Below are 288,358 nucleotides of genomic sequence, written 5' to 3' on the forward strand. Positions count from 1 at the left end.
TTCTCAGAGGGGGATTTCCCTTTGGAGCAGTTGTGGGACGAAACCCTCAAGCACGCCTTTGACCAAGTGAAAGTGAACGATGTTCAGCAACTCCAGCCGAATGTCGCACTTTCATATCCCTAATTTGCAGTTATAAATGAGCAGTTGTATAGAGTGAAGCAGGACGCTCAAACAAAAGAAGATACAACCCAGCTCTTGATACCGCGGAGCCGTCGGGAAATGGTGTTCCAGACGGCTCATTATAATCCTATGGTGGGTCATTTAGGAGAAAGAAAAACACTGAACCGCCTAATAGCCCGTTTTTATTGGCCGGGCATTGGCGGCGATGTCCGCAGGTGGTGTGCGGCATGCCGCGAATGTCAGCTGGTTAATCCACCGGCCACCCCAAAAGCGCCTTTGCGCCCCCTTCCGTTGATCAAGGTCCCCTTCGAGAGAATTGGAATGGACCTCGTCGGGCCATTAGAGCAGTCAGCATGCGGACAACGCTTTGTACTAGTCCTAGTGGACTATGCAATGCGATATCCGGAAGCAGTGCCGCTTCACAACATCTCAGCATGCAGTGTCTTCAAAATAGTCTCCCGGGTGGGGATTCCGAAAGAAATCCTCACCGATCAAGGCACCACGTTTATGTCATGGACACTACGTGAGCTGTACGAATTACTGGGCATTAAATCGATTCACACTAGCGTGTACCATCCACAAACGGATGGCCTGGTGAAACAATTTAATAAAACCCTTAAAAACATGATTCGGAAATTTGTGCACGAGGATGCTAGAAATTGGGATAAATGGCTTGACCCTCTGTATTCGCAGTACAGGAGGTCCCGCAAGCCTCCACTGGCTTTTCCCCATTCGAGCTGCTGTATGGGCGGTGCCTGCGCAGTGTGCTAGATGTCTTTCGCAAAGCCTGGGAGGAGGGACCTTAAAATAGTAAGAATGAAATTCAATACGTTCTTGATCTTAGAGCAAAACTCCACACTTTGGGGCAGCTGAGACAGAAGAATTTGCTCCAAGCTCAAGAACGACAGCGCCGACTGTATGACAGGGGAACTCAGCTAAGGGAATTTGCACCGGGAGATAAAGTGCTCGTATTGCTCCCCACATCGAACTCTAAATTACTCGCCAAGTGGCAAGGACCCTTTGAGGTCACACGACGAGTGGGGGATCTCGATTATAAGGTAAAACGAACCGATAGAGGGGGCGCACGTCAAATATACCACCTCAACCTCCTGAAATTATGGAGGGAGGTGGTCCCTGTGACGCTGGCTACAGTAGTTCCGGAGAAGGCGGAGCTAGGGCCAGAGGTGGATTCAAAACATAATCATTTCACTCCGGTCACTTGCAGAGACCACCTCTCGCCGAGTCAACTCGCAGAGGTTGACAGGTTGCAACAGGAGTTTGCGGATGTGTTTTCTCTTCTACCAGGTTGTACGAACCTTATTCAGCACCACATTGAGACCGAGCCGGGGGCCGTGGTACGTAGCCGCCCCTACCGATTACCCGAGCACAAAAAGGAAATTGTTTGCGAATAATTGGATGCAATGCTCAATATGGGGGTAATTGAGGAATCCCACAGCGATTGGTCCAGCCTGGTTGTTCTGGTTCCTAAGAGTGATGGGTCTGTATGGTTCTGTGTGGATTATCGAAAAGTCAATGCGGTGTCTAAATTTGACGCATACCCAATGACTCCTTGATGATTTGCTCGATCGGTTAGGCACTGCTCAATTTTATTCGACACTGGATTTGACGAAGGTTTATTGGCAGATCCCCTTGACACCAATTTCCCGTGAAAAAATGGCCTTCTCCACACCGTTCGGATTACACCAATTTGTGACACTTCCGTTCAGTTTGTTTGGGGCCCCGGCTATGTTTCAGCATCTCATGGACCGAATCCTCAGACCACACTCTGCCTACGCCGCTGCCTATTTGGATGACATCATCATTTACAGCAGCACATGCAGCATCTGAGGGCAGTTCTGAGGTCGCTGTGACGAGCGGGACTCACGGCAAACCCCAAGAATTGCGCAGTTGGAGGGGTGGAAGTACGGTATCTGGGGTTCCACTTGGGCCATGGGCAGATGCGTCCCCAAATTGACCTGCCCGAGGCCCAAGACCAAAAAGGGGGTGAGACAGTTCCTGGGGCTGGCTGGCTATTATAGGAGATTTGTACCTAATTATTCGGACGTCACCAGCCCGCTGACTTATCTCATTAAAATGGGAGCTCCAGACCCGGTCCAGTGGACGGAACAGTGCCAACAGGCATTCACGCTAGTTAAAGCGCACTTTGTGGGGGGCCGCTTTTACATTCACCCGATTTCTCTCTCCCTTTTGTTTTACAGACGGACACTTCAGACAGAGGGCTGGGCACCATACTCTCACAGGTGGTGGAGGGGGAGGACCGCCCGGTGCTGTACACTAGCCGCAAGCGCTCGCTGAGGGAAACCAAGTACAGCACCGTAGAAAAAGAATGTCTTGCCATCAAGTGGGTGGTCCTCAATCTCCGATACTACCTGTTGGGGCAGGCCTTCACCCTCTGTTCGGATCACTCCCCGCACCAATGGCTCCACCGCATGAAAGATACCAACGCGTGGATCATCCGTTGGTATCTGGCTCTTCAGCCGTTTTAGTTCAAGGTGGTCCACAGACCAGGAGCACAGATGGCTGCCGCCGACTTCCTTTCCAGAAATGGAGGGGAGTGGTAGGCAGGCTGGATGCCTCCCCGGCCAGAGTCGGGCGGTGGGGATATGTGGCAGCGGGGGCGTGGTCAAGTGTCCGTCCGGAGAGAGAGAAACTGGTAAGGGTGCTTGCACCTGAGCTAAATTATGTCTAACACCTGTCTCTAATTACAGTGAGCATGGGCAGAGCAGCATAAAAGAGCCACACCGTCATCAGACCAGAGAGAGAGTCTGGGTTTTGAAGCTCTTCGTGAAGCTACAGTATTGTTGGGAAGCTGAAGTCTATATTGTGAAGCTAAAGAGTATCATGAAAGTGTGAAGCTGACGTGTTGTGGCATCTCTGTAAAAACCCAAGGTATTCCATTAAAGAAACTCTTACCTGAGTGGAAGAAAACTGGTTTCCCTTGTACTCCCTGTGAAAGTCTTTTACAATCCCATTTTCTCCACAATTTGGCATGCCAAATTTCCACTGCTTACTAGGTCCTCGTGGTGGTGTGGTTACTCACCTCAATCCAGGTGGCGGAGGACAAGTCTCGGTTGCCTCCGCTTCTGAGACAGTCAATTCATGCAGCTTATCATGTGGATTGCTGTGCAAGACACGGTGGAGACTCACAGCATGTGGAGGCTCATGCTATTCATAGTCACTCAGCACACCCTGGATTCAAACTTGTGACTCCAGGGGTAGTAGTCAGCGTAAATACTTGCTGAGCTACCCAGGCCCCGCCTTATTTTCTCTTTAAAAGAATGTTGTTTTTAATGTCTTTCATTCATAATTACCATGAAAGTGAAACAATCTTTTAAATTTTGAGTTGTTAAAAGAAGGTTTAAAATGCACTCCTATATATTTTATGTATCTATGTATGCCATTTATCTGTTATAATAACACTGTACGTTTGAATGTCTTTACCGAAAATGAACGATAGTGTCATTTATACAGCGTGGTGCTGATTAATCACAGTTGTGCTTGAATGCGCGAGCTCGTTATCGTGTCGCAGGTGATAGAGTCATTAGTGTCCCAATGTTCAATGGATTATTATCCTTACCAGTGCCCGAATTCGTGTTCACGATATACTGATTTACAACATAGGAAGCTAGGTAGCTGATTGAGACACAGGGCATGTTCTTCTGGAGCGAATAAAGTCCTGAATCAACTTTATACTGATTTAATAATCAACATCGATGTAAAACAGAAGGGAGCACACACTCATTGTTCTTATCTCTTAAGCTGTAATAAGTCATATGAAATCAACTGAAATTTGGAACAGAAATATGTGACACAGCAGTTTCCTTCAAGATCAAAGCACATGCTTACCATGTTCTACTAAAAGGGGAAAATCCTCCTTTTGGGGGGCAACAGGAAGTGGTGTAATTCCAAAAATAATACTATAATAAACCATGTGGTCTTTGGTTTCATGAAGAAAAAAATGGAATGAAATTAATTGGTTATTAACCAGTTACCATCAATTAAAAATAATGTCTTCACTCCCAAATTGAAGGAGAATTTTCATTTATATTCTGCAAAAAATGTCTGCCAAACAATCTCCTGTTGTGTTCTACTGAAGAAAATAAAGTCATGCAGGTTTGGAACAATACAAGGATGAGTATATGGTGAGAGTGTGAACTGTCTCTTTGACGGAGGCTGTGAAAGGAGAGCACTGACTCAGCATCACAAATTAGGTCACTGCAGCTCATAAAGAGCTTAGAAACAGCCTCTCTATCTAGCTAATGTTCACCTTTGGCCTGTAACACATGTCAATAAGAAGGATTAAAGCTGCTCAGATGCCCACACACTAATGCCATAAAGAGGGGGCTTACCTTATGCATATCTTGAGATAGAATTAAATGCTGCACTGTAATAAATGTGTAACTTAACGAAGCTATTTCTACCTGATCTGATCCTTAAAAATAGAGGTCGACCAGTGGTGGATTTTGTAGATACCGATAACTAAGCTGGTGGAAAAGGCTGTTAACCGATTAATCAACCATTAGTTTTTAAAATGGATTTATTGAATGTTAAAGGGATAGATCACCCAAAAATGTTAATTCTCTCATCATTTACTCACCCACATGCTATCCCAGATGTGTATGACTTTCTTTCTTCAGCAGAACATAAATGAAGATTTTTAGAAGAATATTTCAGCTCTGTAGGTCCATACAATGCAAGTGAATGGTGACCAGAACATTGAAGACCCAAAAAGCACATTAAGGCAACATAAAAGTAATCCATATATCCTGTGGTTTAATCCATGGCTTCTGAATTGATATGATAGGTGTGGGTGAGAAACAGATAAATATTTAAGTCCTTTTTTCCAATAAATTCTCCTTCCTGCACGAAGAACAAAAACAAAAGTAGAGGAACTCTTAGGAAGAGCCAGAGCCAGTGTTGCCATGTCCTCTTATTATAAGCAAATGTGGGCCTGTTTTTTCAAGAAGTCGCTCATAAATATTGGCAGTCACCGGTTGCATTTTTTTTTTTTTTTTTTTTTTTGGGCTTATTTCCAGAAAACAGTTGCATTTTTGGGCTGGCTGATGCTGAGTCTCCATGGAACAATAAAGTATAAGCCAACCACTTGTCAGTTGTCAAATACCCCCACCTAATGTTCAAGCCTACATTTTTATTATTAACTCCACTGATGAGTTTGCATCCCGCTTTCCCACTGCACACACAGCTTTCGTATGTTTGACAATGTCACAAAATAAATGGTCTAAATATGGCAAGAAATACAACAAAGACCGGGAAAAAGAGAGTGGACTAGAAGATTGGATTCAGCCTCATGAATTAAAACTAGACACAGACATTGCCTGCCACTCCTCCATTAATGCGGTTGATCATCTTGGTGAGTTAATGGGGTCCACGTATGATAAAGACTTAAAACGGCACAGAACAAAATTCTCTGCCCTCATATATCATGCAACTGCCCCATGTATGTTCAGAGAGCTTCGCAGAGATATTGGAGATTCCCAATATTTACTGGTTATTGATGAAAGCACAGACACTGCATCTGTGAAGCAGCTCTGTGTGGTAGTCTGATAATTCAGTGTGTTATTGAAAAAAATTGTGTCCACCTTTTTAGGATTGGTCAGTTTGAATGGTAAAACAGCAGAGGCTATTGCATCAGCTCTCATGAGGTTTCTCCAGAGCATTGACCTTGACTTCAAAAAGTGTATTGGGATAGGCACAGATGGCTGCAATGTGATGGTGGGAAAAAAATGTATTCTGTTTTCACTCACCTGCTCCAAAAATAAATAAATAAATAAATAAATAAATACTCAACTGCTCAGATGTGTGTGCCATTCCATACAGCGGTGTGTAAGCAAAGCAGCTGAAACCTTGCCACTTAACCTTACTTGGTTTCCCATTCTCACAGTTGGTTCTCGCACAGAGCAGTGTGCCGATGTGAGAATGGAAAGATCTACAGCATCATCAATCCTGGTTAAACGCCTTTGATGCTTGTACAGCTGTCAGGTACAAGATGGCTTTCCATCCATGACTGCATGTGCATATTAAGTCAGTGGGATGAACTGAAACTGCATTTTCAACTCACCAAGGACCAGCAGAGATGTTATGATGCAGAGATATTATATCAGATGTACAGTGATCATGTAAACAAACTCTATCTGCAGTTGTTAATGCCATATCTTCAGGAGTTCAATAAGATCAACAAGCTATTCCAGCAGGACAATAGAAATCCATTTAAAATACTGGAATGTCTGCTCCGTTTCTTTCGCTGTCTAATTTCCAGAGTGCTGAGACCTGAGAAAATCCCCATATCAGATGAGCAGCTGCTGGAAATCAACTTACCTGATCAAAATCTTTTGTTGCCTGTGAATGCCTTTAACTATGGTGTCTCTTATATGTTGGCAATGGAAGAAGCAAAACTGGACAGCACAGTAGAAAAAAACATGAGACCAGGTGCTGTGACTTCTTGGTGGAAGCCTGCAGACAAGTGCAACACTGACTTCCTACCAACATACACATATGGAAGTCTTTGACAGCATTCAGTCCCAGTGTCATTTTGTTCCAAGCAAATCCACTGTTCTTATCAATCTCTGTGCTGAAGCTGTACAGTGGTGACCTTACAGCACTTGAAAATCAGTATCAAGCTGTTACATACCACCCATGGACAAACAAGGAGAACAGCAAAGCAGAAGACCTTTGGGTTGAAGTGCTCAATTATCAAGACAACAGCGGTGACCAGGCCTTTAAAGAACTTGCCCTCTTTGCGCTGTCATTGCTAGCAATGCCTTTGAGCAATGCTGATGTTGAACGAATGTTCTCACAAATGAGTCTTGTACAATCTGAGGAACAGAATGGGACAGGAAACACTCAGCAGCATGCTCCATATTAAGGATGGACTGAGAAGACAAGGCTTATTCTGCAAGAACTTATAGTCCCAAGTCAGGAGAGGCTCCAACATTTAAACAGCCACATATACCCTGGGAGTGGAGCATCAGAGATATGGATGGCAATGAGGACGATGGTTTTCAAGGTATTTTTGTTCACTGTATTTTATTGATTTTGAAATATAGGTTGGGATGCTGTTGAAGGTAGTAACAATGAGGGGTGTGTTTGTGTGTCGCTGTGTGTGCTGTGTTACAGAGGTCCAGACCAGTACAGAATAGAGACAAAGAAGAAAGTGCGGCTAGCACTGGAGGTGATTTGGGGACCCCAATGGGATCGCCTCCACCGGGTATCTCCCCACAGACCTCCCATTCCCCAGCACGCTCATCTGCCCCGATCGGGCTTCCGGATGAGTCCGCCGGCTCGTCTCACGGCGAGTTCGACCTCTTGTTCGGAGCCCGTGAAGCTGATGAGCTCTCGAGCACAGCATCGGACAGCGGGCTTGTCCAGTCGGACGCAGGAGCCTCAGCTGGGCTCCCCCCTTTGGGGTCAATTGCCCAGTCACGGGCTGATGCAGAGATGATGGACATGCTTTCCTGGGCGGCTAGAGTGGAACCCTCTGCTCTCCCCTGAACCCTCATGGCTCGATGATTTGTTCCTGGGCTCGCGGCGCCGCTCAAAGCAGCTACGCCCCGCTCCCGTGCCTTTCTTCCCGGAAGTGCACGAGGAGCTGACAAAATCGTGGGAGGCACCTTTTACTGCCCGGTCCCGATTTCTCAGTTCCTTCGCCCTCACTACCCTCGATGGCGGGGCTGCCAGGGGCTATACGGCGATTCCCCTGGTGGACAAGGCACTCACAGTGCACCTATGCCCGCAGAGCTCCACCACCTGGCGCAGATGCCCAAAGCTCCCGTCCAAGCCCTGTAGGTTCACATCGTCCCTGACGGCCAAAGCCTACAGCACTGCTGGAAAAGCCGCATCTGACCTGCACGCCATGGCTCTCCTGCAGGTCCACCAAGCCAAGGCGCTAAAAGAATTGCACAGATCTGATTTAGGAACTGCGCTCGGTGACCGGCCTCTCTCTCCAAGCGACAAAGGTCTCTCAGGCGGACGATGTCCACATTAGTGGTCCAGGAGTGCCACCTTTGGCTCAACCTGGTCGAGATGGGTGAGGCTGACAAGACATGGTTCCTTGCTGCCCCCATCTCCCAGGCTGGCCTATTCGGCGACACCGTCGAGGACTTTTCCCAGCAGTTCTCGACGGTGAAGCAGCAGACGGAGGCTATCCGGCATATCTTGCTGCCCCATCGTGGCTCAAGATCCCGCACCCCGTCTGCTCGTCGCCAAGGGTGTCCCCCTGCGGTGACTGCACCAGCTTCGGCCCGGCCCTGGCGTGGAGCCCACCGCAGGAAGCAGACGCCACCCGTCTCATGGCCGGCCGCCAAGAACCCATGAAGGTCGTCAAAGCGCCCCTGAGATGGGCAACCCAGGGTCAACAAAACCTACTGCATTGGAGCTGGTAGTAAGACCACTCCATCCCCCGGTGGAGGGCCAGGTGGAGAATCTTTTGTTGCCTTTTTATTTGATTTCGCCGCATGCCAAAGTGGCTGCGGTACCCAACAGTTCAGCAAAAGAGCGGTTTCCTCCTTCCCTGGGTCACATACCCAGTGTGCACGGTCGTCATCATGACCACCGTCCACCTTTTTTCCCTTGCAGGATTGGCGCTCCAGCGGCAGTCTCCCCGAGAGATGCGCAGTCGGATCGGTGCTTTCCTTCCTGCAGGAGAGGTTGGAAGGGCGGTTGTCCCCTTCCACCTTGAAGGTGTATGTTGCTGCTATAGCAGCACACCACGACACAGTGGACGGTAAGTCCTTAGGGAAGCACGACCTGATCATCAGGTCCTGAGAGGCGCCAGGAGGCTGAACCCCTCCAGACCGTGCCTCGTTCCCTCATGGGACCTCTCTGTAGTTCTTCAGGGTCTACAGAGAGCCCCTTTTGAGCCTTTGCAGTCAGCTGAGCTTAAGGCACTCTCCTTGAAGACTGCCCTCCTGACTGCGCTCACTTCCATCAAGAGGGTAGGAGACCTCCAAGCGTTCTCTGTCAGCGAAACGTGTCTGGAGTTCAGCACGGGCTACTCTCATGTGATCTTGACACCCTGACCGGGCTATGTGCCCAAGGTTCCCACGACCCCTTTTAGGGACCAGGTGGTGAACCTGCGAGCGCTGCCCCAGGAGGAGGCAGACCCAGCCCTGTCGTTGCTGTGTCCGGTGCATGCTTTACGCATCTATTTGGTTCGCACACAGAGCTTTAGGATCTCTGAGCAGCTCTTTGTCTGCTTTGGTGCACAGCAGAAAGGAAGCGCTGTCTCCAAGCAGAGGATCGCCCACTGGCTCATTGACACCATAGCTATGGCATATCACGCCCAGGACATGCCGCCCCCGGTAGGGCTACGAGCCCATTCTACCAGGGATGTAGTGGCCTCCTTGGTCCTGGCCAAGGGTGCCTTTTGTAACAGACATTTGCAGAGCAGCAGGCTGGGCAACACCCAACACCTTTGCAAGGTTCTACAACCTCCGGGTGGAACCGGTTTCATCCCAGGTAGTGGCACGCAATACAAGTAGATAAGCCCGGGATAGCCGACCGGGTGTATCACTTGCACATAGTGCCTTTCACCTCCTCTGAGCTGAAGACGTGCACCATTAATTCCCAGTAGTGTTCACAAACTATGTTCCCTGGTTGACTTCCTCCGAGCCCTGTGGCAGTCGAGTTTTCGGAGAGACTCACTGCCGGCCCAGTACACGTGCTATCTAAGAGCCCTGTTCTGAGGTAGGAGCTCCGCATGTGGCGGTTCCCTGTAAGGTAACCCCATGCGATGTATATCTTCTGCTAATTTGTTTCCCTGTTGGCAAACTGCATCTTCCTTGGGCAGAGCCCCCTCTGCCACAGTCTCCATGTTTGTAGCAACTCCTCCCCTGTTGGGTAGGATCTATCATGAGACTCTCCACATGGTTGGCAAGACCATGTGACGTATTTTCCACTTAAAAATCCCCCCTCCTCTTTGGGTGAGGTGTGGTCTTCGCGGTGTCCTCCCCTTGGGAGGGACACCCCCCGGCTAGACCTGGCGGCCCAGTCGGATAATCCCCGTTCTTTTTTAGGGAGTGGGAAAAAAAAGAAGTGGAAAAGAGGCCATCTGAGTTAGCCTGTCTCTATCTTTTGGGTAGTCGACTTGTCCCCAAAGGGCCGTTCGACACTCATAACTATGTAGGGGGAGGTTACGTGTTGGCCTGGTGCTCTGGTTACGAGGCACACAGTTGTCTGCCTGTCACACACCGCCAGTTCACGTAACACAGTTCAGCCAGTTGCGGCGTTTTGTATAGGGATCCCTAGTGTCACTACATCGACACAACGTCGAGTGAGTGACAGATAGGGAACGTCCTGGTTACTTGTGTAACCTCCGTTCCCTGATGGAGGGAACGAGACCTTGTGTCCCTCCTGCCACAATGCTGAACTACCTGCTGAAATGGCCGGACCTTGCCTCGGCTCCTCAGTATAAAACCAGAATGAGTGGTTGCATACCAGCTCCTTTTATACCCCTATGTCCGGGGGAGTGGCATGCAAATACCACTCGCCAATTTTCATTGGCCTTTTATCAAAGACCATAGGTATTCCGGGCTCCCAAGAGTGACCACTAGTTTCACTACATCAACACAACGTCTCGTTCCCTCCATCAGGGAACGGAGGTTACGCAAGTAACCAGGACATTTTTGAGGCAATGAAAAAATAATTATAAAACAGTGCATACACTTGATGAGTCTTTGACTTGACTTGGTTTAATAAATAGTGTTAATATCAACTTACAAATATAAGTATTTCATAATTATTTACAGTGTAAGTTAAAAGGTATTTCATATGCCTTCCTGAACAGAAATCTGATATATTTTCACCTCTATGTGTGTTTTTGTGTTTTCATGTCTTTTATTTTGAAATTAGTTTACTTCCTGTTCCTTTTCCTTGTCATGTGTCTTAGTCATGTGGTTTCCTGTTTCCCTGATGCTTCATGTGTCTTGCTCTCATTGGTTTATGTTTAATAGTCTGTTCATTGGTTATTTTGTTATCAGTTCATTCTTGTCATTGGTTGTTTTGATATCTTGTTTGCCCCAGTCTCTGTATTTAAGCCCTCTTGTTTGCCTTTATGTTTTGTCAAGTATTGTGATTGTTTAATCCAGTAATGTTGTTCTTGGTTTTCTTAATCTTAGTCATGGTTATATTGAGTTTATTTTGATATTTTCACATTTTGGATAATTTCACATCTTTGATTGCATGTCATGTAAAAAAACTGCACTTGGGTTCTCACATCTCAACTTCGTCTGCTCTTGTCTCCTGCTCTTTTTTGGGCATATATTTACATAGCCTTTACAAAGTTATGTTAATAAACTGATTTAAGGAAAATTACTGTATATGTTACATATAGAACAACAGCCACTTTTAGTATTTTGTCATGATGTTGTTGCATTTATAAGCAAATTATATATTTTTATGCAGGCCTACTTTTTTATATTGTGATAAATCATATTTCAGATATGTGTGGGTTTAACCTGAAAGCTATTTAAATGTCAACTGGAACCGAAATAGGAATTTATATTGGACTTTTTTATAAAAAAACAACAACAACAAAACAATGCTGAGACGGCACCGTGCCTCATTTCAGAAGTCCAGCACACTCCACTGACTTGTAATAAGGGGAGCCTACAAGCTTAAAATAGCACAATGCTGCACTCCCATAGACATTCTGTGGCGGTACTTTGGCAAGGAGACAAGAGGCTGTTCTTTCTGAATGGATGTCTATGGACGAGATGCTTCATTGTGCTCAATAAACTGCTTTTGTGTGGAAACAGATCATAATTTATGAATTGACCGCCTGTCCGCAAATCTTCAACATGTTTTACACTAAACAATCCTTTTGGAATGAACTATGTGTGGAGTTAACCATGATAAATTGCTGTTTTATAAGAGAAGACAGACAATTTTGCGATAGGTAGGTGTCACTTTACGGCTCTCCTCATTCATTTGTATGGTATCCGCAAACAGTGACTTCTGTCATAACACACTAGTTGACCATTACGCTCGCTCCTATGACAGAACTGCAGAGGTTAACTCCGTTTTTAAATTAATCTAAGCAGCCATATCACCCTGTAGCTCAAGACTGGTTGCCCATTGAAACTAAGCAGGGTTGAGCCTGGTCAGTAACTGGATGGGAGACCTCCTGGGGAAAACTAAGTTTGCTGCTGGAAAAGGTATTAGGGAGGCCAGCAGGGGGTGCTTACCCTGTGCTCTGTGTGGGTCCTAATTGCCCCAGTATAGTGATGGGAACACTATACTGTAAAAAGGCACTGTCCTTCAGATGAAATGTTAAACTGAGGTCCTGACACTCTGTGGTCATTAAATATCCCAGGACACTTCTTGAAAAGAGTAGGGGTGTAACCCTGGTGTCCTGGCCAAATTCCCCCCCCATAATCTTAATAATCCACATCCATTAATTGGCTCTATAACTCTAGTCTCTCCTCTCCACCAACAGCTGGTGTGTGGTGAGCATACCGGTGCACTATGGCTGCTGTCGCATCATCCAGTTGGATGCTGCACACTGGTGGTGGTTGAGGAAAGTCCCCTGTTCAATGTGTAAAGCGCTTTGAGTGTAGTGCCAGAAAAGCGCTATATAAATGTAACATTCATTCATTCATAAAATAATCTCTGAAAGAGCTCTCAGGAGGGCTACTTGAAAGTGAACATTTATAGACTTTAATATTGATCTGTTTCTCACCCACACCAATCATATCGCTTCAGAAGACAAGGAGTCGTATGGATTACTTTTATGTTTCCTTTGTGTGATTTTTGGAGTTTCAAAGTTCTGGTCACCAAACTTGCATTGTATGGACCTACAGAGCTGAAATATTCTTCTAAAAAATCTTCATTTGTATTCAATAGAAGAAAGAAAGTCATACACATCAGAAACAAAACATGCATATGAAACATTACATGATATACAATGTATTACAGTATAAACACTTTAAAGTGAACATTGTTGTATAGGCTAATAATTACTGTATGAGCTGTAATTCATCATCAGTAGATTATCAGTCAGCAATAAGAGGTCATCATCAGCAATCGCTCATCATAATTGTCCAGCATGATATAAAACATCCTTTTTTGTAGTGACACGTCAGTCAAAATTAACATGAACAATAACGCAAACTTTATGATTAATGGTGGTTCTGGCTTACTTGGTGCCCTAGGTGAGATCTGACATGGCATAACCCTTAACGCACCCCCCCACCCCATTATAGATTTGTCAAACTTTATTATTTGTTTATTATAAACTATAATTAAAATGCAAGAGAACTTTTAGGCTGACAATTAATTTTAAAAGGTAACATTTATTAACTGTACATAGTTACATAACTCGGGTCAGCTCTGGCGTGCTGTCCACTATAGCTTTGGGCCGATTCCGTCTTAACTCCGGCAGCGTCTGCGCATCACCGGCTGCCACATCTGAGCCAATTGATTTGGGCCGGAATCGGCGAGTGAGTTAACAGGCATCTGGACCAAGTACAGGAGACAGAAGCGAGCCAAAGGGATAGGCTCCTGCATGTGAGATTCTAACCGGAACTGTCAGGAGTGTATTTTACTACCTGGGAAGGAAGGAAACACGGCAACAACTCTGGAATATCTGGAAATAAAGTGAAGCAACATACAACCCCAATTACAAAAAAGCTGAGACAGTATGAAAAATGCGAATAAAAACAAGGAGTGATTTGTAAATTACATTCACCCTTTGCTATATTGAAAGCACTACAACTACACATTATATGATGTTTTACCTTGTGAATTTTATTGTTTTTTGTAAATGTACAGTAATTTCAAATCAGTTGATTGCAACACGCTCCAAAAAAGTTAAGACAGAGGCAATTTAAGACTAATAACAATTTGACGAGTTGAAACAACAAGGCGATGTGAAACAGGAGATGTTAAACAGATGAGGAAATTGTGTCATAGTACTGTATAAGGAGCCTCCAAAAACAGCCTAGTCCTTCAAGAGCAAGGATCATTTGAAACTTGTCAGTTTGCTAAGAGATGCTTCAGCAAATAATCCAGCACTTTGAGAACAATGTTCCCCAAAGACAAATTGTAAGGATTTTGGGCATTTCACCTTCTACAGTGCACAATATAGTTAAAAGATTCAAGGAATCTGGTCAAATCTCAGTGCTTAAAGGGCAAGACGAAAACAACTTCTGAATGCTCATGATCTCTGATACCTCAGACATCACTGTCTTAAAAAACAGCACTCATCTGTAATGGATATCATGAACATGGGCTTGGGATAACTTTAGTAAACCTTTGTTAGTCAGCACCACTCGCTGCTGCATCCACAGATGTAAGTTAAATTACTTTACTATGCAAAGCAGAAGCCATACATCAACACTGTCCAGAAGCACTGCTGACTTCTCTGGGCTCGGTCTCATCTTAGATAGAAAGTAGAACAGTGCAACTGTGTTTTTTGATACAAAGAGTCCACATTTCAAAATGTTTTTGGAAAACACAGCCGTCGTGTTATCTGGGCCAAAGAGGAAAAGGAACATCCAAGTTGTTATTAGCATGTAACGTGTGCTGGCTGCTGGCAATGATGATGAAGACGAAGATGATGAGAACCCAAGTACAGTTTTAATTACAGAACGTGAAATCCAAAAACCCTAACTAAATATAAACATGAACATGGCTTGACTAAAAACTTGACTTGACAAAAACTTGACAATAAACGTGGCCTGACAATAAACGTGGCTTGACAATAAACTTCTACACTCACATTCAATACTTGACAACTAGACAATGAAAACATGAGGGCTTAAATAAAAGACATGGGAGAACATAAACCAATGAACAAACAGAACTGATAACAAGATAATTAAACAATAAACCAATAAAGACATGACACATGAACATGGAGGGAAAACAAGACATCACATGACTAGGGAACAGGAACAAAACATTTCAAAATAAAAGACATGAATCAACAGAATACACATGACATAGCATCAGTTCCAGAAGCTAGTGTCTGTATGGGCTAGGGGTGTGTTAGTGCCCATAGCATGGGGAACTCACACATCTGTGAGAACACCATGAATGCAGACAGATATGTAAAAATTTTGGAGCAACATATACTGCCATCCAGCACCATCTTTTCCAGGGACGTCCCTGCATTTTTCAGCTGGACAATTTCAAACCACATACTGCCCGGATTACAAGTGCATGGCTGTGTGAGCAGACAGTATGGGTGCTAGATTGGCCTGCCTGCAGTCCTGACCTGTCACCAATTGAGAATGTGTGGCACATTATGAAGCACACCATATGGCAATGAAGACCCCATACAATTGTGCAGCTAAAGACCTACATAATGGATGAATGGGGGAAAGTTCCACTTTCTAAATTTAACAAACTTGTTTCGTCAGTGCCCAAATGCTTAATAAATGTTATTAGAACAAATAGTGATGTTTCACTGTGGAAAACACTCGACTGTCCCAACTTTTTTGGAGCTGATTTGAAATTACTGTACATTTAAACAAAAACCATAAAATTCACAAGGTAAAACATCATATAATGTGTAGTTGTAGTGCTTTCAATATAGCAAAGGGTGAATATAATTTACAAATCACTCATTTTTGTTTTTGTTAGCATTTTTCATATTGTCCCAACTTTTTTGGAATTGGGGTTGTAGAATAAAATAGCGAAGTCTTCCTTGGATGCCATGTTTGTTATTTACACAAGCATCACAATGAAATTATGTTGCTGTGGAGAAAGCTGCTTACTGACCGAGCCGCATGTATACTACCGTTGAGCTCAAAAGTTTGCATACCCTGGCAGAAATTGTGAAATTTTGGCATTGATTTTGAAAATATGACTGATCATGCAAAAAAAAAAAACAAACTGTCTTTTATATAAGGATAGTGATCATATGAAGCCATTTATTATCACATAGTTGTTTGGCTCCTTTTTAAATCGTAATGATAACAGAAATCACCCAAATGGCCCTGATCAAAAGTTTACATACCCTTGAATGTTTGGCCTTGTTACAGACATACAAGGTGACACACACAGGTTTAAATGGCAATTAAAGGTTAATTTCACACACCAGTGGCTTTTTAAATTGCAGTTAGTGTCTGTGTATAAATAGTCAATGAGTTTGTTAGCTCTCACGTGGATGCAATGAGCAGGCTAGATACTGAGCCATGGGGAGCAGAAAAGAACTGTCAAAAGACCTGCATAACAAGGTAATGGAACTTTATAAAGATGGAAAAGGATATAAAAAGATATCCAAAGCCTTGAAAATGCCAGTCAGTACTGTTCAATCACTTATTAAGAAGTGAAAAATTCGGGGATCTCTTGATACCAAGCCAAGGTCAGGTAGACTAAGAAAGATTTCAGCCACAACTGCCAGAAGAATTGTTCAGGATACAAAGAAAAACCCACAGGTAACCTCAGGAGAAATACAGGCTGCTCTGTAAAAAGACGGTGTGGTTGTTTCAAGGAGCACAAAGGACAATAAAAAAATTTGTTGTCGAATATTAATTTGATCTCATTTAACATAACATGAGATCACATTAAACTCTAATGATGATGCGTGAGAGCAGCACTGGAGTTTGCGCCTGACTGAGGAGAGGAAGAATTACACAGCTCACAGTCCAGATGCACTCTTAACTTTCACAGCTTAAGGTGATGTAGATTGCAAACTATGAGGGAATTATAATGCAAAAATACTAAATAAGTAAATACAGAAGCACTCTCGTTGTGGAATAAGTGGAGCTGGAGCTCTTTAAAGGAAACACCCTAACTTACATCTTAAATGCAGTTACATTTAATGCTGAAAAAAGTTCAAATAATATGGAAGCAGATCATGTAAATAACTACAAACTCCGAAACTGGCATTTTCTGTGCAGTCAGTGCCTCTTCTATGAGTTGCGCGAAGTGTCCCGATCTAAGGGGGAGAGATTGAAACTGCATCCAGTTGATGCACACTCTGTCACGGGGATGCTCATTCCTCGAGTGCACATGCTTAATGCAGCTAGATTATAACGTGATGGCTCGTGACTTATTGAATCATAATATATGTATCACTGTGCATTTCTTATCCTGAAGAAAATTGGCAATACGCAGCCTTATTAATAAGACAGAATTTATTTATTTATTTATTTATTTTTTTGTGAGTTAAAGATGGATTGAAGTGAACAGAAAGATTAACTGATTATCAAAATAATCGATAGTTGCAGCCCTAATTGCAATTCAGTAAATACCTTTTCCTGACATGATTTAAATCAACATGCATGCTGTTGGTTACCAAGTTCAATTCAAATCGCTAGTCATAAATCGAAAGGGATTATTGTGACGCATGTATGGTTACATTTTTGTTTAAAAAGCAGTGTTTATTTTGTATTAAAAGTAATTTATTTGCCCGAGCCATTTTTATGTTGTCAATGTAAATGCTGTGTTTTCAATGAGTCAGTACTGCTGCAGCCACAAGTGGTTGCTGCTTACGGATGTTTGTGGCATGCAAACTTTCAGCCCTCTGATGCTGACAAGCCACACCTGAGGAAAGCAAGTAATCTGTACAATAGTATACATGAACCCTCCACTCTCCCCCGAACCCTTGTGGCTCGATGATTGGTTCCTGGGCTCGCGGCGCTGCTCAAAGCAGCCATGCCCCGCTCCAGTACCTTTGTTCCCAGAAGTGCACGAGGAGCTGACAAAATCGTGGGAGGTACCTTTTACTGCCCAGTCCCAATTTTTCAGCTCCCCCGCCCTCACTACCCACGATGGCGGGGCGGCCAGAGCCTATTCGGTGATTCCCCCAGTGGACAAGTTGCTCGCAGTGCACCTATGCCCGCAGAGTGCCGCCACCTGGCGCGGACGCCCAAAGCTCCCTTCCAAGTCCTGTAGGTTCACGTCATCCCTGACAGCCAAAACCTACAGTGCTGCTGGACAAGCCGCCTCTGCCCTGCACGCCATGGCTCTCCTGTAGGTCCACCAAGCCAAGGCACTAAAAGAACTGTACGAGGGTAGTTCTGCCCCAGATTTGATGGTCACCGCACAGTCTCTCTGGCAGGCGATGTCCACCTTAGTGGTCCAGGAGCACTAACTTTGGCTCAACCTGGTCGAGATGTGTGAGGCCGACAAGGCGCGGTACCTTGCTGCCCCTATCTCCCAGGTTGGCCTATTTGGCGACACCGTCGAGGACTCTGCCCAGCAATTCTCTACAGTGAAGCAGCAGACGGAGGCTATCCGGCATATCCTGCCCCAGCGTGGCTCAAGATCCCGCACCCCGCCTGCTCATCGCCAAGGGCGTCCCCCTGCGGTGACTGCACCGGCTCCGCTGCAGCCCACCCCTTCGGCCCGGCCCCGGCGTGTAGCCCACCGCAGGAAGCAGATGCCACCCGTCTCACGGCCGGCCTCCAAGAACCCATGAAAGGCTTCAAAGCGCCCCCGAGACAGTGACCCAGGGACAACAAAACCCACTGCCTTGGAGCTGGTAAAAAGAGTGGTAAGAAGAGGGTAAGAAGCATGCCCAAGTGGCTGCAATCAAACAGTTCAGCAAAAGAGCAATTTCCTTGTTCCCTGGGTCACATACCCGGTGTGCACGGCCGTCATCATGACCACTGTCCACCATTCCATTTTTGCAGGTTTGGCGCTCCAGCGGTGGTCTCCCCGCCCCTGCGCGCCCAGCTATGGCTCAAATCCACCCCGATGTGACAGTCACCACAGGTCATGAGGACAGGCCTCTTCCTCCCCCGTCCCAGGCTGTTCCAGGGGTGGTCACAAGGAGCCAGGTAAGTGCTTCAATGTCCCTAGACTCAGCACGGCCACGATATGCTGTGGCACCTCGAGCTCGGCCCCGCCGCGAGGCCCCACCTGCCGGTACATCCGATGAGATTGTCCCGTTGGTCCCCCTCGCGTGGAGTTTGGATGCGTGGCTTGCGCTTTCCAATCCGTCGTGATGGCAGAAAACAGTGGTTCCACTGAAACTCTTTTAGAGGCTCCTGGGGCATATGGCATCCTCAGCGGTGGCCACTCCACTCGGGTTGATGCATATGAGACCGCTTCAGCACTGGCTTCAGACTCGAGTCCCAAGATGGGCATGGCGCCACGGGACACATCGCGTGGTCATCACGCCAGTCTGTCACCGCCTCTTCAGCCCTTGGACCGACCTTGCATTTCTATGGGCAGGCGTTCCCCTAGAGCAGGTCTCCAGGCACGTTGTGGTCATGACAGACACCTCCAAGACGGGCTGTGGCACCGTTTGCAACAGGCACACAGACACCGCATTATGGACGGGCCCGCGGCTGCGTTGGCACATCAACTGACTTGAGTTGCTGGCAATTCTGCTCGCCCTGCGGAGGTTCCGGCCGTTGATCCAGGGCAAGCACGTATTAGTTCGGACAGACAACATGGCAACGGTAGCATATGTCAACCGCCAAGGCGGTCTGTGCTCTTGTTGTATGTCACAACTCGCCTGCCGTCTCCTCCTCTGGAGTTAGCAGCACCTCAAGTCGCTGTGAGCCACTCATGTCCTGGGTGAACTCAACACTGCAGCGGACGCGCTGTCATGGCAGGTTACCCTCAAGGGAGAGTGGAGACTCCACCCGCAGGTGGTCCAGCTGATCTGGAGTCGATTCGGACAGGCACAGGTAGACCTGTTCGCCTCCCAAGAATCCTCCCACTCCCCACTCTGGTACGCCCTGACCGAGGCACCTGTCAGTATAGACACGCTGGCACACAGCTGGCCCCCTGGACTGCGCAAATATGCATTTCCCCCAGTGAGCCTACTTGCACAGACTCTGTTGAAGATCAGGGAGGACGAGGAGCAGGTCATCCTGGTAGCATCCTACTGGCCCACCCAGACGTGGTTCTTGGACCTCACGCTCCTCTTGACAGCCCCCCCCAGCGAATTCCCCTGAGGAAGGACCTTCTTTTTCAGGGACGGGGCACCATCTGGCACCCACGACCAGACCTCTGGAATCTCCATGCCTGGCCCCTGGACGGGACGTGAAAGACCTAAGTGGTCTACCACCCGTGGTGGTAGACACGATCACTCAGGCTAGGGCCCCCTCTACGAGGCGCCTGTATGCCTTTAAGTGGCGTCTGTTCCTGACGGGAAGACCCCCAGAGATGCGCAGTCGGATCGGTGCTCTCCTTCCTGCAGGAGAGGTTGGAAGGGCGGCTGTCCCTTTCCACCTTGAAGGTGTACGTAGCCGCTATAGCAGCACACCACGACACAGTGGACGGTAAGTCCTTAGGGGAGCACGACCTGATCATCAGGTTCCTGAGAGGCGCCAGGAGGCTGAGCTCCTCCAGACTGCACCTCGTTCCCTCTTGGGACCTCTCTGTAGTTCTTCAGGGTCTACAGTGAGCCCCCTTTGAGCCTTTGCAGTCAGCTGAGCTTAAGGCACTCTCCTTGAAGACTGCCCTCCTGACTGCGCTCACTTCCATCAAGAGGGTAGGAGACCTGCAAGAGTTCTCTGTCAGCAAAACGTGTCTGGAGTTCGGTCCGGGCTACTCTCACGTGATCTTGAGACCCTGACCGGGCTATGTGCCCAAGGTTCCCACGACCCCTTTTAGGGACCAGGTGGTGAACCTGCGAGCGCTGCCCCAGGAGGAGGCAGACCCAGCCCTGTCGTTGCTGTGTCCGGTGCATGCTTTACGCATCTATTTGGATCGCACGCAGAGCTTTAAGATCTCTGAGCAGCTCTTTGTCTGCTTTGGCGGACAGCGAAAAGGAAGCACTGTCTCCAAGCAGAGGATCACCCACTGGCTCATTGACGCCATAGCTATGGCATATCATGCCCAGGACGTGCCGCCCCGGTTAGGGCTACGAGCCCATTCTACCAGGGGTGTAGCGGCCTCCTGGGCCCTGGCCAGGGGTGCCTCTCTAACAGACATTTGCAGAGCAGTGGGCTGAGCAACACCCAACACATTTGCAAGGTTCTACAACCTCCGGGTGGAACTGGTTTCGTCCCGTGTAGTGGCATGCAATACAAGCAGATAAGTCCGGGATAGCCGGCCGGGTGTATCGCGTGAGTCGAGTTTTCGGAGAGACTCACTGCCGGCCCAGTACACGTGCTAACTAAAAGCCCTGTTCTGGGGTAGGTGCTCCGCATGTGGCGGTTCCCAGTAGGTAACCCCATACGATGAATATCTTCCACTAATTCGTTTCCATGTTGGCAAACTGCGTCTTCCTTGGGCAGAGGCCCCTCTGCCACAGTCTCCATGTTTGTAGTAACTCCTCCCCCGTTGGGTAGGACCTACCATGAGACTTCTCCACATGACATACTTCCAACATAGCTCGGCAAGACCATGTGATGTATTTCCACTTAAATATCCCCCCTCTCTCTGGGCGAGGTGTGGTCTACTGGTCGGCCCAGTCGGATAATCCCACTTTTTTTTAGGGAGTGGAAAAAGGGGAAATGAGGCCACAGCTGGGCTAGCCTGTCTCTATCTTTTGGGTAGTTGACTTGTCCCCAAAGGGCCGTTCGACACTCATAAATATGTTGGGGGAGGTTACACGTCGGCCTGGTGCGCTGGCTACGAGGCACACAGTTGTCTGCCTGTCACACACCGCCAGTTCACGTAACACAGTTCAGCCAGTTGTGCCGTTTTGTATAGGGACCCCTAGTGTCACTACATCGACACAACGTCGAGTGCCTGACAGATAGAAAACGTCATGCTTACTTGCATAACCTCCTTTCCCTGATGGAGGGAACGAGAAGTTGTGTCCCTCCTGCCACAATGCTGAACTACCCACTGAAATGGCCGGACCTTGTCTCGGCTCCTCAGCATAAAACCTGAATGAGTGGTTGCACGCCAGCTCCTTTTATACCTGTATGTCCGGGGGAGTGGCATGCAAATACCACTCGCCAATTTTCATTGGCCTTTTATCAAAGACCAGAGGTGTCTCGGGCTCCCAAGAGTGACCCCTAGTGTCACTGCATCGACACAACGTCTCGTTCCCTCCATCAGGGAACGGAGGTTACGCAAGTAACCATGACGTTTCTTGTTATTCATATTGAAGCTTGGATTTTTTTGACATGCTTTAATAAATCAAATATTTTTCTGGGGACATTTCCATACCCTTTGGATTGTGTTTTGTAAATAGGCATTGAAAGTCACTGAAATTTTTTTTATATATTTCTAAATATAAATGGGTTGTTCCCTTTTGTTTTATTTTATTTAGGCCTATGGTTTGTGAGTTTATGGTAGCCTCCTAATACTCTTGAGCGCTGTAAATACTTTGTTCCCGAAGTTCCCGAAATTGAGCAATGCGTGTGGTGAATTTTTTCCCTTGTAGAGACATATTACGATTTGGAGAGGTCAAACATTACCTCAGTTGCAACAATGCAAACCCTGTTACAGTGATTTTCATTGCCCTTTTTGCATCGCAAGTGTGTTTAAGCCAACAAGAATGGACAAATTAAAATTGCATCTCCAAAGCCACTCCAACAAGGTAGTTGTCAATGGACATATAAACACCTTGGGTTTTTTGTCAATATATGTAGCACAAATATTCATATTTACTTTACTCTTCACAGATGTGGCTTGGGCTATAGAGCATCTGTACTGAGCAAATACAGTTTTGAGGAGAGACAATTTTGTAAATCGTTCACATGTTTGTAAACATAAACATCATCCCACTTCAGCCAAAATGCCGTCAACCACCAGTGCAACAGTGCCCACGCCAGCGGTCAGAGACACACCATCAACCTCCAGTGCCCACACCAGTGATCAGAGACACACCATCAACCACCAGTGCAACAGTGCCCACCCCAGTGGTCAGAGACACACCATCAACCACCAGTGCCCATGCCAGCGGTTAGAGACACACCATCAACCACCAGTGCCCACGCCAGCGGTCAGAGACACACCATCAACCACCAGTGCAACAGTGCCCACGCCAGCGATCAGAGACACACAATCAACCACCAGTGCAACAGTGCCCACGCCAGTGGTCAGGGACACACAATTAACCACCAGTGCCCACGCCAGCGGTCAGAGACACACCATCAACCACCACTGCAACAGTGCCCATGCCAGCAGTCAGAGACACACCAACAACCACCAGTGCCCATGCCAGCGGTCAGAGACACACCATCATCCACCAGTGCAACAGTGCCCACAGCAGCAGTCAGAGACACACCATCAACCACCAGTGCCCACGCCAGCAGTCAGAGACACACATTCAACCACCAGTGAAACAGTGCCCACGCCAGCAGTTAGACTGTGGGGTTTTCATGTAGGGCTGCAACTAATGATTATTTTGATAATCGATTAATCTAACGATTATTCGAATAATTATTTGACTATTCTGCGATTATTGCAACGATTAATCATTAGCTCTTAACTGATTATTCAGCTTGTGCCCTGACTTAAAAGGTTGTATTAAACATGCTTACTACCAATAAAGAGAGACAAAATATATTTTTTTTAAATACCTCTAAATGACTTTCACTGAATTAAAGGGGAAAAAATACTTTTTATTAAGTTTAATTTGGCTCCACTTATTCCACAACGAGAGTGATTCTGTATTTACTTATTTTGTATTTTTGCATTATAATTCCCTCATATTTTGTGATTTACATCACCTGAAGCTGTGAAAGTTTAGAGTGCATCTGGACTGTGAGCTGTGTAATTCTTCCTCTCCTCAGTTGTGCGAACTGCAGTGCTGCTCTCACGCGTCATCATTAGAGTTTAATGTGATCTCATGTTACATTAAATGAGATCAAACGACTATTTGACAACAAAAAATGTTGTTGACAATTTTTTATTGTCGATGTTGTGATTAATGTCGGCTAATCGTTTCAGCCCTATTTTCATGTTAATGGTGAGGAATATAGAGAAATCATGTTTTTGACATAAATAAACCTACAATTGGTGTGCTTTATAAGTATTTGTTGGAAGAAAGAATAAGGACACAAGTATTTACATTTATTCAATTGGCAGATGCTTTTATTGAAAACAGCTTACAGTGCATTCAATCTATTGACTTATAAATTGATGCATTTCCTGGGAAACCAAAACATTGTCATTACTATCATCCTTTCTCTATCTCTACCGGTTGAAATGCAGGAGCTCTGTAGCTCAACTGGTAGAGCATGAATCATGCTTAACCTGGCATAAATGATACTGTAAACACATATTTGCATAGTAATTTTTATGCAGTTTGAACAGCTCTTGAAATGTTTTTTTTTTTATTGTTGTTTTTCAGTATGCTCAGCATATTTGGTGCACCCTTTCATTTTACCTCTGTCAGTAATTTATTACCACTTCAAGAAATTAAATTGGGCTTCATGCTGTTTTTACAGTTGATATTTAAAAATTGTCTTTTTTTCTGTCTTCATGTGTGACCATCCCATTATAAGGATATGGAGGACTCTAATTCTTTAGGAGAACTTTGGAATTATCTCTGAAAGGTCTCTCCCTATTTCCCTCCAGACCACACTAGCCACCCCCTGAATGACAATTCTAAATCAACTAAAATGTATTTTACAGGACAGAAGCCTTTGTTCAGGAGTCACTTCCAAGAGGAGAACAAGGCACTCCCAGCAGCAAGGAGGTACAGTATGTGTCAAATATAGAAATATACATATAGATATGTATGGATATCACCTTAAAACAGTTGTGAAACAGTTGGGGCACAGGTGAAGAGCCTTGTTTCCTACAGTTGGAAGAACAGAACAAGGAAAGGGCCATCCACAATCTTTTTGAAGAACCAGAACTTTCCAGAGAGACCTTCACATTTTATTTTCAGTGATGACATGGAGACGTCGAGTGAGTGACAGATAGGGAACAATGAGTAATGCATTTTCAGTATTTGTTAATCTTGGTAAATGTTGTTTTTAACATTTACTAATATATTTTTTTAAATTAAAAGTTGTATATGTTAACATTAGTTCATCCACTATGAACTAAAAAAGAACAATTGTGTGTTTATCCATTTACATTACCAAGATGAATAAATAATGGTTTAAAAAATTGTTCATTGTTCGTGCATGATTCCTACTGCATTAACTAATGTTAACAAATGGAACCTTATTGAAAAGTTGCCAATAAATGTTTAAGATAGTCATTAAATGGAAATCGATGTGAAAACAGCACATTTTAAATCTAATAAAGCAAACAAATTTAAGAAATTACACTTCAGAACAGTAGGTGACGCAAACATCGGTCTGGAAACTACTGTCGGTCCATTAGCTCCGCCCAAACCTCTGGCCTGAAACTGCTGTGATGTTTGGCTCTGAGGCTTTGCAGATAGATATATCTCAGTCTGTGTCTTGTCTTCTTTTCTCCTGATTTCTCGGGTATGTTCAATGTCAAAGTTGTAAAATACAACATTTCTCATGTCAAAACATGCTAATCTTCATCTTTTTTGGGTTTCATGTCAAAGAATTAGTTAGTTTAAAAGATATGTAGAGTTTTCTAAAGTTTGAGTTTCCCCCTTTGTAATGAGTGTAACAGAGCAATTGTAACGGTTGTTCAATGCAAGTGAATGTGCCAAAATGGCGACCGCCCCCCTTAGCCATTGTATTTTGAGATTATTTTTGGCTCAGTTTTTGTTTATAAGTAGTGAATTGGCTCCACATATGTCTTGTAATATGTTGTTTATTTAAATCACATGTTTGATTTAAGTTTTCAGTGGTTATTTCTGTACAAATGTTATGTTTAATTTCAGATTGCAATACTAATGGTGTAAATGTTGTACATTGACGTCAAACATTCCAAACATAAGCTATACATGTTTCTGTAGTCTATTTTCACCTCATCCACTCACAGCTTCCCATGAGGCTGTTTTCCTATTTATGTCTCTATAAATACTCAAAGAAATGTTATATAGCTCAGGAAATTCAGCAACATCAAGTATATTCGTCTCCTTGTTGTTTTTGACTAAACACAAGCTAAATGTCGTTTGATTGGTTGTGAATACATTCAGCTCTGATTGGTCAGTGACAAGTGGCAGTCGCAGAGAGATACAGTAAAATATTTTTTATCTTACGCTGTGTGCACCGCAAACAGTCGTACATGACAAAGCGGCAGGTTTATCGGGAACGAGCTTGGAAAGCGGTGCCAGGGGTGTTGGAGTGTTGTCCTTTATAAGCGTTAATTTTGAGCCCCATGTATCTGTCGAGCGCGCCTCTGGTTGTATGTCAGCATTGTTCACAGAAGAAACCCTAAAAACTTTTTGGGTCATTACCAGAGATAGAATATATAATAAAAAATGTATTATTATTTCATAGTTTATATATATATATATATATATATATATATATATATATATATATATATATATATATATATATATACACACCGATCAGCCACAACATTAAGACCACCTGCCTAATATTGTGTAGGTCCCCCTCGTGCTGCCAAAACAGCGCCAACCCTTATCTCAGAATAGCATTCTGAGATTGTACAGAGTGGTTATCTGAGTTACCGTACATTTTGTGCATGAAAATCCCAGGAGATCAGCAGTTACAGAAATACTCAAACCAGCCCGTCTGGCACCAACAATCATGCCACGGTCCAAATCACTGAGATCATATTTTTCCCCATTCTGATGGTTGATGTGAACATTAACTAAAGCTCCTGACCCATATCTGCCATACAATTGGCTGATTAGATAATCACATGGATGATTGTTGGTGCCAGACAGGCTGGTTTGAGTATTTCTGGTTTGAAGTTGTAAAGAAAAAGTGATAGGCTACTAATTCAGAGTGGATTGTAAAAAAAAAAAAAAAAGCTGATGTATGGTAATTGTGAAATATGCATTTATTATAAAGAAGACATATTTTTTACATTAAAAGAAAAAATATAAAAGAAAGAAATGAAATTCGTTTAATAAAGACGCTGACAACCCACGCCTGAGGAAACCCACACATTTGTGTCTTGTCTTCTTTTCTCCTGATTTTTCAGGCAAAAATTAATCTGTCACTCAGGTCCAATGACTGGGACCTGCAACATTATGAATTTTTGTCCGAGCTCTGTCACGCTGTGGAATAGTTTGGTGAGAGCAGCGGGTTAATTGTGCCATGGAGAGCTGCCCGTCGCTCGCTGTTTCCTCGCCGGATTAGTGAATCCCCTCCCCGCGTGAGTGCAGCAGAGAATCCCGCATCAGCAGCCCGAAGCGACAAATAAGCGGATTTGCCTTCATTTTCAAAAATCACATCCTCGTACGCGCGTTTTCTCGACGAGAAAGAAAGGCGTCGCGTTGTGTGTTTTCCTTCTTCTTTAATACAATATCCTGCATACAGTCGCCATATCGCCTGTGTATTAAGTTAATGATCTACGTTAGGGAAGGATGCATTGAAAGTCAGTTTATCCAGATAAATACGGTGCTGGTCGGGATGCGGGATATGATTCTTCTACAGAGTCCAGCGGCATCTTCAGCGCACGGACTGTAAGATGTCTTTCTGGTCGGAAGGTTAGTCTGTGGACACTATGTCGTTATGGATCGTGTTTAACGAGTGGAAATTAAACTTTCCGGAGAAATCCAAGGATAAACTTGACTACGAGATCGAAGGATGATCGTGATTCGACGTCCGACATCAAAGGTAAGAAAACGAGGTTTGTTTGTCCGATGGACAATTATATCTGGAGGCACAGCCACAGAACATTTTACAACTAAACTGGAGAACATGCAGTGGTTGAAGTCACTAATAACTTTGTTTAAGTGGTCTTGCATCTCTCTTGAGAATGTGAAATTGTATGTCGTTTTTAAGCTGAACCGGGCGAGGCTGCAGTCTGTGCAGTGGCGTCTCAATCTCAGATTTGATATATTATCTGATCGATTATTAGACCGTTAGATGATCGATATTTCATGCTGATCACAGTGGGGGTCCTGAAAATGAGCCACGATACAATTCTGACTACTGGAAATGATTAATCTGTTTGCAATCTCCTGTGGTAACCTGCTAGACCTACTTGTCGGGACATTATGTATATATGCACATAATGCTCCATTTGTTTACAGTGCTTGAAATACAAAGAATTTTGACTGCATAATAGCACATACAGAGGTCGAACAAATACATATTACACTCTAGCTACTGTATTTGTCAAGTTAAGATCCTCCAGCTGTTTAAACAATAACATTGGTGCCATACAGGTGTTTAAAACAATACTAAATGCAAATAAAAAAAAATGCAACTACTCATATATTCTTGCATAGCTAACCATTTAATCATGCTTAGGGAAGAGAAAACGCTTGCCATATCTTTTGTCTTTGATGTCAAAGCCTGTGTAACAAACAAACTCTATGGCAGGTTGAGGCAAATTCATCTGTCACTTCCTGGTAGCTTCACAAATTAGGCAGATGCCAATGTGGACAGGTTGTGTGACATGAGCTTATGCTCGAAAACCATGAACAAAACAAAAAGAAATACAACCTAGATTACATTAATGACAGATTCACTTGCAATAATCATGGTGTGTGCTGACCATAATATGTTATGTGCAGCGAATTATTGGTCACAGAGAGTACCATCAAAATTCAATTTGCATGATAAACAATTTTGGTAAAGTTTTGGGTAGCCAAAAAGCTCAACCAATGGATTGAGTTTGGGGTGGGACTATCTGTTTCCCGACTAATGGCAGACACGTTCGTGTTTGGGAAACCTCTTTGAAAATCATTTTTGAAAAACACACTTCAGCTTAAACAGGTTTAGTTCACCCAAAAATGAAAATGTCGTCATTTACTCATCCTCATGTTGTTGCTGTAAGACTTTTTTTTCTTCTTCTGTTAAATACAAAAAGAGGTGTTAGGCAGAATGCTAGCCTCCATTCACTTTCATAATGCGGCTCTCGTCAGCAATAACATCGCTTCATATTGGCAAGATGTAAGTTTAAGCACACTTCTCAGCAGCAGTGAGTGTCGCCATTCTTATATATAGCTTTTCCGTTGCTAAACAACTGTGTGCTGTCTTTGCTCCCATGGATGAGAGCGAATGAGAGGTTGAGGAGGAGCGTGAGGGTGCTTTTCAACAGAAATTGAAATAAATTTAGGATATTTTAGACATTGTTTGTCATTCTTATCCAATGTACTTTGTTTTAATTGGTTATTTTGCTGTGGTGGTCTGTACAGCTCGTCACATTTGACGAAGTGATATGGAACCATTATGTCAAGACCTGGAACTACTTCATAGCCATGCGTTTACAGGAAAATAATTGCACACTTTAGAACATCTGTCAACCAATCAGAATCAAGCATTCAACAGACCCGTGGTATAAATGAAACAATGTGTTGGCTGACAAAAACTGGGCGCACACGGTGAGAGTTCGGACAGTCAGTTTATCTGATAATCGTACAGACACAACTTTATGACCTGGTGAATTCTGATGCAATTGCATGATTTTTTTGCTCTATTCTAGTGATGACATCATCTACTGTATAAACAATTACCCATCAACCTAGCTAGGCTGTGTGTGTGTGTGTGTGTGTGTGTGTGTGAATGAATAAAAAGCCTGTAGGAATTACACACAACATATCTAGCTATAATGCACTGCAACTAACCTGATAGCTGTAACTTTTGAGCAATCCTGTGTAAAATATTGTCTCTGAAGACACTCATAGCAGACATTGCATGACACATCGTACAGGGCTCGCTGCTCTTGCAAAGTTCAACTAGTTTGTGATGTGATTTTTGCCACCTCCTGATTGGTCAACTTCAGGTAGATTGTCAAATTGGCTTGTTCATCCGCACACACCTCGCAAATTCAAGCCGATTGTGTATTAATTTCTTCAACATGTTTAAAAATGATCGGGAGGGTGTAAGCCACTCCTAATTCCTCGCAGATGATTTGAGCCAAAACCACATGAGGACCAACGATTCCCACACAATTTCTCCTGACAGGAAGGGAGCTCTCATGACAGGTGACGTTTCCTTTCTTCACTGTAAAATATTTTCGTAATTTTAATGGTAAAAGACTGTAAAAATTCTACAGTAAAAAAAATGTAATTGGTTAACGGGTAGTTACCTTAGAATATATGGTAACATTTTAAAATATATTTAAAAAGACAATACATGTAGTTTTACGGTACAATTTTGTAAAAAAAAAACAAAAAAGTTTTTTAATGTGAAAAGTATGATTTTCTGTATAATTAACAGTAAAATTTATATTGTTTAACAAGAGAGTACATGTACTTTTTACGGTAAATTATTGTTAAAATTACGTTAAAAAACAATAATTGGGCATTCCCAGAATTCCCTGCATGACCCATTACATTTCATTATGTTATATGGGAAAAGTTATGTTTCTTCTTATTTTTAATATCAGTTATGTACACTGGGGTGTTCTGTGTAATATTTGATGTAGTTTAGTTAATGTTTATTGCATTATTCTAATTTCACATGTTTAGTGTTTGTGTGAGTGACACTGAGCACTGTCTCTACATGTTTATTGGTCATTGCTCCAGGAAGGGCCACTATTGATGAACTTCATGTCATCATGTGCCCTTCTGTAATTACTACGGTGATTAACAATACATTATAAAGTGAAACGCAGATTTTTACAGTTTCAGAAGGTTAATATATCAAGTTTATTATTTAATAATATAAACAACGGTAATGCATCATAAAATATACAGGCAACAAAATTACATCCCGTAAAGCCTGAAATGTGGTTACTGTATTTTATATGGTGATTATCTGGCAACAACAGCTGCCAGTTTTTACTGTAAATTTAATAGGATTTTTTTTTTACAGTGTTGAAATAAAATGTTGGGTAAGAGGTAGGGGTGTAATAGTTTATCGTGGCATGATACATTGCAGTTTAAAAATTTGACGATGCGATAGATGGAGATGGGAATTTTTTTTTTTTTTTGTAGTATCTGTTCTATCCAATATGCGCGACGTCCTACGCCTATATAATGGAAATGGCTTCATTGCACATAAGGAGCTCTAAAATACGATTGCACACTTGCAGCCACAGGTGTTGTACGATGAGTTCGGCTGTAACTGCGGGAACTGAAACCAGCAGCGGGAGAGAGATGCGCCTTTTCAGCATGAGGGATCAAATGTCCGTTTGAAACGCAAGAGTGATTTGCTCTGACTGTGGGAGAGAAGATTAAAGTTTACAAATGTTTAATGATAGTGCCATATTAATGTACTATATATAATGCTGAATATCATGTCTAATGATGCCAATGATGTCAAACGTCATGTCTGATTTGATTTCATCAGTAAATTATTAGGTTTTAACTGGATTAGCATGCACTTCCATAAATGCATTTTTGTAAAAAAATTTTTTTGATGCAATATAGTTTTAATTTTTAATATTTTAAATATGTGTAATCAGTGACAGTGTGTAAGCAGCATATGTACCTAACGTAATTCTGCATTTTCAGCGAAGCAGAATTATTAGCTAATATTTCCATTTGGTGTCACCATTGCCCTGTTCTGGGCTGATGAAAGGAAATGAACTGTTTTGCATGTATTTAAAATAATAATAATAATAATAATAATAATAATAAATCTTTCAATCTTAACTTTTCTTGATTCAGGCTTAGTTTAAAAAATCATGGACCTAACCGAACCTTGAGTTCAGTATCGTAAACTGAACTGAATTGTGATATAAGTGAATCGTTACACTCTTAGTAAGAGGCTAACTAAAATGTGATGCCTGTATTGTATCGATTTGAAATTCTGTTTGTTAATTGGTTGGTCTCCATGGGAATAAATGATGTAAGAATTATTACGAATTGTCATGAGACTGTGTTGATTTGGACTGTGTAACACACTATAAAAATACATGGCACATGCCTGAGCAAATATTCCAACAGGAACGTGTTGCTCTGCTGTTGAGATGGGTAACCTTTTGCACAGAGAGATTAGTGTCCTGACTTTAATGAAGTTAAAGTTTTACACCACTGACCCATTATTGGTGCTCTGGGACCCCCGTATCTTCTGCTAAGAGTGATAGAGCCTTGATATACACTATATTGCCAAAAGTATTCGCTCATCTGCCTTTAGATGCATATGAACTTAAGTGACATCCCATTCTTAATCCATAGGGTTTAATATGACGTCGGCCCACCCTTTGCAGCTATAACAGCTTCAACTCTTCTGGGAAGGCTTTCCACAAGGTTTAGGAGTGTGTTTATGGGAATGTTTGACCATTCTTCCAGAAGCGCATTTGTGAGGTCAGACACTGATGTTGGACGAGAAGGCCTGGCTCGCAGTCTTCGCTCTAATTCATCCCAAAGGTGCTCTATCGGGTTGAGGTCAGGACTCGGTGCAGGCCAGTCAAGTTCTTCCACACCAAACTCGCTCATCCATGTCTTTATGGACCTTGCTTTGTGCACTGGTGTGCAGTCATGTTGGAACAGGAAGGGGCCATCCCCAAACTGTTCCCACAAAGTTGGGAGCATGGAATTGTCCAAAATCTCTTGGTATGCTGAAGCATTCAGAGTTCCTTTCACTGGAACTAAGGGGCCAAGCCCAGCTCCTGAAAAACAACCCCACACCATAATCCCCCCTCCACCAAACTTCACAGTTGGCACAATGCAGTCAGACAAGTACCGTTCTCCTGGCAACCGCCAAACCCAGACTCGTCCATCAGATTGCCAGATGGAGAAGCATGATTCGTCACTCCAGAGAACGCGTCTCCACTGCTCTAGAGTCCAGTGGCGGCATGCTTTACACCACTGCATCCGACGCTTTGCATTGCACTTGGTGATGTATGGCTTGGATGCAGCTGCTCGGCCATGGAAACCCATTCCATGAAGCTCTCTACGCACTGTTCTCAAGCTAATCTGAAGGCCACATGAACTTTGGAGGTCTGTAGCGATTGACTCTGCAGAAAGTTGGCGACCTCTGCGCACTATGCGCCTCAGCATCCGCTGACCCCGCTCTGTCATTTTACGTGGCCTACCACTTTGTGGCTGAGTTGCTGTCATTCCCAATCGCTTCCACTTTGTTATAATACCATTGACAGTTGACTGTGGAATATTTAGTAGCGAGGTGAGCTGAGAGCGGCCCATTCTTTCACAAATGTTTGTAGAAGCAGTCTGCATGCCAAGGTGCTTCATTTTATACACCTGTGGCCATGGAAGTGATTGGAACACCTGAATTCAATATTTTGGATGGGTGAGCGAATACTTTTGGCAATATAGTGTATGTCTAGACATACACGATACCGATAGGTTGGTGTAAGAAACGATTCGATAATTAAAACTTTATTAAAATTGCTTAATGCCAGCAGTCAACACATCAGTGACATAAGCCGGAAGCGCACGATTTGTATACAACAGAGGAATGAACGTCACACTAGAGTTAGTTCATTTTCAAACAGCAATACAGCGCTGGGTGGAAGCATTGATTTAAAGTTAAAAATGTTTTAATTATCGGTTTGTTTCTGATACCAACCTATCGGATTGCTTCAGATGACATTAACTGATCGACTGGAGTCATGTAGGTTACTTTTATGCTGCCTAAATATGCCTTTTGGACTGTCAAATAGCCAGCAGCCTAATGGCACCTGTTTACTTACATTATAAGGACCTACAGAGCTTCAACATTTTTGTAAAAATCTTCATTTGTATTCTGCTGAAGAAAGACAGTCATATACATCTGGGATGGCATGAGGGTAAGTGAATAATGAGAGAATTTAAATTTTGGGGTGAACTAATCCTTTAATGGCGACTGTTTTGAGAAATGGAAATACTCAGTTGAATTTGAATTTGTAATATTTACAGACAGGAATATAACAGTAAAGTGTAAGGTATTTACTGGGGAAAAACACCTCTTAACCGCATTAAAAAGATGTTAAATGCTCATGATCTGCTTTTAAGCATTTAATATGCATATTCTTCAGTTATTTATGAAATTGTTCTTTCAACTGATAATGAAATTCTCTGTCAATTATTTTCATTAGCGATTAGTTGCTGCAGGCCTTCGTTTTATCAGACAAAATGTTGTACAGTCACAAATGAATGCCTCATATTTCTGTTAGTTAATGCTCATGGCTTTGAGGGCAGCATTAGTTTAGGAGTAAACATTATTTGCTATCCAATAATTTATGTTCGTTCTAAACTCAGTGCAGAGTGACATTTAAACTCCTGTTTATAATGTACAAACACACACACCACCATATTTATCTACAAACTTGGGTGCTATGACTTCTGTGATGTGGAAAACATGGACAGAATGGCAGAACCCAGTCATAAAAACGGAATTCACTAGAAAATGCGGAATGTCACGGAATTTCACATATTTGGCACTGATTCTTGAGATAAGGGACAAAACAGTTTTTTTTATTTTTTAATACTAAATTAATTTGCAATGGATAGATTTGTAGACAAATGTGTCAGCTAATGAACCATGTAAGGGAACAGGTTTTTATTTAAAAAAAAAAAAAATCCCTGAAAACTGACATTTATTCACTTCATAACTTATATTTACTGTCATTTGTGTCAACTCCATCAGACACACTAAAAGCATGCTATTTAAATTTGATCCATCCAACAAGAGTGTAAATTGTGTGTTTAATTATCTAATAATAGTGTTCAGTAAAGGAGTTAAGTTATAAAATACATTCTCTCTCTCTCTCTCTCTCTCTCTCTCTCTCTCTCTCTCTCTCTCTCTCTATATATATATATATATATTATTTTTATTTTTTTCACGCTATTCTGAAAATTCTGACAGAGTTGGCAAAATGTAATATTTTTCCATTTTAATCATGTGTTGTACACTGGAGTCAATTTTCTCCTGAGTTAAAGCTGCCTCTATAACCTAAACTAAAATGCCAAAATTATTCCTCAATTCTAACAGAAATTATCACAATGGGATGATAGAGCTGACATGTTGAAGCTGTGACTGCAGAGACTTATAGATCCCTACCTTTCATTTTATATTTATATTAATGAATTTGTTGCATTTTTAAACACTTTGTTTGGCAATTTAACATTGTGACCTCTTGCTATGGACAGGTTAAGTTACATGTGCTTCCAAGTACAGAACATGCATTTAAAAAAATTCTAATGAAATTATTTAAAAATATACAGTAAGTAATGAAAGCCCTGAGTATACACATTTCCTTTAGATTTAAAATTTTCAGTATTTTTATTATTATGAATTTCTTGATTTTTAACATAAAGATGACTTTTTATGTAGGACTTGTCTTGTTCCTTATCTCAAGAATATGTGTTGGGATAAAATGAACATATTAATGAATTACTAAAATGGAATACAATAGGCTGAGATTTAATTAAATAAATATACAGTCGGCATGTGCTTCGTTCTTCAATGTTAATGTATGAAGGCGGCTGCTCATATACCGAACACACCGCATCATTAACATTACGCATGTTCAGTGTGTGTGTGTGTGTAGATGACAAGGAGCAGAGCACGTATTCACTGTGAAGTGTGCAGCGTGTGCACTATACTGTATATTTTGTATAACTAAATCGCAGCCTTTTGTGGTTTAATTAGCACATTCAGCCATATAGCGAATTGCTCATACGGAGGTTTGAAGCTGTCGTCAAAAATATTTATTAGATTTTCCGCCAAAATAAAAAGTCAGTTTAACTAGATGCGTAAAATTGAAGAAATTGCAACATAAATATATTACAACTGTACAGTAAAATGTAATATTCAATGTAGTAATAATAATGATAATCATAATAACAATAATGATGATAGTGTACCTAATGCACTATCAGGTCACTAATGCACTGAATGAACTATTGTACTTTTATTCTGTACTTTTGTACTGAATAAAAGTTTGCATCAGTGCTGTCATTAATACTGTGATGCTCTGTTGTGCAGCACTGTATATGACAACAACAAAAAATAACTCCCAACGTTGTGCTTTAGATTGTGCCAATAGGATCTGTTTAGAAGCTCTTCATTTGAAAAAAATAATACAATGGTTTGTTGAAAAGGAATTGTTCAATGAGTTAATTTTAGACAGTTTTTTAATGATAAAATTGAATGAAACTTAAAACACTGACTTCAGAAAAAATAAAAATAAAAATGGAAAACATGAAATTTGGGAGAAAAAAAAAACAGAGTTTTGAAAAAGCCCTACTACAACCCAGATGGATTAGGTTAATCGCTTCTTGTACTGCTGTTGACAGAGGGAGTTTGACGTTTGTTTATCAGGAAGAAAAATACTGGATGTCTTAAGTTGACAAAGGTCCAAACAGGTCTTGAGGTCTTCAAATAATACCTCTGTAAGTAGCCCTTGGGCCTCTCAGGGGATCTGCTGGCTATAAATAATAGCACATATGTCACCGTGCCTCGGGCTGACATGCACTAATCCCCCACTGAGCTCATAGAGGAATCTCTTTCATTGCTTTCTGACAGAACCCATAGTTGTCACCTAACAATTTCACATTATTATTCCATTCTTCTCTCTCCATTTACCTCACGCAATCCTTCTTTTTCATCCTCCTTCCACAAATCATCTTTCAGTCTGCACGCTGCTCTCTTCTGGCACGTAAGACTCCAGACAGTCAGACAGGATTTTGATCTTACTTTCAGGACAAGATGCGATCAGGATCGTGTTTGTATGACTCGGAATCCCTTGCCATATGCTAGACGTTTTGATGCTCGTAAATCACGGATGCCACCGTGACACAACATCAGAGGAGCGTTCCGCGCACCGACTAGCTTTGAATCTGAAAATGAAGCACACTGTTTGTGAAATAACATTAAAAAATGCAGAAATGAAGCTATCATTAGGAATATGATATTGTTTTAATTTAAAATAATTTTAGAGGAGGTGGTCTGACATTACGTCTACACGAGATGTGAGCAGCATGAGTCAAAAATAAATCGATGACACTGATCTGTATTTTGCAGACACTGAAAAAACACTGATGACAATAAACACCCTTATTATTATAACTTAATTGAATAAAAGGTAATAATCAGCAGTATCCATTCACATTTATTTATTAAAGAATAAATTAATTTATAATAATATAAAATGATATTTAACTTGTAATTTAAATTAATACTAAAGCTTTTTTATTCTTTCAAATCAAGATATTAAACATCTAAATTAATAAACCTGAATGTTCTTGTTGTGGACCTATATAAAGTTATGATATGGCTACATAAATTATATCTCAATATTTTTCAGCCTATTGACAATATTCAATATCTTGATAATTATGTATTTGCTCTGAAATGGCTAAAAAGTGACTTTTAAATCAGAGGAATCATCACTTCATCCAAATGGCCATTGTAGTCAAGTAGATTCAGTGTTTTAAAGGCACTGAATACAAATCTATTTATAAATAATGAATGCATATTTCCCCAGTTTTACACAAAATTAACACAAGGATTTATTATTTTGAGGATTAGATTTTTTTTTCATAAAAAGTAATATATTTCTGTCCTGTTTACTTCACCTTCACCTGGAGCTTTTATTTTGACAGTGAAAGTGCAGCGTGTAGTTTAAAATGTTCCTCACCTGGTGAAACACTGCCATCTTCTCCTTTTCTGTTATTCTCTGCTGCATTTCTAGATTTGTATAATAACTTGTAGTGGTTTCTTCTTCATCTGGCTACTCCCAATAGGACCATCTATGATCCACATATTTGACTTGGCACAGGTTTTTTGTGGAGCACAAAGTAAACCCACATGAACATGCAAACTCAACACAGAAAGGCCCAGTTGAGCTGGGACTCAAACCCAGGACCTTCTTGCTGTGAAGCAACCATGCTAACCACAGAGCCACCGTGCACATTGTGCAAATGGTACTTTTTTATAACAATGTATGTGAACTGCTCTAAAAGTTCTAAAAGCACGAGCCCCGCATGTGCACCGCACTTGCACAGAACAGCACATCACCTGATTTATTCTGAAGCGCAGACAGACCATGTTTATCTGTCTTTAATCATAGCTTTTTGCAGTTTAATAATCACATATTATAATATTGTCATTTTGATCTTATTTTGATTAATTGTGCAGACCGGAAGGATTGTGAAATCAGTCTAATGATGCTCTTTATAAAACTTAATGGTGAAAAAAAAAGCACATTAAAATCATCGCAATATTTATGATTATATTGTAAATATTTGATATATCGCAAAGCCCTACTTAACCCTCAGGGGTTGACGGACGCACCGGCGCGTCCTGCTGGATTTTTTCCTCACAACAGCAGAAACAACTTAAAATAAACAACTTAAAATTTTTGGGCATACAGATAAGTGAAAGACATCATTAGAAACTATAAAGGGTCTACTTTTATTTGTGTACACTCACAATAACAAAATCTTGTGTTTTGTAAAATAAAGGAAATAAACAGGGTTCGCTTTTAGCCGTCTCTGTCTCCGCGAGCATCTTTCTGAAACACGTCACAATAATGAACTGAAACTCCGTGAATACTTATCTCACAAACATAAAACATATGTCTAAAGAAAGCTTAAAATGTCTACTTTTAAAAAAACAATTCAAATTTATAACAAATATTCACCTGCAATGTAATCTGTATGAAACAAAGAGATGTACAGTTTCTCCTGGCTCAGCTAATTATCGCTAATATGATCACACCCACCAGCAGGGGGTGCTGTTCATACGGTAATGTGCTGAGGCGATCAATGCAAATGGTAAACGCCCCCAACAATGCCTTAAAAAACATCAAGTTCATTCACTTTCCTGTGCATTTGGAAGATGGCACGCTACACAGGTGAGGAAGCTCCTGGATAGTGACGAAGGGTTCACATTTTCCTCAAAAGAAGAGCGGGACTCCAATGAGGAACATTTGCATTTTGAAGAGCAACTTGATCCAGCCGAGGATACAATTTCAGATGAGTAAGTCTTTACTTACATTAGTTGACATGCTATTTTATATAAACATGTACATATTTTACTAGTTGGACTATTTCCAGACTTGCCAGCCAGTATTGAAATTTGAAGTATGTCCTAATAGGCAAGTTTTAGTTACATTTAAATGTTGTTTCAGCTAAAGCAGGTATTTAAATTGTATGCTGTATGATATAAATATGATATGTAATATGATATAAAAATAATATGAATGTTTAGATTATATTTTAACTAGTGTTTATGCTGCCTCATTATCATCAACGAAGCTTGTGCTTGCAAATATCTGTTCGGGTGTAAATGTGTAAAATGTGCTGTAAATATGCCCATATTAGAAAATCAGCATATTAGAATGATTTCTGAAGGATCACGTGACACTGAAGACTGCAGTAATGATGCTGAAAATTCAGCTTTGATCACAGGAACAAATTGCATTTTACAATATATTCAAATAGAAAACAGTTATTTTAAATTATAAAAATATTTCACAATATCACTGTTTTGTGGAACAAATAAATGCAGCCTTGGTGAGCAGAAGAGACTTCTTTTAAAAACATTAAAAAAATCTTACTGATCTAAAACTTTTAAATGGTAGTTTAAAAACGGAAGTTTTTAAGTAAAGTCTTTATGTAAAGAAAATGTATAGTCAGGTTACTTCTTTTAACTTAAACTTGATTTTGTGAATAAGCTACAAACAATACATTCAATCATTAAGTCTCCTCACATTCATTCTCTCTCAGGGGAGGGGTCTTTGTCTCCTCAGGTGTGAATCACATAAGTATTCATGATCATCCACGCCTCCTCGATCAGGATGGTTTTCACATCATTTTGTAGCAAAAACTCTAGGCTACAAGATCCAGTTCTCAAAAGTCTTGTGAACAAATGTTTAGTATGTGTTATATGGCCTTATTTCAGTGACTTAAAATTTTAGTTTTTTCAAAAACCACGCATAAATGTTATTTTCTCAAAAATACAAACATGTACATACATGTTGTTCACATATTATTGTAGCCCAGTTTGTGCTGAATACAGTGTTATCAGACTTTAGCCATTAATATGTTTTTAAGCAACTGAAAAAAGCACAAATGTCAAGGCATGTCAAAACTTCTCCAGGGCCCAAAACACCCTCAGACCCCAGAGGGTTAATATATACTAATAAACTAGAAAAACCCTATTTTATATAGGCAACTGAGTCTAAATATAGTAATAAACAGCAGTAATTCACTAAATATTTCAATCTAAAAAGAATGCAATGTCCCTTTAAGGCTGCAGGGGCTCAAGTGACTCAATGAATCATTTATGTGAACTAGTTCATTTACATGAACCACCCAAACGAACCGACTCACTACAATGGAATTTGCAAATCCCAATGCTAAATATAAGTGAATTGTTTATTGTAACTGGTTCATTTACAAGAACTGTCTGAAAGAGTTGATTCACTGAACTGATTGAGTTTTCCTGGTGCTACATGCTGCGTTCACAATATAATGTGACAAATGAAGTGTTATGTGACGCTACAGCGCTACTTGAAACAGTGATATGTGAACGCAGAGTGCGGCTCAGAGATATAGACGCAGTTATTTATTTTGTATTTTCAAGTATTGCAAACATAGTTCTGAACTTTGTCAATTATTTTCATTTAGTAATTTCACGGTTTGAATAACAGTTTAAGAAGCAGATTTTTGAAGCAGCATTGCAGACACCAAAAATGCAGATAAAAATAGATCTCAGTTGACCTTCTGCTATAGATGATAGGTGATCTGTGATATTGCACTCTTGAAAAGCACCAGCCGCCACTGCTGTATGGATGAGTGATTGCTTGAGATCTTTTCATTTGAAGCTTTTGGTGTTGCAGGGAGATGCTGTTAGTGCTGGTTAGTAGATTTAATTACATCTCTCAAACTGAACTGAACCTTCTTCATTCAGTCTGACACTGAAACACGACCCCCACATGGAGTGGCCTCTTCAATCAGCTGACAGCAGAGAAATTATGTGAAGATTGACTACATTTGCATTTTGTGAAGTAAATAGCAGTGCTTATAAGGCAGCAAAAGTATTGTGTTAAAGTTTTAGCTAGCAGTGAGGTTGTCTTGGACAACACTCGATGATCATGCTTTTACATCAGCATCTCCTGCAGAACGCGTTTACATACGCCCTCCCGAGAACATCGACAGGACAATTCCATGACTGGGGCCCCCCCTGGGAGTTCGGGGCACCTCTGCCCTGGTAAGCCCGTTCATTAATGCGGTCCTGTTAGCTAGGGGTGTGTAAAAAAAGTTTTTTTCCGATTAATCGTGATCTTCATTTGAATGATCTCAATATAGATTCTTAAATCCCAAGATCCATCTTTCACTCAACGTGCAACCCTCTACTACAATGAGAGGAAATCACTCGCATTTGCAACCAAATTTCACACTATGTGACTAAAGTGAATATATATGGCAACTGGCTGGTAAATGTTAAGATTTCACTCACCAGTAATTGTGTAGTTTAGTCGTGAATTGTTCAGCAGCGAGATCCTTTCACAGTGTGTTGAGAATAGAAGTTGTTCCGTGTAATGTGTGTCCAAGACGAGATCCACGCAACCCATTTGTCATTGAATACTGTCACTTTTAATACACTTTCTGTTCTTTACAGTCAGTTGTTGATCAAAAACAACTACAACCCCCCATTTAATTCAAATCGTGCATCGCACAGATGAGGTAAAGCCATTTGAGTCCTCTCTAGATAACATGCGCTCATTTTAAGGCGCTGTTTACAGAAATGCAGTTTTTTGTTAAAGAGACAAGATAATATCTTATTTATTGATTGAATACATTTATTTGTTCATTTTTTAAAAACCAAATGTGACCAAAATGATAAAAAAAGTAATAAAAAAAAAAAATAAAACACATGAATCAATACTGAATCGAATCGAGAGCTTGTGAATCGGAATCAAACTGAATCGGGAAAACTGTATCAGTACCCAACCCTAGTTTTAGCCAAGCTTATATTTTAGGCTTTGGTTTAGCTGCTGTTTAAGTAAAGACTCATCATGATTCATCATGCAAAGAGATGTAAGACAGAAAACCAATTGGAAGCCATATGCAAATGTCATCATGACATCACCACTGTTTGATTTTACATAATTTCTATGTAAGTATGACTTTAATCTTAAGTCTAAAAATTTTTTTTTTTTTTTTTTTTTTTTTTTATCCTGGGGGATACAAACATTTAAGAGGCTGGGGAGAGGAACAATGAGTGATTCTGTGAAATATTTGTGAAAAATATTGAAAAGGTATATAAAGTTGAATATAAAGTCTGGCATCTACTCATGATCTTTATCTAAAAGGAAAAAGGGTAGCATTTTTTGAAAAGGCAGCTGACCTCGAGGTAAACGCTCCTATCTTTTCAGTTATTTTCATGATTTCTACTAGCTTGAATATAAAAGCTACATTTAAAATAAAAAACATGGAAATGTATTATCTCATACATTAACAGTGATACATTAAGTGATCCAGGGTGAATTAATTGCAGAAAATTGTAGAGAAAAGGATTTTATAATAGGAAGAGGAATGTCAATATAATGTTCACCTTGCAAGCCCTAAAGCCCATCTTTACACTATGTTTGTCTGACTTTACACAGTGGCATGTAAACTAGGGATGTGCAAAAGAACAAAATTCTAAATTGTTTTGGGTTCATCTGACCCTGATCAGATGCGTTTCTTTGGGGGAGTTTACATAAGATGCATAATGGAGTTAAAAAACAGCAGAGGAAATGGAATAAAACAGACACAGGGGTCTCAAGACACGACTGTATCTAAAAAAACACCACACTCATCAGAAAACACAGTGAGATGTGACACAACGGCCAGAGACATGGATGACTTTTGGGCTGTCAGCACACTATTTAATGCATCACTCCTAAAAATACCAGAACTGAAAAATCTAGATAAAGAAGTCGACCTCACAAATTGACTAGTTGGTTGTTGGATGAACAGGCGACCATTGTAACCAATCCAGGGCTTGACATTAACTTTGGCTCAGCAGCCACTGTGGCTAGTGCTGTTTCAAAATCACTAGCCACTCAACATTTTCACTAGCCAAAAGCAGACACTCAGACACAGGCCTAATGATTTAAGTCATCTTGAACATCTGAAGGCAAACATGAACAGTCAGAACAGGAGGAAAACTGTCAATTTGTCCATAGTTCATGTGAGTCCAGTCTTTAAACCTCTTCATTCACCCTATGTAGGTGTGTCAGTAGTGAGAAGCATATTTAGTGTTTTAATGCTCTGAATGCAAGATTTAACATAATTACATTTGCATCGGCAGCAGCCCGACATTCACCGAATTTTCAATGCAGGAACCCCTAAAAATGTCACCCGGGTGGGCGGTTGTTAATGTAAAGCCCTGAACCCATCCCTAACGTAAACACAGAAAGGTCGTTGAGCTTCATGAAATATGTTTGTGCTGTTGTAGGAAAATGTCAGTAACTCTTCAGACTCGTGCTGGGTCGAGTCCAGATCTTATCAGAATCACCCTGTTTTTCGGTGAATGCTCAAATGGGCTGTTTTTGTCTCACATTTAACAGTCTAGCCAGTTTTTGAATCATTTTGTAAAGATTTGTTTTGTAGTTAAAGCTGTTGCCCAAAAGCTCAGTGTTCCTCTCTGTCATGCAGAAACAGATGTGATGTGACCAGTGTTGGGCGGAATCCAATTACAAAGTATATAGCTACTGTATTCTAATTACTTTTCATGTAAAAAAAAGTACTGTAAAACATTACATTTTAAATTGGAGTAATCAAATTATAGTTACTGAATTCTAATTAAATTACATTACACATTTCTGAAATATTATTATGTTCATCCATGCATATGCTTGTGTTTCATCGTAAGTGGGAGTTTTCATGGAGCAGATAATGGAACCAATGGACGCTTTTCCCTGACATTGTTTTTTACTGACTCTGATGTGTGTGTGACTTGATGATGAAGTAAAGCAGGACATTCAGCATGTGTTGAAGTCCAATGGAGATAAGTGAGAAACCACTGAGTGAAGGATTGCATCACAGTTTTGAATCACAATACACTATAATACTAATGCAGTATTATTGTATTGAGACCCAGACATTGATACAATGTTGTATTGCCAGGTCTGCTGATGCCCGCACCTAACCGCAATTTAACAGGAGGGATGATGCAACTGCCCAAGTAAAAAGTGCATTTCATTCCAAACAAGAGACACAGAAAGAGTCTGTCATTGGCAGGCGTAGCAGAGAATCAACATGTCTGTGTCAGCGTGCCATAAATGACCCGGTGCCACCTGCCGTGCCAAGTACTTCAGCCGATTAGTGAGTCCTGCCGCAGTTTATTTACTCAGCAGCACACCTCATGACATACACCGTTCACATTCATTTCCACTTTCACCCGCTGTTGCTTTTCTTTTAGAAAATAATGATTTTACTGTTATCATTTCAGTTCAAATATATTTAATGGGCCATCTAGTCTTATTGCTATCTAGTGGCTTTTTCATGTGTATGAATTTGTACAAGTTTCAAATTTGATAATATAAAATAATGTAGTAAAATCTAAATTATTTAATGGACATTTTTCATTTCTCAGCTTAAAAGTAATGAAAATACTTTAGATAAGCTGTTTCCCAATTATGTTAGTTTTACCGCTGTCAATGTAACGTGTTAATTAGTGTTATTAATTATATAAAAATAACGTAATAAGAAACATTAACGCAATTAATCATGCCTCCTGACCCGTACAGAACGCAAGATCATGTCCTGTGGGAACGTGTGTATATACTGTATATTAGGAATGTAATTTCCTGTGACGTTGATGAGTTTGCAGGTTAGTGTATGAAACTGGTGTAACTGCGCAAACTGAACGATTAGAAATGGCGACATTTATTATACAATTTCTCTGTGTCGTCTTGAAAAGGTTTCATTGAAGCTTTCAAACCACAAAAACACACACTTGTAAATGAAAATACATTGTGTAGGCTATATGAAAGATACAAATACACAATATATCATCTAGAGTAAATAATTATGTCCTTTGATAATAATTTGGACCGAATTTAATGGAAAACTATGTTGTGCTGCAGAATTTTGAGCAGCCTCCAGAGTCGGAGCGGCGGTGGTGTGTGTACCTTCATGGAAAATAATTGTTTCTAATTTTAGAACATGCCATGCCATGTCGTCTGGTAGTTGCGTCCGGGGTGCATCAATCATTTTTTTGTGTTTGTATTGCGTTTTGGCAATACAGTTAATGCTGCCTAAAGAAAATAAAATAGATCTCAATTTTAGGTTCAAGGTGAACTTGTCTTGCATTACTTTATGATTTAATTACTTTCATCTTTGTTTGTTTAATAGAAAGATACAGTATATATTACTTAACCTGCAGAGTTGCGTTCACAATACATGCTAACCGCGTAGAAATAAAGCTAACTAAACTCACAGCACCTCCTGAGATGATCGGAGATCATTTGCAACATTCTTATAGATGACATTATTCTTGCAAACAGTTTTCAGACGAATGAAACAGAGAAAAAAGACTGAGAACTCTTTACATGTGTGTGTTCCACATGACAGGCTCGTGCTGCACGCCTTTGAACAAACAGCGAATCAGACATGAGCATTGAAGGCTTTTCATTTGACTGTTCTTAAAAATATAATAAAGTGTGTTTCTTCAAGTGTGTGTCTTTGTGACTAACAGCATTTCTAATCATGTGTCACTCAGACATCTTACAGGTCGCCCGCCTGTTGCGGGTAGATGAGCAAAATTACCCCGTTCATGAAATACATTTGGACGAGGAGCTTGTAAACTGGATTCAGCCTCGTCGCATTTGGTGGCCGGCGGGTGCTAGTTTCACACCCTGGGCTACTGTTTAATATAATATATTTTGCGACTTCACAGATCCATGGTTTTGCCATTTCCCGATATTGTCGATCATCGTCTGTCATGAGTGTCGCAATTGGCATCGTGGAAATTTGTAAGATATTGTTGATATCTGATTAAATCGTCCTATTGCCCAGCCCTAATCGGCATGTCATTTTAGGGATTCACCGATACCATTTTTTACTGACCAAGTATGAGTATGGTGCTTATTTTCTGATGCTGTAATTGTCAAACAGCACATGATTTGAAGGCAGCAGTATTTTCATGAACTGTCCACTTTACTCTTTATTACAAACACAGGACACTATAGTTGGTTACCAAGTTATAATGTTTTGGTGGTGGTGTGTGAATTTTAGATAAACATAAAACATGTTTGTTGCTTGTGTGAATATTATGTGAATCATTTACATATGGAAAAGTTAATCAGCAGTTAGATCTCATATGTGAATATGGCCATTATTGCCTTGTGTTTTCTCTGATTTGATTGCATTGAAATGGAAAGCTGCTAATGCTTCTTTGGTAATTAAACATTTTCCACTGTTAATGGAATTACGTGACTCCATCCATACTGTGTCCGATAAGCTGAAGAACAGTGACACAACTTTTCATCTACATGCACTAAAATATTATAAAGTATTTTCTGGGTGGTGTCTTGACAGTATAAGATTCCTCCTTCAATTTCCTGACGACGTGAACAGTTTGTAAAGTTGATGTGTCCTTTGAGAGGAAACATAATTTCTGTTTGTGCTCACAAATAATTTTGTCGCCTCCCTCTGAGGATGTTTGTAATCTTCTGCCTCTTTTTCTTCCATTATTCACCTGGTTAAATCAGTCCTCCTCCATTAGTTGCGCACAGCTGTTTACTGTGTTCAGCTCCATTTTTGACATGCTGCCCATACATTTATAGACTAATATATATATATATATATATATATATATATATATATATATATATATATATATATACACTATCGGTCAAAAGTTTTGAAACACTTACTCATTCTTTATTATAATTTTTTTTCACATTTTAGAATAATAGTCAAGTCATCAAAACTATGGAATAAAATAAATGGAACTATGGGAATTATGTTGTGACTAAACAAAATCCAAAATAAATCAAAATTGTGTTATATTTTAGCATCTTCAAAGTAGTCACCCTTTGCCTAGAATTTGCAGACATGTACTCTTGACATTTTCTCAACCAACGTCTTGAGGTTTCACCCTGGGATGCTTTTTAAACAGTATTGAAGGCTGCTTTTCTTTATTATTTGGTCCAAGTCATCAATTTCAAAAACTTTTTTTTTTTTTATTACATTTTAGATTATAATGAAATAAATTAATATGGTGGCACAATTATATTTTTGTCTCCAAAACTAATTTCAAACATTTAAGCAGTTAGATCAAAACCTTCAGATCAAAAGGTTTTTAAGATCATGAGAAAAATTTCGGTCAAGTGTTTAAAAACTTTTGACCGGTAGTGTGTATATATTAAACACCTTCCTGTTTATGTTTTTCCAGCTCAGTGACTCAGATGAACCTTGTCCCACACATATTCATTGCACAGACACTGAACCACTGAAGTGTTAATCTACATTAGGCTTAAAAGGATTCCAGTTCAATTCTAATTAGGGGTGAACAAAATATTAAAGCACAGTTAGAGTCATTTTATCTCACATTAAAGGAATACATCACAATATAGTACATTTTTGGCAGGAAAAAGCAAACTAAATCAAACCTGAATGAATGACACTCTTTTTAGTGATTCAAAAACATAGTGTGATCAGTGTTGTTTGATTCCTGGACAAATTACTTTTATGAGCTTGTTCTTTTTTTAATTTTTTTTTTAACCCCTTTTCTCCCCAATTTTAGAATGCTCAATTCCCAATACTTATTAGGTCCTTGTGGTGGCGCGGTTACTCACCTCAATCCGGGTGGCGGAGGACATGTCTCAGTTGCCTCTGCTTCTGAGACAGTCAATCTGCACATCTTATCACGTGGCTCGTTGTGCATGACACCACGGAGACTCACAGCATGTGGAGGCTCATGCTACTCTCCGTGATCCACGCACAACTTACCATGCGCCCCATTGAGAGCGAGAACTACTTAATCGCGACCAAGAGGAGGTTACCCCATGTGACTCTACCCTCCCTAGCAACCGGGCCAATTTGGTTGCTTAGGAGACCTGGCTGGAGTCACTCAGCACACCCTGGATTCGAACTCTTGACTGCTGGGGTGGTAGTCAGCATCAATACTCGCTGAGTATTGGCCCCAGGCCCCTGAGCCTGTTCTTTTTTAATGAATCAATAACTGTAAAAAAGACTCAAGCTTACTGAACTAAGAGCTGTTACTGTGTTCGGCTGTAAATAAATAAGGCTCTTGAGACTTTTATCAGTATAGTCACTGACTGGTTGTTCTTATAACAATGTGTAATTACAATTTTACTTAATTATAATTGCTTAATTATGTCTCCTCTTTCTGAAAAAGTACTGCCAAAACCACCATGAACTAATACACAAAAATGAACAATAATTAATTTAAGAATATTAGTAAGAGTGCTGTTGTGCTGAATATCAACACGAATGTAATTCGGCCTCAGGTAACTACAGCTGTGTGATATTCACTAGAACAGCACAGCTGAAAGACCATGATAGTTTGAAGCTGTAATTGTGAGCTGATGCTTTAGGGAAACCTGCATCCTGTTTTCCAGAATATGGCTTGTTTCCGAGAGCCAGCAGCCTCACACTGTAATTGATCCCCTTTCTTTTACTGCATAATCACTGACGGGAGCATCGAAAAGAGGACGAGAGAGCCCCAGGGATCCACCGAGCAAAAAAATAGGGCTTTGAAGTCAAGCAAATGATGATGGAAGAGCCAGCACACTGCCTCACATTATAATGGAGCAGTTATTGAAGTATTAAATGGATATAATAATCAAATACGGATCGGTTGTCCAGACATCCCATTTTATGATCCATTTGTCCTGATAATTATAGCTTGAATTTGTTTTAAATTGACAACACGTCTATCAGCCAACACATTAGAGATGCTCATTTAAGCCAGTTGCATATTATCTTTCAAAATCCCCTCTGATGTTCATGTGTCTTTTTCTCACTGTAATGAGTAATGTAGTTAATGAGGAGCGCTGATCGGAGGAGACGCAATGCAGCACTAAAGTTGGAAAAGAATTTGATAAAAAACAATTAAGTTAACAAAAAACATTACGTTTTTGACCAAATTTCATAAGTGAAAAGCGGTGAAGCGTGTGAAGATTAATCGTTTTTTGAAGCAATGTGATGCGAGCGCTGTCTGTGGAGGTTTGTGCCAAACTGCAAAAAATATAAACAAGGATTTTAATTGGGAACGCGAAGTGCTCCTGTTTCACTATAATTTAACGATTGTGTAAAGGCAAATGTTCTTGGTCGTTGCAGGTTCGTACAGGCAGTGTTACTGACACACAGTGGCACAGAAGAGACGATGCCAGCTTACTCCATTTCTGTGGAGATGATAGAATGAAGAACCACACATTTCACACAAAATCTCAAAGGTCTTCCTGCATGAGAAATAAGGGCTCGTGTATTTAATCAGAGAGCCTGAAAATAACCTGTGAATGTGAAGAATTTTGGGCCAAAATATTTTACTATTGTTTATAATATAATATATTGGCGATACAAGTTGTATGGGTTCCAAAAACATGTCAATGTAAAATAAAACAATGGTGCATTCAAGTCATGTCGGAATTACCTTAATTATGAGATTCCGACTAGTAAAAAGCGTTCACGTCATAGAACTCATAATTACAAGTTGTAAACTGAATTCTATAAAAGTTCTGACTTGACGATTGTGACGTCATGTAAAAAGAAACATTGACCCTGTTTACATCTGGTATTAAGATGCATTTTGGGTAATCCGATCACATGTTGTCAGTGCTACATACAGGTCTAAACGGGGTCTGAAACGTTTTGTGATCGGTTTACAAAAAACACATACGAATGTGGTCAATGTGTCCAGGACAGCAGTAAAGTGCCACCAATCACCTGTCAAACAATCGCTGCGCTACAAGAGTTAAAACTTTGTTGCTTACAAGCAGCTTTAAAAGGAAATAACCATTGGATCAGAAAATGTGAAAAAGCAGATAGAGTCTTTTTTTTTTTTTTTTTTAGCTAATTGGTCAGACGGGTTAGCAAAAAAGGTCTGAATTGATTTGCTATTCAGTCCAATTCGTTCAGACTGCTGTCTCACTGAATAATTTGCAGGAGTATCTCACTCAGTAAAACAGCATTGGGATATTTAAGAAAGAAAACAGAGAACAAACCAATCATTGGGTGAAGTGGACATTTACCTACAATCATTTATAGGGATGTCAGTATCGGTATCGGGACATCCCTATAAATAATTGTCGGTAAATGTGTATCGTGTCCGATACCGCGCTCATGTACTGGTACTGATACTCGTAAAAATGATCCGATACCAAAAACTGATACCATCTGATGTACGAATGCCATTACGTAAACATCCAGCCCACAAATTAAGATCATGTTATGTCCTAGTGAGATTATTTAACCACAAAAGCTGCGATCCAAAGAGATAAATATAGTTTGCCTGTAATTCAAATGTGAGCACTTGTGAAAGTGTGGAGTGTTGTGCTGACGCCGGCTGCTCATACCTGTTAAAGCTCCTCCAAGGCTCATACAGGGCAAACACCATCATGAGCATTGCGCGCTCTGTTTGTAACAGATGACAGTAAACAAAGTGCAAATTCAAGTTGTAGCACATACAGAGCACATACTTATTTAATTAAATAGCAGAATTTTGCGGTTTAATAATCACTTTGAGTCATGTAGCGACCAGCTTTTCCAGAGTGGGAATCTGCCGTTATAACGTCAGAGCTCTTGGTCAAAACAACACAGAAATACTTCAAAATAAAAGCTCTGTCAAAATGAAAGGTAAATTTATAGGAAAAAAGTATGACAGAAATATATCAGTAAAGTTATGTAACATTCACTGGAATACGATTACTACTACTACTACTACTAAATCAGTAGTAATAGTAAGCAGTACCTAACATCTGTGATGCTCTGTTATGCAGCACTTCATTTGACAAAATATAACTCCAATGGTGTATTTTGGATTGAATTGTGCTGTGAGGTTCTCTATATAAGCACTTCATTTAATAACAAATAATACAATATTATGCTGAAAATTAATTGTTATATTTTCATTTGATTAAAGTTTTAATGAATTCATTTATTTAAACACCATTTTGATGATAAAATTCAAATAAACTGTTGATATGGAGTTCAGTAAAAACTCTCGCCGAGTACCAAAAATGATCATCTCGTTATAAAAAAATTAAAATTGGTATCGGGACATCCCTAATCATTGAAAACAAAAGACTACTTTTTTGAGAGGTAACTTTGAGAAACTTCCATTGGTGCTGTGTCACGATAATAAGGGGCCGTTCACACCGATCACATTGTTGCATCCATCCATGCTGTTTTTCAGTTGCTTTTCTACGTAAACGTGCCAAATGGACATCTTTGATTGTTTGTATTGCTGTGTTTTTGGCGTCTTGTGCAGGAGCGCCACCATTTTTTTAAGAGAACGTCATGGATCATCTTCAGTGTGTCACTGAATATATACAGAAGTGAATTAATGTAGTGATAAATATGTTGCTGTTATCAACAACAAACAACAAAAATACATTTGTGTTGCAATAGAAACAGATAACTTATGAGGTGAATGCACCACAAGACTAAGGTTGACCAAAAAGAGAGACATATTTAAAGTATTTTGGAAATATTTTTACATTTGAAAATAAATTTTTTCATGTCATTCTCAAGTTTTTGAAAGCCTTGAAGAAAATCATGATATATTCTTATGTTATTATTTGATTCCAAGTTATGAATAAAAGACTTCTTAAGGAGTATGAAGTACACGTACACTTAATTTGTATGACAATTAATAATCATAATTGTGAAAGTCCTCAAACAGACAATTCATCATCATTAACACGGTTATTTGTTTGACAATCTGCAGCCAAATTTCATAATGATGACATCTTTATCCTACACATTTTTTTCTCATGTATTTATTTTTGAGTTTTCTCTATTTTCTAATGAAGTAATGTGTAGTTAGAGGTTTGTTTCTTTACACATAAAAGAGTATTCCCGATCAGTTCCTCACAGTGAGGTGTAGATATACTGAACTGATCAGGAAGAAGGAACACTGGTGTTGGATCCGTACTTGGTATCGGCAGATCTCTTGAGTTCAGGTATCAGAGTCATATTGGGAAAGAAAAAGTGGGATCTGTGCATCATGACATTTGTCATTTGTGTAGTTTTCTGTCGACTTTGTATCAGAATCAACACATCTTAGTCACTGTGCAGTGTAATGACGGCATTCATAATGGATGGTGTGTTGTGGAATACGAGACAAATCTAAAAACCTTTGAAGCCCATTATAATGCTGCTGAAGCTGATATATAGAGTAGATCTATAACAGTAGAACTGTTCATCTTCTTACTAACAAGCCAAGACCATTTCAGGATTTCCAATCATGTGTAATTAGTTAAACGGACCAGGATTTTATAGATTAGCCATGTTGTGAAGAAGCAATTCCTTACAATGGATTCAAGTTAATCCGTTTACTACTGTATATCAAATCAACTGATTTAAGTCACTGAGAGATTGCTTAAGAATTGCATGCAGCTGTGGCATACGTCCACTAATGCACCACTGATGTAGTTAAATATAATGGAGCGCAATTCCACAGTCATTCTGCAGTATTAATGTCTGCCTGCTTAAAATGGGTATCAAGTATTGATGAAAAGTGCAATATAATTAGTATTGTGACATTGGGTCCTGGGAAATATCTGTAGCGATGTCTGTGCTCTGTGTTGGAAGCTTTCAGGGTGGCTGATGATGATGGCACCCTAAACACTAATGCAGCTCGATGCATTAAACATGCACACAGACGACCTCCATTCAAAGTAGCTGTCAGTCCCGGACCGGGACTAAACCGGAGTTGCTCCTCAAATGCTTAAGGGATCATTCCAACCTGGGACCTCACAGAATCACATTACTATACCTACATTTAATGATTTTTATTTCCTGGTGAACACTAGAGGTGCTACAACAACGACTTTTATTTACTTTCACACAAATCACGAGCAAAACGGCAGATTATCTGTTCTTAAACGTACTTTTCACTCTGTTCCTCACACAGTACTATCTTATGACATATAAACACTTTTACTAATGTTTGCATTACATAACCAATCACATTTACAAGCTTGTTCGAGTGTGATCGAATTGTGCAGTAGCTCAACTAATAGAGCATTGCACTTATGATGTAAAGGAGCGGGGTACGAGTCCACACGTGAACCCAAAGTGTCATAGAAGCAGCATAAAATGACATGGTTATATCTGATACCTGTATTAAATGTAATTTATATAAAGGTAACTTTATTCACTGTGTTTGCCAATGCAAAGTAATACAAGATTTTTGGAAAGAATTTATTGATATAATCTCCAAAATAATAATATGAATGGTCCCTCTGTGGCCCAAGCTTTGTGTCTTTGGTGTGCTCCCCAAAAATGAAGAAACAAGAAGCTAAGTTGGTCGATCTATTTCTGTTACATGCTAAACAATTAATTTCCATGTATTGAAAAAATATCTGCCGCCCTTCATTTAGTCACTGGCTGAGAGAATTGTCAGACTGCTTATCGGTTGAAAAAATATAATTTGATGAATTTTATCAAATATTAAATTTTTGGTTTATGCTTGGAATTTATTAATAACCAAGACTTGCAGTTAGAATATTTAGACAAAAACTATCGTGTTGCTTCCTATACACAAATTAAAGAAAGGAATGTGTTGTTGTCAGATTTGTTGTAATCGTTTTGTGTGTGTTTGTGTGTATGTGTGCGTGTGTGTTGGCCTGGGACCAAATCACAGCCATGTTGCTTTACAGACATAACAGCACTCTTGCTCGTTTGATATTGCTTTCATATTTTTTAAATAAAAAACATGATTCTATATTTCTTTCAAACAAACACAATTTGTAAGTCTTCTAATAATGAAGAGTTTATCCAGAAGTTCATCCACATACAACAGATTTCCCACTTCAACAGTATGATTTAGACAACTTTACAACTCCACTAATACACATTTTTAATTGAATAATTCATGTAAGTGCTTTAGCAAAATAAAAGCTTCACATTTTAAACCCACCGGCTCCCATTGGACATGAATTATTGTAATAGTATTTCCCATTTGTTCATACAAACTGAGGGACAAGTAAGGAATAAATGACGACGGACCGTTGAATTGTTAAAAAATAATGCACACCCGAGGTGATAATGCGATCATAACTCCTAGCGGAGTTGTGCATTATTTTTCAACAATTCAACGGGCCGGAGTCAATTATTCCGCTTATATCACGGTTACCACACCTTAAGACATCGTCCAGGGTTTTATCTCAAGACATTTTCTGGTTTTTGTCCCTAAAATGCTCTTATGAGTGGAACTAATTTCTTCCGACGCAGATTCAGCGTCTTACTTTAATACAGCTCAAGCCTTTGTGGCTAATTCGAAAATGTCACTTTAGAACTAGCAAAAGAGGATTGCGCTGCTTTACTGGAGCACTTACTGGAGTAATAAGGTAATGCGTTTGTGTGTGTGTGAGTTTGTATTTGAGGGATCGAAAGAGAGAGATCGCTTCTGGAATTACCTTTTTTGTTGCAGCTCTTTTCAGAAGTAACATCTTCTGTGTGTCGCCATTTTTATAAACCTTAACAACTTTTTTTCATCCCCACTGAGATGCAGGAGTGCGCTGACATGACGACTCTGAATGCGGGAGTGTGGGAGGGAAATATATTGAAAAATTAAAAGTTATTTCAGATAATAGAAATTGTTGTATTGATCAAGTCGCGGGGGTGCGGCACTATTTGTTGGTCGCGACTCGAGTCTCAATGTGTTTGTGTATGTGTGTGTGCGCGTGTGTAAGTGCTGGGGAGACGAGGGAGCGCAAGGGCTCTTTTTAACTGAAATTGAAATGATATTGTTTGATGTTCTTAACCGATTTACTTTAACCAGTGTCTTTGTTTTTACTGGTTATTTTGTTGTGGTAGCCTGTAGGGCTCTTTGAAATAACTGAAATAATTTGGCAAAGTGTTATGGAGCAGTTATGCGGTCAAGACCTGGAACTACTTTATAGACGTCCGTTTACTTGAAAAATAATTGCACACCTTAGAACGTCCATGAACCAATCAGAAACAAGCATTTAACAGACCCGTGGTATAAGTTGAAATTAATGTCTGCGATAATCAACAGCAAGAAAATGTGAAAATAGCCTGAATTTTCCTTTAAAGTAGCATTATGTTCAGCACACATGAATCTAATCTGTTTGCTAAGACGAGCATTACTATTACTTTCACACAGGGATTTCAGCAAAGAATTAAACTTGGATGCTACAGAATGATATCCAGTATTGTGTGACTTGTTGAGGAGAGGTGATCATAACTCATGATTTTCACCTGCTGGATGATAAAATGAGTGATTTGCATTGAAGGATCCGAGCCAGAGAGCAGAATATCAGAGAGACGTCAGGGTGCAGGACTCTTTTGACTTTTCATGAGCCAGTTTGCAAACACCCAGAACACTCCAACTACACCCTGGTAACTACTAAGAACACTTTACCACCAGGGCCTGGGTAGCTCAGTGGTAAAAGACGCTGGCTACCACCCCTGGAGTTCGCTAGTTTGAATCCCAGGGCATGCTGAGTGACTCCAGCCAGGTCTCCTAAGCAACCAAATTGGCCCGGTTGCTAGGGAGGGTAGAGTCACATGGGGTAACCTCCTCGTGGTCGCTATAATATGGTTCGTTGTCAGTGGGGCACATGGTGAATTGAGCACAGATGCCGCGGTGGATGGCGTGAAGCCTCCACACACGCTGTGTCTCCGTGGCAACGCGCTCAACAAGCCACGTGTTAAGATGCACGGGTTGATGGTCTCAGACGCGGAGGGAACTGGGATTCATCCTCCACCACCTGGATTGAGGCGAATCACTACGTGACCACGAGGACTTAAAAAGCGCACTGGGAATTGGGCATTCCAAATTGGGTGAAAAAGGGGAAAAGTCAAAAAAAAAAAAAGAATACTTTACCACCAACTGCATAGCCATAAAACCACACAAAACACCTTTGAAACAGCACAGCAGCACTCTGGAAACTGGCCACAGCAACTTTTGACTTTAATTGGCATGGATCAGTCTGCAAAACAATTGTTATATTTGCATGATCCGCTTGTCTAAATTATCTGTGATTATTTGGACAGCATGCTGAATCTTTCATGCCAAAATATGCCAACATTTGTGTTAAACAACTTCCGCTGCACTCGTGTTTCAATGGCAGTGCCTATAGCGCAGAATTATCATGGTCTATTTTATGTACAATTTATCTCAAATACTTCATCTAAACAGACCGACATCACCTTCCAGTCATTACTCATGGATAATGAAACAAAGAAAAGTGGATTCATGTTATTTCATGTATTTTATGATTTTAAAGGAGAGTACTTGTGTGTATGTGAGTAGGCAGCACATCACAGAGTACGTTTTTTTTTTATAGAGGAATGCGAGTATATAGTACAAACAAGTGTACATACAGACATCAGAAAGCATTAGAACAAGGCAGGGGTATACAGTATGCCACAAAATACATATGAGTTAAGATTTTACAAAGTATGAGCAATGAAAATGATCACATTGCTTTCATGTACTTATTGTTCAAATAAAGAAACATTTCCATCCCAGAGTCCGATTCACAAAATAACTGGTTTAATTGTTGTAAATTGGAGTTATATCCTCAGTGTTTAAGTGCGATGATTGGGGAAGCTTTCACTGGTGACCGAATGCAAATATAGATGAAAATGTCCAAATGTCTACACTGTAAAATGTAATTGTTGACCTTACTTAGATTTTTCAAGGCAGTCGGTTTGCATGCTTTTTCTAAGTAAACATACTTATTTGGCTCAAGTAAACTGAACGTAATTTTTTTAAGTAACGTTAACTAGATACAAGTAAGCTTAACTTATCTATGATTAAAGTATCGTTGCTTTGATTTAATTATTTAAATTGGGTTATAACATGTCTTATACGGAAAGATATGAGGGATAAGGGAAATTATGACTAGACTCTAAGTTAGCCATATGGCACACTGGATTCTACTCAGTACTTCATAGTGCAGATAAATCTGCCCTTTGTAAAGTACAATTGAGTAAAGAAGAATGGCTTAAACTAAACAGGCTCCAATTTCACCAGAGGTAACACTTATCACCCTCATGGTGACTTAACAAAAATCTCAATTATCAACCAGCTACAACATAACAACAACAGTAGTCATAAGAATTAAAACAAAATAAATTTTTAAATAAAAAACTATTATTTTACTACATAAGTTCCCTTGTTTTGACCAAACAAACATAATTTATTCAGCACAAGGGTTTATGGGTATTCCACACAGCCGCAATTTTGTACTTGGTAATTTTAAGTTAGTAGTACTCGTAGTCAAATTTTAAAAAACTTATGTATTTGAGTTATGATTACAAAATGTGACATTTCAAGTAATGTTTAATTAGGACCACTTAAATATTTTTATTAATGACAACTTTAGGATGTAGAGAGTAACTGTAACTTAATTTAAACTAGTAAGAATAGTACAATTTTAAGATTAAGTTGAGTAAACTATATTTTATAATTTGAGATTAATATTAGTGTTTACAGTGAACAACTGTATTATATTTAAAATACATATGGGAGATGAACATGCTGCAATAGTGAAAACAATGACATTAAAAGATTTAAACGTGGTCTCTTGGCACTTGAGCACATGAATCCTCTGGGAGAAACCTGAACAGCGTGCAGCTACTCATGAACCGGGAACACATTGCCCTGAAAATCATCTCACTCACATACTGTTGTACATTAAAGTGAAAGATGACACGTATAGTGAAGTGCTGTTTCAAGCTAAAGAAACAGTTTGAACTGTTGATGTTTATTGTCATGTACATCTAAGTTAGTTTAATTTATTTAGCAAAAGAGGCGACCATCCATAGACAGAACTATAGTCGGTTGGATTATGCTACTATTCAGAGCCGGATGTGACAATACGCAGACTGTAATAAAGGACTATTGTTGTAGTCTCATTAAAAATCCACCAGTTAATGAGTGAGTGGGAGTCCTATGGTGATTTACATTTATGCATTTAGTTACTTTTTTTATTCATGGGGACTTAAAGTGCAAGTTCATACATTTTTTCAGTTTATGTGTTTCTTAGGAATCAAACCGTTGATCTTGGCATTGCTAGTGCCATGCTCTACCAGTTGAGCTGCAGAAACAAACAGTTTCAGGAACGAACATAGTGAGCAGGATCCTCATAAAAATGACAGTGAGAATCTGGAGGATGCAGATGGAGAAATGAGTGACTGTATAATTGAAGTCGTGCTGGTTTGAATGTTTCTGCTGCTATAACACCATCACCGCTGCCTTCACCTCCAGCACTGTGTGTTAATGAGAGTGTCGGCTCAGCACACTTTCTCTGGAAATCAGGACTTAAACACAAAAAGGTTTGAAATCCAAGACACATATAGCCTATATAAATATGCTGTATAAATTCTCTTTTTCTATTCATCCTGCCAGACTCAGTGCAAGCATGCCAAGGGTAACCATCTGTGAAGTACCATTCATATGGAAACTCCACCAACAGGAATTATGTAACGAATAACCAGAAATACATCCATTTACTTTGAACAGTAGTTCCACCTCAAATATACAATTTAGACAACTTTACAGCTCAAATAACACACAATTTATATTGAACAATTCAAGCAAATGCTATAAAATATGAGTTTCACATTTTTGCTTTTAAGCACTCTGTCGCATTACTGTAAATGTGTTTCCATCTTTTTTTTTTTTTAACTGAGGGACAAGTTGGAACTATCAACAATTCACAGCAGGGTAATTATAGTCCTAGTTTTTGAATTTAGTTTTGAAATCTATTTTATTTTCAATTTGTCCTTTCAGTTTATTTAGTTTTCAATCTATGGGCCCATTTTAACCTTTTGCACGTGAGTTTCTCCTGTACTGACGGACCCCCAAGAAATGAGTTCTTTAATGCACGCTGTAATAAAAAAACAAAAAACGTATACTTCACAGCAGGTGCACTGAAGGTCAGATTATATATTTTCAAACATATAATGTGGTTTTTAGATGTTTATAATGATTGAGTATGATAGATAAGATGTGAACGCGCTTGCCGGCTATGTGCGGTGCCATAATTTCATTGGACTTCCAGATGCATTGATTCATTTTGTCATAGAGGCATACAAGGAGGAGCATAGAAGGTTCTAAAAAACTAGCCCTTCCACTTTCCCAGCCCCAGAAGTGGATGTGACAGACGGAATGGGAGAAGGCTCGAATGGACTGACTGGTTTGTACATTCTTTGTTTGACGTCAGAAAACATGGCCACGGCGCTGCATCAAAACAGTCAGCTCTGAAGATTGTTTGAAAGTTTTGAAAGTTTGTAACATACAAAAATGAAGATATTGTGATGTTGAAAAGACTATTTGAGCAGCTGGTTCATTATGACAACCGCTTTAGTCCCTCTTTTGCTTGTAAAGAGCAGCACTGATGCAGATCGCACCTGTTTGATCGTATGTGTGAAAGGGTTAAGAGTGCTAAATGCAGCGCTATGCTGTAGTTCACAAGCGCAAAGTCAGTGGGCATGGCCATGAAGTTTTGGTATTTTCGTGCAAGCATGCAATAAGTCTAGGCACAAATGGGTTTGTTGAAATTGCATGTGCAAAGCGCTAATGGGCTGGGTCAAGTGCAATTTAATTCTAGTTATTGCACCGTCTACATCCTATTATATAGTCCATTCCCTCAAACACCAGCGATATAAACAAAGACAGCACATTCATAAAAAGCTGATTGTGTAAATGAACTGTATGCAATAATAGAAATATTTCTATGACAGTGACACACTCCTTTTATATACATGGAAAGTGTGATTCTTGTCAGAATTTGTATGTACGTTCCATTAAATGATAGGGAATGTAAGTGTTATTAATAATTTTTATCTACTGACACACAAATCATGGCTAGTATTAACATTGTATCGACACACTTCACTTCTAGATTTTGATTTAAAAAAACTAAATACATTTATTGAAACACGAAAAAATTAAACCACAAACATTTTAATACTTCAAACGAAATGAAAATATAATCAAAATAACGAAGTGGTAAAAAAAAAATCATACCAAATCCAAACATTCAAATGACCCCTTTTGCGGTGACTTAAAAATCACTCTACGACAACAGGCTGAAAATATACATGCTTCTGAAACGTCTTAGCGCACTGACCTGTTTTTCGGGAAAATATCAAATTGTGCTTTGCGGCGCTTCATTAACATATAATACACACACAGTTTGTGCACACATCCACAGACAGCACAAACACACTTGTGCTGGCACGAAAATTGGATAAGATGTAGCACTCGGTCACTGAGCGCAGCACTTTGCACGCTCACAGAAATAGAGCCCTATGACTGTTAGTTTTAGTTTTTATGAATTCGGGTTGTAAAGTTCACATTTTATATAATACTGTGTATCAAAAACTAAAATAAATTCTTGGTCATTTTTTTATTTTTTTTTTTATCTTAGTTTTGAAATCATGAAAAGGAGTTTTTCTAATGTTCTAAGATTTCCAGTGTTATGTTATGTTTGTTTTTATATTTAAAATGCTTTCTTATAGTTTTGGATATTAAAGACTCACAGATGCTGTTGATATAAGGTAAGTGGTATTTAAGCCAGAGTGTTTTTTTGTTGTTGTTTTTTTTAAACAGTAGGGTTATAACGTGGCTAAAGGCCCCATTTAGGAAAATATGATGTCTTCTGGTCATAAAGTGAATCAAGATTGGAAAAAATACATTTCTTTTTTATTGAATATTGATGGAGCAACATTATTTGTGTGAAAAGAAATAGTAATGGTAGGCTATTTTGATTAAAATGGTTATAGTGATATTTTGCAGATAAATGGACAAAAGTTATAGGGCAAAATTTGCAAGATGCTTTTTTGAGTAACAAATTAAGATAATACTTATTCAAAATAACCACTTCAGAAAAGAGTGCATAATTTCTTTTTCATTTCAATCACATTTGACATTCCAGAACATCGCAAGTAATTTGTTAGAGTAACAAATTAATCTCAGTTGTGATTGAATCAGTCAATGTGAGCCCATTTGAAATATTCTTCGTAACAAATCTGTTCGCCCCACTTTTAAAAACAAGCAAACAATGTGTTTAATAGGGGACTTTAGCCCCTGCAACAGGGGGGATTTTTACCCCAAATACTGTCCTTTCACTTACTGGACAGTTACTGAAAAAGATGTTGATTTAATCACCTTTTTAAAAATGATTAAGTGTTAGATGAAATTACCTCAAAATCAGCCTTTAGACATTACACACAGTGATCTCATGGAACAGGAAATAATAATAATAATAATGGTAACACTTTAGTTTAGGGATCAGAAATAAAACAGTAATTCAAGACTAATAATTACACTTATAAGTGACTATTTATGGACTTGTTTGGCATTATAAAGTATTTATTAAGCCTTTATTGGCTGATTTCTTATTATTGCTTTATAGCCCCTTTATATTTGCTTTTGTCATAACAATGAATGTCTTAGCTAAAAGCAAAACATTTCAATAGCTAGTATGACGCAAAATACATCCTTTATAGTTTCTCAGTACTCTGTGTGAATGTGCGGCTTATAAGTATGAAATACATGTAGAATGCATATAGTATTTCAACAAAGAAGGGAAGGTTAGGGTCAGGGGTTGTTGTAGTGTGTCTGTGGGACTCTAAATACACACAATAAACATGCTGCAGTGATGCCTCTATCCTGTATGGTAGTATTTAATTAGTGGTGCAAATTGCATCTAACACTATTTGCCCTTAGTGCAAAGAGGATGCTTTTTGTTGCATCAAAAGTCTCTACGTTCTATATTTAGTTTATACTTGTTAGCTGCACATTCACACAGTGTAATAAGAACCTATAAAGGATGTATTTTGCACCTTACTATCTATTGGTATCTTTTGTTTTGACCTAATAAATTAATTGTTAGGGGGAAAAAACAAAAATGTGAGGCTATTAGGCAAGGGTAAAAAATCAACGAACAAAGGCCTAATAAATACATTATAATTCCAAACCAGTCCGTAACTAGTCCCTTAAAAGTGTAATTATTAGTCATTAATTACTGTCTAATTTCTGATCCTTAAAATAAAGTGTTTCCATAATAATAATACATTTTATTTATATAATGCTTTCCCAAAACCTCAAGGTCACTGTACAATCAATGCGGATTCAGTCCTACTGTAAGTAACAAGAAATTACAGGGTCAATCTAGTCAATTATAAATAAAATACATTACAAATGCCATTCACACAAAACAATTACTTGAATACACCTCTTCTATGATGAACATGTTTGCAATTGCTGAGTTCAACGTCATTTTTATATTTTTTCTGGGGCTTACATTTAAAAATGTCATGTGGTGCAACCGTCTGGAGAAAAATCCAAAAGTCTAATTAAAGCTGAAATTCTTGAAACTAGAAATGTTGGCATGAGTTGTGCTGAATAATCTTTTATTATTATTTCTTTTTTTTTTAAATGCAGTGGAACAATTTTATTCTAAAATATGATTTATATGATTAATATTTGTAAAACTTTTGTCCACCAAATATAAGTCATGTGGTGCAACCAACATGTAGGTAGAAATTTTGTTGTCATGTGACAAAAATCATAAAACATAGAAGATCTCTTTAGACCCACAAGACTGGGTGTGAAGATTTTAAATAAAAAATCATTATTTTGTAATATCAGTAAATATCAATATTTGTAAAAAATGATATTTGTAAAAAATATTTTTTACCTTGAAATATTTGTTGGAGAACCTTTTTGAAATTAATGAAGTTGTATGCTCTCATGTATTCAAGGTGCAAGGAAACTATTTTAATACCTTTTACTTGGTTGCACCGCATGACATTTTTAGGACCCTATTTTAAGAGCGTTATCGTTAAGCGCAGCTCTATGCCATAAGTCATTAGCGCAAAGTCAATGGGCATGGCCATGAAATGTTTTTATTTTCGTGCAAGCATGCGCTAAGTTAAGGCGCAAGTGTTTGGCAAAATCGTATGGATTAAGTGCAGTTTAATTCTGGTTTTCTCCAGTTATGATTCCACCATCTGTGTCCTATTATATAGTTCATTCCCTCAAGCACTAGTGATATAAACCAAGACAGCACATTCATAAGAAGTTGGTAGTATAAATGGACTGTTTGCAATGAATTAGAAGAATTGAAAATGTGTCCTTGATGAATGTCAGGCATTCATGCTCCTTTTATACGCATGGAAAATGTCATTCTCGTCATGATTTGGATGTATGCTTCATTAAATGATAGGGAATGTAAGTCTTATTAATCATTTTCATCTACTTACACACAAATCATGGCTAGTATTAACAGTCATTGTATCAGCCACACTTCACTTCTAAAGGTAGATTTTGATTTTGAAAAATTACATTCATTTATTGAAACATGAAAAAAATGAAACCAAAACTATTTCTAAATTGAAATAACACTTCAAACGAAGCGAAAATATAATCAAAATAACAAAGTGGTCAAAAAAGCATAGCCTTCCAATTCCAAGCATTTTACCCTCTCAAACTTGTTCCACCGGCCCGTTTTGAAGAGACTTAAAAATCACTCTACAACAACAGGTGGGAAAATACCAATACAAATGACATAATATATACAACTGTAAATATAAACCTATAAATAATTGAAAAATAAACCATGACCTATATATAGTTTAACCCAAATCTTATACGTTTTTGTTTCATAAAATGGCTACAACAGTGGTTGTCAGGGATTTAATTTGATGTTTCACTATATTTTCAGAGTTTGGACATGAACTTTATTAACCACCTGCTGGTGGAATCTCCAAACTGCAAATGGAGGAACTGAATTTGGACTAAAGTTAAGACGTGGTTTTCAAATGGTTTTCATACAATACACCTTTCAGCAACCAGAGATGAATTGATAGTGCTGTGAGCAAAGATGAGTTTTAAGCTGAGATTGAAGATGGAGATGTTGTGGAGACTCATACTGTAGGGAGTGAATTCCATATTTTCGGTGCAGTTACACTGAAGGATCTGTAACATAAACAATAATATATGAAATATAACATGTTTTTTATTGATTGAATATGTGGATTTTTTATTTTTAAGCCAAAATGTGACAAAAATGATGAAAAACTAATAAATTATAATTAGTTAAATTTATATTTTTGTAATGTATCTAGTTAAAAGGTCCCCTGTATAATTAACAGCATTAAAATAATTTATTTCATATTTAAGGAAAAGGCACATTATCACTGAAATATACCCAAATTAATTGGTATCGAGTTGAATGCTTGTGAATCTGAATCAAATCAAATCAGGAAATCTGTATCAATACTCAGACCTAATCCATGTCATGTTTTGTGGATCTCCCCCACACTCTTTGCCAGGAAACATTTGCAGCATCACTGAAATGTCCATTAACCTCATTATATTGATTTCAAAACATTTGTCTTGTTAAACTCCACTGTATCATTTGTCTGAATTGTGTACAGTAAAAGGCTTCAGGCTCAAAGGACTGTCTAAAATCAGCCAGTAAACACACTCTGATCTCAGACACATGCACTGGCACTGTGGAGGAAACATTAGTACTTCAAGTGCATGTCAGAGCCACTAATGCTTTCACACTGTCCTGAGAATAACTCATCATTTCACAGATTTTATTAAACACCTGCCTGCCATGGGTGCCGGCGGGTGAACTGAACAAATTTACAAGCCATGAAATTGTATTTTGCATCATTCGTATATAATTTGGCCCTATAACAGTGGGATTATTTTACGAGTTATTGCGTCACACACATGGTATATGAGTGAGTCAGATTCCGTCTCTCGATGAAACTGCACCTGCCACAGATTGTGAAGACACATCATGATTTTGTTTCTCAAATCTCCATTTTGGCTTAATGTGAGGAATATTTCACATATGTGTTGCCACATGGAGTCCTTGAGGATGTGGGCTCACATCCTAGATAAACTTTTCATGCCACAGATGTTTTCTGTGTACTGTGAGGTGTAAAAAAGATGTTTATAAATCTTTGATTTGATTCACTCGTGTCACTTTACATCAGCGAGGTTCAGATTAGATATCATACTTACAATCTGATTTAAATCATGTACTGTGTTGCAGTTCCTAATAAACTCACCAGCCAGGTAACTTTGTTTCCTTTTCTCAGCACAAGGCATTTTTCACTCGCATTTGGCACATGCCGACTGTTAATGGACACATCACTTTCATTGTATGGAAAAAAGAAGCTATGAAAGTGAATGGTGATTTAGACCAAACATTCTGCTTAAAGGAATATTCCGGGTTCAATACAAGTTAAGCTCAATCGGCAGCATTTGTGGCATAATGTTGATTACCACAAAAATTACTTTGGACTTGTCCCTCCATTTCTTTAAAAAAAGCACAAATATGTTTTACAGTGAGGCACTTACAACTCGTATTGAACCTGGAATATTCCTTTAACATCTCCTGTGGAAGTAAGAATGTTGTACGGGTTTGGAACAATATGAGAGTGAGTATATGATGACAGAATTTTTAGTACACTGTCTTGCATCTTTGTAATTTTCCAGATTCTCATATCGTTTTTGCTTCAGATCAATAGCGGCTTTTCCACCATAGGGCCGAACAGTTCTGAGCACGGTGAAGAACAATTACAGTAGCATTTCCACTTTAGCACAGCACGATTATAAACCGTTCATAGCACAGTTAGCTAACCGTTCTCAAACGTTCTCAACCGTGCTGGTGGAATGGCTTTTGTACACGGAGACTCACAATTGTCAGTTTGCCAAAGCCAAGGTGACTTACAGCGCTTTTAGTTGTTTCCAGCTTGTCAAGTTCACTAATATTTGGGTGAAGTTAATAAAGTGTATGTTTGGTGTATTTTCATGATTTTATGAAGATGGTTTAACTAGTATTGAAGCCTACATTTATTTTTCTACACCCCTTTTTCATCAGGGAAGTAGATTACTAGCTCATTCAGCTCAAAATATATCAATATATTCTCATGTAGCCTACTATTTTCATATAATAATTATATCATATTTTTGTCAATTAATATTCTTTTTAGCTAGTCTCCATCCGATTTCCACTCTTAATATTTCCTTTAATACTACTTAAAATGATATATATATATATATATATATATATATATGAATATAAATGATTGATTTCATCGCAGTGATTTGGTCACGGTGAATGTCAAGTAGTGCAGAGAAGGGTTTGATCCAGAGGTGGGGTCTGTTGATTGCACCTGTTCCCATGTTTACTGTAGTAAAACCAAGGTTATTTTTTCTAATGTAAGTTTAGGTTTAGGGGTAGATGTAAATGTAGTGTGTCTGTGGGACTCTAAATAAAAACAATAAACACACTGCAGTGATACCCATACTCTATGTTAGTATTTAAAAATGGGTTCAAATAGCATCTGCCAAAAAACAAAAACAAACCATTACCATGCCAACTGGCCTGGATCGGCATGGTTTTGCATAGATAAAGTTTCTAATATTGTGATTAGGGCTATCAATTGATTAAAAATTTTTTTTTCAATAAAGATAATTAAATTGGAATAATCCGTAATAATTCACATAATTTCCTCACAAGACGTGTTCTCGCGTTCCGTCTGCACTATTTTTTAATTATGTTGTTGATCTATGTATATATAAGTCAGAGTCACTGGTTTTCAGTGTCATAAATGCTGCGTTTTTATGTTGTGCCGAGTTAAAAATAGTTTAAATTTGAAATGCTGTCTGGAGATCTTTGCATTCTGTTGTGTTTTGTCCAGCTGTCAAGAACACATCCTGTGTAAACAGCTCTCATTCTGTGCCTGCGCTGCTTGTGAGGTTTGTTGAGGCGCGCTGACTGCCCCCTGCTGACACACCTTTGAAAAACACAAAGTTACATGGACTTTAAGCTTGAATTGAACTAAAGGAAGAAAAATACGTACATTTAATATGGAATTTAATATGGAGTCAGGAGGCAAGATTAATTGTTCTTTTAACGCATAATTTTTTTAATATATAATTCATCTAAATTTAAATAACATGTTAAATCTACAACCCTTCACCTCAAAGCTGTTTGGTTTGGTTAATGGCTTAAAATTATTTTATAAAGGATTTTATTAAATCCCTATGGAGAAAATGAAAAAGTGTACTATAGAGGTTAAAGGGTTAAAGTGAACTGTCGATTAGTCTGATCAGGATCTATTAGTCCAGAAGCTGGATGGGAAGATCTGTCAGGACACCCTTGTGCATACAGCAGCTCCTGCCTTTAACCACAACCAATGAAATATTTATATGATTTATTGGTTTCAAAATTAAGGCTAGCTTTCCTGAATTTAATCTGCAGTTCACAAAAATGACAAGGCTACAGAGAGCGACAGAAGAATACAAATTACTGTCCTGCTCTGCTGAAAAATGGCTGGCATTTCAGTGCATTATGCCTCATGTTGTACGACTGCTTAAATGTGGTTGCCATGAACTCATAACACCTTTAAGAAAAGAAACTATAACGATTAATGTTGTGCATGCACACCGCAAATCTGAAATCTGATATTTAACACCAGTAGTGTTCATTTCAACACTTCAAGGGTGTTTATATGGAAACCACTGGCAGAGTGTTAAATCAACACTTTATAAAGTGTTGCATTTCTCAACACCAACAGAGTGTTATTATTCAAACACTAAAAACAAGTACTCCAGAGTGCAGTGTGAACGATGGGGCGTGGCACACTGTCGCCCCGCCCATATCTCATTTCATTGGTTTATACAGCAGAGCTTATTGGTGTATGGTATTGAGAAGTGTGATGCTTTAAGCTAAGCACACACAAGGGGAGACTAGTCTTTGGTTTTATGAAGACATGCATAAATCATTATGTCTGTGTATTACTGAATGATAATAAAGCTCAAAAAGTAAACGAAGAGAAAGAAAGCGCTAAAAACCGGCACACAGTTTCTCTTAATTATAAGCAAATGTGACTTTCAGAGCAGAATTCTGAGTTATTTTAGTGCGTGTATGCCTCTCATATCTGTCCCTCATGTTGATATCAGACACACTGAATAATTTTGTGAAGTTTTGTGTATGTTCTTGCATTCACTTTTTTACATTTTCCAAACGTGTTGTTATTTCCCTTTTATATCCTCATATAACCGGCAAATTGTAAATTCTTGTTTTATTATGTAGTGCTCCGCTGCTGTGGCACAATGAGCCCAATGTCTGAATGTGTTTGAAGTGGACAAATCTCAAAACAGTTTGGACCCCGTTACAGCTTTAGCATCGTTCCGTTTCAAATGGATCGCCCAAAACGCATCTTTAAATTACAATAACAAAATTAATTCACAAACTGTCAACAAACATGAAGAGGCTCGCTCTTCCCTTTTTTGCATGGGTTGCACTTAAAGATTTCTACTGCTATAGGTTTGGTTAAGCGCGAAAAGGTTGAAATGGACGCTGAACTATTTCCACTTTTATAAATACTGCACAGAAATGTCACGGCTCCATCTGACTATTATTATGCAGCTAAAATACTTTAATTGATTGGATTTTTAATGCCTAAGGTCACAGATATGCATAACAAATAAGTGCCATAATGTTATTTAACATCAGAAGCTTAAGAATGAAATTTCAGGTTGAAAAAATTAAAAGAACCAACATACTTGCCCACATACATATTTTATTAAAAGGTAAATGAGGGACAAATGGGATGAGTTTGCCATAACTTTTTATTAGCACTTCAATATCCTGCAATGCAAGTGAACTTTATAATTTTATTTGGCTTTCAATGTAGTGGACATTTTCTAATATGCCTCTTGCTGCTGCTGGAAAAAACAAAAAAACAAAAAAGTTATCGGCCTCTCTCCTTCTGCCCCTGTGAGCGAGTTTTATCAATTGGATAAAGCTGCCAATGTATTGAAAACCATCTTACAATATGCCTTCTGCTGCTTACGTTCTGTCTCTGATAAGACGTGTATGAATGGCACTGAGCTATGCTTAAGCTATTAAGCCGCATTCGATTCTCAAACATCACGTCGTTATTTTTTTTAAATATATTAACCAACTTTACACTGACCAGTTCCTCTCACCTCGTGCAACAACAACGTCCTCATGCTAAATCATTCCACTGTTTTATGTTTGAACTGCCCCCTGTGTTGGAGCTATTCGGTATTTAGGTGCAGGGATGACACGTCACTAAGATTGGCCGATACGATACCAATTTTTTAAAAAGTGCCCTTTGCCACACTTTTGAAAGTTATACGTTTATGCTCCACACAGTTAAATTACGGTAACACAAGTTTCCATTTGTTAACATTATTCAACAACATTACTGTAGTTTACATGAACTAATGAATTTAATGTTAGTTACAACATATACTATTACATTTTTTTAAAATCAAGTTGTATTAGTTACCATTAGTTAATGCACTATGAACTAACATGAACTAACAATTGTAATTTTATTAACTAACATTACAATTAATACATGCTGTAAAAATAAATTGTTCATTGTTTGTTCATGATACTTAATGCATTAACTAATGTTAACGAATGGAACCTTTTTTATAAAGTTACCAAAATTACTAAATTGTGAATTGCTAACATTTATTTGTTTTGAAACAGTTATGAATAGTTCTGTTGTCAATATCAAAAGGTCATTGTGACACACTGGTAAGCAGTAAAAACCATGAGAGCATCACACACAGCAGAGATGCTTTCAAAAATAAGAAAAATATGTCCATTACAAGCTCTAAAACTGCTCCACTGAGAAATCATTAATATCTATGATTTATTTACTGTCTTTGGTGTTTTTCTGGAACAAAATTCACTAATTATTAAGCAAATGCATGAAGACGCTGTGTCATTATGTTTAAAATGTAATTGCTGTGACTAGTGGTAATGTGACCAACATTAATCTGATTTAAATTGGGATCCTCACAGAATAGCGCTGAGATGAATGACTGATGAGATACTGAGAGCACCTGGAGAGCGCCCAAGTTTGATTGACACCACGAATGAGCATATTGAACCTGTGTTTCGCTTTGTATCTCATTGTCTATACATAAACCAAAGGGCCAATCTGCCTGATGCATTCAGGGTAGTGAATCATGTGGTGATGATTCTTGGAAGGATACAACTCTCTGAATAAGCGATGATGCTCTGCTGTAAGATGTTTAAACAATATTGTCATTCCTTCAGAGATGCAAGTAGAAAATATAATGTTAACAATATGTAGAAGCAGCAACGTCAGGGACAACATCTCCAAATATGAGAGGAATGTTCCTAATCAGACACTACGTCTGAATTGCATTGAGTCCAGTGCTATTGCCTGTTTGTTGAAGATTGATCTTTGTTGGGCGGTTCTTTCTGTCTAAGAAGCCATAGTTGAAGGCATACACTCTCTGAAGGATGAAATCTTTAGAAATCAGATTGTGACTCATATATTCAAAAAGCAGTCTGACTTTATAATGTGCTACACCTTCTAAAATATCATGCATAATGTCCAGCACAAAGTTGTTAGATACATTGAAGTGTGTCAAGGTATTGTGTATACTATTTCTTTTAATCCCTGTAACAATTCAAGGATGGCAAAGGAGGAAGCTGGGACCAGCTCGACAGATATGTAGACATTTTATAAACATTTTCAGTCTGTAACAAAACAAAAACATGCACTGCTTTTCAGCCAGCTACGTATGAACTTAAAGACACACAGACAGGTTTCGTGCATCTCTCTCCCTCTCATCTGCCACTGTCTCCTCTCCTTAAATACTCCCGCCGCCCCTCACTGGAACGTGAGACAAGTGTGGCACACAGGTGGAAATTATTCGCCACTTATCTTCCCGGCCTTGCTCTGCCCATAAGTTGCTCGGCCCCTCCCTGCCACAATCCCATAATAGCAGCCTTCTTCGGGGATCTCAGCAAGGTATCTGTAATGCTCCTTATTTAGTGTTCTGTTACGTAAAATCACCCTCGGATTTTCTTCACTAAATACTGTCTGTGCCGACACATTGTCAGTAAGGCACAGCCTACAGTAATGTTTTGCAGTAAAAGATTCATAACCAAGAATAATATTCAGTCCTAGATTTTTACCCGTAATTTGTGAAATGGTACCAAAGATTGGCTCCTCAGAAAATTCATTCCCTTCTGCTCAAGCATTTTTATATCATCAACTAATGGGCCAAGTATTCTTTCCATGCCATATGTTTTTCCATCTTGAGAATGGAACAAAGAAATTAGATGTACTGTATGTTCATCAAGGAGGAATTTAGGAGTGGTGGCAGGTTCCAAAGCACAAAATATAATCAGCCAATCTTGTGAATGCCTTGTTTAGACCCCAATGGGTTTACAGTCTCAAACCATCATAGTAGATCTGGATCTGAAGTCCATTGCTGTGGCTGGAGTACAAAGAATGGGTTCTGTAATACCATCCATCACAAAAATCTTGATACATATCACTATAGTGTTTTTCTTGAATAAAGAGGAACATATATGAAAGTATCATGGACCGGAATCTGTTCACACATTCCAGAGATTTTATTTCTCCTTGTATCATACCTGACACCTAATTGTACTAGAATAGGTTCAACCACACCTCAATTCTCGCTAAAATATTTTCTCCACTTTGTATCGGTATTCCAGTCAGAGAACGAATTTTGAAAACCACTGAAATCTACTTCAACTAAACTTCTGCTGGGGTTATCAACAGGCACAACATCTAGAACTTTTTCTTTTAAACTTGAAAATCATTGACAAAATCCTTCATGCTTTCAATAACTGACACAATAACATTGTTTGCAACACCACTGCAATTTTGCTATAATGCACACATTTCTCTGGACTGATTCCTTGACACTGGAGCCAACTCATGCTGATTTGCATCTTGATCTGGTAAACCTTGATCGGTGGCAGATCCTCCATGTGACACTGGTTCAGAAAGATTAAGAGCTTGATGATTTGGTCGGGATACAATGGCACTGCTTGATGCTATGTCATTGAAATGTAAAGTAGTAACATGTTTTCTAAACCCTAAGAAACTTTTGAATTGCAATGAACAACCATCCTGAGCACAAACAAATTCAAATTTCTTGCCAGGAGTTAAGCCATGTAAAAGCTTAAGGTGCTGAATTAATTTTGTAGTTGTAGCAAGCAGTGATCTACAGATGTAGCATCTAAACATCATTCATAAATTTGGCTCGAAGTTCCTTTACTCTTGGGCTCTCACTGGTGGTGCCAACATCAATATTGTAGACTGTACTCTGCAGAAACGTATACATGTTTCTGAGTGGAAGATCATAATTGATGCTGAAAACAAAGTGGACCTTGAAAAGTTCATCCATTGCTGCCAGTGAAGAGGATGCTTGACAAGGGATGGGCTTTTTATCAACCACAATGAAGAACTGATTGATGCCCTCCTTGCTGGCCCCTGAGGCGAGATGGTACGGCTGAAGATTCTCTTCCATCTCGATGTGTTCCTGAAGACTCCAGCATGTCTGAATGACAAAGACAGGCAAAGAAAAAAAAATTAACATGATACATACACCAGCTCACTGGCGGTTTAGTTACCCATTTATAAACATTAATTTTGGTTCATCACTTTTTACAGTTTAATTACTGAAGTGATTTTCAATTGGAGAAATTAACTGATCAGTTCCAAGGATAAAAGTTATAGACCTTGTAATATGTCACCACCAGTTACCCACTTTGTGGCACTGACATGCACAGAACGGGGGCCCTTTCGTTAAAAAAATCTAAAGGTGCCCTTCACAAATGTAAAGGTGCCCTTTTAAGCGGAGGTGCTTTAAGAGTGTAGAGATTTAAGCGGATTTTCTTTCTTCCTCGAAGCCTAGGGTGATAAGAGATGCAGAAGTAGAAGGGAGGATGACATGTCACTGTCCCATGCTGTAGAAGTAGAGAACATTCCTTAAATGTTTACATTGCTATACAAAAGTGCTTCTAAATATTTTTTAGAGCCTTCTTGACACCCAACTACTGTGGATAATAACTGCACAGGCAGTGCAAATAATGTCTGTACAACTCTACCTGGTGATTCCTGTGGCTCCCTGCTCTGTCTGTTCTGCTTTGAAAGATGACAGCAAACTATTCAGCAAGGCAGTGGAAGTCAAGGTTTCTGCTTGTCTAATAACTATTGCTTTGAAAGCAGTTTGCCACTTTTCCAAAAGGTTTGAAGCAGTTTCGGACCCAAAAAGGAGCATGAAGTCCTGAAGAATCTGAAGCAGTTTGCAGAAAACAAAAACGAACAGCCATAAATCATTCAATACAAAACCAAGATAAATGACACCAATTTTGATTATATGACAGTTCTTTAGAAATTGTTGCTGCATCCCAATTCGCCTACTTATACTATGCCCTAAAAGTGTGTACTGTTTTTGTAATGGAGCAGTACACAATTTTAAATATATAGCAAAAAAGTGTGCAGGGTTTGGGACATACTACCACATCATAAAATCACGGCATGTTACAGAAGTGAACGCACTTCCAGTCATCGTTAAATCGTCAATGTACACAACATATTCCTCACATCTCATTTCGACATCCCTTCATGAATTATTTCTTATGTAATTTATAATATAGAAATTATAGAATTATAAAACTCCATATACTCTCCACTTTGATTTATTTTTCCTCAATTCATCTATGCTTCCCTGAAAATGCATCCTACCGTATTAATAAAAGAAGCAGCGGGCTATCGTAGATCTACCCAACACAGGTCTTTCGCTTTTTTCTATATATATATATATATATATATATATATATATATATATATATATATATATATATATATATATATATAAAAATACACATACATACATATCCATGAGATTATCTAATCAGCCAATTGTGTGGCAGCAATGCAGTGCATAAAATCATGCAGATACGGGTGAGGAGCTTCAGTTAATGTTCACATCAGCCATCAGAATGGGGAAAAATGTGATCTCAGTGATTTCAATCGTGGCATGATTGTTGGTGCCAGACGGGCTGGTTTGAATATTTCTGTAACTACTGATCTCTTGGGATTTTTATGCACAACATTCTCTAGAATTCACTCCGAATGGTGCCAAAAACAAAAAACATCCAGTGAGCAGCAGTTCTGCAGATGGAATGTTGATGAGAGAGGTCAACAGAGAATGGCCAGACTGGTTCGAACTGATAAAGTGTACGGTAACTCAGATAAACACTCTGTACAATTGTGGTGAGAAGAATAGCATCTCAGTATGCTATTCTGATATGCGGGTTGGCACTGTTTTAGCGGCATGAGGGGGACCTACACAATATTAGGCAGGTGGTTTTCATGTTATGGCTAATCGGTGTAATATATATATATATATATATATATATATATATATACACACACACACACACACATACTGTATATGTATACACATACACACACACACACACACACTCACATATACACACACACACACACATATATATACACACACACACACACATTTATACACAATTACTTGGATAGGAAATGTTTTTAAGTTACCTTTTGGCTTATAAAATAATTTTGTAATATAGTTAAAATAATATATAAATAATAAAAGAAAGTTACTTTTTGTATAAATCTAGGATTAGATATGACAAAACAATAGCATTTAACAAGAAAGAACCACAGACAATTGCGTGACACTGTACTGGATCTCTTTATTGTTTTCTAGCCTGGCAAACCCACATCTTATTGCCAGGTTCTGGACAGAAAATCTGACCTGTGCCTCATTCTGCACCTGACCACACCATCCACATTGAGTCTCATAGCTGCACTTCCCTATGAGGTTGACCATGGATGGTCAAAAACATAGAGGTGGTAATGTTCCTCTACAGGCTGGCCCATGCCGCATCCTATCGGGTTGTTTCCTCTGTGTAAAAATTCAAGGATGGCAAAGGAGGAAGCTGGGACCGGCTTGACAGAACATGTAGACATTTATTGTACATACACTTTTCAGTGTCACAAAATAAGGCTTTTCAGCCATAACATTCAACGCACATGCTGCTTTTCAGCAGACACGTTCAGCATAACGTCACACCCAAAGACATCGCTCATGCGTCTCTCTCTCCCCATCTGCTGCTGTCTCCTCTCCTCAAATACTCCCGCCGCCCCTCACTGGAACGCAAGACTGGTGTGGCACACAGGTGGAACTCATTTACCCCTTATCTTCTCGGCCTCGCTATGGGTACCCCTGCCTGACATCCCCCATCACCATCATGACCCCTATCGGGAGCCTGTTGCATCCCCAGTTGAGGCCCGCTACAACAGGCACCATTCCAAGGCACGGTGCATGACTGAAAGGGCCTTTGGCATGTTAAAAACATAGTGGAGGTCCATCTTTTTCAAAGCACTTGAGGTGAGCCCAAACTTCGTCCACATTGTTGTGACATGCTGTGTAATTTTACACAACATGTGCTTTGCCACCGGTGACATCATCGAAGCAGATGTGGATGCCGATGATGATGTCAGTAACGACGACAATGCCGAACCCAGAGAAATGGTGTGTGGTGACGTCATGAGGAACCGTCTGGCAGCAGCAGTTTCCGCACCTTGTATCCACGTTCGTGCTCTCATGGAACATGACTATGTTTAGCAGTAAACTGACCATGAGTTCTCATCATCCATCTCAACTGTCCCCTGTAATAAAGTTCTGAAAACTTACACACTAGATTAAACATAACAATACTTTTTTTTTATTATTAGTAGCATTAAAAATCATTATCATTATTCAAACACTAGGTTTTAGATATCTGCATTAATACAATATATTATTGTATTACTTTAAATAATATTTTAAACACTATATCAAATATTGATGTTTCCTCCAATGGACGATCACTTTTCTATAGTTTTTTAAATGGTTGTTTGTCATTTGATGTCACCCAAATTGTAAAAGATTATTGGATTGGATTCTGATTAATCTTCTGTTGAAATTAACCATGAAATCATTTGAGAGACTGGTGTTGGCCCAACTGAAGAACATCACTGGACCCTTTCTAGATCCCCTTCAATTTGCTTATCGAGCAAACAGGTGTGTGGATGATGCAGTCAACATAGGATTGTATCATATCCTGCAACATCTGGACAGACCAGGGACCTTTTTGTGGACTTCAGTTCGGCTTTCAACACTATCATCCCAGCTATACTCCAGAATAAATTACACCAACTCTCTGTTCCCATGTCTATCTGTCAGTGGATTACCAGCTTCCTGACGGACAGGCAGCAGCTTGTGAGACAGGGGAAACTCACTTCTAGCACCTGTACAATCAGCACTGGTGCCCCCCAGGGATGTGTGCTCTCCCTACTACTCTTACACCAATGACTGCATCGCCAAGGACCCCTCTGTCAAGCTCCTGAAGTTTGCAGACGACACCACTGTCATCGGCCTCATCCGAGATGACGGTGAGTCTGCATACAGAAGGGAGGTTGAACAGCTGACTGTCTGGTGTAGTCAAAACAACCTTGAGCTGAACACGCTCAAAACGGTGGAGATCATTGTGGACTTTAGGAGGAACACTGCAACACTGACCCCCCTCACCATTCTAAATAGCACTGTGGCAGCAGTGGAGTCATTCAGGTTCCTGGGCACTACCATCTCACAGGACCTGAAGTGGGAGATCCACACTGACTCCATTGCGAAAAAGGCCCAGCAGAGGTTGTACTTCCTTCGCCAGCTGAGGAAATTCAACCTGCCACAGGTGCTGCTGATACAGTTTTACTCAGCAGTCATTGAGTCTGTCCTCTGCACTTTAATAACTGTCTGGTTTGGTTCAGCTACAAAATCAGGCATCAGAAGACTACAGAGGACAGTTCGGACTGCTGAGAGGATTATTGGTTGCCCCCTGCCCCCCCCCCCCTTCAAGAACTATACACTTCCAGAGTGAGGAAAAAGGCTGGAAAAATCACTCTGGACCCCACTCACCCTGCCCACTACCTTTTTGAACTGTTGCCTTCTGGCCGACACTTCAGAGCTCTGAGCACCAGAACCGTCCGGCACAGGAACAGTTTTTTCCCTCAGGCTATCCATCTCATGAAAAGATAAATTGCCCCATTGAGCAATAACTATGTGCAATACACAGTTTAGTCTTTTTTTATATTTATCCAACACATCCAACCTCTTCTGCCATTTCATTCCTCTGAAAAAAAACGAAAAAAAAAAAAAAAACATTTGCACTGTACATAACAGATTTGTATTTGCACTGTACATAACAGATTGTATTAGATTTGCACTACCCATGTGTATGTGTGTATGTGTGTATGTGTGTGTCTGTACGTATGTGTATGATTCGTTTTTATTTTTTATTATTATCTATGTCTTGCTACTGTTTTTGTATTGTTTTTGTATTGTTGTACACTGGAAGCTCCTGTCACCAAGACAAATTCCTTGTATGTGTAAGCATACTTGGCAATAAAGCTGATTCTGATTCTGAAATGAACCAAATATGGTATATGCTACGAACCGAGATAATAGTACACTAACACAGTTGAACACAAGTGCATTCAACCTACCTGCCTATCGTTTGTCTAGGGATCCTTACACTACTACTAGTTCCCATTAATAACTGTGTCTGCATTTAGCGTGGTTGTGTTCTTTGTGTTTGCACACTCCTCCACGATGACTGTTTGCCAGGGGTGCTCTCCACCAGTGGCTTCTTTCACACATTTTCCATCTACCTGTATCCAGGCAGGACATGCTCAATCCTGCACCCCAGTTAAATGGAAGTGTGGTGTCTATACTGAAACGCACCCTATCCGTAATAGCATAATTCAAATCAGTGGTGGACCGGCCATTGGGTGAACTGGGACTTTTCCCGGTGGGCCGGCCGTGAAATGTGGCCGCATGGGCCACCGCGTTATGCAGAACGTGCCACAAAACGGCGCCACGATATGCGGAAGGGGGCAGCAATATACAGAAAAGGACAGCAACCCCAACCCAACCCCCACACCCCCTGCTCAACAACGTTTGTGCCAGTTTCTATGTAAAATCCCTGGCCGAATTTTCTTCCCAGTCCACCCCTGATTCAAATGTATATTGCATCAATCCAAAAAAGATATCAAGTAATATGATTGACTTTTTTGGGTTAATTCCATAAGCACTCTAGTGGAATAAAAAATAAAATCACACTAGTGTTATGGAACATAGAGTATAATGTAATATATCAAAATATATTGTATATGTGTATTAATTCAATGTCAGTTCAGTTTAATTTAATTACAATAATGTTTTACTTTAACAAAGATTTTGTGAGGACCTCCATTAAAGAGAGGAACCTCTCCTCTCGTTCTGCAGCCCCTCCCCTCATTTCTTCATCCCTTCTTCTCATTTCTGCATCCCTCCATCTCATCTCGTCATGCCTCATCTCCTCTCTCCACTCCATTCTCTCCCTAAATTCTTTCTCTCTCCTCCTGGCTTCTTCCTCTCTCTCTTATCTCTCTTCCTCTTTTCTTCTCTCTTTCTTCATATTCTCTTGCTTTTCTCTCCTCCCTCTGCTGGGCCTCCTCCTCTCTCTTTGCCTCTCTTTCCTCCAGCTCCCTCAGGTACTGTAAAAGATCACTCTCACTGGACCCTCTCTTTCTCTTGTGGATGACATCAGATGGGTCAGCATCATAGGGAGAGGAATCAACAACAACATCCTGGCTGCCAGATTGGATTAGCCGTAGTGGAGTGATGGATGGCATGGATCCTAATGCAGCATCCATCACCCCATACCACTTCCAGGATTCCCCTCCCTCTGTGCTGACCCCTGACTGTGGACACTTAAGATCCTGTAACAGGTGTGGAAAAACAAAAAGAAACAAAAGGAAGTGAACAGAGGCCAATTTTTGGAGGATTTAAAGGCAGAAATGTGACGCTTATAATGTTAAAAATTGTGTTTTATTTGAGCTGTAAAGTTATTTAAATCATTATTTTAGGTTTTACAGCATTATGATTTCATAGCAATGTAGTTGTAAAATTTAATTTAGCTTTACACACCAAAGATCACACTAAAAACATGTTAACAGGCATATTATTTAGGTCTTATGGTAGTGTAGTAGTATCTGTGACAATACAGAAAACAACAAGCAACAACATATTCACTTACTTAATATTTCTGTTTGAGGTTCTCCCATTTCTTTTTTACCCATGCCGGTGTAACCTTCCCATGCAGACTATTTTCATGGATGAAGGTTCTTATGAACCCCCCCCAAAAAACACAAAAGAGCAATAAATCAATAGATTTACTGACAATAATGACAATATCGGAATGTCATGGAAACTAAAGGTAAACAAGGCCATATAGCCAGAGCATAAAACATTTTACTATTATTAAGTGGATTATTAAGTTAAAGTACAAACACATTTTGAAAAAATAACAATAAAAACAGCTGGAATAGATTTTAAATTATTTTCTCCTCAACTTATTTGGATTGCCAACTGTTCTGTTAGCTGGGACGTCCGGTATTGCGTGCCTATTGTCTCATATTTTCGGGGCGAGCCGCTCAAGGGATGCTCAAGTTCAGCTCAAGGGATGCTTGAGGGACACACCTCTGCCAAAACTCTGGTCAGGGATGTCCGATGTCCCGTTTTGAAAGCATTTTGTTCAGTACGGAAGGCTAAAGTGTACCGGATTATGTCTAGTATGTATTTAGAACACATCTGCTACATAACCACATTCACTATAGTACATATAAAAGGAACATAGCTGGCAATGATCGCTACTCAATCAAATCCTTTAAGTACAGCATTTCTCTTGCTGGTGAAACCGAGTCGTTGGCAATGCGCCATTGGATGAGGTGTGCGGTCTCCTCATCTAACCCTACAAGGTAAAGCATTCTACCAATAAACCTACGTGACAATAAAAATATTTTGTTACTATTTAATAAGTTATGTTTAAGTTCTTACACTTGAAAACAGAGGATGCAGGTCCTTGGGATGCAGTGCCGTCGTCTGCCATGTTTTGTCAACTGCAAACCATCTCAAAACTCTGCCCTCCGTCACGCAAAGGATTGTGGGAAATATTAACTGAAAAAGTGTTCACCCATCCACACTTCAAAAATCTACTGGAAATGGTAGACCATCTGTGTAACTTAAGGACACTTATTTCAACATACTATGATTTGGGAAACGCTAATTCTAATCTCGGATACTATTTAAGGTGGATAGGGTGCGGATTGGGACGCAGGATGTGAGTGTTAATTTCAAGTAACTCTCCACATTTTCACCTGCCAGAGGGTGGTGTTTACACCAAATAGCATCATTCTTGAAATTCAACTCCAAAATATCAACTCTTTACACTAAAATCCCTTAACACCAGGATTTTAACACTGGCAGTTTTGCTGCGCACTTTAATGCATTAACATGATGCTACAAAAGTAATTTTAAGGGATGTTCTGTCATTATATACTCAACCTCATGTGTTCCAAACCTGTATCACTTTCTGTTTTTTTCCATGAAACGCAAAAGGAGATGTTAGGTAGAATGACAGTCTCAGTCACCATTCACTTTTATTATATGGATCTGGGGCTGGGCGACATGATGATGTATATCGTGGCGATGATATAAAGTGTCAATCGATAGAGATTTTGCTATATATTGTGTATATAGCGGCCACCAGGCAAATTAAATTACATTCATCTCATGTTCAGCGTTTCATAAGCGCATAAGACGCTTCTCATCAGACGCATGCATCTGTTTCTCATGTGAGCGTCTCGAGTCCACCAGGATTCTCCATATTTACAGGAAAGTGGGATCACTCATGCTACTTAATATTTTTTGTCCCAGGAAAAACCCTAAGAAAAAAATCTCCACAGAACGACACGACTTCCAAACAAGTCAAGAAAATGAAGAGGAGCTTGTTATTAAAACAGGTATGATATCTGTGGTATAGGTTCACAAAACACAACACAGAGAAGAAAAATATAATATGCAAACTGTGTCGCACGACGATAGTCACTCATAATAAAAGCAATTTGATTTACCTCAAAATGAAGAATGCAAAAGTATATATAAAAAAAGATGTGGGGCCTGGGTAGCTCAGTGAGTATTGATGCTGACTACCACCCCTGGAGTCACAAGTTCGAATCCAGGGTGTGCTGAATGACTCCAGCCAGGTCTTCTAAGCAACTAAATTGGCCAGGTTGCTAGTGAGGGTAGAGTCACATGGGGTAAACTCCTTGTGGTCGCGATTAGTGGTTCTCGCTCTCAATGGGGCGTGTGGAAAGTTGCGCGTGAATCGCAGAGAGTAGCATAAGCCTCCACATGAGGAGTCTCTGCGGTGTCATGCACAACGAGCCACGTGATAAGATGCACGGATTGACTGTCTCAGAAGCAGAGGCAACTGAGACTTGTCCTCCGCCACCTGGATTGAGGTGAGTAACTACACCACCACGAGGACCTACTAAGTAGTGGGAATTGGGCATTCCACATTGGAAGAAAAGGGGATTAAATATTTAAAAAAAATTTAAAAAAGATGCGCTCCACATTAATTCAGGTGTAAAATTTTTTTTGCAAGTGTTTATATTTATTTGCTATTTATTTTCTGCAAGAAGTGTTTATTTTCGGTGCATTTTTTTTTTCTTTTTTTACTTATGTATTATTCTTTAGAAGATCTCGAGCTTCTTGAGGAAAGTTAATAATAATATTGGTCATCAACATATCAGACTGAAATGTGGCATAATGTGAAATGTAGCTTTATGGTAAGAATGATTTCAAACCAAGTTGTTTTTTTTTTTTTGTTGTTTTTTTTTTTTTTTGTATTTGGAAATATTTTAAAGTATTTAATTCACTGACAGAATTACCCAAAAGTATACATTACAATATGGTTATTTAATACATAGGCCAATTTTTATTGATTTTTCCCAAAAATTACTATATCGTGATATGTATCGTTATCATGATATAAAATTACTCATATCGTGATATAAGATTTTAGTTATATCGCCCACTCCTATATGGAACAATGATGCAGTGAAAGTGGATGGTAAACTTCAATAACTCAATAGGAATATCAGTAAAAATCAACAGGATGCAGATGGTGCAATAACCAGAGAAGAACCTCAGAATTAAATTGCACTTGAACATTAGTGTCACCAAACTCATTTGCGCCTAGACTTAGCGCATGTTTGCAGGAAAATGCCAAAACTTCATGGCCCGCAATGTGTAAAACTGGCTTATGTTTTTTTTTTTTTTTTTTTTTTTAAGTGGACAACCAGTGTTGGGTGTAATTTGATTACAAAGTAATTAGTTACTTTTTTAGTAAAAAAAAAAAAAAAAAAAAAAAGTAGTGCAACTTTACATTTTAAAATCAGATTACATTTGCTGACTTTCAATTAAAGTAATTACTTTTCAATGCATTACTTGGATTACACATATTTCTAAAATACTAATAAAATATGAATATGTTTATTTGTCTGTTTGTGTTTCTGTGACAGCTGGAGTTTGTGTGACAATGAACAAGGAGGAAATAGACAATTTAAAAAAAAAAGTTAAATGGAAATACATTTCTTTTTTTCTATGAAAAGTGTTTAGAAGTAACTTAGCTTAGAAGTTTAGAAGTAACTTAAAATTACAGTACTTAGTGATTATTTTTCCAATAAAGTAATCAGTTATCTGATTACAATTTGAGAGAAGTGAGTAACTTGTCCAACACTGTGGACAAAAGCAGAATGCAGGACGAGCCTAAAATAGCAGCTTGGCATCTGCTGAAGAAGTGATTCCTTCTATTTTTAAGCACAACATCAGAAAACAGCTATAGATCCACCTGTGTATTCACCTCTTGTGACCAAAAGTAGACATTGTTCAGCTTTTCCAATCAAGTGTAATTGCTTGACCGGTCAGGGCTATTTGTGGACTTCAAAGAGCATCAGCAGAACAAAGTTAATATTTGATTAACTTAAAATAGAGCAGCCTTCAGTCTGTTCCATTTATTCCAGAAGAATCAGCAATGGCAGTCGTGTTACTGCAAATGAGCTCTATTGACCTGCTGAGTAGACACACAATTATAGTGTGCACTTTGCTTTTGTTGGCTAAAGATTACGTTGACAGGTTTTACATAAAGGTGAAATGTTATATTGTGTGCCACCAGCAGTATCAAACAGAATTTCAAAAATAATTACTGTTTTCAAACTTCTACAGGTCAGATACCCATAGTGCAACAGAGCCACAGTGTTTATACTTCAGAGAAATCAACCTATGAATCGCTTACAGTATACATGTCTCTACATATTAAAGGGGTACTTCACCTCAAAACAAAATGGCTGTCATCATTTTGAACCTCATATGACTTTCTATCTTCTATTAAAACTAAAGATGATATTTGGGACTGACAGAAGCACCATTCACTTTCATTGCATCCTTTTCCAGGTAATAAAAGGTACTTACAGTGGAAGTCAATGGGTCCAGTCCATTAACACTAAAATTCACACTGTTTCAAAGGTATAACCACAACATGCAAACATAAATAATGTTAACATGATTTTACTTTGATAAAAATCGCATACTTACGGCATTGGGGCTTCATGGCAAAGAAGTTGTTAAATTGCATTTATATTTACATTGAAAAGGTAAGTAAGGGATAATGTACAGTCTGCCAGTTGTCATTGCAAAATAAACCCTGACAGGTTGATCAGGACCCCGAATCGAAGCGGATGACTTTTGTATCACCCTGAAGGGATTTATTTTGTGATAACAACCGACTGACTGTACATTATTCCGCTTATTACATGGTTTCTAACCAAATAAACAAATATATGCATATGAAACATTGATTTACGTTGAAATTATTATACAGTATTAGCTTACTTGAAGAGATCACACAGTGATCCGAGAAGCAGGAAAGATGACCCGCAATACCCAGATGATCGGTCTGATACGTGGATGTGCGGTTGTTACTGAGAAATATCAGACCGCTAGATGGCGCCATTGACCAATCAGAATCCAATATTCCAGAGAGCCGTGTAATAAGTGATTTTTTCACACTAAACTCATGTTAACACACATAATGTTAATGTGTTGTAGCTATACTTTTGAAACAGTGAGTATTTTAACGTTTATGGACTGGCCAAATTCACTTCCACCCAGATTTCTGTTTGTTTTTAATAAACAAGGGAAGAGTTGAAAATATTTTTGTAGTAATCAACATTATGCCACAAATGCTGTTGACTGAGCTTAACTTGAAACTTAACTTGTATTATTTTCATAATGTACCAATTTAGAAGGTTCTCTGTATAATTACCAGCATTCACTGATAATTTATTGCGTATGTACACAAAATGGACATTATAACTGAAATATACACAAATTAACTGAATTAGAATTGAATATGGAAATTTGTAATAGCCAGCCATATTCGGGACCAAACCTATGATGCCTAAATGTGCTGTCTTGGTGAGATTTGAACTGTAGCTAAAGATCTTCAAAACTTCATCTGTTTAAAAAGAAGAGAGCAGGTCAACTGTCAAACAAGCTTATTTTATCCTTTTTACTCGAGTCCTCCAAACGGCTGCCTGATTCTCTGTGAAGTGTTGGTCTGTCTGAAAGTATGAGAAGCTTCTGCTCAGAGTAGTTGTGAAGAGGAATGACGGGTGCTGTTACTGTGGACCTGTCATGATCTTCAAGAGGGATTTGAGCAGGTGCAGATAAGCCTGTTGAACTGGGTTAATTAGTGCAGATCACTTTATCCCTGCATGCAGTGCACACAGAGACCTCACAGAACTGATGAACTTAAAGTCAAGCTCACTTTTGTTTTTCCATCAGTGCTGTTTGAGTTATATTCAAGAACACAAACACACTGAATTATGACGGTACTTTTCTGCACACAGGACCACTTCTGAAGCCTTTTCTTCCGTCACTGTGTTGCTGTAACCTTTTGTGTGATGGTGAGCCAACATGAAAGCCCACAGGAGATATCCTGCTGTTGATGAGGAAAAAAATGGAGAGGGAGCAATGATGTTCTCTGCTCTTCTGCCAGAAGATTTAAGACATATAAAGTCCGTTCAGCTACTGGGATCATTCATCTTACACCAGTGCATGTGCATGTGCGTGTGTGTGTGTGTGTGTGTGTGTGTGTAAAGAATACAGTTGTGTGCAGTGAGGAGACTTGGGATTACGTTTGGATAATCAGATAAACTCAGATTGCAAGACACATACTGTAGCCCTGTGGTTTTTCTGTATTTATCCTCCTTCATTGCAGCGTTCTCATACAGGAAGCTCCCATTAAGAAGCGCTGCACACCCATCAGAAACAGACAATTAATATTTCACAAAGAATATCTGAACTGTGGTACAGAGGGAATATTTCATGCTTTACCACTGATTTCTTGGCATAAATATGCTTTAATGTCCCTTCTCAGTAGGGCTGGACGATAGAGCTGCTAAAAATATAGCTTGATGTTTTTCAGTCTTTTGACAATTCTAAATGTTTAGTATTTGGAGTCAACTATAATATCATGGTGCTGTTACAGAGGAGAGCCTAATTAGGTACAGCATTACAGTCTGGTTTGGTAATCTGTTGGCACAAACGAAATTTAAGATTTTTCATTTGGTCAAAACCTCTATGAAGATCATTGGTGTTAAAAAGTACCCATCTCTCCAGTTGATTTAATCAAATCAAATCACTTTATTGTCACACAGCCATATACACAAGTGCAATGGTGTGTGAAACTCTTGGGTGCAGTTCCGATCAACTTAGCAGTCGTGACAGTGATGAGACATATACCAGAATTATACATATTATGAACAGTGTATAAGATAGTAGCTGATTCTACTCATGTTCTCCATAATGAATTTCAGTTACTTCCATCGTGGAGAAGATTCAGTGTCCCCCTGAAGACTGAACAAGTAGACTAAACAAGTATAAGCACTAGGGATGTGCCTGAAGCCAAATACCGTATTCGGAAATGCACGAATAATGACCTCAAAACGAATAACAGATTCATCTGAATAATAGAAAAAATACTTGTTTGACTGATTATCCAAGAAGCACAAGGATAATGCGTCATTTTAAATAAACATCCAAAATTACAACAAAATTATGAATCTGTGCACCCAATATTTCTAAAGTGTAAACCTTATAAATGAAAATGTACACGGTGTGGTTTCAGAATGGATGGGTGCGATCTCAACTCCATTTGCAGTCTCTGTTAACTGTGTGTGTCTGGAACTTGTCAGGTGTATGATTAACTAATATACGACATCAGAGACACCTTCCACTTCTTGAAATGTCCATGTTAATGTATCACACGATTCACACGTGAATCCCATGTATTCATTTATAAACCATTTCAAGTATGTATACAAAGACAAAGGAATTAGAACGGTCCAGACGAATTTCTGGATAATTTCAAAAAAGTCTATTTTTCAAGGTAAGTCAGTCCACTCGGCGGCCGTTTTTGGAATGTTCTTGTGCAGTTTTGGCAGCTATTTTTCTATTTTTAACAAGTGGCATGAAAGTGCAGCTCCCATCAACTTGAATGGGGAAAGACCGAAATCTCTAAAATGGCTGGTCAAGATTACGATAAAAGAACATATTTCAAATAAACAGTAAAATCTGACAACACTGTGCGGCTTCACTCAAGCGGTCCAGCTTCCTTGGGCCTCGGCACTTGAGGGAAATAGTGGCTCGGCATCCTGGCCCGTCAGCCGCGACGTGTGCTCCAACTCAGGGTTCTGGGGTGTGGGTCCAGCGATGCATCTAACTTGCACCGGACCCTCCCCGCTCTGTTTCTGGACCTGTAAAGACGCCAGCAGGTAGAGACCGGTCTCCCGAGGAGAGGCGCACTTGGTGTTTAAAGGTAGCAGTGATGAGGCTCTTCTTTGGGATCACACAAGCCCCATCACGCGAGGCGGGGTGACAAAGATCCACGGGAAGGATGTGTCGTTCCATCACAACTGGTATAATAAATTGTGTTTCTTTGCCTCAGATTACGCAATTTTACCATCTTGTATAGCTAATGCACATGCGTGTTCTTGAGTTGATTGACAGGCGATTTTTGTATCTAAAAGGCGATTGGCTATTTTACCTGAAAGGCGGGTTGACCGTTGGCTGCCGCTGTGTGTACCAATTTCTCCCATTCATTTTAATAGAAGTGACCCATCTCTGCTAAATAGTCTCTCTTTTGACAAGCAGGAAATGTTCATGGAACAATGACGTCACCAACGAACAGTCCTTGAAATGGTCTATAGTCTAAACATGAGCGCAATGTTAAATTCCTGACCAAAGTGATGATTTCACAGCAGAGCCCGTATATCCGTCTCATAAAGTTGAGCACATTTATATTCACATCAGCAATTGAGGTCATTCTCTGGGTAAGACTTTATTGCTAAAAAGTAAAAATGCTCTGTAAAGGTTTAAATGCTCCATAGAGTTTTCATTTATTCGGAATATTCCTACTTAAAACTGAAACATGCTCCGTCTTCTACTTCTTCTTCTTCATCTTCTTCTATAAACTGTGCTAAATTTGAGAATGTTAAGTGTTCTTGAGCTCTAGAAATGTGCTATGTAAATGTAACATTATTATGATTATGATTATTATTATTATTATTATTATTATTATTATTAAATTAAATAATGGTGTCCTATCGTAAAAATTCCCGATAGACTTACGGGACTTTCACCTGTTTGTAGGCTATACTGATTTATTTGAATTTGTATTTATTATTCACTGCAAAATGTGTGCTTGACATTTCACATTTTGCTTGACACCTCCTGCCTCCAGAATAATGTTGTTATACATGCACAGACAAATGAAAATTCTGTTTCATGCAGATATTAATATCTGAAAAACCAGGAGAAACCACAACATATTCCACAGTTAATGTTGCCTACAAATTCAGCTTCATCTAGTAAGAAAAAAAAAAAAAGAATACAATAATAATTTAATTAAAAAATAATAATAATATATTTTATTAATAGAAACTATAAATGTAAGAGTAACATTTAAAAATGGGCATTTCATTTAGTTTAAACACACTTCCTGTTTAAGTCCCGCCCACACCTGGTTCTATCCGAATACAGAGACAGATACAGATAATACCTGTGTCTCGTTTGGAAGGATGCTTCCTCCGGAGGTCGCATTTGTCGGCCGCATACGTCATCGAGGCATATTTTCTTTTCTTATTTTTTATCTATTGTCAATGCTTTTTATGTATATGCACTTACATTTATACAATTGTTAACCTTTTTTGCATTCCCAATAAAAAAATAAAATTATAAAAAACATTAAACGAGACAGCCTCGATGACGTATGCGGCCGACAAATGCGACCTCCGGAGGACGAATCCTTCCAAACGAGACACAGCCAAAGGCTTCGCTGCACACCCCTAATAAGCACTCGTTTCTGCCTATGGCTATTAATATCCTGAACATATAATAGGAATACTCACAATGTGTTGTGTTATATTTGGGGTAGGGAGAATGAATTGTACACAGTGGGGATATAAATTGCATCATAGATGTATGTTACATGTGATGTTTGTAAATTTTTTTGTAACACGAGGGTCTAAGAAGAATTTCCCATTGATGGGACAAATAAAATATAATCAATAATCAATATATTGATTATTCCTGTATTTGCTCTAAAATGGCTTAAAGGAATATTCCAGGTTCAATACAAGTTAAGCTCAATCCACAGCATTTGTGGCATAATGTTGATTACCACAAAAAATAATTTTGACTCACCCCTCCTTTTCTTTAAAAAAAGAGCAAAACTCTGTGTTCCAGTGAGGCACTTAACAACGGAAGTCTGTGGGGTAAATCCATAAACATTAAAATACTCACTGTTTCAAAAGTATAGAAACAATATGTGTGTTAACATGATTTTAGTGTGATTAAATCACTTGTTGTTTTCAATCAGAGGAACCATCGTTTCAACCAAACAGTCGTTGTAGCCAGATGAAAAATAGTTACAAGATAAAAAAATAATTCATGCCTGTTTTTTCACTTAATGAACAGGAGGAATGATATTTAACCATTTTTATTTATATGCACCAATATTACAATTTGTAGCATTAGACAGCATTTACCTACATATATTTTAACTCAAGCATTTATATAAGACCTATTATATGACAAAATGCCACACAGATACTTCTAAACATTTTTGAGTGATGACACAAATGTTGATTCAGAATTTTGAATCGAATTATTGGAACTAACAGTTGGAACTTTTTCACCGAAATGTATCAAATTTACCATCTCAAGTGCAGATTTTTGCAACTGAAGTTTGATCTCAAAGCCCCAATATAATGCAGACATAAATGCAACAGCAGAACTCATTAGTGTTCTGTCTAGTAATTGAATCATGCCTTGATTTTAATGAAGCTTTATCATTCACAAAGAGCGAGTCATGCTTGGATTAAACATTGACCAAATGCCCCTTTGACATTTCATTTGGGTTGTTAAATATTACACCATTGAATATGTAGGAGTTTGTACTGATTTGTCATTGTGGTCTTCAGAATGTTTTCTAATTTACAATTCTACAGAAAATCAACTCTTTAAATAAAATATACACTCATTGGCCACTTTATTAGGTACACCTGTACATCTATTTATTCATGCAATTATCTAATCAGCCAATCGTGTGGCAGCAATGTAATGTATAAAATCATGCAGAAATGGGTCAGGAGCTTCAGTTAATGTTCACATCAACCATCAGAAAGGGGAAATTATGTGATCTCAGTGATTTAGACTGTGGCATGATTATTGGTGCCAGATGGGCTGGTATTTTTTTCTCCCCTTTTTTTCCCCAATTTGGAATGCCCAGTTCCCAATGTGCTCTAAGTCCTCGTGGTGGCGTAGTGCCTCCGCGTCTAGACACAACTCACCACACGCCCCACCGTGAGCGAACCACATTATAGTGACCACGAGGAGGTTATCCCATGTGACTCTACCCTCCCTAGCAACCGGGCCAATTTGGTTGCTTAGGAGACCTGGCTTGAGTCACTCAGCATGCCCTGGATTTGAACTCGCGACTCCAGGGGTGGTAGTCAGTGTCTTTACTCGCTGAGCTACCCAGACCCCCCAAATGGGCTTGTTTGAGTATTTCTGTAGCTGCTGATCTCCTGGGATTTTCACACACAACAGTCTCTTGAGTGTAAAGAGAATGGTGTGGAAAAACTCACTGGATGTTTTTTGGTTTTGGCACCATTTAGAGTAAATTCTAGAGACTGTTCTGCATGAAAATCCCAGGAGATCAGCAGTTACAGAAATACTCAAACAAGCACATCTGGCACCAATAATCATGCCACAGTCAAAATCACTGAGATCACATTTTTTACCCATTCTGATGGTTGATGTGAGCATTAACTGAAGCTCCTGACCCATAATTGTATGATTTTATACATTACACTGCTGCCACACGATTGGCTGATTAGATAATCACATAAATAAGTAGATGTAAAGGTGTACCTAATAAAGTGGCCGGTGAGTGTATATATATATAATGTAACTAGTGTTGTCAAAACTTCAGTACCAAGTCGATACTAAAATAAAAAAGATGTAACGATACCAGTGTTTCTGCAGGAGGAAACAGGTAGACAAGTATCTATATCCACAGTAAAATGAGTCCTATATCGACATAACCTGAAAGGCTGCTCAGCAAGGTAGAAGCCACTGCTCCAAACCACTATAAAAAAGCCAGACTACTAGGGGTGTAACGGTACATGTATTCGACACGGTACTGACGTCACAGTTCAGTGCATGCAGTAAGATGAAGAATACATCTAAGTCAGTCACAGGCGATCCATTCCAATCCAGAAGGGGGCACGAGTGGTAATGCAACACTGTTTGCTAACCGCCACAACAGGAAAAAGAGCAGCAGAAGAAGAGACTCTATATGCACCAACCCAAAAAAAGAATGGCTTCTCCTATTGCACAAGTTTTATTTTTCATTATTCTATTTATTTTGTACTTTTATAACATGAGATGCTTTTCAGTTTTGTAGCTGATTGTGACCAAAAACCTTTTGTTTTTTATCAACCCTACAAAAAAATATGGCCTATGCAAGAGTGCATTCTGTTTACTGCTTAGTGCTTAATACACTAAAGGAGGCTGTACGGTACCAACTACCTCAGGGGGGACTAAATGCCGCTAGGTGGAACAAAGTGTAATTTGCACTACTGTCTGTTCAAAATAAATGAAAAGAAACCTAGCATTTGTGATTTGTTGCTTTTTCCTGTTGTACCGAACTCGTATCGAACCGTGACCCCAAAACTGAGGTACGTACCGAACCGTGACTTCTGTGTACCGTTACACACCTACAGACTACAGTTTGCAAGTGCACATGGGGACAAAAATGTCCTCTGGTCTAATGAAACAAAAATGTAACCATTTGGCCATAATGACCCTCGTTATGTTTGGAGAAAAAGGGTGAGGCTTGCAAGCTGAAGAACACCATCCCAACCGTGAAGCATGGGGGTGGCAGCATCATGTCATGGGGGTGTTTTGCTGCAGGAGGAACTGGTGCACTTCACAAAATAGATGGAATCACAGGGCTGTACAGTGTGACATATATGAAAAAATCGGTCTGTGAATTTACCATAGTAGCACCCGTGTGACACAGTTTTGCATGTGTGTGAGAGAGAGCCGCTTGTTTGTGTGAAGTGAGAGTTTGTTGTGTGCTTGTTTGTGTGTGAGGTTAATCAAAGGAGCATCGCTATTTTACTTGGTAACTGTAGTCTATTGTGCGATTAAAAATCATGTCCCGGCTGCGAGTCCATACATCCAAAACCAATTCCCACAATTCCTAGGGAACAATCCCATAATTCCAATGCAGTTGCCTCTATGCCATTTCCTCAGCTAGTCGAGCGAGTTAGATGATGACAGGAAAATGAAGCTGTATTTTCAAGTGCTCAACCAAAACCCCAAACGAGCCCGCGAGGAAGAAACGAAAGAAGCAACACTGCCAAATGAAATTAAGGGAGAAACGAAAGGGAAAATTTATAGATACAACACTGAGTGGAAAAAGGATTTTCCTTGGCTAATTTCGATGCTTAACAACAGCTCTTGTTCTGTTACTGGTGCATGGAGGCTCCAGAAAAGAGTGGCCAGCAGACATGCTAGATCTGTGACACACACGCACACACACACACACACACACACACACACACACACACACACACACACACACTCACTCACTCACTCACTCACTCACTCACACACAATGCACTTAAAAGGCTTAGTAACTACTAGTTAGTTTGTAACTAAGTCGGTGCTTAATTTGGTTGCACCACCTGTTCTTAAGGCAAGACTTAACTAGTAGTTTGTTAGCTCTCCATAAAGTAATGCGTAGTCGACGTTTACTTGTATTGATCAAATAAACAGCCTTCAAATTTGTACACAGAATTGTTAAAAAGCTGTGAATTTGAAGATGTGATCTTGTTACGGCTGATGTCAAACCTTGTTTGCTCACATACCTGTCAGCTGTAATAAAGTATATCCCCGTTAAAAAAACGATATGTAATAAAAGTAGATTTGATAAATAGTATATTTGCCCTGTGTAAATAGCAATATATAGAAACTGTATCTAAACTAAATAAGGGGTGATAAATAAATATTAATACAATAGGCTGGAAAAATAGACATTTATTCATTTTAATATCCTATATATATATTGAATGTGTTGAAACTTGACACCGGGCGACGCACCCTGAAAACTGCACCGTTAGATTGATTTCATGCTGAAGAGCCATTTAAAAGTATGTTTTTTGTTACGTCCTACCTAAGTTTAATGGTGCAATATTTAGTAGTGCGTAAATTGTGACATAGTGCCCATTTATGCCACAACTACGCTAAGTTGTAACTTACGTATAGCTGGTGCAACCGGTCCCAGTAGAGGAGTGTCACGGTTTGGGTGAGTTTGCTGGTTTGCAAATAAAAGAGTTCTTTTATTAAGTGATGTCTGCCCACAGATTTGTCCTGCTAATTTGAAGTGTAATATATGGATGTTGTTTGGATTGTGATTAGTGATATTGGGCTATATAAACAAAATTGACTTGATGTTAAGCAAGAGGCATTATGTTCCTGCAGTATGCCATTTTGGGCAAATAAAGAAAATGTTTGTCTGAAAACATTTCTTGTTAAGGTTTGGATTTTGTGTGCCCTTTATGCAACATTAATGCCCTTTGCCAGTCACATGCCTGTTTAAGTGATTAACTACACTACTTGTGGTTGTTTTCAGAGATGGTAACAGATGTTTTATACTTGTGATACATTTGTGTGGCCTGTGCTACAAAATGTTCAACCCTTGCAGCACCAGTGCTATGTGCAAAAAACGTTAACGCACAGCCCTGCATCATGAGGAAGGAAAAGATGATCGTAAAAGTTTAAGTTTCAGCATTATTGGGAAATGCATCTGGTATCCGCACCATGTAAAGTTTCTGGACATTTTGTTGAAATTTCATTGGTCCTACATCCTGCTCCACATCTTGTCAATATCTATCAATATCTTAACATGCTAAATCTTTCTGAGAGTTGTCATGACTGAAGTGTTGTTTATGTTGATAGATCAAATGTTTGATACATGTTTAAATAACTACATGTTTATACCGTACACTTTTCAAAATGTTTAAATATTTGGTCAGAGTTTGGACTGGTACACTTTGACACCTGTTTTTGTCAATTTGCACAATAGTGTCAACTATAATGTTGTTTTAGTTGAGTGAAATTACATGCTGTAAAATGGACTAAAGTGACTGAATATGACATGACAAAATATTGACTTAAAGTTGAATTAAAGGATATTTTCATCAAAAGACAAAATTCTGAGTAAAATAAATTAAAAAAAAACTGAAAAAAAAAATTATTTTGACAGCCTTTTGCAAATGGAAAGCAACGCCTTGGATTTGATATCTTGTTTTTCTCAAGCTGTTTCTGTTTGGCAACTCCCCTGTTCATACCAACTTGCTGAGTTTGGTTGCCTTTATTTTCATGCCAGACATCTTCGTGCAGCCGATTATTTTTGGCCAATATAAAATAAGTGCACAGCATTTGATGAATGCTAATACAAGCTTAAGGCTGGGCTCTTCTACCCCTGTGTTTACTCAGTCTCTCTCTTTCTGTCTCTTTCATGTGTTTGATGATGCGTCCGAGGAGAGCAGACATCTCCATCAGCGAGCCGATCACAGCAGACACACTGATGTTTATTCATGTCTCTGGAGGATGGCTATATATATATATATATACACACTACCGGTCAAAAGTTTTGAAACACTCATTCTTTATTATAATTTTTTTTAACTATTATTAGAATAATAGCAAAGTCATCAAAACTATAGAATAACATAAACGGAACTATGGGAATTATGTTGTGACTAAACAAAATCCAAAATAAATCAAAACTGTGTTATATTTTAGCATCTTCAGAGTAGTCATCCTTTGCCTAGAATTTGCAGACATGTACTCTTGACATTTTCTCAACCAACTTCTTGAGGTATCACCCTGGGATGCTTTTTAAACAGTTTTGAAGGAGTTCCCATCTGTGTTGGGCACTTATTGGCTGCTTTTCTTTATTATTTGGTCCAAGTCATCAATTTCAAAAACTTTTTTTTTTTTTTTTTATTAAATTTTAGTTTTATAATGAAATAAATTAATATGGTGGCACAATTATATTTTTTTCTACAAAACTAATTTCAAACATCTAAGCATACGCCTTCAGATCAAAAGATTTTTAAGATCATGAGAAACATTTCAGTCAAGTGTTTCAAAATTTTTGACCAGTAGTGTTCACACATATATATATATATATATATATACCTTCTCATGCAGATATGAAAGAGCTTTCTGTTGAGACAGTCGCTCAGTGCTGGTTCAGACAATAATGCTCCCTATTTTTAGCTGTGCACGTGCATCATAATGTTCTGAATAATGCAGAAGTGGAGTCATTAAGGAGGTCTACAACTACAGGAACAGTGGTCTTGAATGCTGGTGACGGAAATAACCAGGCCTGACATGACATGAAAAAGCATTTTCCCTGAAACCGAACAGTCTCTCGGTTTAAACTTTCCCCTCCATGAGGGACACGTCAAGATGTTCTAGTCGATTAGTGAGGGACACTAGTTATTTTTTTTATTTTTTTTATTCTTTAGCTTTATATTTTTAGTGGTGTTCTTTTAAAGTGGATGAATTTAGAAACACTAATTCTTGGGGAAGATTGTAGTCCGCTGACTGCACCTTGTGCTGTTTGACTGTCAGTATTGCAAACTCTCTCTAAATTCATGCCCTTTAAAAGCACCAGCACTTAAGTCAACAAAGCACTGCTTTTGAAACAAATTCAACTATACATTTCAAGACAATTACCATCAGATCATCTGGTGTGAACAATGTTCCTGTTATTATGCATAACCTTCGGTCTCCGGTTTTGTCTGGATTATGATAGTAGACTATACAATAAAAGTTTAAGGACCCTTAACCAGTGTTATTACATATGGCTTCCTTAAAGGTATACCGTATTTTTTAGAATGCAAGTAACATTTTTTTGCCATCTGAAAGGTCCTGCAACTTTTAGTCCAAAGTGACTTATTTAAACACCAAAACACATATGCTTACAAACAGATGGAAACATCAGTCATAGAGACGTTAGTAGTGAAGTAAATATTCTGTCCAATTTAACATTACTGTTCTAACAAACATGATTAGCCTACTCTAAATCCGCTGTCACATGCAACACACACAACTTTTCACGTTTATTACAATCCATTTGACATATGAAGGATTGAATATCTGCAATTCAATTTTAACTAGTTAAACTGCTCATTCTTCTTATTCTTCAAATCAGAAATGGAATTACTACTAGTGAAACTGCTAGTGCTAATTTTGGATGTCAGTAATTACATTTGTAGTAGTAAAAAATGATAATTCTTGATATAAAAAAGACTTTACACAGAAATACACATTCTTGATGTTAAAAGTAAAATTTTAACAAGTAAAAACATAATTCTGGATATCTGTAACTGTATTTTCAGTAGTAGAATTTCACAATGTTCTGTCATTATTTAAAACACAATTACAGATATTTAGAATTAACTTCTGACTAGTGGAAATTCAAAATATAGCACATATAGCACATATAGCAGCTGTGTAATAGTTACTAGTAAAAATGAACATTTTTTATATCAATAATTCCTTTGTTTCAAGAGCAAATGTCCATTCCTGATTCAACAATTGAATTACTGTACAACTATTAAAATTAATTTAATGATTGATTAAAATGAGCAAAAATTATCATTATTATTTTACTAGTAAGAAGTACATAGCTGAATGTGTATTTTGAACTTCAGCTGGTACAAAATTAATTCTAGATATCTGCAATTGTTTTTTGAATAGTGACAGATCATTGTGAAATTCTACTACTGAAAATGCAGTTACAGATATACAGAAATGTTGTTTTTAGTGCAAATGTAATAACTGATATCAAAAATTTGCACTTTCACTAGCAGTAATTCCATTGCTGATCTCAAGAATTAGCATTTTAACTAGTAACATTTTTATAGTTGTTATCAATAATTTTCAACAAAAAGTTGAAACAGCTTGCGATAGACGTTTCTTTGCATTAAAAACATCTGGTCAGTGAAACGGACAATGGGTATAGAGCAAACAGTGTGACAAATCTCAGAAATATCAACGTTAATGAATGAAACGAATACAACATGAATATTTTTGTGTTTTGAATGTGTTTATTTGAATGTGCAAGCACACAGTTACATATGTTGAACAGATGTGGAAAATTTGTCTTGTTTTTTGCATGAAACATAAAGAAAATATGAAAAACAATTAATTAAAGGAATATTCCGGGCTCAGTACAAGTTAAGCTCATTCAACAGCATTTGTGGCATAATGTTGATTACCACATAAATTAATTTAGAGTCGTTCCTCTTTTTATTTAAAAGACTCCAGCCAGGTCTCCTAAGAAACTAAATTGGCCCGGTTGATAGGGAGGGTAGAGTCACATGGAGTAACCTCCTCGTAGTCGCTATAATGTGGTTCTCGCTCTCAGTGGGGCGTGTGGTGTGTTGTGCGTGGATGCCGCGGAGAATATTGAGGCTTTGGATTGAGGCGAGTCACTACGCCACCATGAGGACTTAGAGCGCATTGGGAATTGGGCATTCCAAATTGGGGAGAAAAAAATAAAAGCAAAAATATGTGTTCCAGTGAGACACTTATGATGCGTTCACGTCATGTCGGAATTACTGTAATTACGAGATGGGAACTCTGAGGTTCTACTCGAAGCCATTCACTTCCTCAGACCTCGTGAGTAATTTGTTTCTACGGCAACACTTATAATGCCAAAATGGCTTTGTTGTTGATAATGGCAAAATGTTTATCACTTCATTATTTCACCTCTTTAAGCTTTTGCAGAATGTTTAAGAACAAAAAGCAATGCTCCAGGCATCAATGGCATAATGCAATAGCATATTAAACAGAAATATGTTCCCTTATTTTAACTGTTGAGGCTGCTGCCATATTGGTTCTTTTCACATGACGTCATGACTGTCAAGTTGGAGCTTTCATTGAATTCTTTGATTGAATGCTCTACAGAGACGTGAGCGCTTTATACATGTTGGAATCTCATAATTACGGTAATTCCGACATGATGTGTACGCACCATTACAATGGAAGTCAATGGGGCCAACCTGTAAACATTAAAATACTCTCTGTTTCAAAAGTAGAGACAAAAAACTTAAATAATATTTGTGTTAACATGATTTTAGTGTGATAAAATCACTTACTAACCTTTTCTGTGTAAAGTTATAGACAATTTTACAACTTCGTTGTCATGATGACATAATGCCATAAACCCTAAAACCCTGAAACGACTGACCCCCCCCCCCCCACCACCACCAAATATTTACAGCTCAAATAATCCACAATTTTTAACCAGCACCAAAGTGCTTTTATAAAATTATAAACTTCACATTTCTGCCTTTAAACCCTCCAAAAACTGGCCCCATTGATTTCCATTGTAAGTGCCTCACTGGAACACAGATTTGTGCTTTTTTTAAAGAAAAGGAGGGACGACTCGAAATTCATTTCTGTGGTAAGGATTAGCTTTAACATTATGCCACAAATGCTATTGAGCTTAACTTGTTTTGAATCTGGAATATTCCTTTAAAGCAGATGCTCCTGATTAAAACAAGCCCAAATACAACGTGATATGATGCAAAAATTTTAAGGTAATCTTCACAGAGTGCAAGTTGATTCAACAACACAGTTTTAATTTAGGTGCCACTTTATATCTGGAAAATAAAATTCTGTCATCATTTACTCACCTTCATTTTCCAAACCCAGAAGAATTTCAATCTTCATTGGAACATGAGAGGAGATGTTAGACAGAATATTAGTCTCAGTCACTATTAATTTTTATTTTATGGGAAAAAAGTTGCAGTGAAAGTGAACGCTGACTGTCAGTCCTGCCAAACATCTCTTTTTGTGTTCCACAAGAGAACGAATTCATAATTAGAACAACCTGAAAGTAAGTAAATAATAACTGAGTCATCATGTTTGGGAGAACTATCTGTAAGTCTGACTAGTCAACTAGTCTTTCAGAATCAAAATGCATAGTGTTGCACATCCCTTCAAAAGCAAGTTCCCAACTTACTGACATCAGAGTTTTTCTATTCTATTAGATGAGTGTGGTCCGAGTCAGATCCCTAAGCTGACAGAGGGGCGCGATTTGCATAGCACTCCCATTAAAGTTTGTCTCCGTGAAGGATTTGGGATGAGAGCAGGGTTTTGGGGATCTCAGGGTGGATGCATTGACATAAGCTGCTGCTCTCGACTCTAAATACCTGAACAAAGCTCAGAGAGGAGAGGATTTTTGGGGCCTTGCAGCATTTATTAACGTGAGATTGGTGAATGCGAGAGCCTAGTGTTTTGACCCGATCCTCTGCTTTCTGACAGAGGAAAACTTTCCTGATCTGAGCGGTCACCTAAACCCTGATCAAACAAACAAAACTGCAGCATTTCTGCAACTCATGTTCACTCTCACTTTGGCTGACACAAGCAGGTTTTAGTCTTTGCAACACACAGAAATTCACAATGACATCATGATGAATTAACTAATGTAGAGAACACTTTGAAGTTGCCAGGAAGTTTGTAGATGAAGCGTGTCGAGGTTTTGGCTGGTTTGCTTTAGCAGTCAGTCCCTGCTTGTAGACGCCGTAACTACACCATTATATGCGAGCAAGAATCGTCTTTCTCCAGTGACCGCCATTCAAAAACATATGTGCATTCTGACATACAAAACAAAGATTGCCAGCAACACATACTGTACATGTCAAATATTTCATTATATCCCTGTATGGTACGGTGTAGCCTTATGGCAACATTTTATTTTCTTTTAACTTTCTTGCACATTTGTTTTTTCTTTTTCTTTTTTAATAATTCTTTTTTATTTTATTTATAATATAATGCATACCATACAGGGATATTATAGTAGATGTTTTACCAGTGCCCATTTTTGAAGGGCTCTTAAAAGTGTGAAATGGACATATACTGTATGTTTCCTCAGTCTGCTGTCTTTGACGTCACATATCAGCATAGTTGCTAGTGAAGTACCTTTAATGTTCTTGTGGTGCCATCAGCCAATCAGCATGGTCAGGATGTCATTTTAATTAATCACATGGCATTTACGGCTCAAGTGATTGCCTTAAAAATGTGCCCATGAGATAAGATGGCAGCATGCACCAGACGATGAATCAGGATGTCCACGGATACCTCTCTCCAGGTATTATAGGTCTCCTTGTCAAAAGTCCTGCTTATTTTTGGGAATGTGAATTTGAAAACAGGGCAGGAGACAACTGAGTGCCCTTAGAAAACTCATCCATTGACACATCACAAATCATATATCTATTATTCACGCTCTCCAGAAACATCAAACGGCTCGCTGGGCTCCACATCATGGCCTGCTGACTGTATTTATGAGTATGTCAGAATGCATGGCAGTCACATTGGCATGCACCCCCAGGCGCAAGATTTCCACCGACCCCTCCTGCTGCATGAGGAAGTGTGTGTTTGACATTTTGAGGGGCGTTGGGTTGCATCACCAGGCTCTTTCTTCAGTATGCAGTGCAGTCGCAGAGACCAGCACCGGTCACAAATTCACAGGGATTCATTTCATCTAATCATTAGCATTAGGTCATTAGCTTTATTACATTTGTGAGCTCTCCTTCAACTTTGGCCTTTTGTCTCACTCAAATGCTGCTGTTTCTTGACGTCCTCCAGTTTTCATCGTGTGACGTTTCGAACCTGCTCTCACAGAATCACGTTGCTCAAACTACATTTCTGCAGAATGATTTTTACGTGGCTCCTTGGATGTATGGCATCAGTTTCCTGCTGAAATGAACACTAGAGGCACTACAACAACGAGTTTTATTCACTTTCACACAAATCACGAGTAAAACGGCGGATTACCGCAGGAGACTGTAATAAACTTACTTTTCACTCTGTTCTTATGACATCTAAACACTCTTACTATGGAACATGACATTTTAATGTAAAATATCCCTCTAATACCACCTGCCAATGACAATAGCAATTAGTTAATCATGATTCTCAGCTGTGATGTAAATTAAAGCCTTTTGGCTGTTTAATAGACCTTTCATATGTCGCATCCAAACTTCCTGTTTTAATTGGAAATATGTGAATAATGTTCTTGTCACACCATTTCATGGGGTCTTTAAGGAATATAAGAGGTTCAGGGTGTATATCCCAAATAAAACTCTCACAGATTATTTTGCTGATTTTTATCTCATTACTAGTCTAATTACTGGCCATTAATTATGAGTCTTTTGAAATGCATCATCAAAGAAACAAATAATATGCAGTTTTTTTCTCATTGTGAAAGTTTTCAGCCAGCATGTATGCAGGTTCACTTTTAAGACTACTTAAAATCTTAAAGTGCTGAAAAGGAAAATTTCTCAAATCCAGTGGCTTTAAAGTTGCACTTTCATGGCATCCACTGAAGATAGACGTAAAAGACTGCATATCTCGCCTCCCCATGCCGTGGCTTTATTCAGGAATTATTGTGCCCTGCGCAGGGTAATCAACAGTGGGCAGCATGGGAAAACGGATAGTATAATTCCAGCAAGGCCATCAGAATACAGCCGTGTGTTTCAGGCTCTTGGAAAAGTCTGGCTGCAGTGGAAGAGAGACACATACTCACAAATGCCGTCTCTGACACAAAGTTCTGCTCCAACAGTAAGGTCATTCCACACTGACATGACTGACATCTATATTTTGAGTAGGGCTGTCCATCAATTAAAATTGTAAAACAAATTAATTACATGACTTCACAATTAATTAATGGAATTAATTGCAGTTAATCACATATCAATATTTGCTGAGAAATACCCCAAAGTTAAGATAATTCAATACAAATAATACATAATAATTCAAATAATTATAAATATAATGTATAATAAATATGTTCAGATTGAAATATATTGCATAATTGTTTCAGACTTGTAAAGCATTGATTAGACAGTACAAAAAGTGACTTTAGAAGTCAGTATATTGTTTGTTCCCTATCTGTCACTCACTCGACATTGTGTCGATGTCGTGACACTAGAGGTCACTCTTGGGAGCCCCAAACACCCCTGCTTTTTTGAAAAAAGGCCAATGAGAATTGGCGAGTGGAATTTGCATGCCACTCCCCCGGACATACGGGTATAAAAGGAGCTGGTATGCAACCACTCATTCAGATTTTCTCTTGGGACCCGAGCGGTTCTATTCATTGAAGCTGAATTCATCTGTGAAGTTCATTCACCTCATCTGCTGGATTCTACGGTGCATTTCAGCGGCTTCTCCCCCCCCTGCACCCGTGGATTGCAGAGAATGCCCCTGGGTGCTTCAGCAGAACAATTAAAAGAGTATATTCTAAAAAGAGTATATTTTCTTTCTAAAAGAGCGGCACACACGGAACGTCTTTTTAAAGATGCCTTTCCGTTTGTGTGTTATTCCTGGTTGTGGTCGTTATCTCTCCGCTTCTGACGGCCACGATCGCTGTCTTACGTGTCTGGGCGCTGCCCACGCGGAGACATCGTTCGTGGTTGGGTCTTGTCCTCATTGCGAGAACATGACCATGGCAACGTTGCGGTCGCGGCTTGCATTCGTAAGAAAGCAAGCCACCCCAGCGGCTCCCCGCCTCGGTCCTTCTACCTATGGGTATGAGGCTGTGCCAGTTAGCACTGGGGTGATTTGGGGACCTCAATGGGACCACCTCCGTCATGTATCCCCCACGGACCTCCCATTCCCCAGCACGCTCGCTTGCCCCGGTCGGGCACTAGGACGAGATTGCCGGCTTGTCTCAGGGCAAGTTCGACCTCTCGTTCGGAGCCCGGGAAGAAGATGAGTTATCGAGCGCAGCATCGGAGAGCGGCCTCGTCCAGTCGGATGCAGAGGCTTCGACTGGGCTTCCTCGTTCGAGAATGGTCGCCCAGTCCCAGGCCGACACGGAAATGACGGACATGCTTTCCCGGGCGGCTGTGAGTGTCGGGCTGGAGTGGAACACTCCACTCTCCCCTGAACCCTTGTGGCTCGACAATTGGTTCATGGGCAAGGGGCACTGCCCATGGCCATGCCGCGCCCCCGTTCCTTTCTTCCTGGAAGTGCATGAGGAGCTGACAAAATCGTGGGAGGCACCTTTTACTGCCCAGTCCCAGCAGCTTTCAGCTCCCCCTCTCTCGCTACCCTCGATGGTGGAGCAGCCAGGGAGTATTCGGTGATCCCCCAGGTGGATAAGGCGCTCGTGGTGCACTTGTGTCCGCAGAGCACCGCCGCCTGGCATGGGCGCCCGAAGCTCCCGTCCAGGGCCTGTCAATCCACGGCATCAAGATTGGTTTGTGGCAGTAGACCTGAAGGACGCGTACTTCCATGTCTCGGTTTTACCTCGACACAGACTCTTCCTGCAGTTTGCTTTGAAGGCCAGGCATACCAGTACAAGGTCCTCCCCTTCGGCCTGTCCTTGTCCCCTTCCCGTCCAGGGCCTGTCAATCCACGGCATCAAGATTGGTTTGTGGCAGTAGACCTGAAGGACGCGTACTTCCATGTCTCGGTTTTACCTCGACACAGACTCTTCCTGCAGTTTGCTTTGAAGGCCAGGCATACCAGTACAAGGTCCTCCCCTTCGGCCTGTCCTTGTCCCCTCGCGTCTTCATGAAGGTCGCAAAGGCAGCCCTTGCCCCGCTAAGGGAATTGGGTGTCCGCATCCTCAACTATCTCGACGACTGGCTGATCCTAGCTCACTCTCGAGAGTTGCTGTGTGCACACAGGGACCTCGTGCTCTGGCACCTCAGCCGACTGGGGCTTCGGGTCAACTGGGAAAAGTTGCTCTCCCCGGTTCAGAGCATTTCTTTTCTCGGTTTGGGGTTGGACTCAGTCTTGATGACAGCGCGCCTCATGAATGAGCGTGCACAGTCGGTGCTGAACTGTCTGAAGGCATTCAGATGGAGGACAGCGGTTCCATTGAAACTTTTTCAGAGGCTCCTGGGGCATATGGCATCCTCAGCGGCAGCCAACCCGCTCGGGTTGATGCATATGAGACCTCTTCAGTACTGGCTTCAGACTCGAGTCCTGAGATGGGCATGGCGCTGCGGGACACATCGTGTGACCATCACGCCAATCTGTCGCCGCCTCTTCAGCCCTTGGACCGAACTTGCATTTCTATGGGCAGGGGTTCCCCTAGAGCAGGTCTCCAGGCACGTCGTGGTTACAACAGATGCCTCCAAGATGGGCTGGGGTGCCGTATGCAACGGGCACACAGCCGCCGGCTCCTAGACTGGCCCATGGCTGCATTGGCACATCAACTGCCTAGAGTTGTTGGCAGTACTGCTCGCCCTGCGGAGGTTTCAGCCGTTGATCCAGGGCAAGCACATGTTGGTCCGGACAGACAACACAGTGACGGTAGTGTACATCAACTGCCAAGGCGGTCTATGCTCCCGTTGCATGTCACAACTTGCCCTCCGTCTCCTCCTCTGGAGTCAGCAGCGCCTCAAGTCGCTACGAGCCACTCGCCTCCCGGGTGACCTCAACACCGCAGTGGACACGCTGTCACATCAGGTTACCCTCAGGGGAAAGTGGAGTCTCCATCCACAGGTGGTCCAGCTGATTTGGAGTCGATTCGGTCGAGCACAGGTAGACCTGTTTGCTTCCCGGGAATCCTCCCACTGCCCGCTTTGGTATGCCCTGACCGAGGCACCCCTTGGTATAGATGAGCTGGCACACAGCTGGCCCCCTGGACTACGCAAATACACGTTTCCCCTTGTGAGCCTACAAGGTCAGGGAGGATAAGGAGCAGATCATCCTAGTTGCACCCTACTGGCCCACCCAGACGTGGTTCTCAGATCTCACACTCCTCGTGACAGCCCCCCCCCCCGGCAAATTTCCATGAGGAAGGACCTTCTTTCTCAGGGATGGGGCACCATCTGGCACCCGCAACCAGACCTCTGGAATCTCCACGTCTGGCCCCTGGACGGGACGTGGAAGACCTAAGTGGCCTACCACCCGTGGTGGTAAACACGATCACTCAGGCTAGGGCTCCCTCTACGAGGCGCCTGTATGCCTTGAAGTGGTGTTTGTTCGCTAAGTGGTGTTCTTCCCGATCGGTGCTTTCCTTCCTGCAGTAGAGGCTGGAGGGGTGGATGTCCCCCTCCACCCTGAAGGTGTATGTAGCCGCTATTTCTGCTCATTACTTTGCAGTAGATGTTAAGTACTTGGGGAAGCACGACTTGATCATCAGGTTCCCTCCAGACCACGCCTCGTCCCCTCGTGGGACATCTGTAGTCCTTCGGGGTCTACAGGGAGCTCCCTTTGAGCCCTTGGAGTCAGCTGAGCTTAAGGCACTCTCTTTGAAGTCTGCCCTCCTGACTACGCTCACTTCCATCAAAAGGGTAGGGGACCTGCAGGCTTTCTCTGTCAGTGAATTGTGCCTGGAGTTCGGTCCGGGTTATTCTCACGTGATCCTGAGACTCCGACCGGGCTATGTACCCAAGGTTCCCACGACCCCTTTTAGGAATCAGGTGGTGAACCTTCAAGCGCTACCCCAGGAGGAGGCAGACCCAGCCTTGGCGTTGCTGTGTCCGGTGCGAGCTTTACGCATCTATTTGGATCGCACGCAGAGCCTTAGAAGCTCCGAACAGCTCTTTGACTGCTTTGGTGGACAGCAGAAAGAGAGCGCTGTCTCCAAACTGAGGATCGGCCACTGGGTCATTGACGCCATCGTGATGGCATATCAGGCTCAGGACAAGCCACCCCACTCCACCGGGAGTGTGGCGGCCTCCTGGGCCCTGGCCAGTGGCGCCTCTTTAGCAGACATCTGCAGAGCAGCAGGCTGGGCAACACCCAACACCTTTGCAAGGTTCCACAATCTCCGGGTTGAGCCGGTCTCGTCCCGTGTATTGGCAGGCATGAGCAGGTAAGTTCCGGGACAACTGGCTGGGTGTATCGCTTGCGCATAGCGCCTTTCCCCTCCCTTGAGGTGAAGACGTGCACTCTTGACTCCCAGTCATGTTCACAGACTGTGATCCCTGGATGACATTCCTCCTTAGCCCTCTGGCAGTTGTGTTTGCAGAGAAACTCGCTGACCAGCTCAGTATGTGCATTAATGAGCCCCTGTACTGTGGTAGGTGATCACATACTGGTTCCCTGAAGGCGACCCCATTTGATATTTTCCACAAAATCATTTCCCAGTCGGCAAACTGCGTCTTCCTTGGGCAGAGGCCCCTCTGCCCCGGTCACCATGCTCTGTAGAAACTCCTCCCCCTTCGGGTAGGACCTACCATGGGACCTCTCCACATGACATACTTCCGACAAGACTCGGTAAGACCATGTGACGTATTCCACTCAAACCCCCCCCCCCCTTTTTTTGGGCAGGGTTTGGTCTCCGTGGTGTCTTCCCCTTGGGAGGGACACCCCCCGACGCAGACACTTATGGCTCCCAGTCAGTTAACAAATTCCACTCTTTTTGGGGAGAAAAGAGAGGGAAAGAGGCCTCGGCTGGGCTAGCCTGTCTCTATATTTGGGCAGTCGACTTGTTTCTGATGGACCGTTCAAAGCTCATAAGAGCATGGCGGCCTGGTGCGCTGGCTACGAGGCACACAGCAGTCTGCCCGTCACACACCGCCAGTTCACATAACACAGTTCAGCTAGTTGCGGCGTTTTGTATAGGGACCCCTAGTGTCACTACATTGACACAACGTCGAGTGAGTGACAGATAGGGAATGTCCTGGTTACTTTCGTTACCTCCTTTTCCTGATGAAGGGAACGAGACGTTGTGTCCTTCTTGCCACAACGCTGAACTACCCGCTGAAATGGCCGGGACCTGGTCTCAGCTCCTCAGCACAAAACCTGAATGAGTGGTTGCATACCAGCTCCTTTTATACCTGTATGTCCAGGGGAGTGGCATGCAAATTCCACTCGCCAATTCTCATTGGCCTTTTTTCAAAAAAAGCAGAGGTGTTTGGGGCTCCCAAGAGTGACCCCTAGTGTCACTACATCGACACAACGTCTCGTTCCCTCCTTCAGGGAACGGAGGTTACGAAAGTAACCAGGATGTTTTATTCCCATTTCACTGAATATAAGCAATCCATTAAAAAATTTAGGGTACGTTTACACAACAACGATGTACTAAAAAGGAAAAGTTTTTCCTTTGTGTTTTTGAAAAGTTTCGCGTACAGATGACAACGTTGTCAAAATGATCCCCGTTCACACGGATCCACAAAAACAACTAAAAGCACTGTATTATGCATGCCAGGTCAGTAGTTGGCAATGTCACTTTGTAAAGAAATACTAAGCGCCTGCACACATAAGCATTCTTCCACAGAGCGATGAATACAAACCATGAAGATGGCGAAAGCATAGAGCAATTTTGTTTGGACGGACGATGAGGTTGCTATATTACTACAATTACTTTGCTGGAGAAGCATCAATAAACTCAAAATCTTGAGCAGCACAAACACAGTCCTGTAGTCCGCCAGTGTAGTTATGAATGTCTCGCATGTTGTTTTGAAATACTCGTGCGCATGCCTATAGACTGAACTCTCAAGATTATTCAATAAACTCTGCTCATTTTTACCATCATTTCGTCTCCTGCCTTCTTCTGTATTCCCCCTGCTGACTCTTGGGCTGGTATGAGAGTAAGATAAAATAAGCTGTTGATGTTGACTGGTTTTGGATATCAGACAGAACTCTGATATATGGATATCTTCTGACGGAGACAGAGATCTTGTGTACACTGGATCTAACATGTCTTTTCACTGCCTCATGTTTTCATATTCTAAGCATATCATTGAAAACTGTACATGGTATCACATCTCTGTCTATAGGCTATACACATAAGCGGTGGGTGAATGAATTGCAGGGTAAAGGTACATTAAATAAAATTAAGTAAATAAATAAACATTTAAAATACAAATACATTTTTCCATTCTGAATCCATACATTAATTCCAAGATTTTTAAATTGCAGGTTCTGCCTACTGTACAATGTTCACACTCCATACAAAACACTCCAAATGAGTAAATAGTTGATTATTGATTATTGCACAGACACCAGTATTCATACTGATAATTATACATCTCAAATTGATGCCTATCAATCCATCATTCTTTATATAACACGTGCGCATGACGTCATCGTTTTCACAAATTAATTTCGTATGTTTACACGGAGACGATAACGCCGTCGTTTTCAAAAACTTGCACTTTGAAACCTTTCAAAAGTTTGCATTTTCAGGCCCCAAAACGCTGTTGTCGTGTAAACGAACAGCCGTTTTTAGTTGAAAACATTGTCGTGTTTTAAATGGCCCCTTAGTTCATCAATCTGTCATGTTCTCACAGATTGCATTCTTACGTATTTTTAATTGTCATCTGTGTACATATGAGTAAAGACCTGTTCACACCACCAGCACGACAACATCCCATTCATTTTCAATGAGAGCACAGCGACTTCCGGCGACACAAGCTGTCGCGACCGTTGGCGACAGAGATCGCCGTGGGGAGCGACAAGACAAGTTGAGAAAATTTCAACTTTAGTGAAGACAGAGGAGTTTATGTCATCCATCTCCAGGCAGGGTGAGTGTGAGATACTGGAGTCCACTCGAGTGCAGGCAAGACGGAGAAGTTAAAAGATTCTGTGAGCGATTTCACCGTTCTATATAATTTGTCTTTAACCACATACTGTAAATAGTTATGGCCTAATAAAATAATGCATTGAAAACCATGTCGGCATTCTGAGCGAGTTTGATTCATATACTGATATAACATTCGTCTTGTTTAATGATATGATGCATTAAGCACTGCTGCAGGTTATATAAAATGCTCTCTCCTGCAGAATGTGCATTTTTTGAGGCAGAAGAACTGATTCCTTGTCAAATTAGTATGATTTCTTAGTTTTATCCATAGTATCAACTGTAAGTATTTCAAATGCTATTATGCCCAGTTGTGCAATCCACCAATAACGTTAGAGTGGCGGCAGCAGTAGGAACACCCACCAGCGACACAGATCACAAAGTCTAGCGACATGCCGCCCGCGGTGTGACCGGGGCTTCAGACGGACTCTTTTGGTGCATCTCACTGGTTTTCAGTAGTGATGCAACAAAAACCAATTTTTGAAGGCCGATACAAGCACCAAGTACCTAGATTTGGGTATCGGCCGATACCGAGTACCGATATGAGTAGTTTTGTGTTTGTAAATGTATGCCATTCTATATGCATTTGATATCTTGATATTGCCAATATTAGCATTTTCAGTAATTCAAAATAACAATTCAGCACTGTTTTAATACTTCCCTTTAGTGTAGCTTACCTTTAAAAGGATCCCAGCTAACACGTACACATTATTCATACATTATCGTTGTTATTTTATCCATATTATTCTGTACATTGAAGGAGAGGACAGTGCAGTGCTTTAGTATTGATTGATTGATCTCGATTTGTTGTGTTGAGCCTGACTGAGTTCGATGTCCATTCGATTGCTTTATACTGCGTAGTTATTGGGCTGAAGTAAAGTGACAGACAGTGACTCCCATCACTTTTTCCAGCTTCGTCTTTACACTTAACAAATGATGCTTGGAGTTGCAGTGTTATGGCAACAATGGCCTTCTGGTGTGAGCAGAACCCTTCTGAAAGGAGAGCCTACAAGGTTAGCATAGAATAGCGTAACGCAGCAGTTTATGGGCGGTACACTGGCGACGAGACAAGAGGCCATTCTTTTTGAATGGATGTCTATGGAGAAGATGCTTCACGACATTGAATGAACTGCTTTTTGTGAGGAAACAGCTCATCACTTAAAGAATTGACTGCCTGTCCACTAATCTTCAACATGATTTACACTAAATAATCTGTTTGGTTTGAACTAGGAGTTTACTATGATACTATGATGCGTTTTATTAAGAGAAGTACCGAAGATTTTACGACATGTAGGTGTCAGATTACAGGTCTCCAATTGATTTGTCTGGTATCTGTAAATGGTGACTTACTGTCGTAACATGCTAGTTGACCGTTACTAGCCGTTGTGCTCTCTTCTATGATAGAACTGTGAAGGTTGTGATCTCTATAATAGAAGATCTCTGGCACAAGTCTAATCATAGCGTTATTTTTTCCTCCCTCAAACACAAATGTGCGGAGAGAGAGAAGGTGGATGAAATGAAAACTCACGCATTAGTTTCAAATGATTTCTTTCTTTCCTTGCTGTCTTTATCTGTCAAAATTACATTTGAAATGATCTGTTAAAAAATCCTGGATGACTGGTAAGCGCTTGGGAATGCGAGCTCTTGCGCCACACATGGGAGAGATGAAAAAAAAAAACTGGTGTTATAGATTTAAATGGTTTAAACACATTTAAATGTTTTTCAAGTCTTCAAATTGGTCTTAGAAGCACGTGCAATCACATCATTATATTAATGTACTCATACTCAGAAATATGAAATGATGACATAGATACTGAGTGCGAGTATTTACCCCCCAGTATGGCCCGATACGAGTACTACCGAGTAGTATCGGTGCACCTCTGGTTTTCAGCATCATAAATGCTGCGTTTCTAGGACTTTGTGTCGAGTTAAAAGTAGTAGAAACTTTGAAATGGCGTCTGGAGATATTTGCATTCTGTTGCGTTTCATCCAGATGTCAAGAACGCATCCTGTGTGAATGGCTCTCATTCTGTGTCTGCGCTGCTTGTGAGGTTTGTTGAGGCACGCTGACTGCCCCCTGCTGACACGCCTCATAAAAACATGATGTTTTTCAAGCTCGAATTGCTCAGATGGTATGGAAATATGCAGGCTTTTATTACAGAATTTATGTACGATTCAGGAGGCATGATTTTTTTTGCGTACATTTTTGCATAATTTTGCGTAAACACATTGTTTTTTATACAATTGATCACACGAAATTGACTTGTTAAATCAACAGCCCTAATTTTGAGGCATCTATATTTAAAGGAATTTGTCCAAAAAATTAAGTAGTCACGCTCATGTCATTCCAAACCTTTATGCTATGATGTTTTTGTTGGAACACAAAAGGAGATTTTTTTTAAGAACCTTCACGCAGCTCTCCAATAGTTTATAGTGACCACGTCTGTCAAGCTCCATAATGAACGAAAATACACCATAAATGTCCATGTGACTCACACACTATATCAACTCTTCCAAGTCATACAGTAGCTTTTTATAAGAAATAGACTGAAATTTAAGTCATTTAAGAAATCTATAAAATCTGCATTCAAAAATGGAATTTGAACGCATTATGGCAGGTTTGATATCATTAACTGGGGGTGGGTGAGGAGATTCCCCCTGTACTATGTAAAGCGCTTTGAGTGCCTAGAATAGAGCTATATATAAATGTAAGGAATTATTATTATTATTAATGACAAAAGCCCTCGTTCTCATGTGTGTTATGTCATCAGAAGACTTGGATTAAAACACAAGTCGTATGATTACTTTTATGGTGCTTTTGTTTATATGGGGCCGTATTTGGAGCTTGACAGATGTTCTCACTGTCTTCGTATGAAAAAGAGCTGCATAATTTCTTCAAAAAATGCTTTTTGGAAAGAAAGTCATATGGCAAAAGGGTGAGTAAATCTCTACGTATGTCATTGTGACATGAGACTTGTGGTGTAATCTTGTTAGCTGTTTCCTGTAGTCAGGATTGTATATGAATGTAATGAAGCGTACAGCCACATGTGAACACTGCAGTTGAAATGTGTAGTGTTTCCTTTAATTGCCAGGGATGCCGTGTGAAGAATTAAAGGAGACTTTTGTTGTGCTCAGGTTTTCCGTTTTTGCAATCGTAAATTTTTTATCATAAATTCTCCTCTCTGCCCAGTAGGGGGCGATATGCATTAAGACCAAATCACCAAAAACACAAGAATTGAAAGTGGAGATTGACTGAGCAGGGAGGAGAATTTATAGGGGAAAAAAGACTTAAATATTAATCTGTATCTCACCCACATCTATCAAATTGCTTCAGAAAACATTGATTTAACCACTGGAGTCTGGAGTACTTTTATTTTTCCTTTATGTGGATTTTGGAGCTTCAAAATTTTGGCACCCATTCATTTGCATTGTATGGACCTACAGAAATGAAAGATTCTTCTTAAAATCTTCATTTGTGTTCTGCAGAAGAAAGAAAGTCATACAAATCTGGGATGGCATGAGGGTGAGTAAATGATGAGAGTGTTTTCATTTTTGGGTGAACTATTCCTTTAAGGAAAATGTACATTTCCTTATTACAGCAACACCTAGTGATGCAAAAAATCTTTCTTTTAAATGAGCAGCAGTTCATATCAAATATTCTTCAGGGCATCTGACATTCCCTTTAAGTATCTTACTTCTGTTGCACGAAAGACACTGCCCAGCTTGGTTTTATTTTTCAGAGTGTAGTAAGGAGAGACTCAGAGTCTCAGTTCTGATGGCAGATATCTCAGCACATGAGAGGCTTAGCGCCCGTTCTACACCTGCCCACGAGCCACATGGCAGCTGTGAGATGGCCAAGAACCTGGTGCGCACACACGTCTTTGCATATCTCTGCTGACAAAAGGATCCAGCCATCTGCCACTGCATATGGAGATCTTTTGAAGCTAAGACAGGATTCAGAGTGTCTGAATCAAAGCTTGCTTTCCTTCTCAAGATATGACATGGATAAGTTTTGGACACTTTTTTCTGGGAGCTTTTGAATATACAAGATGCTTTATATCATAATTAATTCTACAGTGGCAAGTGATCAGAGGAAAGATGATACACCATCTCATGTTGTGTTTTGGGCACACCTCACAAATTCAGTACACTTCTGTATATTTTTCTGTCCCATTACTTTATTAAAGCATTAGAGGCACCAATCCCATTTTTGTGAAAACTGTTAGAATAACTATGAGATGTTAGAACGTCTGACTCCTCATTATCCAGCTTATTACAACACTACTTGCCAAATAAATAAATAAATGCACATGAAACAATGATTTGAGTGTAAATAATTTTATTACCTTACTTGTAGAGATTGCACAGTTATCTAAGAAGCAGGAAATATGACTCACAATACCCAGATGATCAGTCTGATACATGGATGTGCGGTTGTTACTGAGAAATATCAAACTGCTAGATGGCGCCATTGACCAATCAGAATCCAGTATTACAGAGAGACGTGTTATAAAAGTTGAAATTGAATGGAAAATTAAACAGCTCATATATATAATATTTAGCTTGACCACATGAGTGTTGGGGAAGCTACTTCAAAACTGTAGTTTATCAGTCTACTTATAAATTTAAAGGTGCACTCAGTAATTTTTTTCCACATTTAAAAAGTTTTACTTTCATAGTAATTTTGAAACATATGTATAAAATCATGAGCATAAGATGATGACTCTAGTCATCAGAATCAGAATGACCTTTATTGCCAAGTATGCTTACACATACCAGGAATTTGTCTTGGTGACAGGAGCTTCCAGTACACAAGAATACAAAAAACAGCAACAAGACAATTTTAAATATAATTAAAATTGAATAAAAAATAGATCAATATTCAAAAGAAAAAAGTATATATACAATACACAATAGACATATATATATACACACACACACACACACACACACACACACACACACATACATACACATATACACATATATATATATACATACAATATACACACACATACATACACATACACACATACATATACACATACATACACATATGTATACATAAACACACACATACACATACGTAGTGCAAATCTAAATGCAAATCGGTTATGTACAGTGCAAGGGAATGTAATGGTAGAAGAGGAAGGATGTGTTGGATAATATAAAAAGACTAAGCTGTGTATTGCACATGAATTATTACTCAAAGGGGCAGTTTTAACTGTTCATGAGATGGATAGCCTGGGGGGAAAAACTGTTCCTGTGCCTGACTATTCTGGTGCTCAGAGCTCTGAAGCGTCGGCTAGAAGGCAACAGTTCAAAAAGGTAGTGGGCAGTGTGCGTAGGGTCCAGAGTGATTTTTCCAGAGTGATTTTTCCTCTCAGCAGTCCGAACTGTCCTTTGTAGTCTTCTGATGCCTGATTTCGTAGCTGAACCAAACCAGACAGTTATTGAAGTGCAGAGGACAGACTCAATGACCACTGAGTAGAACTGTATCAGCAGTGCCTGTGGCAGGTTGAACTTCCTCAGCTGGTGAAGGAAGTACAACCTCTGCTGGGCCTTTTTTCGCAATGGAGTCAATGTGGGTCTCCCACTTCAGGTCCTGTGAGATGGTAGTGCCCAGGAACCAGAATGACTCCACTGCTGCCACAGTGTTGTTTAGAATGGTGAGGGGGACAGTGTTGGGGGGTTCCTCCTAAAGTCCACAATCATTTCCACCGTTTTGAGCGTGTTCAGCTCAAGGTTGTTTTGACTGCACCAGACAGCCAGCTGTTTAACCTCCCTTCTGTATGCAGACTCATCGTCATCTCGGATGAGGCCGATGACAGTGGTGTCATCTGCAAACTTCAGGAGCTTGACAGAGGGGTCCTTGGCGATGCAGTCGTTGGTGTAGAGGGAGAAGAGTAGTGGGGAGAGCACACATCCCTGGGGGGCACCAGTGCTGATTGTACAGGTGCTGGAAGTGAATTTCCCCTGTCTCACAAGCTGCTGCCTGTCTGTCAGAAAGCTGGTCATCCACTGACAGATAGACATGGGAACAGAAAGTTGGTGTAATTTAGTCCTGAGAATAGCTGGGATGATGGTGTTGAAAGCCGAACTGAAGTCCACAAAAAGGATCCTTGCATATGTCCCTGGTCTGTCCAGATGTTGCAGGATATGATGCAATCCCATGTTGACTGCATCATCCACAGACCTGTTTGCTCGATAAACAAATTGAAGGGGATCTAGAAAGAGTCCAGTGATGTCCTTCAGGTGGGCCAACACCAGTCTCTCAAATGACTTTATGACCACAGATGTCAGGGCGACAGGTCTGTAGTCATGAAGTCCTGTGATTTTTGGTTTCTTTGTGATGGTGATGGTAGTGGAACGTTTGAAGCAGCATGGGACTTCACACTGCTCCAGTGATCTATTGAAGATCTGTGTGAAGATGGGGGCCAGCTGGTTAGCACAGGGTCTAAGACATGCAGGTGAAACGCCATATGGGCCCTGTGCTTTCGAAAGACGCGGCTCACATCATCTTCACAGATCTCAAGTGCAGGTTGAGTAGCAGGAGGGGGGAGGAGGGGGGTTGCAGGAGGTGTTGGTGTTTGTGTGAAGTGAAGGTCAGAGTGGTTGTGGGGTGTGAGATTGGGCCTTTCTAATCTACAGTAGAACACATTCAGGTCGTTAGCCAGTTGTTGGTCCATCACAGGGTTGGGGGTAAGAGTCCTGTAATTCGTAAGTTGTTTCATGCCACTCCACACTGATGCAGGGTCATTAGCTGAAAGCTTGTTTTTCAGCTTCTCAGAGTATCTTCTTTTAGCCACTCTGATTCCCTTATTCAGTGTGTTCCTGACCTGATTGTACAAGACTTTATCCCCAACTCTGTAAGCATCATCTTTGGCCTGACGAAGCTGCCTGAGTTCCGCTGTAAACCATGGTTTGTCATTGTTAAATGTCAAATAAGTTCTATTAGGAATGCACATATCCTCACAAAAACTGATATATGATGTAACAGTATCTGTGAGTTCGTCCAGGTCTGTGGCTGCAGCCTCAAAAACACTCCAATCAGTGCAGTCAAAGCAGGCTTGTAGTTCCAGCTCTGCTTCATTGGTCAGTCCTCAGTCCTAACTACAGGCTTAGCAGATTTTAATTTCTGTCTGTAGGTTGGAAGAAGATGAACCAGACAGCGATCAGATAGTCCCAAAGCTGCTCTAGGAACAGAGCGATATGCATCCTTTATTGTTATGTAGCAGTGATCCAGTATATTTCTGTCTCTGGTTGGTCATGTAATGTGCTGTTTGTATTTGGGCAGTTCATGTGTGAGGTTTACTTTGTTAAAATCCCCAAGAATAATAATAACTGAGTCCGGGTATTGTTGTTCTGTGTCTGTGATTTGATCAGCCAGCTGTTGCAGCGCGGCATTCAAACACACGTTTGGCGCGATATACACACTCAGTATATATTCACAAGCGTTCTTATTCTACATGGGGCAGGGGCACCTCATGGGGGCAGCCATGTTAGCATCACATGACCAGCTGAGTACTACTTGCTTAATCTTATTACTAAACATGTTCACTCAATTTCATTAAATTAATCCTGGCTTACTGTGCATAGAGAATTTCAACAATGGCATTGGTAACTGAAAACTACTGATTTTGAATTATGCTGCATCCACACCACTGGGTGCCATACTTCAACAAACTTCAATAAATTATTGATTACACCTTTAAGTAGTTCAACTACAGTCAAGATACTGTTTTAAAAAAGTAATTAGCTACACTACAAACTACTAACAAAATGTAGCTAACTACATTTAAGCTATTTAAAGAAGAAAATATTTGTTGTATTAAACAATCGAATGATATTATTTTATTCTTCAGTCAGTCCTGGGTTGTAGAATTCAATAATATCAGCTGATAGTTATATTTAATAAGGGTGACATTCCCTTAAGAAAGTTAACCATGGTCAGCTGTGGTGTTTCTATTACAACCATAGTAACCACAAAATTAACCATGGTTTACTCTATTCATGGTAACTACAATATTACCATAGTAAAACCATGGTTAATTTTTATAAGGGCTAAATAAATAGGGTCACAACATTAAATTAAATTTAAATGAATAAATAATAAACTAGAAAACACTATTTTATACAACTCAATGGAAATATAGTAATAAACAGCAGCAGTACACAGAATATTCAGCTTAAAAAAAGGGAATCAGTGAGTGATTTATTTGAACTAGTTCATTTACATGAACCTTCCAAAAGAACCATCTCACTGAAATGAATTGGGAGTTTCCAATGCCAAATATAAGTGAAACGTTTATTGTAACCATTTCATTTACATGAACTGTTGATTCACTTAAATGATTCAGTTTTCCCAGTTCTGCATGACAGAGAGTGGACAGTTCAGGTGAGTGTGTTTGATTACTCCCTCGGCTCCATTGCAGCGTTCACAATATAATGTGACAAATGAAGTGTTTTGTGATGCTACAGTGCTGCTCGCTGGAAAATGTAGCTTGTTACTGGAAAAGCAGCACTATTGTGAAAATATCTGAACTACTGTCACACTACTGAAACATGTCGTTAAGTTAGTAGCATTGTTTTAGTGAACTACTCAACAACACTGATAATGAGGAAGAAGTCAATTGGACTCCTTGACCCTTTAAAAAGAAAAATGCTTTATGTACGAGACTCAAGGTATCTCTTTTGATCTCTGACAGTTTTATTTTTGACGAGTCTCCAGATAGACAGAGCTTTAGTGTGCAGCATTAAACCATCAGAGCATGTACAGAACTGCTTGAAAGCGCTCACCTTGTCCAGCGGCACCATGTGGAAACAGCAGCTGTTTGTCATCCTGAAGGACTCCAGTAACTACAGCTGTTGTAGAGAACATAAGAAGAGTTACTAAACTACACACAGCTGCGGGATGAGAGGAAGATTCTAAATCTGCTCTCTCCGAGCACCAAATGCCAGTGAAAATTAGTTTTGACATGTAAATAAAACATAATTGCCAGTTGGATGTTATTTTTTGAAGAACTGAAACACAGTACAAGGCTTAAATCAAACTGTCTGACCCTCGCTGATGAAGTGACGTATACAATTTAATTAATGATTTGCTTCTGATTTAACAACTCTTACTCTTACCTTTGATTCTTCTTCTTCTTTGAGGTTTTACGGCAGCTAGCATCCAAGTATGTTGTATTAATGTCATCTTCAGTTTTATTCTCCCTCAGTGTCCATTCATTTTAAAGTCGTCTTTCCAGTCCAGTCATCCTTAAAAAACTAAATAAACACTTCCTCCCTTGCTCACTGTCTCCACATTCTAGTATACTTTTAATATTGTCCTCAATCCGGTCTATTTTCCATAACTGTGTCAACATTTCTTGCCTTTGATGTGTAAAGGATATGCATGACATAAGGATATTCACAACTGTCTCATCTTCATGGTATTGATCGCAAAGACCCGTTGGATGTTTTCCAATTATGTGAAGTGTAGTGTTAAGGTTACTATGCCCAATTCTCAGCCTGCTTATTATTACTTGCTCTTTCCATTTTGTTCCCCTACTTCTTAACATAGCGACTCTGTTTTGGATTGAGTGTAAATATCTCCCTTTAATTGCGTTATCCAGTGTTGCTGCCATTGTTGATTTACCTTTCTCAAGACTATGCATTTCCCCTCTGATTTGGATAATTTAATATTGACTTCAACCATTCCTTTTTCGATTGCTTCTTTTGCCAGTTTATCTGCTCTCTCATTTCCCAGGATACCTGAATGTGCTGGGACCCACATGAATGTGATATTTTTCCCTTGCCTGACCATTCTTGCATTAGCAAACAGGATTTCATAAAGTAGATCCTGGTGGCTTCTGGCTGTACCTGTCTTGATGCTTGCAAGGGCAGACAAAGAATCACTACATATCAGTACATTACTGCAATTAACCTGCTCAATCCATTCTAATGCCATCAGTATGGCAAACAATCCAACAGTGTACACATTCAAACAATCAGATGTTCTCTTGCTAAATCCCAATTGGTATCTATGTCACAGTCCTGTCACCTTGTCAGGTTGGGTTTTTATCTGACGGGACCGTGACATCATCATCCCATGTCTTGTGTTTCGTGTACGTTCTTTGTGTGAGCTCACGGGTCCGGCTGTAAGTTACCATCGTGCGCTCTTCGGTCGGTCTTGTTCATGTCCGGAGCACGGTGTCTGAATCCTGACTTCCTGTATGGTTTGGTTTTGGTCTGTGTCGGGATCCGGACACTCATGCTCCTTGTTCTGTTTGTTTTGGTCAAATCGTGTTTACGTTTCTCCCTCATGTGTTTCAGGTGCCACTGGCACGTGGAATCTGCATTTCCATGGGAACATTGATTGTTTCCATGGGAATGCTGATCATGCCAACTTTCAACTGGTGAGCGGCACCTGTCCCTTGTTTGTTCCTGCCTATTTTAATCCCCTTGTGTGTCATCATCTGAACTGGATTGTTGAATGTAGTCTAGTGAATGAATGTTAGTAACTTACCTCACTCTCTCTGCCTAGTTGGTCCTGTCTCGTGTATCTGTTTGGTTGCCCGTCTCTGCCCGCCTGTTGGGAGTGCGGTTACCTTCCAGCTTGCTGGACGCTTGTTCTCTGCACTCACGAATCTTCAGCGGAGGATTCCTCGTCTTTATCCGAGTGTCGGGAAAGTGATTGCCTTCCAGTTTGCTGCGTGTCAGCTTATCTTCAACATAGGATTCCTTGTCTCTGCCTGCGTGTCAGGAAAGTGATTGCCTTCCAATTTGCTGTATGCTTGTTCTCTGTGCTCATGAATCTTCAACAGAGGATTTCTCATCTCTGCCCACGTGTCGGGAATGTGATTACCTTCAGATCTGCTGGTCGTTATTCTCTGCACCTCAATACGCTTCTACGTAGGACTCTTATGGATCTGCTTCTGACTTCCACAACACACACACTCTACAAATACAATACACTCTTCACAGATCTGCCCATTGTGCTATTATGACTTACACTCATCACAAGACTCCTTCCCTCTACTGCAACCGGTGCTGGGAGCTCCAGTCTTCGCCAGCACAGTTAACATTTATAATTTATTTTAAATAAATCCCTTGAACTGTTCCTCTGCTTTTGGGTCCCTTTGTCTTGCTCTCGCTCTCTTGCAATCTAGGCACAGCATCCTGTTGCATCTGTTTGCAAATCCTTTGATCCATCTGTAAATATCTGAACACTGTCTTTATATTTACTATCCCTATACCAACAGTATTCTCTGGTAAAATTGGCAGGCTTATTACTGTGTTTAATCTTGAGTAGTTCCAGATCTACACACAGATTTTCTAATACCCAGACAGGTCTAACATGCCACATTACAGTTGCACCAATCTCCTTAACATATACTACCATGTCTTTTGCCATTTGATCACCTGTCCAACCAAAACTTTCTTTTTGTGCCTTCTCCTTCTCCCAGCATGTCTGCAACACCTTTTTAAGTTAACCTCCTTAAGTTGACCCAGTAGTTGGCCGCCAACTGTTTCCAACGTAACCACAGTGGCATTTCAACTGCTTCAACTTGAAGTGCACACACTGGGGATGTTCTGACTGCTCCTCTTAGAAACACACTCTTAGAGCCCGAGCTTGTATAATATCCAGTTCTGCCAGCACAGATGTTGCTGCTGATCCATATACAATACTTCCATAGTCTAATTTTGATCTTATTAGCGCTCCTTTCCTGAATCTGCTTTGATATGTAGCCACCATACCTCTACTCTCCAAGAAATGCATTAACCTCTCATTTATCATATGCTCCATTAATTTACAGATGTGTGATGTCAAGGCAATTGGTCTGTAGTTTCTGGGCCTACTGGCATCTTTTCTTAATTCTCCCATGATGAAAGGCACATCTTGTTCACCATCACTATTACCTTTTCTACACAATGCCTCCATGTTTTCAGATTTTGTTCTCTCTCTGCCTCTTCTTCCTTCTTCAGACAGATTGTTGGAACTATTCACAATAACAAAAATGTTTGCCATCATCTCTACCTTTTCTTTATTTGTTACTGCAGTCTCATTTCCGTCAATCAGAACCAGATAATTCCACTCCCTTCTGCCAACCAACCCCCCCCCCATCTTTTTAATCGTCCCCCTGTAACAAATGTTCACAGAAAAGGAGGAAGCGGGAGACAGCGAATCCAACTCAAACGGTATCTTTTATTACTTCAAACTCAATATTTACGGTCACACTCAGAAACTACACTTTTCAGCAGACATAAATCAATATAGTCTTTCTCCAGCTTGTGTCTTGTAAGTCTCCTCCTCTGACTGGCATCTGGCTCGCTTCTAAAGCCTGTCTCCACTCTCACTGCAATGACAAACTGCTGTTAGAGACAATCATTGCCAGGTGATGATCCTTATCGTTCTCATCTCCAGATCTCACTCTCCATTTACAAACCGGCAATTAACCACGCCCCCACCACCACATACCCCCCACGGGGTGTCAGGCCGGGGAGCCATCTGGCCTGCCCAGTACTCCCCCCTATTTCTGGAGAGAAAGTCCGCAACAGCCATCTGCGTCCCCGGTCTGTAGACCACCTCGAATTTATAAGGTTGAAGAGCCAGATACCAACAGGTGATCTGCGCGTTGGTATCCTTCATGCGATGGAGCCACTGGAGCGGGGCGTGATCTGAACAGAGGGTGTAAGCTTATCCCAGGAGGTAGCACCGAATGGTGAGGACACTCCTTCTCAACTGTACTGCACCAGGTGCTCCTCCCCCTTGACCACCTGGTACAACACGGCACCCAATCCCCTGTCCGATGTGTCAGTCTGTACAACAAAAGGGAGAGAAAAATCAGGAGCATGTAACAACGGCCCACCACAGAGTGCATCTTTCACCTGCATAAATGCCTGTTGGCATGGCTCCAACCACTGGAGCGGGTCTGGGGCTCCCTTTTTAGTGAGATCGGTCAGCGGGCTGGTGACGTCCGAATAATTAGGCACAAACATCCTGTAATAGCCAGCCAGCCCCAGGAAATGTCTCAGTTCCTTTTTGGTCTTGGGGCTCAGGCAGGCCGCAACCGCTGTGGTCTTATCAATTTGGGGGCGCATTTGCCTGTGTCCCAAGTGGAACCCCAGATACCATACCTCCACCCGTCCAATTGCACACTTCGTAGGATTTCCCGTGAGATCCGCCCATTAAGGCGACCTCAGAAACGCCCTCAGATGCTGCATATGCCGCTGCCAATCATTACTGTATATAATTATGTCATCGAGATAGGCAGCGGCATAAGCAGTGTGCAGTCTGAGGATTCGGTCCATAAGGTGCTGAAATGTAGCTGGGGCTCCAAACAAACCAAATGGAAGGGTCACGAATTGGTGTAAAGAACGGTGTGGAGAAGCGCGTTTTCTCACAGGACATTGGTGTTAAGGGGATCTGCCAATAACCCTTTGTTAAATCCAGTGTCAAATAAAAGTGAGCCATGGCCAAACGATCAAGCAATTCGTCAATACGATGCATTGGATACGTGTCAAATTTAGACACCACACTGACCTTTCTATAATCCACACAATCAAACCGAGCCATCACTCTTCGGAACCAGCACCTCCGGGTTACCCCCATATCGAGCATGGCCTTTAATTCTTCTCTAACCACTTTGTTTTGTGCTCGGGTAATCAGTAGGGACGACTGTCGCCATGTGACCTTAAAGGGCCCTTGCCACTTTGCGCGTAATTTAGAGCTTGATCTGGGTAGTAATACAAGGACTTTATCTCCCTGTGTAAATTCCCGTAGCCGAGCTCCCCATTATACAGCCGGGTCTGACGTTCTTGAGCTTGTAGCAAATTCTCCTGTGACAGTTGCCCCAGTGTGTGGAGTTTTGCTCTCAGGTCAAGAATGTATTGAATTTTGTTTTTGCTGTTTGATGGTCCCTCCTCCCAATTTTCCCTTACAACATCTAAGACACCACGAGGCTTACGCCCATACAATAATTCAAATGGGGAGAACCCCGTGGAGGCTTGTGGGACCTCTCGAACTGCAAATAACAGGGTTTCAAGCCACTTATCCCAATTCAGGGTTTTATTAAACCGTCGACTAAGCCGTCCGTTTGCGGGTAGTAGACGCTTGTCCAAATCGATTTAATACCCAATAATTTGTACAGCTTGCGTAGTGTACGTGACATAAAAGTAGTGCCTTGATCAGTGAGGATTTAGTTTTGAATCCCAACTCGGGAGGTTATTCTGAAGAGTGCCTCCGCAACACTACGTGCTGAGATATTGCGCAAAGGCACTGCTGCCGGATATCACGTTGCATAGTCAGGTGATGATCCTTACAGTTCTCATCTCCTGATCTCACTCTCCATTCACAAACCAAACCAATGCTTAACCACGCCCCCACCACCACACCCCCACACCCCTCCCACCTGATTTGTATTTCCGATTGAATCATAGTACTTCTTCCTTTTTGCTTGCCTTATTGTTCTACTTACTACTGCCTTGGCTTGCTTGTACTGAATCATATGTTGAAACATTGACTAGTTTAAACGCCTTATTTCTATTTCTCACTGTTTCCTTATGTTTGTCATCCCATCATGGCACTACTTTCTTCATTATATTACCGTTTCTCTTAATAATAGATTCAAATGAAGCCGCCATTATGCCTTGCTTTATTTTATTGTCAAGTGCTTCTATGTTCATTTCATCAATAACCTGACTTGGATATCTATCACTTTTTTCAAAGTTCCATTTCCCACCCGTGCCCTCTATGGTCAGTGAAGTAGCAATATTTATCTTGCACCAGACTGGGTGATGATCACTCCCTATAGTTCAGTCTTGCTACACTCTCCAATCATATACTGATGCAATGGTGTGTGATACAAATGTAAGATCATGCACAGATTCATTTCCTGTATTAACATCTATTCTTGTATTACTGCCATCATTTAAACATACTGAATTCTTCTCATCTAGCAACTCCACTATTATCTGACCATTAATGTCTGTTCTGTCACTCCCCCATAAAATGTTGTGCCCATTAAAATCACCACACCACACAATGTTACTACAATTCTGCCCTTCTATCTCCTCTAACTTCCTAAATTCTAGTCTTTTGCATGGGTTATAATAGTTCACAATCACCAACTCTTTCCTTTCAGCCCATACTTTCACTACCACATACTCTTGTTCATTTCCTACACCTAAACTTTTGTAAGGAATGCCTTGCTTTATAAAAGTGGAACATCCTCCTCCTCCCTCTCTCCTATCTCACCTTACTGCCACATAACCATATCAAACAAAATCCAAGTTAGGTTTTAACCAGGACTCTTGAATTCACACAATGTCTGGTTTTTCTCTCCTATTAACTATAAACTGCTTGAAGTGTTGTCCATTAGCATTTAGGCTTCTCACTTTAAACTGAAGAATTAAAATCATTAGTACTATCAACCTACACATGTCGTCTCTTGACTTGACTGTATCCTGAGTTCATCATTAATTCTTCCCATTTTAAACCTATCATATCCGAATGATGTTCTGCTGCTTTCACAATAACCTGAATCCTTTCTGTTTTAGATTTGATCTCATATTTTGCATTTATCACTCCTGCTATAAAGTTTACTAGCTTCTTCTCTTCTCTCCTTCTTCTTATCTTGCTGCTCTTTTGTTATTACTTGTTCTTTGTTACTTCCTCCCTCCTTATTCTTTTTTTTTCTGTCCTGCCAGCCCAGCTGCCTCAGCATATGAGACTTTTTTCCTTCATCCTTATCGGTTGCACCTCCAACTCTTTTTTTCAACACTTCACGTCCAAAATAAGCTACGATGTGTTTACCTCCACAATTACAACACTTTGGATTCACTCCCTCTCCGCATTTCCCATATACATGTTCCCCAACACACCTAGCACATATTCTCTTTCCTTTGCACACTTTGGCCACATACCCGTACTCCTGACAAGTGAAACACCTCCTAGGTTTTGGTGAGTATTCTCTTATACTATACTTTAGAAAACCAAAATATACCTTGTTTGGAAGGACCTTTTCCTCAAATTCTATCAAAATGGAAATCCGTTTCCCTTTTCTCTACTCCCATTGTCATTCTTTTCACACTCTTCACTGTACTATTCCTCACCCTCAGATTCTCCACTAGTTCCTTCATATTGTAACCATTGGTCCTCTTTTCCAAAACTCATACAACCCTAAGCACTTTGATTTTCCCAACACTACTCATCTTCATTGCCTTCTCCACTTGCACATCAGTATTGTATCCTATTAGTAAGTTTCCATCTCCTAATACTCTCGCATGCTTCGCTTCCCCAACCTTCCCTCTAATGATTTTTGTTCATTTAAGCGGATCAATTTGCTTTACTCCTTCCCCTTCAAATCTTACCACTACATTCAGCAATCCTGCCTTCGGGATCTTCTCCTCATCTTCTCTTCCCCCACTTTCTGACTCACCTATGCTAGATGCCTCTTTTTTCTTTCTCTTACGACTTTTCGCCTTCATAGCTTTACTTCCTCTCACCTCTTCCCACTCACTTTTCCCCACCCCATCTTCCTCACTAAACTCCATGCTATTGTTGTCTCCATCCATCTCCTTCCCTGCTATTCTGTCTGAGTTTGCAAGGAACAGTGTAAAAATATTGTTCCGGACCTATAACAATATTCATTATTGGTCGATATTAATAATGGTCGATATTCCAACTTCCCCACAACACCCAATCTTACTGTTAACAAGTCCCGATGTCTGTAAATCCACAGTCAAACACTTAAGTGTGCGTAGTTGAAAGTCATTCAATCCACTGTCTCTCCGGTCAACACCACTAGGAGACGAGAAAGACCCTCTTACCTTAGATTTTACCAACAGAATTTTTTCTAGGATACCTAAAGGACCCCCTCCCTCATCTTGATTTACCGATCGGTGAGATTTGCCGGTTGCAGTCAGGGGAGGAGTTGAAAAGAGAGCTGTCAAGCCCTCTTTTCATGCCCAGTTTGTGCTTCTCATTGTCTGCTGAACCTACACCAGTCTAAGTGGATAAACAGAGGCTTGAATTTTATACATAACAACAAGAAACATTATTTATTTGAAAAGTTATGTGCTTCTTAATACAGTGCCTGTTGTGTATACATAAAGTCCAGTAAAAGCCGTATTATTTTAAAACAAATAAAGGAGTCAGTATTTTTAATCATTTTGATATTTTTTTATGAATAAACATGATATTACTTTGACATAGCATGATATAAACACGATGCACTGTTATAAAAACACAGAGTTGTGAGAGTTTTCGCCGATCTGGAGGTGTCAGAATAAACACCATGATAATCACTTACTACCACACTACTCTTATTTCTGTCATAGACTGATATAGCAGAAGTAGTAAGAGCAGTATGTGAAAAATGCCATTGTGAACTTAGACCATTAAAAACACACATCACCGATGTCATGTTGTTAGTCTGGCTAATCGTGAATGAGCTGTGCCATCATCAGAGCTTGTGCAGCTCTGTGCAACACAACACAACAACTGCAGCGGCTGTGCCATCCGGCTGTCCTTGAATCGCTCTCGCGGTACTTTGATGGCATATGTCATGGTGACGCGGCGGTGGCGCCGTTTCAAGTCGGACAAAATTTCTTACCGACATGCACTGCTTCAAGTCCAATGGCGATCAGTCTGTACAGCGCTGCATGAAGTCAAACACACCTAATGACGTATTTGTTGTCATGTGATCCATTCAACCAAAACAATCAAGATGGCGGCCCATGTTGTAGCGGCACTGTTGTGTCTGATATTCACTTTGATAGCATTGTAAAAGATAAATGTTACTTTGTACAACATTCACATTGCATTCCTCCAAATGCAATGGGAAGTTTACTCGGAATTGGTGTCTGAAGGCAGAACAGCTGGATAATTGTGTTCCAGACCATACATGGAATGGCGATTTTTCGCAGAGAATCTTCACTCAGCTTTATTTCCCATCCTTAGTGGAAAGTTTAAATAATGTACAAATGCACATCTCCTTCATAGCCGTCGACAGCAAGGCGGCAGGTGCTCTAAAATGTGGTCACTTCCAATTACAAACACACCCCACACTACAAACTTCCACCCTCAAACTGATTGACAGGTGTCTCTGTAAGGCATTGGAAATGCAAGTGCTAAGGGAATTGCAATTCCGTTTGAATTTTGGTAAGTTCCATACGGAACACCGAGGAATTGAAATAGCAAACGGGGTAATTAATATTGCTATTTCAATATGACAGAGTCATAACTCGTAAGACATAGGAAATGCAATTGCAAATGGACTTTGCTTTTCCAATTGAAATTTGTCAGACTTTGTACGTTTGTGTAAATGAAAATGAAAATGCAATTGCAAATACAATTTGCAATTTGTTTTTGAAAATAGTCCTGAAAATCCTTCCATAGTTCTTTTTAACCAAGTGGATAAAAGTGTCAGTGAAGAGCATGCTTGAGATGAAATATGAGACAAAAAAAATCAAGGGAAATACCAATTGTGAACAGAAGATTCTTATTGGCCATCATTTCCAATCAAGCTGTAATTATGAAACTAGTGTGAAAATATGATTCAATTGCGTGTATTTAGGATAAATAAAATGTTAGCTATGAAATTAGCCTTAGCAAGACAAAAGAGTTGGTCATTTTATTTGAAAAGCATTAAAAATGTCATTTCCATCAGCTTCATTTTTTTAATTTTCATGACTTGAATGACATAAGTCTCTTGTGATGCATGTATGCACACTGTTGGACATTGTTAGTAGACTATTTAAATCAACTAGTGAGAGTGTGAAAAATGTTTTAAAGAGATATTATTTTGTGAAGTTCACAGTGCAAAAAGTGCCTGAAGTTGAAGAAGCACCTAATTATTACTTGTATTAAGCAATATGAAAATATGAGTAACAAAACCATGTTGTATTCTTGATGTTTTCATGACAGGTGCAGTTTTACAGATAGACGAACAGTATTAGATACTGCGAGTGACTGTGAGCTGTTTGTCACATATACTGAATCCTAAATAATCACATTATCATAGGGCCAGTTGTTTTCAATAGAAATAATAGAGTTTCACAGCCAGTAAGAGACCTGCAGAGGACTGAGACATGTGAGATAGAGGTGATCTTTAAACTCAAGTGTGTCATTTCTGCGCCACTAGTGTCTCTCAACCGAATTACAAAAAAAATGATTGTTTTTAAATAGGTTCTCTGAACACTCACTCCATCTTCCATTGGTTGGGCAAACAGCTAGTCCCGCCCCCAACTCACACCATTGGTCAAGTCAGTGTCATTGTGTCGGGCTGGACGTACCGCTCAAAACAAATATTTTTTATAGCACCACAGAGACACAGTTTTTACAGTTTTCCAGAAAACTTGTAGTCATCTCTGCATATTAAACTGGGAAAAGAGAATTTTAACATCCAAAGCATGACATTTATCAACTTTAAAGAATGAATTCCATTTTCTTTTTGGCAGTAGACAAATGAAAAGCATCTTGTCATAAGAAGTGAGGTTATTTTCTAATGTCATAATCCTGCTGCTGTTGTTTGATGCTCTTCATATGCGTGTAATGAGCGGACCTACGCAACTTCTGTGATTCATGAGAGGCTGCGTTTGGTTGTGGGTGGTGTAATGTTGAAGAAGTGACAAAATCCCTGTCATGCCTTCACTCATTCATTTACTGTGATTTTTCATCAACACTGACTGCCTGAGCGAAGAGTTTCCTCACATACAAATAAACTCTTAAAGGGATAGTTCACCCAAAAATGAAAATTCTCTCATCATTTACTCACCCTCATGCCATCCCAGATGTGTATAACTTACTTTCTTCTGCAGAACACAAATGAAGATTTTAAGAAGAACATTTCAGCTCTGTAGGTGCATACAATGCAGGTGAATGGTGACCAGAACTTTGAAGCTCCAAAAAAAAAAAAAATGCAGCATAAAAGTAATCCATAAAACTCCAGTGGATAAATCCATGTCTTCTGAAGTGATATGATAGGTGTGGGCAGGGGCGCTTTCTCGCTGGTCCACTGAGGCCCCCTTCAATTTGTTGAGCGGGGGGTTGGAACTGCTGTGCATTGAACAAGCACTACACAGACACCTTCATCAGTTGCACACTGTCACCATGTCAACAACCGCGTCTACCGCTGAAAGCGTTTAAACACGCTCCTCCCGCTGGGCCCCATGGGAGTTGTTGGCCGGGCCCCATGAGAGCTGTAGGCCCCTGGGCTTCAGCCCGTATAAGTCCATGTGTTAATGCGCGTTAATGGTGACCAGAATTTTGAAGCTCTAAAATCCACATAAAGGCATCATAAAAGTAATCCACACGACTCCAGTGGTTAAATCAGTATCTTCAGAAGTGATATGATAGGGGTGAGTGAGAAACAGATCAATATTTAATTCCTTTTCTGTCATAAATTCTCCTCCCTGCCCAGTAGGGGGCGATATGCATGAAGAATGCAAATCACTAAAAACACAAGGAGAAAGTGAAAGTGAAGGAAAAAGTACTTAAATGTTTATCTTTTTCTCACCCACACCTATCGTATCACTTCTGAAGATATTGATTTAAACTCTGGAGTCGTATGGATTTCTTTTATGATGCCTTTATGTGGATTTTGTAGCTTCTGAATTCTGGTCAACATTCACTTGCATTGTATGGACCTACAGAGGTGAAATATTCTTCTAAAAATCTTCATTTGTGTTCAGCAGATGAAAGAAAGTCATACACATCTGGGAAGGCATGAGGGTGAGTAAATCATGAGAGAATGTTCATTTTTGGGTGAACTATCCATTTAAAGGACAGTTCACTCAGACATGAAAACTCTGTCATTATCAACTCACACTCATGTTGTTCCAAACCCAGATGACTTCCTTTTTTCCATGGAACACAAAAAGATGTGAAGATGAGATGTTAGGCAGAAAGTTAGTCCAAATCATGTAAGTGAATCAGTTTATTCAGACAGGTTATGTAACAGAGCCAGTTAAATAGAACTGACACTTTTATGTAGTGTTGGGAAGTCCAATTCCCCTTACAAAAAATCTGGCAAACTTGCCGCAAATTCACCACTCATTATTTTTACATGCAAATGAGCTTGTGATTCGCCATAAATGTTTGTCAGAAGTTTGCAGCTCTTCACCGGTCATATTGAACCTGCAACAAACCTTTTGCGACAATTAAGAGTTTGCCGAAGGAACGAGTGGCAAATTTTCTGCAAGTTTGCGGCAACTCTAGATTTTTTGTAAGGGTCATTGTAGTGAATCTGTTCGTTCAGACACTATCTCAAATAAGTTCACATAAATGGTTCACCGATTCACTTGAGCCCCTTCGCAAAAGTCACTTCAACATCTTTTTTGAAGCAAACTATTTTGTTAATAGCTAATATTTATCATTGTTTTCAGCTTAGTTATATAAAATAGAATATTTTAGTAACAGTTTTATTGATTGAAGATCTTTATAAATCTACAACTTAGTTTAAATATGTTAAAAAGTTATTTAAAAAGATGTACCTTTAACTTCAATGAAGTTAGGTACTGTACTTATTGTTAGTAGCTTGTACTGTATTTTGACTGTAGTTGAACTACTTTAAGTTATGAGTATCTCGTAGTTTAGGAAGTTACAGTTTCAAAGTAGCGTAGGCACAATTGCTGAATTTAAACGCACATTTATTTACATAATATTTCTCAAATGTGCACTTTTGGACGTGGCACAAAACAAAGTGATGACTTCTGATAATCAGGCACAGTTCATCTCTGAATATTGTTCCATTAAAAAGCTTGCCCAGTATAAATCGGTCTATAACTATACAGTATTTACAGCATCTGTGACATACTGTCGATGACCACTATCAAAACATTTTCAAAACAGGAAAAACATGCCTGTGAGTTTGAAAGCAGACATGTGATGCTCATATTTGTCTCAAAGCACTTACATACATATTTCAGTGTTACTTGAGCTGTGAAGTTGTTGAAATTGCCCTTTTTCAGCGGGACTACTTTTCTAAGCAGATGACTTTGTGGTTATGAGTTACAGACATAATTCCTGTGGGTGGAGTTTGCTCCGTGTAAACATTTATTTTTCATATTTTTCCCTGGATGCTGCTCACACATGGTGTGCACTGGGAAATGAGGTTTGATGTCCCTTAGCTATTCGAGTAGGAGGCAGAGTTAAGTTGAACTGATAAAAGAGATTTAAACATTCGTTTTACGCTCTAAGAAAGGCTTGTACACCCACTCACAGCATGATTGGACACCCACTCACAGCAGAGAGAAATGGAAGTGTGGGCAGAGGTGTCCCAGATTCTGGCCAGAATGATGACCTTTGTTGTTTCAGACATAAGAAGGACCTGAGCGAGTGTGACTGTGGCCAGAGCGTCCAGAGAAATAGTTTTCTGCTGACTTAGCCACGGGTGTATCTGTTTAATGCCACATAAAAGTTTTCATTTGCTGGAGACATCCAAACAGCACTTCTAAATGAGTTGGCACTCACTCAGTTTGAAGGACAATGAGTCATCACAGACCTCCTTAAAGGGGCACAACTGAAATAAAAAATGATATACAGTACAATATACAAAACAGTTTAATTTAGGGGGGAAATTGTGATAAAGAAAAAATATTAATTTACATACACATTCATCATTTAAATATAAATAAATAATGGATTCATATTATATATCCAAAAAATTAGGGCTGTCGTTAATTGTTAATAATAATAATAATAATAATAATAATAATAATAATAATAATAACATTTATTTTATATAGCGCCTTTCTACAAACTCAAGGTTGCTTTACAAGTAGCAAGCAAATATAAAACAAATAAAATAAAAAAAAAACATAAGAGCAGCTCAGTTAAGAGTCAGAATTACATAGGGCAAAGAGATTTGTTTTGAGTTGGGTTTTGAAATCATGTATGGTATTGAGGTCACGGAGGGATTGTGGGATAGAGTTCCATAATGTTGGAGGGCTTTTAGCACTACTGCACTACTGCTAAAAGTTGTTAACATGTTGATTTAGTGTGATTAATTATATGAAAAATAATGTGTTAAAAAATGCCCACAGCCTGAATGAAGAATGTTCCTACCATCAGTTCAAGCTTGATGTGTTTGTGAATGTGTGTCTGCAGTAGGGGTAGTCAGCGTGACTTCAGCTGTACAGACAACACGGCTTGTCAAACCAGCGATTGGCAACAAAAACATTGGATGGCTAGGGAAGATTTGTTCATATTTATTTATCTGATTTATTAGAGTTGGATTTAGGGGATAGGCTTGGGTTACAGCTTCTCCGACCAATCAACTAGCGCTTTCCTGATTAATATTACTGAATCGTCCAGTCAGGTATCACTTTCCTCATGGATATAAATGACAACCTTCCACAGATGACGCGCTCTTGTGCTCAGTGACAGCTCAACCGACCACAACAGAGTGCAGTGATCTCGAGACGCGTTTTTCAAAGTTTCAAACTATGTTTAATTTGACACAGTGCCCTAAAAACACAGCGCTTATGACTAGAGATGCTGACTCGTCCGTCTGACGAGTACATAAACCAACAATTAAAATTGCGTAGAGGGAAGTTGGGACAGTAAAAAGAGTTGTGTTCAATGATATGGAAATAAAACAAACAATATTTTGACTTCAAAGCCACTTTTTGTATTTTCTAAATTGCTTTTGGATTCCTTTTTACAGAATTTGCATGTGTTTTTTTTTTTTAGATTATTAATCGAACTAAATAACCACATTACATTCACAGCCCTGTTAATTTGTTTAATTAAAAATGTACTTTTAAAGAAAGGAGTGTGTTTAATAGAGTTTTTTTTGTTGTTGTTGTTGTTGTTTTTTTGTGGTATGGATAATTGTACAATTTCTCTGTTATCGGTATGTCCTTCTGAAACTCTTCTGAGTGATTTCAGTGAAGACGAGTGTGGTGGCAGGGCTTGATGTGCTGTAATTGATGTCTGAGAATAGCTGGAGTGAGTCTTCATACACGCTCTCCTCTGGGACAAAAAACATTAAGAGTCACAGACAAACACCTCCACAGCTGACTCATAGAAATAAACTGCACTAATTTAGATTTTATTCCTGAAAACTAGCGGTCTGAGGTCATTTAGGATTGTGAGGAACTCAGTATATTATCATCATTGTGAGATGTATTTTTCCACACCGTTTTTGGAAATTGACTTTCTTGTTCCAGAGAGCTCAGAGATCCCAATGCTGAGTTTGGATAGAGAAAATCTCAGCTCGGGGCCACTGAATCTTAAGATAAGTGAAATTGGATTGCAAGCTCAGAAGAGATGCTATTATTGCTGTCTTATCCAAACCACGTACCACACCACAAAGGAACATCCAGCAACAGTAAACATCATATTATACTCTCCATCATTTCTCTGTGATAACAGAAAGATTAGGGTGGCTAAGATTTGTGAAATTTTATTCCTGGAAATGACATGAAAGCAGCGGTACATATCAGGGTTATGTTTCCTCCTCTCTGAACGCTGACCTTAATCCCTACTGTGCTTCGCCTATGAGCGTTTCATCGGTATGCAGGGCTCGTATACTCGTAGATTTAATTTCACTCACAGACTGCATACTTTGGAAATTCTTTATTTAATTTCCCCCCGTTTCATCACAAACCTGTCTTAAAGAGAGAGAGAGAGCACTGGACAAGTGTTTCTGTATTTGGGCGGTTGACATGAAAATTATTTTAATGAAGCTATGAGAAAACACAGCTTGTTTCACATGCATAAAACAGAGCATGCATGCTAATTTCAAGAGGCAGACTTAGACCCTGTTTCCACCTGGAAACGTATGTATCTGGGGTTATCTGATCACATGTGGTCAGGTGAGACACATCACTGCTTACACCTGGTCCCTTAAATGCATCTCCTGTGACCACTTGTGATCGGATTTGGAAGGGAGGGACTCAAATTTCATTGACGACACCAATCACTATCTTACTGCATGATAATAAACTGCAACAAAGAAAAAAAAAAAAAAAAAAAAAAAAAAAACTGTGCACTGTTTACACAGATGCAGCTCTAATTCAGTCTTAAGCACATTAACTCACAACAGAGATGACTGAACATCAAAATGTAAGTGAAGACAAAAACAAATGAGTTCTGGGGAACTTTGCTGTATATCAATCATGGGACCAAAATTTGATGATACTGTAGAACCGTTTGCAAATCAAAGATTTTGATATTTTGTTCAATCTTTGACAATGAAGTGAGAACATTTCTCAGAGCAGACATTGCCAACTAAACCAGGACTTACTAAAAAATTAACCATGTTTCCCTTAGTGGAAAACATAATGAGTGCTATCATTGTCTCAATGATGTGCAACGTGTTCCTAACTGTTAGTTTCTCAAAAAATGTGTTTTTGTGTTTCATGACCCTTTAAAAGAGTGCTCAAAGCAGCACATGAGATCATTTTCTGCCTCTCTATCCTATAGAATAATAATGCTTGGACAGAAGTAAGCTGATTATAGTTCATTACTTTCCCAGTAAGAAGGTGACTGTATGTGACCTCAGATGTATGTGTTGTGTTCAGCTGCGCGCTGTGCTCAGTGAAATCACTTTGAGGTTGAGATCGTTCCCTTGTCATTGTCCACCATTTTGAAATGTCAGCTTTTCCTCTTCGTTTCTAAAAATATTTGTCTTTTTTGCAGGCTTTTGTAACTTTTTCAAAATGAACGACTGTTTGAATGAACAGCTGTGTGATGAGTCGGCCCAGAATCTCCTGAGTCTTTGTGCTCATTTTGGGGGAGATCGGTGATTTCTGTGGAATGGATTTCCACATAGGAAAGTGTGCTAAGCACAGCCGAGAGTATTACAGACTTATTAGATGCTGAAAGCATGATCAAATTCGCCAGACAAATTAAGAAACAAACACATCAGTGATGAGGATATGTACAATGTTGTGGAGGGTGTGTGTTCCAGTTTTGAGGAAGTCTGCAGAGATTTCTAAATTCTGTGACAAATGCATCATTTTAGGTTTAGTTGTTTATATTTGTATAAACAGTGCTGGGTAGTAACATATTACATGTAATCTGGATTATGTCATCAGATTACAAAATAAATTATTGTAATTGGGTTAAATTACATTTGAACAACTTGTAATCGGACTACAATTACTTTTTATAGATTACATATTAACAAGGCAACAGCTGTAAATTGTTAATAATTTATTGATCATCCTATTCATACTTTTTTTTTGTTGAATATTTTACATTTTTCTTTCTAAATCAGTTTTCAGAAGAGAGGGGGAAGGTTGTGTATATTGCACACAGAACTGATACTTGCTACTAGCCAATCAGGTGAAGATGGAGTGGTGTACCTCAGCATTTAACCACTGGATCTATAGAGATACTGTAATTTCTTTTTTAAGAATGAAATTACACCAATGGTGTGCAGCTCACACATTGAATTGAATTGCTTCAAAGGATCTAGTGGATGCCATCTCTAAGGGTCCTGCCACAGGGTACACAATAGTTCAACTGCAAAATGTGCAGCAATATGAAACAAAGCCCATCGCTCTACTGTTGCTGCTGATGCAGTGGAGTCCACTGCATGAAACTTCACATGAAACTTGACACAGTTGTTCCTTGTGTGACTCGGTAGAACTCTGCTGTTTTAAAATATTCTGCTCTTTTAGAATATTCAAGCTGTTCAAAAGACAATATCTTGCACCTCAGCTTTAGAGTAGGTGATGGACTATCAGTAAGCAGTAAGGGTTAAAAGTGTTTCAGTGCTTTTCGATGAAAACTTTGACCTAGCAACATTTCTGATGATTTTATGGTCATTAATGTTTACAATGTTGCTATTGTTTTGTGTACTTAGTGAACTTGACTTCTCAGAGTTTTGAATTATAAACTTTGGTCATGCACTGTCATTGCTGTTAGATTTAATGTTTATTTCATTCATGTAATGTTTAATGCACTTTTTAAAAATCACATAAGGAGTTCTTTTTGTGAGACCCTTTTTGTTAGTAATAAAGAATTGAATACGTTTTCTTCCTCTTTGTACTTTTATGTAAAAATGGTTATCCTACTCAAATGCATGTGACATAAAATAGAATTAGACTGAAAGCAATCCAAAAGTAATCAGATTAGACTACCCCAAAAATGTAATCTATGAGATTACGTTACTGATTGCATTTTTTGTCATATAATTTGTAATCAGTACCTGATTACATTTCACAAGTAATCCACCCAGCACTGTGTATAAAGTAGGGCTGTCAATTTAAAGCTGCACTGCATAACTTCGTGCTCTCTAGCGACATCTGTGGTTGAAACGTAAAATTGCAAGCAATTTGTGGAAGAATACATTACGTCAGTCGTGTTTCAGTACTGCTCTTCTGCCGGATGAATCTCATGATCTGAGGTTATCGGGACATCACCTGTGTGTGATCATGGCGTGCTATATTTATGTTGATATTATGTCATACGATTAAACATTTAAAAATGAAATATTACTTGTTTGATGGAGATAAACAACACTCTTATTTACATACCACTTTTCTGACACTACACTGAAATTTACAGTTTCATTTTTTATTTTTTGTCCCAAATCCTGTTTTCCTTTTTCGTTTTCATAAATCTATGTTTTAAAGTTTCATTCAATTTCATAATCAAAATAGTGTCTAATCAAAGTAATTCCTAAAACTTTTAACAAATGAAAATATAACAATTACTTTTCAACATACTATTGCAATTTTTAACAAACATTTATTTTGTACAACAGCACTCTTGCTTGTGATATATTGCTTACTTATTATTAAAAATAACATGTATATTATTAGTAGTAGTAGTAGTATAGTGAATATTACATTTTGCTTTACATTTCTAATATATTTCTGTCTCAATTTCTTCAATTTCAGATGCCTAGCTTTCATTTTGAATCAAGCTTTTATTTTGATGTGCATTTTTGACAGAAACTTCACTTGTTCCGGGATAAACAGTTCGCTACATGGCCCAGTGCGATCATTAAAGCACAAATGGTGTGATTTTAGTTTATAACTTTATAGTCAAGTGATGCCGCAGTGTGAGTTTTTGATGGTTAGATTAATGTCTGAGAAAAAATTGTGGTTAACCGGTTTTGCGATTATTTGCACATTTTCTTATTATGTAACAGCTCTGAGGCAAAAAAAAAAAAAATTTCATATCATATCACATTTGAAGGTGTTAGTGGATGCATTTCTTAGGGATTTATAGACTCTAAGTGCAGCCATACAAAAGGAAAACTGATAAATACACAAAAAATAAATAAGGTAAAAAAAAAAAAAAGGCTCTAACATACGGCACAACACCACTTATCTGCATCCTGGGCACAGAATGATGTGCTTCAATGGAACTAGAGTGCCTGGAGTCCCTTCAGAACTGCAGAACTGCAAGATTATTGTGGGTTCCCAACATGTAGTTCACAACATCCAGACATTTGTTCTTCTGCAACAGTTTAGTAAAGAAATCTGTTGTCTGTCAGACATCCCATTATAAAGAACTGGCAACAGACTCCATACAAATACTGTCTGCAACACCTTAAAAATAAACCTGTGGACTATGCATAATAACGGGAACATAAATGTATTGTTGAATGTGGTGAATTTGTACACGAGTAAAAATAACGAGGATGATTTAAGATGCAACTTCTCAAAGTTTACCACGCTGCTAGTAACTTCACGCAATGCACTGCACACTGTCAGCATGCTTGCATCCCTCATTTCATCCCTTTAAAAGCACTACAGCAAAAAAATGTGTAATAACTCACTAGTTGGTTGTTGGATGACTAGTGGAACATCCTGTCCCATTTGTAGGATGTGAATCTTTATATGACTTCTGTGACTATCTGTATTACATTCGTCATCTTCAGTAACCCTCGGTCATTCAAATGCTCCCAAACTGATTATTAAAGTCACATTTTTCAGTGGATAGGATTCTGGTAGATTAAATTCCTCTGTTTAAGCCCCAAGTTTCATGTGAATTGAAAGTTCAGTCCGTGACACCTGGCCATGCACCATGCGGACACAGTCCGTAACCATAGTAACAGCTGCACGAATCAGTCAGGCACAAGCGCAAGAAGTATAATATAATATTTTTGTCAGATGTTAATAAAACAATTCACGTTTTTCAACCATAGATTCAAAATTATTATGGTTCAATTAACCGTGACTTTTTTAATCGCGCTTAATAGTGAAACCGTATAACCGCGACATCCATAATATAGTCTGCATGTGCTGTGTGCTTCACAGTGGAGAAGTTTTCTGTTCTGTCATCTCTTATAACACATAGCGCTCATGTTCCTGTGGAGTTTGGAGTTATGAGCGGTCAGCTTCACACATTCATGCTCATGCAGACGAAGATTGCAGTCTTTCAGTGTTTAATAATCACACTAGGACATGTCATGATTTTAATTTGATTATTATGCATTTCAGTGTAAAAGGAGTAACAGAGCATGTGCACAGAAAGCTGTCATGGGTACCGAATTGAGTCGGTGCTTGGTACTACCGGTACTTCAGAAACACTGGTATCGTGACATTGTTTTATTTTAGTACCGACTTGGTACCAAAGGACCAGCACTTTTGGCATCACTAAATATATTTACAGTATAATTATTTTAATTATTCTAAATTGCCTTTATTTCGGGGCCTTTCTCAGTTGATAATGGTATGCAATTAATTCCGATCAAAATTTCCATGTGGTCTCTCAATTAATATGAGCTCATGAAAACTGCATGCAGAATGATTGCAATACAATTCACGTTGCAGGACAGTTTAAACTGAGCGGCTGTTTATAAGCTAGAATTTAACATTTGACTTTCAGGTCCTTTAAAGAATTCATAATTTGTATTGTATAGCCAGAAGGGAACAAATGGGAATTTGTAATGTTAAACATTTATGAGTATTTGTTAAAATCAACATTTACAGCACTTATTAATATTAGTTGAAGTATTGTGAATTGTTAGTACATGTTAACTGATGTGCTTGTCTAATGTTAATGAAAACAACCTTACTTAAAGTACTCAGGAAATTCAGAAGATGTGTTTTTAGCAGATAATAAAATTAAGCAATAATTATTTACTTAATGAGATTCTCATTTGCTGTTATTCAACACTGAGAACATTCAAGGGACGGCTTTATTTCCATATTCTGATCAAAATGACATGATGAAACTGAGACATATCAAGACACTTTGAAGATTAAAATTGAAACCACTTTATTCTTCATTATGAAATTCCAGATGTACTTATTTTTAAATATTTCATTATCTTTTTTTTCACTGTCTGGTGGTGGATTGTGATGTTCAGCGAGGCGATCCACTGGCTGTGATGTTCTGCCGATTAGCTGCACTGTCACTTTCAATCTGATCCTCTGACACGGCAACGCCGTTCATTTGCAGGATGACACAGAGTGCTGCTGACGATAACTTCCTGCAGGCGTATGATGAGAGAAAGGCCCCATTTATACGCATCTCCACTGCGATAAGATCACATGGAAAACGGCAATTACATATTACATGGGAGGTTGTGTTAATCAAACGTTGATGCGTCATTCAATAAAATGCTTTCAGTCATAAAAATGGGATCTGGTCTTCTGTGTTTCCCTACTTTTCCTCAGAGAAGGATGCTAACAGGGATTAGAAGTGAAGAACGAAAGAGGAGTGGAGAAACCAATTAAATTAGACCGGGAGAGATTGATCGTTAAATCGAGTGATTAGATCGCCACACCACACTCTCTGTTTTCTTTTCACACTGTGAGAACTGAATAAAAAGAAAAAGCCCAGAACTTGCAATACAGTGCTTTAACAACAGGTAGAATACAGTGTAACATAATAAGTGACGGACGACTGTAGTGCAAACTCATTACATGATTAATTACTTGTGTAGTTGTATGTGCATAACAAAAGCACCCTCATTGAAAATGGTCAGAATCCATCCCTGACCTCTACATGTGGCATTTGATGTGGACAGGTGTTTTGATGTGTAAAGGTGCCCCAGAGACACGGGCACCAACCAGCTATTCTTATTGAAATATGCACTCAGGGCACATTATTCTTCATTAGCACTGACAGATTAATACACCTGCTGTAGATTATTTAAGGCTTGTTCCTGACAGCTCACTCCAGTGAATGTGTATGTGATGTTTTGTCTTGTTCTCTGCTGTGTCAGCAAAAACAGAAGCTGTTAGTGAGTAATTGATGCAGGAGACTCTTCTGAAGGAACTCTTTGTGCTCTTACATACATAGTTCATCCAATAATGAAAATTGTGTCATTACTTACACACAACCATGTTGTTCCAAACCCAGATCCAGTTTTATTTTTTACCACACTGTAAACCCGAACAAGTTAACAGAACTCAAAGAATTTGAGGTAATCAGTTACATAAAAATTTAAGTTGATAAATTATAGTGGGGGCCTGTCTTAATGACTACCACCCCTGGAGTCGCGAGTTTGAATCTAGGGTGTGCTGAGTGACTCCAGCCAGGTCTTCTAAGCAACCAAATTGGCCCGGTTGCTAGGGAGGGTAGAGTCACATGGGGTAACCTCCTCGTGGTCGTGATTAGTGGTTCTCGCTCTCAGTGGGGCGCCTGGTAAGTTGTGCGTGGATCGCGGAGTGTAGCATGAGCCTCCACATGCTGGGAGTCTCCGCGGTGTCATGCACAACGAGCCACGTGATAAGATGCGGAGATTGACGGTCTCAGAAGGTGAGGCAACTGAGACATGTCCTCCACCACCCGGATTGAGGTGAGTAACCGCGCCACTATGAGGAAGTAGTGGGAATTGGGCAATCCAAATTGGGAGAAAAGGGGATAAAAAGAAATAAAGAAAAAGTTAATAAATTACAAGTTTAAGTAAAAGGAACTGTCAGATTTTGATTTTGTACTACTCATGCATGTTGATTTTTTTCTTAACTTGAAATATTGAATAACTATATACTCATGCATTTTAATGGTACTTAAATTTAAATTTAACTTAAAATCACCATGTAGGCTCTACTTTAATATGTCAAGTAGAGGGAACCTAGCTAGAACAAGCTATTACAGTGAATGTTAGCATGCTGAATGCATGCTACTGGATAAGACATGCTCTGATTAGCATAGCAATTGCTTAACAAGTATATCAATATACTGTAGAATGATTTAATACTGTACCTGTCCTCAAGCTAATCTCAAGCTCCACTATTCACCATAATGGTAACTCCGCAAAAACTTTAACATGACAGAAACTCTTCAAAATAACAACAAAACATTCAACACTAACAAGTATCTCCCTTTACATTCATCTTGCACAAAGATACACTACATAACACTTAATGTTAACATTTACTCTTTACTCTCGAGTGCCATGTAAAGCATGCTGGGAAATAAAAATCCCCTTCCCAGTTTCAGTAAAATCTAAGTTCCTGTAAATTTATAGAGACAAGTTCATTCAACTCAAAACATTAAACAGTTCAGGTTACTTCAAAGGTTTAAGTTTCGTGAACTAAAAAAAAAAACTGTTTTAAATACTCATCAAGGTTAAATTATTTGAACTCATTTGTTTGATTTCATTTTTCCCTACTCAAAACAATTAATTATTTTGAGAATTAGGGTTTATAGTGCATACAACAACAGTCCATAGTGACCATGCCTGTCGAGCTTAAAAAAAAGATTAAAAGAAAACACATAAACATACTCCATGATTTGTGGACTATATCTCGAGTCTTCTGAAACCATATGATAGCTTTGTGTGAGGAACAGACGTCATTTAAATAAAAAGCACAATTATTCACAATGTTGCTAAATTTTATATCAACAGCAAAATCAGCTGAAGTTTCTGTGAGGGATTTCACTGTTCTATACACCTTATTTTGCAACACGGAAGTAAGAAAGTGTGACAGAGTTCCGCTGTCACTGACCGTAATGTAAATAACAAGAAGGATAATAAGACTAGAATTTAGTGATATGGGCTTATAAACTATTACACAACCACAGGATGTACAGCAGAATAATATCCAGCCTGGTCTCATGGAATTTACGTGAACATGACAACATTTTTGCAATTCAAAATATACGTGCTGTATATCACGTTTGGCTGCAGGTTTTCAGTGAAATGTCTGCTGGAGGCGCCAATAGCGAGTAAAATGGTGTCGCATTCAGATGCGGTTTTAAGGTGAATTGTAGATCATTTTTTTTAAAACATACCTCCCTAACCTAAAACGTTTGCCTGAACCTAATCAATAGTGTTTTAAAATATAAATGAGACATTTAAAAAAGACATCCTTACCAAATCAGCGCCTTAACCATTGGTGTTTAAAATGCAGAAGCAAAATGAAAAAGCACATTTTATGAAGCAACCTCCTCATTTCGTGCCACTTCTATGACTCTGTAATGTCCTGTGGCAGCTTGAATTCATGGCTAGACTTGAAACATGGTCCTCCAACTCTAAGTCAGACGAGTAGGTAAGTTAGGAGAGCTACTGAGCAAGCTATCTGTGCTGGAATAAGTGTATATATGTAGGTGAGTCTGTAATAAAAGCATTACAATGAATTGTTTTTCATCAGTTGTGTTTGAGTAAAAGTGTGTCGATGTCATAAAATAGCAGGTTCTGAGTAAGAGAGAGAAAAATAAGTATTTATAAAGTCATAATCAGCCAAAAGTCATGATTTGAGTGGAAGTGAATAAAACACACAGTTGTTTTAGTGCCTCTAGTGTTCATTTCTCCTGTAAACTGCAGGGAATTGTACCTGGAGACATGTATAACAAGTTTAGCAAAAAATGTATATAGAGTCACATTTTCACTAAGAGACCAGGTTGATAATATCCTAATGTTGAGTGCTTTTCTAACATCAGCATTTATAGCAAAGGAGTGCCTGTAAGTATATAATGCGTAGAAAAGATTGAGTGAGTTTGATTCATAGATTGATAGATCGTTCATCTTATTAATGATTTAAAGCACCGCTGCAGGTTATATTTTTAGACATTTTTAGCAATTAGAAAACTGATTTCTTGTCAAATTAGAATGATATCTTAGTTTTACCAGCAACACTTGGTTGTCAACCAATAATGTTACCACGACAGCAGTAGGAACGCCCGCTGGTGACATACAGTTCAGAGACTAGAGACATCAAGCGATAATGATGTCACTGCATGTGTGAACGGGGCTTTCGAATTTATTACAGAATTATTTGTTGATGAAAACCCCATTTGTCCTTGTAATTAAACTAATTTAGGCTCCACCTACTTTGAGGCCGACAGCTGATTCCCGTTCAGTCAGTTAAGATCAGTCGACATGAACACTCCGGCGAGGAGAGTTATCAGTGAGCTGCTGCAAATGTACCTACATCTGTACGATCTTTCACAAAGAGACATTTCAAAAGAATATGTCATGTGATTTTTATTTTTATTTTTTTAGAATAGGTCTACAAAAGTCTGCAAAAAACAATAACAGATGGTAACTGGTATTTTATGCCTACATATAGCATGTTAGCATTAGCACCATGAATGCAGAATGTAAACATTGAGCAGTTAAAACATTTACTTATCTCATGTGATTATTACTCATAGAATGAGGCATGGTGCCACAGGACACATTGCGTGACCATCACGCTGATCTGTCGCCACCCCTTCAGCCCTTGGACCGACCTTGCATTTCTACGGGCAGGGGTTCCCCTAGAGCAGGTCTCCAGGCACGTTGTGGTTACAACAGATGCCTCCAAGATGGGCTGGGGTGCCGTATGCAATGGGCACACAGCCGCCGGCTCCTGGACTGGTCTGCGGCTGCGTTGGCACATCAACTGCCTAGAGTTGTTGGCAGTACTGCTCGCCCTGCGGAGGTTCCGGCTGTTGATCCAGGGCAAGTACGTGTTGGTCTGGACGGACAACACAGTGACGGTAGCGTACATCAATCGTCAAGGCGGTCTACGCTCCCGTTACATGTCACAACTCGCCCGCCGTCTCCTCCTCTGGTGTCAGCAGTGCCTCAAGTTGCTACGAGCCACTCACATCCCGGGCGACCTCAACACTGCAGCAGATGCGCTGTCACTTCAGGTTACCCTCAGGGGAGAGTGGGGACTCCACCCTCAGGTGGTCCAGCTGATTTGGAGTCGATTCAGTTGAGCACAGGTAGACCTGTTTGCTTCCCGGGAATCCTCCTACTGCCCGCTTTGGTATGCCCTGACCTCAGAAGATGCGCTGGCACACAGCTGGCCACCTAAACTACGCAAATATGCGTTTCCCCCAGTGAGCCTACTTGCACAGACCCTGTGCAAGGTCAGGGAGGACGAGGAGCAGGTCATCCTAGTAGCAACCTACTGGCCCACCCAGACGGGATGCTGAAGTCCTAAGTGGCCTGCCACCCGCGGTGGTAGACACGATCACTCAGGCTAGGGCTCCCTCTACGAGGCGCCTGTACGCCTTGAAGTGGCATCTGTTCGCTAAGTGGTGTTCTTCCCGACACGAAGACCCCCAGAGATGTGCAGTCGGATCGGTACTTTCCTTCCTGCAGGAGAGGCTGGAGGGGCGGCTGTCCCCCTCCACTTTGAAGGTGTATGTAGACGCTATTTCGCCTCATCACGATGCAGTAGCTGGTAAGTACTTGGGGAAGCACGACTTGATCATCAGGTTCCTGAGAGGCACTAGGAGGTTGGATCCCTCCAGGCTGCACCTCGTCCCCTCGTGGGACCTCTCTGTAGTCCTTCGGGGTCTACAGGGAGCTTCCTTTGAGCCCTTGGAGTCAGCTGAGCTTAAGGCACTCTCTTTGAAGACTGCCCTCCTGACTGTGCTCACTTCCATTAAAAGGGTAGGGGACCTGCAGGCGTTCTCTGTCAGCGAATCGTGCCTGGAGTTCGGTCCGGGTTACTCTTACGTGATCCTGAGACCCCGACCGGGCTATGTGCCTAAGGTTCCCACGACCCCTTTTAGGGATCAGGTGGTGAACCTGCAAGCACTGCCCCAGGAGGAGGCAGACCCAGCTTTGGCGTTGCTGTGTCTGGTGCGAGCTTTACACATCTATTTGGATCGCACGCAGAGCCTTAGAAGCTCCGAGCAGCTCTTTGTCTGCTTTGGTGGACAGCAGAAAGGAAGCGCTGTTTCCAAACAGAGGATCATCCACTGGGTCATTGACACCATCGCGATGGCATATCAGGCTCAGGACGTGCCACCCCTTGCAGGGTTACGAGCCCACTCTACCAGGAGTGTGGCGGCCTCATGGGCCCTGACAAGTGGTGCCTCTTTGGCAGACATCTGCAGAACAGCAGGCTGGGCAACACCCAACACCTTTGCAAGGTTCTACAATCTCCGGGTTGAGCCGGTCTCGTCCCGTGTATTGGCAGGCATGAGCAGGTAAGTTCCGGACAGCTGGCCGGGGGGTACCGATTGCACATATCGCCTTTCCCCTCCCTTGAGGTGAAGACATGCGCTCTTGACTCCCAGTCGTGTTCACAGACTGTGAGCCCTGGATGACTTTCCTCCTTAACCCTATGGCAGTTGAGTTTGGGGAGAAACTCGCTGACCGGCCCAGTACGTGCGCTAATGAGCCCCTGTACTGAGGTAGGTGCTCCAAATGTGCTGGTTCCCCGAAGGCGACCCCATGTGATATTTTCCGCAAAATTGTTTCCCTGTCAGCAAACTGCGTCTTCCTTGGGCAGAGGCCCCTCTGCCCCTGGTCGCCATGCTCTGTAGAAACTCCTCCCCCTTCGGGTAGGACATACCATGGGACCTTTCCACATGACATACTTCTGACAAGACTCAGTAAGACCATGTGACATATTCCACTCAAAATACCCCCCCCCCCTTTTTGGGCGGGGTGTGGTCTCCGCGGTGTCTTCCCCTTGGGACACCCCCCGACACAGACACTTATGGCTCCCAGTCAGTTAACAAATTCCACTCTTTTTGGGGAGAAAAAGAGGGAAAGAGGCCTCGGCTGGGCTATCCTGTCCCTATAGTTGGGCAGTCGACTTGTTCCTGATGGACCGTTTGATGCTCAGAAGCATTGGGGGAGGTTATGTGACGGCCTGTCTGCCCGTCACACACCACCAGTTCACATAACACAGTTCAGATAGTTGTGGCGTTTTGTATAGGGACCCCTTGTGTCATTACATCGACACAACATCGAGTGAGTGACAGATAGGGAATGTCATGGTTACTTTCGTAACCTCCATTCCCTGATGGAGGGAATGAGACATTGTGTCCCTCTTGCCACAACTCTGAACTACCCGCTGAAATGGCCGGGACCTGGTCTCGGCTCCTCAGCACAAAACCTGAATGAGTGGTTGCATACCAGCTCTTTTTATACCTGTATGTCCGGGGGAGTGGCATGCAAATTCCACTCGCCAATTCTCACTGGCCTTTTTTCAAAAAAGCAGAGGTGTTTGGGGCTCCCAAGAGTGACCCCTAGTGTCACTACATCGACACAACGTCTCGTTCCCTCTATCGGGGAATGGAGGTTACGATCAGGGAACAGGATGTTCTATTCAGTTAAAGGTGCAGCTGTGCTGTGTTTGTCCAGGAGATGACGAATGATCCGAAAATATTTACAAATCACGACAGATTATTGCAGTTGCTGTTTCTGAAGCAACGTAAAAATATGCATATTTCAAAAAGCATAAACTTTATGAGACATTGTTGTGGCTTGATTTAAATAAATTTGATGTTAATACAGTATAAACATGCACAGATATCATGGTATTGATTGGTTGTTGTCAATAGTGTACGTTAAATTGTATTCTATAAGTCTTAAACCTGGACACTGAGTAAATGTCAAATGGAACTGAAATATGAATTTAATTTGGATTAATAAACCTAAACCCAGACTTTGCTTCATCACATGCCACTGGATTGTATGGATCTTCTCCTCTAGGGAATTGAATGGTGTCTTACACCATTGAGGGCATCGGACAGTATCCTCCAGGAAAAATGACTGTAACAGCTGGCTGTACTTAGGATCTAATGTGTGTCTGTGGATTTAAGAAACAGAAAATCTCCCATGCTGCTTTACAGCTGACATCAGGTCAGAGGGGGACATCTTCTTGGAATCTCACACCAGTTGTCCTCTGAAACAAAAGTCTAAATAGCACAATACATAGATCTTCAAATGATAAAATCTCACATTAAAAAATGAAAAAAATAATCAAACCATCACTGCCAGTATATGTGCTCTGCTTCGAATTTACGTGAGGGAGCAAATACAAATACTGTCATGTGCATGGATTCACACTGCTGCGGTTAAATAGCCTCTTCAGGGTGCTTTGATTTTTAAATGGTTTAAAATGTAATTACACTGAACTTGTCTAATTATTGTACTAATTATGCACACCAGAGCAAAAGGGAGAAAAACAATGTCCTTCCGTTTATCAAGTGCTGAAACTTTGCTTGGTGAAAAACAAACTGGAATCATGTTTAATGGTGTAACAGTCAAATAAATTAGGCTACTCTTCTTCAGAACGCAGCACAGCGAATGAAACACAGCACAGGTGTTTCGAGATGGATTTATAAAAATTCAGGTCTGTTTAACTTTGTGTCAAAAAATGCGGTGATCCTGTGCAGAAAAACAGCACAGATGCACACAAAAGCATGTTTGAACAGCCCCTAACTCGCCCTATACTTGAAAAGCTGACCCAAACCCCGCCAGAAATCCAGACGGTTTGTCGGAACTCATCGAGCTCATCAGGTTGAAGAACTCTATTGCATGTGTAGAACAGCCGAATAGTGATTTTGATATTCGAATAGTGCTGCGTCCAGTGGTTAACTGAATGTCGACTATCCATGCACATCCCTGATATATTGCACCAAATGCATAATCAAGGCATGCTCTTTGCCATTGTGGCCATCTACTGTAAATGAACTGAGTGTAAAAGGCGGGCTATCTGACTCCACACACACACATACAGACCCGTATGTCTACCAACGGGACAACTCAATGTTACTGTTTGCTAATATAATCAATTTATGTGTGGTTTCCCCAAATGTATTTCTGATCTCTGCAGGTCAGTCAGTTTTTCCAAGTTTAACATATATACGTATGTATGCTTTCAAAATAAAATGCAACCAAATGTGTCCATGTTAATAATATGCATACTGGCAAATAGTAGCAAATTCAGTTGGTTTATTAAAATATATATATATAATCAGGTGAGCAACCACTCCCGCATGAGGCAAAAAACATTCTTCAGACCAAATCAAATTGTCACATTAATTGTGTTACATGCAACGCATGATCTCTGACATGTTTTTTTTATCACTTTCAATTTTTTTTATATTGTCCTTGTATGTGGTTAGAGACATATCATAGAAAATTGAGACTCTGCAAGGATTAACTTCTCCATCTCACAGGAGACATATGACATGAGCTCCACTGTCTTCACTCCCATCAATAGTCGCTGCATCATGTTGTTTCACATTTGCATAGAGATAAACATTTCTCAACTTTGTCCTGGCGCTGAAAACACCCACATCTATCCGTCAGTGGTTGCTGGTGCTCGTGATGCAGGAAGGTGCCAACTCCCATTAAAAATGAACAAATTCAGGTAGCTTTGTTGCTGCAAGTCGCTGGCAGTGTGAGCGGGGCTCAACAGTGTAAAAGGAATAGTGGGCACACCTTGACTGACATGCCAGTGGCTAATGGTCTGCCATTCTGTATCAGAGTAATATTTCAGGCTCGCTCTTACTGCAGAAGGAGCCACGTGTGTGCTTTAACTGGCCCCAAAGTGTCACTCTGACTGACAGGACTGAAGCAGAGTTTGGTGCCGGGGTGTTTTTCACAGAAATAATTGTTTTAGCTACGGTGAACTCACACAGGTGTGAAAGAAAATATACATCAACAAAAATAGCCACAGATTTTAGGCAGACAAAGTCAATTAATGTTGGAGTTTACAAGATTAACTATGGTTAGTTACTACAGTATGGTTACTACAATACAACTAGTAAATTAATACTACTATGATTAATTTAATGTTGTCATCCTATTTGTTTAACCCTTGCTAAAATTAACCATGTTTTAAGTAGCTTCAATGTAGTTAGCAATGTTTAGTTGGTAGCTTGTATTGTAGCTAACTATTTTTTTTAGAGTATTTTGACTGTAGTTTAATTACTTAAAGTTAAGAGTTGCATCCCCAACACTGGTCGCCTTTTCTTTCTCATTCATCCTCTGTTTCTCACCCACTTCATCTTTGGCCTTGGAGCTGGAATTGTTTTTACATGGTGGACTGCACTGATCATCCAACAGTCTTTGAACTAAAGAGTAAAAATCTCATTTCCACAGTACATTGATTTTCAATTATAACATTTAAACTTCTCAAAATAGACTTACTGTGAGCTTCTGTAGAAGCCACAAGTCAGTGTGTTTTCAAATTCATTTTTTAAAAATCGTGTTTGATAGCCATTAACTACACTACCCATAACCCTGGAGAGAGCCCCACCAATCAGAGAAGTTGTGGTTACCATGGAAACGAAAATTGAGGCCAGCAGCAACCACCTACTCATATGAAGCATTGCGAATGATGTAATTAAGTCAGTCTCCTTACACTCTCAAACTACTAATATGTTTGTACATATCTGACTGTTTTGCAATTACTGTAAATATATAGTTTATACAGTAATAATAATAATTTAATATTGTACCAAAATTGGTTAAATTAAGCAATTTGCGGTGCTTCTTGGGATAAATACTTAATTCACTCATAAAATAATTGTATCTACATATTTTAACTTTGTCTTTTTCCTGTTTTTTTTTTTTTTTACATGTATTTCTTGTTTCAAATCAGAATCACATTATTTTGTGATTTATGTTTTAATATCCTTGTTGGAGTGACTTCTTATTGCAGATTTGTTTTTAATCCCTATGAAGAAAATGAATGGGGAAAATCCTTCTGAAACCAAAGCCTCAAAATAAGTGGGTGGTCACTGTAAAATGAATTTAAAATGAGGAGAGGATGTTATTTTCAAAGCTTCTGTGCTGGTTGAAGATTTCTAATTAATGTTTATCTTCCAGAGGTAAAAGCAGTCTGTTAACAGTGCCATTTCTGACCCCAGTGAATATGCCGTAAACTCTGATCAACAATTCATTTCTCCAGGGATAGAAACAACAATACGAGTCTTGAATTAGAAAAAGCTTGTATTTTACCACCTGGATGCACCTAATGCTAAACATGTTTATCCCTGTAATCAAATTCATTATAAAACAATGAACCGCTTTGTGCATGACATTAATCACATCAGAATCCGCTTTATTACACACGTTAATGAATCAGAATGATTGTATACTAGTTTCAGACTACTGCAGGAAGAATAGCACATGATCACTTACACAATGAAGATGGAGCATTGCACACCAAAATATTTGCACAGAGAAACATGTTTGCCTAGAACAGAACTGTATAGCCAACACCAACAGAAGTATTCATTTAACAGAAGTGGTCCTGACTGAAATGATGTTTAACACCATGACGGCAGATCTGTGCCGTACTTGCCATATTTGATTTGGGCTTGCTTTAGGAGTTGAACAATTATTTAATTTGAGTGTGAATATCAGCTTGTATTTCAGTCTGTTCATTACACAAAGTCAGAAGACTTGGAGTATAGTGCGATCAATTACTCTGACTGTGGTTTCGTGGTGTTTTTGTGTGTGTGTGTGTCCTTTTTTGGAGCTTAATAGCCCAGAGTCACAGTTCACTTTCATTACATGACCAATTTTCCTTTTGTGTTTTCTCAAAGGTATGAAAGTCATATGTGTTTGGAAACTTTAAATTAAGACACAGCTACAGAGACTGCTGGGATTGAGCAGAGCCGAGAGCTGCTGTGTGCATCTTCATACTCTCAGCTGCTTTAATCAGCATTATTGCAAGCTGGCAGGCTATAAATCATTATTATAATTTTTTTTATTGCACTTGGTGAGATTAGTCCACATTCACATGAAATCCCATCTAAACAAATGCAGCTGTTTTGGGTTTCATCTTGCCAAAATCCACCTCAGCAAAAACTACCGTAAGCCTCTCATATAGCAATCATATTTTAAAATGTCTACGCATGTTATGCTCATGTCACGTCATCAACTATTTCTAACATCATTTATAAAACGTACGTACAATTAGATTTGATCCTAAATTCCATGGATTTGATCCTAGGTCAAAAGTGAGGAACAAATTGTAATCAATGGCAAGAGTGAACACAAGATAATAGCAACCCATTTGACTTCCATAATTTTCCAAGTATTTAAAAGTCAAACATGATAATCAAAGAGAATAATGCTGGACGGAACTTGATTTTATCCTTCAAGAATTGACTGGATGATGAAAAGTGGGCGTTTTACCAGAATGGAGTCAGACTGAATGCAAGTTTGCTAAAGAATACATAAATTATATCTCTGTTGTTGTATTAAGAGGGAACGCTTCTTGCCATCAGTCGTAATTCAGTCATCATCATGAGATAAAGTGAGAGGCTGTGTAATATACTGCTGTGTAGAATGTATCAGCACTGTCATGTCATCAACTCTACCAGAGAAGACTTGTACTTACTGTTTTCTCTCCTCTCAGGTATGTCATTGCCCTTCTGCGGTAGACAAGAAGTTCGTGAGACTTGATTGACAGGCCTCACCACATCAGGAACCTATGGCAGAGCAGCAGCACAATACAGGTAAGAAAATGGCAAAATATAGAGCACAACTGTCCATTTTAAATAATAATGTATTAAGATTTCAAGACAGACCTACCATGAGCTCAGCGATAAAGTAATAAATGAAAGAAGGTTAAAGCAATAGTTCAACTCGTTATTGTCTAGAACCAAGGCCACTGAGAAAGTGGAGAAACATCTTAGATGAAGGAGACTTAACTCTCCATGTGCTCTCCATTTAATCTCGTTAATTTCTGTATAGGAGAAACAATTGAGATATGACAGAGATTTCATTAGGGATATTTCTTTCCTATGGGACTCCTCATACACTAAACTTTCAACCTAGTCTCATAAAATGAACGTTACTGTAACTACATTTCTGCAAACTGACATTTATGTGCCATGCTCTACGTTTCGCTGCTGTTTCCTGGTGAAATGAACACTAGAGGCGCTACAACAACTGTGCATTTTATTCACTTTCAAACAAATCACGAGTACAACAGCAGATTATAAATTTAGAAACACGCATTTTTCGCTCTATTACTCTCACATTGCTGTTATGATATCGAAACACTTACTATATTGCATTATTTTAAAATCGACACATTTTAACGCTTGTATTACAGACTCACCTACATTTACACACTTATTCCAAAGTAATTAGCTTACACTGTTGTTCACCTGATTGACTGTTGGACTTTGAACTCGGAAGACCGAAGCTCGAGACCATTCAAGGCACACTCAAAATTAAAGTGCCATAGAAGCGATACAAAATGACACGGATGCTTCAGAAATGTGCTTTTCATGTCGCATTTGCATTTTACAACTCTATCGGTTAGGTTTAGGTGTTGGTTTAGGGTCAGGATGTCTGTTATGTTCACCTCTCATTTACTTTTAGAAGACTATCGGTTAGGTTTAGTTGTTTAGGTTAAAGTTTTAGATAGGGAGGTATGTATTACTCAATAAAACCTCCATCAAATATTCACTTTAAAAACCTCATCTGATTACGACACTATTTCACTTGCTTTTTGGCACCCCCCGCTGGACATCTGGCAAATGTGTAATGAAAAAGTTAATTTTTTTTGCAATAATGTTGCTACAGTCAAGTAATGTTTACGAGAACAGGCTGTTAACTTTAATTTTATAGCGGCCACTTTGTTTTAGATGTGTTTTCAGGCAGCAGTCAGTATTTTCTGGCAGGCTTTTATGGACAGGAGCTCATACCACAGAATACCACACAATGAAATGGTTTCAGTACTTTGTGTGTTTTAATCTCTCAGTGTGACAGCATAGCATGTGATAAAGGATTAAAGTTTGGTGATTGTGAATGCAATAGAGCGAGCAGAGCAATGGATGCCTCTATCTTTATCTCATCTTTGTCTTCATAACAGATCGCTTCAGTCCTGCAGAGAGAATGATCCCTAAAACTTTATTAGTGACGTGTCAGCTGCTGTCGCCATAGATCATTTTACAGTTAGTTCTTGGACTGTGCTTCTTTGGCTTTTCTGACTCGAGGCTTAGAGCAACAAATCGGATTCTCTGGAAAATTTCATCAGCGGGATGTTGAACAGATTCACCCAGTATTAAAGCTCTATGTGGCTTCCTCTTTAGAGAAGTTGGCTCTTGATTATGCTTTAAAAGCAGGAGCGTTTAGTGTGATGAATCAGAGAGATTGAAGTGGATTGGTATCTTTTCTGACCTCTGCATCTAGAAAGGTCATGTCTTGTGAAAATATCTCTCTTTCTGAATTGTGTGCATTTTCATGATACATTTACCAGAGAAGCAAAATTGCATAAGATACTAAAACTTGTATTCATTTATTAAAATTAAGTTTTTTTTTCTTACCCCATTAGCAAATAGCTTTGAGCATAAACCTCAAATTATATTATGTTTAAAAACGTATTTGTAATAATACTAATTCAAGATATAATCACTATATACAAGACTCTGCGCACTCTTAGAATTAGTGATAGTCCGATATATCGATTGATATTTAGACATTTTGATATTATTAGCATCAGCCAATAATTGTGTTCACTTTGCCAGTCAACAGAAGTGTTCCCTGTGTTCCACACTGAACCAACAACCTTGTCAATGGATAAAAAAAAATTTATGCAGTCAGATAATTTTTGTGAATTAAGTAAATTTCATTTGTATATGTGCACAGTTCATCTCAGTTGCCTTAAATTGTATTAGACTCTATTACACATATATTGGCATTATATTGGTGATCGGACACCCCGCTGTAGATACTACAATGTGAAAACTGAGTTCTTAATGCTTTTCACAGTTTTCTATGGTGCGTTCTCTTCGATGATGGAGAGTGCAGAAATACTGCTGTCACTCAAGCAGAAGTGATTTATTATTAGAGTGAAAACGAGGCTCTTGAGATCATTTTTTTAGCACTCCATTTCCCTCTTTGTGTGTCTATTAATAGTTTATTAACACACTTTAAGCATGAAAACAGGCATCGGTTCACTTTGTGCCATGCTGTAGGTAAAAACACAAGCCGTACAGTTGTGTTTAGAAGTTTACACACCCCTTGCACAATCTGTAATAGCTTTTGCATTTTAACAATGAGAGATAATAAATATTGTATTTTTCAGGGTTCCCATGCATCCTGGAAAACCTGGAATTTGCAATGCAGTTTTCCAGTCATGTAAAATTAGAAAAATACCTAAATGTCCTGGAAAATAATTATTTGGCCTGGAAAATATTTCAGTATAATTAAACGGTTTGAATGTGTTGCTAGCAAGGTTTCCGTTACATGTACAAAATCATGGTAAAGATCGGGACTCCGAATAGGAGTAAAATGCACAAATTTGTGTCGTTTTGTCACTGTGCATTGTGAAACAAATATCAACGGTTAAGGGCGCTTACACCCTCATGACTGATTACAGCAGCAGCCAATCGTGTGCTTGGCAGTCACGGTCCAACCAAGGCAGATCGCTTGATTGGTTACTCATGCTTGGCTACAGCAGCACGTGCACAGTGAGAAGCGGCACTCGTGAAACTTCTCATTCATAAACAAACTGAATGACCTGGTACATGTACCAACAGACTGAATGAGAGGGGCAACTTGTTCGTTCACTTCAGCATCAGCATGTGAGTCTAGCTTGTTCATCACGGAGAGAAAAGAGCGAAAGCTATTAATGTGTAAAAGTGACTGAAGAAAAGAGTTTTTTCACACACGGTTTTGCCTCACAAATTATGTCTTTGAGAGTACAAAGCTTCAAGAAATATTTTAAAACTGTCCAACTTTATGAAGAGTTTGAATGTCTTAAAATTTATTTTAATTAACTATTACCTTATCTTTTCCGAGTATCTACAGACCCCAGTTATTGAACTACAGTAATTACATTCACCAAAAAAAAAAAAAAAAAATGTTAACATAAACATGGAGTCCTCTTTTTATTTTCTGCAATCAAAGCAATTGCCATTTTTTTCTCTTCCAAATAAATGTTTTCAATGTTTATTGTGCACACCTCCCACAAGCTCGTAAATTCCCCCTCCATGATGCTTTCTGCAATGTGGAGGGCAAAGCGCCGCTTGATACTGGTATTGAACGGAGCGTTGATGCCTCGACTCAACTCATGTGAAATGTGCTTTATTTGATGAAAGGACATTATTGAAACTCAAAATTATTATTATTAGGCTATTGTTGTCTTTTCTGATAAAAGTCATGCTCAGCAGTTTAAATACTGTAGGAAAATGATACAGTAGATCTGCTTTGTTCTTATAATGCTTAAAAATTCTACTGAAGTCAGTAGATTTGACATGCAAATTTTAATAAAGGAGATGGTAAGGACATTTTTGATACTCATTACTTCACCGAGGTGAAGTGGATGCCGCTGAACCTGGGCGGACGCCTGGCGAACTGAATCGCGTAGCCAAGTCGGACGGTCCGGATCAGCCATCGTGATGGATTGGAAAGCGCAAGCCACGCATCCAAGCTCCGGGCGAGGGGGACCAAGGGGACAATCTCATCGGACATACCGGCGGGTGGGGCCTCGTGGCGGGGTGGAGCCTGAGGTGCCACGCCATGTGTTGGCCGTGCTGAATTCAGGGACATCGAAGGCTTCTGCATCCGACTGGACAAGCCCGCTCTCTCCGATGCTGCGCTCGAGAGCTCATCAGCTTCGCGGGCTCCGAACAAGAGGTCGAACTCGCCATGAGACGAGCCGGCGGACTCATCCGGAAGCCCGTTCGGGGCAGACGAGCGTGCTGGGGAATGGGAGGTCTGTGGAGGGATACCTAGCAGAGGTGGTTCCATTGGGGTCCCCAAATCACCCCCAGTGCTAGCCGCACTGGCCTCATACCCATAGGTAGAAGGACCGAGGCTGGGAGCCACTGGGGTGGCTGGGCCGCAACTGCAACGTTGCCATGGTCATGTTCTCGCAATGAGTACATGATCCATTCATGAACGCTGTCTCCGTGTGGGTCGTGCCCAGACATGAAAGACAGTAATCATGACCGTCAGAAGTTGAGAGATAACGACCGCAACCAGGAATAACACACAAACAGAAAGGCATCTTTAAAAAGACACGTCTTTAAAAAGATGTTCCGTGTGTGCCGCTCTTTTAGAGAAATATACTCTTTTAGAAAAATATACTCTCTTATTTCTGCCGAAGCACCCAGGGGCGTTCTCTGCAGTGCACCAGTGCAGAGGAGGGAGAAGCCACTGAAATGCGCCGTCAGATCTAGCAGAGCTGAATGAACAGTCAGCTCAGTAAACATCGACCGTTCGGCTCCGAAGAGAAAATCTGAATGAGTGGTTGCATACCAGCTCCTTTTATACCCGTATATTCAGGGGAGTGGTATGTAAATACCACTCACCAATTTTCAATTGGCCTTTTATCAAAGACCAGAGGTGTCTCGGGCTCCCAAGAGTGACCCCTAGTGTCACTACATCGACACAATGTCGAGTGAGTGACAGATAGGGAACTCATTTTTTAACTACTCCACAGATTTAATATTAGCAAACTATAGATTTGGCAAGTCGTTTAGGACATCTACTTTGTTTATGACACAAGTAATTTTTCCAACAATTGTTTAGAGACCGATTGTTTCACTTTTAATTGACTATATCACAATTCCAGTGGGTCAGAAGTTTAACTGTGTTTTCAAGCAGCTTGGAAAATTCCAAAGAATTATGTCAAGTCTTTACACAATTAGATAATTAGCTTCTGATAGGAGGTATACTGAATTGGAGGTGTACCTGTGGATGTATTTTAAGGCCTACCTTCAAACTCAGTGCCACTTTGCTTGACATTATGGGAAAATAAAATAAATCAGCCAAGACCTCAGAAAAAATGTTGTGGACCTCCACAGGTCTGGTTCATCCTTGGGAACAATTTCCAAATGCCTGAAGGTACCACGTTCATCTGTACAAACAATAGTATGCAAGTATAAACACCATGGGACTATGCAGCCAACATACCGCTCGGGAAGGAGACGCATTCTGTCTCCTAGAGATGAACGTATTTTGGTGCGAAAAGTGCAAATCAATCCCAGAACAACAGCAAAGGACCATGTGAAGATGCTGGAGGAAACAGGTAGACAAGTATCTATATCCAGAGTAAAACGAGTCCTATATCGACCTAACCTGAGAGGCTGCTCAGCAAGGAAGAAGTCACTGCTCCAAAACCGCCATAAAAAAGCCAGATTACAGTTGCAAGTGCACATGGGGACAAAGATCTTACTTTTTGGAGAAATGCCCTCTGGTCTGATGAAACAAAAATTGAACTGTTTGGCCATAATGACCATTGTTATGTTTGGAGGAAAAAGGGTGAGGCTTGCAAGCCGAAGAACACCATCCCAACCGCGAAACATGGGGGTGGTAGCATCATGTTGTGAGGGTGCTTTACTGCAGGAGGGACTGGTGCACTTCACAAAATAGATTTCATCATGGGAAGAAAAATTATGTGGATATATTGAAGCAACATCTCAAGACATCAGCCAGGAAGTTAAAGCTTGGTCACAAATGGGTCTTTCAAATGGACAATGACCCCAAGCATACCTACAAAATTGTGGCAAAATGGCTTATGGACAACAAAGTCAAGGTAGTGGAGTGGCCATCTTAAAGCCCTGACCTCAATCCTATAGAAAATTTGTGGGTGGAACTGAAAAAGCATGTAGGCAAGGAAGCCTACAAACCTGACACAGTTACACCAGTTCCGTCTGGAAGAATGGGCCAAAATTCCAGCAACTTATTATGAGAAGCTTGTGGAAGGCTACCCAAAACATTTGACCCAAGTTAAACAATTTAAAGGCAATGCTGCCAAATACGAACAATGTGTATGTAAACTTCTGAACCACTGGTATTGTGATGAAAGAAATAAAATCTGAAATAAATCATTCTCTCTACGATTATTCTGACATTTTACATTCTTAAAATAAATTCGTGATCCTAACTGACCTAAGACAGTGAATGGTTTCTATGATTAAATGTCAGGAATTCTTTAAATGTTTAAATGTATTTGGCTAAGGTGTATGTAAACTTCTGACTTCAACTGTATATAGACTGGCGGCCAAAAGTTTGGAATAATATACAGATTTTACTGTTTCGGAAGGAAATTGGTACTTTAATTCACCAAAGTGACATTCAACTGGTCACAAAGTATAGTCAGGACATTACTGATGTAAAAAACAGCACCATCGCTATTTGAAAAAAGTCAGTTTAGATCAAATCTAGACAGGTCCAATTTCCAGCAACCATCTCTCTAACACCTTATCCTTGAGTAATCATGCTAAATTGCTAATTTGGTACTAGAAAATCACTTGCCATTATATCAAACACAGTTGAAAGCTATTTGGTTCATTAAATGAAGCTTAACATTGTCTTTTTTTTTTTTTTTTGAGTTGCCACAGTATGCAATAGACTGGCATGTCTTAAGGTCAATATTAGGTCAAAAATGGCAAAAAAGAAACAGCTTTCTCTAGAAACTCGTCAGTCAATCATTGTTTTGAGGAATGAAGGCTAAACAATGCTTGAAATTGCCAAAAAAAATCCAGAAGATTTTATACAAAGTTGTACACTACAGTCTTCAAAGACAAAGGACAACTGACTCTAACAAGGACAGAAAGAGATGTGGAAGGCCAGATGTACAACTAAACAAGAGGATAAGAACATCAGAGTCTCTAGTTTGAGAAATAGACGCCTCACATGTCCTCAGCTGACAGCTTCATTGAATTCTACCCGCTCAACACCAGTTTCATGTACAAGAGTAAAGAGAAGACTCAGGGGTGCAGGCCTCATGGGAAGAATTGCAATGAAAAAGGCACTTTTGAAACAGAAAAAACCAAAAAGAGTGTTATTGATCTTAAACCTATTGAGCTTTTGTGGGATCAGCTAGACTGTAATGTGCATGAGAATTGGCCGATGAGAGAGCCACATCTATGGCAAGTGCTACAGGAAGTGTGGGGTGAAATGACATCTGAGTATCTGGACAAACTGACAGCTAGAATGCCAAGGATCTACAAAGCTGTCATTGCTGCACGTGGAGGATTTTTTAACGAGAACTCTTTGAAGTAGTTTAAGAAGTTCTGAAAAAAATTCAAATTGTAATAGTAATTTTTCACGTTATTAATGTCCTGACTATACATTGTGATCAGTTGAATGCCACTTTGGTGAATGAAAGTACCAGTTTCCTTCCATAAGAGCAAAATCTGTACATTATTCCAAACTTTTGGCCGCCAATGTAAATAAAAATTATCATGAAGACTAAATGTTACTACTATTTCACTTTGATTGTGATGAGAGGACCAAAGATCCATCAGTGTTTTATTGATGAGACATTAGTCATGTTTTCATCCAAGTCATGAATGTCATTTATTTCCACACACACACACACACAAAAAAAACGAGTATTGCAAAAACAATTTGCATACAAAGCAGCGTTTCCATCCTGTGTGTTTAAGAGAACAAAATCATCACTTTTGGGGAAAATGGCACAAAATGGAAGTTGTTTCCACTGAATGAAAACATGACTATAGTCAAAGTGATAAAGTGAAACAGTGGCTGTAACAGGAAGTACACGGTTACATACTTTTGACCTTTTCCCATTCACTATCTTTAGTCACTGTCCTGAAACTATTATCTATCAGAGCCACAGGACAGCCAGCAGCTTATAAAATACTCAGATTCACAGTTTTTATAGGGGATTACATGTCTGTGACTGTCTCATTTAAGCCCTATCTTAATTCATATGTAATGCCCCTCAGTTTGTCGTTTTAAGACCGATGAAGAGCATTAGCATTAGTGTTTATCCCCTGAGTAATTCTGACATCGGTTTTACTAAATGATGTTCTTGTAACAGTCTGCAATATTCAGGGTTATTTACATCTTAATGTCTGTGGACAGCATCTGTGGCATGCTGTTGATTACCACAGAAAATCATTTTAACTCTCAAAAAAAAAAAAAAACTTGTGGAAGCTTAGCGAACTGGAGAATGAGCAGCAGTGGAATTAAACATTTACTATGTCAGCAATCACACTGTCTTTAACATAATCATCACTCTTAAACATCGGGATATAATCACTTACTTAACAAACTTGCCTGTTCAAAGTTAAATTCCATAAAAGGTTCCATCTAGAAACTGGAATAATGGCTTAATCTGGTTATTGCATTCAGGTTAATGCGTTTACGTGCCGCTGACATAATCGCTTCAATAAATATTCTCATGCATGTAACCGCGGTATCTCTCGTTTCTGTGCAGGATCTCGATGTAATTTCATTGCTGGTTTATTCTTCCTATTTGGTGGATTTCTTTCACATTTATGCGGTCAACAAATCCTTTTGAAATATGGCTTTATAAAGTCAGCTGGATATCGAATGGCTTTTCAGACAGTGAAATTACATCCAGCCTTTATTAATATTTCAGTCCGTTTGATCACTCTCATTAGTGCTCTGTGCTTAACTGATAATTACAGTATGGGAAAATGAATCGCTCTGTTTCCTGCTGTACACGACTGGCTCTGTTTGGTTAAATTCCTCTGATGCTCTCCTCCGCTTATATTTCCCTACTCAAAAACACTTCAGCTAAAGCTGGTTTGCTGGTCTTAGCTGGTTTCCCAACCTGGACACACTGCTTTAGAGGGGTTTTGGGCACTTTTCAGCTGGTCTGGCCATCTTAAACCAGCAAACCATCTTAGGCTGGTTTAAACTGGGATTTTTTTTTTTGTTGGGTTGTCTGTTTCAGTTTATCTCCCTCATTATTGTTCCAGGTTCAAAATAAGTTAAGCTCAATCGACAGCATTTGTGGCATAATTTTGATAACCAAAAAAAAAAAAAAAAAGAAATCCATTTCTTTAACCTCGTGCGATCCCATGTCCTCATGCACGAACATTGTGTTTTGTCTTCACTTTACGCTACGCATTATTTTATTTCATTTAAACCGACTGATCTCAGTTCAGGACATTGTGCTGTCAGTAAAGGGTTAAACTTTACTGGGGCAAAACAACATGACGGCAATCTCAGCGGCCAACAAAACTACATCTGGTAGGAAACCTCATTAAGTTTTTACATTGAAACCTGTTTGAGTCAAAAAGAGACTCTAGGTACATCCGATATAACATTGTGGCAAGCAGGGCGGGGCAGAGCGCGTCTGGGCAGAGCGAGGTCAGGAAGATGAGTGATGAATGAGCTCCACCTGTGTGCCACACCGGTCTTGCATTCCAGTGAGGGGCGGCAGGAGTATTTAAGGAAAGGAGACAGTGGCAGATGATAGAGAGAGACACGTGAAGCTGTTTGTTGCGTGTCAGTGTTGTTGGTATAATGCCGAAAGCAGTATGTGTTGGAGCTGCTGAAAAGCTCTGCATCAACCGGCAACCTAAAGGGAAGGCTGAGGGGTCCAGTGCTGAGGGGTCCTTCACTTCACCTTCCTTGGCTCCACCCGTTGAGCTTTTCCTGGCTCCGCCTTCCTTGACTCCGCCCATTGAGCCTCTCCTGGCTCCGCCTGCCTTCGTCAAGACTCCCTCAGATCTGCCCTCAGAGTCTTCCACGGCTCTGCCCTCAGAATCTTCCATGGCTCCGCCCTCACCCCTGAAACTCCACCTCCTACGGTTCAGCCCACTCCGCCACTATCTCCACTTCCTGAGTCTCAAATCCTCCTGTGGCTCTGCCTACTCCACCTCCGGTTCCTCCTCTTGAGACCCAAATCCTCCATCCTCCTGTGGCTCCGCCCGACCCCATTCCAGTTCCTCCTCCTAAGTGTCCAGTTTTTGATCCTCCAGCAGCTCCACCTCCTGACTCTCAAACTCCTGCTCTTCCTGTGGCTCCACCTGCTCCGCCCTCTCTGTCTTCGGACCCATCTCCAGCTCCACCATTGGGATCTCAAGTCCTAATCCTGCTGCTCTGCCTCTGGATCTGCCTATGGCTCTGCCCCCTAAGTTTCCACCTCCTGCGGCCAAACCGCCAGACCCCGTTCCTTTCCTAGAGCTGCCTCCCAGGTCTCCTGACCCTGTCCTTGCTCTGTGGCCACCTCCCAGTCATCCTGACCCTGTCCCTGCTCTGTGGCCACCTCCCAGGCCTCCTGACCCTGCTCTGTGGCCGCCTCCCAGGCCTCCTGATCCTGTTCCTGCTCTGTGGCCACCTCCTAGGCCTCCTGACCCTGTCCCTGCTCTGTGGCCATCTCCCAGGCCTCCTGACCCTGTCCCTGCTCTGTGGCCACCTCCCAGGCCTGCTGATCCTGTCCCTGCTCTATGGCCGTCTCCCAAGCCTCCTGACCCAGTCCTTGCCCAGTGGTCACCTCCCTGGTCTCCTGATCATCCACAGACTCCTTCCTGGCCACCGGATTGTCCGCCAATTCCTCCTGATCATCCTCCTGGATCCTCCCGTCATCTGTTTCCTCCTGCCCTCCTCCATCTTTGGGCGCCAGGAGTCACCCTTTGGGAGGGGATCTGTCACGGATCCACTGGACTCCCTCTCTCACACCACACTCTGCTCCCTCTCCCTCACTCCACACAGTGCTCACTCTCCCCTGAGTTGAATACACGCACCTGCACATCATCAGTGATTAATCAAGGACAGCATAAAAACCCTGCTTTCACACTCAGTCACTTGTCTGTTCTCGTCTATGTTCACCCTAAGGCTATGGACTCCCTAGCTACTTCAGTACTTACCAGTTTATTTACTTACCTTGTTATTTGTTCCCATCATCTGAGTTTGGTGTATGTTTCATCCTCCGTGTATTCGTCCAGCGATTTGACTCTCCCATTGTTTGTCACGATTCCTACAAAGACCAAAAGACTGTTGTGAGTTTTCTGATCATCTGCACTTTGTTATTTACCCTGTTTGGAGTTTACTCACCTGCTGTTCGTGTTATACCTGTGTTAGGATTACCTCACCTGTTTGTTTCACCTCTCATCCATTCCCTTGTCAATAAACCCTGCGATTGAGTCCATCCCTCTTCCTCTGAGAGTTCTCTGCGTGACACTGTCTATATGAGGACATACATTTTTAGGAAAACTATTTGCTCTTATTTATTTATTTATTTATTTTTGCATGTTTATTAGGTGCTTCTAGTTACAAATTAAAAGATAGAAATGAAAATTGCACACCGCTGTCATGCTCGGGTCTTAGGAGTCTAAAAAAAGCACAGATCTGGGTTACAGTGAGGCACTTACAATGGAAGTCAAAGGGGTCAATCCGTAAACGTTAAAATTCTCACTGTTTCAAAGGTTTAGACACAAGACATAAACAATATGTGTGTTAAAATTATTTTAGTGTGATAAAATCACTTACTAACCGCATCTGTGTAAAGTTACATGTATAGCCAATTTTACAACTTTGTTGCCATTGTGACATTATGCCAGTGAACCCTGTAATCTGGTAAACGCTGTAACACCCGTCAATCCCTGATTTTATAACTCTAAAATCATGTTAACACGGATAATGTTTATGTCTTGTAGCTATATTTGTGATGCAGTGAGTATTTTAATGTATTATTGTAGTGTCTTTGCTGTGATTTACAGCTTTTCATGGAAATGTTTTCTCTGATAGAATGTGAAATATTTTTTGTTTGTTTTATTTTTTTTGGGAAAAATGAAATGTCTTTTCCTTCTTTGCCTGAATAAGCTGGTCAATCTCCTGGCAAACAGCCACAAGAGGCCTGCAGTCTCTGCTAATAAATTATATTATGGTGAAATAAAAACATTGAGCTGGAGATGTTGGATTGGAAAAGGTTTTACGACAGCAGGACATTTCACCAAACAACTTGTTTGATCAGTCGGGGTCCATTTACTGCAAACGTCTGTGAAAGCTCCTCATTCCCTCCGTTCAGTATGACTCAGTTCCCTGTGGCTTGTTCTTAAATTCAGTGACATTCCCAAGAGCACTCCAAAGGCTAATGTGTGAACCGACTGAGTAAGACCTCATTCCCAAACAGAACTCACAGTTTATCCCAGCAGAGCTGTCACAGAAGATGTTCGCTTGGCCCTCGCTGTTCTGACGACACAATCAGACTCATGTAAAGCGTTTATTAAAAAAGTGCTCTCCACTGTTTTGACAAAAGCCTGTGACAAAATGTTAGGCAGGCTGTAGCTTTACTGAGATGTAATCCCAGAATTCACAGTCATAGATGTCTTTATTCACATGGCGCTGTTCTTTAACAGAACTTATGAGTACTCGAGAGCTTCTTAGTGATGATCCACTCAAGGCCTGATTTAGATTATTTGAAGTAATCACAATTATTGGAGATAACTGCAATCATTGTGGCCTTTAAATTCCAATCTTATATTGGCATTCAAATGAAGTTTCTTTATTTGAATAAAGAAATGTGCATTTTATAGCCATGAACATACTTAATGCAAGTATGTAAACGCAGATGTGAATGCTTGACCAATAAAGCATGCAGTCTCATTGTACACACAGTATACTAATTGTGTGTTCTTGCATCTGTGACGATAACAAACGTGACGTCACTTTAGAGCAGGCCTCGCCCACGACTGGTGATGGACTCCACCCTATTATCATAGATCCTCCCCTGAGTGATCGACACACAGTCCGCCATTTTTTTCCGCGCTGGAGCAACTACATTGAGAAGAATAATGTCTCAGCTTCATAAGCGTCATACGTGTTCTGTTGTAGGCTGTAAAAGTGAACATAAGAGTCCTCATGTACTCCTGGCATCAGAGCCACTGAAGACACAGTGGACAAGTTTTGTTTTTGAAGAAAATGTTCCCCAAAACATACCAAAATTCGTGTATGTTTGAGCAAATAATTTTACGCCGGACTGCTTTGTGAATGAGGGTCAATATAAAGCAGGCTTTTCTAAATATTTGATTCTCAAGCATGGATCAGTACAAACTGTTCGTGTTCCAGCTTTATATCTTGAAGATGTAAGTATCGCACTTTATATTTTGTGAATGTTTGCAAATCGCATGATGCAAGACAACCCCCTAAAATGTCATGTCTCGTTATAGCGCATAGCTAACGTCATTACAGTATAATTTTGTGTTGCTCATCCATCGTTGCTAAATGGCTGAAAAACACTCCGGTATTTATGGTGTCAGTCATATTGGTTATGATTTGTTGTTGCTATAGTATCCGAAGCACGAACTGTAAAGGCACAGCCCTGTTCCGTAAAGGGGGCGGGGAGCAGCAGCTAATTTATATTTATGAAAACACACACGAAAACAGCGTTTACAACATGGTATAATAAATTATCCGTGGGGTATTTTGAGCTGAAACTTCACAGACACATTCTGGGGATACCTGAGACTTATATTACATCTTGTAAAAAGGGGCATTATAGGTCTCCTTTAAATCCTAAAAAAAATAAAATATCACACTCTTACGGGTTTCAAAGGGTCTCTCTGTTTTATGATTTTTGTCAACATAAAAAACAAAATGGGGCCTGGGTAGCTCAGCAAGTATTGACGCTGACTACCACCCCTGGAGTCACAAGTTCGAATCAAGGGCGTGCTGAGTGACTCCAGCCAAGTCTCCTAAGCAACCAAATTAGCCCGGTTGCTAGGGAGGGTAGAGTCACATGGGTCAACCTCCTCGTGGTCCCTATAATGTGTGGTTTTCGCTTTCGGTGGGGCGCGTGGTGAGTTGTGCGTGGATGCCGAGGAGAATAGCGTGAAGCCTCCTCATTCGCTGTCTCCACAGTAACGCGCTCAACAAGCCACATGATAAGATGCGCGGATTGACGGTCTCAGATGCGGAGGCAACTGAGATTCGTTTTCCGCCTCCCGGAATTGAGGCGAGTCACTACGCCACCACGAGGACTTAGAGCACATTGGGAACTGGGCATTCGAAATTGGGGAGAAAAAGGGAGGAAAAATTTTTTTTTACTTACACCACATGACTTTGATTTCGTGGACAAAAGTTTACAAATATTAATCATATTTAAACAGTTGTTTCACTGTTGTTGTTTTTTTTTTTTTTTTTTTAAGAAATAGTAATAAAACAATATACTGCATGAAATTTTAGAACATAGAATAATTTTTCTGAAATTACAAAATTAAAAAAAACTTTACATGTTCATGACAGTAGAGGTGTATTCAAGTAATTGTTTTGTATAAATTGCATTTGTAATGTATTTTAAAATAACTAAATAGATCTGGACAAAAAAATAGAGTGTCAAATCATTGACCCTTAGAAGATCAAACTTCTTCAGTGAAATTCTCTTCAGATTGTTGCTGCACTTTGACAGTAGCTGATCTGAAAGGAAAAACAGACCATAGAAGAAGACAATTAATGCTAACGTCTTCTATAGTCAGGGCTCGAGTTGAGGGGGGATGCGAGGGAATGCCTTCCTCCTTGCTGGAAGAAATAGAAAAAACATCCCCCCTTTTGAAACCACCATCCCCTTTTGATCAGTTGTGTCATGCATTACTTTGAACTATCAACAGCATCATTTATTGATGCAGCAATGTATTCTGGGTACCAGCATCATTGGTTTATCATTTTAATTCTACAGCAGAGTACTGAATCACAGCAGTACTTAACAGTAGGTTACAAAAGTTACTTTTACTGATCTCATGTGGATTCATAGAATGAGGCAGAAAGTAGATTGTTTACATGCAGCGTTGACCAAATGACAGCTACAGCAGAGCCAGCCCAGACTCTGTTGGCTGCAGAAATATACTTTTTAATCAATATCATATAAGGTAAATATGTAGTAAATCATTTGTCCTTCTGGTTGTTGAAAAACAATTGCACACAAGAATTAAACAAAATACAAACAGGCAAAAAGTGGAATAAACTAAAGGTACATTGTGCAACTATCAACTATGGCGAAAGTCTTTTTAGCAAGTCAGGTCACTCGGCGGCCATCTTTGGAATGCTCCCGGGCAGCTATTTTTCTATGTAACAGGGACGTGATTTATATAAATATGGATTTCTATATTTTCTGACCTCGGTGGGATGACCTGTGTAAATTGCGTAAATCCATTTTTTTGGGGGGGGGGATTGCGCGCATCATCGTCATCCAACCCAACAACTGGATCCTTGGTGCTTTCAACGTTCTCTGTCGTGCTTGTTGAGAATGCGCAGAACAACTGCGTCATTCCGGACGTAATTCAGGTAAGTCATCTTTATGTTAATGAATCCAGGGAGTCTGTGAAAAACAGACACCAAAAATAGATGGATTGGTACTCATAAAAACATGTAGTGTCATTTTTATTAACAGTCATTTTCACTTCGGTGGGAAACTGCAACGAGCATGACAGTGTAAGTTACAAAACGCTGTAAAACCTTAACATTTTGGAATTCTTGCTTGTCTATGTGATATCCATTAAAGCAACATTATAGACTATATATAGACTGAAATTGCGAAATGGCCTTAAACAATTTTAAGGCCATTCCACGATTTAATGGCTGACAACAATACAAATGCTTGACTTACTCCTCGTTTCTAAGTCACGCTGGAATAAAGTGTCTACTTAAATATACTAAAACTGCAAAATGCTGCCTTTTTAAATACTATTATTACATGTGGATTAATGCCGACAGCACTGCATGAGTTAGAGGCGCCATCTAGCGGCTGTGTGTGGAGCTCTCCTGAGCCCACAGTATTACGTTTTTACGTGTGCGAATTATTGCTGAAATTAATTATTGCTGATGTGAAATAGTGAAGGAATGCCATTTGTTAATCATATTTAACATCAGCATAAGACAGCGTTGCACAAAGTATCAACCTATTTGATTAAACATTGTTAGTTGACTATTAAACTGCTATAAAAACAAATAAAAAAAATAAAAACAAACTGATAAAACTAAAATTGCCAATCAGAATTGAGTAATTACAATGGTTCATATTTTATGTGGCCAACTGTGAAATATTTATTTCAGGAAAATAGTTGCTTATAGGATTTAGCCTCCTTCCTGATGTTGACTTGTGACTTATAATTGATTTGACATTTTATTATTAACATTAGAGACTATTTGTTGTGTTGTATTTGTCATTTTACTGTCAGATAAATTAATTACATTCATCTTTGTTTCCAGCATACCATAAACTCATGGCTAGGATAGATGTGAACAGCCCTGAAGTAAAGACAATTGATGAAGGGGTAAAAAATCATTTTAAATGGAGTTGGTTGCAGGAGAGTGTCCAGGTTGAAGGGTGCACCCTTTCACTGAATTGTTTCAGTAAAATCAGTGAACCAGGCAAGGCAATCTGCAACATATGTAACCAACCTATTCATTATGGAGTAAATGGTAAGACTGCACTGCGGAAACATATGGAGCATCCAAAATGTTGGGGGTTGGGGGACGCTGGGGTTGCGGCCTTCCTTCCCAGTGGGCAATTGATGTTGAAAAGACATCAAATTGACATCAAACATTGACGTCAAAAAACTGGTCAAATATGCAAATCAAACTGACGTCAAAAACTTGACGTCCATTTGACATCCACACACTGATGTCCTATTCTTGACCACCAAAATAATGACACAAAAGTAATATAATGTAAGAAAAGTTTTATTCATCAAGCTTCAATTCAAAAATACAAATGTAAACTGGATTTTATATCCCCTGAAGGGACTACAGTGCATGTAAAGCAAAGGTTAAAAATACTATGGAATATGATGGAAAAAAGATGATAATATATGGATGATAGGCCTAGATTCATAGATGGTCTACAACAGTCTGACAGGTGCTATAATTTTGCATACAGGATTGGCTCATACATGGTGACTGCCAAGCCCAGTGAATGCAGCGTGATGTACTTTGCTTGAAACTGAGGCAGAGAGATTCCAATGCTACACTGCATTTCACTTGATAGTGCGTAGAGCACATGTAAAATCATGGGAGCTGCTATTTTAGAAGTTAACGCACCTTCTTATTAGTCTGAACACAAATGGTAAAATTAACATTACCCCTTTGACATTTCAAAACCATTAGCTTAACAATAGTAATTACACACTTAAGCGACATCTAAAATTCCTCAGTTCACATTGCCACAGCTAGCTTCAACTAGCTTCATATTATACAGGCTACATTAGCTTTCATTGGCGGGAAATTAGCATACACAAAAAGTATCAAAAATAGTCATTGCACAGAGTCATATTTCATTAAAACACATGTTCTTCTAAGTTTAACTTATGTTTTACATTTCATGAGATGTCAACACATTTACCCACCTGATAAAAAGTGACAGAACGAGAGCTGGACACGGGTTCACGTTAATGTGGAAGGTCTTTTTTCCTGTATTTGGTTCGTTTTAGGATTCTCGAGGCTTCGACTTGACCTTGTCAAAACCAGAGACTCCCCCATCACTACTAGCATAGCGCCATCTTCAGGTGTGGTGTTAAACAGCAGAGAAAGCAAGTCTCAGTGAATGGGCATTGCTTCTAGATCTGTAGAAATGCAAAAAGGAAATCAGAATAATTTTAAAATCTGTAGGGGTGCCTGTTTTTGTTCTTCAGACATGAAATGTCAATGTTTTTTCACTGTGGAAAAATAAGGCCTACTGTAAATTTTACAATAATTAACTGGCAATTGTAGTTGCCAGTAATACTGTAAATATACGACATGGTAATGTAATGTGGTATTTCAATTATATTGTAATTACAGCAAATGTATTGTAATTATACAGTATGGTATCACTATAAATAAAAAATAAGGATAATATAATACTTTATGTAATTGTAATGTAAATAAAATTAGAAACCAGTCTGAAATAGTTATTTTTTTGTTTATTTAACTGTTGAAGTTACAGGAGAAGTCCACCCACAGCAATCTGTTTCAGTTCCAGGGCACTACATGCACAAATACAACGGCTACACGCAGTTCAAAAGGAGATGTGCCAAATGGATGCATTTCGAGGCCTCAGTTACGAAAAAAGGCTATTTAAACTTAATCAAGCTGACGACGAATTCATATTATGCCATAAATTTATATAAATCTTAATTAAACATACTAATCATTGATGTCAATGTGATGTCTATATGACATCAATTTGATGTCTAAAATCACACATTGATTTGATGTAAATTGAACGTCAAACATATTGGCCTACATATACATTAAACCAATTTTAGTGTGGGATTAACTTCCTATTTTCACCCAAACTGAATTTAAAATGATGTTATACAGCATCTTGATCAAGTCTTGACTAATATTTGACGGCAAATTGATATCAAGGTGCAAGCTGGGTTCCTTCTTTTTTGTCCTTGGCTGATCACATGCCTGATGTAAACAAGCGACATAAAAGTGCAGCTCTTATCTACTTGATTGGGGAAAGACCAAAATCTCAAAAAAGGTTGGTCAAGATTACGATCAAAGAACATATTTCAAATCAGCAGTAAAATCTAACAATACTGGAATCATAAATTGTGCTTCTTTAACTCAGATTACGCTAAAAAAAGCAATTTTCCCAGCTTGTATAGCTAATGTGCATGTGCATTCTCGAGATGATTAACAGGCAATGTCTGTATCTAAAAGGTGATTGACTCTTTTACCTGTAAGGCGGGACTTCCTTTCTACATCCATTGACTGTTTGGCGCTAGAGCTTCTCAAGTCAAGTCAAGTGGCTTTTATTGTCATTTCAACCATATACAGCTAGTACAGCACACAGTGAAATGAAACACCGTTCCTCCAGGACCATGGTGCTACATAAAAACAACATGAAACAACATAAAACAAACACAGAACTGCATGAGACTACACAGAACTAAAAGACCTACACATTTCTACATAAAGTGCATGTGCAAACGTGTGCAAACAGTACAAGACAGTACAATAACTGCTGAAACAGGACAATAGTCACATTAAGAGAAAGTGCAGAGCTGACCAGTACACAGTTCTAGTGTGAAAGTGTCAGACAGGTAGTGCAAAAAGATATTGCAATATAATAGAAAGTGCTGTGAATGTAAAAATAACGTACTATGATATAGTATTCAGCAGATAAGCTTATGCTATATATGGACATACAGTAGCAGTTATTGGGGTAGCAGCCATGTAGAAGTGACAAGAAATTAAGTACAATATTTTATGAACACAGTAGCAGCAAAAATAAAATTAGGTAGATAATACAGAAATGTGCAAAATTGCAAAGGGAGTCAGATGGTGTTCAGTTGAGTGTGTGTGTGTGTGTGTGTGTGTGTGTGTGTGTGTGTGTGTGTGTGTGTGTGTGTGTGTGTGTGTTGTCAGTCCAGTCCAGTTAAGGAGTCTGATGGCTTGGGGGAAGAAACAGTTATACAGTCTGGATGAAGGGTGGCAGGAGGGTGAAGAGTTGGTGTGAAGGGTGTGTGGGGTCATCCACAATGCTGGTGGCTTTGCAGATGCAGTGTGTGGTGTAAATGTCTATGATGGAGGGAAGATTTTCTCAGCTGTCCTCACTATCCTCTGCAGGGTCTTGCGTTCTGAAACAGTGCAATTTCCAAACCAGGCAGTGATGCAGCTGCTCAGGATGCTCTCGATAGTCCCTCTGTAGAATGTGGTGAGGATGGGGGTTGGGAGATGAGCTTTTCTCAGCCTTCGCAGAAAGTAGAGGCGCTGCTGGGCTTTCTTGGTTATGGAGCTGGTGTTGAGCGACCAGGTGAGGTTCTCCACCAGGTGATCACCAAGGAATTTGGTGCTCTTGACGATCTTCACAGAGGAGCCGTCGATGTTCAGCGGAGAGTGTCTCTCCATGCTCTCCTGAAGTCAACAAACATCTCTTTTGTTTTGTCCAAGTTCAGAGACAGGTTGTTGGCTATGCACCCGTCCATTAGCCGCTGCACCTCCTCTCTGTATGCTGACTCATCGTTCTTGCTGATGAGACCCACCATGGTTGTGTCATCTGCGAACTTGATGATGTGGTTCGAGTTGTGCATTGCTGCGTGAGTCAGCAGAGTGGACAGCAGTGGACTGAGCACACAGCCCTGGGGGACCCCAATGCTCAGTGTGGTGGTGGTGGAGATGCTGAGGTCTCCCAGTCAGGAAGTCCAGGATCCAGTTGCAGAGGGAGGTGTTCAGGCCCAGAAGGTTCAGCTTTCCAATCAGGTGCTGAGGAATGATTGTGTTGAATGCTGAACTGAAGTCTATGAACAGCATTCTAACTTACATCTCCTTTTTGTCCAGGTGGGTGAGGGCCAGATGGAGGGTGGTTGCGATGGTATCGTCTGTTGAGCTGTTGGAACGATACGCAAACTGCAGGAGGTCCAGTGAGGGAGGAAGCTGGGTCTTGATGTGCCTCATGACGAGCCTCTCGAAGCAATTCATGATGATGGGTGTGAGTGCAATGGGATGGTAGTCATTGAGGCAGGACACTGAAGACTTCTTCGGCACAGGGACGATGGTGGTGGTCTTGAAGCACATTGGAATGACGGTGCTGCTCAGGGCGATGTTGAAGATGTCAGTAAGAGCATCCATCAGCTGGTCTGCACATCCTCTGAGCACTCTGCCAGGAATGTTGTCTGGTCCAGCAGCCTTCCATGGGTTGACTCTGTGTAGAGATTTCCTCACATCAGCTGTGGTAAGACATAGAACCTGGTCGTTGGGAGGAGAGGTGGTCTTCCTCGCTGCCACATCATTCTGCACCTCAAACCGAATGTAGAAGTCGTTCAGCACATCTGGAAGGGAGGCATCACTGTCACAGGCAGGTGATGTTGTCCTGTAATTGGTGATGGCCTGGATGCCCTGCCACATGCGCCACATGTCGCCGCTGTCCTGAAAGTGGCTGTGGATTCTCTGGGCATGTGCGTGCTTTGCCTCTCTGATGGCCCAGGACAGTTTAGCCCTCGCTGTTCTTAGGGCCACCTTGTCGCCTGCTCTAAAGGTGGAGTCTCAGGTCCTCAGCAGTGCACGCACCTCCGCAGTCATCCACGGCTTCTGGTTGGAGAGTGAGGTGATGGTCTTGGAGAGAATGACTTCATCGATGCACTTGCTGATGTAGCTGGTCACTGATGCCATGTATTCCTCCAAGTTGGTGGAGTCGCCATCGGTGGTAGCCTCCCTGAACAAGTGCCAGTCAGTGTGCTCAAAACAGTCCTGAAGAGCAGAGATGGCTCCTGTTGGCCAGGTTTTCACCTGTTTCAGAACCGGTTTGGAGCATCTGACGAGCGGTCTGTATGCTGGGATTAGCATAACAGAGATGTGGTCTGAGTAGCTGAGGTGGGGGCGGGGCTCTGCCCAGTATGCGCCGGGGATGATTGTGTAAACAAGATCCAGTGCGTTCGCCCCTCTCATTGCAAAGTCCACATGCTGATGGAATTTAGGGAGCACTGACCTGAGATTCGCATGGTTGAAATCTCCGGCGACAATAAACAGTCCATCAGAGTGTGCGTTTTGCAGTTCGCTAATAGCCCCATAGTTCACAGAGAAGCTCCTTAGCATTAGCACTTGGGGGAATGTACACTCTGATTATGAGGATAGTTGTGAATTCCCATCGTAAATAAAATGGTCTGCATCTAATGGTCACAAACTCCACCGGCGATGAGCAGTAACTAGAAACTAGCACCGAGTTCTTGCACCATTCCGTGCTGATGTAAATACACAAGCCACCACCGCGAGCCTTACCGCACAGAGCTGCATTTCTGTTGCTGAGCCACATCTCTGTGAAAACAAAGACGCAGCAGTCTCTAAACTCACGCCGCATAGTCTGCTAGAGTCGGATGTAGTCCAATTTATTGTCCAGGGAGCAGACATTTGAGAGCAGGATAGATGGGAGAGCTGGCCGGCTAGGGTTTGTTTTTAGCCTAGCATGGACCCCCGCCCTCTTGCCGCTTTTCTGCTTCCTCGCATACCGCTTACGACGTCCCCTCCCCTGGCCACCAGCATCATGCAACGCTGAGGACTGGAGGCCTGGTCCCCTCAGCAAGCCGAGATTGCATAGCTTCTCCAGCAGAGCATCGTACAGCTTGGTTGTTGCATGATTCTTATACTTTAGCAGTGTCTGGCGATGGTAGACATGAACATCGGTTGCTCCAATGTCCGTGAAAACATCATGTGCCGTAAAAATCGGGCTAAAGAAACAAAAATAGCACCATTCTTGGTTGTGCATTCCAATTTCTTCCATTCATTTAAATAGAAGTGACCCATCTCTGTTAAATAATCTCTGATCAGATGCTATTAAAATCACATTTATTGTACACCTCACACTTTCAGTCCTCCTGCGGAGCCCAGGTACTTCCCATAAGATTGCATTTGAATGACAAATGCACCTTTGGCTGACGTTTTCTGCTTGTCACATTCAGTACAAGTAGTATTTTACGATTTGTCTGCCATTAACTACGTTTCCATCCAAGGGTTTTTTTGCGACAAAAGGTGTAGAGCATCAAAAAGTTTACCGATATAGCTGAAGGAAATGCAAATTATCGCTAAAATTTCACGTGTCAACATCATATTTTTCCATTTTAAATCTAGCGCATAAACTCTATGTCGATACTTCAAATGTTGTGAAAAACTGGTTTGGAAAAACTTTTTGTCAATAAATATAGTATCACATGACAGAATTTACCCCAATTGTTAGCCTGTGTTAATCATGATGACAAGGTATACATCCTTGAAAGCCAATTTATTGTATGTGAAGCATTACTCGCACTGTTATGGATTGGTCTTAATGGCATACCTGCACAGATCCGATGCTGCAAACACATCTGTGCCATGACACTTTCAGGAGTGCCAACACAAATATCTCTCATGCACCTGTCATCGACAAGAGCACAGAGAACAAATGAATGGCCATTCTTTACAATTAATTTAATCGCGGTAGCCATCCGTTTATTTATTAAAGTTGCTTTTCCACATCATTCATAATAATAGACGGTAGTCATGGAATTAGCCCACAATACAAAAAACATATAATTTCTATGCACAAAGGTGTTTTAAATTAAAAATGAATACACAATACTAGGAGAAACGCTTCAGTGTGCTGTTTTGGAACACTAACAATGCCCAATTCTTTAAAATTACTGTTTAGCTTACTTTTGAAAAAATGCCAGCAAAATTCCCTGTATTAAATCAAATAAATTACCAAACGAATAAAGCATTAAATTGGAATAATAAATTGCCAAATGAAAAAATTATATTGTTAGGCCTATATACTTGCCTTTTCTTTAAACAAACTTAAATTAGCCTTACCCTGTTCTGTAGAAGAAAAAGGTGGCTGAATGACATTCTCAGAATGTTCAACACTTTTTTCAAGACTATAAACTATCAGAACTATTTGTCCAATGCTGAGTTCACTTTCAGAAAACTAGCTTTTGAACATTTTAAAACTTTTAAATATTTGAAATCTATCGCTCTTTACCTCGGATCACATTTGCTGAGCTTCTTCAGAAAATGTCAATTGCATTATGATGCTAAAATTAATTTTAGATGACAGTCAAGTTCAGTTGGTCATTAAATGTTGCTAGACAAATAATGCAGTTGTGATGGCAATGCTTTAGATTAGATGATTGTTCAAAATAGCCTATTGAATATCAGGAATGTATCATATGTAAACCCTGAAATTACACCGCATACATTTTTCTTGCTGTGCACACAGCATATATACATCGATGGATGGTCCTTATACTAAGACCGAAAGTTTCCACCATTACTTGGTGCAGGTTGCCAGCTTGAAAAGGGCCATGAAGATTTGCTTTTGGGTCGGAACCGGTGGCAGTCTGCGATAGGTGCAACATCAGGACCAATATTACTGTCCTATCAGAAGGGCAACTGCTCCCTTTTGATTGCAATTCCTCGTCTTCTGATTGCATTTATTTGCTAAATTAAAATGACAGTAAGTTGGCTAATTTCAATGAATTGTCTCAATACTCTCCTCATTTTACCAAAACTTTGGGAGGAAAAAATTTGGGACATCTGGGAGGTGAAAATTACACAATTAGCGATATACACACATTTCTGTATGGAAACGGCTTAAGGGCAGATTTATTTTGCAGCAAACCAAAACTTATGTGATAAAGTGTTTTTTTAAGCATGACGTCATCACGCACACCATTTTTTAAAATAAAAGGCCGTTTGAATGGAAACAGGCAGAAGACGGCAAATTTCACAACCATTTTTTTACGCATTTTCACTTTGTCTATAACAAAACGAAATGAAAAGTGGATGGAAACTAGGTTATTGACACACAAGTGCCTGCTTTTGAGGTCACATTCTGAGGCTGCACTACAATAATCGGACAGACCCAGTTGTAAAATTTCCATCATGGTCTGTTTTTATAAATCATATTTGTTCAATAACTTTCCTGATACATTTTGCTCAGCACAGGGGTAGAATGGCGTAGTCATCATGAGAGGGTGCACTTCTGACAAAACAAAACAAAAAATCCACTCATGTGCCGCTCCCCTGCCATTTTGTGCCCTAGGCAACCGCTAATGCCGTCTATGCCACGGGGCTGGCCCTGAGCTGCAGTGACATATTTATCTTTTCTCTATAATAAACATATAAATATACAAGAGACTGCTTGACAAATATAGACAAATTATATATTGCCATAATCATTTATTTATTTACTACATTTCATGAGACAATACTTTATTTTATGCTTTATACAGAAGTTACAAGGATAATACAGAATGGTGTGTGGAAGTCCCTGTAACATTTATGTAGTAAAACTGAAGTTGAAGATTTTATTTTATTTTCTGTTTAGCAATATTTTGATTGAATTAATGCAGAAAATACATCACACATTAAATATTTTAAAACACATGTAAAAGCACACAAACTTACTCAAATTTAAAAAGAAGACACCACATCTTCTAAATAAAAGTTCTATTATTTTTAAAAAGTCTGATACCAAAAGGAATGGTAGGGTTACCAGAACGGTTTGTCCTTGTTTTAATTAAAGCCAAATTGTTGTACTGTAATGAAATATCAAAGCTGGAGTGCACCTTTCTAATGATGTATAGGTATACCGATCACAAGGCCTTGTTAGATCTTCTTGTATTTAGCTGACTAGATATCAGATGGCTCACCAATGTATCAGAGTTCTTCTTAAACAGAAGAGTAAGCCAGACCAAGTGCTTATGGGGAAAAGACTTTACTGATGTCAGTCGTGTAGCATAGCTCTTCTAAATCTTAACCCAAAGTTCAGTCTGTATGAAAGACCTTTATACCTGAAGTGATACGGTACTTTAGGATCAGCCAATGGTTTTCCTTGAAACTGACCCTTTGTTATTCTGGTTAATGTCCCTGCATAGCAGTGAACAGATGGTGACCTCTGATCACACTGTCCCTTTGTTATTCTGATTGTATGGGCCATTTGGTTCACACCTTTACAAACAAAGATTCAGTTATTGCATTTGAGGCAAAGTCACTCTGTAAATACATCTGACTACAAATACACAAAATCCTTTGGCCTCCAGTGATCTTTGCGTGAATACAATTACAGATATCAAAAATTTGCATTTGCACTATAGTTCAATTAAATTGTTGATATTTGTCATTCATATTTGCACTAGTAACAATTTAATAATTGATTTCATTTTTGTTTTGTTTTTTACTAGTATTACATAACTGATATGTGTATTTTAAATTTTCAACTAGTCAGAAATTAATTCTAGATATCTATAATGCCGTTTTGAACTTGAGTGAATGACAGATCATTGTGGAATTCTACTAGTGAACATGCAGTTACAGATATAAAAAAATAAGTTTTTTACATTTTAATATCAAGAATGTGTATTTCTGCAAGTAATGACATTAATTTACATCAAAAATTCACTTTTTACTAGAGCAAATGTAATAACAGATATCAACAATAAGTTTATTCATTGAATTACACTAGTAAAAATTGAAATGTAGATATCTATAATTCATATCCTGCATGTGATTAAATGTCAAAAGGACTTGCGATATACTTTTGACAAGTTCCTGGACAAGGTCAATGTAACTGTTTGGGTTTGCTGACATCAAATTGCATTTTTTTTACCTGCAACATTAAAATCCATCTCTGATTGTAATGTTCTCCAAGCATCTCTGTGAGTGTGTGTATTTGGAGGGCGGGGTTTTGGAAAGAGGGGGTGTGTTTAATTCAACGGCTAAGTCTGCTGGAAGTTTCACAATGGCTAATATTGTTTACTGCACCTTTAAGCCTGTACTCTTTAAGTGACATTAACATAACAATCAATTTGAAAACAAAACAAAATAAATCGTTAATTGCAATTATTAAAATGACAATTAATTACTAGGATCACTACATTCCTAGTCCGCACAGTCTGTCTATTTATTACCCTCTCCCATTTTATCTTCTTTTTTCTCTTGCTAAGTATGCAATTTGTTTGTGCAGTTTGCACTATTGACCACAATTAGGACTAGCCCATTAACTAAAGTATCAAGCATCCCTCTCTTTTTCCGATCCTATTTAGAGAAAAACTGCCTGCCAGTGCCTTTCTCTTTCTCTCTCTCTGTCTCTTTCTCTCTCCTTGCTCTCTTTCTTGGCCTGGAGGTGACGAGGTGCATGTGGTTACAGTGCAGACAAATGTCTCACCTCCAGCCAAGTATGTTAATGAACTTGTGGGGGAAGAAAATGTGAAACATGCCTCCAACTATGTAACCATTCTTAATGATAATGTCAGTTAGCCTGACACTCGTCTTCCAAAAGCAATCGCTTTAGACCACACATGGGTTTCATGTCCTCAGCCGAGGCAGATACACATGGTCTCCCAATCCTTTACCAACACACAGTGTTTGAGATACTGAACATGTTGCATGGGTTAAATGAAACAAAGGGAAATGTCACCCATAAATGATCACATGTCATTTGCTCATTTTGTGTTGTTTCAAAGCTGTACGACTTTTGACTTCAGCTGAAAACAAAAGGAGATTTTTTTTTTTTTTTTTTGAAGAATGCATGAAATAAAGTATATTTATGGCATTTTGTTTTTGTCCTTTTTGAAGACTGACAGATGTGGTCATTGTGTGGAAAAGAGCTGCTGCTTGGGTGTTCAATGTGGGCAAAAAATAGCATCTGTGTTTGGAACTACATGACATGAGTAAATAATGACAGAATTTTGATTTATTGAACTTCCTTAAAGGCTCAGAATTTTAATTTAGCCAATTGGCCTTGTCAACAATAAACAATGAAATTAAAGAGTCAAGATTTCTGACGCTTTACGCATCAAAGCAGTACCAACTTGACTTTGACTCTCTGACCTGCTGTCAGCACAGTGAGAGTCCTTGGCTTTGACTTCCACATGATTGATTCTGCTGGGTGTGTGTGTTGGGTCATGTCCCTGTGATAGAATGACCCTCTGAGCAGTGAGTGGGAAAGGAAGTGATAGACTGTCCATATTTTAACAAGACAATTTGGCTCCCTGAAGACTGTAGAAGATAAGAATTAGACCTTTCTCAGGAACACCATACTATTGCAGTTGAGGAGTGCAGTATGTGCAGATGCAAATATTTGTTCAGACAAGGGCTGTCAATTGATTACAAATTGTAATTGAATTGATTACATGATACTTATTTATTAATCGAATAAATAACAAATAAATTGCATGAATATTTCAAATTTACTGGCTCATTCTCGCATTCCGTCTCCATCATTTTTCTTGTTGACCGGTGTACACATGCATCAGATAAACAGCATTGTGTCGTGATATTTCAGCATTTTTTTTATAACACGCATAATTAATTATAATAAAACTGCACTTAATTAACATCTCAAATTGACAGCCCTAGTTCAGACAATTGCAGTCTCTCACAGTGCTGTGATAATTTGTTCTTGGCGGAGAAAGCCTCTTGCACACATGTAACACACATCGTACATAAGTACATAATCTGTATGTAAGGTTGTGAGGTTACAAGCTGTCTGGGTTCACTGAGTGGACCCAGAAAGACACAGATCAGGCTGCTACAGCTAAGCAGGTCATCAATTGCTTCCTAACATCTGCCACAGTACTCTGATTTAAAGCCATTGCTTTTAACTTCCTTTGTTAACATCAGCAATGTCTCCATATCAGGAATGTCAATACTGATTATTTGTTGTGTATGTTTGTCTCACAGGTCCCTTTGTATGAATCTACCATGGACCACATCCTCTGTCAGCTGCTGGTCCTGGGTATGTCTTTAATGATGGCCCATGCGTGCCCCAAGTATTGTGTGTGCCAGAACTTGTCTGAGTCGCTGGGGACCCTGTGTCCAGCTAAAGGCCTGCTCTTCGTGCCACCAGATATAGATCGCAGCACAGTGGAGCTCAGACTAGGGGGAAACTACATCCTTCGAATTACACAGCAGGACTTTGCCAACATGACGGATCTGGTGGACCTTACGCTCTCGCGCAACACCATAAGCTACATCCAGCCCTTCTCATTCAGTGACCTGGAGACCCTCCGTTCTATCCATATGGACAACAACCGTTTAATGGAGTTAGGCCCAGATGACCTGCGAGGGCTGGTCAGCCTGCAGCACCTCATCCTCAATAACAACCAACTAGGTCGCATCTCCGAGAGGGCCTTTGAAGACCTTGCAGCATCACTTGAAGATCTGGACTTGTCCTACAACAACCTTCAAGCGCTGCCTTGGCATTCAGTACGACAGATGGTTAACCTGCACCAACTAAGCCTGGACCACAATTTGTTGGACTACATTCCTGAGGGGACCTTTGTGGATTTGGAGAGGCTGGCCCGCTTGGACCTAACCTCTAACCGTCTCCAGAAACTTCCACCGGATCCAATCTTTGCCAGAGCACAAGATTCCGAGGTGATGACCACGCCGTTTGCCCCTCAGCTTTCGCTAAGCATTGGAGGGAACCCACTGCACTGCAACTGTGAATTGCTTTGGTTTCGCCGCCTGGAGCGAGACGATGACCTGGAAACATGTGCCTCCCCACCTGGCCTGAAAGGGCGCTACTTCTGGAGTATTCGGGAGGACGAGTTTTTGTGTGAGCAGCCGTTGATTACTCAACACACCCACAGGATGCTGGTTCTGGAGGGGCAGACTGCCAGTCTACGGTGCGAAGCCATCGGAGATCCTATTCCAACCATACATTGGGTCGCCCCTGACGATCGATTACTGGGCAACTCTTCCCGCATTGTAGTGTACCGCAATGGTACACTGGAGATCCTGATCACCACATCGAAGGACTATGGCACCTTTACTTGCATTGCAGCCAACCTGGCTGGTGAATCGACTGCTTCTGTGGAATTGTCAGTTATTCAACTACCCCACATTAGCAATGGTACAGGCCAGGCAACACAACCCAAGTCCCGCCTGTCAGACATTACGGGCACTACCAGGACCAGTAAAGCCACTCCCAAGAGCCAGCCAGAGAAAGCGGTGTCCGTTTCAGAGGTGACCGCTGTGTCTGCCCTGGTCAGGTGGTCTGTCAGCAAGACAGCTCCCAAAGTGAAAATGTATCAGCTGCAGTACAACTGCTCAGATGATGAGGTCCTCATTTACAGGTACAAAGCAGACAGTTTTCTTTCACATTTACAGAAAGACAGATTAATTCAGGGTCATGACAGAATTCTACATCTAACAGAAAAGTATGTATTGAGGTGCTTTCACACTGCACTTTTGGTGCAGACCTGAGTTCCTCAGAGTTCTGTTAATTTGGTTGGTCTGAAAGCTGTTTTTCTGAACTGAGCAAACTGTACCCAAATCAGTTTGAAAAGGTTGTCTGGACTGCCATTCATGTGAACTCTGGTTCTGTTGACAGCAATGAAAAATGTATGAAAGCAGTGCGTTCTAAATTTTGGAAAGGAGCTGCAATTGGTGACTTTTAATTAGGGGCAAAGCCCAGAAGGGTCATAGCTTCTATAGTATCTGTTTCCTTTTTATTATTAATATTTTTGCTGGGGGTGTATGACAGCCCTATGAAGCGTTCATAGGAAAATGTTGAAATTTGGCACATTTGTAGGGGCGTGTATGAATAGCACTTGGTCTCTAGGACAAACTATATACTATAGTGCCACCACCAGTTAAAAAAAAAAAAATCACTTTTCTTTTTTGCCCATAACTTTTGAATAGGTTTGCCTAAAATCATGAGGTTGGTGCCTATGGATTCCTTTGGATACCAATTTCCCTGACATCAGCCATATTGCCTCTCCACCATTTAGAATTTTAATATAAAGTGATGTATCATTTGAACACTTTGCATCTGCATGATCCTGGTCACATTTATTAAAGTATAGTCCATTTCTTAAAGCTTCTTGTCTCAGAATAAAACGGTGGTGCCATTCTTGTGTGTGTAAAGTTTTGGTGGTAAATCCAAAACGACAAATACTTATGTAATTAACAGTGAAACTGCCATCTGTTCCTCCAGACATGTTATCTGGTTACCAGGTAAACAGCTACCGGTAGTATTTACTGTGGTACTCATGCTGAGGAGGATGGAATTGAACTCAGAATCAGACCAAGCAATTGAATCAAGCTTGAAAGCAGCCTTTTAAAACATCAAGCAAACACGTTTTTTTATTTTTTTGTATAAGTAGTTTACTGTTTTGAAGAGGTTCTAGTAAAGATTGTCAGTTGAGTGAAGTGCTGGATGATGTGTTTGTAAGTGTTTAGTTTAAATGGTCCTGTGGTTCAAAAACCACAACATGTTGAATTTGTTGGACATGTTGAAGGGCTCCTAGACAATTTATATAGTTTACATTTGTAAATTATAGTTGCCTGCAGGGATTCGTCCTTCATCCTTCACTATGCCCACATGATTGATAGACAAACTACATGCTGTCCTCTATGGCGTCTCCTCATCTGATCTCTCATTCTGAAAGCTCTAGCCCTTTTCTCTCTCTCTCTCTCTCTCTCTCTCTCTCTCTCTCTCTCTCTCTCTCTCTCTCTCTCTTTACCGCTACTTGATTATTCTTTGTAGTCACACACTCAGGGGATTCTGAGGCTCCACGGGTGGATAGTCAATCCTCTACTTTTTGGTGTGGTAATAGTGTATTATAGCAGCTGGTACAGTGTAGTATGAGGAAGAGAAACCAGGCAGGGAGAAAATCCAATTACTTCATGCCATTTAAGCGATTCACCCATTGATATCTGAAGAAACCGTCCTGCTCAGCCCATGGACTGTAATTATGTGTGGTTCCAAATATCCAGCATCTTTATCAGAGTCCTCCACATTCTGCCAGTGTAAGAGAAGACATAATTGAGTCGTTTCCTCAAATGGCCCATTAAGCTGCACTGGAGAAATGTGTTCCAAACAGCATACTGTGTAAATAAGCTCTCATCTTGGCCACGATAAGTTAACAGGCTTCTTATTCCTCTCAATGACCCGCCATCAGCAAATTACTGCTCACTGATCTTATAATCACAGCTCATGCATGCAAAATGTTTGGACAAGGAGTACTGACCTATAATCAGGTTTGCTGAGGCATTCAAGCAAAATGCATTCTTACATTACATTTGTGCTGTTGGTTTAAGCAAATATGGCTCAGACGGACATGTTTGACAAAAAATCGATTTAAAAGCTATTTGAATGTGTCTTTATTTATCATACCGATAGTCCCGCCCCAGACTCATGCTATTGGTTGCGCCAGTGTTGTGTAACAGGTTGATGGAGATGCTCAAAGAAACAGAGCAATAGCCACAGTGTTTACACGTTTCAACCTACGAATGGTTTATTTAAAGTCATTCCCGCACATTAAGTTGGGGTTGGAGAAATGATTTTAACATCCAAAAATGTACACACTTTACCTTAAAATAGTTTTATAATCGCAAGAACACTTGTGTCTTGTGTGTATGTGCAACTGTGGGGAACTGCATGTTTTGTAACCATCAAAGTCTGACATACAATTTGTCCACACATATGCACTACTAAAGAGCCGTTCAGCAATGTTTTCTGTGTACATCAGCATTACATAAGTGTCATCCAGGAGAACAGCAGTGGAACATGGATTCAGTAATGGAAGTTATATGTCAGACATGAAACCAGTTATGTCTCAGACAGGAGTGCAATGACACCTCCAGGCTTCACTTGAGCTTGTAATGGTGCCATGTGTGTGATTCAGTGCTGACCTCTCCTCTGAACTTGATTAGCCTTTGGCTCAAAACTGTGCTCTTTCTTCTTAAATAAATAAAGCGATTTCGATTGATCAGGTTGATGAGTTGTGGTCAGTCGATATGGGATTGCTAATGGCTAATGTTGATACTCATTTACAAAGCTGTTCATAAATATGGAAACTGACTCTAGGTGGAAAGATCACTTCTGTTATTCGGCCAATCAGACACAGTTAGATAACAATAATCTCAAAATGGACAGATATTGCAGATTAATTCGCTTTGCTGATATATTGTTCTACCACACTATGTGGAGTAGGTCTTCTGTATTCCACAATGTACACTGAAAAAAATGAATTTGGCCCTTAGTAAATTGTATGTTATCAACATTTATATTGATATTTTATATTTTTATTATATTTTTATTTGTTTTTAAATGTATTCTCTGTGTTTTAAACTTGTTTAAATTAGGGTTGTGCGAGACTAGTCGACTAGTCAACTAAACGGTTCTGATGCTGCTAGTCGACACTGGAATTACTAGTCGGTTAATATTTCCCTCCATTAAACTGATAATAATTTTTACACATTTACATTTGGCTTTATATTTTTACAGAGGCTGCACGTAAATTACTGTCATATTAATGTTACATATTTTAAATAGAATTAATAATACAAATATTATTTAAAAAAGAGGATATGTGGAGCAGATACAGAGTTTCATTTCACCTCAGGCTGCGTGTGCGTCTTCCCTCTCTCACTCGCAGCGCGCGCAGGAAAATGTCCTCTCGCTAGACAAGTAAACTCAGCAAAGTAGTTATGAAATCACTTCGGTGATGCTGGAATCGGCTTTCCAAATGTTTGAAAGTCCCTATGGATGTTTTCACATTTGAGTCTTCTTTACATCTGTGCATGCTTGGATGTTATTTTTCCGCTGAGCAAGCTTTTTCAAGCGCAGGATAGCCGCCTCAGGTGAGTCAAGTCCCGTCTTTTACCGGACCATGTCGACGGGTTAATTTTACTTATTAAAAAATGTATGCTTTTGAGTAAGTAGCCTAGAAAATAACTGTTTTAGACTAGGTATGTCATTTTTTTAATCTGCTGATTAAGAAGGCTATTTTCAACGAGGTGCCAACTGCTTAACGTGTTAAACTATCTTTTATTCTGTGTACACATCATGTTTAGAATACATTAGGTTTACTGCAGGCTACATCACAGGCCTATTTTTTCTATCCTATAGCTACTTTTTTATTTTTTTACATCGTAACTGTTAATGGTTAACGTTCTTTACCGAACAGTTGTCATATTAGATCAATGGTTAATGCACGACTGCACGTCGTGAAATACGTGCAACTTTTCAGCACATTTTTTTTTCTCTCATAGATTTGGCTTAGTCTGCCTGTTAATTATTTTCAAAAATGTCCTGACTGTTTTAATATGTTAAGTGATTTCCGTTTAGAACAGGCTTTTAGGGTTGTTCCATTGATCCTGCACTATTCATTCAATTGTTTTCAATAAATATGTCTATTAAATATTCGCTAACGTTGATTCAGTGAATGCGTGTCATGTTCTATATTTAATGTGCAATGATCATAATTCAAGGCAAGCACGTCACAGATAAATGCCACTTTTCAGTGGAATTTAGCTTCGGATTTGGAATAGATTAAGTATTTTAAATGGGTCGCATAAAAACTTTTTTGTTTTGTTTTACTGTTTTCTGAAGGTTGGCTTCTCTTTAGACTAGTTGACTAGTCAGTTACAAAACTTCCGTTTAAACGACAGTCAAATTAGTCGTAGTGCACATCCCTAGTTTAAATTATTTAAAGTCAATTAGTAAAAAAAGTTGAGTTGCCATAGGGGAGTGGCCATAGTCTCATGTGCCTGAATATAGAGTTCATGAAGCCCCATGTGTGTATTTTATTATATAGAAAAAACATGATTAGTTATCTCAGTGTATTTACTTTACTCAATGTAATAAAAAAAAAATAAAAAAAAACAATGAGCATTTTCTACTCATAGATTTTAAATATAGAAATTTCAGTTTCATGCAACCACTTACCTTAATTTATTTATATATTTATTTTTTATTCAAAAAGCATTTTTTCCCCCCAGTTTTGTGCTTAAATTGACTTTCCATTTCCAGTGTGACAAATTCAACAATATCAATATCAACCATGATTTTTAACATTGCCTTCTTGAATCATTACTTGATTGTACTGACAAAACTTAATGCAGTGCAGTTCCACAGTACCTCTGAATAATGTAGATATAAACATTTCCAAGCATGTTGTGTTCAAAACCCAAAGTTATTTTGTTGACAGAATAGATAGACTCCACCTGGCTGTCATAAATGTTTTGCTATAAATTTTTTATCAGCTTATTTGCCACTTTCATCTCATAAATCTTACTGACAGACTCGAGCTTCAGATAGAGATAAATTATACAAGTGGAAGCCAGAACACCGTGTATCTGTTGTGCTCATTTCAGTTTCATTACTCCGTGAAGAGCTCCACAGCTTCAGCATCCGGGAGGACACTCAAATGGCTGACGTACTTTACATGAACACACAAAACACACACACACACACACACACACACACACACACACACACACACACACACACACACACAGGAGTGTAATGGTTCAAAGAATGTTCTGGATTCAAGTTAAGCTATCTTGACACAATTTGTGGCATAATGTCTGTTTCCACAGAAAAAAAAAAACTTTTATTTTAATGCAAATTTGCACTTACAGCAAGGCACTTACAATGCAAAAAGAAGGTTAAAAAAGAAGCTGCTCAATTAATTAAAAACTTAATTGAGGTTACGGCTGTTGAGAGTAACTTATCATTAAAACTGGGCAAAAGTTGACTCATGTTGTTTCAAATGTTTCTATTTACAACATGTTCTTTTCAGCGGTTGATTATTCTGACCAATCCCAGACGTGTCTTTTTAGCAATGAAACAGCAATAGCAAATCACAGACGCTTTAATGAGTCTACAGCCAGTAATGATAAACCCATCGTAATGTGCAAGTTTTAAACGATCTGATGCCCAGATGCTTATGTTTCACGTCTATTTACAGTGGAACAAGAAATATAATGCTGCAAAAACATCATGTGACACTTGAAAAGAAAGCATATTCGGTCATTTGGAATTATTTTGGATTTGTTAAACGTTGTGCTGCATGCTTGTGATGTGACAAATGGGTGTCACAACAACTAGAACGCTCCCATTATAATGAAGTGTAGATGTTTGTTTTTTGTCATGCTACTAAATGTAGGCTGATGTGAAATTGATTCACTGATGTATAAAACAGCAATAAAGTAATTCAGCTTAACAGTTCTCAGCTTGTTTTAGATGTGTAGCTTAAGGAATAGGAAGTTAAACAAGTAAGTATTTAATTGGCATTAATAATCGCAATAATAATAGCAAGGGAAATTATGGACAATTATGGACAGTTAGGGGTGGCACAGTAGCTCAGTGTGTACTAGCACTGTTGCCTCACAACAAGAAGGTCCCGGGTTCAAGTCCTGGCTCAATTGGGCCTTTCTGTGTTTGCATATTCTCCTCATGTTCACATGGGGTTCCTCCAGGTGCTCTGGTTTCCCCCTCAATCCAAAAAGACATGCAGGTTAAGTTAATTGGAGACCCTAAATTGCCTGTAGGTGTGAGTGAGAGTGTGAATATGTATGTCAGTGTGTGTTGCCCTGTGTTGGTCTGGCCACCTGTACAGGGTGTTTCCCTGCCTTCAGCCCAAGACAGCCAGGATAGGCTCCAGCACTACCTGGTGGCAATAGAAGATGGATAATGGACAATTATGATTTTTGTCATAATCATACAGCCTTAACATTAACATATTCTACTAACATTTAACAACCAGGAAGTGGCTAAATAAGTTTTGTCTTCATTATACAATGCAATCTTCATTTTACAACAGTATGTCTATTATTTAATCATTTAAAACTGAACAAACTTTTTTTTCTGAAACGTAGTTTTTTTTAAAAAGTGTACTTGTGCTATCTTTAAAATAAATACCACTTGCTTTAGCTAATGCGATGAGATTTACATTTTCAAGTGTGACTTGCTTTAGGTGTCAAAATACTTTTTGAGGTCACTGTATTCTCATTCATTATACATAGTTGTGCTGTTATTATCAAACCACAAGCACCTGCTCACAGTCATTAGCTGTTTTGCTTACATAAGCATAATTAAATCCGTTGCAGAATCCAGAGGACGGCCTGTGTTTGATCAGAGGAGTAGGGAGAGTGCGTCATGTCTTTGAAATCTGAGCTCTTTGCAGCAATGAGGGTGTTGGAGAGAAAATGAGCTACGAAACAGTCAGAAGAGAAGATGAGCTGGGTGGGGGCTGGAGAAATGTCTGGATGAGTGGGGTTTGTTTAATGAGGTCACGCTGATTGTTTAAAATAGGAAATCTGAGAACACTGTCCTTGTGTGTGGAGCATCACTATTCATTCCTGCCAAAGTGAGAGTTGGCTGCCATTGCCTGTTCTAATTAAATGCAATTAATTAGCACATGCTGACAGTCTGGAGGGGTAAACAACAAAGACCCCTAAAAAAGCCACGAGTCAAACCACAAGAACAAATGTGAGAGTTGCTGGCTTGTGCAGAACTTGCTGTCACATGTTAGGGGGTTACCAGGTTATCTCTGCACTGTAAACCCATGTGCTCAAATTAATTAACTGTTTTGATGAGGGGAAAATTAAATCAGACAAATTCATTCAAATAAATTAACCTTGATGAGTATGTAGAATTTTTTTTTTTTTTTTTTGAGTTCACAACATTTATACCTTTTAAGTCACATGGAAAACTGGGCAGGGGAATTCTGTTTCCCAGTATGCTTTGCATGGCACTCAGCAGGGAGAGTAAATGTAAAAATTATGTGTTATATAATGTGTCTTTGTGCATGATGAATGTACAGGGAGAGACTTGTTAGTGTTTAATTTTTGTTGTGGTATTTATAAGAGTTTCTATTATGTTGGAGTTTTGGAGGTTACCATCATGGTGAAGAGTGGAGCTTGAGCTCAGATTAAGGACAAGTACAAGTTAAAAATGTTCTATATTGCATTACACATTGAACAATTGCTATGCTAATCAAAGCATAGTGTTACCTATTAACATGCATTCAGCATCCTAGCATTCACCATACTAGTTAGTTCAAGTGTTTAAATTGAGATTACCTGGTAATTTTAAGTTCATCTGAAGAGTAAAATTTTAAATTAAGTGCCATCAAAATGTATGATTTAGCTTATTCGGTATTTCAAGTTCAGAGCAATTAACATGTATGTGTAGTACAAAATTAAAATATGACTATTAAGTTCTATTAACTTAAACTTGGGAGTGTAGTGCCTTTTAAAGTTATATTAGAAAAAGTTAAACTTTAAGATGAGTTTTGAAGTTACATTTCCTTTAACTGATTTTCTCAATTTTTTTAGTTCTGCTGATTTTTCTGTTTTCTGGGTTGCTGTGTTCCAGAGAAGAAAAAACAAAAAAACATCTTATGCCTAAACTGGTTTAGGCTGGTCTCCCAGTCTGGCCAAGATGGTCTAGTTGGTCTCATAGTATGATCAGCTGAAAGTGCCCAAAATCTCTCTAAAACAAGCCAAGCTAAGATCAGTATACGGTTAGGGGTTTGATCAAATCTGTAAACCTGAGGATGATCATTTAGTAATAGTGCCACTAATAATTACTCATGAAAAATACAGTACAGTGGCCCCAAAAAGTATATGGATGCTTACAAATATATGAATGCCCTTGTATTATATAACAAAAAATATATATATGTTAAAAAAAAAAAAAAGAATAATAAAATAAAAAAGAATAAAAAAAGTTTTAAATGTTATATTATATTACATTTTAATTATAAAACAATACATGTACTGCTTAAAATGAAGACAAAAAGTATTTGGACAGTATTTAGCATCTAAAGTTAAAAAAAAGAGTGTGTTTTTGCAGCTTTTAAGACAAAATATTTACAAATCCTTTATATTATTTTTTCCAATTAACACTTTTTTATTAATTCTCACACATGAAACATATGATAACAGAAATCACCCAAATGGCCCTGATCAAAAGTTTACATACCCTTGAATGTTTGGCCTTGTTACAGACACACAAGATGACACACAAAGGTTTAAATGGCAATTAAAGTTTAATTTCCCACACCTGTGTTTTTTTTAAATTGCAATTAGTGTCTGTGTATAAATAGTCAATGAGTTTGTTAGCTCTCACGTGGATGCACTGAGCAGGCTAGATACTGAGCCATGGGGAGCAGAAAAGAACTGCCAAAAGACCTGCGTAACAAGGTAATGGAACTTTATAAAGATGGAAAAGGATATAAAAAGATATCCAAAGCCTTGAAAATGCCAGTCAGTACTGTTCAATCTCTTATTAAGAAGTGGAAAATTTGGGGATCTCTTGATACCAAGCCAAGGTCAGATAGACCAAGAAAGATTTCAGCCACAACTGCCAGAAGAATTGTTCAGGATACAAAGAAAAACCCACAGGTAACCTCAGGAGAAATACAGGCTGCTCTGGAAAAATACGGTGTGGTTGTTTCAAGGAGCACAATACGATGATACTTGAACAAAAGTGAGCTGCATGGTCGAGTTGCCAGAAAGAAGCCTTTACTGCGCAGTGCCACAAAAAAGCCCGGTTACAATATGCCCGACAACACCTTGACAAGCCTCACAATTTCCGGCACACTGGAATTTGGAGTGACGAGACCAAAATAGAGCTTTATGGTCATAACCATAAGTGTTATGTTTGGAGAGGGGTCAACAAGCCCTATAGTGAAAAGAATACCATCCACACTGTGAAACATGGTGGTGGCTCACTGATGTTTTGGGGGTGTGTGAGCTCTAAAGGCACGGGGAATCTTGTGAAAATTGATGGCAAGAAGAATGCAGCATGTTATCAGAAAATACTGGCAGACAATTTGCATTCTTCTGCATGAAAGCTGCGCATGGGACACACTTGGACATTCCAGCACGATAGTGACCCTAAGCACAAGGCCAAGTTGACCCTCCAGTGGTTACAGCAGAAAAAGGTGAAGGTTCTGGGGTGGCCATCACAGTCTCCTGACCTTAATATCATCGAGCCACTCTGGGGAGATCTCAAACGTGTGGTTCATGCAAGACATCCAAAGACTTTGCATGACCTGGAGGCATTTTGCCAAGACAAATGGGCAGCTATACTACCTGCAAGAATTTGGGGCCTCATAGACAACTATTACAAAAGACTGCACGCTGTCATTGATGCTAAAGGGGGCAATACACAGTATTAAGAACTAAGGGTATGCAGACTTTTGAACAGGGGTCATTTCATTTTTTTCTTTGTTATGTTTTGTTTTATGATTGTGCCATTCTGTTATAACCTACAGTTGAATATGAATCCCATAAGAAATAAAAGAAATGTGTTTTGCCTGCTCACTCATGTTTTCTTTAAAAATGGTACATATATTACCAATTCTCCAAGGGTATGCAAACTTTTGAGCACAACTGTATCTGTACATCTCTTAAGTTGTTCATACATAAAATGATTATGTTTTAGATGCTGTCGATATGTCAATATTGTATGTTTTGATGTCTATGCAAATGTAAGCTAGAACCACACTTTGTGAGAATACACAAGAATACTCATAAGATTACGTTAAATAGTCATTGAAAAAAGGCTTCAGAGAAGTGGTGTGAATCTGTGGAAGGGAGCGTTTGTTTGAAGATGACATGCTTTAATATTTTGTTGTGTAATGCAATGACATTCACACAAGTGTCTTCATGGGGCCACTGTATATTGTTTTTCCTGATTATAGCAGATATATTATCTAGGAGATACAATATAATATTATAGGACCCAGTTGTCAGAGCAATATATGTGGTTTGAATAAGATAGCAGAGATGGAGCTGAGCTGCTCCTAAATGGTCCTGTTAAATCTCTGTGTGATAGTTTTGGCCCTTGAAATTATTAATGCCTCAACTTTGTCCTCAGGGGACATTAGAAGACTCTGCTCACAGCAGCAATGATCCATTAATAAATGTTTCATAACGTTTTGGGTCTGCTCTCATGTAGACTGTACCATGATCCATTCACTGCTCAAATACAGATCAAATGTCGTGCCACCATAAAGACTTGCAGTTTTCTTCTCTTTTTTCATTCCTGCACTGTGATGGTTTATTTATTAATATATGGGTGTGATAACAGACAGCCCATCTGCTTCCCACTGCAGCACAGATGGGTTAAAGAAATAAAGCCAATTACTGTTGGCTGTCAGCTCTGCAGGGAGCAAGATAAATGAAGCTAGTGTAAAAATAGAGGATTCCAGTCATGTTTTAATGGACAGGCAAAATAATATTTGTGCAAAAATTATGCAGACACATCTCCTGAAATCTGTTAGCATGCACAAACTTATTAAACATTGTTAGGATAATGACTGATGTTGTTATCCTAAGATAAGGAAAGATGTTGGGAATTTGCAGAGAAGACTCACTAAGAATGAGTTGCGCCCACTAACAGTGTTGTTAAAGGAAAAGTTTTCCCAAAAGTGATAATTCTCCCATAATTTACTTACCGCCAGTTTGGAAACTATCGGCTCTTAAAATTGTATTGCGGTCAGAATTTTTTCTAAAAATTGTAGTGTGGAGTTCCCTATCTGTCACTCACTCGATGTTGTGTCGATGTAGTGACACTTGCGGTTACTCTTGGGAGCCCGAAACACCTTTGGTCTTTGAAAAAAGGCCAATGAAAATTGGCGAGTGGTATTTGCATACCACTCCCCCAAACATACGGGTACAAAAGGAGCTGGTATGCAACCACTCATTCAGATTTTCTCTTCTGAACCAAACGGTCAATGCTCACTGAGCTGAATTCTCACGACTGTTCATTCACCTCTGCTGGATCTGATGGTGCATTTCAGCGGCTTCTCCCCCCTCTGCACTGGTGCACTGCAGAGAACGTCTTTTTAAAGATGCCTTTCCGTTTGTATGTTATTCCTGGTTGCAGTCATTATCTCTCGCCTTCTGACGGGCATGATCGCTGTCTTTCGTGTCTGGGCTCTACCCACGCGGAGACAGCGCTCGTGGATGGATCATGTACTCATTGCGAGAACATGACTATGGCAACGTTGCGGTCGCGGCTTGCCTTCGTAAGAAAGCAAGCCACTCCAGCGGCTCCCCGCCTCGGTCCTTCTAACTACGGGTATGAGGCCAGCACGGCTAGCACTGGGGGTGATTTGGGGACCCCGATGGGACCACCTCCGCCGGGTATCCCCCCACAGACCTCCCATTCCCCAGCACGCTCGTCTGCCCCGATCGGGCTTCCGGATGAGTCCGCCGGCTCGTCTCACGGTGAGTTCGACCTCTTGTTCGGAGCCCGCGAAGGTGATGAGCTCTTGAGAGCAACATTGGAGAGCGGGCTCATCCAGTCGGTCGCGGAAGCCTCAGCTGGGCTCCCCCCCTCGGGTACGGTCGCCCAGTCACAGGCTGAAGCAGAGATGATGGACATGCTTTCCCGGGCAGCCGTGAGCGTTGGGCTAGAGTGGAACCCTTTGCTCTCCCCTGAACCCTTGCGGCTCAATGATTGATTCCTGGGCTTACGGCGCCACTCACAGCCATGCTCCACCCCCGTTCCTTTCTTCCCGGAAGTGCACGAGGAGCTGACAAGGTCGTGGGAGGCACCTTTTACTGCCCGATCCCAATCTTTCAGCTCCCCCGCCCTCACTACCCTCGATGGTGGGGCGGCCAAGGGCTATTCGGTGATCCCCCCGGTGGATAAGACCCAAAGCTCCCGTCCAAGGCCTGTTGGCTCTCCTGCAAGTCCACCAAGCCAAGGCGCTAAAGAAACTGCACAAGGGTAGTTCCACCCCGGGATTGATGCAGGAGCTGCGCTCGGCAACCGCCCTCGCTCTCTGGGCGACGAAGGTCATGGCGCGGTCTCTCTGGCGGGCGATGTCTACCTTGGTGGTCCAGAGGCGCCACCTTTGGCTCAACCTGGTCGAGATGGGAGAGGCCAACAAGGCAAGGTTCCTTGGCACCACCATTTCCCAGGTTGGCCTGTTCGGCGACACCATCGAGGACTTTGCCCAGCAGTTCTCGGCGGTGAAGCAGCAGACAGAAGCTATCTGGCACATCCTGCCCCGGCACGGCTCAAGATCCCGCACCCTGTCTGCTAGTCACCAAGGGCATCCTCCTGCGTTGACTGCACCGGCTCCACCGCAGCCCAGCCCTGCGGCCCGGCCCCGGCGGGGAGCCCACCGCAGGAAGCAGACGCCACCCGTCTCATGGCCGGCCACTTAGAACCCGAGGAAGGCTTCGAAGCACCCCCGAGATGAGTGACCCAGGGGTGAGGAGACCTACCTCTCTGGGGCTGGTCGACAGACCACTCCATCCCCTGGTGGAGGGCCGGGAGGAGAATCTTTTGTCGCCACATGCCCAGGAGGCTGTGGCACCCAAAAGCCTGACAAAAGAATGGCAGTCTCGTCTCCTGGGTCACATATCCGGTGCGTATGGCTGTCGTCATGACCACCATCCACCGTCCAATTTCGGCAGTTATGGCGCTCCAGCGGCGGACCCCCCCGCCCCTGTGCGCTCAGCTGTGGCACAAAAACGCCCACTGGGGATTGGTTCCAGTGGACTACGGGGATGAGATTCCTCCAACCCCCTCCTCGGCCAATCTTATGGTGGGTGGCAGGAGCCAGGTAAGTGCTTCGATGTCCCTGGACGACACGACGTGGCACCTCGTGCTCCGCCCCGCCGTGAGGCCCCACCCGCCGGTACGTCCAACGAGATTGTTCCCTTGGTCCCCCTCGCCCGGAGCTTTGACACGTGGCTTGCGCTTTCCAACCCATCGCGATGGCTTAACCGGACCGTCCGACTCGGCTACGCGATTCAGTTCGCCAGGCGTCCGCCCAGGTTCAGCGGCGTCCACTTCACCTCGGTGTAGGGTGACAATGCCGCTACCTTGCACGCGGAAATTGCTACCCTCCTACGGGAGGGTGCCAAAGAGCCTGTCCCTCCGGCCGAGATGAAGAAGGGGTTTTACAGCCCCTACTTCATTGTACCGAAGAAAGGCGGTGGGTTGTGGCCAATCTTGGACCTGCGAGTACTGAACCGGGCTTTACACAGACTCCCGTTCAAGATGCTGACGCAAAATTGCATTCTAGCAAGCGTCCAGCATCAAGATTGGTTCGTGGCACTAGACCTGAAGGATGCATACTTCCACGTCTCGATTCTACCTCGACACAGACCCTTCCTGCGGTTTGCATTCGAGGGTCGGGCGTATCAGTACAAGGTCCTCTCTTTCGGCCTGTCCTTGTCCCCTCACTTCTTCACGAAAGTCGCAGAGGCAGCCCTTGCCCCGTTAAGGGAAGTGGGCATTCGCATCCTCAACTATCTCGATGATTGGCTAATCCTAGCTCACTCTCGGGATGTGTTGTGTGCACACAGGGACCTGGTGCTCTCGCACCTCAGCTGACTAGGGCTTCGGGTCAACTGAGGAAAGAGCAAGCTCCTCCCGGTTCAGAGCATCTCTTTTCTTGGCTTGGAGTTGGACTCAGTCTCAACGACAGCGCGCCTCATGAACGAGTGCGCACAGTCGGTGCTGACCTGTTTGAAGGCATTCAGACAGAAGACAGCGGTTCCACTGAAACTGTTTCAGAGGCTCCTGGGGCATATGGCATCCTCAGCGGTGGCCACTCCGCTTGGGTTGATGCATATGAGACCGCTTCAGCACTGGCTCCAGACTCGAGTCCCGAGATGGGCATGGCGCCACGGGACATATCGCGTGGCCATCACGCCGGTCTGTCACCGCCTCTTCAGCCCTTGGACTGACCTCACATTTCTATGGGCAGGCGTTTCCCTAGAACAGGTCTCCAGGCGCGTTGTGGTTATGACAGATGCCTCCAAAACGGGCTGGGGCACTATATGCAACAGGCATGCAGCCGCCGGCTCCTGGACAGGCCCACGGCTGTGTTGGCACATCAACTGCCTCAAGTTGTTGGCAATTCTGCTCGCCCTGTGGAGGTTTCGGCCGTTGATCAAGGGCAAGCATGTGTTAGTTCGGACAGACAACACGACAACGGTGGCATACATCAACTGTCAAGGCAGTTTACGCTCCCGTTGTATGTCACAACTTGCCCGCCGTCTCCTCCTCTGGAGTCAGCAGCATCTCAAGTTGCTGCGAGCCACTCACATCCCAGGCAACCTCAACACTGCAACGGACGCGCTGTCACGACAGGTTACCCTCAGGGGAGAGTGGAGACTCCACCCTCAGGTGGTCCAGCTGATTTGGAGTCAATTCTGGCAGGCACAGGTAGACCTGTACGCTTCCCAAGAATCCTCCCACTGCCCGCTCTGGTACGCCCTGACCGAGGGACCTCTCAGTATAGATGTGCTGGCACACAGCTGGCCCCCTGGAATACGCAAATATGTGTTTACCCCAGTGAGCCTACTTGCACAGACCCTGTGCAAGGTCAGGGAGGACGAGGAGCAGGTCGTTCTGGTAGCACCCTACTGGCCCACCCAGACGTGGTTCTCGGACCTCACGCTCCTTGCAACAGGCCCCCCCCTGATGAATTCCCTTGAGGAAGGACCTTCTTTCTCAGGGGCGGGGCACCATCTGGCACCCGCAACCAGACCTCTGGAATCTCCATGTCTGGCCCCTGGATGGGACGTGGAAGGCCTATGCGGTCTACCACCCGCGGTGTCTACCAAGCACTGTCTCCAAGCAGAGGATCGCCCACTGGCTCATTGACGCCATAACTATGGCATATCAAGCCCAGGACGTGCCGCCCCCGGTAGGGCTTCAGGCCCATTCTTTCGGCCGGGTGTTTCGCTTGCGCATAGAGCCTTTCACCTCCCCTGAGCTGAAGATGTGCACCGTTAACTCCAAGTAGTGTTCACAAACTGTGTTCCCTGGTTGATTTTGGGGGAGGTTACGTGTCGGCCTGATGTGCTGGCTACAAGGCACACAGTGGTCTGCCCGTCACACACCGCCAGTTCACGTAACACAGTTCAGCCAGTTGCTGCATTTCTTATAGGGACCCCTAGTGTCACTACATCGACACAACGTCGAGTGAGTGAAAGATAGGGAACGTCCTAGTTACTTGCGTAACCTCCGTTCCCTGATGGAGGGAACGAGACATTGTGTCCCTCCTGCCACAATGCTGAACTACCTGCTGAAATGGCCGGGACCTTGTCTTGGCTCCTCAGCATAAAACCTGAATGAGTGGTTGCATACCAGCTCCTTTTATACCTGTATGTCCGGGGAGTGGTATGCAAATACCACTCGCCAATTTTCATTGGCCTTTTATCAAAGACCAGAGGTGTCTCGGGCTCCCAAGAGTGACCCTAGTGTCACTACATTGACACAATGTCTCGTTCCATCCATCAGGGAATGGAGGTTATGCAAGTAACCAGGACGTTATGTGTCCATGTATACACCACACCTATATGTTCACCTATATGTGTGGATATGTTCACCTTGTCTATGTCTATAATCAGCTTTGTCTCAAATTACATTTCTCCAATCTAGTATTTTGTAAAAAGTTCTTAATTTCTCAATGTCCTCTTTCAACTTAATTTAAATTAAAAAAAATGTCCTCTTCTACATTACAGAGAGCAATTTGGGTTTTTCATGCATCCATCTGGACACTCACAATTTGTTTTTGCATTTGGCCTCTTCGATCAATTGAAGTATCAAATCAAGAGGCGTTCTTAAATTCTGCATCATCATACCCGTAAGATGGAAATTTATTTATGCATAAACCTTGTGGTATTATCTCTGTTCTCCAATAGTTTAAGAGGACATTGAGAACTTTTATATAAAATACTAAATTTGAGAAATTTGATAAAGACTCTTTCTTCTTTTCATTGACCACTGACAAACCACTGGCAATCTTAGTCATCAGTGCCATTTTTTACATAATCTTCTCATATACTGTTTGTCTTTGTGTGTTTATAGAATGATTCCTGCCTCCAGTAAGGCCTTCCATGTCACCAACCTGGTGTCTGGGACCCGCTATGACCTGTGTGTGCTGGCAGCCTGGGACGATACAGCCACCACACTTACTGCCACTAACGTGGTGGGCTGTGTGGACTTCTACACCCGGGACGACTACCCCCAATGCCAGTATGTCCATGGGCAGATGTTGGGAGGGACCATGATCCTGGTGGTGGGTGGTGTAATCGTGGCCACCCTTCTTGTGTTTATCGTGATCCTCATGGTGCGCTACAAGGCAGGGGACAGCGGAGGGGGTGGCGAGCCCCCCATCAGCAAGTTGAGCGATGCCAGCGAAGCATACTCGCAAACCAACGGAGGGAGGCTGGGCCGGAACGGGGTGCCTCTACCCATGCCCATGCCCAAGGTGACAATGAGGGATGAAGTTGTTGATTTTAAGTGTGGTTCTCTTCAGAGCAGCTTGTCCTCTTCCTCGTCCTCCTCCTCATCCTCAGGTTCAGAAGATGCCACTTCGTATAGCCCCAACAGTGCCCTCGCCAACATCTGGATGTCTGCGCCTCCCAAGCCCCGCGCCAACATAGACCAGCTTCTTGGGGCCTTTAATTCTCTGGAGCTTCGGGGCCAGGCCAAGGAGCCAGGTGCTTCCGGAAGCTCAGTTGCAGGGGCTGCTTCTGCTCCGGCACCCCCTACTGACAAGGAGCCTCTGTTGGGTCGGACGCTGGACTCGAGGCTTAGCAGGTTGCTCATGTTGCCACTGGACTCCAAACCCAAGAGGAGCCACTCATTCGACATGGGCGACTTCACCGTGTCCACAGCGCAGCAGCTGTGCTCTTATCCTCGCAGGATCAGCAGCATCTGGACTAAACGCAGTCTGTCTGTGAACGGCATGCTGCTGCAGTGCGATGAGGAAGGGGACACCGGTGGGAGCAAAGGCACCATAGACAGCTCTGAATGGGTTATGGAGAGTACTGTATAGGGACCGAAACCATCCTAGATTCCATAGATTCCATCCTGCATGACTCCTTATGAGGTCCCTGGACTCTCATGTTATTTACAGAAAAGGTTCACCCCAAAATGAAAATTCTCTCATCATTTACTCACCCTTTTGTCTTTCAAAACCTGTTTGCTGTTATTTTTCTGTGGAATACGTAGGTAGAAGTTTTTTAAGAATCTTTACACCGCTCTTACCATACGATCACAGTTCATTGCGACCTGACAAACTCCAAAAAGAACAAAATTCCTAAAATTTCTTGCCATTCAATTCCCCAGTACAAGTTGTGGTATGTATAATATTTAATTACAATTTTAATAGGCTTGGTAAGAAGAACAAAGACTATTTATAATGTTACAAACTGCTGTGGGCCTCAAAGTCAATAGTTAAATAATTAAAATAATTTTCAATTGTTGCACTAGTGTCATTTCCTCATGTCCCCAGAACTGTGCATCAATAATCTTTTACAACAATAAGTGCTAAATCATCAGATTTCTTTTTTAAATTTTTTTTTTATAAAATGTACTGTTTAGTATTACATTCTCACAATAGCATGAATACATTTGTGGTAAATGTGTGATTTTGAACACTGATAGCAGAGGTTTGATTTTTTTGTCCACCCTATTCTGTCTATTGTGACATTTAATTGAAGGTCTCTGTAATGAAATGACATCACACACATCAGCCATTCAGCAAAATAATGTTGGAGTTATTTTAAGTGTGGATCTTGTCTGTTCTTTTATTGTTTCCCTTTATTTTGTGATTATAAAAGTTCTATGTGTTCAAGCATAACATGTCCACTCTTTGATGTGAAGATATAAGGAAAATTTATGTCATTTTAAAATTTCAATACCTTTATTTTAACAGAAATAAATTAATCAATATACTTAAGTTTACAAATATGTTAGCTAGATGTCATTCACAGGCCATGTACTGGCTCATTTATCCACTGAATGTCCACCCTGTTATTGTCCACTCTCACACCCATTTAACCAGATGGACATCTGAACTTTTGAAGTTGTTTAGCTTGACTGGTATGATTTATAAAATATTTAACATGTCCCTTTAATGATGACACATAAAGATACTTATAAAAGTATGTATAATGTCTCAAAAGTTTAAAAGCTAAATTGTAGGAATGACTAAACAAGCTTCAAATTTGACTTGTGAGAAACAGAAAAGGCTCTAAGTAGAAATGTAAGTTATTTACTGAAGTTATTTACGGCCATCAATGACACTGACGTGCCATTTTGAATCTGGATGTGAACATGAGCTGGACATGAGCTTTGTCGAATAATATCAGTGAATAAAAACTGTCTGTTCCTATCACAAAGGCTTCAGAAGACTTTGAATAAAGCACACGAGTTATATGGACTACTGTATTTTTATTATACTTTTAGTGCTTTTTTTGGTGTTTTTTCGATCCCGGCACAGATGCGGTCACTATGAACTGTTGATGTATGGAAAGAGCTGAGTAAAGATTCTTTAAAAATGTATATAGTATGGGTTTTGGAACAATATGATGGTGGGTAAGTAATGATTGTTTTCATTTTGGGTGAACTATTCCTTTACAATTGTTTGTTTTTCATCTTGCCATATCCAGAACAGGTACCAATCAGTCGTCAGTTCTGGCTAATTGTTGTGAGATGTGTGTTTGTGTGTGTGTGTGTCTTATTTGTGTGTCTGAAACAAAATTGGACAAGTTTTAATGAAAGAAGCTTTTTGGGATAAACTATTGGAGCTGCTGCAGTTGTTCAAGGCTGTTCTGAGGAATGAAGAACATAAACAGTGGAAATTATGGCACATTGCCATGCCAACGGTTTCCCCAAAGAACAACATGAAAAAACTCAGACTCTGTAAATATCTCTTGTGCAACACTGTTTATATGTGCACTGTTTTATATTTTTTATCTTGTTGGTCAAGCACTCTTAATTATTATAATTATATAAGCACTTCTCCTTGATGAAAGACAGAATTCGCAGAACTTTCAATCCTTTTTTCTCATTTACTTCACTGCTGCTCTCATTCACTCGTTTTCTCACATCTCCTTGAGAAATCATGGTACAAGTAGCATTTTTAAGGAAAAAGTGAAATTTCAAATTCAATGAATCTTCAAATTCAATAAGTTGTTTGTTTACATGTGATTTTTAATATATATATATATATATATATTTCTGTATATACAAATGTGATGAAAAGATATGATACATTAGAAATGAAAAAAATGGCTGTGTGAAAAATAATGTTGAAATTAGTCTATTGTATTATTTGAGTCAATGCAAATCAAACTATTGTGTAAGAGAGTCTAGTCCATTCATTCACAGATAACATGAACAAGTCTTTTTGATTTGGAATCGAAACGTCACCTTGGATTAATTTAGGGGTTGGGTTATTTGTTGCATTTACAGCAGAGATCTGCATCACATAAGTCACATACACTGCAACTAAATACGGTTGACACTTTTCATGAATAGAGAAATAAATTGGGCTTTTTCTAACCAAGAAGGTGCAACAAAAATGTGCTTAAACTTCAGACAACATTGATAGTAATATACAGTAACTGAATATTATGAGATGTGTTTATTTTCTATTCTTTATATACCGTATGAGGTTTGCAATTTTTGCAACCTTGATACCAAAATTTGGGATGAGTAAATACAGTTTAAAACCCTGATTGGTGTGATTTTGTTATTTTCTAGCAATAAAAATTACATACACCTCACATTTTTTTAGGTTAGTTTATCAGGTTTATTTAGGCTAATTTTATATCAGAAAATAACATATCTTAAAGATCTCACAACAAAACAAAATTTTCGTGCCTCTAAAAGCTTAATCTTTGTTCACACAGATTTCAGTTATTTATGGAAGTGACAACTGAACTGAATTTACTCCTGAAAAAGTGTGGGTCATGACAACTGAATGTTCATGACATCTGTGTAGTGTGGACACAACCAATATAAACAACTATTGCAGTGAGCTGCTCTCACTCTGGACACTGACACTTCATCTGACACAGGTTTGTGTTTTGATCCAACTGCATAATTTGATGTCCGTCTCTTTAGTCCAATGTAAAATTTCATTTTCAACAGAAATGTATTGCTATAAAAAAATCATTTTGCATTACATATTTAAAAAATGGCAAAATGCTTAAAAACAACCATTGTTGAATGTTACAAAACAAAAGATGAGTCACATTATAGGCCAGAGAACACAAACGTAACAAGCTGTTGATGTAACATGTTATTTAAATATATGTTACCAATAAAATTCATAGCAATCACTAGATATAGGATCAATGCCTTTTTCACGCATCGATAATCAGAAGATTTTCCAGATGATTTTTGCTCTATATCTGCATTTTATTTTTCAGATATAAATAGGGCTACTCATTGCACAATAGTATTTGTCTCTTCATACACATAGTATTTCTCAACAAAAAGTTATTAAAGTGAGCGGCAGGCTCCGTTTCTTTTTTCTTTTTTTCTCTTAACATGTTTCAAAGAAAAGGTTTCTCCACCACGATAAGTGGCTGCCTATCACCCACTACAAAATTAGCTACACAATTTGTCACTATTGTTTTACTATTTAAAAATGGGTGCAAATAATATCTGCCACTATTTGCATTTGGGTGTAAATAGCATATGCCATTATTTGCACCAGGGTGCAAATAGCATCTGCCAATATTGGCCAGCTCCATCAACCTGAAATCAGTTCAAACTTTGATTGTTTTGCTCGTTCCCCAAAACTCTCTCATTTGTTTATCCGCCATAACATAACATTATCCACAACGAAACACTACGCAAAACACCAGATGCACAAATGTAGGGGTGACAGAGGTGACAATAACTACAGTATTAAGTACAGTAAATGTTATATATCACCCCTGTGTGGTCTCCCAAAACTATTTTGCCAGACTAGATTAATCGGAAGGCCAACTGACAGAAAAGCACAAAAATTTGACTTCTAATTAAAATTTTGGCTAATGTTAATATATTGATGCCTCAAAAATGCCATGGCAAATTCTCAGGGCCAGGCAAAACCTTCTCTGCTGGTCTAACATGCAATAATAAATATTTTGTCATCCTTTCATTCTCATTCATGTTTTTGCCTATGTATTTTCAATCGCATTCCACTCCTAATTCATCTACAAAAAATAGCAAAAAACGAAGTGTATCCAGTCAGAATTTATTCTTTGATGCTTACAAGCAAAGCGTGATGGCTGTTTCACAAATGACATGCCGAAGCCAAGCTCGTTTTAGCCAAAGCAGCATGTGAGTCTGAGCTCCACCCCGTTAGGACTTCAGAATTTCTACAGAATCCCTCAACAGTTCAAGTGAATAGGCACCTAAAGTCAGACTGTCAGATTCATCAGCCAATGAGATTGATTGATTTGTTCTTGGTTCTTGGGTGTGGTCTTTAGGATATGTCCCAGTCGAGGCCTTCTAGCTGGCCTTGAGTGACGCAATCATGCTTTAAGTGATGTACATAATTCGAAAGCGAAGAATGTGAGATCTAGCTGACGAGTTGGTTGTCATCACTGCCGCTGTCGCCAATGTGAATGAGATCCTTATGGATTCAAAACCCCCAGATATAAACAGGAAACAAGGGCTGATTTTCACTTCAGTTAAATTGGTAAGTATGTTTTGCATTGTTGTAGCAACATCACGAGTTTTCTAAGTGTAAATTACGTTGCTTTAGCATTCAGTGTCGGTTCAAGTTCTGAAAAAAAAAAAAAAAAAACGTGTACCCTTACAGAAAAAAAAATATTGCAAGCAACATTTAAATCGCAAATATTATTAGTTTAGCTTCCTCCTGGTATTAGTCCTCCTTGGTTTTGGCTTTCGTGCATTGACGTGTTTTTAAAATGTCAACTGGTATTATTAGTTGACTGTGATGTAATGTATGATGTCTTATTAATTGTGAAACAGTGTTTTCTTAATGGCATGAATCGCACTGAAGGCCTAGACTTAAAATTCATAGGCCGCCACTGCACAAATTTATAGAAAAAATAAAGTACTGATCAATAATCAGTGTATTGATATTTTAATCCATTCATAGCAATCACACGATACTATATTTGTGAATAGAATAATTCTGTCATTCAGTCAGGCAGGGACGGTTCTTGGGTCAGTGGATATTCTGGACTTAGCCCAGATCTCTGTCGATAAAGTAAGTAGTATCAAACCACTGATTAAATATTGTGTATATAATATGTAAAACAGTTGTACACAAAACTTTGCAGTGTGTATGTGGCCTTTGAATCATTTTTCTTTTGTTTTTTTTTTTTTACTTGAATGACACATAGGGAAGCAAAGTGCCAATTTTTTCACAAATATCAGAAAAAAAGTCATTTGATTATTTTCTGTTGTTCAAAGGCATTAGCCATTATTACTGTTTACCCATGTCCAATTCTAAATTTGCTTAAAGTTCTGCTCTTTTGATAAAGCCTCCATTCTGTCCCACTCACTGACAGTTTAACAGGGTGTTCTGACTGAAAAACATATTTGTTTTTACAGATAGCTGAGAGCAACATATGTACTACTGTCATGGCAGAGCAAAAGTTTAAAGAGCATCTTGTTGAGCCAGTTGGTTAAAATTAGTTAAACTGTTGACATCTTTATAGCTAGCTGGGTCATTCCTACAATTCAGTGTTATATCAGCTTTAAAACTTTTGAGAAATGAAACCTACTTCTGTAAGTATCTGTATGTGTCATCATTAAAGGGACATTTGAAAGATTTTATGTCAAGCTAAATGACTTTAAAAATTCAGATGTCCATCCAGTGAAATTGGCCGAGTCAACGTGGAAAATAACAGGGTGGACATGTTATGCTTAAACACAAATAACTAACATTACAAAATAAAGGTAAACATTAACAGAACAGAACAGTTAGACATTTTGAATAACTCAAAATAATTTTTATGAATGACCTCCAGTGTGTGTGACATAGGCATTGCTAGAGCTTAGCCCCCCTAAATTTCATCTCATGTTTAGTTTGGTAATCTCGTTCAAGCAGAGAAATGGGCTGGATGAATTCTGAGTAAAAGTGACTGATGACTAAAATGACAGGACGTAACTGAAACTTAGAAAAAATGTTATGCCAATAATGTTGTCTTTTTTTGTATAGCTTGATAGTAAAGCACAGCAGTTCACAAAATGAAAGATGCTTTGTTGTCATTTGTGGGGAAAACGAACACTCTTTTATTAGATTTGTAAACACAAATTTGAATGAAGAAAAATTAGGTGTGATTTACAGACTGGGTCACTAAATGAATTAATGAAAAAATCTTTTTGGTTAACAGATTAAAAAAGACTTGAGTGACAAGTTAATGACAAATATTATATAATATCAAGAGTGCTTTAAGGCCCTACATCAGCAAAGCTTTGATTCAGTTTGAGTGCCACAGGTAATCACTGTCACGGTCCTGTCACTCTGTTAGTCTGGGTTTTTCACATTAATAGTTAATCTGTTTCACCTGCCCTGTTTGTTAACCTGTTGATTTCTCTCCCTATTTTAGTCTCCTCGTGTGTGCTGTCCAGTGCCAGTTCGTCTTATGTGATCCAGTCGGTCTTGTGTGTTTGTTGGTCGGTTCCAGTTGGTTCATGTTTATGTTAGTCCCTGTTCGAGTGCGGTCCGGTTGGTCCTGGTCCTTATTCGTCTGCCCCAGCCCTCTTCAGTTACCTCTGCCCTGGACTTTGTTGTTTTTCCCCTACGGGGTAGTTTGAGTTTTTCCTTTATTTTTTGTGTAAATAAATTACCTTGTTTTTTAAAACTCTGCGCTTAGGTCCTGAGCCTCTGATTATTCTCTGCTGCACCGTGCCAATCTCAATCATGCAGATGTAGGGCCATACTACACGATTGTGAGTGTGATATTGCTTTTATACAACAGTTCAAAGAACAAAAAAAAAGAAAGAAAAAGAGGAAAAACTAAGAACTGTCACAAAAAAAAATGCATTTGTGAATGGAACTATTTTCTTATGCCACGGTTCAGGATCTGCCGTTGCTAGTTCAAAAGATGCACACAAGCCTCCGTTAATAAATCAAAAACATCACTTTAGAACTAGTAACGATGGCTTGGGCTGTTTCTAACAAGTCATTGGAGAAACAAGGATGTGTGTGTGTGTGTGAGTTTAAAAGAGAGAGAGAGATTGTGCGTGAAATTACTTGCATCTGTCGTGATTCCCATGCAGAGCTGAACAGCTGTTTAACTCTATTCCTTAATATGGAATTTTGGTCAAATACATCCTATTTTCTCTGTGTAAAATTATCCGTCAGAGTGGGGGTCTTCCATGACTATTTCGTGGTAGCTGATGCACAAGAGTCATTCAGTATAGAAACCGTTCTCTCCTCCACCATGATGAATGTTTACATTTCCCAACGCGGACACTCCAGTATCCAATAGTCAGTGCTAGGTAGTAACGAATTACATGTTATCTGGATTACGTAATCAGATAAAAAAATTCAAGTACTTGTAATTGTTTTAAATTACATTTTAAAATAATTGTAATTGGACTACAGTTACTTTTTTATAGATTACATGATTATATATTAACAAGGCAACAGCAGTAAACTGTTAATAATTTATTAATCATCCTATTCATTCTCTTTTTTCAATCTTTAAAAAAAAAAATCTAAAACAGCACACCGCTGATATACGTTCAGTAAGTCTTCAAGTGTTTTCGAAAGAGAGGAGGAGGGTTGTGTGTATTGCACTCAGAAATGATACTCGCTAATAGCCAGCTATGGTGAAGATGGAGCGATCTACCTCAGCATTTAATCACTGAATATATAGAGACAATTTCATTTTTAAGAATGAAATTACACCAGTGGTGTGCAGCTCCAATTCAAATTCTGGTGTGTGATGGCATTTCATAACAGATATTTGAATGAAACATCACAGTATCATGACAGAACAGGGTTGACAATACAGCAACACAAAAAACCCTCCACTATCAGTGTTAAAATCACACATTTACCACAAATGATTATACGCTATTGAATGTAAAACAATAAAAAAATTAGAAATCTGATGATTTAGCTTTTTATTTTACTCAATGGTTGATGTGCATTTCTGGGGACATGAGGAAATTACACTGGTGCAATAATTGAAAATTATTTTAATTATTGAAAGGTTCATGCAGTAATTGTTTTCCTCATTTAAAAGTTTTACTTCTAAAGAAATTAATAGTAATTTTGAAACATAAGTATAAAATCATGAGCACTTACATGAGATGAGGACTCTAGTCGTATCAATAACCTTATAAAAGCTGTTTTATTCTACATAGGGTAGGGGCGCACTCATGGGGGCAGCCGTGTTAGAATCACATGACCAGCCGAATACTACTCGCTTAATCTCAGTAACCATCCTGTTATTGGACACTTTCATTCATTCAATTAATCCTAGTTTACTGTGCATAGTGAATTTCTACAATGGCATTGGTAACTGAAAACTACTGTTTAAATGATGCAGCATCTAGGCCACTACGTGACTACACAGACATTTGAAAGTAACTTTGTGTGTTCCCTTCACAGCAATGTAAGATTAGTGTATTTTAGTTAGAACAACTCTCAGAAACAGATTAAAGGTTTGTATGGATGGTAACAACAGTGGAGCAGGTTTGGTCTTCTTGGCAGACTAGATCTGCTTTACACCTGCTGCTGGCATGGAAAAATGATGCAGCGGAGACTGAAGAGACATGCTGCTGCTACTGTTCAAACTCCTGTAAAGCAGATCTAGGCAGGTGGTGCTGGGGAGGTGGAAGGAGAAAAGCACATAACAGCACTGCTGTAGCCAGTTGCATTGCGTGAGGTGAGTACCAGTTTTATATATTTTGACTAGAGGCAAAAAGCTTCTGATTGGTTGCATAGAGAGGTATGCCTGTTTGACCTATAAGCCCACACCATGTAGAGTTCCCCAACTGAACGTAATTGTCATTCTTAATATACTGATTTGATTATGACTTTCAACCTGCCTAGTTGATGCTTCCAAGACTAGTGCAAATCTTTCTTGCAATTTCAATAAAACCTCATTTACGTAAGCCAGCTAGATATTAACATCAGAAGAATTCAACAATATCATTGAACAATGACTACAGAATGGAGATCTCCCAAAAAAACAATTACTTAATCACCTTCAAGTTGTATGGCTTTCTTCAGTCAACCACAAAAAGGAGATGTTAGGCAGCATAACTAACAGACTTTGGGACTAGTCACTTTCATTGCATACCTACATTTGCCATAAAATGAAAGTAAATGGTGACAAAGTCTGTCCATCCTTAACATTTTGCTTAACACTTCATTTTGTATTATACAGAACAAAGTATAACAGATTTGGAGTAAATGACTATGTATTTGTGTGTATATAGGTTTAACCTACTTTGTGAACAAAATGTCCCCACAAGGATAGTAAAACCTGAGATCACCTACATTGTGGGGGACCAGCCAACAGTCCCCACAAGGGAAATGGCTTAGTAAACATACTTTTTTTTTTTTTGAAAAAGTAAGAAGGTTTCTGTGAGGGTTAGGGAATAGAAATTATCATTAGATCATTATGAAATCTATCTAAAGTCTATGGAAAGTCCCCATGATGATATAGAAACACAACATGTGTGTGAAAAGGACAACATTTATTTATTTTTTTAATAAGTTGTTTAAACAGGTCAAGGAACCCATTGATGGTAGTGGTCATCAATTCGTGTGTTGCACAAAACTTTTGTCCTCCCACTCCAAAAAGAGCGGCACACTGCTGTTCCTTTTTTAGCACTGTGCCTCCTCCCAGTGAAGTCTAAATGGTTTTCAGTCCTCAGCCTTATTAAATTGAGGGTCTCCTCATCAGTCCCTGAAAGAAATAACTCCCATTACAGTTGTGCAATTCAAAATAATCCTCACATTGTCTATTTGGGGATACTTACATCTCTACAAGCCCCTTTAGAAAGTAAGGGTGCACTTCTTTAATTGTGCAGAAACATGGAGCATATGAACACCAGTAACGGTTGTATTATATATAAAAAAAATAAAATAAAAAAAAAACACCCCACCACACCCCACCCCACACACTTAAAGCAGAGATGCAATCATTTTACCACAATCATATCTACAAATAATTTAACAGTTATGAATTAACTCAAATTAAATTTAACAGGTTGCATTTGATCTTGGCAATTTAACAAAGATCTGTGGCTTTTTAAAAGTTTCTTAATATTTGCCAAAACACTAGTTTAAATGGACAACTTACATTCATGATCAGTGTTCCAGCCATTGTTGGAAAAGGACAGATGTGAAGTGGGAGGAGAACTTATAGGCATGCCTCAGGTGCTTCAAGCAAAAGGAGTTCCACATAGGATGCAACAGTGTTTCCTCACTCAAGCATCCTCTGTAAGCTTCCTCAGTCCTCACGGTGCAGTTGTCGAACTGATACGGCCTTCATGATGGCGGACTTTGATCAGTTTCCAGGTCATGGGCTCAAGAACAGAGGAAGCAGAATTAAGGAAATGTCTCAATCTCCAACAAAAAACACAAAAGGCATCTCAAAAGAAAGGCACCCACCTCCCTAATGATTCCTTCCTTAAAGTATGCAAATGTATGAGCAACAACAAAGGGGTTAAGGCAGAGACACTGATTCAACTACAACACCATACCAACACTTAACATGGTCTGGAACAGGAGAAAAAGGCACACTCACTGTAAGGAGACTTTGCTCGACTAATATGCTGAGCCTTCTCCACCCAGTAGCCAATCATAAAAAATACTCATCATTAATGTCACCTGGGTTCAATGAGCAGGGCCTGCCTAGCACAGAGGGAGATACGAGTAAGGAGAAACAGGCAAAGCACACAAATACACATCCGCAGATGTAATTAGAAATGTCAAAAATAAAACAGTGAACAAACAAATACATCGTGGGACGTAACACTCTTAAAATGGAATACATAGACAATGAATTAAGTGCCAACTAAAGCCTTCATCAGCCAAATATCAAACAACAATGCAACTAGGTATATTTCCACAGTTTATTCAGGATGACATCAAAGACTTAGTGACCAAATTTTAGTTCACACCATATGTATAGTGCACACAAAATCATTTAGTTTAAACATTGGCCCTTTACACTCACTTAGTTTACTAATTGAAACCATGACTTGTTCTACACACAACTAATATTGTCATCATATGCATGCTGTTTAGCCAGAGGGGAACTGGCCTCCACAGTGAGTCTGGTTTCTCCCAATGTTATTTTTCTCCATTAACCAACATCTTAGGGGCTTTTGTGTTCCTTGCCACAGTTGCCTTCAGCTTGCTCACTGGGGTTATAAATACAATTATTATTTAATTAAGGCACAATCAACAATACTTTTTAAATTTATATCAAATAGCACAATGATGACTAAGACATTACAGCTTTATTTTCTGTTATAGCATAATTTCCTGTACAGCTGCTTTGAAACGTCTGTTGTGAAAAGCGCATAAACAAATACAAATGACTTGATGTCATCAGACTTGCAAAAAAAGTTATGTTTTCATGGTTACATTTACTCCAATTTCTGCTCTCCTTGATTTTTTTGCACACACTGTTTATCTTTACTCTCATTTCCAAGTTCCTCACATGGGGTTTAACATATCCATTGGTCCACTAGTTCTAGATTAACAGCTCTACGCCAGCCAATCAAAGCGGAGAGTCGCTGTCATTCCAGTGCGACTCTGTTTTACTGCTCACATGTCAACAGGTGAAGATCGATAAGGTGGGGAGAGCAAAAATCTGAGTAAAGTAACCAAGGAAAGCATTACTTTGTTTACAATGATTTTGCTTTAGTTTTTAGTTTTATTTTTTTCTTCAAAACATTTTGTTATTTTACAATTCGGTTATTTTTTTCTGCAACCACGATGCATTTAAAATTGATAGTTACTAATATAATAGTTGAGCCAAACTCGCCTGTCACTGGACAGATCATAGTCTTAGAGACCCCATTTACTGTTGGTTAGAACTCAATTTTGTCAAAATGTGTAAAAACTATACATTTTGTCAAAACTATGTTGTAACCAACAGAAATTGTATCTGTGTTTTGCATTTGCAGTACAGTGCTAGATCATAATCATCATGATTGAAGATGTTCTAATGGATAAGCACATGTTGTCAGTGTTGTTTGAATACATGTAGTACATCACACTTCCAGGAAAACAGGAATCTTCTCTCGGGCTGTCCTTGTAATCCCAAGTTCACCTTAGGCAGGGGTTAAAATGGTTATCTCACATCTGCTGTCAACCACACCAGAAGATCACAGAGACAGACACGCTGTGCTAATGCTTTGGTGTTAGGTCAAAACCTCGCTGTCTGCCCATTGTGGTTTGTAGTGATGCCTGTGGCTTTGGTGAACTCGATGAAAAGTTAGCACACTAATAGAGGACAAAGTTTAACTGGGCGGCTAGTGAAGAATCATTGATCCTCTTTTTGTAGGTCTCAAAGCTTTCAGGTGACAGAGAAGATGGCTAAGGTGCGCTGATAGCTGGTCCTACAATAAAAACTAATATCAGGTAAAGGTGCAAACACAGGATTGTTTGTTTATGTTGCACTGGCTGATATAGTCATCTGGACTTACACTGACACCTAGCGGCATGGACGCAGCATAACAGAAAATCTAAGATGCAGTCAGCCATGATTCATTTATTCCATGAAAGAATGTGTTCAATAACAGGATAGTTACCTAGATAAAAGAATTCATGTGATCATGCCAATCATGTGATTTTGACATGAGGAGACCTTCTCCATGTAAAATAAATTAGCTTTTATTAGACCACTGCTATGACTGGAGTCTTGATCTCATGTGAGTACTCATAATTTTAAATAGGGATGTCCTGATACCATTTTTGAAGTATGACTCCCGATACTTTATTTGCATTCGTTACTACGACTTAGTACACGGCACTCTGGAATACTCGATTCTGATTGGTAAATGGCGCCATCCAGCGGTCAGATATTGCTCTGTAACAAACGCACATCCAGGTTAAGACGTATCAGACCGCTCATATGGGTTCTGCTTGCCATCCCTCCTGCTCCTCTGCAAGTAAGCCAATAAAATTATTTGTCCATTTATTTGTTTATTTGGCAAGTGGTCTTGTGATAGGCTGAATATTGACGGGTCAGATGGTCAACAGAACTTACAGCTGTTCAGCAATTTATTTCTTCTTACATAATTACATAATTTCAATGCAAAGCAATGCTTCATGTCCATTTACTTATTTATTTGACGAGCAGTCTTGTAATAGGCTAAATACTGTGCTTGGAAATGGTAATTACGATATTTCCGACTCCACTTGAAGGGCAAATAAGAGCTGCATAAGAACTCCTACAGAAGGCTTTTGTCGCATCCCACAGCGCAGCACACAGAAGATATATGGAATTTTGGTCACAAACATGGTGGCGCGGTCATACAGTGACATCACATGAAACAGGTCAATACAAAGGACAGTTTTGTACAACTGATTCATCAGGTGTTTTTAAGTTTAGAAGTATGTAGGCTGTAAATAGGCAAAAAAAAGGTGCTTATGAGGAAAAAAACAGTATGAGGAAAAAACAGTGACTTTATCACGTTGATAATTCGTGGCCGTTCCTACTGCTGTTGCTCTAACATTATTGTTGGACTGCACGTCTGGCCATATCTTTTGAAAATAAGACTGCAGATGAGACATACTAAGATTTCATTCTAATTTGACAAGGAATTCGTTTTCTTATCGTTTTAAAAGACCATCCTTGTGTGGAGAGTGTTTTATATAAACTACCGTAGTGCTATGTGCATTAAATTATTAACCAGATGAATGATCTATCAATAACTAAGTTTCCATAATTGTTTTGCGCTGTTCTGTTATCATCAATGTGAAAATGTGTAAAAAAGAAGAGAATTTATTTGTCTGCATCTGGGATTATTAGAAGAAACTGAATAGAATACCAGAACTGGTGGCATTAGTGAGCCAAGTGTTCTTCTCCGTTATGCTGTTTGTTGTAAGGACAAATGTGATGTAAATTCTGTCATGTGACAGTACATTTTTTGCTTTAATGCCTTTTTTCTCGACAAAATCTGTTTCCATTGTATTGATAATTTGCCTTTCCATCAGCTTTATTTTGATGCACTCAAACTTTTTTCGCAAAAAATCCTTGGATGGAAATGCAATTAATGTACAAAATGTAAAAGTCATTGCATCTCCACATTCATAACTTGTGAATAATAATAAACCTTATTTATCATCAAACCTCATCTGATGTAACTGGCTATTAGATGCTTAATTTGGTTAAAGGTGCACTCAGTACGTTTTTAACTCTTACTAGTCCCGTCGGTCCCAGTAGTACTTGTGGTTTTGGACTCTATACTGACACCCATTGTCCTGGATGCTGGAAGTTTGTTTACACTGAATATGCTTGTTTTTCTTCTGTTATGTTACTTTTATTCTGTTTTTCTCAGTCTCATAATTCACACAACCCTATAATGGATATTATTGTATGTAATCCAAAACATTTTTGTGTGTTGTTGCGCACTGGACTGTGACCAGACACCTGCGATTCAAGAGCTCTTTGGTAGCTGAACACCTGAACACGTGTGAAATCGTGGCATTTATCCATGATCCGCGCCATGCGAACTACAGGACGTAACTGTTTGTTTCATGACTCCAACTGTTGGATCACACTCCTGCTGACACCATCACTCTGGACTATACAGTTGACTCAGGCTCCATTGTGGTCTGTAGTAAGTATATTGTGTTTGTTGTTGTTTAGTTTGATTGTTTTGTTGCTTGTACTTTTTGTTTGAGCATTGGCTGAAAGCGCTATATAAAGTAAACATGTTATTATTATTATCATGTTTAGCGGTAGTACCTCAGTCAATTGCATGAAACAGGTTGTCATGTGCTGACAATATGGCAGTGCCCATGAGGGGGCGACCCGCTCCATGTAAAATGAAACAGCTTTTATTGGGTTTCTGATATGACTGAAGTCTTCATCTCATGTGAGTGTACATCATTTTCAACTTAAATGGAAATAAAAAATGCTATTTATGTCTTTATGTGTAAAACTTTTAACTTTTAAAAAATAAGAAAAAACTTGACTTAACATAGACCATTGTAATGGGGCTAAGTCTCCATTATCTGAAAATAAGAGTCCCCGGTGTATTTTGGGATTGTTTATAATTAAAAGTCCTGAATTATGCACCAAATGTCATGATGCTTCTCTGTCTGCCCTTCTGTTATGACTTCTGTGTTTGTGTTATGCATGAGCACCTGGCTTAGTCTAATGTTTATGTTTGCCATGTGCTCTCCCAACTCCGCCCCCTCATTCTCTCTGGCCTCACCCATAGTTTAGTCCTAGTTATGTTGATTGTCTTCACCTGTTTCCTCTTGTGTTTTTTAGATCGTTTTGCTCCCATGTCTGTTGACCGGTGTTTGTGTGCTACTCCTCTTTATGGTTTGTTATGTTTTTGTTCCTTTTTTTTTTCTTACCATTTTTCACCCTCCTGAGAGTTTTGTGTTTCCTGTTTGTTTTTCTTTCGTTTATAATAATTTATTTCAGAAATCGACTTCTTTCTCACTACATCTGAAAGAACATTCTCACTGAGAGTGATCTCATTTTCAGAATAAACAGGACATTAAACTAAAGACGGATGCACTGGAGTCTCAATCCACTCCTCTGGGGAAAAACCTGATGCACGTATGCTTTATGGTTAATTCCCTAAGTGTAGTTCTGAACATGGTTTACTGGTTTAAAAAATTCTGTTATTACGGTGGATACAGACTGATGTAAGATTTTGATTTGTATTTGCATCTGGATTAGACAATGATAGATGTGTGTGTGGGTTTTTTTTTTTTTTTTTTAATGCTTGTTCAAAATCTTTTTGCAAAAGCAGCATGTTGTAAATATTTGTCATTAGTGGAGATGCTTTTGGTTGGGTTTGCTTATGCATTATTTTGAATGTCAGATGGTATTGTAGCTGTGGGTTACAAACAGCAGTCTTTGGGGCTGTCAAGAATTTGGGTGAAAGTGGAGTGCTGGAATAATTCCAATTCTCATGAAAATTTGTACATAATTTACGAGTTGGCTTTTTCGTATGGTCTCACACAATGTTGCTTGCACAAACTCTAATGCGGAAGTAAGCATGAGTTTCGCACTCGAGGCGTTAAGGACATACTTATTAATATAATGCCTTTACCCAAACCCCTTATCTAAACTTAACCAGAGTGTGTAAACATGATGGGAAGTTGTTGTGTGTGTGTGACAGAAGCAAGTAATTGTCACGTATTAGATGGAAATGATGTCCAGCAACGTCACTGGCTGTAGTGAAAGTCGTAGGAATTCAAACGAGCGCAGTCGCACGATATCATACGAATTAGCCAAATTTAGAAAAGTCGTACGAATCCTGACAATTTTGCCGTGAGTGTGAATTCTGTTTCTGAGCCTTTGTGTTCAAACTGTCTGATGTATGTTGCTGAATGACTGGAAGATCCAGATGTACTTGGGGCCAGCTGATAAGTAAAATCTGCAGGCAGATCTGGTGTTGTTAAAGGTTTAGGATCATTTGTTGGGCACATTAAAGAGATGGGTGGTGGCACAGTGGACTAAAGCACTGAACTGGTAAGCAGAAGGTTGTTGGTTCAATCCCCACAGCCACCACCATTGTGTCCTTGAGCAAGGCACGTTGCTCCAGGGGGATTGTCCCTGTAATAAGAGCACTGTAAGTTGCTTTGGATAAAAGTGTCTGCCAAATGCATAAATGTAAATAGGTTCACACCTGGCAGATACTGGTGAGCTGTTGTGGGGTGATGGACAGCTAGTTGGTTTTAATGTGCTGGGACCTGAACATACACTGGGGGGTCTGTAGATGGAATGTGGACTGCGGCTGATGCACACTTCTGCACATGGTTAATAAAGTTTTTTAGAATTATAATTCAACAGCAATAGCAGCAGTGATAGAAAATGGAAAATACTCAAATTACAAGTACCTCAAAATTGTACTTAAATAAAGTACTGAGTAAATGTACTTAGTTACTCTCATCACTGCCTATGTGGCACAACTTAACTTACATAGTTAATGTACATGTTTATTTGTTTCTAGGTATTTATGATTCAGTGATACAAAAGATTTTACACATCTAAACACTAATCATTTAATATAATCAAAGCAGGCTAAAAAATATATTTTTTTATTGAATTTATAATTAATGGATTATTAACCCACTATATCTTTTTCTGTATTTATTTCAGGTATCTGTCAACAGGAGATTCATTCAGAGTGATAGCTTTTAGCTACAGGGTGGGTTACTGTACAGTGGCAAGAATAGTGAAAGATGTGTGTGAGGCAATCTGGTCTGTCATGGTCCAGGAGTACATGCCCTTCCCTGAACAACACCACTGGAAGAGGATCGCAGGAGATTTCCATAGGCTATGGAACTTCTCCAACTGCTTGGGAGCAATCAATGGGAAGCATGTTGCAATACAGGCCCATCATCAACTGGGTCCATGTATTACAATTACAAAGGGAGCTTCTCCATCGTCCTCCTAGCAGTAGTTGATGCCCGCTACCTTTTCCGGATGGTGAATGTGAGGGCATACGGGAAAAGCAGCGATGGTGGGACCCTCTGTGCCTCTGACTTTAGCAAGGCCCTCCACCAGGGGACCCGCAACCTGCCAGAGGATGCGTCTTTACCAGGAGCAGAAGACCTCCAGCCTGTGCCACATGTATTTGTGGGTGATGAGGCTTTTCCTCTGAAGAGGCACCTTCTCCGACCCTACCCAGGAAAACACCTTGACAGGGAGAAGCGTGTGTTTAATTACCTTCTTTCCCGTGGCCTGGAGGATGGTGGAGTGTACATTTGGGATCCATGCTGCCCAGTGGAGACTCTACCACAGAGTGCTTGGTGTCTCACCAAAGGTGGCAGATGCAGTGGTGAAGGCCTCTTTCATCCTCCACAATTTCTTACGCTGGGAGGGGGCTGATGAAGAGGAAGGAAGGTGTGCCCCCTGCCCAGGTTTGGGGAGTAACGGAATACATGTAACGGGATTACATATTTAAAATACAAAATATAAGTAACTCTATTCCACTACAGATAAAATTTAAAACGTTACATTCAAAAAGTATTTTGATTACAGAACAGATTACTTTGCATTTTATTGTCATTTGTTTCATTTAATATTTAGTCCTTTCAGATGGAAAACATTTATACATGTTATTCATTTTGTTGGGCCTCATGTATTCAGATAGAAGACAAAGGCAGGCCTAACACAGTCGTAAAAACCTAACTCAAGCCCCCATCTTCCAAGTCGTAAATCTTACTGATAAAAATCACGCCAAAATCAAACAAAGGGAGTCCAAAACAGACTACAAATCCATGAAGCCTTGCTCACTAAAGGATCGAACTCTCAACTCCTATTGGATGAGGCACACAACAGAACGTCCCTCAAACATGACATCATCAGAAGTAGAAATACCTCTGAAATGCTTCCAGAATTCACTTCCAGCGACTTTGTTCACCGAATATAGACGTAGCTTTTTTGCTGCTCTCAGGTGCAACCTCATGGCACAAGGAAGTAACGTCCGACTTGAAACTGTAGCCATACAATCTCCATCTCGCTGGACGAGTTGAGATTACTCTGTGTTCAACCGAACACTCTAACGGATCCGAAGGAGACCGCCGAGCAATTCGCATCTTCATCCGTTTGCCTACAGAAGTGAAGAGATTAAAGATTTCTCTTCCATCTTCAATCAAGTCGACATTTCTGAGTTCTCCGCCAGCCCACCGAGAATCAACAGCCGTACCGCCCGCCGACAATCAACAGCCGTACCACCCGCCGACAGAGCGAGGAAACGGCCTCCCGTCATCACCCGAGCCTCAAGGAACCGGGTCAGAGTTAAAGGACTGAGGAAAACACATTCTACCTGTGTCCTCATGCGATTCAAGTAAGAGGTTTACGTCTGGGTAGAGATAGAATATTATAGTGTGTTATTCTTGTGTTTCAAGGTTTTTGCTTGTACAGTTTACGGATCGCCATGTCCGCTCATTATTAATACTCGGGGTATTAATTATCACGATTTTGTTTTGCTGTATTATGGTCCAACCAAATTAGATTGTTGTGCAATTTCGCCATCGCGGGTGACACAGCAACTGAGTACATCCATTAAAGAGTCAAATAACGCGGGACTGTTTACGAGCCGTCCACTGCGTCTCTGAGCGATGAACTAAACAGCTGCTTTCTCTCCCACGATCACAAAATCAGCTTTAGGGTTGTCACTTCTCTCTCTCTCTCACTAACCACACTGACACACACACACACTGTCACACACACACCTTATGTGTTATAGAATTATTTTATTTCCATATCTAATCATATCACTGTTTAGTTTGTAGTTGTAAGTCGGAAGTTTATTGACTGCATTGTATTAATTATTAATTGATATTACTGCATAAATAAACTTTGTTTATATTACAAAGAGAAGTGTTTTGGTTTGTTTTGCATACGCCTGTGTCATGCTGATGGGATGTCAGTGCTCGGATTCAAACCTTCATTCATCGTTTTTTTTCCCGAAAATCGATATTCTTCGGATGTCGATTTTCCTAAGAAAACAATCTAATATTTGGTTATTAGTCCCTAATTCTAGGGTTGTGCCCTGTCAATGTTAATCCTTATTAATATTCCATTGATTTTTGATAACTGATAATTATCTTTGATGATTGAATTTGAATGCTCAATAAGCTAGTGTTAATTTTAATTAATGTTTCATCGATGTTAACAATTAACGATTATCTTTGATAATTGTTGATTTAAAGGATTTTAAAAAGCTAATATTGATTCTCATCAATGTTCTATTGATTTTATTAATTAATAATTATCTTTGATAATTATTAATTATTGCTAATAACCGAACTTGCTCCTAAACATAGCACACTACATTTACTGGAGTCCCATATGAGGTTTTAATGAGTTAGATTCAATTAATTAATTTAAATATTAATTAATAACTAAAAAAATAATTATTAATTATTTCTGATAGTAACACTGATCTAAACAACCAGTAAAGCCCTACAGTTTATATAAATGATGCGATCCAAAGTGCATTTGAACAGCAGTGAAACACTTTCTTATGATGTGTTACATTCACACGAGCAGACAGAGAAGTAAGTTTGAAGTAAGTTTGGAGCAGAAGAAATAGAAATAAACCTTGTGTAAATTGTCAGCTTTACGCTAAGCTAAAATGCTATTTCTAGCCATTTCACATGAATGAATGTTACATTTATATAGCACTTTTCTGCACTCTACATGCCACAATCATATTTTTTTATGAAGAAAATTCACGTTGGATCATAATTTCTTCTTTTCTAGTAAGACCTTTGATATTTGTGCAAAAATCGTATTCTTGATAATGTATTTTATTGTTTTCCTGTAAAAATATCAAAACAATCCTTAAAACAAGATCAATTTGATTTATCTTGTTTTAGAAACAACACTGCATAAGATATTTAGGTTTTTCAGAGAATGTATTTTTAACATGTATATTTTGTCTTACTGTACTGGCAGTGTTTTTATAGTCGAAACAAGTGAAAAAAAGAAAGAAAGTTAGACAAGTGCACCACCTACTTCTCCTCTCCAGCAGGTGAAGTTGCATGGCAGCATTCTGTCATCTAATGCCTCTCCAACTCCCACCACCATCAGGACCACCTCTTGACCACCTCAAAAAGTGACAGTGACGAGTGCTGCGTTTTACCCAAAGTTGAAAATTTTTCAACTCTCGGCGACCAAAAATAAATGGTTAAAGCGCAGCACTCGGTGTGGAATAGACGCTAGACGCCTCGTCACGCTGCTGGCTTTTTTAAATATATGGTGCTCCCATTGCAAACAATTGAAAAAATACACTGGCCTCAGGGAAAAAGTTTTGGTGGACACACGGCCTATGTATGTGCACTCTGGTTCTAATTTTGATCCCACACTGAACACGTGGCAAGTGGATGTTTCCAAATATGGAATCTGACACTTTCTAGAGATCCAATAAGAACGATCTGACACATCTATGACGTGAATGATTTTGTTTCAGTGAATTGCTCCCCGAGAACACCGTTGCTGTAGTGATCGCCATTAGAGCTAGCCAAAATAGTGTGTCATGACAGTCTTTGAGAAAATTCTCTGGATTTTCAAATTGTATGATATCAGGTGAGAGCTTGTTTAATTCAGGTTCGCCTGCTGTAAGTCGTGATATCTCATTTTCTTTACCATGTGTATTTTTCATGAAGTAATATACCACATTAATAAATATGTGGATTTCACACGCAAATACTCACTGTAGTTTGGTCTCTGAATGTAATAAGTTTGCTCGTTATAGTCTACTAATCAAGACATTTCCAAAGATATATAACACATGGCTGTGTGATCTTACAGAGTTTTTTTATATGACTGGTGTGATTGCAAATGTGCCATTTTTTAAAAATGGAACAGTTCTAATTTATCAGCCAATTTAAAAGCAGTATTTTAAAATTGGTCAGGTCAGCTATATTATTCATTGTAAAGATAAGAGTCTACGCTTTAAAATGACACCTAATATGTGCAGATCAAGCAAGTGGTTGTTGAATAATACCATAATAAAAACATTAAAATATCTGTGGCCCGGTACCGGGTCGCGCCGGGTTAAAGAGGATAAAATGTATTTATATTTTAGAATCAACTTTATACATTAGAACTTGTACTTTTGACATCTCTACAAGATGATAAAAACATTTGGGGCTTAAGTCCCAGTAGCTTCCCACTTGCGCCGCCTATAGCCTGAAACAAGAATGCAAATGTTTCACTATGCATGCTCTATTACTTGCATTTTTGCAATTTTACACAAGTATGTAGTTCATTCCAAGCGTTGCCCCTCGGTGCACTATTACAGATAGAGATAGTATAGTTGGAAGTGGAACACAATTTAGGAGATTCTAGGCAGAATGACAGCCTCAGTCACGAAATCAATGCAAGATAAAATGAAAATGAATGGTGACTGATAGACTTGGGATGCCATTTCATGCATCGATAATCAGAATTTTTCCAGCATTATGTCAGATATAAATAGGGATACTCGTTGCATAATAGATCATACAGTATAGTTCATTCATATTTCTCACAAAGTTAGAAAAGTGAGCGACAGGCTCCAGTTTAATTTATAACATGTTTCAGAAAAAGTGATTCTCCAACATGTTAAGTGGCTTCCTAGAGTTCAAAGCTTCCAAAATTGTATGTTGTACCGGTTTGTTGCCTTTCACTGCACATACAGTGCATCCGGAAAGTATTCACAGCGCTTCACTTTTCACATGTTATGTTACAGCCTTATTCCAAAATGAATTAAATTCATTATTTTCCTCAATTCTACAAACAATACCCCATAATGACAACGTGAAAGAAGTTTGTTTGAAATCTTTGCAAATGTATTAAATTAAAAATGAATAAAATAAATAAATAATAAAATAAAAAAAAACACACATGTATGTAAGTATTCACAGCCTTTGCTCAGTACTTTGTTGAAACACATTTGACACCAATTACAGCCTCAAGTCTTTTTGAGTATAAAAATAAGCTTGGCAAACCTATTTTTGGGCAGTTTCACCCATTCTTCTTTGCAGGACCTCTCAAGCTCCATCAGGTTGGATGGGGAGCGTCGGTGCACTGCCATTTTCAGATCTCTCCAGAGATGTTCAATCGGGTTCAAGTCTGGGCTCTGGCTGGGCCACTCAAGAACATTCACAGAGTTGTCCCGTAGCCACTCCTTTGTTATCTTGGCTGTGTGCTTAGGGTCATTGTCCTGTTGGAAGATGAACCGTCGCCCCAGTCTGAGGTCCAGAGTGCTCTGGAGCAGGTTTTCATCAAGGATGTCTCTGTACATTGCTGCATTCATCTTTCCCTCAATCCTGACTAGTCTCCCAGTTCCTGCCGCTGAAAAACATCCCCACAGCATGATGCTGCCACCACCTTGCTTCACTGTAGGGATGGTATTGGCCAGGTGATGAGCAGTGCCTGGTTTCCTCCAGGCATGACGCTTGCTATTCAGGCCAAAGAGTTCAATCTTTGTTTCTCATGGTCTGAGAGTCCTTCAGGTGCCTTTTGGCAAACTCCAGATGGGCTGTCATGTGCCTTTTATGGAGGAGTGGCTTCCGTCTGACCACTCTACCATACAGGCCTGATTGGTGGAGTGCTGCAGAGATGTATGTTCTTCTGGAAGGTTCTCCTCTCTCCACAGAGAAATGCTGGAGCTCTGTCAGAGTGACCATAGGGTTCTTGGTCACCTCCCTGACTAAGGCCCTTCTCCCCCGATCGCACAGTTTGGCCAGGCGGCCAGCTCTAGGAAGAGTCCTAGTGGTTCCAAACTTCTTCCATTTACGGATGATGGAGGCCACTGTGCTCATTGGGACCTTCAATGCTGCAGAAATTTTTCTGTGCCCTTCCCCAGATCTGTGCCTCAATATAATCCTGTCTCGGAGGTCTACAGACAATTCCTTGGACTTCATGGCTTGGTTTGTGCTCTGACATGCACTGTTAACTGTGGGACCTTATATAGACAGGTGTGTACCTTTCCAAATCATGTCCAATCAACTGAATTTACCACAGGTGGACTCCAATCAAGTTGTAGAAACATCTCAAGGATGATCAGTGGAAACAGGATGCACCTGAGCTCAATTTTGAGTGTCATGGCAAAGGCTGTGAATACTTATGTACGTGTGATTTTTCAGTTTTTTATTTTTAATATATTGCAAAGATTTCAAACAAACTTCTTTCACGTTGTCATTATGGGGTATTGTTTGTAGAATTTTGAGGAAAATAATGAATTTAATCCATTTTGGAATCAGGCTATAACATAACAAAATGTGGAAAAAGTGAAGCGCTGTGAATACTTTCCGGATGCACTGTACCTGCCATTCTCCATGATATCTGTTCATATGGGATATTGGACAGCTCCATCAACCCAGAATCTGAAATGAGTTCAAACTTGATTATTTTGCTCTTTCCCCAATTCATTCTTATATTTGTCTCCCTATCTCCCACCACTGTCTTAAATTTGCAAAAATACCTTTTGTTATTTTCCACTGTTGCCAGAAAATTTCAAAATATTTACAGAAATGTTTGTCTTGGAGAAATGTAATATTAAAATGCCAATATGAAGACTTCTTAGAATACTGAGACTTATTTATAATGACAGAAAGCACAATACTCAATGGGCTCACTCAATATTAATGCTTATACACATAAATTCTGTCTAAACGAGCAGCACTAGATCTATTATCATGAACTTTTACCCAAGATGTTTGACCCTGCACATGTCTAGGAGTTCAGTAACTCTAACTTTGATAAACAAGAAGACTGAATGTGAGGTTCTTCAGCAGTACGATCAACAGTGAAATCTTCAGTGCAGTTCCAATCACCCCCAATTATAACGTTACCATACCATCATTAAAACACTGTTTTAAAACATCACTCAACACCCTGGAAAAAACTCAACCGATCATATCCCACATTTGGTGCATATACATTAACAAAATAATAAATAACCCCTTCAATATTGTCTTTGACTACAACAAGGTGGCCATTTACTGGTTCTTCTGTACATAAAACAGTAACTCATATCAGTTGAAAAAAGAATTGCCACCCCTGCACTTAAGTTTGTTTTAAGACTCAATATACTCAATATATACTGCATTTTCCACCACATTCCCCACTCAACTTCATTGGTTACATCACTATGTATTTCTTGAAGAAAAGTAACATGTAAATACTTTTGTTTATTTATTTCAGAGACTAATGCACACTTATGCCCATCCCTCCCCCATTAATATTGAGTAAACCCATCCTTAAAACGTCCATATGTATGTTCAAAAGGGAGAAGAGACAGACAGATAGTAGCAGCATTAATGGAAAAACACCACGTGATGCATGGATGGTCAATGCTTTTGACGTTCTCTTTTTTCCACCTTTCTACATTTTCTAATTGCAGTAATGTGCTTCTTTAAGCAAAACCATTTCTTTTCACTCAGAAAATCAAAGCCCACATTCTTCTGATGAACAGTAACCAACTTCACAAACTACATTAGGAAAAAAATCCTTAACATGAAGGATCCATTGCACCCATCTCATTATTTATGTGGTTAGAAGACAACTCTAACTGCTCCTTTTCCACTGCAAGCTCTCCAACTTCACAACCAGATTGATAATAACTAGTACTTGCCACCACTATCATAGCATAGCTATTAACCTGTTCAACAGCCAATATCTCAATGTTTATTATCAGCTTTATCAATGCTGATATATAATCACCATCACAGGTGCTTTCGGGTAATTGCGGGTAAAGCCACATCAGCTTCTGACTGTCTTACCTCAGAGAGGCCTGTGATCTCCTCCCAAACAGCGTGTGCAGGAACCACCATAGCACCAACCTTCGATCTGAGTGAATCTTGTCTGTTCCTCGCTCTCTATGTGGGCAAGCAACCGTTTGTGGCCAACATCACCGCATTCAAAGCATTTCAAATTACCGGTGGTCACATATGTTTTCCCCTCATGTTTAATATGAAAGGAAACATCCAGTGTTCCTTCTGGGGAATCTAAAAACATGAAAACATGTCTCCTGAAAGACATTACATGCTTCGAAGCTGGACGTTTACACCCCAGAGAAATCACTTTAAATGAACTAGCAATTTTACCAAAATGTGAAATCATCATTTTAGAGGAAGCAGCGTAAAGTGGAGTAACTTGGAGTACATTGTCATTAATAACAAGCCCACTTTCAATATGTTGTTTGATAAGATGTTCCGCTTTCAAAAAAAAAAAACAACAAAAAAAAAGAAAACACAACGGCTTTATTCATACGGGAAGCGGAGGAGGTACAGTATTCTCATGACCCACCACCTTCCCTGCCGCAACAAGCACATACACTACCATGACTCTGTCATCAGGCACACACCTGAACCCATTGTGCAAGGACAAAAACGGCATCTCCATCCTTCCGCGCAAACCTCAATACACTTGCCAAAAAATATCAAAACAATACTTGTCAAACCATGCAAAAGAGAAGAAAATAGAAAAACAGATAAAAAAAACAGGTGAACTCTCACAGCTCAGTTCTCACCCAGCACCACTCACCCACACACTCCCAGCATGCAACAGAGAGAGCGAGAGAGGGTGAGAGAGAGAGAGAGAGAGAGAAAGAGAGAGAGAGAGAGATCAAAGCAGTGGTAGATTTTACTTTTTCAGGAGAGAATGTGAATTCTAGCTGTCCTTGCAAAAACTTGCTTTATGTTGCTATATGGTTGCTTACTGGCCCGAGTCAACAGAGTCCACCTCTGTGATAGTCTCTATATATATTCTAGTGTCTTGATATGACTCGAGTTCCTTCTAAAAGACAAAGGGATTTTTTTGCCTATTTTATCAGGTAGGCTAAAATTGTAAATCTGGTTGCTTATCAAAGTAATAGCACACCTCTCCTCAACAAGACACATGATTTGATTTTGATACCTGTCCACAGAACAGACGGGTAAGGGGTTTGTTCCACTAGATATCAGAGCAGTCATTAACTACACGATCTATGCAGCCCAGAAGACTGATGAATGATTTAATTAATAAAATTGATTCCAAGCTCTATTTTCATTTTCTCCTGTGCTTCAGCCTTGAACTAATCAAAACATTAATTACATGCTAATGTGTTTAGCTAAGGTTATTGTAAGACTGTAGGTGGTTAAATCTTAATGGGTATTACTGTGCACTACAATGACACGCAGCAAGACCGTTACAAGGATCTAGTCAATTATTAAAATGACAGAGATACTTACTGTACTGATTATGTCATGTTGGACAGATTATGATGTAAAGAGTATAATGTTAATCAAAACATATAGTGTAAAAAAACATATAAACAATAGATTTATTAGACTGTCCGTCACAAAAGGAGATGTTTTGCAGAATGTTCACACTGCTCTTTGCTATACATTGAGAGCATATAGTGACCGGGGGAGGGACGGGCTGGTTGGGCTTGGAAAATTGTCATGATTGGGCTGTAAAAACTTCATTGGGGACACTTTTTTTTTTACACAAGTGACTATTTCACAGGTTAGGTGGTAAGTAAAAAAAAAAAAAAAGGCAATTTCTGTATAGCCACAAATATTGAAGTCTTGGCTACAAAAATGTGTTTCAACACAATCTAGCTAAATTTAAAAAGTAAAACAATTATGAAGAAACATTTATGAAACAACAAAATATCCAACAACTGTATAATGGTCTAATATTGTAATTGATAAATTGCATAAATGTTTAACCTTTCAAACATACGACCAAGGGTGTAAAGTAACGAATATGAATACTCACGTTACTGTAATTAAGAAGTTTTTCCCAGGAATTGTACTTTTTTAAGTAGTTTAAAAATTGTATACTTTTACTTGAGAGCATTTTAAGTGCTGTAACTGAACTTTTAGGGTGTGTTCACACTTGTAGTTCGGTTCTCTTGGTCCGGACCAAAAAAGAAAATGATACATTTAGTCCTGGTTCGCTTAGCATTCACACTGGAATTTTTAACCCCGAACCTAACGATACAAAACAAAAGGCATCAGGAAAAAGTCACAACCTGATTGGACAGCTTTTATGACGTATATTTTGCTACGGAACTTGCCGAACATCCAAAACAATGCTGGCTGCTGGGCGAAATGCGCTCGTTAGATTTATATATGTATATATGGTGGTATTTTTACCAGCTGAGAACAAACGAAGAGCTAATAAAATGTGTAAAGGAGCCAAAACAGCACCAAGAATTCCTCCGTTGCACACAAAAATGAAGATATGCTGCAAGGACGGCTGACGGCGGTTCTGACGCCTGTACCGAACTGTAGTGGGCAACATAGCTCCTATGATGAGAAGAACCAGGTATGCTTGAGGTCAGTATTAGGCAAATTACTTCCTGTTTTTGGTCCATTTAGATGTCTTTGGTCCATGTTGCGTTCATATATCAATCAAACCGCACCAGAGTTCGTTTGGAAGCGGACCTAGACCCACTATTCAGGCGGTCTCGGTCCGCTTGTTTGGTAAGCACCAAGTTTCGGGTGGCAGCGTTCACACTTGTTCAAATGAATTGCACTAACAGAGCAATCACACCAGAGTTCGTTTTAATCGAACCAAACCTGCCAAGTGTGAACACATCCTTAATCCTGCGTCTAATTTTAAGAAACATATCGAGGTAAATTTAATATTTCGGTTTACTAGATTATGTGTCTGTAACGTAGCCTGTAATTTAGCTGTCTATCACTGAGATTATTGGGTTGATGTGAGAGATTAAGGCAATGTTATCAGTAGGGCTGAGTGATAAAACAATCTTGATGTTTATCTGAAAAAAGAAAAAAAAAGAAAAAAGAGAGATGTCCTCGATATCCATGATAAACTTTTGAGTAATTTTATATACTTAGCCTATGTTCTACATCTAGACCAGGGGTGTTCATTACATCGATCGCGATAGCAAGACAGACACTGGTTGGTTGATCTAGATGAAATATAATAGATTGACCTTTTATTTCCTGACGTCTGTAGCTGCGTACTGTTTGATTGACAGGTGGCTAATGTTTGTGCTCTTTACATGTGCTTGTGCTCTGAGAGCGCTAATGCGGGTATGCTCCTAAATGGTCAAATACACTTACAATTCCGCCAATGCACGTCTTAGTGAGGCATTAATGTAAACGCAGTCGGTTTGGTCTAAAGTGAACGTAAACAGTGGGACAAAAAGCGTATTTGTATCAAAATAGTAGGCTATGTCATAAAAAGGCTATTAATCAAACAACAATAACAAGGAAACGAGAAAACCACTCACTACTTTTGGCTGAATAACTTGAGTAGCTTTAGAAGTATTAATGTAATAGAATAAAACAGTGACATTTTTAATAATAATATTTTTTAATAATATTGTTATTTTTTAATTTTTTTTTTTTTTTTATAATACCGACCCCTGATGTAGAGAGTGTGTTAATTTGTATAATAAATTACCAGGAAAGTAGAGATGTTAAAATATTTTATAATTATTCTTAGCCTTTATCAAGTTTTTTCTAATGCCTGATAGAAAAGTATCAACCTTTGTAGTGCAATACTTCAGGCAGAACATTCCACCAGTCACAAACTTCAGACAATAGTGCATCATGCATTAGAATGAGAACACAACTATTGCTGGGCTTAAAAGATACAAGAACTAAATCAATGTAGAACATTGTATCTCAAAAGGAAGACAATGTGGCCCCCCCATGTGCTACTTAAAGGAATAGTTCACTCAAAAATGAAAATTCTCTTATCATTTACTCACCCTCATGCCATCTCAGATTCATTTCTGTAATCATGTCTCCCTTCTATTTATTTTTTCAAATCAGATTCATGTAGTGTTTACAGTATAATAGATAAGTGATGTATTTTAAAAGTTGTCAGTCACAAACACCTATAAAATACCTATATTTTTTTATTCTTTCTGGCAAACAGCCATAAAAGGGAATGTAAATTACGGTATATGTGCTAAATTTTTAAATTGCAGCATAGAGTTTTTATTATAAAGGGGCATAGATTTCGCAACTCAGTACTCAATATTCACTACTCATGAGGACTTTTAAATGAACTACTCTTTTACTCTTACTTGAGTAGTTTTTAGGACAGCTACTTTTACTCTACTCAAACTACATTTTTAAGAAGTAACAGTACTTTTACTTGAGTGTTATTTTTCAGTACTCTTTTCACCCCTGCACATGACCAACCTAACATTATTACACACCATTCTCCTGAGAACATGGTTGATTTACTTGTTTACACAATTGATCTTATAATTGCCCATTTGCTATATAGCCCGACACATCACAGACCACTGCCTGCATCCCTGCAGTCCATTTTGGATGAACTACAAAGACTCTTGCATTTTAATAATTATCGTTACACTTTCAAACACCACCTTAAGCTGCCTTTTCACTGCATCCGACAGACAATAGACCAAAAGTCATTCATTTTCAGTGGAGAGTTGCACAGGGGATGCGTGGCGTTCCGACCATTTGCGGATGTGATATTTTCCGAACCGATTTGATTTTCGATGCATTGAAATGTTTCAAGTTCTGTGACCAGACCGTACATGACTGTCTGACCATATGTGATATATTCCAAGCAAAAATATGAGCATGAGTTGAAAATTATCAATATTTTTCTACTAAAACTTTATTCTTTAAATGCTATTTCTGTAGAGTGGGTGGTTCTGAATAATTAAGTCTGAAATAATTATTTTATAATAACTAAGCACTAGTCAACTCATAATATTTTTCCTCCAAAAGGATATGCGGTCATTTGTCCTATGTGCAACATATGAAATTAGTACCTGCCAAATGTGGGTATTTCATGGGCAGTGGCTGGCTCATCTACCCGCCACTGTGGCGGGTGACCTGTAAGACGTCTCAGAGTGACACATGACAAGACTTGCTGTTAGACAGAATTTAGTTCGCTTTATTATTTCCAATGTGCAGTTCGCTCTTAACATGAATTATGAACGCAACGTGTAGTTGTTTATCACCATCTAGAGCAGGGGTTTTCAAACTTTTTGATGGCAAGGACCCCCAAATATGATGATCCTCTTGCAAGGGACCCCCCAGACTGCTACTGTGTCCTTGAATAACATATAATGTTAGGCTGCACGATAATAGTTAAAATGATAATCATGATTATTTTACAAAATTTTTTAATCACGATTTTTCTGCCCTTTGAGATTTATTTTATTTATTTATTTTTATTACAGGGCTGCACGATTTGGACAAAAAAATACTGTTGCCACTGCTCTGACATCAGTTCTAAAATAAAAAATAATAAATTACATTAAACAGCAGCTCTCGTGTTGAACAAGGTAGTAAATGATTTGACTAAAAGGTCATGTTTTACCCATGCTTTACTTCCAATACTATAAGAGTTACTCTGTAGGGTTTTCATACTTAAGTTCTCTTTAAAAAAATAATTTATTATAATAATAATAATTATTATTATTATTGCAATAATCAATAGTAATATATTTCTGTAATAATTTAGCAGGTGGCGATGCTATCTGGTCTCGAGCATTTATTTTGATGGGGAAAAAAAATGAAGGGAGCTTTGACAGGCTCTGGTGCTCCATCTAAACATGGTAAAATGCGAGCATCTCCTCCTTGGTCCAAAATTTTGTGCAGTTGAAGTAAATCTGGAGCACTTTTTAACGCGGTCAGCATACGTTAATGGCGTGCGTGAACCAAACCGAACTCAGAGCACAGCTGTTCTGTGTATAGTATATAATGAGAGCATGAGATGGAATTCATGTTGTTCATGCACAGAACTGCTGTAACAGCTTACTTGCTGCCTAATCTTAATGGCTTTTAACCGATAGCGCTGTTGAATGAATGGAACTCTTATGGAAATGGGTCTCAGAACAGTTTGAAAGACACCTGATTTTCATCCTACCTCCGTATACGGTCTCCGAAGGCAGCATTTTCCACCTTTCTGATGCGAGCCTCATGTAATCAAAGTGGTGCACATACAAGAAATACGATACTCAAACTACTGTGACTGTATTTCAGCGCATACTCGAAAGTGAAACTGATTGGTTAGTGGCTAAATTCTGAAGAGAGCATGATTGGTCAGTAGAATAAAAAAAAAAAAAAAAAAAGACTTCAAAAGTGCTTGTGATTTGGTCCATCATCCGTAGACACAGCCTATAATAAAAATTAGTAACAATTTGCAACTTAACCTGGCTGAAAATGTATGTTTGCTAACTCACTAATATCAGAGACAGTTATGCCAAAGCCCTTCTGATAGGGAACCCTAAAAGTTTAGTATAGATTAGCGTAACGTGGCTGTTCCATAGACATTCTTTGGCGGTACACTGGCGAGGAGGCCATTCTTTTTGAATGGATGTCTATGGAGGAGATGCTTCACAACGTTGAAAAAACTGCTTTTGTGTGGAAACATCTCATAATTTAATGAATTAACCGCCGGTCCGTTAATCTTTAACATGTTTTACACTAAATAATCCTTCTGGACATGAACTATGTGTGGATTTTACAATGAAAAAATTGCTGTTTTATAAAAGAAGTCACAAACGATTTTACGACTTTAAGGGTGGGCTGAAGACCAGCCCAACCAATCACAAAATAGCCCAAGATATTTGTAGTATTTTTCTATTTTTGTCATTTTGTCATCTATCTAACTGTCTATCTATTTATCTATCTATGTCACAGTTCCAGCATGTGTGCCGGCACTAACTGTTGTTTGTTTTTTTCTCCCTCATGTCTCACAAGTGGAGCCGGCATGCGTGATCAGCGTTTCCATGGAAACGGTGATCGATCTTGTGGAAATGCTGATCACGGTGATGAGTTGCATGCCCGCTGCCACCTGCTTTCATCTAAATGCACTCCCTTCTCATTCTTCACCATTTTATTGTTCCCTGTTATTGTTGACATGTGCTTTTTATGGTGAAGTCTAACTCTTCTCTCTTGTGTAGTTGGAACGAGCTTGAGTATTTGTTGGTTTCCTGTCTATTGAAGTGCGTTTACCTGTCTGCTTGCATTCACTCTCACCAGCTGATGCCCAGGACTGTGGAGGATTCCTCGATTTCTGCCTGCATCTCGGGAGATTCGTCTGGGCTTCGCTTGCACCTCACCAGCTTCTATGGACTCTCTTCTGAGTGCTCCAGACTTCCACAATGCACACATTCCCCATACAAACACACTCTTCACTAGCCCTTGGCGGCTCGCTGGTTCTCCGACTTCTTCAGCCGGCGCAGGGTGCACCTTGACTTGACTTTTGAGAACTTGTGAATAAATACTGTTGAAATCTCTCTTTCTGCTTTTGGGTCCTTTATCCTCCCCACTCCCCAACCTTGAAAACCTATCTGTGATCTCCCTAAATGACTTTATACATGTTTAGTTTCACTGGTAAGAATAACAATACCCTTTACTACCCTACAAAGGCCAAACTCAGAAACTACACCAACACTGAAACTGAGAAAATGGCTTGAATTGTTTTAATGTGGATTTTGTAGTTACTGCATTTTCACACCATGTTTTCTCGCAGATATGAGCCAAACTCATCTGTCACAGGACAAATCATGGTCTAAGAGACTAGTGGTCTATGTCACAAAGCAGGATTAAGCAGTTAGCTAGGTAAATTGAAACTTAGTTTGAGCAAACACTGAATTCACAGTACCAGTAAGGTTGATAGGTTTTCATCGGTGTTCATCACCATAGTAACATACACTAAATGGTTAACCTGCTCCGGGGCAGGTGATGTTCTTGATCAGAGATCTCATACTGGACCAATCATCTGTGCGCAAAGTGACAGTCACCAACAAGTCTTACAAGTGTACTGTGACCATCAAGTGCATACCATCTACTCATTTTACAATTGCATTTTCCAAATTTTATTATGCAACCAAATGGAACACCCTAGTAACCACCCAGAACACCCTAGAAACTGCCTAGCAACCACCTAGCAACATCATTGTAACCACCCAGAACACCCTAGCAACTGCCTAGCAACCACCTAGCAATGCCCTAGCAACCACCCATAACACCCTAGCAACTGCCTAGCAACACCCTAGTGACCACCCAGAACACCTTAGCAACTGCCTAGCAACGCCTTAGCGACCCCCCAGAACACCCTAGCTACCGCCTAGCAATGCACTAGTGACCACTCAGAACACCCTAGCACCTGCCTAGCAATGCCTTAGCAACCACCCAGAACACCCAAACAACCGCCTAGCAACACCTCATCTATCTATCTATCTATCTATCTATCATCAATACCAGTTTGCAATATGGTCTTCTATGGCAATCCCAGGTAAACTAGAGAGATCGCAAAGGGAAAAAAAGAGTCTACGAAGAAATACAACAAGAAATGACGCATGCTGGCTTCAATTGGGACAATTGACCAAATCGAAAAAAATAAAAATTAATTAATTAATTAAAAAAAATTAAGAGAGTACAGGGACCATAAAAAGGACATAAGCAAAAGCGGCAGTGGACAGAGCAAAGATGTGCTCAGACACCAACCAGCCAGCTAACTAACTGGAGCATTGAATTCAGCCAGTAACACTCAAGACAAACACAGAATCGCCAGTGTCCTCTGTAGCTGATCTCTGTAAGTTATTAAATTTGCAGACGTTCTTAGCTTTCCTTACACTCTTCTCATCATTTTGTGCATTGTTTTGTTCAGTAAGGGGATTTTTGGCCAGCTTTTCTGTCAGGAAGATCACTGCTATCTGTCAAGTAAACTGATGGAGATTCTCTATCAAGACGTAAACGTAATATTATATGCTATGGCAAAAATCCAAATATAACCATCTGCAACACAAATGTTGATAACAATTCCACTGTTACAGTTGACAGAACTTTGCAAGTTAAGCCACATTAAAAAAGTTCATAGGGGAGTCTGCATAGCTCAGCGAGTAAAGACGCTGACTACCACCCCTGGAGTCACAAGTTCGAATCCAGGGTGCTGAGTGACTCCAGCCAGGTCTCCCAAGAAACCACATTGGCACATGGGGTAACCTCCTCGTGGTCGCAATAATGTGGGTCGCTCTCGGTGGGGCGCATGGTGAGTTGTGCGTGGATGCCGCAGAGAATAACGTGAAGCCTCCACACGTGCTATGTCACCGTGGTAATGCGTTCAACAAGCCACGTGATAAGATGCGCTTGATTGATGGTCTCAGACGTGGAGGCAACTGAGATTCATCCTCCGCCACCCGGATTGAGGTGAGTCAATATGCCACCACGAGGACTAAGAGCACATTGGGAATTGGGCTTTCCAAATTGGGGAGAAAAAGGGGAGACATTTTTTTTTAAATAATGTAATTACATTAAGCCAAGGGCACACACCTGTCAACATTACCTGGCATCTTGAGCATAGATGTTGTCTCTGACATGTCTCGTTGAGCAATGTAATAACGTTAGATTGTATTTCTCTGTATGTTTAAATATGTCCTCAAAAACAGGAGTAAAAGCTGTATGCAAACACTGTGACGCACCATGTTTGTTTGTGGGCAGGTAAGGTAGTCACATAAAACTACCACATAGCTACGTATCCCATTATGTCACCGTTCAGTTCTCAAGTCAGTGGAAAAGTGCGGCCGGTTTGCGATAGGCTCCAGAATGCCCCAATTGTGAACCAGCTGAGCACAAGCTCGGCATGAGAACCATTGGCATTTCAGGGGGAAAAGCCCTACAAGGGACTCTGCTTTTGGCAGGGCCATTGAAGCTGGGACACTGAGAATTCCTCCAGATGCCCTTCTACCTGGTGCTGATAATCTAGGCCCACTTCCTTACATCTTCATAGGGATAAAGCTTTCCCTCTCCATCGTCACCTCCTGTGGCCCTATCAAGGGAAGACCCTGCAAAGATGGCAGCACATTTTTGACTACCATCTGTCCCGGTCCAGGTTAGTAGTGGAACATGCATTTGGGATTCTTTCATCACAGTTCAGGATATACCACAGGGTCAAGGGTCAGCACCCTTACAACATGGAGGCCTGTGTGAAAACAATTTGAGTCCTCCACCTTCCATTCCTTCCGTGCATGATAAGACAGGGTTTAGAAGGATGCTACGTATGACAGCTGAAGAATTCAAAGTTCTCCTGGGGATGGTGAGACCCCTCATCACAAAGCAGAATACCAAGATGAAACGCTTCATAACAGTAAGAGAACGTCTGTCTGTGACGCTTCATTTTTTGACAACAGGTGGGTATACACTGCTGTAAAGTACTTAAATTTTTTTATTTTTGGCATGAAAGGACAAACATTTAGATCCCTCAATTTTCAGTATCGAATTGGAAGAAGCATTGTTTATAACATTGAAATGGAGACCTGTACTGCCCTGCATCAAGTCATGAAAGAAAACGTCTTCAAAGTCAGTTGTGCTGAACACAGCACAATTTATAGCACGTCTATTTAACTGCGCACAGTTTTAAAATTTGCTGTTGCTCCCCTTAAAATAATGGACATGCCAAACACATTCTTGCCAAAACAGCCTAAAATACTAATTAATTTTGAGGTCTCCGCCAAAAATTGTAAAGGAGCTTTAATAATAATTCATCTTGTATAATTTCTAACATGAATTTGCCACATAGAAACTACCCAGATAGCAAACAACCATTGAAACAATGCTAAGTCAACATTGATGCATCAATGTTAATGGCATTTAATTAAAATACACTGTGATGTAGGTTCAACATTACTTTTGCTTCCTGAATTAATGTTGAAACAATGTTGATTATTTAACAAAAAATCAATGTTTATGTCATTGAATCAACATTACACTGCAATGTTAATTCTACATCATGTTGGGCCTCATGTAGTCAGATAGAAGACAAAGGCAGGCCTAACACAGTCGTAAAACCTAACTCAGGCCCCCACATAACAAGTCATAAATCTTACTGATAAAAACCGTGCCAAAATCAAACAAAGGGAGTCCAAAACAGACTACAAATCCCATGAAGCCTTGCTCACTAAAGGATCGAACTCTAAACTCCTATTGGATGAGGCACACAACAGAACGCACCTCAACCATGACATCATCAGGAGTAGAAATACCTCTGAAATGCTTCCGGGATTTGCTTCCAGCAACTTTGCTCGCTGTGTGTAGACGCAGCTCATTGCTGCTCTCAGGTGCAGCTTCGTGGCACAAGGAAGTAACGTCCGACTTGAAACTGTGGCCATACAATCTCCATCTCGCTGGATGAGTTGAGATTACTCTGTGTTCCACCGAACACTCTAACGGATCCGAAGGAGACTACCAAGCAATCCTCTTCTTCATCCGTTTGCCTGCAGAAGTGAAGAGAAAAGATTTCTCTTCCCTCTTCAATCAAGTCAACGTCACTGATTTCTCCACCAGCCTGCCGAGAATTAGCAGCCGTACCGCCCGCCGACAGAGCGAGGAAACGGCCTCCCGTCATCACCCAAGCCTCGAGGAACTGAGTCTGGGTTAAAGGACGGATGAACACACATTCTGCATCCTCATGCGATTCAAGTAAGAGGTTTACATCTGGGCAGACATAGAGTATTATAGTATGTTATTCTTGTGTATCAAGGTTATTGGTTGTACAGTTTACGGACCGTAAGTCCACTCATTATTAATACTCAGGGTATTAATTATCACAAATTTGATTTGCTGTATTGTGGTCCAACCAAATTGGACTGTTGTGCATTTTCGCCATCGCGGGTGAGACCGGCAAACTGAGTTTATCCATTAAAGAATCAAAGAATGCGGGATGGTTTACGAGCCATCCACCGTGTCTCTGAGTGATAAACTAAGAGCTGCTTCCTCTCCCACGATCGCAAAACCGGCTTTGGGGCCGTCACTTAATTCTATCTCTCTCTCTCGTACTAACCACACACACACCAACACGCGACCCCTCACAAACATTCTGGCACACATTTTTGGCTAGTAGATAGCTTTGTGATAAAGCTCAGCTTTGTCCCTAAGCTACCATTGATTGGTTTCTCTCCACCTACATTCGCGGCCGTATTCCCTGGCCGGAAGTCTCGCGTGACATACTCTCCACGAGAGTCACGTCCGTCATTTTGTGTGCGTCCCTCCTTACACACACACACACACACACACACACACACACTCTCACACACACACCTTATGTGTTATAGGATTATTTTAGTTTCCATATCTAAACATATCACTGTTTAGTTTGTAGTTGTAAGTCGGAAGTTTATTGACTGCATTGTATTAATTATTAATTGATATTACTGCATAAATAAACTTTATGTTACAAAGAGAAGTGTTTTGGTTTGTTTTGCATACACCTGTGTCATGCTGACGGGATGTCAGTGCTCGGATTCAAGCCTTCATTCATTGTTTTTTTTCCGAAAATCGATATTCTTCGGATGTTGATTTTCCTAAGAAAACAATCTAATATTGAGACTGTTATACTATCTGGTTATTAGTCCCTGACACGGTCAACAACACATCAATTTGTATTTAAAATCACTCCATCACAGGGTGTTTCTTATTTCTTTAATTGTTCATCATTAATTCTGTTTTTTGTTTGTTTTTTTCCCTCCCTGTAAGATATGAAGTAAGAATACAAGGATGCTGTTGCATGGATATCAAAGAACATTAATACATGAAGATAATGTTAAGGTAGAAGTTGATTAGATTAAAAATAGCTAGAGGCATTTTGGCAGCATGATCGCCGAACAAAGTGAAGCTCTGCCCACCCAAAGTCTCCACCCAAGGGCATAGATTCCAGGGGGATGGGGGGAGGTAACCCCCCCCCAATAATTCAAAACAAGCAAGTACAGCCCCCTAATATTTATACCATGATCAATGGAAATATGTAAATGTTTCACGCTGCAACATTTTTGATGCTCTAATTGAAGCTCTGCCCAATATCAACAGCAGCATCTTATTGCTGAGTGAGTGTGTGTTTGAGTTCTTGGGTTCTTCATTACTGGTGTCTTGTGTGTGAAAGATACAATAACAACCACAATAACAATCTAACAAATGTAGCACCATCTGTTATAAAGTCTGCAGTAATTCATTCTGTGGAGTAAATTGTCATTGGTTATGTAATAAATTCTGCAAGTGGACAGGTGTTAAGACTGACTAATAATTCCCCTATGATCCAAAATTTCTTGACATCCTTAAATATTTTACAACCAGTAAAACCAGGGACAGAAAAATAAGATAGATGAACACCTGTGGAGATGAGGGCGTGGTCGAGCAACCGTCTGGGGAGAGAGAGAGCGCAGTAAGGACATCCACCTGAGATGAATTGTGACTAATTATCATCTCTATGTTCACAGCGAGAGTCGGGGGAGACAGACAGACCAGAGTCTTCGTGTCTGACCCCTGAGAGAGTGTCTTGTGTTGTGTGAAGCTGAAAAGTGGACTGTTTATTTGAGTGATGCTGAAAAGCCGTCTTATGTTTTGAGTGAAGCTGTACAGCGATTACTGGTTATTTGTGAATAAAATGGACTCACGTGATCTGTGGAAACTGGTTCCCGCTTCCTTCTTTATCTGCCTAACCTGAACCTTTGTTACAACACCATTCCCATTTTCGGCTTGAGCGCGTGAATTTGATCCGTTTTTCATTTGGTTTCTTGCCGGGTTTTACAGCCTCTTGGCAGGAGACCAACCCTCCTCCTTTCTAAGCCGGGCTTGGGACCATCCATGGCGGATTTCCCAAGTCAGCAACCCAGTGAGAATTCCAAATCGCCCTCTCCAACAAATTTGCAGCGCTAGCTCTGTCGGATGATTTGGACGACGAAGAACAGCAGATATCACAAGTGATCCTAGAAAGTGCAGCTCCTGTCTGCCCACCAAACTGCTGCCGGATGTAGCCGTGGATCTCAGACGAATGCCTGAACCTGGTGGACAAGCGAAAGTGAGCCAAACACATAGATCTTGAGCAATACCAGCACCTGAACCGAGAAGTTCGGCAGATGATGAAGACAGAACGAGAAGCCTACTGGAATAACGTAGCAGCTGATCTCGAGGAAGCTGCATCTAGGCAAGAGTACCGGACTCTGTACCAAACACTGAAGAAACTGAGTGGAAAAACCAAGTTGACCAATGACAACATCAAGAAAGCGAATGGAACCTTTGTGAGGTCTCCCAGCGAACGCCTGCAACGGTAGAAAGAATTTTTCCAAGAACTATACAATCAAGATCCACCTCAAGGATCACTGGCAGAGCCACCACCTATCGACCCACCAGTGAATCCATTCCTCGACGATGAACCTACAGTTGACGGAGTGAAAACCGCCATCAGACCACTGAAGAACGGAAAGGCACCTGGAGTCGATCAGGTCACCGCTGAGGTGATCAAGGTGGGAGGAGATGTCCTGCTGCACTGACTTCAAGCACTCTTGTCACTTATCTGGCACTCCAAATGAATACCATCTGCTTGGAAAAAAGCCATGATAGTGCCAATACTGAAGAAAGGCGATAATCGGAAGTGCAAAAACTACCGCGGCATCAGCCTCCTGTCCATTACCGGCAAAGCTTTTATGAAGATCATCCAATTCAGGCTGCAGAAACATCGTGAACAGACCAGTCGAGAAGAACAGGCGGGATTTAGGCCAAACCGTGGTTGCTGTGATCATATCTTTGCCAATTGTCCATTCAATTCCATTCGTCAACTGATGGAAGAAAGGATTAGATGTGGGAAGCATACAATCATCGTCTTTATAGACTTCAAGTCTGCGTTCAACTGTGTCCACTGGCCAGCTCTATGGAGACCGAGCATGTCCCCGACAAGATCATTTTCATCCTGAAACTGTCATACGACAGCTCAACCAGTTGCATACGGATACGGAATGAACTATCAGAGGAGTTTCCCATCCAAACCAGAGTCCACCAAGGAGATGTCGCCTCTCCTCTGCTCTTCAACACCGTGATTGATGCTGTCATGAGAAAAGCATTCGAGGGAAGGCGTGGAGTTCAGTGTGACGAGAACACATATGTGACCGATTTGATGTTCGCCGACGACAGCGCGATTGTCGCCAATACTTACACCGAAGCTACTGACATTCTTTCTAGCATCGCCCGCATCCCCGAGCCGTATGACCTCAAAATCAATGCAGACAAGACCAAAGTTTTGACAACAGATTGGTCGCCGGCCAATGTCCACCTCGACGGAGCCCAGATCGAACAGGTTCAGGAATTCAAGTACCTAGGATCCATGGTGCAGGAGAAGAAAGTGGCGTCTTCAACTAATGTCCACAGCAGAATCGGCCAAGCAACCGCGGCATTCGTTTCACTCAAGCGGTGCCTATGGAAAAGGGCCAACATCTCCGTTAAGACCAAAATACGCCTTTTCCGGATGCTGATCCTGCCAATTCTCATATACTCATGAAGCAAGACCTAAACAAGCTCCGAATCCGAATAAGATGCGACCACCAGCCAATGGTCGAGGAAGCGATCCAACTAAGAAGACTGAGATGGTTCGGGCACATCTGCAGAATGAGCATCACCAGGACACCGTACCAGCTTCTCTGGTGTAAACGTCCAACAGAGTGGAAAGTTCAAAGAGCAGCGCCCAAGAAGATTTGGTCAAAACAAATTGAAGAAGACCTGAAAAACTGGCGATCCACCCTCTGTGATGCCAAGGCCATTGCCATGGATCGAAAAGCATGGGAAAGCGTTCTGAGCGAAGTCCGAAATCCAGCAGCCCCCACAGTAGCATATGGGCTCCAGAGGAAACCCCGTCCTATCATTGACTAGGGATCAAAGAAGAAAGACAACACCATTGTTGGAAACTGTGCCAGAGAATTTGTGTGAGCGTGTAAGGTGGTTCCACAAACAAGACTTCTGTATAGGATGCAGACAGTGTTTTCTCACTAACGAGAAAGCAGAATTTTAAGAAGTACAAGTGATCTCGTGGTCATCGACTACAACTGTCACCAACCACACGGTGTGAATTAGGGGGAGACTGGGGGGGTCCCATACACAACCCAAAATATATTAGTGAATGTTAAAATTAATATAAAACAAGGTTAACAAATGCTAAAAATGTATTGCTTATTGTTGTTCATGTTATCAGATTTAGTATACTAATGTTAACCAATGGAACCTTATTTTAAAGTGTTACCCATTTGACTATTTTATATGTGATAATATGATTTCCTTCATGTTCATGATGTTATAAACAGTACTTAAGAAAGGAACAAAGCATGGGCATTTATTGTCATATATATTTAATCATATCATAGTAAAACTAAACATTAAATTTCAAAGCCTGGCAAAAAAATTTACATTGAACAATTAGAAAACTAATAAGAAATGTTAATATTGATAAAATAGAACTAAATTAATAATTTAAACAACTTGTAAACACAGCAACAAAACACTAAATCTTTATACAACAAATAGACAACTTAAAACACATCAAAAGAACAACTGACTCTTAGGCCTGTCTTATCATGCAATTCCAAGAAACAAATCTCCATATCATCACTGAAAATAAAATGTGAAGGTCTCTCTGGAAAGTTCTGGTTCTTCAAAAAGATTGTGGAAGACCCTTTCCTTGTCCATTTACTGTACTGTAGGAAACGAGGCTCTTCACCTGTGCCCCTGAACTGCTGTTTATTCCCATGCAGCCATTTCACAACTGTTTTAAGGTCTTTAATTATTGGTAGCTCCTTCATTAGAGAAGAGTAAAGAATAATTTAATTTTTGGTTTTGATATTTGCAACAACACCTACATATACAGTACAGTACATAAATGTGTGTATGTGATATGCTGTATATATCCATACATATCTATATGCATGTCAGACAGTGTTTGACCTGCCTGTCTGAAGGTCTGCACTGACCAACTGGCCCCCATATTCACACAGATCTTCAATAGATCACTGGAGCAGTGTGAAGTTCCGTGCTGTTTCAAATGCTCTACCATCATTCCAGTCCCCAAAAAACCCAAAATCACAGGACTTAATGACTACAGACCTGTTGCTCTCACGTCTGTGGTCGTGAAGTCATTTGAGAGACTAGTTCCCAATCTGTCACTCACTCGACGTTGTGTCAATGTAGTGACTCTAGGGGTCACTCTTGGGAGCCCGAGACACCTCTGGTCTTTGATAAAAGGCCAATGAAAATTGGTGAGTGGTATTTGCATGCCACTCCCCCGGACATACGGGTATAAAAGGAGCTGGTATGCAACCACTCATTCAGATTTTCTCTTCGGAGCCGAACGGTCATGCTCACTGAGCTGAATTCCCACGACTGTTCATTCACCTCTGCTGGATCTGACGGCGCATTTCAGCGGCTTCTCCCCCCTCTACACTGGTGCAATGCAGAGAATGCACCTGGGTGCTTCGGCAGAAATAAGAGTATATTTCTCTAAAAGAGTATATTTCTCTAAAAGAGCGGCACACACGGAACGTCTTTTTAAAGACGCGTCTTTTTAAAGATGCCTTTCCGATTGTGTGTTATTCCTGGTTGCGCTCGTTATCTCTTGCCATCTGACAGTCACGATCACTGTCTTTCATGTCTGGGCACTGCTCACGTGGAGACAGCATTTGTGGATGGTCATGTTCTCATTGCGAGGACATGTCCATGGCAACGATGCGGTCGCGGCTCGCCTTCGTAAGAGAACAAGCCACCCCAGAGGCTCCCCGCCTCGGTCCTTTTACCCACGGGTATGAGGCCAGCGTGACTGGGTATCCCCACGCGGACCTCCCATTCCCCAGCACGCTCGTCTGCCCCGATCGGGCTTCCGGATGAGTCCGCTGGCTCGTCTCACGGCAAGTTCGACCTCTTATTCGGAGCCCGCGAAAGTGATGAGCTCTCGAGCGCAGCATTGGAGTGCAAGCCTCAGCTGGGCTCCTCCCTTCGGGGACGATTGCCCAGTCACAGGCTGATGCGGAGATGACGACATACTTTCCCGGGCAGCCGCGAGCGTTGGCTAGAGTGGAATCCTCCGCTCTTCCCTGAACCCTCGCGGCTCAATGAGCGGCGCCAGTGGGCACTGTTGCACTGGTGGTTGATGGTGTGTCTCTGACCGCTGGCTTGGGCACTGTTGCACTGGTGGTTGATAGTGTGTCTCTGACCGCTGGCGTGGGCACTGGTGGTTGATGGTGTGTCTCTGACCATTGGTGTGGGCACTGTTGCACTGTTGGTTGGTGGCATTTTGGCTGAAGTGGGATGCTGTTTATACTTACAAATGTGAATGATTTTCAAAATCATCTCACCTTAAAACTGTATTTGCTCAGTACAGACAGTGGAAATGGAGTGATGCTCTACAGCCCAAGTAAATATATATAATATTTGTGCTAAATATATTGTCAAACAACCCAAGGTGTTTATATCTCCATTGACAACTGCCTTGTTGGAGTGGCTTTGGAGATGCAATTTTAATTTGTCCATTCTTGTCGGCTTAAACACACTTACGGTGCAAAAAGGGCAGTGAAAATCGCTACAACAAGTTTTGCATTGATGCAACTGAGGTAATGTTTGACCTCTCCGAATCGTAATATGTCTCTACATGGGAAAGAATTCACCACACGCATTGCTCAATTTCGGGAACTTTGACAAATGCAACAAAATACTTGCAGTGCTCAAGAGTATTAGGAGGCTACCATAAACTCACAAACCATAGGCCTAAATAAAATAAAACAAAACAAAACAAAAGGGAACAACCCATTTATATTTAAATAAATTTCATATAAGTTTCAGTGAATTTATCGGAATGCCTATTTACAAAACACAATCCGAAGAGTATCGAAATGTCCACAGAAAATATTTTATTTATTACAGCATGTCAAAAAACCCAAGCTTCAATATGAATAACAAGAAACACACCTACAGATTGAGTAGTAAGCAGATAAAAAATAAGCATTAATATATAGATTCACTGTTCATCAAATAATGATAGATTTATTAAGATATTACAAAGACAACAACTCACCATGTTCTCCGCCATGATTGTTGTGTTGTCATTAGCTCCGCCCTAACTTCCAGCATGAGATTGCTGGCCTGGAGCTGCTGGCCTGAAACTGCTGACCACTGGCGTAGAATTGGGGGAAACAGGGGGCACACGTCCCCCCAGTGCTGTGCATGATCGGGTCCCCCCCAATCATGCATCTGTCCTTGTTTATATATTTTTTATCAACGCTGAAAATAATTTTGTTTGAGATACCTTGCAATTGTGTGGCTGTGAGTCTGTCATATTGAGACAAAATCTGAAGCCCCCCCTCTGTTGAATGAGTTGGTATTGCCCAACTAGACGGAGGAGTCACATGGTACCTGTTACTTTTCTCAGGGCTGGCCAGGATGCATGAACTCAAAGTCGTTTATTTTTACTGGATGATGATTTAAAAAAATGCTTTTATAGATAATGATGAGGCGGATTTTCATTCACAGGTATGAATCCATGCAATTCTCAGTTTTTATTAAAAATAACTATCCAGTGTAAAATGTCTCCAAATGGATATAAAGCATTCTTAGATTCAGGACCGTAACCACAATATAATTCCTTGTTGCTGTTCTGCTGCACTCCATTATGCACTGCTGTCTAATTGTCATTAAGTTGTTGCAGGAATAACATAATGGTTTAAAAATGTTTAATTTTTACTGTGCTCAGTAGTCTAACACCACTCGTCAATGTCACTTGAGACAGCCAATCAAATCGATGAAGGCGGGACTCAAGTTTAAGACGCTGAGCGGGAACCTCTTGGATTATTCCAGCGCCGTGCATCAGCAAGCAGTTCAGGTTAAGAGTGTTTGTGTCATGAGATGTCAGTATATAACTAAACATGCAATATTTGACCACTGTTTTTTGACTGAAATGTTGTACCGACTGGCATTAATTTCCAAGGGTGCAAACTATTCACCATTTGCCAAAATTCCCCATATTAAATTGAAAATATTTCATGTACAGTACGTGATTCGAATGCCATTCATAACTGCGAATGTGAAAACATTACCAGAGCAGTTTTCAGCAAATCAGGCTTAAGACTAAGAGCAAATGTGTGTATATTGTAAAGGAATTGAATGAATGTGGTTGTCATAAATCCCACCTTTGTTGTTCCTCCCGCTCACCACCAGAGGGCTCCATCACCTGGGGATTGACTTTAACTCTCTGGACTCCATTTCCCATAATCCCCATACCTGTCACTGATTACCTGCTCAGCTGTTTCTCATTTACTCAACTCTTTAAATCTCACTCTCACTCTCTATCATTGCGAAGACTTGTTTTGCCCTGGCTGACATTTCTGAGTGTTCTCTGAGTTTATTGAATTTCCTGTGTATGATCCTGGACTGTTTACCCTGTTTTGACCTGTTGCTGCCTGCCTACTATTACTGCCTCTTTTACCTGGATATAACCTGTGATTGTCTGCCACCTGCCCTGACCTCTTGCCTGTTTATTGTCTACCTCTCTGGATTACCTTGGATATTACTGTTGCTGGTGATTGACCCCTGCCTATCTGTATTACTACGTTTGTTGTTATTAAAGATGCACGTGGATCTCAACTCCATTGACTCATCATTGCAGAAGACTTCGCCAAAAACCGATCCAGCGGCTTTTTTCCACTAACCACCGAGGTCTCAGCTCCTTCATCAAACCCAGCGGCACACCTGGCCTCAGCTAGAACAATTCACCATACCATGGGTATAGCAGCATTCTTCGTTCAATTAAGCCAGGAAGACTTATCAATAAGGGAGTACTTCCATTTCTTTTCCACCATTGCCGCCCACAATGGTTTTGATGATGCTGCTTTGAAATCCATATACCAGATCAGACTCAAGGCATGCCAGTGGAGTGAATTGCCAGACTCCGGAGACTACACGTGGGAGGTATATGTGAGGCTAATACTCAAAACACTCGCTTCGGAGGAGCCTCCTCTCTCAATCCCGATCCCAGATTCTAAGTCTTCTAAGTCTGAAGCCTTCCCACGCCATGTCACAGCCATGTCTGAGTCTGCTCCACACCATGTCACAGCCATGTCTGAGTCTGCTCCATGCCATGTCATAGCAACACCTCAGCCTGTCCCATGCCATATCACAGCCAAACCTCAACTTGCTCCATGCCATATCACAGCCAAATCTCAGTCTGCTCCATGCCATGTCACAGCCATGTCTGAGCCTGCTCTATGCCATGTTACAGCCATGCCTCAGCCTGCTCTATGCCATGTCACAGCCACGTCTGAGCCTGCTCCATGCCATGTCACAGCCACGTCTGTGTCTACTCCACGTCATGTCACAGCCAAGTCTGAGTCCGTTCCACGCCCTGTCACAGTCAAAGTTGAGACGGCTCCATGCCATACCACAGTCCAGCCTTCCGCGACTCATTGCTCGAAGGCCTTCACAGCCCTTGTCTTCAAGTTGAATTATCCGCCACTGATATCGGTGCGTAGGGCCACGAAGGCCCTTTCCCACAAATTGTCAGTGCCCTTGTCTGCAACGGCCACCAAGCCAACTCCCATGCCTGCCATGGTCAACGAGCCAATGCCCACACCTGCCACAGGCAAAAAGCCAATGAGCCAACGCCCACACCTGCCACGGCCAACGAGCTGGAAGCTTCGTCTGTCCCAGAGCCTGCATTGCCAGCCTCATCCGTCCCAGAGCCTGCGTTGCTATCCTCATCCATCCCAGAGCCTGCACTGCCAACTTCGGCCTCCCAGACGAGGAGGAGGAGAAAAGCTTTCGTTTCCAAGTCTCTGCCAGTGTTCACGACCACAGAGATTGTCTCCAAGTCTCAGCCTATGTTCACAACCACAGAAGTCGTTTCCAAGTCTCTGCCCATGTTCACGACCACAGAAGTCGTCTCCGAGTCTCTGCCCATGTACACGACCACAGAGGTCATCTCCGAGTCTCTGCCCATGTACACAACCACAGAGGTCGTTTCCAAGTCTCTGGCAGTGTTCACGACCACAGAGATTGTCTCCGAATCTCAGCCTATGTTCACGACCACAGAAGTCGTTTCCAAGTCTCTGCCCATGTTCATGACCACAGGGGGTGTCTCCAAGTCTCTTCCTATGTACACGACCACAGAGGTCGTTTCCAAGTCTCTGCCCATGTACACGACCACAGAGGTCGTTTCCAAGTCTCTGCCAGTGTTCATTACCACAGAGGTCATTTCCAAGTCTCTGCCAGTGTTCTCAACCACAGAGGTCGCTCCCGAGACTCTGTCCATGCCCACGACCACAGAGGTAGTTCCCGAGACTATGTCCATGCCTACGACCACAGAGGTCATTCCCGAGACTATTCCCATGTTCATGACCATAGAGGTCATTCCCGTGTCTCTGTCTACACCCACGACCACAGAGGTCATTCACGAGTCTCAGTCCATGCCCACGACCACAGAGGTCATACTCGAGTCTCTGTCTACACCCACAACCACAGAGGTCATTCCCGAGTCTCAGTCCATGTCCACAACCACAGAGGTCGCTCCTGAAACTCTGTCCATGCCCACTACCACAGAGGTCACTCCCAAGACTCTGCTCATGCCCACAACCACAGAGGATGCTCCTGAGACTCTGTTCATGTTCATGACCACTGAGGTCATTTCCCAGTCATCCTGGACTCTTAGCCTCGAGCCTGCCATGGCTCTGTCTTCTATGACTTTGCCCCTCAAGCTTCCCATGGCTCCGCCTTCTACAGCTCTGCTCCTTGAGCCTCCCACGGCTTCACCCTTCGAGTCTGCCACGGCTCCACCCTCAGAGTCCTCCATGGCTCCAGTCTCCAATCTGGGGTCACCACCCAGGCCTCCTGACCCTGTTTCAGCTCTGTGGTCGTCAACCAGGTCTTCTGATCCAGTCCCTACCCTGAGATGGCCTCCTGGGTCTCCTGGCCAGCCACCTGATCTGCTCTGGTCCCCTTGGTCTCATGGCCATCCACCTGATCTGCTCTGGTCTTCTGGGTTTCCTGATCATCCACCTGATCTGCTTTGGTCTTCTGGGTCTCCTGGCTGTCCACCTGATCTGTTCTGTCTTCTGGATCTCCTGGCGGTCTGCCTGATCTGCTCTGGTCCCCTTGGTCTCATGGCCGTCCTCCTGATCCGCGCTGGTCTTCTGGGTTTCCTGGTGGTCCAGTCCCTACCCTGAGATGGCCTCCTGGGTCTCCTGGCCAGCCACCTGATCTGCTCTGGTCTTCTGGGTTTCCTGATCGTCCACCTGATCTACTCTGGTCTTCTGGATCTCCTGACCATCTGCCTGACCTGCTCTGGTATCCCAGGTCTCATGGCCTTCCGCCTGGATTGCTCTGGCTCCTTTGGTCTCCTGGCCATCCACCTGACCTGCTCTGGTATCCCTGGTCTCATGGCCATCCGCCTGGTCTGCTCTGGCTTCCTTGGTCTCCTGGCCGTCCACCTGACCTGCTCTGGTATCCCTGGTCTCATGGCCATCTGCCTGGAATGCTCTGGCTCCCTTGGTCTCCTGGCCATCTGTCTGATCTGCTCTGGTTTCCTTGGACCCTGGCGTCACCTGCCTCCTCGCTTCAGAAGCCGCTCGCAGGTGGGAGGGGGGGCTCTGTCATGAATCCCGCCATTGTTGTTCCTCCCGCTCACCACCAGAGGGCTCCGTCACCTGGGGATTGACTTTAACTCTCTTGACTCCATTTCCCATAATCCCCGTACCTGTCACTGATTACTTGCTCAGCTGTTTCTCATTTACTCAACTATTTAAGTCTCACTCTCACTCTCTATCATTGCAAAGTCTTGTTTTGCCCTGGCTGACATTTCTGAGCATTCTCTGAGTTTATTGTATTTCCTGTGTATGATCCTGGACTGTTTACCCTGTTTTGACCCGTTGCTGCCTGACTACTATTACTGCCTTGTTTACCTGGATATAACTTGTGATTGTCTGCCGCCTGCCCTGACCTCTTGCCTGTTTATTGACTACCTGTCTGGATTACCTTGGATATTACTGTTGCTGGTGATTGACCCCTGCCTATCTGTATTACTACGTTTATTGTTATTAAAGCTGCAAATGGATCTCAACTCCATTGACTCATCATACAGAGGTAATCTGGCAGGCTTTTGAAGAAGCTTTTCTTTTGACATTGTCTAAGAAAATTATCTATTAAAAACACAAAGCAGAGCATTATTATCACCCTCAGATCAGAACTAGAACATGGTAAGACCTGTGACTTGAGACTTCTATTCTCTTCATATTCTTAATGCAAATTATAGCTAATAATTTAAAATCAATTTAAGATTTTCTAAATAAATTCTTTATGTCTTTAATTAAATTCTGAATTTTGTACAGCATCTCCTAAGAGTCTAATTTTAAAAGGGACCATTGTATTTTATGTTTGTTTTGTCAGGATTGTGCTCAAAAAATTAGCCACTGGTTAAAGGAGTAGTTCACCTAAAAATGGAAAATTTACTTTTACTCACTCATTTACTCACCCTTATGTTGTTCAAAACCCATATGCTGGGTTTTTTATTGGAACATAAAAATAGTTTTTTATTGGAACATAAAAATAGTTTTTTATTGGAACATAAAAATAGATATTTTAAGCAGCTCTATTCCATATAATAAAAGTTTTAGTGAGCATGAGCTGTCAAGCTTAATAAAGGACAAATACTATAAAGCACTATTAAAGGTTCAGTATAAAGACATCATAACAGTAGTCCATATGACAAGTGTACTATATTCCAAGCTTTCTGGGGCCATACAATAGCTATGTGTTGTATGGACTACTTTTATGGTATTTCTATTATGATCTTTTTTCTCTCTGGACCTTGACAGCAGTGGTCAATATGAACTGTTTTTGTATGGAAAAGAGCATCATTAGGATTCTTGAAGAAAATATTGTGTTAAAGACCCCCTCCAGTGAAAATCAAGTTTTTAACCTTGTTTACATGTCAATATGGTGTTTTTTATATGCTAGAAGACATACCATGAGTGAAATCAGCAGTCAACGCCATGCCTGAGCATTTTCACCTTGGAACTGCAGTGTATCAAAGACAATCTCAAAAACACGGATTCAGACAGCCAGGGTTTCATATGTCACAAACCTAAGGATCCAATCCTGTCAACTTGCGGTGTGGGGCTTTCCATATCAATAGCATACACTACGGTGAAGCAAGGGGTATCAGGAGAAGCCAGGTGTAGCAACATATTGGTATTTTGCAAGACATTTTCTGTTTTCGGATGCAAAGTTGCAAAAGGACAAATGGTGAGCCTTCATGTATTACCAAAGGATCTGAATATCCGAGATTAAATGGGTACAGTTTATTTGGAAAATTCGTAATCTCCCAGCAAAACTTCCAGAGAAAACTCGGGTTTGCAGTAGTCATTTTCCAGAGAACTGTTTTGAAAATTTTACTCAAAAACAGATGGGTTTTGCCACTAAACTTACATTGAAGCCCATCACGGTTCCATCAATTTATCCTTGGGACACAGCGAGTCCGAGCTGCAGGCGAGCGGTGCAGGGGTGAGTGGAGATGGACTAATTTGCATATTCATAGATCCGCGCATTCTAAATGAGGCAACGGTGTAGAGTTATATCTAAGCCATTTTAAAGCATGAAGGGATCATTTTCATGGAAAAAACTTTTATATATGTCATTTTGATTAACAAAGATGAGTTTTTAGGTGTTAAACCAGTGACTGGAGAGTGACTTTAAGATTCTACTGGGAGGAAAAAACAATGAGGGACAACTTGAGGGCAGTAAATAATTTTGAGTATTTTCTTTTTGCTAGCCAGCTGACACAGTCATGTCATTTTACAGATACATCAGTGATGAAAAGAAATTCAAATTATATTCATCTTTTCTTTGAGAGAGCACAAAAAAGAAAGAAAAGATGACTGAAACAGGCAAACTGCTAGCAATGCAGACACAGTGTTTGTCTTGTACTGTGTGAACTTTAAAAAATACATCTTTTTATATCTTTATATCTTTTAAAACAAAGACCTCAACACCCATGAGAAAGAAACACATCCTTGGGACAAAGCTAGTATGTTTAATATTTTTAGCTGCAGTGATTTTAAAGTGATGAATTAAATATGCCACTTTTTGTATTGTTTAAGCATGCTGACAGCATGTGGTGCATTTGTGTGTAGTTACTATCAGCGAGTAAACTTTGAAAAGTTGCATCTTAAATCATCCTCATTATTTAAAACTGCAGACAAGCCATGATGGAAGTGAAGTTAGGTCAATTAAGTAGTTTAGAAAAGTTATATTGAGATTTAACAGCATAATACTTGTAGCTACCTTAAACTGTTAATCACACAGTTATAGACTGTGTTATGTTAACATTTCATTTGTCTAAATCTTGATGAATCCTTTCTAACAATTCATTGTAATGAAAAAAAAATGTAAACATACGAGATTTATGCATAAGCCTCTTAAATCAATCAAAAAATTTCTTAAGTGCAAAAATCACTAAATAATTCCACAAATTGACATCAGCCTTCAACATACTCCAAGTGATCAAAGGTTAAGGGTGTTCCAGTTAAACCCATTGCACATCTTCACGCAATGTAAGCAGTGACATACATCCGAGTCCATGAGATGGAGTGAAATTTGTGAGAGGAGGGGATAAAAATTTGAAATGGAACGCAGCCTTAACCTCATAACATGAAAACGTATATTTTGCGTTTTTGAGGTGTTGGTGATGATGAAGAGTAAGAACCCAAGTGCAGTTTATTCCTTATATACATGCTAAATCCAGAAACATGAAACCAAACAAACTTGACTTGACACTAAACACAAACATGAGCATGAACATGGACATTGACTTGACCTAAGCACACCAACACAAACAAACATATAAACAATACCTGACCCTGATACAATGGAAACATGAGACTTAAATACATAGACACGGGTAACAGAACTATAAACAAGATGACAAGACAATGACCATGAACCAATGACATAACAGAACTATTAACAAGACTATAACCAATGGGAACAGGACACATGAATATGACGAAAACAGGATAATCACATGACTTAACATGGAAACAGGGAATCACATGACATGGCAGGGAAACAGGAAATAACATGATATGGAACTACTTTTCAAAATAAAAGACATAAACACAAAACATGAACACATCTAGATGTGACCTATCCCCCCCACTAGGGGCGGCTCCCGATGCCTTGGCGACTTAATGTGACTACAAGGCATGAAATGGTATCATGGTACGGCAGGATCACTGACTTGGCCATGGTAGGTGTGGATGCTGACTCGTTGGCCGTGGCAGGCGTGAGTGCTGCTCGTAGAACGTGGACCTTGGAACAGAGGCAGGCCTGGACCTTGGAAAAGAGGCTTGCTTGTGACATGGCATGGAGCGTCTGGGGCTTGGCTGAGACACGGCATGGAGCAGACTGAAGCTTGGCTGTGACATGGCATGTAGCAGACTGAGGTTTTATTGTGACAGGCTCAGGCATTGCTGTGACATGGCATGGAGCAGGCTGAGGCGTTGCTGTGACATGGCATGGAGCAGGCTGAGGCATTGCTGTGACATGGCATGGAGCAGGCTGAGGCGTTGCTGTGACATGGCATGGAGCAGGCTGAGGCGTTGCTGTGACATGGCATGGAGCAGTCTGAGGCATTGCTGTGACATGGCATGGAGCAGGCTGAGGCGTTGCTGTGACATGACAGGGAGCAGACTAAGGCATGGCTGTGACATGGCATGGAGCAGACTCTGGCGTGGCTGTGACATGGCGTGGAGCAGACTGAGGCTTGGTTGTGACATGACATGGAGCAGACTGAGGCTTGGCTGTGACATGGCAAGGAGCAGACTGAGGCTTGGCTGTGACATGGAAAGGAGCAAGCTCAGGATCTGGGGTAGAAGGTGGCGTAAGCTCTGCAACCATGACGTGGCACCGTGGCTCGGTGGCCATGACGGGGGACTCTGGCTCGGCAGCAATGACGGAGGACTCTGGCTCAGCAGCAATGAAGGGGGACTCTGGCTCAGCGGCAATGACGGGGGACTCTGGCTCGGCGGCCATGACGGGGCACTCTGGCTCGGCGGCCATGACGGGGTCTCTGGCTCGGCGGCCATGACGGGGGACTCTGGCTCGGCGGCCATGACGGGGGACTCTGGCTCGGCGGCAATGACGTAGGACTCTGGCTCGGTGGCCATGATGAAAAAAGTGTTTGAGGGTGGGGAAATGTCCATGACATGGCAGGGAAACAGGAATACACAAGTTTCACAATTTGAGTTGAATTACTGAAATAAATGAACTTTTCCACGACATTCTAATTTATTGAGATGCACCTGTAGTTTAGTTTTTTGATTGGTTGTCTTGTTTACTTGTTCACCATGTCCTTGTATTTAAGCCCTCATGTTTGCCATTGTCTGATGTCAGGTATTGTGTTTGTAACGTTGTTTAATTCAAGCCAAGCCTAGCCAAGTTTAGTTTAGTAGTTTATATTTATGTTAAGTCAAGTCAAGTATAGTCAAGTCAAGCTTATGTTCATTGTTCATATTTATGTTTTGTTTAGTTCACATTTATAATTAGGGTTATTTGATTTCACTATTGTAAATAAAACCACACTTGGGTTCATCACTTCACCATCGTCATCGTCTTCATTATTGCCAGTGCCAGCAGCAACATTACAGAATACCTGACCGCCAACCATGAACCCAGTGGTCCGACTCCTGTGCCTACGTCAGGGAAATCGATCCCTGGAGGAATATGTGGGGGACTTCTGCTTTCTGGCCTGCGAGGTGGACCTTAATGAGGTCGCCCTCAAAAACTGCTTCCGGTTCGGATTAAGTGAGCCAATTTCCTCCCTGATGCCTGGTGGTCGCAGTTCCCTCAGCCTCGCTCGGTATATCGACCTTGCCTTACAGATCATTGGTTCTACATTCACTGTGGGGGAGGCGGATGCCGAGCCGGAGTCCCACGTTATGGTCAACGAGCCAACGCCCACGCCTGCCACGGCCAACGAGCCAACGCCCACGCCTGCCACGGCCAACGAGCCAACGCCCACGCCTGCCAGGGCCAACGAGCCAACGCCCACGCCTGCCACGGCCAACGAGCCAACGCCCATGTCTGCCATGGCCAACGAGCCAATGCCCACTCCATACCATGCCACAGCCATGCCTCGGCCTGCTCCATGCCATGTCACAGCCAGCTTGTTACAAATAATAGTTATATTATTTGTTTAATGATAAATAAGCATTATTTATCACCATTTTGCCAGAGCCATTAGGTGGTTTCCCATATGGAGCATTCCCATACAATTCTCTCCCATTGCTACATTCAGTTCAACAGCATTGCATTTATCCACTCTGTGTTCAAATCATTTATTTGTTTTATTGTTTAATTCAGTACTTTCCTTTTTGGTTATTAGTTTATTATCCTTTAGCAGTGCATATTCATTATTAGCATTATTAATCGTTGAGGTATTTACTCTTGCATATCTATTGAAAATAAATTTCATTAATTTTATTACAACTGTGTCTTCACTGTGTTGATGATCAAAGACTCTACAAGTTGTCCAGACTCTCACAAATCCTTCAGATAAATCAGCTCGAACAGCTCTTTTGGGAGTGTTCTTAAATTGTTAAGATAGGATTCTTAACTGGTGCCCCGTATAGTAAAGGGGGAGGGGTCATCTGATACACTCATAACCACACCTTAAGTGACACGTGATCAAAAATCACTACGTCATCGGTGAATTGAAATCACTACAATCTTATGCAGTGTTGTTTCTAAAACAAGATAAATCAAATTGATCTTGTTTTAAGGATTTTTATATATTTTTACAGGAAAACAATAAAAAAAAATTACTATCAAGAATACGATTTTTGCCCTAATATCAAAGGTTTTACTAGAAAAAAAGAAATTATGAAGAATTTTCTTGATAAAAAAATATGATCATGCCTGGTAACATGCATGTAAAATGGCTAGAAATAGCATATTTCTATTTCTTCTGCTCTAAACTTACTTCTCTGTTTGCTCGTATGAATGTAACACATCATAAGAAAGTGTTTCATTGCTGTTCAGATGCACTTTGGATCACATCATTTATATGTATAAATGTTTTCCATCTGAAAGAACTAAATATTAAATTAAACAAATGACAATAAAATGCAAAGTAATCTCTTCAGTAATCAAAATACATTTTGAATGTAACTGTATTCTAATTACCAATTAAATTACAATTAAAATTGTAACTGTAGTGGAATACAGTTACTTATATTTTGTATTTTAAATACATAATCCCGTTAGATGTATTCCGTTACTCCCCAACCCTGATCTTAGATCTTTCATCTTTTAAGAGAATTTATTACTGGTGTTATTGTCACTGGTGTTACAACTCTTGCCTCATTCGTGAAACAAAAATACTAAAAATAAAGATTAACAGTCAAGTTGTCCTTTTATGATTAAAAATAATCTCAAGATGTTAGAAAATGTAATTCTCAGCTTTTATGGGTGAAAACTGGACTGAATAGAATATTTCAACATGTTGAAAGCTGGAATGTCAACCATTTTTTTAAATTACCCAAGTGTCAATATTCAGAGACCTGTAAAAGGTCACTTCTAAGAAGTTGTGAAAATGAATGCAAGGGAACACCCAAACAATCTAAACCATGAAAATGAAGACTACGTACATTATCAATTTGAAGATGTACCAAAGTCAACACAAGGCTGAAATTAAGACATGATTTTTTTGCAAATTCAGAGACCGGCAGAATGGTGAATTCAAACAAGTAGAAAAAAAATTCATGCCCATTCCTTCAAAGGAACCTGCCACACTATCTACACCTTCAATATGGAGCATGTTTACTGTGGCAATTGGGAGTAAGATGCTTCCAAATTTGACAAAAGGCGCAAAGATTGTTTTTTTGTTTTTTTCAACTTCAGAGACCTTTGGAAAGGCAAATTCAAATAAGTAGAAGAAATAAATGACCATTTCTTGCAAGGGAAGTCCCACACAACCTACACCCTCAATATGAAGCATATTAACTGTCAATTTGGAGTTGGAAGCGTCCAAACTCAATACAGTGCTCAAAAACTTTGTGATTTTTCTCAATTTCAAAGACATGTTGAAAGTTTAATTCAAATAAGTAGAAAAAATGAATACCAGTTTCCTGCCAGGGATCTCACACACTATTTAAACCCTCAATATGAAGCATATTTACAGTAGCAATTTTTATTAAAATGCGTCCAAAGTCACCAAAAGGCACAAAGATGTGATTTTTCTCAAATTCAGAGACTGTAGAAAGCTGAATTCAAATAAGTACAAAAAATAATGGGCATTTCTTGCAAGGGACCTCCACACTATCAAAATCCTCAATATGAAGCATATTTATTCTGTCCATTTGTAGTGAACTGCATCAAAAGTTATCAAAAGGCTCAAAAACAATATTACACAATATTAGGCAGGTGGTTTTAATGTTGTGTCTGATCAGTGTATTTACTGTGGCAATTTAAAGTAAGATGCGTCCACACTTAATACAACCATCCAAAATGTTTGATTTTTCTCAAATTCAGAAACCTGTGGAAAGGTGAATTCAATTAAGTAGAAGAAATCAATGCCTATTTTTTGCAAGGGACCTCCCACACTGTCTGAAACCTCAATATGAAGTATATTTACTGTCATTTAGGAGTAAAATGCATCCAAAATCACCATAACGCGCAAATACATTGTGATTTTTCTCTCATTCAGAGACCTATAGAAAAGTGAATTCAAATAAGTAGAAAAAATGAAGGCCCATTTCTTGCAAGGGACCTCCCACACTGTCTGAATCCTCAATATGAAGCATATTTACTGTGTCATCTTGGAGTAAAATGCATCCAAATTCAGCTAAACAAGCAATGATGTGATTTTTCCCAAACTCATAGATGGGGTATTCAAATAAGTAGAAAAAATGAATGCCCATTTCTTGCATATTTATGCAAGCATATTTACTGTATCAATTTGCAGTATAATGAATAAAACATTATGTTCAAATAAGCCGAAAAAAAATAATGAACAGTTCTTATGGTGGGCCTTCCAGACTACATGTACACATTATATAAAGCTTTATTACTGTTTCAATTTGTAGAAATGTGCATTAATTCCACTTTAGAGATCTGTAGAGATATTAATTCTAATAAGTAAAAAAATAAATAATAATGACCACTTTTCTTAGGTGACCTTCCAGACTATATCATGAGGCATATGTACTGTGTCAGTTTGGAGTAAAATGTGTCCAAAATCACAAGAAGGCACAAATACATTGCCACCTCTCAAATTAAGTGGCATGTAGAAAATTTAATTCAGTTGAATTCAATAAGTAGAAAAAAATGCATGCCCATATCTTTTAAGGGTCCTCCCTCACTATCAGCACATTTCATATGAAAAAAAGGAAAGTATGACAAAGAGGAAGAAGAACCATTATGCCAGATGTACTCTCATGTTCCCTGGTTGTCCACAGTATAAGAGAAAGGTAAGGTTGGTAACAAGCCGAGCTATGTCTGTACAACCTGAACAGTTCTCTGTAAAATTCTAAACTTTTTACATTACTTTAGGATAGCCAGGCAGATGATTCTCAGACTGACCAGGAGCAGCTCACCATGGCAGTGTTCATTAAGGAGTAGGAAGAACAACAAGAACCATGTGCTGACATAGGCATTATAATCTACGAATTGAAGGTTTGGAATAAACTGACTTCTGTTTCTTCTCTTGTGCCCTGCTTCTTTACTCTTAAAAATAAAGGTGCCAGGATGAACCTAAAGGGATATTTCACTGTGACACTGTGAGAACCTTTTTTTGGTCCTAAAAGTACCTTTCGGTGATGGATTCTTTAAAGAACACATCACTGAAAGGTTCTTAGAGGAACCAGAAAAGGTTATATCGCATTGCAGCAAAACACACTATTTGGTTCTTCCTGCCACCTTTATTTTTAATAGTGTTGGTTTGATATATGTACTCAACCTGGCTTATCCAAAACCTCATCGACTGCCAATGAAGTGTTCTATAAACTACCCTTGCGGCTTGAAATGCATAAGATGTCTGAGCATGCTGTAATGATGATTGTATATAAAAACTGTTTGCAGTTATTTGTTTGTTTGTATGTAAGTATGGGTCTAGTTGTACAGTTGAAGTCAGAAGTTTACATACACCTTAGCCCAGTAGCGGGCCGTGCATTAAAAGTCTAGGCCTTCAGTGTGATTCATGCCATTAAGAAAACAGTTTCACAATGAATAAGACACCGTATGCCTTTGGGCATCATACATAATAGCTAACTAATAATATCAATTGACATTTTAAAAACACATTGTAAGATTATCCATGAACAAAGCCATCAAATGAACACAACAGCACATTCCACAGATCAGAGAGATCCCCCACCGAGCCATTAGAGAGTCATAAAAATGAATCCATGGCGCCTAAATTGCTGAAGGAGACCATCTCTCCCATGTCTGCTTAATCTCAAACTAGGGTTTGTAATGACAGAGCTGACCAATAAAGAAAAACCTTCTTTGTTCCACAAACTTAAACCCTCTGAAAGACCAAATGGCCAAGTAACAACTTGTGACCTTAATGCATAAATCCGCAGCCATATCAGGAAACAGAAACTCGTGAAGACAGTCCCAAGGCCCAAAATCAACATAGACCTAACACAGTGACATTTGGTCCTCCCCCGGGACACCTCCTCTCCCCATCTGCACATTCCAAAGACATTCTCTCTTAGCTCAGCAGAGACCGCATGGACCCACAATGTATACAAAACCTAGCCTTGCTAGATTATCCTGTAAATGAATTTATGACCTTTGATCACTTTTATAACTGACAAATTAATGATTATAGCCTGATGTACCTTTCAAAATATGTGTAGTGATTTGTAATCACTTATAACTGACAAATCGATGATTATAATCTTTAATCTTGTATGATTCATTTAATTCTACTAAGAATGGTAACTATTCAAGGCTTAACCTGATAATATACCCTGACAGTCAGGTTTCTCATAACATGTAATGTATTATCCATGTTGTAAAACCAATGAATTAACCAGTATGATTTGTAACCAGGGATTTTCATGTGTTGTTACTTACACGTGTAATATTCATGAAAGCATGTCACATTTAGTATGCAAATGCTTGCTTGTTTACATAGAGAATGTCATGTCTCTTGTCTCTGGTTTTCAAGATATAAATGTTCATGAGTAAACATGCACTATTTTTGAGTGGGAGTTCAAAGGATCCTTCACACAAAGGATTGTAAATCAACTTTGAAAAGGACAGACCAGTCAACCATGTGACTCTGAAAAGTCATTTCTGATTGGCTCAGGACACCTTTGGGGTGCGGCCAATTTCAGTTCAAACTTCCCTACCACAGAAAAACTCCCGCTTCTCTCTTCTACTCTTAGAACTTTTCTCTTGGAATCCTCTCTTGGAACCGTCGCTTGGTCTCCTCTCTTCGGCTCTCTTGCTTCTTCCAGATCCTCCCTGCCATGTAGAGTCCAAGGAAATCTCAGGACACAAAGTCCCGAGGAAGCCTCTCACTCTCTGCTCTACAGTTCACACACCCAACGGGAGTCGCAAGCCTTCCGTGCAGAAGGCCGCACTTCAAAGCCCACATCATGCATCCAGACAATAACTATTCGTGATCATAACAGAGTCCAAGACATCGACGGAATGAATGTTCTTCAAGCGCCAAAGAACCAAGCAACACAAGGCAAAGCAACGCAAGGAAACGCAATGACACGCAAGTACATCTCCAGACTTTTGCTCAAAGTGCTGGTGTATTAGTTAAATATTTTGGATAATCTGATTGCAAATTGATTTAGACTCAAGGAAGGATAAATGGTTCTTAAGGCTTTGTCTACAGACTCCATAAAGTTCATTTTCTCTGTATTGATCATTTATTTCACATTCTGTCACTTTACTCACCAACCTGTTTCATGTTGTATGTGTTAGATTAGTTTATGTTTAGAATAGCAATAAAGTTTGTCTGTATTCAAAGATTATTTGACTGTGGTATATTTTGATAAATAATCTCATCCCTATTTTTATAAGATTTTGCTTCAAAGCTATACCTACATTTGTGTGATATTTTCAATAAGCAATGAGAATAATATTACTCCAATAAGTGAATTAATCATAATTCCCTAATTAAAGCGAATTCCTTACAATAGAAATTGTGAGCAGATACAACGAGACATTGTATTACGATTTTAATGGTGGAGAATTTTATTCAGACAAATAATCTAGTTATTTGTCATTTATCTTTCTTTTAATGGTTGTCGAATGTGACTAATTCCATTATAAATTTCCTTACATAATGATGTAGAATAAGGACAGTTTAAATTAATTCCTAGCTCACACAAACTGTTTTCCTACAACATCCATGCCCGAAAGCCAGAACTTGAAACAACACTTAATGCTCAAGCAAGCCTAATTTTAACTGCAGCATGACTGTTTTGTGAAATGAACGTCTCTTGAACAGACATTCAAAAATCATAATTTTTCATATGAATCTACCAAGGAGTTTTATCTAATAATATTTGCGATTTAAATGTTGCTTGCAATGAATTTCGTTTTGTCAGGGTACACGGTTATGCTGCGTTCCATTCAAGTTGGATGTGGGATATTCCTACTTGATATCTGTGAGAAAAGTTGACCTTTTCAGTTGATCAATAATTAAGCAAGCTGACATTTAACGACTAGTACTCAGTTCCTATTTTCATAGTGTGTGTGTGTGTCAGTAACGGAAATCATGTGGGAAGGGTTCCCTGTTTTACTTCTCTGAGTGTCTGAGGTCAAAAGTTGAACACCGTCTAGTTGAACTCGTCTATTCTAGAATATTTTTGTTTAATTTACATAACTAATGCAGAATCTGTATATATGTCTTTCTCAAACAAGGTAATGACTGATCTCATTGGATAATGTAGTTTGTGTACTGCTTTTCCTGTTCCTACAAAGGTATATAATGCTGTGCTGAACAATTAAGTACGAGAAATCTCTGATGCATACTTAAGTGTCTGTGTCATTTCTCCCCTCATGAGGATCTGGATCGAGACAGCGACTGTAGACCTGACTTGATACTTAGGGGCCAATTCTAAAAATTCCTACAATATCTCCAACCATAAATGCATTCCATTCCCTGATATTCAGAACTGCAATGTTCCCGTTAGCTTAGCAAGGGTTGACTCTCATTAGAGATGTCTCCTATCAACCCAGCTGATAAACAATGCTGCAGCGCTAGCATTTGTGCTTCAGGTGTACGATTATCAAAAGAGATTATAATGTTTGATACTTAAGGTCCAATTCTAAAAATTCCTACAATATCTCCGACCATAAATGCATTCCATTCCCTGATATTCAGAACTGCAATGTTCCCATTAGCTTAGCGAGGGTTGACTCTCATTAGAGATGTCTCCTATCAACCCAGCTGATAAACAATGCTGCAGCACTAGCATTTGTGCTTCAGGTGTACGATTATCAAAAGAGATTATAAAGTTTTATGCACCTGTTTCTGCAGGCATTTGTTAAACAGGCTTTAATATCATGTAATGTGGAAACAAACTCATTTATCAATATTACTTAATAAAGTGAATGTTTATCACTTACTTTGTTTATCTCCCTGAGTGTTGACATGTTTGTGTGACATCATGCTCCTGCATCTCGGTGAAATCGGAGATGAGAATTTCTGCACGAGCCTACAAATTGTAATTCTGACTTAAAGATGCATTCCATTTCACTTTTCCTAGTAGGAAGTTGTAAAATCCGACTTACCGAGTTGAATGGAACGCAGCACTACTTTTCAAAACTTGATCTGACACTGAATGCTCAAGCAGCCTAATTTACACTTAGAATACTCCTGATGTTGCTATAACAATGCAAAAAGCACTTACCAGTTTGCTTGAAGTGAAAATCAGTCCTCCTTTCCTGTTTAATAAATTAAGCAATCACACGGTCATGCAGAACATCTCGTGTTTTTAAATCCATAAGGATCTCTTTCTCAATGGCAATAGCGGAAGTAATGACAGTCGACTAGTCAGCAAGATCTCGCGCTCGCTTTCAAATTACGTCACTTAAAGCGTGATTGCGTCACTCAAGGCCAGCTAGAAGGCCTCGACCGGGACATATCCTAAATGCCACACCCAACAAGAACAAATAAATCAATCTGATTGGCTGATGATTCTGACAATCTGAAGTTGCTCATTTATTTGCACTTTAGAGGGATTCTGTGGAAATTCTGAAGGCCTAATGGGGTGGAGCTCAAACTCACGCACTGCTTTGGGCATGTGATTTGTGAAACAGTTGTCACGCTTCGCTTGTAAGCATCAAGGAATAAATTCTGACTGGATGACTCTGACTTTTTGTTTTTCTCTATTTGTTTGTAGATTAATTAAGAGTAGAAAGCGATTAAAATACATTGGCAAAAAGGTGATTGAGAATGAAATTATGAAAAATATTTATTTATTTGGCATGTTAGGCCAGCAGAGAAGGCTTTGCTGGCCCTGAGAATTTGTCACTGCCTTAGCCACAAGCCATTTTGCCACAACTTTGGGGGTATGCTTGGGGTCATTGTCCATTTGGAAGACCCATTTGCGACCGAGCTTTAACTTCCTGGCTGATGTCTTGAGATGTTGCTTCAATATATTCACATAATTTTCCTTCCTCATGATGCCATTAAATACATTAAACTCAGTTTTCACAATTCCTCACATTTAATCGTAGAAAAGATTCCCTGTCTTAGGTCAGTTAGGATCACTCCTTTGTTTTAAGAATGTGAAATGTCAGAGTAATAGTAGAGAGAATGATTTATTTCAGCTTTTATTTCTTTCATCATATTCCCAGTGGGTCAGAAGTTTACATACTCTTTGTTAGTATTTGGTAGCATTGCCTTTAAATTGTTTAACATGGGTCAAATATTTTGGATAGCCTTCCACAAGCTTCTCACAATAAGTTGCTGGAATTTTGGCCCATTCCTCCAGACAGAACTGATGTAACTGAGTCAGGTTTGTAGGCCTCCTTGCTTGCACACACTTTTTCAGTTCTGCCCACAAATTTTCTATCAGATTGAAGTCAGGGCTTTGCAATGGCCACTCCAATACCTTGACTTTGTTGTCCTTAAGCCATTTTGCCACAACTTTGGGGGTATGCTTGGGGTCATTGTCCATTTGGAAGACCCATTTGCGACCGAGCTTTAACTTCCTGGCTGATGTCTTGAGATGTTGCTTCAATATATTCACATAATTTTCCTTCCTCATGATGCCATCTATTTTGTGAAGTGTACCAGTACTTCCTGCAGCAAAGCACCTCCACAACATGATGATGCCACGCCCAAGCTTCACGGTTGGGATAGTGCTCTTCGGCTTGCAAGCCTCACCCTTTTTTCTCCAAACATAACGATGGTCATTATGGCCAAAAATTCAATTTTTGTTTCATCACACCAGAGGACATTTCTTCAAAAAGTAAGATCTTTGTCCCCATGTGCACTTGCAAACTGTAGTCTGGCTTTTTTATGGTGGTTTTGGAGCAATGGCTTCTTCCTTGTTGAGCAACATTTCTGGTTATGTTGATATAGGACTCGTTCACATTTAACTTAGTATATGTAAACTTCTGACCCACTGGAATTGTGATATACTCCATTAAAATTGAAACAATTTGTCTATAAACAATTGTTGGAAAAATTACTTGTGTCATGCACAAAGTAGACGTCCTAAACGACTTGCCAAAACTATAGTTTGCTAATATGAAATCTGTGGAGTGGTTAAAAAATTAGTTTTAATGACTTCAACCTAAGTGTATGTAAACTTCTGACTTCAACTGTATGTAAGAGCGAAGTTGTATAGTTTTCTGTAAGAATGTTTCTAGTTGTTTGACTGTTTGTAAGAATTTGTCTTGTTGTGTGGTTATATGTCAGAATGTGTCAATTTGTATGACTGTTTATATTTGTAAGAATATGTCTAGTTGTATGTAAGAAGGTGTCTAATTGTGTGGTTGTGAGAATTACCTGGTTCACCTTGATTGTGCAAGGATAACCATGCTAAACACAACCAAGCTGTTCTAAAGCAATGACACACCATGCTCTATTTGTTCGATTATTTAAATTGAAAAGAGGAAATTGTGTGTTTGTAACGCAATAGATCATTTAACAGTTTATTCAAAAATTAATTGTATTTACAGCATTGTTCAAGTTGCTACAGAACATGAACAATTGTTCTTCAAAGTTCGAATTTTTAATGACAAAAAGGCAAATATTGTATACACCGTGAATGTTACATATAGACCAGTTGTTATGTGTGGACTTAAACTTGTTTTCTCCAAGAAACAAACCAAATTGTTAATACAAATAATTGTTTTTAAAATGTCATATCTGAATTTTTTATGTTTTAACCCAACATTTTACAGTGGGGGAGGTCCCTTGCAAGAAATGGGCCTTCATTTTTTCTACTTATTTGAATTCACCTTTCTATAAGTCTCTGAATGAGAGAAAAATCATAATGTATTTGTGCGTTATGGTGATTTTGGATGCATTTTACTCCTAAATGACAGTAAATATGCTTTATATTGACGGTTCAGACAGTTTGGGAGGTCCCGTACATGAAATGCACATTAATTTTATCTACTTATTTGAATTCACCTTTCTATAGGTCTCAAAATTTGAGAAAAATCACAATGTCTGCACGTTTTGGTGACTGTATGCATTTTACTCCAAAAATGACATGGTAAATATGATTTATATTAGGGTTCAGATAGTGTGGGAGGTCCCTTGCAAGAAATGGGCATTTATTTTTTTCTACTGATTTGAATTCACCTTTCTATAGGTCTCTGAATGTGAGAAAAATCTCAATGTCTGCACGTTTTGGTGACTGTACGCATTTTACTCCAAAATTACAGTAAATATGCTTCATATTGAGGGTTCAGATAGTGTGGGAGGTCCCTTGCAAGAAATTGGCCTTCATTTTACTACTTATTTGAATTCACCTTTCTATAGGTCTCTGAGTTCAGGAAAAATCATGTCTTTGCACGTTTTGGTGAATTTGTATGCATTTTACTCCAAAATTACACAGTAAATATGCTTGATATTAACCCTCTGGGGTCAACGGACGTGCCGGCGCGTCCTGCTGGATATTTTCCACATAACAGCGGAAACAACTTAAAATACTCCGTCATTTTTGGGCATACAGATAAGTGAAAGACATCATTAGAAACTATAAAGGGTCTACTTTTATTTGTGTACACTCACAATAACAACAAAATCTTGTACTTTTGTAAAATAAAGGAAATAAACAGGGTGCGCTTTCAGCCGTCTCTGTCTCCGCGAGCATCTTTCTGAAACACGTCACAATAATGAACTGAAACTCCACGAATATTTATCACACAAACATGAAACATATGTCTAAAGAAAGCTTAAAATGTCTACTTTTAAATAAAACAATTCAAATTTAAAACAAATATTCTACTGCAATGTAATCTGTATGAAACAAAGTGATGTACAGTTTCTCCTGGCTCAGCTAATTATCGCTAATATGATCACACCCACCAGCAGAGCGCACTATTCATACGGTAATGTGCTGAGGCAATCAATGCAAACGGTAAACGCCCGTGACAATGCCTTAAAAAACATCAAGTTCATTCACTTTCCTGCGCGTTTGGAAGATGGCACGCTACACAGGTGAGGAAGCTCCTGGATAGTGACGAAGGGTTCACATTTTCCTCAAAAGAAGAGCGGGACTCCAATGAGGAACGTTTGCATTTTGAAGAGCGATTTGACATGCTATTTTATATGAACATGGACATATTTTACTAGCTGGACTATTTCCAGACTTGCCAGCCAGGATTCAGAGTATTGAAATTTGAAATATGTCCTAACAGGCAAGTTTTAGTTACATTTAAATGTTGTTTCGGCTAAAGCAGGTATTTAAATTGTATGCTGTATGAAATAAATATGATATGTAATATGATATAAAAATAATATGAATGTTTAGATTATATTTTAACTAGTGTTTATGCTGCCTCATTATCATCAACGAAGCTTGTGCTTGCAAATATCTGTTCGGGTGTAAATGTGTAAAATGTGCTGTAAATATGCCCATATTAGAAAATCAGCATATTAGAATGATTTCTGAAGGATCACGTGACACTGAAGACTGCAGTAATGATGCTGAAAATTCAGCTTTGATCACAGGAACAAATTGCATTTTACAATATATTCAAATAGAAAACAGTTATTTTAAATTATAAAAATATTTCACAATATCACTGTTTTTGCTGTATTTTGGATCAAATAAATGCAGCCTTGTTGAGCAGAAGAGACTTCTTTTAAAAACATAAAAAAATCTTACAGATCTAAAAACTTTTAAAAGGTAGTGTAGGTCTAAAGTTTTTAAGTAAAGTCTTTATGTAAAGAAAATGTATAGTCAGACAATACATTCAATCGTTAAGTCTCCTCATATTCATTCTCTTTCAGGGGAGGGGTCTTTGTCTCCTCAGGTGTGAATCACATCAGTATTCATGATCATCCACGCCTCCTCGATGTCGTGTGTATTTTGTTGATTCATGTCTTTTATTTTGAAATGTTTAGTTCCTGTTTCCCTTGTCATGTGATTCCTGTTTTCCCTCCATGTTCATATGTCATGTTTTCATTGGTTTATTTTTTTATTATCTCGTTAGAGTTCTGTTTGTTCATCGGTTAACTTGTTTGTCTTGTTCTCCCATGTCTTGTATTTAAGCCCTCATGTTTGCCATTGTCCAAGTCAAGTTAAGGTTCATGTTTTGTTTTGTAGTTAGGGTTACTGGTTATCACATTTGTAAATAAACTGCACTTGGGTTCTTCATCTTCACATCTTTGTCTTCATCATTGCCAGCAGCCAGCACTCGTTACAGAATACTTGACCAACTATGAACCCAGCAGCTCCTCCAGGGTCCCCTGGAGGAGTATGTAGAGGACTTTTGCACTCTGGCCAGCCAGGTGGATTTTAATGTGGTCGCCCTCAAGGACATTTTTAGGGTGGGGTCAAGTGAGCCGATCTCCTCCTTGATGCCTGGCAGTCGCAGTTCCCTCAGCCTGGCTCGATATATCGACCTCACCCTACAGATCATTGTGGGGGAGGTGGCTGCCGAGCCAGAGTTCCACGACATGGCCGCCGCCAAGCCAGAGTTCCATGACATGGCCGCCAAACCAGAGTTCCTCATCACGCTCGCTGAGCTAGCGCCATCTTTTGCTCCATGCCACGTCACAGCAACGCCTCAGCCTGATCCATGCCACGTCACAGCCACACCTGAGCAGTTGGACCTGGAGATGGTTCCCATCCTTAGTTCTCCTGAGCAGGCAAGGGGAACTTTCAGCCCTGCCTGGACTCTCCGAGCCCTGGATTTCGCCTTGGCCTGTCGGTCCCTCGACATTGCCTCAGCTATGCATTCCCTCGGCTCCACTGCAGTCCTTCAGCCTATCAGCTTTGCTGGGGTCCCTCGTCCCTGCGGCTCCTCCTTGGTCTGTCAGTCACCTGGCTCCGCCTTGGCTCTCCAATCCTCTGGCTGTGCCTCATCCGTCTGATCTGTCAGCTTCACTGGGGACCTCCTTCCCTATGGCTCCACCTTGGTCCTCAGTCCCACCGCCTCCACCTCAGTCTTCCGATTTACCCCAGCTCCTCCAAGCCTCCAGCGCCGCCTTGGTCCTCCCTGTCATCAGCTCCACCCTGGCCCTTCGAGTCTTCGGCTACTCTCTGGGCACCAAGTTCCATGGCTCCGCCCCTCGCCTCTCATGGCTCCACCTTCCACGGCTCTGCCCCTCGAGCCTCTCATGGCTCCACCCCCCACGGACTCTGCCCTGGTCCCATGCCCCTCGCCCTTTCTTGCCACGCCCCACGCCTCAAGACACCCCCCCCCCCCCCCAGCTCCCTACAGAACTTTGAATTTATGTCATGTTTTACGTGTTTTGTTTGTGTTGGGGCGTCGGGAGCCGCCCCTTAGTGGGGGGGATATGTCATGTATATTTTGTTGATTCATGTCTTTTGAAATGTTTAGTTCCTGTTTCCCTTGTCATGTGATTCCTGTTTTCCCTCCATGTCATGTTTTCATTGGTTTATTGTTAATTATCTCGTTAGAGTTCTGTTTGTTCATTGGTTAACTTGTTTGTCTTGTTCTCCCATGTCTTGTATTTAAGCCCTCATGTTTGCCATTGTCCATTTGTCAAGTATTGAATGAATGTATGTGTTTAGTACACTGTTGTTAAGTCTAGTCTAGTTCATGTTTTGTAGTTAGGGTTACTGATTATCACGTTTGTAAATAAACTGCACTTGGGTTCTTCATCTTCATGTTTTCGTCTTCATCATTGCCAGCAGCCAGCACTCGTTACACTCGCATATGGCCTTTCTAACACTAAAAGTGTCTTACAAAAGTTAAATGACTATTGTTTTGTATGAATCAGTGATAAAGATGGTTTCACATAATTTTTGTAGCAAAAACTCTAGGCTACAAGATCCAGTTCTCAAAAGTCTTGTGAACAAATGTTTAGTGTGTTATATGGCCTTATTTCGGTGACTTAAAATTTGAGTTTTTTCAAAAACCACGTATAAACGTTATTTTCTCAAATTCAAACATGTACATACGTGTTCACATTATTGTAGCCTATTTGTATATTATTTGTGCTGAATACAGTGTTATCAGACTTTAGCCATTAATATGTTTTTAAGCAACTGAAAAAAGCACAAATGTCGAGGCATGTCAAAACTTCTCCAGGGCCCAAAACACCCTCAGACCCCAGAGGGTTAAGGGTTCAGACAGCGTGGGAGGTCCTTTTTATAAGAAATGGGCCTTTTATTTTTTTTTCTGCTTATTTGATTTCACCTTTCTACAGGACACTGACTTTGAGAAAAATCATGTCTTCACACATTTTGGTGATTTTGGATGCCTTTTAATCCAAAATGATACAGTAAATATGCTAGATATTAAAGAGTTCAGATAGTGTGGGTGGTGCCTTGCAAGAAATTGGCATTCATTTTGACTACCTACTTGAATTCACTTTTCTATGCAATGTCTTTGCATGTTTTGGTGACTTTGGACGCCTTTTACTCCAAAATGACACAGTAAATATGCTTGATATTAAATATTCAGATAATGTGGGAGGTCCCTTCCAAGAAATTGTCCTTAATCTTTTCTACTTATTTGATTACACTTTTCTACAAGTCTCTAAATTTGAGAAAAATCACTGTCTTTGTGTGTTTTGGTGATTTTGGACACCTTTTACTCCAAAATGACATGGTAAATATGGTTCATATTCAGAATGTATATAGTATGTTAGGTCCCTTGCAAGAAATGGGTATTCATTTTGTCTACTTATTTGATTACACTTTTCTACAAGTCTCTAAATTTGAGGAAAAACTGCAATGTCAACGCATTTTGGTGATTTTGGATGCCTTTTACTCCAGAATTACAGTAAATATGCTTCATATTCAGAGTGTATATAGTGTGGGAAGTCCCTTGTAAGAAACAGGCATTCAATTTTTCTACTTATTTAAATTCACTTTTCTACAGGTCTCTGATTTGAGAAAAATCGCAACATCTTTGCATGTTTTGGTGACTTTGGATGCCTTTTACTCCAAAATGACAGTAAATATGCTTGATATTAAGTATTCAGATAATGTGGGAGGTCCCTTTCAAGAAGTTCACTTCATTTTTTCTACTTTTTTGAATAGATAGATCTATCTATTTTTTTATATATATATAAAGATTATTTAATTTTTCTACAAGACTATACAATTCAAAGTTTATTACAAGGTACATATTAATGACATTTAAATGAGAGATCCTTGGTAGAAATTTTTAATTTATTATATTATCTAATGTTAATGCAGTAAACTGTGGTTATAAAGTGTGACGATATGAGACATAACAGATTGTGATTGGTTATTGAACTGTCCGGGGTTGCTAGGTTACGGTGTTTTTTTTATTTTTATTTTTTTAGTTCTTGCTGTGTGTGTGCAGTGAGCGGAGTGAGACGTATCACTCATGTGAGCTCGACAATAAAAGTTAAATTTGAGTTTATTCGACTGTTTGGTCTCGTGTATCATGACATAAAGCATATACCTACCCTATTCAGAAGTCTTCTAAACCATTCACCTTTCACATAGGCTAAATCAAACATATTAATAAACATCAACACCTCACAAACACCTAATAAACGCTTTTTTGTTATTATAGTAAGATTCGGTAACCTATCCAGTGAAAAGTATTCAAAAAGCACGTCTTTCTGTTCCTCCCGCAAATTACTGCAATTATCGGCTGCCGTGACCAGAGTTATTTAAAGCATTGCTTCAGTGCCATTCTTCCCAGAGGTGCATGAGGAGCTGACGAAGTAGTGGGAGGCACCTTTTACTGCCCGACCCCGACTCCGCAGTTCCCCCGCTCTCACTACCCTCAATGGTGGGGCGGCCAGGGGCTATACGGCGATTCCCCCGGTGGATAAGACGCTCGCGGTGCACTTACGCCCTAAGCTCCCGTCCAAGCCCTGTAGGCTCACGTCGTCCCTGACAGCTAAGGACTACAGCACTGCTGGACAAGCCGCCTCTGCCCTGCACGCCATGGCTCTCCTGCAGGTCCACCAAGCCAAGGCGCTGAAAGAACTGCACGAGGGTAGTTCCACCCCAGATTTGATGCAGGAACTGCGCTCGGTGACCGACCTCGCCCTCCGGGCGATGAAGGTCAGGGCGCAGTCTCTCAGGCGGACGATGGCCACACTAGTGGTCCAGGAGCGCCACCTGTGGCTCAACCTGGTCGAGATGGGCGAGGTCGACAAGACACGGTTCCTTGCTGCCCCATTTCCCAGGTGGGCCTATTCGGCGACACCGTTGAGGACTTTGCCCAGCAGTTCTCGACAGTAAAGCAGCAGACGGAAGCAATCCGGCACATCCTGCCCCGGCGCGGCTCAAGATCCCGCACCCCATCTGCTCGTCGCCAAGGGCGTCCCCCTGCGGTCACTGCACCGGCTCCGCCACAACCCGCCCCTCCGGCCCCGGCGTGGAGCCCACCACAGGAAGCCGATGCCACCCGTCTCACAGCCAGCGCCGAAGAACCCACGGAGGTCCTCGAAATGCCCCTGAGACGGGCAACCCAAGGACGAGGGAACCCAAACACATGGAGCTGGTAGAAAGACCACTCCATCCCCTGCTGGAGGGCCGGGTAGAAAATCTTTTGTTGCCTTTTTGTTTGATTTCACCGCACGCCCAAGTGGCTGCGGTACCCAACAGTTCAGCAAAAGAGCGGCTTCCTTCCTCCCTGGGTCACATACCCGGTGTGTACGGTCATCACCACGACTACCGTCCATGGGCTTTTTCTTGCAGGATTGGCGCTCCAGCGGTGCCCTTTCCGCCCCTGAGCGCCCAGCTGTGGCACACAGCCGATGTGGCAGCCTCCACGGGTTACGAGGACAGGCCTCTTCCTCCCCCGTCTCAGGCTGTTCTGGGGGTGGTCACAAGGAGCCAGGTAAGTGCTTCAATGTCCCCGCCGCGAGGCCCCACCTGCCGGTACGTCCGACGACGTTGTCCCCTTGGTCCCCCTCGTGCGGAATTTGGACGCATGGCTTGCGCTTCCCAATCCATTGCGGTGGCTGGTCCAGACCGTCCGACTCGGCTATGTGATTCAGTTCGCCAGGTGCCCGCCCAGGTTCAGCGGTATTCACTTCACCTTGGTCAAGGGCGAAAACGCTGTTACCCTGCGCGCGGAGATCCCTACCCTCCTATGGAAGGGCGCGATAGAACCTGTCCCTCCAGCCGAGATGAAGAAAGGGTTTTACAGCCCTACTTCATCGTACCGAAAAAAGGCGGTGGGTTTCGGCCAATCTTGGGCCTGCGAGTACTGAACCGGGCTTTACACAGACTCCAGTTCAAGATGCTGATGCAAAGACGCATTCTAGCGAGCGTCTGGCATCAAGATTGGTTCGCGGCGGTAGACCTGAAGGATGCGTACTTTCACGTCTCGATCCTTCCTCGACACAGACCCTTCCTGCGGTTCGTGTTCGAGGGTCAGGCGTATCAGTACAAAGTCCTCCTTTTTGGCCTGTCCCTGTCTCCTCGCATCTTTACGAAGATCGCAGAGGCTACCTTGTTCTTCTCGACACGAAGACCCCCAGAGATGCGCAGTCGGATCAGTGCTTTCCTTCCTGAAGGAGAGGCTGGAAGGGAGGCTGTCCCCTTCCACCTTGAAGGTGTATGTTGCTGCCATAGCAGCACACCACGACGCAGTTGACGGTAAGTCCTTAGGGAAGCACGACCTGAACATCAGGTTCCTAAGAGGCACCAGGAGGCTGAATCCCTCCAGACCACCCCTCATTCCCTCATGGGATCTCTCCGTAGTCCTTCAGGGTCTACAGAGAACCCCCTTTGAGCCTCTGCAGTCAGCCGAGCTTAAGGCACTCTCCTTGAAGACTGCCCTCCTGACTGCGCTCACTTCCATCAAGAGGGTAGTGAACTGCAAGCGTTCTCTGTCAGCGAAACGTGCCTGGAGTTCGGTCCGGGCTATTCTCACGTGATCCTGAGACCCCGACCGGGCTATGTGCCCAAGGTTCCCACCACTCCTTTTAGGGACCAGGCAGTGAACCTGCAAGCGCTGCCTCAGGAGGAGGCAGACCCAGCCCTGTCGTTGCTGTGTCCAGTGCACGCTTTACGCATCTATTTGGATTGCACGCAGAGCTTTAGAGTCTCTGAGCAGCTCTTTGTCTGCTTTGGTACACAGCGGAAAGGAAGCACTGTCTCCAAGCAGAGGATTGCCCACTGGCTCGTTGACGCCATAACCATGGCATATCTCGCCCAAAACATGCCGCCCCCGGTAGGGCTACGAGCCCATTCTACCCGTGGTGTAGTGGCTTCTTGGGCCCTGGCCAGAGGTGCCTCTCTAACAGACATTTGCAGAGCAGCGGGCTGGGCAACACCCAACACCTTTGCAAGGTTCTACAACCTCCGGGTGGAACCGGTTTCGTCCCAGGTAGTGGCATGCAACACAAGCGGATAAGCCCGGGATAGCTGGCCGGTTGTATCGCTTGCACATAGCGCCTTCCACCTCCTTTTGAGCTGAAGATGTGCGCCGTTAATTCCCAGTAGTGTTCAAAAAATTTGTTCTCTGGTTGACTTCCTCCGAGCCCTGTGGCAGTCGAGTTTTCGGAGAGACTCACTGCCGGCCCAGTACACGCGCTAACTAAGAGCCCTGTTCTGGGGTAGGTGCTCCGCATGTGGTGGTTCCCTGTAAGGCTAAACCCCATGCGATCTATATCTTCCGCTAGTTCATTTCCCTGCTGGCAAACTGCGTCTTCCTTGGGAGGGACACCCCCTGACTAGACCTGGCGGCCCAGTCGGATAATCCCCCTTCTTTTTTAGGGAGTGCAAAAAGAGAAGGGGAAAAAGAGGCCACGACTGGGTTAAGCCTGTCTCTATCTTTGGGTAGTCGACTTGTCCCCAAAAAGGGCCATTCGACACTCATAACCGTGTTGGGGGAGGTTACGTGTCGACCTGGTGTGCTGGCTATGAGGCACACAGCAAGTCTGCCCACCACACACCACCAGTTCACGTAACACCGTTCAGCCTTGTGGCGTTTTGTATAGGGACCCCTAGTGTCACTACATCGACACCAACGTCGAGTGAGTGACAGATAGGGAACGTCATGGTTACTGGTGTAACCTCCGTTCCCTGATGGAGGGAACGAGACGTTGCTCCCTGCTGCCACAACGCTGAACTTCCCGCTGAAATGGCCGGACCTTACATCGGCTCCTCAGCGTAAAACCTGAATGAGTGGTTGCATACCAGCTCCTTTTATACCCGTATGTCCGTGGGAGTGGCATGCAAATACCACTCGCCAATTTTCATTGGCCTTTTATCAAAGACCAGAGGTGTCTCGGGCTCCCAAGAGTGACCCCTAGTGTCACTACATCGACACCAACGTCTCGTTCCCTCCATCAGGGAATGGAGGTTACACCAGTAACCATGACGTTATGATGAACAGCCAGTAATTGACATCAGACTTGTGAAACATAATAAGGTAGAGCAACATGTTTCTATTGACTCAAAACTCTTCTCAAATGTATCCTCCATATGTTTCAGTTCATCCTGTTTATCTGAAATGGTCACATCTAGCTAGAACAGAGGTAAGAGAAAGACAAGTGTCAGTGCTCATCATAATCATGCACAAAATAATAAATCAAGCACCGATTCAAGCTAGGTTATAAACGATAAAACTATAAATTCTTTTTTTCAAGAATGTTTCAATTGTAAAAAAAAAAAAAAAGTCTTGAACATGTATTGCTCACCTGACTGCTGAAGTGCTGTGGAAATGTCTATCCACCTCTGATCCTCAATGTCTTTATGATATAGCCGGTGGGCTGCAAATAACCACTTTTTTTTGGGGGGGGGGGGGGGGGCGGGATTTCTTATCTGACAGCTGTTTATTAAAAAGGGTAAAAACAGTGGTTGATGGGGCCGTATTTTATATATATATACATCCAAACATTGTGTAGTGACAGTGCGGCTTTACTAATAACACTGTTAAACTCTGGATACTATGCAAGAACTGTGGTGAATTTCTATAATGGCAAGTATAAAGGAGAATTTAACTGATAGGAAACGTCCTGGTTACTTGCGTAACCTCCGTTCGCTGATGGAGGGAATGAGACGTTGTGTCCCTCCTGCCACAATGCTGGACTACCCGCTGAAATAGCTGGGACCTTGTCTCGGCTCCTCAGCACAAAACCTGAATGAGTGGTTGCATACCAGCCACTTTTTTACCCGTATGTTCGGGGGAGTGGTATGCAAATACCACTCGCCAATTTTCATTGGCCTTTTTTCAAAGACCAGAACACTTTACAATAATGTTCTATACGTTAACATTTGTTAATACAATCGCTAGCATGAAATATCAAAGAATAATACTTGTAAAGCATTTATTAATCTTGGTTAATAATTATATATATATATATATGTATATACGTATACAGGTGCATCTCAATAAATTAGAATGTCGTGGAAAAGTTCATTTATTTCAGTAATTCAACTCAAATTGTGAAAATCGTGTATTAAATAAATTCAATGCACACAGACTGAAGTAGTTTAAGTCTTTGGTTCTTTGAATTGTGATGATTTTGGCTCACATTTAACAAAAACCCACCAATTCACTATCTCAAAAAATTAGAATATGGTGGCATGCCAATCAGCTAATCAACTCAAAACACCTGCAAATGTTTCCTGAGCCTTCAAAATGGTCTCTCAGTTTGGTTCACTAGGCTACACAATCATGGGGAAGACTGCTGATCTGACAGTTGTCCAGAAGACAATCATTGACACCCTTCACAAGGAGGGTAAGCCACAAACATTCATTGCCAAAGAAGCTGGCTGTTCACAGAGTGCTGTATCCAAGCATGTTAACAGAAAGTTGAGTGGAAGGAAAAAGTGTGGAAGAAAAAGATGCACAACCAACCAAGAGAACCGCAGCCTTATGAGGATTGTCAAGCAAAATCGATTCAAGAATTTGGGTGAACTTCACAAGGAATGGACTGAGGCTGGGGTCAAGGCATCAAGAGCCACCACACACAGACATGTCAAGGAATTTGGCTACAGTTGTCGTATTCCTCTTGCTAAGCCACTCCTGAACCACAGACAACGTCAGAGGCGTCTTACCTGGGCTAAGGAGAAGAAGAACTGGACTGTTGCCCAGTGGTCCAAAGTCCTCTTTTCAGATGAGAGCAAGTTTTGTATTTCATTTGGAAACCAAGGTCCTAGAGTCTGGAGGAAGGGTGGAGAAGCTCATAGCCCAAGTTGCTTGAAGTCCAGTGTTAAGTTTCCACAGTCTGTGATGATTTGGGGTGCAATGTCATCTGCTGGTGTTGGTCCATTGTGTTTTTTGAAAACCAAAGTCACTGCACCCATTTACCAAGAAATTTTGGAGCACTTCATGCTTCCTTCTGCTGACCAGCTTTTTAAAGATGCTGATTTCATTTTCCAGCAGGATTTGGCACCTGCCCACACTGCCAAAAGCACCAAAAGTTGGTTAAATGACCATGGTGTTGGTGTGCTTGACTGGCCAGCAAACTCACCAGACCTGAACCCCATAGAGAATCTATGGGGTATTGTCAAGAGGAAAATGAGAAACAAGAGACCAAAAAATGCAGATGAGCTGAATGCCACTGTCAAAGAAACCTGGGCTTCCATACCACCTCAGCAGTGCCACAAACTGATCACCTCCATGCCACGCCGAATTGAGGCAGTAATTAAAGCAAAAGGAGCCCCTACCAATTATTGAGTACATATACAGTAAATGAACATACTTTCCAGAAGGCCAACAATTCACTAAAAATGTTTTTTTATTGGTCTTATGATGTATTCTAATTTTTTGAGATAGTGAATTGGTGGGTTTTTGTTAAATGTGAGCCAAAATCATCACAATTAAAAGAACCAAAGACTTAAACTACTTCAGTCTGTGTGCATTGCATTTATTTAATACACGAGTTTCACAATTTGAGTTGAATTACTGAAATAAATGAACTTTTCCACGACATTCTAATTTATTGAGATGCACCTGTATATACACTGGCAGCCAAAAGTTTGGAATAATGTACAGATTTTGCTCTTATGGAAAGAAATTGGTACTTTTATTCACCAAAGTGGCATTCAACTGATCACAATGTATAGTCAGGACATTACAATTTAAAAATTTTTTCAGAACATCTTAAACTACTGCAAAGAGTTCTCGTCAAAAAATCCTCCATGTGCAGCAATGACAGCTTTGCAGATCCTTGGCATTCTAGCTGTCAGTTTGTCCAGATACTCAGGTGCCATTTCACCCCACGCTTCCTGTAGCACTTGCCATAGATGTGGCTGTCTTGTCAGGCACTTCTCACGCACCTTACAGTCTAGCTGATCCCACAAAAGCTCAGTGGGGTTAAGATCCATAACACTCTTTTTTTGTTTGTTTTTCTGTTTCAAATGGGATTGAGATCCGGGCTCTTTGCTGGCCATGGCAGAACACTGACATTCCTGTCTTGCAGGAAATCATGTACAGAAAGAGCAGTATGGCTGGTGGCATTGTCATGCTGGAAGGTCATGTCAGGATGAACCTGCAGGAAGGGTACCACATGAGGGAGGAGGATGTCTTCCCTGTAACGCACAGCATTGAGTTTGCCTGCAATGACAACAAGCTCAGTCCGATGATGCTGTGACACACCGCCCCAGACCATGACTGACCCTCCACCTCCAAATCGATCCCCCTCCAGAGTACAGGCCTCGGTGTAACACTCATTCCTTCGACGATAAACACAAGTCCGACCATCACCCCTGGTGAGACAAAACCATGACTCGTCAGTGAAGAGCACTTTTTGCCAGTCCTGTCTGGTCCAGCGAAGGTGGGTTTGTGCCCATAGGTGACGTTGTTGCCGGTGATGTCTGGTAAGGACCTGCCTTTCAACAGGCCTACAAGCCCTCAGTCCAGCCTCTCTCAGCCTATTGCGAACAGTCTGAGCACTGATGGAGGGATTGTGCGTTACTGGTGTAACTCGGGCAGTTGTTGTTGCCATCCTGTACCTGTCCCACAGGTGTGATATTCGGATGTTCCGATCCTGTGCAGGTGTTGTTACACGTAGTCTGCCACTGCGAGGACGATCAGCTGTCCTTCCTGTCTCCCTGTAATGCTGTCTTAGGTGTCTCACAGTACAGACATTGCAATTTATTGCCCTGGCCACATTTGCAGTCCTCATGCCTCCATGGAGCATGCCTAAGGCATGTTCATGCAGATGAGCAGGGACCCTGGGCATCTATCTTTTGGTGTTTTTCAGAGTCAGTAGAAAGGTCTCTTTAGTGTCCTAAGTTTTATAACTGTGACCTTAATTGCCTACTGTCTGTTTGCTGTTAGTGTCTTAACGACCGTTCCACAGGTGCATGTTCATTAATTGTTTATGGTTCATTGAACAAGCATGGAAAACATTGTTTAAACCCTTTACAATAAAGATCTGTAAAGTTATTTGGATTTTTACAAAATTATCTTTAAAATACAGTGTCCTGAAAAAGGGACGTTTCTTTTTTTTTTTTTGCTGAATTTATATATTATATATTATTAACATTAGAATTTTGCACCCTTGAGAGGACATTTTGAGAGATGTATCTGGAGGGTAAAGGACAACAAACTCTTTAACCATTGTCAGTGTTTTGAAGCATTGACCAGCTGTTTAGTGTCATTTGCTTCCTGATCAATTATCAGAATGGACCACTGGTAAAGGCATGGGCAGTCAAATGTTGAGTGTAACCAATGAACCACTAATGTTTAATTAAAGAGATCATTTATCCCATTAAAGTAATACAGCGGGGCACTCATGAACACAGCATGGAGTAAGACGGTTTATAGATCAACTCCTCTGGTCTTTTGGAAATAAAAAGTTTTAACCTTAGGTTTGCTGCATCAGGTAGTCCAAAACTGACTTTTAAATTTGGATGTAATGATCAAGTCTTAAGAAAACAGCGGCATCTTGTGCTCCGACCTCACAAATGGAAACTAGACTTTGAAGACCAAAATGACCGATCTTGAAGCAAAGTCCCGCTGGCATTGCAGGTCTCCCTGAGAACGTTCAAAAGGGCCATGCCATACGTTATGTATCTGAGCTCTTGCCCATTCTGCTGGGGGCAGTGTTACGTTCCTGCCCAGTTTGACATGTATGTTTTGTTTTGTGCATTTCTCTCTCTCCTTTGCCACCTTCTGGTAATTGCCTCACATTGAGTTGAATGACGTGGGTTGGGCTAATCGATGATTCCAGGTGTTACGTGTGTGAGAGAGAGAGAGAGAGAGAGAGAGAGAGAACCTTAAAATGATTCATTTTGAGAGAATCTGAAAAAAAAATTGAAAGAAAAAAAGAGAGAAATAAGTGTGACTTATGGAATGCATGTAAATTGTTATTAAAAATTATACATTTTTGTGTGCATTATTGGGATATCTGGGTTGTTTGTCTAAAACAAGAAAAGGGGGAAGAAGAAGCAAAAGAACAGAGACATCTTTCTTGTCTTTGGGTTTTATATTATTCTCACTTGAGAATTTCTACATAGCAAACAACCACTGAAACAATGCAAAGTCAACATTGATGCATCAACATTAATGGCATTGAATCAGTTGAAAGGAGTTACATTTTGGTCTGTTCTCACCCCAAAACTGACTGGATCACTATATGTCACACATTGTTACATTTTAATAGAAAATCTTCCTTTAAAATAAAGCATGATGCAATGTGACACAAGGCAAAAGAGTGGCATAAGTCAAACTATTATGTGTACCTTAAAACTATTTAATTCTGACAGTTTTAAAGTAAAGCTGAGATGTGACATTGGTAAGACGTCATGATATCATATTAAAGAGTTATTTAAATCTTATTCCACTGGAATTTGTTTTTTTTTTTCTGTTTAATGTCTGTTGTGATGGACAGTTGGTCATAATGCAAGGAAAAGAGCAAACTGTATATATACTACTGCAAAACTAAATGGATGCATCAGTGAAATCTGACTACACTGGTATCATAAATTGTGCTTCTTTACCTCAGATTATGATAACAAATGCTATTTTCCCGACTTGTATAGCTAATGCGCATGCACATTCTCGAGTTGATTGACAGGCGATGTCTGTATCTAAAAGGTGACTGGTTCTTTTACCTGTAAGGTGGGACTTCCTTTCTACATCAGTTGACCATTGGGCATTCCAATTTCTCTCATTCAATTTAAAGAGCACCTATTATGGTTTTTCAAATATTACCTTTCATGTAGTGTGTTATATAGCTGTTTGTGAATGTAAAAAAGTCTGCAAAGTTTCAAAAATCAAAGTGCATGACAAATGGAGTTATTGACTCCCAAAAGAAAGAACTGATTCTGAACACCTGAAACGAGTCGTTAGTAATTCCAGACTTAATTCCTGTACTAACCTACTTAATTTGGTAACAAAAAACCCACCTCTGGTCTTCACTGGCTGCTCGCAAACAGCTTTGACCCGCCCTCAAACACTACACTAAGCGGTAGACCAATCACAACAGACTGGGACATCTGATCAATCAGAGCAGAGTATGCTCTCTGAAAGGAGGAGTTTAGAATGAATCCTTTAGAATGGATCATTGAACGAGTCGTTTTTGAAACTGGGAAAAAAAGGAAATGCTCAATTTAAATTATGAACAAATTAAAGTGTTTTTTTACCTTGGATGCATGTAAATCTATTGTATGAGACCTTTAAAACAAAATTAGGCATGTTTAAAAACCATAATTGGTTATGTCTTCACAACTGTGTGAATGATTGATGTATGCAGTCAGGAAATTAGACAGCCTCCCCTCAAAATCAGAATCTGTCAGATGTCCAACTGCATTTGGAATAATTATCAGTCAATGTTTAAAAAAAAAAATTTTAATCTGTAAATTCGCCAGGTTGCAAAGTCGCTTACCACTGCATCTGTACGATTATCATATAAACTGACTTATAACTGTCACATATTCCCTGTTGTTTGTTTTGATTTTTATGTTGAAATTCTGGTTTAGTTCCCTGTTCCTGTTTCCTGTTAGTTTTGTAGTCATTTGTAATTTCTTTTCATGATTGGTTTTCCCCTGATTGTTTCCCCAGGTGTTCCTCGTTCCCTTGTTTTCCCTTGTGTATTTAAGCCCTTGTTTTCCCCTGGTTTTTTGTCAGTCTTCATCTGTATTATGCTGTGCTTTGTTCCCTATGTTTTGTTTCATTATGTTCTGAGTTACCTGGTTTACTTTTGCTTTATTAAAAACAGCTGCATTTAGATCCTCATTCCTCTCCTGTCTCATCACAGAAAAACTGACCAAGAAATGGATCTAGCGGCCGTCAGGATTCTACTCCTTCAGCAAGGGGACTGTCCAGTTAAGGATCACGCCCTTGAGTTTTTAGAGCTAGCAAATATAGTGCACTATCCAGACTGTTCTCTAGTGGTTTTCTTCCGGGCCGGTCTGAATAGTGCACTGAGGGAACTCATGCCTCCGGCTGATCCTCACTGGACGCTCGGCGATTATGTGGAGAAGGCTCTGGAACTTAGCAGTTCCCCTTATACGGTGGATTATGGCAGGAACCCTGGGCCAAACCTGCATCCACGGCCCCCGTCTCGAAGCCTTCCACGGCCCCTGTCTCCAAGTTGTATGATCTGCCACTGATTTCGGTGCGTAGGTCCATGAATGCCCATGACCACAGAGGTCGTTCCTGAGTCTCTACCCATGTACTCGACCACAGAGGCCGTTTCCAAGCCTTCCATGGCTCTGTCTTCCACAGCTCTGCCCACAGAGTCTTCCATGACTCCACCCCCGGAGACTATCCCTCCTGCGGCTCCGCCCGCTCCCCCGGAGACTATCCCTCCTGCGGCTCCGCCCGCTCCCCCGGAGACTATCCCTCCTGCGGCTCCGCCCGCTCCCCCAGAGACTATCCCTCCTGCGGCTCCGCTCGCTCCCCCAGAAACTATTCCTCCTGCGACTCCGTCCACTCCCCCAGAGACTCCTCCTACAGCAACTCGGCCCTGCGGCTGCCTCCCCAGGCCAAGTTGTTCATACAGTATGTAAAGTGATTTACATGTTAGATGGGACAATAACATTTTTAGCTTTTATACTAGAGTTACTGTTGGTAGTGCGGTATTATGGATAATGTTGTCTTTCGCATGACAAACTGCTTATGTTCCTCATTTGTAAGACGAAAGTGTCTGCTAAATGACTAAATATAAATGTAATCTTAATTTTTTTTTTCTGTTTAATGGCTCTTTGTATAAATGTCCCCCACCCCCCCCCCCAAAATTACTTTGAGATCAAACAGTAATTGGTGTACCCCCTGCAGTAAAGCCACCTTGATTACAGTGGACACACAGTACACATAATTTCAACCACAGTTCAGAAATACAGAGATGCTTGTATTGTTCATCTTTGGAAAAAAACTGCAAGCTTGTTGAACAATGTATTCCATTAAGTTCATTAATGGCAGTTTTTACAAACTATAGCTTTTACATTGGGTGTTGGGTGGTTTGGTTTTTAAATGAAGTTGTCATTGAAGCATTCGGTGAAAAAAGTGTCCTGACAGCCTGAGGGGAGCATATGATAAATGAAGCTCGAGTCCTGCTTGTGGCCTGGGAATTTAATTATTGTCTCATAAAACAGACCAGAAACACTCATCCATCCCTGTGCAATGACCTGTGCAGACATGTGCAGTATTTATTGGGTTTTTAGAAGCGGCCCTAGAGCCTGGTGTTACAGGGCATGTTTGCATGACTAAAACATGATGCTGTGATGTGAACGCACCAGCCTCAGATACTATTATAATCCTCTGTTAAACTCCCTCAGGATCTGGACCTGCAAGTCAGTGTTGAGTGAATATTAAGTAAACAGCATGAGTGAGGCATCAGCTATTTATAGATGGAAGAATAAACTACATTCTCTCATATTGAGAGGAAGTCACTGAAAAAATGTGGTCTTCAATTAATCTACTTTGTTAAATTACACTATTGACAGAGCCTGTATTTGAGCATTAATTACACTGTCCTGCTCTGTTTTGGATTTCCTGTTCAATACAACAATCACACTGGCTTTCCATACAACTTTTTTCTGTGAAATTTAAAATTTGCATTTAAGAAAACCTAAATGGAAATGCTTGAAATGAGCATTAACTCTCAAAAGTTTTTGCACTATAGAGAGGTGGATTTCCTAGAGTTCCATTTGAGTGAACACGCGCATTAAGATAATGGAAACAGTTTATTTGCAAAACAATTACATGTTTTGGTCATTTGGGCATGTGAATGAAAGGTCTGACCTTGGCACTGAATTCTTCAAACATAGTCCTTGACATTGGGAAGTGTTTTACCCACAGCTGGTCATTAAAGTGGATCTCACCATCCGCCAGGAGGCTAGCGGTTTATGGGCATATCAGCCATTTCAGCCCTCATTACATGAGATATTACACTCATTCTGCTGTGTCTCGATAAAACGATGTACAATTGCTCCTCTGCTGACACATTAACTTCTTGTCCATGAGGCCCAACTTGTCCTGGTGGACATGACAACCGGGCATATGATTCTGTCTCTTTGGGGACAAGCTTGAGCTTAGCCATGTTTTCAACCTTTTTAGGGCACTAAGGATGAGACAACAAGGAGCAACCTGACCAGAGTTTCCACTTCAGTGGAAAATTCCATGGAATTCCACTGACAAACCATTAAGAATTTGTACTGTCTCTGCACTGGATGCAAACTTGAAGTTGTCTAAACATGGGTATCTGAACTGCGAGCAAATGGTTATTGATCTCGGGATACTCACTACACATGGAATCAAGTTGTCCAGTGGAATGCATCCTCTGATGCATGAAATATGACAACCTGAGTCAGTATTTTTTTTTACTATGTGTTTTTATTCTTCTCCAGGCATGAACATTTTTTTTTTTTTTTTTTTTTTTGCATTTTTTTGTTTGTTTTTTTTTTTGCATTTTTCAGGAAGTTATTCACATGTCCACTCTGGAGGACTGCATGCATTTGAGCATTCAACTTTAAGCAATATGTAGTTAATAGACTAATGAATAGAACTGTGTATTATGTGAAAATCGTGAAAATGTATTGGGTTTTAATGCTGTTTACCAAACGCATTTTTATACTGTTCAGGCCAATAGAAAAACCAACAATGTGGAACTGTATAGCCTATACTGTTTCAAAATATATTTCCAACAACAAGAAAAGTAAATTATTGTCTATGTCTCCAAATACTCCTTTTGAGATAAAACTCAACAATATGTTCTTGTCAGTGTAACTGACTCTTATATTAGTTCATCAGATCTAACTATGAAAGTTGGCAAAGCACCCAGGGCACAAAGCCACAAGACACTGCATACAGATGTACTTGGTCTTTCGTGTGCATGCAGCATCATGGCATCTGTTTGCATTTTTTGCTTTGGTGAGCTGGGGCCAGTGATTTCCATGGCCAAACCTGACCTTAGGGGGTACCCTAATCACTGCTCTGCACTTCAACGGAGGTGGGGTCCCACTGGGTCTTCCTCTTTTGTCTGTCTGGAGGGAACCTGCATTTATTAGCGCACGAGCTACATATGCCTTGAAAGAGAGAAGATTCTTCTTTTCCAATCCACACATTATGTAGAGATGCCGGGTCACAATGGTCACATCCAAAAAGTGAAAGAACACTCGGATGTACCACCATTTGTTCCTGCGTCTATGGGGATACATTGCAACACATTGATCCGTGAGATCTCCTCTCATGTGTTGATTGTACAGCTTCACAGAAAATGGTCTTCGGATACTGAGCATCTTTTTTTCTTTCTTGCTCCATCTGCTCGAATCTGTTGACTGGCATGGCATTTGCTATCAAACCAAGATGAAGACCTTCCTCTGATGACCAGTACATTCTTGATCTTGGGTACCTGAGGTATGACATGACCATATTAATTCCTAGAAAAGTCTTCATTTCTATATTGTCATGGACAGATTTTCTTTTCCTTTCTGGAGTGCATACAAGTTAGTGTTGTGCACTATTTTATCTATCAGATCTGTGGGAAATAGATGCATAAAGAAATCTACTGGTTCCTTTCCCTGAACATTCACTTACTACTCTCCTAAAAAAGGAGGCAAGTCTCCCTCAAACTGGTTGTCTTTGACTTTCCAGACATTCCTGGTTTTGTACTGCCCTTGAGTTCTCTCAGGTAGTACATGCACAGCTTCCTCAGCATCTTCAGCTACCTCAGCATCCTGACCTCCCTCAGCATCCTCAGCTCCACTGTCACTATCGCTAGCATTCGCTGAAGCCTCTTTTTTTTGGCAGCCACTCATCACCATTGTCACTATAATCATCATCACTGGACTCTGAGGGAATTTGCTCCACTATCCTATAGTCCTCTTTTTTCCATACAGAACAACATATGATGATAAAGATGGTAACTGTTACTCACACAATAGAACTAATCTGCACAAAATATATATATTTTTTACAGTAAATACCCTGCAAGATACATAATGATAACATAATCTAATTCACAACCAAAAAAAAGCTACTTGAAACAAAGTATTTTCAAAACAACAAAGTTGAAGCAATGGTATGACTTGTAGCTGAAATATAGCTGGTGATGCATGATGTCCAATTTAGTGGACACATGGTTACTCAAAATTTACTTCTTAAATGAAATCAATACTTGAAAAGTAAAAAAATTATATTATTCCTTAGATGTTACTTTATGTCATCGTATTTTTACCTGCGAGGGTCCTCTACAATAGAAGGATTGGCAAGATATTCCTGCCGTGATCAACTTTTGTGGCTGTCCGTCGGCCATCTTGGTTGAAAGGAATTTTAGTTGAAGTTACAACTGCTGGCCACTGGGTGGAAGCCTATGGAGTGATGCAGGTGTGTCCACTGTAGTGGCTGATATGCAGTTACACCATTGAAACCCGTGCATTTAAAAGAAAATGCCTATTGAATAGCTGTCCACTGTAGTGACCACCATACATCACAGGGTTAAGCTGTGCATCAACAGCATCAAGGACCTTAGACAGTTGTCTTGGTTCTGGCACTTTGATAGGCTCCAAGTATAGAGGATTCACAATCACAGTTGCGTGCTCAAAAATGCTTTGAAAGGCATGTTCATTTCTTTTGCCCTTCAAAATGTTCTGGATGCAAGAAACAGCAGCTTTCATGCCAGAGATAGTCTGTGCTTTTCTTTGGAGAGACGTATTCAGACATTCTTGCTCTCCTATTACAGCTCCTGCCAACACAAGACCCAGTACAGTCTTGCCTTTGAGAAACTGTTGGTGCAAGCTGTTGGCAGTTGCTGCAGTATTCATCATTTCCTCTAAGTGCAGAATCTTACTGCTTGTTTCTGCTTGGTGTCTTAAAGTCCATCGTGTTTGTCTGAGAGGCTTTAGAGTGCTCTAAATACCAGAGTTGTATTTGAGTCCAGCTCATCCGAGTCCAATTCCAGTCAGAGACCAGAGCAGGTCAAGTTCGAGTCTAGACAGAGACTGGAGAGGGCCGAGTCAAGACCAAGACCGGAAAAGGCAGAGTCTGAGACAAGATTGTTTATGATTGTATTAAATGTACAGAGTTAACACAACTATTGACTCTAGGCTCATATATGAAATATATGCCACATCTTTGGTTAAGTAAACACAACTGAATTAAAATTACGACCAGGGACGTTCACAGACATTTTGAGGGACAGTCACTTCAAACATTGCCTATTATTACTAAATACAATTATTACGCTTAAAAAAAAAAAATGCATGTCATTTGGATGTGAAAGCTTTCATTTTGTGTGGCACCTCATCAAAAGTGCAGGGTCTCAAGCCCCTAGAGCTACCCCCTCTGCATGTGCCTGATTACGACATGTCAGTGTTAACATGTCAGTAAAAAAAAAAACTTAAAGTGCCTATGTGCAGTGTCACTTTTAGCTATAAGCGGCTGCTAAGGGTCCCCATGCCATCAGGGGGCCCTGCAAAGCAAGGTCTTTATTTTTAAATGTACTAAAAGCTGCAAGACTCAACATGAAGCACACCTTCAAATCATGGCTACCTGGCCAGATGGTGTTCGTTCGATGTCAAGCATTAAAATGCAACAATTAGTTAGCTAACGTTATGCAGTTGTGTTCCATTATATATATATAGTTATTTAAATGTTAATTTATTGTATAAAAAAAAAAAAAAAAAGAATTATGTAGTTAATATTCAGATTTTAAGTTAATATATTCAAATCCAGCACCAGTGGAAGTTTCTCAAAGTAGTCTTATGTTTCAAATGATTGTAGGTAAATGTCCATGTCACCCAATTATTGGTTTGTTATCCATTTTCTAAAATACCCTGATTCTGTTGTTGTAACGTTCAGGCAGGCTGGACAGGCTGAAGATGTATCCAAGTGCTGGTATCTAAACAGGAATTTAAAACAAACATAAACGACTTGACTGTTACAAAACAACAATACTCGACAAGAGACAATGGCTAACAAAAGGCTTAAATACAAACAAAAGGGTAACAACATAACAAGGCATCCAATTACAAGACAGAACTAAAACTGACCAATAACAGAATTGATGACTAAACATGAACCAGTGAAAAGACACAGAGAACAGGAAACCACATGACTAAGACACATGACCAGAAACAGGAGGTAAACTCATTTAAAAATAAGACATGAAAACAAAACTTGAATAAAAACCACACTTAAACATTCTGATACCCCACAACAAAACTATGACAAGAGTTCCAACAGGGAGCTATCAGCCAAGGCGGGTCTGGAGGCAGTGGTGGACCTGGACCTTGGGGCAGGGGCGGACACGGGCTGTGTGGAGGGAAACCATGGGATCAGAAGTGGCTAGAGACCATGGAGATGCAAAGGACCCAGACACCAGGGCGAATCAGTAGACCAAGTCTGAGCCGGTGGTGGGCTTGGTGAGGCGTGGCCTGGCGAGACAGGGCGTGGAGTAGGAGACCAGGGTGGAGCCAGTGGCCAGAGAAGTTGCTCCAAGAAGGGAGTGAGGTCCGGCAGTTTGGGTGGCGGCTCCAGGAAGGGAGCAGGGTCCAGCGGCTTGGGGGGTGACCACAGGATAGGGACAGGCTCAGTGAGTGAAGCCGTGGAAGGCCTGCAGGTAGGAGCCATGGAAGGCCTGCAGGAAGGTGCCACCGTTGTCAGGAGCACTGGCAAGGGAACAGACTTCTCATCCACTACCTCTCCCATGGTGAAGCTTGAGCCAGCCAGTAGAAGGGCAAAATCGATGCATTTCTCCAGTGTCCAGAGGGTAGTAGTTCAGGGTAACAGTGATCATATAGGCATTCAACCCCAACCGAAAGACATCTTTGAAGGCGGTGCCATTGAAGTCCACTTGATAGCTGAGGTCACAGAACTCCTCCACATATTCCTCAATGGAACGATTCCCCTGGCGTAACCGCAGAAGTTTAACTGCTGGGTCCATTTTGTCGGTCGAGTATTCTGTAAAGTTCAGGCAGGCTGGACAGGCTGAAGACAGGACGAGATGAAGATGTATCCAAGTGCTGGTATCCAAACAGGAATGTAAAACAAACATAAATGACTTGACTGTTACAAACAACAGTACACCAACAAGACTCAACAAAAGACAATGGCTAACATAAGGGCTTAAATACAAACAAAAGGGTAACAACATAACAAGGCATCCAATGACAAGACAGAACTAATAAACTACGGACCAATAACAGAACAGAACTGATAACAAGATAACAAGATTAATAAACATGAACCAATGAAAAGACAAGACTAATAAACCAAGAACCAATAAGAACAAGACACATAAAACATGAGGAAAACAGGAAACCACATGACTAAAACACATGACCAGAAACAGGAGATAAACTAATTTCAAAATAAAAGACATGAAAAAAAAAAAAAAACATGAACAAAAAACATTACAGTTTTACTGAGTGAGATACTGATGCAAATTATTCAGTTAGACAGCAGTCTGAACGAATCGGACTCAATTGCAAATTGATTCAGATCGTTTTATCCCTTTGGCCAATTTGCTAAAAAGAACCCACACAATAGAATGATTTGTTCATGAATCGGACATCACTAGTTCTGATTCTATGCAGCAGATTGAAACACGGGACACATGTTATAAAAAAGCTGATACTGTCAGTCAAAGAAATGTATATTTTTTTGGTATATTTTTGTAAAAGGGACTCAACTGGACTCGAGGATAAGTCTGAGTCCACACTTGTTCGAGTCCGAGTCAAGACCGAGTCCAAATGCTCACAAGAAAATATGGTCTCGGACTCGAGAGCGAGTCTGGTCTCGAGTACTACAACACTGCTAAATACCGTGATTTGCTGTAGTAATCTGGCTAACATTTTCTTTGAATTTACTAGAAAGGCTACACAGACTTCCTAGTTGATGTACCCACTCAAGACAATCTCTCAGCAGTTTTAAATTTGTGCATGCCTTTTGAGTAACCAGGTTCACGAAATGCTCTTCACAGTGCACATATACAGATACAGTAAGGGCTGTTTCTTTTGAATTATAGCCTGTGCTCCAGAGTATTTGCCAGACATATTGGCTGCACCATTATAGATTAGGCCACAGTGAGTGTTGCGTGAGCCACATAGGGATGAGAAAACTCAAGTAAGTGGGGATTTGAGGAGAGACAAGATATTCCAAGTGTATTCCAATCAAATAATTTTATAGGATGTTGTTCATTGTAGAAGTCTGCTCCCGGATGTTTGTTTTTAGACCCACTCCCACTTGCTCCTGCGAGACTCTGTCCTGCTCCTGCAAAAAATGCGTCATTTTTTGTCCCGCTCCCGCCTGCAACTTTTACGTTTTGTCCCGCTCCCGCCTGCAAAAGCCCGCTGGAAGAGGTCTACGCTAATTTTTTCAGTCCTGAAGCACGTTTTGTTGACACATTGCCAAATATCTGATTTACCTGTGGTTGGTTTCAAAGTTTTCTTTCTATCTTTCTTTAAAAAAGCTTTAACATCTAAAATGCTAAGGGATCCACCTTCAGGCTCAGAAATGTTTCCTCAGAGTGGTAGGCTACTTTTTGCCACATGGAGCACGAGGAAGAATTTGTATGAATTAATCACCAACCCTGCGCCTATAAATTTTTATTTTTTTCCTCTTGCACAATAGAGGAATAACACGAAAAATATTCTGTACCTTAAAAACATAAAATAAATTTGAGTACTTCTTATTTATGTTTAGATATTTAAATTTTGAGTCCCACGATTAATTTATTTCTCCCTCTTCCCACACAAACATTAGTGTCTTCCCGGCTGCACCCGCACTCAGCAATCAAAACTTGTCCCGCACCACTCTCTGTTGCATCGGATCCCATGGGAGTCATGGCATGGGATGGGATGCGTGAGGAATTTTAAACAAAAAAAAAAATTTAATTAATTAAAAAAAATATATATATATATATATATATATATATATATATATATATATATATATATATATATATATATAAATATAAATATGCACAAAACGAAAGGTTACTCATGTAACCATGGTCCTATGAACTGAGGGACTATGCTAGTCACATACTCATGGGAATTCCTTCCACATTAGGTC

The 288,358-nt window shown here is 40.3% G+C and overlaps 1 protein-coding gene and 1 long non-coding RNA gene across 2 annotated transcripts; one reads left to right on the forward strand and one right to left on the reverse strand.

The window, feature by feature from the left end:
- The first annotated feature begins 27,132 nt into the window (after positions 1-27,132).
- Positions 27,133-201,188, forward strand: lrfn2b (leucine rich repeat and fibronectin type III domain containing 2b). The gene is made up of 4 exons (XM_051654743.1): positions 27,133-27,656; positions 150,568-150,667; positions 179,031-180,427; positions 196,942-201,188. Exons 3-4 carry the CDS (start codon positions 179,052-179,054, stop codon positions 197,912-197,914), a joined length of 2,349 nt encoding a protein of 782 aa, XP_051510703.1. The 5' UTR covers positions 27,133-27,656; positions 150,568-150,667; positions 179,031-179,051; the 3' UTR covers positions 197,915-201,188.
- Positions 201,189-207,618: 6,430 nt separating this feature from the next.
- Positions 207,619-229,504, reverse strand: LOC127415892 (uncharacterized). The gene is made up of 3 exons (XR_007893009.1): positions 229,389-229,504; positions 208,164-208,717; positions 207,619-207,767 (listed from the first exon to the last, which is right to left on the reverse strand). It is a non-coding gene; the product is annotated as an uncharacterized LOC127415892 (long non-coding RNA).
- Positions 229,505-288,358: the final 58,854 nt, after the last annotated feature.

This window comes from Myxocyprinus asiaticus, chromosome 25 (genome assembly GCF_019703515.2).
Source record: "Myxocyprinus asiaticus isolate MX2 ecotype Aquarium Trade chromosome 25, UBuf_Myxa_2, whole genome shotgun sequence".
NCBI lineage: Eukaryota > Metazoa > Chordata > Actinopteri > Cypriniformes > Catostomidae > Myxocyprinus > Myxocyprinus asiaticus.

Bases quoted from the DNA above. Each gene is read 5' to 3' on its own strand.
- lrfn2b (XM_051654743.1), top strand. From the start codon at position 179,052: ATGGACCACATCCTCTGTCAGCTGCTGGTCCTGGGTATGTCTTTAATG. The intron at 180,428-196,941 runs GTACAAAGCAGA...GTGTGTTTATAG, and splicing joins GATGAGGTCCTCATTTACAG to AATGATTCCTGCCTCCAGTA.